Genomic DNA, 234,169 nt, shown 5'->3' on the forward strand with positions numbered 1-234,169 from the left:
GATCCACAGTTCTAAACAAAGCTTTCATACCACAATCTCAAACCAGGCTGTGAGTTTCAAGTGAAAAGAATAATACTGTTAATGTTGTATCTGCGGCATACTTTGTGCTTTTCTTTTGATTGAGGAAATTACAATGTATCTTAGTGGACAAAAACAGGCCTAGCACCCACTGGAAGTATTTTCACTGTAAGAAGCACAAGAGTCTAGAATTTTAAGAGAAAGTGGTGGGGCGAGTGTGCCCTGGGGTCAATAGCATCTTCTCTCTGATCTGCTCAATCTGTAAGGCTTTTCTGGAAGAAGTGGGCTTTGCATTCCATTGAAGAGAAAGGATGGATAGGTTGCAAATGGGTGTTCAAAGGTTAAGGGTATCCCTGAGGTTTCTTGCTTTGATCTGTACAATGACATTTTCACACCAAGCCCCCATATGTGTAAAGATGGCCACGGGTACACCCCAACACATAAACACCCAGATCTGTGTCTCCTTCCTCCTAGCTCTGAAACTCAGTGAATTTGAGCAAATGTCCACATTCAAAAAGGAGGAAAATGAGCTGGCTTTGGGAACAGGGAACATAAGGCCCTACGACTCTTGGTATGAAGGAATGTGTAAGCCTGGGCAGGCTCAGTGTACACATCTGGTTTTTCCCTTTTATGCCTCTGTGGTTTCTATGACACAGGAAATCCATTCTGGAACAACCCTGTCTGCTTTCTAGTGAGTGCATTAAAAGTGGGGATTAAAATTATGTTTATCTCACTGCTCAGGCCATGATGATAAAATCCAGAACAGTACCATTTTGAGGGTGAATCAGCTGAGACTTCATCCTACCTTGTGCCCCCAGGGAGGAGCTCGTAACTAAGACAGGAGGAGTGGGAACCCAAGGAAAAGATTTATACACAGGTTAAAGAATATCTACACATGGCCAGTCATGGTGGCTCATGCCCATAATCCCAGCACTTTGGGAGGTTGAGGCGGGCAGATCACTTGAGGTCAGGAGTTTGAGACCATCCTGGTCAACCTGACAAAACCTCGTCTCTACCAAAAATATAAAAATTAGCCAGGCGTGATGGTGCATGCCTGTAGTTCCATCTACTCAGGAGGCCGAGGCAAGAGAATGGCTTGAACCCAGGAGGCAGAGACTGCAGTGAGCTGAGATTGTGGCACTGTACTCTAGCCTGGGCAATAGAGAGAGATTCCATCTCAAAAAAAAAAAAAAAAGAAGAAGAAGAAGAAAAGAAAAAAGAAAAAACAAAAAATCTAGACATAGCTCTCCCTCTGAAGCAGACCAGGTCCAGGAACATACTACGTGGTGAAAACACCAATTCATCTCAACAGATAGAATTTGAGTAGTCCCCACTCTCACTGGGAGACCCTCTCGCTTAGGGTGCCACACTACAGCCTCTGCAGGAATACTCTTCTCATAGAAGGTTCTCAACAGAGGCTAAATTCAGTGGCCAGTTTTTCCCACTTATAAGGGAGATAACAGAGCTGTGAAAGAAATAAATAACATTAAATGGCCGGGCACGGTGGTTCACACTTGTAATCCCAGCACTTTGGGAGGCTGAGGCGGGTGGATCACCTGAGATCAGGAATTTGAGACCTGCCTGGCCAACATGGTGAAACCCCGTCTCTACTAAAAATATAAAAACTTAGCTGGGCATGGTAGCAGACACCTGTAATCCCAGCTACACGGGAGGCTGAGGCAGGAGAATCGCTTGAACCCGGAAGGTGAAGGTTGCAGTGAGCCAAGATAGTACCATTGCACTCCAGCCTGGGCAACAAGAGTAAAATTCCATCTCGAAAAAAAAAAATAGTAATAATAACAACAACAATAATAATATTAAACAATATGGCAGAGCACCGAGAACCTTAGACTTACGAGATGACTCCAAGGAGAAGCCTGAAGTTATCTGGCCCCTTGGATAACAAATAGTACCAGGGAAACTGACTGGGAGCTCCCAAAAGAGGAGGAAGAGAGATAGAGCAGAAGTAAAATAGCCAATAAGAAGCAAAGAATTGGGCCAGGCGTAGTGGCTTACACCTGTAATCCCAGCACTTTGGGAGGCCAGGTGGGCAGATCACTTGAGATGAGGAGTTGGAGACCAGCCTGGCCAATATGGTGAAACCCTGTCTCTACTAAAAACACAAAAGTTATCTGGGAATGGTGGCACACATCTGTAATCCCAGCTACTTAGGAGGCTGAGGCAGGAGAATCACTGGAATCCATGAGGCAGAGGTTGCAGTGAGCCAAGATTGTACCACTGCACTCCAGCCTGGGCAACAGAGTGAGACTGTCTCAAAAAAAAAAAAAAAGAGAAAGAAAGAAAGAAAGAAGGAAGGAAGGAAGGAAGAAGGAAGGAAGGAAGGAAGGAGGAAGGAAGGAAGGAAAAGAAAGAAGGAAGGAAGGAAGGAAGGAAGGGAAAAAGAAGAAGAGAATTGGCAGGAAGGTGCACATTGGGAATACTCACCCCTGACACTCCTCTTTGGTCCCAATCAACATGTAATAGTTATTTTACTAGGTCGGGTGCAATGGCTCATGTCTGTAGTCCCAGCACTTTGGGAGGCCAAGGTGGGAGGATCACTTGAGCCCAGGAGTTTGGGATCAGCCTGGGTAACATAAGGGGACCCTGTCTCTACAAAATAAAAAATAAAGCCTAGCTGGCTGTGGTGGCACAGGCCTGTGGTCCCAGCTACTCGGGAGGCTGAGGTAGGAGGATTGCTTGGGCCTGGGAGGTTGATGCTGCAGTGAGCCATGATTGCACCACCACACTCCAGCCTGGGAAACAGAGTGAGACCCTGTCTCAAAAAAAAAAAAAAATTAGCTGGACATGGTCATGTATGCCTGTGGTCCCAGCTACTTGGGAGGCTGAGGTGGGAAACTGAGGTGGGAGGATCACTTGAGCCCAGGAGGTCGAAGCTGCAGTGAACCATGATCATGCCACTGCACTCCAGCCTAGATGACAGAGTGAGACCCTGTCATACACACACACAGAGGTTATTTTTCTGCAGTGTGTTTACTGTTATGACTTTGCTCTTAAGGACCACTTCCGTCCCTTGCCAGTATCACCCCTAGCCCTCCACAGAAGGGGGCTGGTGGCCTTTTCTTTAGTGAACTTACCAGAGTTTCATTTTGGTTCAGCTGTTAAACGTCATCATCTCTCAAATGTATTTCATTCTGGTCGCCAGCCCCACATGAGCATTCCAGTCTTCTTCCTTATCCTTCTGTAGCAGCAAACTGCTGCCCAAGGCAGATGTGCCTTCTGCAACCCAGCCTGCCCAGATGGTCAAAAATGGCCCAGATCTTGAGACAATGATCTCGCAGAAATATCACAGATCTTGACAAAGCGCACAGGGTGATCTTGCATACTGTGGAATGGCAAAGCCATGAAGCACTGGGAAACTATTATTATTATTATTATTATATAATATTATATATAATTATTATATTATTTCCACAGGGCCACAAGAGCAATGTGCTAACTAACAATTGCCCAGGATGTGGGGTTGATCAGCTGAACAACATCTTGACAAGCAAAATGAAAAGATTAAAAAACAGAAGTCCATAACCCCATTTGCCAATCAGATAAAACCCCAAATATAAAAGGCTGTTTCTAAAAGCATTTTAAATGGTGTCAATCATTTTATGACAACTTCTGGCCCTTCAGAATTGAATAGCGGATGCTGTTTGTACGAGATATCTTATTGTATCCACAGTCAGCACAGTTTCTTACATCCATCAGAGATGAGCCTCCATCACTCCCCAGTGGGATAACCAACTTCACAAGACTGGTCTGTAAGACACTGAGAGCACAAGTGAGTTAACACACAGCATGAAATTCCCTCTTGAGCCAGACGAGGTGGCTCACACCTATAATCCTAGCACTTTTGGAGGCCAAGGTGGGCAGAACACTTGAGGTCAGGAGTTCGAGACCAGCCTGACCAACATGGTGAAACCCCATCTCTACAGGCCGGGCGCGGTGGCTCAAGCCTGTAATCCCAGCACTTTGGGAGGCCGAGACGGGCGGATCACGAGGTCAGGAGATCGAGACCATCCTGGCTAACACGGTGAAACCCCGTCTCTACTAAAAAATACAAAAAACTAGCCGGGCGAGGTGGCGGGCGCCTGTAGTCCCAGCTACTCGGGAGGCTGAGATAGGAGAATGGCATAAACCCAGGAGGCGGAGCTTGCAGTGAGCTGAGATCCGGCCACTGCACTCCAGCCTGGGCCACAGAGCGAGACTCCGTCTCAAAAAAAAAAAAAAAAAAAAAGAAACCCCATCTCTATCAAAAAATACAAAAAATACAAAAATTAGCCAGGTGTGGTGACAGGGACGTATAACCCCAGTTACTCGGGAGGCTGAGGCAGGAGAATCGCTTGAACCTGGGAGGTTGAGGTTTCAGTGAGCCGAGATCATGTCACCGCACTCCAACCTGAGCAACAGGGCAAGACTCCATCTCAAAAAGAAAAAAAAAAGAAAGAAATTCCCTCTGAATTTCAGTATAGATAGCAAGGTCTGACACCTAGATTCTCCTTCAAGTTTAATCTTTCTAAGTGCTATGTTTTGAATGTGTCTCCCAAAGTTCACTTGATCACCAGTACAGCAGTGTAGGGAGGTGGGGGCTAAAGGAAGATGTTTGGGTCATAGTGTACCATCCTCCTGAATGGATTAATGACCTTATTATGACAGTGGGTTCTTTATAAAAGGATGAGTTTGGCCTCTCTTTCTCTCTTGCCCTCTCTTTGCCCTTCCACCATATTGTGACATAGTAAGAAGGTCCTTGCCAGATGCCTATACCTTGATTTTGGACTTCCCAACCTCCAGAACTGTGAGGAAATAAATTTCTGTTCATTATAAATCACCCAGTCTGTGGTATTCCTTCACAACAACATAAAACAGACTAAGACACCAAGTTTAAATCATTTATTTACTGGCAAAAAGTTTCTCCTCGTTTCATAGGCCTACCTAAATTCATTTAGGTGAGGAAGAATGACACTTTTTTTATTTTTATTTTTTTTTTGAGATGAAATCTCTCTTTGTCTTCCAGGCTGGATGCAATGGCACAGTCTCAGCTAACTGCAACCACTGCTTCCCAGGTTCGAGCGATTCTCCTGTCTTAGCCTCTTGAGTAGCTGGGATTACAGGCATATGCCTCCATGCCCAGCTAATTTTTTTTTTTTTTTGAGGCGGAGTCTCGCTCTGTCGCCCGGACTGGAGTGCAGTGGCCGGATCTCAGCTCACTGCAAGCTCCGCCTCCCGGGTTCCCGCCATTCTCCTGCCTCAGCCTCCCAAGTAGCTGGGACTACAGGCGCCCGCCACCTCGCCCGGCTAGTTTTTGTATTTTTAGTAGAGACGGGGTTTCACTGTGTTAGCCAGGATGGTCTCGATCTGACCTCGTGATCCGCCTGTCTCGGCCTCCCAAAGTGCTGGGATTACAGGCTTGAGCCACCGCGCCCGGCCTAATTTTTTTTTTTGTATTTTTAGTATAGACAAGGTTTCACCATGTTGGCCAGGCTGGTCTCAAACTCCTGACCTCAAGTGATCCACCTGCCTTGGCCTCCCAAAGTGCTGGGATTATAGGCATAAGCCACCGCACCCACCAAGAATGAGACTTATCTTTAGTTTTTTTGGAGAGAATCAATACAATATTTACCCATAAAACCCAGAGTCTTACCTTGATAAGATATATAGTTAACGATTCTTCTAACCTGCAATTCATCTGATGTTAGGCCACATCTTGCCCTAGTAATCCTTATAATACATTGGAGCAGAAGTCTTGTGAATTATTAAAATCCTGTTCAATTACCCTTTTATATTATCCACCTGGGAGCACTCTGATTTTCCAATGCTTGTCTTAGAGATGGCCCATCTCACAATCTTCTCACTTATAAGCTGTTGATTTACAAATCCCAGCCTTCTCCCTCTTATACTGCAATTGATTGCTTCTCAAATCACCGCCGACAAACTGTCAGTGATTCCTGAAGGCACGAGAAATGACTAGCGTCTGGGTGTTTGGTAATTCAGCACCCAAGGTAGGAGTGAAGATCTGTCCCATATAGAAACTAGATCTCAATCCACTTCTAGACCATTCTAGGTTGTTGTTCCTCTGATATTTCCCTTCTTTCTTTGTGGCTTATCTCTTGATCCAAACTAATCACCTCAAAAGAGACACTTCGAAATTCACTAGTCAATGAGTTGCCAGGCTCCTTCGAATGAATACTAACAGCCAAATGACCGGAAAATTATTCCTATCATGTATTTTAGCATCCACCCACTCCATTCCCAACGTGCTAACCCACCATTTGATAAATGGAAGTATTCATTGTCCTGTATACACTGGGGAAAGGCACAGGAGATAAGATGCTATAGCACCTTTGGTTAGCTGGAAAGGTTGTGAAATACTGAGGACAGATTTGTGACGTCTGGATGACACAGCCAGGAGAAAAAAACAAATCCAATCGAAAAAAGCCTTTAAAATAATATGTCTTTGTTGATATTCTTATAGGAGGAAGCCAAGGAGGAATTTAATTGCACAACACACAAGAAGCTTTCAAAAATCCTCTTTCTAAATTTCTCCCCCCAAAATCCTACTGCCCATAGCTGCTGTTTCTCTCTCCTCCTCCTTCTCTCTTCTCCTGTCCTCAACCTTGTTCTCCTCATTTCCTAACTACTCCTTTCCTTTCTTTTCTTCATCAAGTAGAGAAATACAGCCTGCTCCTGACTTCCCAACTCTCCACTTTGTCAAAGGCCTAGCAGCTGACACAACCAGCAAGGAATCTGTCCCCTGTCTGTCGTGGGAAAATATCTAATTTTTTTCTTTTCATGGTGACAATATCAGACCAGTCTCAGTTTACCTGATGTGTTCCCAAGAATACATATAGGACCTCTATAATTTTATCCCCAGACCCCTAGAATGGCCATGACTGGCAAAGGATATGTAAAGACCATCTCTCCCTGCTCTCCATGGACCACTGACCACCTTTTGCTTGGTGACCTACCCAGCTGTCCATCACTGGAATTGTTCAGGAGGAAGGAGAATGATTTGTCAGGGACTCTGTCTCTGAGAGTCTGTGACTCCAAGTGCCCCCGCTCCTTGCAGTTCATGATTTGTCCTCTCATTGCTTCTTTAAAACTGACCCTCTTGGCCGGGCGCGGTGGCTCAAGCCTGTAATCCCAGCACTTTGGGAGGCCGAGACGGGCGGATCACGAGGTCAAGAGATCGAGACCATCCTGGCTAACACGGTGAAACCCCGTATCTACTAAAAAAAATACAAAAACTAGCCGGGCGAGGTGGCAGGCACCTGTAGTCCCAGCTCCTCGGGAGGCTGAGGCAGGAGAATGGCGTAAACCTGGGAGGCGGAGCTTGCAGTGAGCAGAGATCCGGCCACTGCACTCCAGTCCCGGCGACAGAGCGAGACTCCGCCTCAAAAAAAAAAACTGACCCTCTCACCTTTTCCATCCTTCAGCTTTAACCAACTGATAGGTTATTATTATTATTATCATCATCATCATCATTTGAGAGGGAGTCTTGCTATATTGCCTAGGCTGGAGTGCTGTGGCATGATCTCAGCTCACTGCAACCTTGGCCTTCCGGGTCCAAGCCATTCTCCTGCCTCAGCCTCCCAAGTAGCTGGGACTACAGGCACCCACCACCACGCATGGCTAATTTTTGTATTTCTAGTACAGATGGGGTTTCATCATGTTGGCCAGGCTGGTCTCAAACTTCTGACCTCAAGTGATCTGCCCTTCTCAGCCTCCCAAAGTGCTGGATTATAGGTGTGAGCCACCATTCCTGGCGAGAATAGTTATTATTCTATCAGTCTTTCTTTCTTCCTTTCCCTCCTTCCTTCCCTCCCCCTTTATTCCTTTATTTTCTTTCTCTCTCTCCTTGTCTTTCCCCATGTTGCTAAAAACCTTCTAGTAATCTCACCTCGACAATCTCAGTCTTAGCCTCTGCACGATCCAGACCATCACCATATTCCAAGGTCAAGTGTTATCTGTCCAATCTCTAACTCGGACCTGTTGAATTGTTTTCTGTGTAGAAAAGTGATAATACTGAGGAAGAATTAGATTTTCACGGGACTCGCACTTGCTATGACTCATTCTAGGAAGTGGAACACTTAAGAAGTGATAGCTGTGGCCAGCACCCAATTTCCATTATTCTTTGAGGGATAAATAAATACCACTGTGCCAAACTTATTAGTCAGGCCTCTTTTTGGAGACAAGTGACAGGAACTCAATTCATGCTAGCTTAAGCAAAAAAAATGAACTTGTTAGCTTCCTTAACTGGGAAACTCAGGAGTATAACTAGCCCCAGGCACAGCGAGACCCTGGGTTTAAACAAAGTTGGTAGGGTCTGTTCTCTAAGTATCTCATTTCTGGTTTGCTCCTTCATATCAGTCCCATTATTTCCTACTTCAAAAGAGCCTCCAGCCCTCAAAAATGAGCTTCCCTTGCGCACTTGGGAACATGGATGCTGGCAGCTCCCAGTTATGACATCCTAATTTAGCAACACCAGCAGAAAACAAATTTTTCTCTCGCACATTCATATATTAGTTCCAGGGAAAGACTGTAATTGATTCTGTTCAGAGAAAATGCTCACCCTTAGACCGCTGTTGCCAGAGAGATGGAATCCTAAGGTGGTCAGCCCAAATAAAACCACAGGGAATAGAGGAGTGAGGTCCCATAGGAAGGGACGCGGTACGGAGAAAATCACATATGTCCATTATACGAGGGGTAAGGAACACCTTTGAGAGTCAAAGGACACGTGCACCTTCACTAGCTGTGCGACCTCGGACAAACCCGCTTTGCCTTTCTCAGCCTCCGTTCCTCAGGTGCAAAATAGTTACCTGGGTAGTAGTTAGGACATTACCAAATTACGTGTCACAGCGCCTCTCTACTCTGGATTTCTCAGACAGTGGAAAACTGACTTCGTGGAAGAAGGCACTGCAAAAGAGCCTGCTGTCCTCAGTGTTCATGCAGATACCCTCGTGGAGAGCTCCACGGTTTACGGAAAACTCTTGCATCGATTGCGTAAATTAGAACACGAAGCATAGGAGGCCGGACTGCCTAGAGTACAGACTCAGATCAGCTCAGTGCGTGACTGGAGTCTCGTGCAGGCACACAAACCATAGGGCGATGCTGCCACCGAGTCATTTCCTGGATTAGGAGAAGTGGCAGAGACGCCCTCAGGGACCACACTTGTCAGATCTCCACCTCCCAAGCGGCGATGCCCCGACGCGCTGCTCCGGGCCCAGAGCGCTGCGTGCACGCAGCCTCCAGCAATCACCGCGTGTGCGCGCGTGTGTGCGCATGTGTGTACGTGTGTGTGCACGCGTGTATATGCGTGGGTGCACTGTTATGTGCGCGTGTGTACGTGTGTGACGCGTGTCTACATGTGCACGCGTGTATGCGCACGTGAGTGCACTCGAGTGTATGTGCTTGTGTGTGTGCGCGCGCGTATCCGTGTGCGCGTGTATTTGTGCATGTGTGAGTGCGCCTGTGCGTTCACGCGTGTGTGTACGTATGTGTCGTGTGTGCGCGCGTGTATATGTGCGTGTGTGCCCACTCGGAGGTGTGAGAGTGCGGGCGCACGCACGCGTGTCTGTGTGTGTGGCGAGGGGGGCGGCAAGGAAAGCAGGCTAGACATCTTTTAAATAAAATAAGAAAAATAAAAGCCCAGCCGTCCAGGGTGTCTTCAGCCAGCCCCTCCCTCCCGCCCCACCTCCGGCTCCCGCCCCACCTCCGGCTCCCGGGCCGCGGCTCCGGCGCCGCGTTTTCCTGGCCGCCCCGCGCCCGCGGGTTAAAGCTCCCCCGCCAGGAGTAAACAGAGCCCCAGCCGGCAGTCGGCAGCCCCGCCCCTCGGCCCGTTTCCTGCGCCAGCCCTGGCAACAGGCCCCGCCCTTCGCGACAGGCCCCGCCCCGTGCCGTCTGTCTGGCCCTTCCCGGGGTCCGCCTACTAGCCGCGAGGTCCCGGCACGGGCCCGTGTCGAGTGCCCAGCCAACCCCGACCCTCCTCCCGCGGGACTGCGCGGCCAGAGCCCGAGCCGAGGGAGGGTGCGTGCCGCGCACGTGACTCGTGTTGTGGGCGGGGCCTTCGCGGCGGCGGCGAAGAGGGAAGGAGGAGGAGGGGCGGGGGAGGAGGAGGGAGGGAGGAGGAGGGGCGGGGGAGGAGGGAGGGAGGAGGAGGGGCGGGGGAGGAGGGAGGGAGGAGGAGGGGCGGGGGAGGAGGAGAGAGGGAGGAGGGGCGGGGAAGGAGGGAAAGCGAGTAGGGAGGCGAGGGGAGAAGGAGGAGAGAAGGAGGGCAGGGGAAAGGAGAGGGGGGAGAGGAAAGCAGCAGAGGGGGGAGGGGAAAGCAGGGGAAGGGGCGGGGCGAGGGTCCGGCTTAGCCTCCTCCAGCTCCCTGGAGCCTGCCTGGGGCCCCGTTCTCCCGCCCCCGCCCCTGCCCCTCCTCGGGTCCAGCTGGGAACTGGCTCTGGCCTCTCCGCCCGGCGAGGGCCCCAATGGGCTCCCCGACGACTTTGCCGCGGTTGCTCCTTCTGCAAGCACAGCCTCTGGGCGCTGTCCGGCTGCAGGGCTCCCACCTCTTCCCCAGGTCCCTGCTCAGCAGAGCCTCTTAAGTTTCCTGCCTGTGTCCTCAGAACCCGACATTTCAAGCCCCCTGAACGGACGGGCTCCTGCTGCATAAACACCCCGCCCTCTTGCCTCCTGCACACACAGGCCTACATTGTAGGGCCTCCCACGCCTCTCCGTTCCTGGAATGGAGCTCAGCTAACCCTGTGCTCGTCCTGCTGTCTTCTCTAAGGGTGGGGAAACTTGAGGTTCAGAAAGCTGGAAGGATTTCAGTGTGCACAATACATCGACCACACAACAGTCCCACTCCTAGGTATTATCCAAGAGAAATTAAAACAGATGCCCACACTAAGACTTCTGCATGTGTCCCAGCCAACCAGAAAGTAATCACAATATCCATGAACAGAAGAGTGAATAAACAAATTGCAATATATCCATGAAATGGGACGCTACTCAATAAAAAGAAATAAACTTTTTTATTTCTTTATTAGTGCAAACACTACCTGGGAGGAACCTCAGAAGTATTCGCTCTAGTGGACCCGGCACAGTGGCCCACCATTGTAATTCCAGCACTTGGGGAGGCCAAGGTAGAAGATCACTTGAGGCCAGGAGTTTGAGACCAGCCTGGACAACATAGTGAGACCTGTCCCGCCCAACCCGCATCTCTTCACAAATAAAAAAAATTAGCCAGGCATGGTGGTGCAGTCCTGTAGTTCCAGCTGGAGAGGCTGAGGTGGGAGGATCACTTGAACACAGAAGGTCAAAGCTGCAGGGAGCTGTGATCTCACCACTGCACTTCAACCTCGGTGACAGAGTGAGACCCTGTCTCTCAAATAAATTTAAAATAAAAATACATAAACTATCAGCTGTGTGAAAAAAGCCAGACATACTGTAATGATTCAATTTCTGTGAAATTCCGGAAATGACAAAACTAAGGGTAGTGAGCAGATCAGAGGTTACCAAGGGACAGGGTCAGAAGGAGGGAATTGACTAGAAAGGGGCAAGAGGAAATTTGGGGGATGATAGAACTGTTTTATATTTTGATTGTTGTGGTAGTCACAGGGCTATATACAGTTGTCAACAATCATTGAAATGTGCACTTGAAGTTGGTAAATTGTGTTTTATCTAAATTATTCCTGAATAAAACTGATATTTTAAGAAAGGAAAGGTGGAAAAATTTTCTAGATCTGAACTAAGACTGGAACTCAGAACTCCTGTTGCCAAGAGCTTCTTTCTACCCTGATCTCTTTGTGTAATTCAGGGGCAAATGGAGGTAGAAAGCAGGACTCAACTCCAGAGGTTGGGTTGGACACTGAACCAAACTGAGCACTAACTAAAACAGGGACAGAGAGGAAGCAGCTTTCCCACCAGTGAAGTGGGAAAGACACGCTCACCATGTCAGTGTATCATTGCCATGGCAACACCCCAGAATGACTGCCCCTTTCCGTGGCAATGACCCAACAACCCAAAAGTTACCACCCTTCTCCTAGACATTTCTGCATAAACCACCCCTTAATCTGTTACATGTAATTTAAAGTAGGTATAAATCTGCAGCCTGAGCTGCTACTCTCTGCACACTGCCTACGGGGTAGCCCTGCTCTGCAGGAGCGGTTGAGGGGCTGTAACGCTGCTGGAGTTGTAACACTGCCACCTCAGTAAAGCTGTTATCTTCTACTCTACTACCAGCTCACTGTTGAGTTCTTTCCTGAGCAAAGCCAAGAATCCTCATGGGCTAAGCCCCTCTTTGGGGTTCACCTGCCTTGCATCAAGATGACTACCCAGAAACTGGCAGTATCCAGCTATTGTCATCCAGTTAACACTCTCCAGATCTTCCCTCCCAGGGAAAATGCCCATTACCTTCTATCTGTCTCAAGGTAGCCCCAGGAAATAGATCAGAGCTGGTGGAAAAGGAAGCTGGAGAACCTTCACTAAACCTTCACTGCAAGAGAAGCAGTCATTTCAGGGAGGCATTGAGAGAGAGTGAACTATGGGGCCGGGCTACCTGGATTCCAAACCAGCTCCTCCACCTATTTGTTCTCTTGGACAAGTCATTTGACTTATCTCTGCCTCCGGTTCCTCATTCGTAAACCTGGGATAGTGATAGTAACTACGGCTTAGATATGTTGTTGGGATTGAATGAGCAAATGTAGGTAAAGTGTGCAGGCAGCATTTGGCCTCTAAAAAAGCCATCAAAGCAATCATTCTGTGCTATGTTCTTAGTGTCCCTACCACTCTTCCTGATCCCTCCCTCACCTGAGCTTTAGGACTGACTTCAAGATTAGCAGCAGAGTGAATGCAGGGTTGGAGGGCAGAGTAGCTCTCTTGACACAGGTGTGCATGATGTGGTGCTGGAATGGGGAAATACGGGGTTCAGAGAAGGAAGTCATGGGTCCAGGCAGTGGAATGAGGAGACAAAGTAACTCCCAGATACAATGTGGATGGGTACTCTGTCATCTCCTGGTCTCTGAGCTCCTGATCCACAAGTGAGTATGTGTGTCTAGTCTTCCCTTGCACTATATGTCTCCTGAGAGCAGACACCGTGTTTTGTTTACCGTTATTCATCCTTTAGCACCTAGCTCAGTGCTTGGGGTGTAAGTGATCAACAAATGTTTGAATATTTGTTCAATAAGATTTTATTTTATTGAGTTATTGGTTTTTGAGACAGGTTCTTGCTCTGCCAACCAGGCTGGAGTGCAGTGGTGCAATTATAGCTCACTGCAGCCTCAACCTCCTGGGCTCAAGCAATCCTCCCACCTCAGCCTCCTGAGTAGCTAGGACTATAGGCAAAAGGCACTACATCCAGCTAATTTAAATTTTTTTGTGTGTGTGTGGAGACAGGGTCTCTCTGTGTTGCTCAGGCTGAGCTTTTATATGTATCACCCTGTGAAGAAGTTCCTAATTTTAACAAATTTTAGAATTCCCTTATCCAACTCTTTCACTTCAGAGTTAAAGGAATCAAGGAAAGATATTTGCCTGGGGTTATACGACAAGTTAGAAACAGAGGCCAAGTCTCTGCTTTCAACCTGATGTTATTTCCTTGACACCGCTCTGTACTTACAATGCAATTGGAAGGAAAAACAAACTCCCTAAAACTTGCAGAACTAAATGAGGCAGTGTGTGGTTAAGATCCGAATGCATGGTGTATATGGTAGGTGTGGCTCAAGTTGAGAGGACTGGATTCCCCAGGGGCTGGGATTGGGCAGAAAATGCTCACTGCAAAAGAGAACTTGAACTTACCCTGAAGGATGGGTAGAATTTGGGATTCAGGAAACAAGTCCAGGGAGTGGAGGTAGCTTTCTGCTGAGGCCATGGTGAATGGGTAAGGGTCAATGGGAAAACAAGAGGGGTTTGCACTGGACCATAGTAAGACAAAATGTTGGAGGATTAGGTTGAGGCCAGATTGTGGGAAATTTCAAATGCCAGGATAAGGAGTTTCTACCTTCATCTATGGGCAATGAGGAACCCCTGTATATAGACACGGCTAGGCACTGAACCAAGATAAGACACCAGGCAAAGGTCTGCCAATGTGATCTGATTTGCATCTTTTGCAGACAGTTGCTTGCCATATATATGCATTTACTGAATTTACCCCCACACAAAGGAAACTCTACCAGCTAGCTTGTCTATATTTATTTTGCCTCCATATACACATGATACTTGTTGGGAGCAGAGGAAGGGGAGGGAGATTAACATGGTTGGTGTGTCTGTAGACACTTTCACCTGCAGTATTATCTCATTTAATCCTGACAATCTTGTGGGGAGTGGTTGGTATTGCCTCAGTAACCCCCAGAAAGGGTCGGTAACTTTCCCAGCACACACAGCTAGGAAGTGGTGGAGCCAGAATTCAAACAAACTGAGCTTTGACACCAAAGCCCTCCTCAATCGCTTCCCGAAACCATCCCATGAGAAGACACAGGAATTGGGGTCTCAATGCCAGGTTCCTTGAAGTCAGGCAAAGCTGGGTTTGAATTTCCATTTCCACTACTTACTAGCTGGTAGCAGAGGCTCATGACTCTGATGGACCTGAAGCTTCAAGGCCCCCTCACTTTACACAGGCCCCTTGCAAGCCTGCTGCCCAATTTTCAAATCCCAAATTTCGCATTATTGTCCTGAAAGAGGGCTCCAACGATTGCATAAGCCTTGGGCCTCATGAAACATGAATCTGCTGAAGGTAGATGACCTCTATCAAGTTACTTGCTGAGACTTAGTTTCTGTATCTGGATAAAATCATCCTGGACTCTGGTCTACCAGCTTAACATCCAGTTGACACATAATACTAGAGATGCTGCAGTAGCTTGAACCTGATCTCACCTAGTCTTACTCCAAAGGCAAAGGTTCACAGAGCCCCTAGGTCAAAAGAAATACCTAACGGATTGTTAAGTACGTAGGTCCAAACAACTTAATAGGTATTCATGTCTTAACAATTTAGTAATTATTTGCAAAGACAATACATAGCAATTGAAGGAAATTGATGTTTTTATTATTTTTTATGTTTTAAATTGTTTTGAGACACAGTCTCGCTCTGCTACCCAGGCTGGAGGTGCAGTGGCACGATCTCAGCCAACAGCAAGCTCCACCTCCCAGGTTCACGCCATTCTCCTGCCTCAGCCTCCCCAGTAGCTGGGACTACAGGCGCCCGCCACCACGCCCAGCTAATTTTTTGTATTTTTTAGTAGAGATGGGGTTTCACCATGTTAGCCAGGATGGTTTTGATCTCCTGACCTCGTGATCTGCCCTCCTCAGCCTCCCAAAGTGCTGGGATTACAGGTGTGAGCCACCACGCCCAGCCTGATGTGTTTATTTTATTTATTTACTTATTTTGTGATGGAGTGTCGCTCTTTTTGTCCAGGCTGGAGTGCAATGGTAAGATCTCAGCTCACTGCAACCTCCACCTCCTGGGTTCAACTGATTCTCCTGTCTCAGCCTCATGAGTAGCTGGGATTACAGGCACATGCCTCCACGCCCTGCTAATTTTGTATTTTTAGGCCGGGCGCGGTGGCTCAAGCCTGTAATCCCAGCACTTTGGGAGGCCGAGACGGGCGGATCACGAGGTCAGGAGATCGAGACCATCCTGGCTAACACGGTGAAACCCCGTCTCTACTAAAAATACAAAAAACTAGCCAGGCGAGGTGGCGGGCGCCTGTAGTCCCAGCTACTCCGGAGGCTGAGACAGGAGAATGGCGTAAACCCGGGAGGCGGAGCTTGCAGTGAGCTGAGATCCGGCCACTGCACTCCAGCCTGGGTGGCAGAGCAAGACTCCGTCTCAAAAAAAAAAAAAAAAAAAAAAAAATTTGTATTTTTAGTAGAGATGAGATTTTACCATGTTGGCCAGGCTAGTCTCGAACTGCTGACCTCAGGTGATCCACCCCTCCCTCCCGGCCTCCTAAAGTCCTGGGATGACAGGCGTGAGCCACTGCACCTGGCCTTTATCTTATTCTTTTTTTTTTTTAATTTTTTTTTTTTTTGAGACAAAGTTTTACTCTTGTCCTCCAGGCTGGAGTGCAATGGCACCATCTTGGCTCACTGCAACCTCTGCCTTCTGGGTTCAAGTGATTCTCCTGCCTCAGCCTCCCAAGTAGCTGGTATTACAGGAGTGTGCCACCACGCCTGGCTAATTTTTGTATTTTTAGTAGAGATGGGGTTTCACCATGTTGGCCAGACTGGTCTCAAACTCCTGACTTCAGGTGATCCGCCCACCTCGGCCTCCCAAAGTGCTGGGATTACAGGCGTGAGCCACCGTGCCCAGCCTATTTTATTCTTAAATGACTGCAATTTCTTTCTAACAGGATGAGTACACCTGTTGAGCACTGCACAATTTCCCAAACCTTAGAATCAGATGCACACAATCACCCTCATTTCCTATTTCCCATCCATTTTCATGTGCAGTGCTTGCTTTTTAACACAGGATCTGACAAAACCCAATTCTGTCAAGCCACCGAAAGGAATGTAATGCAATGTAATGTTGAAACTATGCATTGCCTTTGACTAACAGTTCATGCAGTGTGTGACAGATGGCAGGTATCACTGTGTCTCTCTGCAGCATTTAAAATATCCTGATGAGGCCGGGCGCAGTGGCTCCCGCCTGTAATCCCAGCACTTCGGGAGGCTGAGGTGGGCGGATCACTTGAGGCCAGGAGTTCAAGACCAACCTGGCCAATATGGTGAAACCCCATCGCCACTAAAAATACAAACATTAGCCTGGCATGGTGGTACACTCCTGTAGTTCCAGCTACTTGGGGAGGCTGAAGCAGGAGAATCGCTTGAACCCAGGAGGTGGAGGTTGCAGTGAGCTGAGATCATGCCACTGAATGCCAGCCTGGGCAACAGAGCGAGACTCTGTCTCAAAAAAAAAATGAAAATATCTTAACGTGCCCCTGTGAATTTGCGGCAGCACCCTAGGGCACCTCGACACACGATGTGGGATACTGGACTTAAGGAAACTGTTAGAGGCTATATCAGGAAGCAATCAAAAGGCAGCAGGGGCTGGGGGCGGTGGCTCAAGCCTGTAATCCCAGCACTTCGGGAGGCTGAGGTGGGCGGATTGCCTGAGCTCAGGAGTCTGCGACCAGCCTGGACAACACGGTGAAACCCTGTCTCTACTAAAAGACAAAAAATTAGCAGGGCGTGGCAGCATGCACCTGTATCCCAGCTACTCCGGAGGCTGAGGTAGGAGAATTGCTTGAACCCAGGAGGCGGAGGTTGCATTGAGCTGAGATCGTGCCACTGCACTCCAGCCTGGGCAACAGACTCTGTCTCAAAAAAAAAAAAAAAGCAGCATGGTTCTTTCCAGGAGAATGGAAGCAGGGAACCACCTGTATGTATCCTTGTTCACAGTTGGCCACCCTGTCATTGTTCCGTGGTCTGCAGGAAATCTTCCTGAAGTCTCTCTTCGGAGTACCTCCTTGCACCCTGGGTTATGGCTATTTACATAACATTAGCAAAGGAGAGAATAATGGTTGGTTGTTAGAAGGCCTGGACTCAAGTCCCAGATCTGCCACTCAGGAGGTACAACACCTTGGTCATAACCTCTTCTTTTTAGAGTCTCTTCCAGCTTTAAATATCTATGAATCTATGCATCTTCCCTCAAGCTTTCTCCTAAGAGGTCAAAATTTTGCACTTAATTTTAACTTAGCCTCATCAGAGTAGGAAGGAAAGAAGGAAATGTTTCTTCCATTGTACACATTCTGCATGCTAGAAACCTAGGGACTTTAAATCAAACAAAAATCAATTTTCACATCAGGTAAATTTCTGAAAAGAGAGAAGAAAGCAAGAACATAATGCTCTCTACAAGGTGCCCTTGTGTATTGGGTGCTGGAAATGTTTCTTGATCTGAATGCAAATAACTAGGTGTCTTCAGTTTGAAAAAAATCATCAAACGGTACATTGTGATTTGTGTATATTCTACTTTAATTTCTTTTAAGGGCAGGTAAGCAAATTGGAGAACTGAAACAATATAGAAATTACATAAAAATACAACACAAACAATACTATTTTCTTTAAAAACTTGACGATGACTTGTAAAAGTGTGAATATGCTATACGCTTGTGGTAATTTTTAAAATAAATTTTAAGTCATCGAAAAACACAATAGGCCAGGCATGGTGGCCCACATCTGTAATTTCTGCACTTTGGGAGGCCGAGGCAGGAGGATTGTTTGAGCCCAGGAGTTCGAGACCAGCCTGGGCAACATGGTGAAACCTTGTCTCTACAAAAAATACAAAAAATTAGCCCAGCATGATGACACATGACTGTAGTCCCAGCTACTTGAGAGAGTGAGGTGGGAGGGTCACCTGAGCCCAGGAGGTCAACGCTACAATGAGCCGTGCTTGTGCCACTGTAGTTCAGCCTGGGTAACAGAATGAGACCCTGTCTCAAAAAACAAGAAAACAAAAAGAAAAAGAAAACAATAAAATAAGGCTTTCCCCAGCTTAATAAGGAAGGTTTGAGACATAGACCAGCAAAGGGAGGCTCACGTCCTCTGCATGGTAGAGTCTGGCTTCTTCGAAGGCAGCCTTTTACTGCTCTGTCCCTGTCACACTACAAAGGGTCATATGTTCAGCCTATGCAAATCCATCAGAAGGACAATTTATCAGGCTGGGTGCAGTGGCTCATGCCTGTATTCCCAACACTTTGGGAGGCTGAGGCAGGAGAATGGCTTGAGTCTTGGAGTTTGAGACCAGCCTGGGCCACATAGTGAGACACCATCTCTACCTTTTTTTTTTTTTTTTTTTAAATTAGTGTGGTGTGGTGGTGCCTGTGGTCCCAGCTACTTGGGAGGCTGAGACTGAAGGATCTCTTGAGCCCAGGAGGTCAAGGCTGCAGTGAGCTGTGATTGTGCCATTGCATTCCAACCTGAGTGACAGAGCAAGACCCTGTCTCAAAACAAAACAAAACAAAACAAAATAAAAAGGAGCAACCATTCTGAGAAGCCAAGGGGCAGAAGCCTGGGCTTGGCCTGCAGGGGCTGGTATGTAATCTGCTCCCATCAGCGACAGGAGCTGTCTCTGAAGCTAGAACCGGAAGAAACAGCCAGTGACTAGAGGCTGCCTGTTTTACAAGAAAGAGCACTGTCCTAGCCTTGGGGACACAACTAGCAGAGTGACCAGAGCAAATCATCCATAACATTATGACCAGGCCAGGCGCAGTGGCTCATGCCTGTAATCCCAGGCTGAGGCAGGTGGATCACTTGAAGTCAGGAGTTTGGGACCAGCCTGGCCAACATGGTGAAACCCCATCTCTACTAAAAATACAAAACTTAGCCAGGCATAGTGGCACACGCCTGTAGTCCCAGCTACTTGGGAGGCTGAGGCAGGAGAATCACTTGAACTCCAGGGAGGGGGCAGAGATTGAGCCACTGCACGCTAGCCTGGGTGACAGAGCAAGACTCCGTCTCAAAATATATATATATATATAATATATATATTCTATAGCATATAGTAATATATATATATAAAAAACTAGATGGTGGATAGGAAACCCTATCTTAAAAAAAAAAGAACTTTAAAAGTATTTGTATCATTTGATCCTTTAAAAAAATGAAAATGATTGCATTTTGGTACAGCTGTACAATGTTAACATCGAACCATCAAACATATTTATGATGTGCTTAAGGAAGTGGGAAATGTTTCTAAGATATTAAGTACAAAAAGCAAGACACTAATGACTTGCACAGAACGATAAACTCTGTAAAGAGAAATAGGGTAAAACGTGAAGAAATAGCCCACTATGTAAAGTATTTGCTTAGGGGTGGTGGAATTATGGGTGCTTTACTGCAGGGTTTTTTTTGGGGGGGGCTAATTATTTACAGTTTTCTGTATTTGCCATAGTGTATATACACTAAGCACATATTACTTTGATTATAACGCGGCGGGAGGTTGAAAACGACCTCCAATCTCCTCGGTTTCCTTCTCAATCCTTTGCATAAGGTTGATTTCCTCCAGGCCCCTTCCCGAAAATTCTGCAGGTGACGCAGGGCGCTCCAGGCGCGCAGCCCCAGCGCGGGCCGCCGCCGGAAAGATTCGAGAGGCCGCCGGCCAGGGAGCGGAGGCGTCGGGTTTCCGTGCTGCTCCCCCCACGGCGAGTGCGGACGAGGCTGCCGGGCCGCGTCTGTCCTCGGGCTCGCTGGGGCCCGGCCGCCCCTCTGCAGCGCGGGGCGAGTTCTTGGAAAGGCTGCGTTGGCGCTCCCCGTCCCTGCCCGCGAGGCGGGGACAACCCGCGGCTGCAGGCTGGCGTCCCCCTCCTCCTGGGACCTCAACCCCGGCTAGGGCCGGCGGAAGCGCCCGGGCCTGGGAGGGAGGGGGAGGCGTCTCCCCGCCGGCTCAATCCCCTGGGCGCGGGGCCGGGAGGGCGCGGCTGGGACGTGCCCGGGCCCACGAAGGCCTCCGCCCCACCCTTGCGCGCCGCCTGCAGGGGAGACGGGGCAGGGCGCCCCCAACCGCCCAGGCCGCTGGCTGCCGGCCGCCAGCCATGCACAGGGATCAGGCGAGGGGGTGGGTCGTGATCTGGGAGCCCGGCAGGCTGTGCCTGCGGCCCCAATGCTCGGGTCTCGCTCCCGGCTGCTGGACCGGCCTGTCTGTCCCGTAGTGCTGCTCCGCCGGGGATCGTGGGGAGCCAAGCCGAGCGCGCGCGCTGGCGTCGGTGTGGACAGCGGGGGAGGCTGCCCGGCCTGATCCCTTGGCGCGCGCCCTGGCACGGCGTCCCCACGGCCTCCCCGGGGCCGGATCCCTAGGCCGGCCTGAGCTCTGAGCACTGCACCCGGTTTTCTTTGGGCACGTGACTCGTCCTCGGCCTGCTGCGGCCTCCTTCTTGCCCTGGCTGTGTTTTCCTTTTTCTTTCTTTCGTTCTTTTTCTTTCTTTCTTTTTTTTTTTTTTTGAGACAGGGTGTCGCCCAGGCTGGGGGGCGGTGGCGTGATTACGGCGCACTGCAGCCCTTAGCTCCCAGGTTCAAGCAATCCAGCTGCCCCAGCCTCCTGAGTAGCTGGAACTACACATGCGCGCCACCACACCCAACTAATTTTTTAAAAAACTTTTTGTAGAGACAGGTTCCTGCTATGGGGCTTGCCCAAGGTGGTCTTGAACTCCTGGGCTGAAGTGATCCTCCCGCCTCAGCCTCCTAAAGGGCTGGGGTTACAGGCATGAGCCACCGCGCCCGGCCAGCCCCACTGTTTTTCTACCTTGGCTTCTTTGTCTAAGTCTGATCCACCAAAGGCCTTCGGCCCATCTTTCACCTCTATCTGTAAACCCATTCCTGCTGGCCCTGCACTCTGCCCTGCAGACACATATGCCTGAGGCGAAATCCAAGTTTACTTCCACTTTGACCGTAAGACAAGATCCTGCCCTCTCACTGTCACCACGAAATATCCCCAAAGGCAGAAGAGTTGACTCTTGCTCTATTATCCTGGGCCCGCTGCTGCGTAATTTGCAGGGCTCAGTGAAAAATGAAATTGAGCAGAGATGGAACCACTGCATTCCAGCCTGGATAGCAGAGACAGACGCTGTCTCAAATAAATAAATAGAAACAGGGTCTCACTCTGTCGCCCAGGCTGGAGTGTGGTAGCATGATCGTGATTCACTGCAGCCTCGACCTCCCACGCTCAAGAGATTCTCCTCCCTCAGCCTCCTGAGTAGCTGGGATGACAGATGCGTGCCACCACCACCCCTCACCCCGGCTATTTTTTTTTTTTTTTTTTGGTAGAAATTGGGCCCTCCTATGTTGTCCAGGCTGGTCTCGAACTCCTGGACTCAAGTGATCCACTTCGGCCTCCCAAAGTGCTGGATGACAAGCATGAGCTACCGTGCCTGACGTTTCCTTCCTTTCCTCCCTTCCTCCCCGCTCCCTCCCTCCCTCCCTTCTTTCCTCCTTCCTTTCTTCCTTCCTCACTCCTTCCCTCTCCTTTCCTTCCCTCCTTTCTCCTTCCCTCCCTTCATTCTTCCCTTTTTATCAGTCTTCTTTCTTTCCTCCCTTTCCTGCTCCCTTCCTTCCTGAGCAAAAAGTAAACCGACCCTGGGACCCTTCTAAGTCAGGATGCTTTGCAGCTCTGCAGGTGGAACACTCCCGAAGCCAGGTTTGACAGTAGCCTTTCAAAGCATCTCCTCACAAAATATTTCAGTAATTAGCCCTTAGAAGTAATTTTACCATGGTGAGACCAGGCACACATCATCCTAATCAAATCATGAACGTGAACCCACAGATAAAGAGATAAGTTGACATTGCGTGCCACCTGGTGAAACCCAATGAGGAGTGGCAGCGTGACTTCTGGCATGTTCCTGTTAAAGATGCAGGACCCAGGTCTTATGAGGAAACGCTGGACAAACCCAATTTGAGGGACAGCCTACAAAATGACCTGTAATATTAAAAAAAGTCAAGACCTTGAGAGCCAAGGAAACTTGAGGAGCTCCCCAGGTAGAAGTAGACTCAGCAGAGCAACAGTGTCCAACGTGTGATTGTTGTGCTGTAAAGAATGTCACTGAAGTCTGGGCACGGTGGCTCATGTCTGTAATCCCTGCACTTTGGGAGGCCGAGGCAGGCAGATCACTTGAGGTCAGGAGTTCGAGACCAGCCTGGCCAACATGGTGAAACCTTGTCTCTACTAAAAATCCAAAAATTAGCCGGATGTGGTGGTGGGTGACTGCTGTCCCAGCTACTTGGGAGACTGAGGCAGGAGAATCACTTGGAGGTGGAGATTGCAGTGAGCCGAGATCGCGCCACTGCACTCCAGCCTGGGTGACAGTGCGAGACTCCATCCCAGGGAAAAAAAAAAAAAAGATTGTCATAGAGGCCACAGATGAAAGGCGGTGAGTCTCTGGGCAGAGAATAGGGGAGTTATTTTGTTCAACTCTTTCAGCTAATTTCCTGTCAATTTGAAATTATTTCAGAATGAAAAGAAAGAATAAAATTCACCATCACAATCCCCCTCCACACCAGCTTTCCTTCTAGACTTCGGTCAATAGCAGCGACGTTCCCCCAGTCACCAGAGCTTAAACACTTTGGTATCATCTTTGATTCCTCTCCCATCCCTCCCCTGCCCACTTCCCCACCACCCTAACACAAAGTCCTGCTAATTCTTTTTAAAATGCCTCTCATATAGCTACCTTTTTCATTAAACCTCCAAATTAAAAAAAAAAAAATGACTCTACCTACCTCGTGTAATCATTTTAAGTAGTGTCTATGAAAATAATTTGTATACCTAGAGGATTGTGTAAACTCAAGATCTTCTTGCACCAGCTCAAGCCTGGATTACTACTGTTTACTGCTGCAATCTCCTAACTGGTCTTCCTGTCTCTCCTTGCTCCCTTTACCAACCCATCCTGTATAGGGTTACCGGAGTAATCTGCCTAAAAGCACATTTTATCTGTCAAGACCTTCCTTCCCACGGTCCACTGCAGGACTTAATCCATGTTCCCTGGGAAGACTGTCGTCTATGAGCTGAACCAAAACGGTCTGCCCTTGTATCAGATAACCCTGACCTTTTCCCAATTCATAGAGAAAACAAAAGTTAGTGGATAGAACTTTCTCAATTTGTAAATATTTTTCCCTATATGTACTTGTTTTTCTGTAGTAGTAAATCCAAGCTTTCATCTGTTACTCTTGTAGGGGACAAAATCAATGAATAAGCAGCAAATAAATCATAAAGATTTGGCCATAGCAGATCATATTTACTTTGATAGATTGGTTTTCTCATGGGCACATATGGGTGGTTGTGATTTTTACAATGCACGTCAATCAATTATATAGCCATTTTCTTAAAAAGCATTTCTGTTTGTTTTGTGATGGAATTCAATATATCGAAATTTTATCATGAATAAGAGAAAACACTGCCCTCCCGAACAAATACTTGGCCTCTTATTCACAGTTTTCCCAGCCAGATCGCAGCTACTCCCCTTGATAGCAAAGTTGTCTAATCTCTGTTCATTTTTGCTTTCTTATTTGTTTGCTTTGCATAAACCACTCCATGTCCCTGGCACTCTCCCCCTATTCCTGTCTGCAGAAACCTCCCAAGCCTTAAAAGACCAGATTAACTCTCTACTTGGTGAAAACTTCAAAAATCATGACGACTCTTTCTAACTCAGAGCATGTCTTGCCTCTGCTAGTCATCTGGCACTTAATCAAGTACTGCCTAGTGGATTCTTACTTTCTTGTGTGCACAGCTGTAGTTAACTCATTCTTCTGACCAGGCGGGGCGCTGTGGCTCACACCTGTAATTCCAGCACTTTCAGAGACAAAGGTGGGTGGATCACCTGAGGCCAAGAGTTCCAGACCAGCCTGACCAACAGGATGAAACCCCTTCTCTGCTAAAAACACAAAACATTAGCTGGGCTGGTGGTGCATTCCTGTCATCCCAGCTACTCTGAGGCTGAGGCAGGGGAATCGCTTGAATCCGAGGGGTGGAGGTTGCAGTAAGCCGAGATCGCGCCGCTGCACTCCAGCCTGGGTGAGAGAGCAAGACTCTGTCTCAAAATAAAATATAAAATAAAATAAAATAAAAAACTCAGTTCTTCTACTTGTCAATGCAAGGATACTTTCCTTTCTGAATTGCGTTGGAAGCAGAGTTCAAGTGTTGAAGTAAGATAAAATAAGATTGAAACTTATCTGTTGGAGAACTTCCAACTTATCTGTTGGAGAACTTCGTTAGGAGTTCAGACTTTGTTTTGTAGGACAGGGTTTCCTACTTTATAAGCTTTAATGTGCGTACGAATGGAGGGAGAGCTTATTAAACATGCAGATCCTGTGCTTGCCTCAGCAGCACATATACTACAATAGAAATGATACAGAGATTAGCATGGCCCCTGTGGGAGGATGGCACGCCAATACATGAAGCATTCCATATCTTTAAAGAAATAGGCCGGATGCAGTGGCTCACACCTGTAATCCCAGCACTTTGGGAGGCCGAGGCGGGTGGATCACAAGGTCAGGAGTTCGAGACCAGCCTGACGAACATGGTGAAACCCCATCTCTACTAAAAATACAAAACTTATCCGGGCGGGTGGTGTGCACCTGTAATCTCAGTCACTTGGGAGACTGAGGCAGGAGAATCGCTTGAACCTGGGAGGCAGAGGTTGCAGTGAGCCGAGATCACGTCACTGCACTCCAGCCTGGGCAACAGAGCAAGAGTCTGTCTCAAAAAAAAAAAAAAAAAGAAATCATGGGGATTTTGATTCATTAGGCTTGGGGTGGGGACCAAGCTTCTACATTTCTAATATGTGCCCCATTAATGCCAGTGCATTTTCTCTACTAGACTTGTAGATGACAAAATGAATGAACAAGCGACGAATAAATCATAAAGCAGATCATCTTTACTTCAACAGCTTAGTTTTCTCATAGGCACAGAAGAATCACGCCATAGCAAGGCTGTAGGGAAAGAGGAGATAAATGTATCCTTCTTTAAAGAAGGGAATGACTCAGAAAAGAAACAAAAGGATCAAAGACTGAAACTTTAATATTTTATGAAAGTCTTCAAGTCACTCATAGGATATTTGGAAAAACCTGTCTGATTATATTTACTTTGTTTAACAACATGCAGCAATTGGAATGTAGACGCTGTATGGAGAGTTTCGGCACCAGCCTTCCAGGAGTCTGGGCTAGAGCCTTTATCGACCCTTGGTAATCAATTTGGACTCTACTTCCTTGACTCACCCTCCAACCCCCACCCTGTTTTGTTTTGTTTTGTTTTTTTCACCAAGGTCCATCATTTTAATCCATCCATTTCTTTTTTGAGATGGAGTCTCACTCTGTCACCCAGGCTGGAGAGCAGTGTCATGATATTGGCCAACTGCAACCTCCACCTCCCAGGCTCAAGCAATTCTCATGCCTTAGCCTCCCGAGTAGCTGGGATTACAGGCGTGTGCCACCATCCTCGGCTAATTTTTTTTTTCTTTTTCTCTTTGTATTTTTTGTAGGGATTGGTATCGCCATGTATTCCAGACTGGTGTCGAACTCTTTACCTCAAGCAGTCGCTTGCTTCGGCCTCCCAAAGTGCTGGGATTACAGACATGAGCCACCTTGTGCAGCCTAATCCATCCGTTTATTTTCATCAGTACCACTGTCCTTAATCTAGTCCCCAAATTATTGCTGCAGCATCTAAAGGCATTTATCTACCTACAGGTTTCCCCCCTCAGATCTATCCTATATCCCACAAATCTAAAAATATTTCTTTTGTCATATCACTTCTGTATGCAGGAACCCACAAAGGCTCTGGTAGCAAACTCTTTCCTCCCTTTGTCTTCTTGCTACTACTGTTACCTCCTCCTCTGTGTCTATCCAAGAGTCACCCTTCTTGCTTCCAGGCTTAGGTCAAGATTCACCTCCTGTAGCCGGGTGTGGTGGCTCACACCTGTCATCCCAGAACTTTGGGAGACCGAGGCAGGCAGATCACTTGAGGTCAGGAGTTCAAGACCAGCCTGGCCAACATGGTGAAACTCCATCTCTACTAAAAATACAAAAATTAGCTGGGTGTGGTGGAGGGTGCCTGTAGTCTCAGCTACTCGGGAGGCTGAGGCAGGAGAATTGCTTGAACCTGGGAGGCAGAGGCTGCAGTGAGCCGAGATCATGCCACTGCACTCCAGCCTGGGCAACAGAGACAGACTCTGTCTCAAAAAAAAAAAAAAAAAAAAAAAAGATTCACCTTCCTTTTTGTATCTGGCTTATTTCACTCAGTGTAATGTGCTCAAGATTCATCCATGTTGCAGCATGGGTCAGAATTTCCTTCCTTTTTAAGGCTGAATAATATTCCATGGTGTGGATGGACCACATTTTGCTTCTCCATTCATCTCTCAATGGTCCCTTGGGCTGCTTCCACCTCTGGGCTACTGTGAAGAATGCTGCTGTGAACATGGGTGCACAAGTATCTGTTTGAGCCCCTGCTTTCAGTCCTTTTGTGTATTTCCCCAGATGTGTGATGACTGGATCACATGGAAATTCTGTTTAGTTTCTTGAGGAGCGTCATATTGTGTTTTGCTTGTTTTTTGAGACAGAGTCTCGCTCTGTCACCCAAGCTGGAGTGCAAGTGGCATGATCTCAGCTCACTGCAACCTCCACCTCCCAGGTTCAAGCAATTCTCCTGCCTCAGCCTCATGAGTAGCTGGGATTATAGGTACACACCACCACGCTCCCCTGATTTTCTATATTTTTAGTAGAGACGGTGTTTCACCATGTTAGTCAGGCTGGTCTTTAACTCCTGACCTCAAATGATCTGCCTGCCTTGGCCTCCCAAAGTGCTGGGATTACAGGAGTGAGCCACCGCTCTCAGCCCATACTATTTGTTTTTTTTTTAATTGCAGCTGCACAATTTTACATTCCCACTAGCAATGCACAAAGGTTCTAATTTTTCCACCTCCTTGACAATTTTTCTGTTTTGTTTGTTTGTTGTTGATAACAGCCATCCTAATGGGTGTGACGTGGTTGGTTACTTTTTTTTTTTTGAAATGGAGTCTTGCTCTGTTGCTAGGCTGGAGTGCAGTGGCATGCCTCCCGGGTTCAACCGATTCTCCTGCCTCAGCCTCCTGCGTAGCTGGGACTACCGGGGTGCCGCCACTACGCCCAGCTAATTTTTGTATTTTAGTAGAGACGAGTTTCACCATGTTGACCAGGCTGGTCTTGATCTCATAACTTTGTGATCCGCCCGCCTCAGCCTTCCAAAGTACTGGAATTATAGGCGTGAGCCAGCGCACCCGGTCAATTGGTTACTTTTTAAAGTGGTTATGTTTCTTTAGACATTTAGTTGTTCAAAAACTGACAATGTGATTATTTGCTTGAATGATTCTAATGGAGTCAAAGACTTGAGTAGAATAAGTGAGTGATTCTCTAAGAGTGTCAGCATGTATATTCAAAATTTCCCAGAGCCCCTGCCTAGTAGTAATGAAATCTGTGTTTTCATGAACGTCAGTCCTGTTTGAAAATTTGAGACACAAACGGGTAGTAGTGATGCGCCCTGATCTAAGATAAGAGGGAAAGGAGCGCCCTCTTGTGTTCCTTCTCTGCTGGTGTCAGTGACTACAGAAGCCTGCTGAGAAATGCACATTTTGGATCTTCCAAAGACATTCCAATGACAGTGCTACTGTCAACCGCCAATCATGTGTCTACTGCGTGAAAGAAAATGTGGAAATATGGCATGAATGAAACTGGAATCCTTTGAAGAATTCCCAACCTAGTGGGGGAATAAGATACATGCAGAAATCACTCGAGTAGAAGACAGATTGAGCAAAATGGACAGAGTATATATAACGTGAATACGGGAAGATCAAGACTTCGAAGGGCAGAGAAGTCGAGATTCACATCAGAATGTAAACCTGGCTGGTTAAGGAGGAACTTGAGATGGCTCTGGGTTTTTCTGTGGTTTTTGGGTTTTTGTTTGTTTGTTTAGTTTTTTTATTTTTGGAGACAGAGTCTCACTCTGTGGCCCAGGCTGGAGTGCAGTGATGCAATCTCAGCTCAAAGCAACCTGTGCGTCCTGGGTTCCAGTGATTCTCCTGCCTCAGCTTCCCGAGTAGCTGGGATTACAGGCGCCCACCACCACGCCCAGCTAATTTTTGTATTTTTAGTAGAAACGGGGTTTCACCATGTTGGCCAGGCTGGTCTTGAGCTCCTCACCTCAAGTGATCCACCCACCTCGGCCTCCCAAAGTGCTTAGATTACAGGTGTTAGCCATCTCACCCAGCCAGCACTGGGGTTTTTTAACGGTGCCAGCTTCCGCTTGTCTGGACCTGGGAGGGCCAGCCACGTAGGTCTAGTTGTCGGGTTCCCTAGTCGTTTGGAGCGAGGACCCCAGAACTCATGGGTTCCCTGTCTTCTCAGTAGTGCCCTTCCCACAGCTGTCTCTCTCTTGAGTTTCATCCCCTGAACTCTCCCTTTCCTAAATTGGCTGATGGCAGAGGCACTGCCTCCGTAGCTTTCGCTGTCCGTCATGCACACAAAGAAACTTACATAGGTCCTCCGGTTTTAGGATTTTGCAAATATAATCAGGGTAGGGGCAAGTTACAAAGGGATTAAGAAACTTGAAATCTCTGTTTCTGAGAGCAGCCTTCTGCCATCCTCTTAGAGTCCTGAGGAGGTGACGCTCCCATCCCTTGGTCTGCATCCTTCTGTCTCTCTCTCTGTTTTTTGTTTTGTTTTGTTTTTTTGATGGCGTGTTTCTCTGTTGCCAGGCTGGAGGACCGTGGCGCGATCTCGGCTCACTGCAACTTCGGCCTCCCTGGTTCAAGCGATTCTTCTGCCTCAGCCTCCCAAGTAGTTGGGATTATAAGTGCGTGCCACCACACCCAGCTAATTTTTGTATTTTTAGTAGAGTTGGGGTTTCACTATCTTGGCCAGGATGGTCTCAATCTCCTGACTTCGTGATCTGCCCGCCTCAGCCTCCCAAAGTGCTGAGATTACAGGCCTGAGCCACTGCACCCAGCCAAGAAAATTCTAAGTTCTGCTATTTCTCCTGAAGACATTCTACAACCTCCTTGTATTCTCTCCACCCTCCTCCACTACTTTCAGTTCAAGTCAGCAGCATCTCTTCCCTGGAAAACTGTGATGGCCCCAAACCGGTCTTCAGTGTTGCCCCTCTCCTGCATTATCCAGAAGCCAGAGCTCTTTCAAATGCAAGTCGTAGCAAGTCACTCTCCTCTTTAAAATCCTGTCCTGATTGCTCAGCTATGTTGGAGATAAAGTCTTAACTCCTTAGCACAGCCTGGCTTCCCGTTTGGGCTCCTGGCTATTTTTTCGGCTATCTCTCTTTTCCAACCCTGCTGTGACTCAGCCCCACTCCTCTAGGCTCCAGCTGCACTGGACATTTTACAAGGACCACTCACAGTGACAAGAAGTTTTCTGGATGTGGATCTTGTGGTGCTAACGCCAGGACAGCCCTGGCAAACCAGGATGCTTGGTCACCCAGGTTTGGCCTGGGGTCTCTTTTCTTTATTTGGCTTACTTTATTCCTCTCCTTCCTCTCTGTGGAATGCTCCTCCTTGTACACTCAGACCTCCTAGTTACTATGAAATACTCTTCATCCCATCCCAGGTTTCTCCCTCCCTCCCTCCCTCCCTTCTTTCCTTCGACAGACTCTTGCTCTGTCACCCAGGCTGGAGTGCAGTGGTGCAATCTCGGCTCACTGTAACCTCTGCCTCTTAGATTTGAGAAATTCTAGTGCCTCAGCCTCCTGAGTAGCTGGGACTGCAGGCACGTGCCACCACGCCTGGCTAAATTTCGTACTTTTTTAGTAGAGTCGGGGTTTCACCATGTTGGCCAGGCTGATCTTGAACTGCTGACCTCAAGTGATCCACCTGCCTCGGCCTCCCAAAGTGCTGGGATGACAGGTGTGAGTCACCGGGCCTGACCCATCTGGAGTTTCTGCTTGGACATCACTTCTGCAATGCCCCGTGGAGTGGCTTACTCCTTCTTCTGTGAGCTTTCACAGCCTGGCCGCTCTGTCTCCTTCGCAGCTATGATCACCGCGTTGAAGGCAGGAACAGTTTCTTTCTCATACCTATGTTCCCAGAGACTTGCATGAAGTCTGGTGCAAAGTGGGCATTCATAAAGTTTTGCTGAATGTGGCCAGGCGCAGTGGCTCACGCCTGTAATCCTGGCACTTTGGGAGGCCGAGGTGGGTGGATCACCTGAGGTCAGGAGTTCGAGACCAGCCTGGCCAACATGGTGAAACCCCGTCTCTACTAAAAATACAAAAAATTAGCCGGGCATGGTGGCAGGCGCCTGTAATCCCAGCTACTCGGAGGGGCCGAGGCAGGAGAATCGCTTGAACCCGGGAGGCGGAGGTTGCGGTGAGCCGAGATCATGCCATCACACTCCAGCCTGGGGACAAGAGCGAGACTTCGTCTCAAAAAAAAAAAAAAGTTTTGCTGAATAAATGAATATCAACACTGTTTACCAACCATTACCTGGTTCCCACCACAATGGAAGATGTGCCTACCTCACATATCTGTGTCCAATGTATGGCAAGGGTTGCCCAGGGAACCATCCTGGGGCACAGAGTCTACCCCCAAATGATCACAAGATTATTTCTCGTCTCACATGTTCTTCTAGAACCTTGCAGCTCTCCCAAGTCTGTGTCCTCTCTGCTTGAAATTGGACAAGCCCCTCTGGCCAACTGGGGATGGTGGAAGAGACTAGGAGACTTCCAAGGCTGCGACCTCAAAGGTGATTCCGGTCAATCTGGCTCTCTCTTGGGACCCTCATCCTTAGAACCCAGCCCCCCTGCCATGAGAACCCCAGGCCACATGGAAAGGTAAAGAGGCCCCGCCCTCAGTCCCGGCTGAGCTCTCAGTGGGTGGCACACACCCACTTTCCAGCCATGTCCCTGTATCCCCTCGGACATGGATCCTGCAGCCCTCGGTTGAGAGGACGGGGAGGATGCTGTGTGGGTCAGAGACAAGACCTCCCCACAGAGCCCAAACCGCAGATTCATGAGGAAAATGATGGACTTGCAAGCAAGTGCATTCAGGTTGGTTTATTACACAGAAATAGATAACCCAAATACTCCTTAAGACAACGTGCAGGCCGGGCGCGGGGGCTCATGCCTGGAATCCCAGCACTTTGCAGGGCCAAGGTGGAAAGATTGCTTGGGCCCAGGAGTTCAAGACCAGCCTGGGCAACATAGGGAAACCCCATCTCTACAAAAAATTAACAAATTAGCTGGGTGTGGTGGCACACGCCTGTAATCCCAGCTACTCAGGAGGCTGAGGTGGGAGCACTGCTTGGAGCCTGGGAGATCGAGGCTGCCGTGAGCTGTGATGGTGCCACTGCACTCAGCCTGGGCCACAGAGAGAGATCCTATCTCAAATAAAAGGGACAACATGCAGCCTCTGGCACTGGAGGGGCCCTTCTTTCTCCTGATATGTCCTTGCCCCAGGGGATCTTGGCTTATTTTGAAAGGGGCTGTGAACAGACTCTGGTCTGGCCCATTCAAACATCTGCCTGCAATGTGACAGGCTCATGATATAATCAAAGAATACACTGGGACAAAGGAGGTCAGACGCACGGAGCTACAGGCCATCTCAGCTTGTCTGTCTGTCCCTGGCTTCTGGGGGCAACCCAGGAGGAAACCCTTCCTGACAGCCGTCTTCTTTTGGAACACATGGGAGGAACACAAGGTCTCAACTCAGGGAGACACATTCGCTTCACCCTGGATAGGACAAACAAATCAACTGAACCCACCTATCATTTGGGCATCAATACCACTGTGTCCGGGGCCTTCCTCCCAGGCCACTATCTTTTTTTTTTTTGAGACTGAGTCTTGCCTTGTCACCCAGGCTGGAGTGCAGTGGTGTGATCTCGGCTCACCACAAGCTCCACCTCCTGGGTTCCCGCCATTCTCCTGCCTCAGCCTCCGGAGTAGCTGGGACTACAGGCACCTGCCCGCCAGCACGCCCAGCTAGTTTTTTGTATTTTTAGTAGACACAGGGTTTCACCGTGTTAGCCAGGATGGTCTCGATCTCCTGACCTTGTGATCCACCCGCCTCGGCCTCCCAAAGTGCTGAGATTACAGGCGTGAGCCACCACACCCGGCCCAGGCCACTATCTTTTTTTTTTTTTTTTAATGTGTTTCTCTTTATTTTTTCATCTTTTTCATTTTACAAGAGATGCCCCTTTCGACAAGCAGACAGTGGATGTGATGGGAGAAGTTTCAAGGCCAGGAGTTTGAGACCAGCCTGAGCAACTGAGCAACACAAGTAGGAGAGCCCAGCTGAAAAAAACGAAAAAAGGAGGAGGAGAAGGAGGAGGCCGGGGTGTGTGTGTGGGTGTGGGCGTGTGATGGGGGTGAGGGTGGCGGGGGGAAGGAGAATGAAAGTAAAGAAAAGGAAAAAGAAAAGCAACCACCAAGAAAGTTAACATTCTCCAATTGTGCAGGCACAAAAAAGAGTGATTTCACGTCTTTTCCAACAACACGGATAGAGCGGGAAGCAAGTATGTACCCAGGGAACTGCCAGGCCACTATCTTTTATTTTTTTACTTTTATTTTTATTTTTTTACAGTTTTTTTTATTATTATACTTTAAGTTCTAGGGTACATGTGCATAACGTGCAGGTTTGTTACATATGTATACTTGTGCCATGTTGGTGTGCTGCACCCATCAACTCGTCATTTACCAGGCCACTATCTTAAACCATGCCAAAGTATATATTTACAGTATGTAGCGCGAGGACACAAGTGTTCAACATTACCAGCTTGGCAAACCTGTGTGTGAGTGTTTTTGTTTTGTTTTGAGACAGAGTCTTACTCTGTCACCCACGTTGGAGTGCAGTGGCACGATCTCGGCTCACTGCAACCTCCACCTCCTGGGTTCAAGCGATTCACCTGCCTCAGCCTCACGAGTAGCTGGGACTACAGGTGCCTGCCACCACACCCGGCTAATTTTTCTATTTTTAGTAGAGATGGGGTTTCCCCATGTTGGCCAGGCTGGTCTCAAACTCCTGGCCTCAAGTGATCCACCCGCCTCAGCCTCCCAAAGTGCTGGGATTACAAGTGTGAGCCACCGCACCCAGACTCTAGGATTCTTATCTAGTTAAAGCAGAATGATAGAAAAACAAATGTTAGCTGGGTGCAGGGGCTCACACCTGTAATCCCAACAATTTATGAGGCCAAGATGGGAGGATAGTTTGAGCCAGGAGTTCAAGATCAGCCTGAGCAATGTAGGGAGACCTTGATTCTACAAAAAACCAAAGAACAATTAGCCAGGTGGCATGTACCTGTGGTCCCAGCTACTCAGGGGGCTGAGGTGGGAGGATGGCTTGGGCCCAGGAGGTCCAAACCCAGACGGGTTTGATCAAAGGGAGGTGCTATTGAAAGTGAGGAAGGCTGGGAAGGGAGAGAGGTGGGGTCTTCTCCGTCTTCCCTCCCTGCTAGGTCTTGGGGTTTATTTGTTGTTGTTTGGTTTTGTTTTCTAGAGATGGAGTCTCACAATGTTGCCCAGGCTGGTCTCAAACTCCTAGGCTCTAGTGCTCCCACCTTGGGCTCCCAAAATGCTGGGATTACAGGTGTGAGCCACCACACCCAGCTCCCAGGCCTCAGTTTTGATGTGGCTGTGTCGCTCGGCCACACCACACATGTCCTGGTGGACGGCCCCTCTTCCGTGGTTACAGCTCTTCACTGATCCCAGGAACTCCACCTTCTCTCTCTCCTTTGCCTCTCCAGCCTAAGGGATGATAAAGTTTTCTGCTGTTGCCAGTTCCTGGGCATTTCACCAGCCTTTCTTCACGCTCTTTTTATTTATTTATTTTGAGACAGAGTCTCACTTTGTCGCCCAGGCTGGAGTGCAGTGGTGCCATCTTGGCTCACTGCAACCTCTGCCTTCCGGGCTCAAGTGATTCTCATCGTGCCTCAGCCTCCCAAGTAGCTGGGACTACAGGCATGTACCACCATGTCCAGCCACTTTTTTCTTTTCTTTCTTCTTTTTTTTTGGTAGAGATGGGGTTTCACCATGTTGCCCAGGCTGGTCTTGAACTCAGGGGCTCAAGCAATACGCCCACCTCAACCTCCTAGAGTGCTAGGATTACAGGCGTGAGCCACTGCACCCAGCTCCTTCTTCATTCTCTTAACTCTGCCTACAGCATATGTTATGGGCTACACTATGTCTCCCACAAATTCTATGCTGAAATCTTAACCCCCGGGACCCCAGAATGTGACTGTATTTGGAGATAAGAGTGTTTAAAGAAGTGGTTAGGGTTAAATGAGGCAGTTAGGGTGGGCGGTAACCCAACAGCACTGGCGTCCTTTTAAGAAGAAATTAAGGCCAGGCACCATGGCTCACACCTGTAATCCCAGCACTATGGGAGGCTGCGGTGGGTGGATCACCTGAGGTCAGTAGTTTGAGACCAGCCTAGCCAACATGGCGAAACCCCATCTCTACTAAAAATACAAAAATACAAAAAATTAGCTGGGCATGGTGATGGGTGCCTGTAATCCCAGCTACTCCAGAGGCTGAGGTGGGAGAATTGCTTGAACCTGGGAGGCAGAGGTTGCAGTGAGCCGAGGTGCCATTGCACTCCAGCCTGGGCAACAAGAGTGAAATTCCATCTCAAAAAGGAAAAAAAAAAGGAGGAAGAGGAAGAAGAAGAAGAAGGAGAAGGAGGAGGAGAAGAAAGGAGAAGAAAGAAGAAGGAGGAGGAAGAAGAAGAAGAGAAAGAGGAGGAAGAAGGAGGAGGAGGAGGAAGAAGGAAGAAGAGGAGGAGGAGGAGGAGAAATTTAGACACAGACATATACAGAGGGATGACCACTTGAGGATGCAGGGAGAAGATGGCATCTAGAAGCCCAGAGAGAGGCCTCAGGAGAAACCAGCCCTGTCAGATCCTGGATGTCTAGCTTCTAGAACTGCAAGGAAATACATTCCTGTTGTTGAAGGCTCTTGGTCTCTGGTGCAGCCCTAGCAAACTAAGATACCACGGTAAACAGCCCCTCCATTCAACTGCTCATGCAGCCTTGGGAATGAGCGTGTACCCTTCTGGGACCTGCCTCACCCATCTGGTACTACCAATGGTGCTGTTATATGTCCCATCACCAACCTCATGATATCTATCATCATGTTTCTACATCCGTAAATCTGTCCACATTTATGTCATGAATTCCTTTTTACTGAAATACTGTAGGACTCACTACCACAGTAAGTACTTAAGCTGAAAGAGTTTCTAATGGGAGCCAAGTAAATTCAGCTCTTTGCCGTGCAAACCATCTTGTCATTTCTATAATAAAAGTCTTTCTATGTTGTTCAGTCTGCTTTGGCTCTGGAACCTGGATGAGTCATGCTTGGGGCCCAGGGTGCCTCTGAAGATGCTGCATGAGAATTTCAGCTGTGGTGGCAGTGGCTGGGAGTCCCACTGACTCGGGGAGGCCAGGCGAGATGAGCTGGAACTTTTAGGGGACAGCTGGAACTTAGGGACATCTAGAAAGGAAAAAGGAATCATGAAAGCGAGAGTTATTAAAACACCAAGGGAGCTATCTAGTTAAACTTATTTTTAACGACATAAAACAATTTTATAAAAGTATAGGGCTGAATGGGATTTATTGAGATTTCCCAACTTCACTTCCCTCTGCCCCCATGCAGTCTTTCCCCTGAGCTACAAATAATACGGGCTTTAGCGTACAAAGTGCTCTCATGTTATTTCATCTGGACCTCAAGATCACGTGCAGTAGAGAGGATAGTATTAATAAGTTTCATTTTGCAGATAAGTGAAACTGAGGAATTTGAGTGACAGTCCAAGTTCACACAGCTAAAAAGTGTCACAGCTGGAGCTAGAAACTTGGGATTTCTAGATGAGACTATTGGCATCATTCCCATATTTTAATATTAAATATTTTAAAAAATAGATATTTTTTAGAGATGAGGTCTCCCTATGTTGTCCAGGCTGGTCTTGAATTCTTTTTTTTTTTTTTTTTATTATACTTTAAGTTCTAGGGTACATGTGCATGACGTTTATATCATGTATAACTCCCCAATATCCTCTCGCCTCTGCCTCCCAAAGTGCTGAGATTACCAGCATGAGCCACCGTGCCCAGCCTGTTCCCATAATTTACACTCCCCATTAATCAAGGCATGCGCATGATCTCTCTGAAAAGGCAAATGTCACAGGTTGACATCACAACCAAAACTCACAGTGGGAAGGGATTTCTCCTCGACATCTGGCCGTGAGCAGGAAAGCGAAGAGAATGGAGAGAGGAAAAGAGAGAAATAATCCGAGTTGAGCTTGAAGGGAGAGAGAGTGAGGCACCCTTTAAAGTTCACCCTTATCTTGGTTCCAACTGTGCAAGGAGAGACCTAAGAGGACTGGGCTGAACACAGATACCATAGCCTCCCCTGAGTACAATGCCCCCCCCCCCCCCGTTACTCCATACTAAGCTGCCAAGTCACAGGAGTCTGATCAGAGTCCTTGTTAACTCTCTAACACTGTGGCGGGTATGTTTGCAATACACAGGGTTTCTGTAAGTCTGGGAAAATCCTACTTTAGACTTTCATTGACTCAGCAACGACATCCACCGATGACAGCTCCCTGGTCCTCCCCTCCAGCTAACAGGCTCCCTCTCATTCCACAAGGAAGCTCCACACCTGCCGGAAGTGCTCTCTGTAGTCCTCCCGTAAGTCTAACCTGTCCTTCCAGGCCTGCCTTCCTGCAAGAAGCTTGCGTGTCTCCATCCACAGGATGTTTCCAGCAGGTGGATTCCCGAAGCCTTTATTATCGACTTCTCTGGCTTCGTGTTGAATGTATGCTCTAAAGCATTAGTACTCACTTCTAAGTGTAATTCTTTGTCCCCCTAGTGAGACTGCAAACTCCCTGCAAGCAAAACTGAAAGCTGTATTTTATTTTATTTTTTAGACAGGGTCTCACTCGGTCTCCCAGGCTGAAGTTCAGTGGCACAATCACAGCTCACTGCAGCCTTGACCTCCTGGGCTCAAGCAATCCTCCCATCTCAGCCTCCCAAGTAGCTGGGACCACAGATGTGCACCATGATGCCTGGCTAAATTTTTTACTTTTTTTTTTTTTTTTTTTGGTAGAGATGAGGGTCTCCCTATGTTGCCTAGGCTGGTCCTGAACTCCTGAACTCAAGCAATCCTCCCACTTTGGCCTCCCGGAAATGCTGGGATTACAGGCCCACTGTGCCCAGCCAAAGCTGGAAGCTTACACTTCATTGAATCGACAGGTGTCTGCCTATAGTAGGTGCAGACATGTTTGTTGATTTTTTCTGGGAAAGGGTAGGCAAAACTGAGGTTAAAGTAGCAAGTTGTTAGCATCAAAAAGGAAAAGGGGGAAGAGATGGGAGTAAATATCTTCCCTCGTTTGAAGTGTTTGGTGTTGATTAAGGTCCCTATAGTGGAAGCATTTTCATTGTCGTTTCAAGATCAGCATGAGGTAAGAAAATAAACAGGAAGGTTCCTCTATGCTCTTTTAGTAACAATGAAGATAAAATAATACCTATTGAATGGCCAGGTGCAATAGCTCATACCTGTAATCCCAGCACTTTGGGAGGCCGAGGCGGGAGGATCACCTGAGATCAGGAGTTTGAGACCAGCCTGGCCAACATGGTGAAACCCTGTCTCTACTAAAAATGAAAAACATTAGCTGGGCATGGTGGTGGGTGCCTATAATCCCAGCTACTCAGGAGACTGAAGCAGGAGAATCTTTTGAACCTGGGAGGTGGAGGTCACAGTAAGCAAGACCACGCCATTGCACTCCAGCCTGGGGAACAAGAGTGAAACTCCATCTCAAAAAATATAAATAAATAAAATAAAATAATACCTGTTGAATGAAGAAAAAGCCTAGCTCTCTGTGATACAAGAATGGGCTAGTCACATCTCACCTGTAAGAGTTTCAAATTTAATCCTATTACCGAGTAATGCTTATCTGTCACTGCATTTGCAGAACCCCTTTCTCCTGAGTCCCTGGGTAGTACACAGGTCCAGGCAGGCTCCTCACAGCCCTCCCTTTTCACTATGGCAGGTCCCAGGGCTTCCCCTGCTCTCCTCTTCTCTCCTCTTGGTAGCTGTCACCACCCATCCAGACTATGGCATTTCTCTTCCCTCCAAGATGGGCTCAGGGAAGATGGTCTCCTTCCGGCCACCATTCCTTGTGGTCCCGGAACACAAGCTCACAGACCTTCATTTTGAGACTTTCATGTCCATGATTACAAGAGAAAAGACAAGATTTAAGGGAGAAAACATGGGGAAGTTCTATAAAAGGGTAAAAATCTTACAGTTCTGGATCCTGCTCTATGGCACCTGACTATCTGGTTGAAATGATAACTAGAAGTTTCTTCTATACCAATGTTGGGGTCTCCCAAACCTTTTCTTTCCTTATGATCTTTTCCCCTGGCTGTGAATCCACCCCTACCTTCTTCCCCCAGAAAGGTCCGTCTTCACAGCACATAGACTTCACAGCAAGAAGCATCTTAGCGGGATAACTCAGGCCAAGTTTCACATGGTTTAACTTCTGAGCGCCTCGAGACACAGCAAGGCACATTTCATGACACCTCTATTCTCCGTGAGAATCTTCCCCAAAGGGCATTTTCCTGTGGCTCCTCAGGGATTATTTTTGCTTGTCTCTTTGAAAATAATTAAGCTTGTTTATTTTTTGAATAGGTTACTTTTCTATATAGTTCAATATTCAAAAGGTACAAAAGCATTCAGCGAAAAATCTGCTCCCACCTCATCCTCGAGCCTCCTAATTCCCTTTCTCAAAATTACCAGGGTTGTGTTTTTTTGTTTTTCTGTTTTGTTTTTTGTTTTGTCTACTTCCAGTGATATTGTGTATGCATGTGAGCAAACGTAGACATAAAATGCAAATGTACCATCCCACTCTCCTTTTTAACACAATTGGTAGCACGCTGTGAACACCACTGCTGTTTGCTCACTATGTATATGAGAGGCTATGTATGGAGTGTGTGTGTGTGCGTGTGTGACTGTTACAAATCAATACACGAGGCCGGGCGTAGTGGCTCACACTTGTAATCCCAGCACTTTGAGAGGTCGAGGTGGGTGGATCACCTGAAGTCAGGAGTTCGAGACCAGCCTGGCCAACATGGTGAAACCCCATTCCTACTAAAAATATAAAAATTAGCTGGGCGTGGTGGCAGGCGCCTGTAATCCCAGCTACTCAGGGGGCTGAGGTAGGAGAATCGCTTGAACCTGGGAGGCGGAGGTTGCAGTGAGCCGAGATCACACCACTGCACTACCAGCCTGGGCAACAGAGTGAGACTCTATCTCAAAACAAAACGAAACAACAACAACAAACCACCCAAATCAATACACGAAGAACTTCCCTAGTCTTTCAATGGCTGTAGAGCAGATGAACCATACCAATAGATTATTTGGGCCATTTTCAATGTCCTGCTCCTACAAACAACGTCAACATGAATGATCCTTTATGAACGTGCAGGCCTCTCCACTGCAGCTGTCTGCTTTTTTGTAGGTGGACGTTGCCAATGGCCATGCCATCTATCCGCATTCCTAGTGCTGCCCTGGAACGCCATCGTAAGAATATTCCAGCCAGGCATGGTGGCTCACACCTGTAATCCCAGCACTTTGGGAGGCCAAGGTGGGCAGATCACCTAAGGTCAGGCATTCGAGACCAGCCTGGCAAACATAGTGAAACCCCATCTGTACTAAAAATGCCAAAAAAAAAAAAAAAAAAAAAAATTAGCTAGACGTGGTGGTGCACTCCTGTAATCCCAGCTACTTGGGAGGCTGAGACGGGAGAATCACTTGAACTCGGGAGGCGGAGGTTGCAGTGAGCTGAGACTGCACCACTGCACTCCAGCCTGGGCAACAGAGTGAGACTTTGTCAAACAAAACAAAACAAAACAAACAAACAAACAACAACAACAAAAGAATTTTCCAATCCCCCATCTGTCCCTACGAAGAGGGATGGGATCAGGTAATTCAAAGATATTTTTCTCATCAGTTGAGCTTTCTGTTCTTTTTCTAGAGGTATTTACACAATATCCTGATGTGCCGTTATTGTGTCTTTAAAGGGAAGGAAATACAAGAGAAATGCAAGGCAATGTGTTTGACATTGGAATTCGCCAGGGTTCTGTTCTTAGCCTGCTTCCTGACCAATCAGTGCCTGAATCTTCCATGGCTGGATGTGTTTCTGTCGCCCTGCTATTCCCCTGGGCTCCAGGCCCATCTATTCAGACCTCTTCTGAACTCGTATACTTGTGGTCCCTGAGGTAACTCCAACCTGACATTTCCCACTAGGTTTCCAGTCCCACTGGGGAGAGGCAAGAACCTTAATACAACTGCCTGCCCCAGATTCCTGGGACTTTTGCCTTCCTGGGCTGGAAGCTCTCCCCTGTAGCCTGGAAGTTCTTGAGGGCAGGGGCTATATCTTATGATTATCTCCCTAGGGCTAGTTCAGTGCCTGTAAAATCCTAGTTCATTAATGATACACATACCGATGCTTCCTTCTTCTTTCTTATCTAAGAGGCAATGGCTGAAACCACCTTGCAAGTGAACTTTACATGGGGATAGAAAATTCCTATTTTCAGGCTGGATGTCATTTTACTGGGCACAGAGAAATGGGTGAGAATGCCAAGAGGCTATTGAGGGTGAGGGGCCCAAGAAAGACAAGGGTCCCACAGGAGGCTAAGGCCCAAGAAGAGGTAGAAACAGGAATAGCCTGTGTATACTAGCTTGTCTACAGACCTGTGTTTTTCACTCCTTGATTGATTTCTTTTTTTTTTTTTTGAGATGTAGTCTCACTCTGGTGCCCAGGCTGGAGTGCAGTGACATGATCTCAGCTCACTGCAGCCTCTGCCTCCTGGGCTCAAGCTATTCTTCTGCCTCAGCCTCCTGAGTAGCTGGGATTACATGCGCCTGCCACCACGCCCAGCTAATTTTTGTATTTTTGGTAGAGACGGGGTTTCACCATGTTGGCCAGGCTGGTCTTGAACTCCTGACCTCAGGTGATCCGCCCACCTTGGCCTCCCAAAGTGCTGGGATTACAGGTGTGAGCCACTGTACCCGGCCCCTGATTGATTTTTTTGTTTGTTCTCCATTCATGTTATTTGCAGACATCTGCAAATGATCACTGATGTAAACAACACCATTGGATCAACCCAAGGATCAGTTAAGTGAACACATTAAGTAAAGAAGTATGTGATGGCCGGGCGCGGTGGCTCAGGCCTGTAATCCCAGCACTTTGGGAGGCCGAGACGGGCGAATCACGAGGTCAGGAGATCGAGACCATCCTGGCTAACACGGTGAAACCCCGTCTCTACTAAAAATAAAAAAATCTAGCCGGGCGTGGTGGCGGGTGCCTGTAGTCCCAGCTACTCAGGAGGCTGAGGCAAGAGAATGGCATGAACCCGGGAGGCGGAGCTTGCAGTGAGCCGAGATCCGGCCACTGCACTCAAGCCTGGGTGACAGAGCGAAACTCTGTCTCAAAAAAAAAAAAAAAGAAGTATGTGATATGGAAAATAGATAAATAAGTAACAACAATGACAGCACCTGCTTTGTGCCAATCCCTCTTCTAGGAATACCAATGACAGTAATAACTACAAATACCTGACGGCCAGGCATTGTGCTAACATGCATTTATTAGTTCATTTCTTCTTCACCACAAGCCTGTAATGTGGTAAAGAATCTTACCACATCTTCACTTTTTGTGACAGTCTTCACTTTGTAGAAGACTCACCTCCTCCCTTTAAAAAAATCTCCATCTCAACATTTTATTATGATTCCCAGTTGAGTAGTTGATGCAGGATTTTTCTTGGCCCCTTTGCCAGACTTGCAGCAGAGGCATCCTGTCTACTAAGGCTGCTGTGCTCAGCCCCTTGCGGGAGGGAGTATGCGAGTGAGTGAGTGCGGGACCCAGTCGGCCACTCTAAGTGCCAACACAGGAGCAAGCTCCATGTGCAGGGCCTGCAGCCGGGCCAGGTATGTTACCTCAAGGGAACGTGGTGGCTCCAGGACAAGGGTGCCCATGACCCTGAAGCCCCAGAGGGGGCGTCAGTGTGCTGATTAGCTCTTTTAGTTCCGTTGTCCATAGCCCAATGGATGGCAGTATATTAGCAGCTCAGTTGGCCCCTGCCCCTGTCCCGTGGGGCAGCTGCCCTCCGCTAGTGAGGGCAAAAGGCCAGTGTGGCAGCCTTTTTGGGTACCCACACTCGGTGGGTCCTAAGCTCTTGTCCAGCATCCAAGAAGAATGAGGTCACGCTGACAATAAAGGGTGATGAGGGCAGTTTTTTTTTTTTTTTTTTTTTGAGACGGAGTTTCACTGTTTTTGCCCAGGTTGGAGTGCAATGGCGTGATCCTGGCTCACCGCAAACTCTGCTTCCCAGGTTCAAATGATTCTCCTGCCTCAGCCCCCCGAGTAGCTGGGATTACAGTCACCTGCCACCACATCCAGCTAATTTTTTTTTTGTATTTTTAGTAGAGATGGGGTTTCACCATGTTGGCCAGGCTGGTCTTGAACGCCTGACCTCAGGTGATCTGCCCGCCTCGGCCTCCCAAAGTGCTGGGATTATAGGTGTAAGCCACCGTGCCTGGCCTGAGGGCAGATAATTTTATTGAGGACAGAGCAGCTCTCAGCGGAGAGGGGATGCAGAGGGGTGAGGAAGTTCCCCACCCCCACAGTTGGGTGGTTTCTCTCTCCCAAGTGGCTGGGTCAGGGCTTTTTCTGGACTCAGAATGGGGAGTGCATGTTGCTTGGTTTGTGAGTACACAAAAAAGGTTAAAGCAAAGACACCGTTCAACGTTGGGCACAACAGTGTCGAAAACCAATTAGGAAAGGGTAGGTACATGTAAAATAGGTGAAGGGTGGGGATCAATCAGGGGAAAGCATGCCAAACGGGAAGACAGATTCTCAGTAGGTCTGTGGATTTGACTCGTAGCATGGCTTTCAGGCTTTCAACTGTCTACGGGTTGGTTTTGGGATTTCACCAGGACCCACCCCTATCTGCCCAGGCATTTGACTGCCTCCTGCTGCTATCAGAGTGATGTGGTAATATTGTATATAAATACGGATTATTGTGTTTGAAAAACATAAAATCAGAAGTTATTGGTTTTAGCAGTGCAAGCACAGTTTAAACTTACCCCTGTAAATTGCCTAAAGCACAGGTTGGGGGCTGAGGTCATGGGTAGAGACAAAGGCTCCGAGTGCAGAGGAGATGGTTGAGGAGGTCTTCCCTGGGGGGGCCTTCCTCTAAGAAGAAGGACTAAGAGGCTGATGCTAGTCCCAGTCCCAGTTTCATCCGGTTGAGAGGATGCTTAATCCTCAGGATGGAGTTGCTTCGAGGACTTTCCATCTAGGAATTCTGGAGAAGGACCCCTGCCGTCTCCTGTCTGATCAGGAGCCCAGAAAGCTGCTCAGTCCTGTCTGGACACCTTCCAGAGGGCCCCCGATTTGGCCAACACCTATGAGCAAAACATTCCCTTTCACTCCCAGCTTTTGCTTCTGGCGGAAATAAAGGCAAGGTGTTAGAAAGAAATAACCAACGCAGTTTTAAATAATCCATAGGCCTGGCTTTGTGTTTATCTTTTAAGTAACCTTGGGGTAATATTTTTAGCTGCAGAGGAAGGCTAAGCAACTTGAGCCAGTGTTTTGAAATTTAAATCCAAGACTATGTGACTATATCTTTCATGCTTCCAAGTAGGTGAAATAGGCCATAAAGTCTGAGTGGTTGGTTGTTAGTAATCATTGTGAACTAATATTGCAAAACATCTGTGTCTTACAAAATTGACTTCCAGTGTCATTTGTGGTGAAGTACCATATTACTAAACACACACACACACACACATGGTACATACATATATCTTATTTTATATATATATATATATTTTTTTTTTTAAGAGAGGGTCTCACTGTCACCCAGGCTGAAGTGCAGTGGTGCAATCATAACTCACTGCAGTCTCGACCTCTCAGGCTCAACCAATCCCCCCAACCTGAGCCTCCCCAGTAGCTGGGACCACAGGTGTGTACCACCATACCTAGCTAACTTTCATTTTTTGTAGAGACTGAGGAGGTCTCATTATGTTGCCCAGGCTGGTCTCAAACTCCTAGACTCAAGTGATCCCCCTGCGTCAGCCTCCCGAAGTGCTGGGATTATGGGCATGAGCTGCTGCATCCAGCCTACATACATATATATTAAACCCCAATGGTAAGAGTGACTAAAGCATGTTATAACAAAGATGTATATAACTAATAATATTATGTAAATCACAAACACAGTTCTCTTCTGGTAGGTCCTGAACATAAGTTAATTTGTGTCAAATATTTTGTGTTAAAATAAAAACAAATAGCCATTTGGCATTGGTCTAAATGCTCAGTGAAGAGAGCAGGTAGAATCATTTCCACTGGAAATATCACAGTAATTTATTATGGATAGCTTGATGAAACAAGAGGCAACAAGACAGAACAAGTAAACTCAGCTCTCTTCCAGGCAAAGGAGAAATGCAAAGACTCCAAGTAGCGGGCTCACCTGACAGTTGAGTTTGCCCCCAGGATTCTTACCAAGGAGGCTTTTTCATCTCTTAGGTATAAAAAATTAACAACCACCAAGACTGTAGTTCTCAGGCAGTGGAGTGCACATAGCATATAATTCATAGCACTGAGTTCAACACACATGCACTCTTCAGTCTAGGAACATGGAGTAAGAAACAAAACACTGGCTAGGTGCAGTGACCCACACCTGTCATCCCAGTGTTCATGGAGGCAAGGCGGGAGGATTGCTTTTGGCCAGGAGTTCAAGAACAGCCTGGGCAACACAGTGAGACCCTGTCTCTACAAAAAATTGAAAAATTAGCCAGCTGTGGTGGTGTGCATCTGTATTTCTAGCTACTTGGGAGGCTAAGGCAGGAAGATCGCTTGAGCCCAGGAGGTCAAGGCTGCAGTGAGCTCTGATTGCACTGCTCCACTCCAAAATGGGCAACAGAGTGAGACTCTGTCTCTAAAAAACGAAAAAGAAAAAACAAGGACCACCACAATGATGAGGAATACACACACAGGCACAAGACTATACGGAGGCCACGCAGGAGCTGAAAATATATGGCTTATATTCCACATAGCTATTGATGCAACTGTTTCTTACACAGTGGAAACTGACTATAAGGGCCAGGTGCAGTGGCTCACATCTGTAATCCCAGCACTTTTGGAGGCTGAAGCAGGCAGATCACTTGAGACCAGTAGCTCGAGACCAGCCTGGGCAACATGGAGAAACCCTGGCTCTACTAAAAGTACAAAAATTAGCTAGGCATGGTGGCGCACACCTGGAATCCCAGCTACTTGGGAGGCTGAGCATGAGAATTGCTTGAACCTGGGAGGCGGAGGCTGCAGTGAGCCAAGATCGCACCACTGCATTCCAGCCTGAGCAACAGAGTGAGACTCTGTCTAAAAAATAAAGAAAAGAAAAGAAAAGAAAAGAAAAGAAAAGAAACTGACTGTAAGGAAGAGAAAAGACAAAGCGGGGAAGAAGAAGATAAATGGGAAAGGTCAAGGAAAAAGCGAAAAGGAGACTCTTGTTCCATGGACCAGGGCCTCCCGCCAACGCTTTCTGGCTGCCTGGCAGGACCCTTCTCCATCTATCTCTCAGCCGCAGCTCACCATCAGATTTCTCTTGTCTTTCATTGTGGGCTCGGGTGATGGCTTAGTATGATTTTTACTGCGGTTACTACTACTATTACCACTACTAACTTTGAGCTAGGTACTATGCTAAATGCTTTACATCCTCCTCCCAATTGAGTGACGTTAGTTAGTCTTGTTACTAACTCCACTTTACAGATGAGGAAAAAGAGGCTCAGAGAGGTTACACAACTTGGCCAAAATCACCAGACTACTAAAATAGTGGTACGATGGGCATTGAACCTAGGCTATTTGCATCCCAATCTGTGTCCTTAGAAAGCAAAGTAGGCTGGGTGTGGTGGCTCATGCCTGTAATCCCAGCACTTTTGGGAGGCTGAGGCAAATGGACTACTTGAGGTCAGGAGTTTGAGACCAGTCTGGCCAATATGGTGAAACCCCATCTCTACTAAAAATACAAAAATCAGCTGGGCGTGGTGGCAAGTGGCTGTAATCCAAGCTACTTGGGAGGCTGAGGCAGGAGAATTGTTTGAACTCAGGAGGCAGAGGTTGCAGTTAGCTGAGATGGCCCCACTGCACTCCAGCCTGGGCAACAGAGTGAGACCCTGTCTCAAAAAAAAAAAAGAAAGAAAGAAAATAGAAAAATAATATGATACTGAATGACAGCACAAACATGTATTACATGCTTAATATAGACCTGGGATTTAGGTAGGTGTCATTATTCCCATTTTACAGACAAAGCAACTGAGGCTTAGAGAGGTTAAGTAACATCCGAAGTCATACTGTTTAGTACGAGAACCCAGGTCTGTCTGACTGCAAAGCCCATATTCTTTCTTACTCTTCTTTCCAAATGGAATTCCCAGGAATTTCATTGGTTGAATGAAATAATTAAAAATATCTCCCATGGATATTTTTGGTTCTGCACATTCAAACCAAACAGACATTGTTATAGAATGAACACCTGGCGTTGCAGAGTGGCTCATTCCTGTAATCCCAGCACTTTGGGAGGCTGAGGCAGGAGAATCGCTTGAGACCAGGAATTTGGGACCAGCCCCGGCAAAATAGCGAGACCCTGTCTCTACAAAAAATACCCCCCTAAAAAAACACAATTAGCCAGACTTGGTGGTGCACAGGTCCCGGCTACCTGTGACGCTGAGGTGGGAGGATCCCCTGCGCCCTGGGAATTGTTGAGGCTGCAGTGAGCTGTGATCACGCCACTGCACTCCAGCCTGAGTGACAGAGTGAGACCCTGTCTCAAAAAAAAAAAACGAATTTAAATTAAAAAACCCCAAATACCTTAGGAGTGCATCAGAATTTGATAAGAAGTATATTAAAGACTGCCTGCAAGGAACCTTCTACAGAAACTGTTTTATAAATTCTTCTGTTTTGGTTCATTATACTTCCTAAAGTTCAAAGAAAAAGATTGGAAACAGAAAATAGTTTGTATTGGTTTAAAATTAGGATTCACAAATGTAACTTTTTTTATTTTATTACTACTATTATTATTATTTATCTAAGTGCTCTGTCACCCAGGCTGGAATGCAGTGGCACAATCATGGCTCACTGCCCCCTTAACCTCCTGGGCTCAAGTGATCCTCCTACCTCAGCCTCCCAAGTGGCTGGGACTACAGGCATGCAACACCACGCCTGGCTAATTATTTTATTTTTTTTGTAGAGACAGGGTCTCACTATGTTGCCTAGGTTGGTCTTAAACTCCTGACCTCAAACCATCCTTCCACCTCAGCCTCCTGTGTCCCTGGGATTACCCAGCCACTGCACCCACCAAACTCTCATTTTATAAATGAGGAAACAAAGACTCTGGGAATTTGAGTGACTACTCGTTAGTGGTTGAGTTGAAACTAGAACTGGGGTTTCCTGATTCTTTTTTTTTTTTTTTTTTTTTTTGAGACAGAGTCTTGCTCTGTCCCCCAGGCTGGAGTGCAGTAGCCGGATCTCAGCTCACTGCAAGCTCCGCCTCCCGGGTTTATGCCATTCTCCTGCCTCAGCCTCCCGAGTAGCTGGGACTACAGGCGCCCGCCACCTCGCCTGGCTAGTTTTTTGTATTTTTTTTCAGTAGAGACGGGGTTTCACCGTGTTAGCCAGGATGGTCTTGATCTCCTGACCTCGTGATCCGCCCGTCTCGGCCTCCCAAAGTGCTGGGATTACAGGCTTGAGCCACCGCGCCCAGCCCCCTGATTCTTCAACTATTGTTCATTCCACAATATGATCCAGGAATCACTTTAGAGTATATTCCTGTTGTTGTTTTTTTTTTTCTTTTTTTTCCCTCTTTTGAGTGAAGGAAAAAAGGTGAGAAAGCGTGAAGAAGCACTTTTAAAAATCAGGACTCTAAGAGTAAAGTTATCCCTGGAAAGAGGTGAAGAAAGTAATTTCAGAGGCTGGAATTAGCAGAGCACAGGAAAATATAAGGTCTAATCTAAGGCAATTAGAGTAAGCAGGCAATTAAAGACTTTTGTTACTTGTATTTAAGTGAATGCTCTGAAATGGCAGGCTTTTTGAAATCCATGGCTGAACCAGGACCTAGAAAGTGAGGACACCTAACTCCCAAATAAAAGTTCAGTGTTAGACAAGAGGTATTTGTATTTATACTTGATAAAGAAAAAACAAAGAAAAGAAAGATGTCAGCTAGGGTTCTGTTAGCCCAATTCCAGGGCCTCAGAAGTTCAAAGCCCATCTCCTTATTTTCTGTGAATTGTCCTAAGGAGTGTTCATTTTCTTAGCTTTCTAGACTTCTAAGATCTTGCTTCCATGTGTAAATGGAGTAGAATTTACTGCAGAGATGGAGGCAGGTATTTACATTCCAGTAACGGCAAACAGGTTTAATTGGAACAGGTGGTATCTAATACTGTTCCCACCTCTCTCCACTACCTAATCTTGGCTTCTCTCCTCCTCCTCCCTCTTTCCGCCCTACTCCCACTCCTCCTCCTCCTCTTCCCTTCCAGGAGCAGAAACAACAAATTCTTCCTCTAATCTCTAGTCGAGCAGGTTTTCCCTGTCTCTGAAGTCCTAGAGTCTGCTGACATCCTTGCTCTCAAGGCCTCCTCCTTCCCTATGAGTTTAGCAGTCTCTCCCTCAAGAAGACAGCTCCTTTCTTCCCTAAGAATTACATGGAACTGCTGTTAAAATTAAAAATATAGGGCTGGGCACAGTGGCTCATGCCTGTAATTCTAGCACTTTGGGAGGCCAAGGTGGGTGGATCACCTGAGGTCAGGAGTTTGAGACCAGCCTGGCCAACATGGCGAAATCCCGTCTCTACTAAAAATACAAAAATTAGCTGAGCATGGTGGCAGGTGCCTGTAATCCCAGCTACTCGGGAGGCTGAGGCAGGAGAATCGCTTGAACCCAGGAGGTGGAGGTTGCAGTGAGCCAAGATTGCGCCATTGCACTCTAGCCTGGGCAACAAGAGCGAAACTCTGTCTCAAAAATAAAATAAAATAAAATAAAATAAAATAAAATAAAATAAAATATATATTGTATGTCTTTACACAAGGTTGAAAATCTTGAAGTTTAATGAAGATGGTATCTGACTACTGTGGAGTTTATATATATATGTATATATACATATATATACACACACTGTGGAATTTATATATATACACACACATATATATAAACTCCACAGTATGTGTGTGTGTGTATATATATATATTTTTTTTTTGAGACAGTCTTGCTCTGTCACCCAGGCTAGAGTGTAGTGGCGTGATCTCGGCTCACTGCAACCTCTGCCTTCCGGGTTAAAGTGATTCTCCTGCCTCAGCCTCCCAAGTAGCTGGGATTACAGGCATGCACCACCATGCCTAATTTTTGTATTTTTAGTAGAGACGGGGTTTCACCATGTTGACCAGGCCAGTCTCCATCTCCTGACTTCGTGATCCGCCCTCCTCGGCCTCTCAAAGTGTTGAGATTACCGGCGTGAGCCACTGTGCCCGGCCAGAGTTTATATTTTTAATTGCTTTGTTTTATATGGAATCTTGTTCTCATAACTAATTGTAATGGGAGTGTCTTGACATTTACCTAATTTTCATAAGGAGCCTTCAAAACTGTAAAGGGTTAGCAATCAGGTCTAAGCTTTATTCCCATCTTTTTTCTTTTTTTTTTGAGACAGAGTCTTGCTCTGTCACCCTGGCTGGAGCGCAATGGTGTGATCTCAAGTCACTATAACCTCTGCCTCCTGGGTTCAAGTGATTCTCTTGCCCCAGCCTCCCAAGTAGCTAAGATTACAGGTGCCCACCAACACACCCAGCTAATTTTTGTATTTTTAGTAGAGATGGGGTTTCACCAGCTTGGCCACCTGACCTCAGATGATCCTCCTGCTTCAGCCTCCCAAAGTTCTGGGATTACATGTGTAAGCCACCTTGCCCAGCCCATCATTCATCAATCATTCACCCCAAGAAATGGTTAGACTAAGTGGTTCTGACTAAGGCAGCACTTGGGGTCCGCTTTAGAATCAAAAGCAGAAGAGCAAATCAGGTACACTTTCAGGGGGCGGGCTTTGAAAACTCAAACTCATCGAATAGGAAACATGACAAGCTCACCGCAACATGTGGAAGATGTGAAACCGTTTCCCCAAGTATGGTTCTGTTTTTGGAGAGAGCACTCACATCTGAAGGCTTAAGTAATGATAGGCAAAAAGGGAGGCTGCTGTCAGTGATCTGACAGCCACATCCCCAGAGAGATGAACTAAGGAATATTACCTGTACTTTTTTTTTTTTTAAAGATAGGGTCTCGCTCTGTCACCCAGGCTGGAGTGCAGTGGTGAGATCATGGCTCACTACAGCTTCAAACTCCCAGGCTCAAGTGATCCTCCCACCTCAGCCTCCAGAGTAGCTGGAACTACAGGCGCATGCCCCTGCCATGCCCAGCTAATTAAAAAATGTTTTATTGTAGAGATGGGATCTTGCTGTGTTGCCCAGGCTGGTCTCAAGCTCCTGGCCTCAATTATTCTCCCATCTCAGCCTCCCAAAGTGCTGGGATGACAGGTATGAGCCACTGGCCCCCCGGCCACGTGTCCTCTTTTATTCTCCCATTATCTTCTCTCTTCCTGCCCTTTCCATTTAACAAAGCCTCTTTCCTGATAATAGGAGCGAGGAATCTTGAAGTGTTCAGGTCTCAGGTAACTTCCTAGGTTTGAGGGTCAGGGTTTGGGGTATGTCACTTTCATCTTTGCCTTTAGAAGGTGCTCCCCTAAGTTGGTCCTGCTCACCCACTTCTCTAGGTCCTCCTGAAATCTTCCTCCATAAACCTGTCTAAATGATGGGGGAACTTTCTGTCAGAGGTCTTTGAACCACAGCAACTCCATCTTGAAGAGGGGCTGGGTAAAATGAGGCTGAAACCTACTGGGCTGCATTCCCAGACGGCTGAGGCATTCTAAGTCACAGGATGAGATAGGAGGTCAGCACAAGATACAGGTCATAAAGACCTCAATGATAAAACACGTTGCAATAAAAAAGTCGGCCAAAACCTACCAAAACCAAGATGGCAACAGGAGTGACCTGTGGTCATCCTCACTGCTACACTCCCATTAGCACCATGACAGTTTACAAATGCCATGGCAACGTCAGAAAATTATCCTATATGGTCTAAAAGGGGGAGGCATGAATAATCCACTCCTTGTTTAGCATATAATTGAGAAATAGCCATAAAAATCGGCAACCAGCAGCCCTCGGAGCTGCTCTGTGGAGTAGCCATTCTTTTATTTCTTTACTTTCTTAATAAACTTGTTTTCACTTTATGAACTTGCACAAGATCCAAGAACCCTCTTTTGGGGTCTGGATCCAGACCCCTTTCTGGTAACATTCATGTATCAAATGAATATATGATTTTCTGCACTGGAATCACACCTGGGCTATGTCCAGCGTAACAAATTCACTCTATGGCTGCAGTTGCCAGAGTTTTACCCTCACTTTCCTTTGTTCCCCTGATTGGATTTCCTCAGTACCCATTTCCTCTTCTCTTCTTTTTTTTTTTTTTGAGACGTAGTCTCGCTCTGTCACCCAGGCTGGAGTGCAGTAGTGTGATCTTGGCTCACTGCAACCTCTGCCTCCCGGGTTCAAGCAATTCTCCTGCCTCAGCCTCCTGAGTAGCTGGGACTACAAGCGTGTGCCACCACGCCCAGCTAATTTTTTTTTTGGATTTTTAGTAAAGACAGGGTTTCACCGTGTTAGCCAGGATGCTCTCAATCTTCTGACCCTGTGATCCACCCACCTCGGCCTCCCAAAGTGCTGGGATTACAGGCATGAGCCACCACGCCCGGCCTATTTCTTCATTTTCACAATCATCTTGCATCACTTAGGAGGCCGATGAGGGCAAACTACTATCCTGTGGAGAGGGGAACTGAGTCACACCCGCTTTGTATCCCAAACAGCCAAGCTTGTCTTTGGCAAGCTCATCACTGGCATGAGTCATATATCACAGCATACTTTTTGGGGGATTTAATGATGCCTTTTATCAAAACTACAAAACATAAATAGTGATTATAATTAGTATATTTACAAAAAAACACAAGAATAGACAGACATACTCAAGAGCCCCGTTCATGAAGAGCTAATTCTTCTATCATTGCTTAAAGTACCCTGGTTTCCCTTTCAGCCTTAATTAGTACAACTTCTTAACTTTTTAATTTATAATGAATGCTTTCACTTAAGCAAGCCCTGCTAGTGTTTGACAGATGGTTAATGTCAAAAGCCTATGGGGATGGCTTAGCTTTGGGTTTTGTGTTTTCGAAGCAGGAGAAATGTTTGCCTGTGCTGATCATTTCTCAGCATGCATCACCATCAATTTTTATTGTCCTTCAAATTCCCCATTCTCCCTTGGACTTCTCTTCCACTCCTTGCCTATCAGGGGCTGGAGACCAGGCAGAAGCACACCATAATGGCTCATGTGATAAGCCTCATAAAGTTATTTTTCTCAGTTAATGGCTTCACTGACAATTTTACTGCTTTGCTCTAAGCTCCCCCATTCCCTTGGGCATCAGTACACATGTCTATGATAAGCCTCATCCAGCCCAACAAAACTGGCCCTACAGAATTCAGATGGCCCTGTTTAAAGAAGCTCATCTCTCTCTCTGCTTTTTTTTCTTTTTTGCAACATAACACTTGAAAATACATTTAAACAGAAAGTAATAGAGCTTTAAAGCAGAGCTATAAAAGTGATTTATTCCTGAGTACGTACTTTTTCCTCTCCCAGCTGACATCCATTTTATATTAATTTTCCTTAAGTGTGTATCTTCATCTCTTTTCTAAATCCTTACTACTATATATGAACTTTTAATTTCACCCTTATTCCTTTCTACTTCGTGCCAAAGACTTGCATAATGTGCTGAAAGATCCACAGGGCTTCGGAGCCACGATTTGGGAAACTCTGCTATGCAATGATAATGCTCCCTAGTCACAATTACTGGCTTTATTAGATAGTCAATTCGCTGTTTTTTAATTAGGAAAGGAAAAGTTCTTAATTCATTTTTTCCAAAGTTAATTTAAATGCATTTTTCTTTTTTTTTTTTCTTTTCTTTCTTTTTTTTTTTTTTGAGACAGTCTCGCTCTGTTGCTCAGCCTGGAGTGCAGTGGTGCGATCTTGGCTGACTATAACCTCTGCCTCCTAGGTTCAAGCCACCCTCCTCCACAACCCACAGGCATGTGCCACCACACCCAGCTAATTTTTGTATTGTTAGTGGAGACAGGGTGCTCAGACTGCACTCAAATTCCTGACCTCAAGTGATCCTCCTGCCTCAGTCTCCCAAAGTACTTGGATTAAAGGAGTGAGCCACCGTGCCTGGCCTAAATGCACTTAGATCAGGGGAACCTTCACTTAGAGATAGCAATTTCTGATAGCACCTCCCCCTGCCCCAAAGGACTCTGCAGAAGAAAGAACCACTGATAAAAAAAAAAAAAAAAAAAAAATACTCCCCTTGGCCAGGCACAGTGGCTCATGCCTGTAATCCCAGCACTTTGGGAGGCCGAGGCAGGTGGATCACCTGAGGTCAGCAATTGGAGACCAGTTTGGCCAACATGGAGAAACTCCATCTCTACTAAAAATACAAAAATTAGCTTGGCATGGTGGAGGCACCTGTAATCCCAGCTACTTGGGAGGCTGAGGCAGGAGAATCACTTGAACCCAGGAGGCGGAGGTTGCAGTGAGTCAAAATCACGCCATTGCACTCCAGCCAGGGAGACAAGTGCAAGACTCTGTCTTAAACAAAAATATTCCCCTTATATCACACAGTTTTCAAAGCAATTTCATACACGTCAGTTCATCCAGTCTTTTTTTTTTTTTTTTAAACAGATGAGAAAACAGAGGCTCAGAGAGATTAAATAAAGTGTATCTTCAAGGTCATGGCTTCTCTGTCAGTCAGTGTCAGAAACCCAAATTTAAATCACCACTCCATGATTCTGATTAAATAAACGAATTCAATTTTGCAAATAGGATTAGAGATCTGGAGATTTTCATTAATGTTATGGTGACGAATCTTTTATAAACAATACTTACCATTGATTGTGCTTTTCTTAGCCTAGTTCTGTCCTGCAACTTATTTTTCTTATCATGTGACTGTCGGCTGAAATCTGGGGTCATTTCATTTCTTTTTTTTCTTCTGTAAATTGGAAAGCAGTGGGGAAATTACAAAGTATCTTTTTAAAACTCGATGGTTTGCATAGCTATTTGTCTGTTTGAGTTTGTTGTTCCCGTGATTTAAAAGATTGTCTCCATTGGAAATAAGCCAAATGTCTATCAATAGAGAACTGGTTGAATCAACTCTGGCATCTCCACACAATGCAGTACTATGAGCTGCAAAAGGAAGGCAGGATGTTTCTATATTCAACTGTGGAAGGATCTCCAGGATATACTGTTACATGAAGAAAGAAGGGTGGATGAGACGGTATGTACTGTGTGCTGCCTTCATTTCAAGAAGGTATTAAGATCTCTGCCTCTACATATTGTACATATATATTTACTTGTACTTTTTAAAATGGAAGGATTATGGCCAGATGGGGTGGCTCACGCCTGTAATCCCAGCACTTTGGGAGGCCAAGGCGGGTGGATCACCTGAGGTCAGGAATTCGAGACTAGCCTGGCCAACATGGTGAAACCTCATCTCTACTAAAAATACAAAAATTAGCCAGGCGTGGTGGCACACACCTCTAGTACCAGCTACTTGGGAGGCTGAGGCAGGAGAATCACTCAAACCCAGGAAGCAGAGGTTGCAGTGAGCCGAGATCCTACCACTGCACTTCAGCCTGGGCGACAGAGTGAGACTTCATCTCAAAAAATAAAATAAAATAAAATAAAATAAAATAAAATAAAATGGAAAGATCAAACCATAAAATGAAAAACAGTTACCTACAAGTAGGATTCCCATGTGAACTGATCAAAAACAGGGAATGTGAGCTGGGCACGGTGACTCATGTCCGTAACCCCAGCTCTCTGGAAAGTGAGGGGGAAGGATAACTTGAGTCCAGGAGTTTGAGACCCACCTGGGCAACACGGTGAGACCCTATCTCTACAAAAAATTTAAAAATTTAGCTGGGCATGGTGGTGCATGCCTGTAGTTTCAGTGACTCAGAAGGCTAAGGTGGGAGGATCGCTTGAGCCCTGGAGGTCCAGGCTGCAGTTAGCCATGACTGCGCTACTGCACTCTAGCCTGGGCAACAGAGTGAGACCCTAAATCAAAAAAAAAAAAAAAAAAAAGCAAAACAAAAAAGAAAGAAAAGAAAAAAAGGAACAGGTAATATGGAGGAACAGGGACCAAAAGTTACATTTCTCCAAGTATAGCTTATTTTGTATATTTAATTTTGGAGCCATCTAAATTTTTCTCAAAATCATAAAATAAAATGAACTGAAAAATACCTAAAATCTGAAAAGCAAAATGAAACATATATATTATCTATTGAGTTGGTGGCATTACTACACACAAAGGAGTTACTTCATGTGAGTTTAATGCAGTAATTTGTCTGAATATTCTTGATACAATATATCTGAGAGATAAAAACACAGACAAGGAAGTCAAACTGTTTTCAGTAATCATATCACTTGCTTTAATATTAGCATTTGTTTTCTAAAACTCCTGTATGTATTAGGATAAAGTAAGGATCCTCCAACCACAGCCCACAGGCTCAATCCAGTCTGCTGCCTGTTTCTGTAAGTAAAGTTTTATTAGAACATAGTCATGCTTATTTCTTGCACATGGTCTATTACTATATTCAGGCTACAATGGCAGAGTTGAGCAGCTGTGACAGAGACCATATGCCCTGCAAAGACTAAAATATTTCCTGCCTTGCCATTTACAGGAAAAGTTTGCCTGATGTAATGGATCTAAGCGATGAGTATCCATGGCTACCAACATGAGAGAGACAACCAGAAATGATGTGCGTTGTGACGGAAGTACATATCCCTGTTCAGTATATACATAAGCCTCTAGGTCTGACTCTCAGTATAGCCAGGTACGGGGGACAGAAGAACCTGTTAAGATGCATGTGGGTGGTGCACTCAACAAAATCCAGAATGTGAGAAGCTCTCCAGGATAAATGGTCTGATAGCTATAACAAACAAATTGCAAGGAAAAAAAAAAGGACAGAGGGGAAATCTATGGAGAAAACAAAAGAAAAGAAAATGCTGAAGTGACATGTAGATCAAATGCATGTATATTGCTATGTAGACTTCTGTTTTTTTTTTTTCTTGAGACAAGGTCTTGCTCCGTCACCCAGGCTGGAGTGCAGTGGCACAACCATGGCTCACTGCAGCCTCCACTTCCTGGGCTCAAGCAATCTTTCCATTTCAACCTCCTGAGTAGCTAGGACTATGGGCATACACCATCACATTTGGCAAATTTTATTTTATTTTTATAGAGACAGGCTCTTGCTATGTTGCCCAGGCTGGTCTCAAACTCCTAGACTCAGATGATATTTCTGCCTCAGCCACCAAAAGTTCTGGGATTACAGGTGTTTGCCACCACAGCTGGCCTGATCTTTTTGGAAGTTCACTCCAACCTCTCAGCTCAGCTCCCTTGGCCCAATAAAGAAGGGTGATATGGGCCAGGCGCGATGGCTCATGCCTGTAATCCCAGCACTTTGGGCGGCTGAGGTGTGTGGAGCAAGAGGTCAGGAGTTCAAGACCAGCCTGGCAAACATGGTGAAACCCCGTCCCTACTAAAAATATGAAAATTAACTGGGCATGGTGGTGCACACCTGTAATCCTAGCTACTAGGGAGGCTGAGGCAGGAGAATGGCTTGAACCCAGGAGGCAGAGGTTGCAGTGAGCCGAGATCATGCCACTGCACTCTAGCCTGGGTGACAGAGCAAGACTCTGTCTCAAAAAAAAAAAAAAGAAAAAACAAAAAAGAAGGGTGATTTGCATAAATGTCCAAAAAGAAGATCAAAATTTGGGGACTCCCACTTTCTGGTTTTAAAATTTATTACAGAGCTACAATAATCAAAACAGTGTCGTACTGGTGTAAAGACCAACACAGAGAACAATAGAATAGAATAAGGAGCCCAGAGTTAAAACCCTCACATATATGGTCTATTGACTTTCATCTAAGACTATTCAGTGGGGCAAAGGACAGTCTTTTCAACAATGGTGCTCGGGAAACAGGATATCTACATGCAAAACAATGAAGTTGGACCCCAACTTCATACCATATGCAAAAATTAACTCAAAATGGATCAAAGACCTAAACTGCAGAACTAAAACACAAAACTCTTAGAAGAAAATGTACAAGAAAATTGCCATGACGTTGGATTTGGCAATGATTTCTTGGATATGACACCAAATATTTAGACAAATTGGACTTCATCAAAATTGAAAACTTTTGTGCCCTAAAAGATGCTATCAAGAGAGTGAAAAGTCTGGGGTGTCAGGTCTATTTGGGGAAATGAGCTTCAGGGTTGCTCCATTTCATTTGTTTAATCTTTGCACTATCTCTTGATTTTTCTGTTACCAACCTGACTCCAGCTCAGTCTCTTTGGCTTGCTCCATTCTCTGGACTCTGATCTCAATTATGTGCCACTGAAATTGGACCTCTGTGGAGTAATACCTCAGCCTTTCTTGTACCTGTGTACTGGTTCATACTGGGCTGGCACTGTCCATCATGCCAGGAGTAGGCACCAAAACTTATGAAGACCTAACAACTAGCCAGGCATGGTGGCTCATGCCTGTAATCCCAGCACTTTGGGAGGGCGAGGTGAGAGGTTCACTTGAGTCTGATCACTTCAGTCTGGGAGTTAGAGATCAACCTGGGCAACATAATGAGACCCCATTCTACAAAAAATAAAAAAAATAATAATTTTTTAAAAGGCTTAGCAATTTTTAAAAAAGGCCTAAACCCTTCACAAATCCAATCCAATGGTCCTTGATTTGTGTTTAATTCATCTAGAAGTGAAAGCCCTTTTACTAAGGGAAACATTTAAGCAAGAAAGAGGCACCTCCATCCCCGCACTCACCCTGCCTTCTTCTTTCAAGTACAATATTTTAATAAACAACAAAGGAGCTCCACCAGGAAACCTCAAAGATCCAAGGCTGTTTCACATATTCCACATCTTTGGGGAGAGCTGAAGTGTCACTTTCAGCTTAAGATATTGTACTAGAGCCCTACTGGCTCCTGACAGGATGTTTCTAGGTTTGAAACATACTCATGAAGAGATTTCTGGTGTGTTTGTCAAAGAACCAAAAATATTTTTTCTTTGTTTTCTTTCTCTCTTTCTATCTCTCTATCTTTTTTTTTTTTTTTTTGAGATAGGGTCTAGCTGTGTTGCCCAGGCTCGTCTCAAACTTCTGGGCTCGAGAGATCCTCCTGCCTTGGCCCCAAAGTGCTAGGATTACAGACACATGCCACCTTACCCAGCTTTACTTTCAGAATTTATTTATAAGTGTATATACATACATACATACATATATATATAGAGAGAGAGAAAATACAATCAGTAAATCTAATGAGTGTCAGGTTTCTTACCATCAGAAAAGGGAGGTACAAATACAGAAAGAATAACAGCTAGAATGAACCCTTTGGTGCTGGATTGCAATTTAATATTAAAATATTAGAAGAGGCCGGGCACAGTGGCTCATGCCAGTGATCCCAGCACTTTGGGAGGCTGAGGCATGTGGATCACCTGAGGTCAGGAGTTCAAGACCAACCTGGTCAACATGGTGAAACCCTTGTCTCTACTAAAAAAACAAAAATTAGCTGGGCATGGTGGCAGCTGCCTGTAGTCCCAGCTACTTGGGAGGCTGAAGCAGGAGAATCGCTTGAACCTGGGAGGTGGAGGTTGCAGTGAGCTGAGATTGCGCCACTGCACTCCAGTCTGGGCGAGCGTCAGAGCGAGACTCTAGACTACGTCTCAAAAAGCAATGTTAAATCCTTACTATTACAAAATGCAAACATACTGTAACCAATAGAGCAAGTTTGCTAGTAATGGTTAGTATCCTGTTCTATCACTTTTTGCTTCTATGTACTGAAAAGCTTTTGTATTTCACAGTAAGTTCTATTTTTATCTCTTCATATACTGAAATGCCAATAAATTATTTCTAAAAACAAAGAAGTTGAGAAGAGCATGGAGCTTCTTACCCTTGCCAGACAGTCTCCAAGGGGTCACAGTTGTCTAGGTAATTAAAACGAATGATATCTGTTGGATGCTTATCAGAAGATCGCCAGGGTGGAAGTGCTTTCTGCCCTGAGTTATTCTTCTTTCTTAAAGAGGAAGAGGACCGAAAAGCTGATAAAGGGGACTGTTTTTCCTCTGGAGAATTGCTTGTAACTAGTTGAACGTCAGCGATTACAAATCCATCCTTTGGGGGTGTCTAGAAGAAGAAAGTTAATTATGTTCTCAAAACACCATAATACGCTGGGTGTGATAGCTCACGTCTGTAATCCCACCACTTTGGGAGGCCAAGGCAGGCGGATCACCTGAGGTCAGGAGTTCGAGATCAGCCTGGCCAACATGGTAAACCCCATCTCTACTAAAAATACAAAAATTAGCTGGGCATGGTGGCAGGTGCCTGTAGTCCCAGCTATTCGCGAGGCTGAGGCAGGAGAATCACTTGAACCTGGAAGGCGGAGGTTGCAGTGAGCCAAGATCGTGCCATTGCACTCCAGGCTGGGTGTCAAGAGCGAGACTCCATCTCAAAAAACAAACAAAACAAAACAAAACCACACCCTATAATAACAACAACAATAAAACAAAGAATATATTGAACGTCCTATACCATTACCATGGTGATAATGATTATAGCAGCCACCACTCCAGGAATACTTGCCATGTTGCAGGCACTGTCTCAGGCAGTTTTCATGCATTATATTGTTTAACCTTCACAATAACTCTATAAGGTAATCATTACTACTTCTGTTTTGCAGAAGAGGAAATAGAATATAGAAGAAACTAATTAATTTGCCCACTACTACAAAAGTAGAAAGTTGAAGGGCCAGAATTTGAATACAGGACTGTCTTGCTTCAAGCCCATACATAAGACCTCCCTATCCTACTCTTCTACCGTACCATTGTCTAGTTTGTCACAACTGCAGCTAATTTATTCATAAAAAGTATACATTCCCCCAAAAAAGTACTCCAGCTCTCATGACCTCTAACACATAGAAACAACTTTGAGTTGTAGAGAGGTAGACTAGAAATTTTATCAATTATCAAAACTTCAACCCCTCCCAAAGAATACTTCTGCTTTAATCTCCAAAACTGAAAGCCTGTCTTGTGTCTGTGAAATTCATAATGTTTTTATGTGGCAGTAGCCTAAGGAAAGTACTACCGGTATGTTGAGAAGCCTCTAAGGGCTTAAGTTTTGTTCATTAAGAGATTAAGGAAGCTTTGCTTGGTAAATCAGTTTGCTTCCATTGTTGGCGAAAATCAAGAAATTCCGTTCCTCCAAGCATAATCAGTTAGTTTCTCATCCTTGTTTCAACAGCTCTTTGTATACAATTCTATTGGATAACGCTTAGTACTCAGTGTTGTAATTATTTGTTTATTTTTCTATGTCCTGGGCTATTAGACTAGGCTCTGTGAAAGCAGGGTTGGGGTCTTTCTATGTTTAGCACCTAGCTTACAACAGTGTTTAATAAATATTTATTCAGGCTGGGCATGATGGCTCATGCCTGTAATCCCAGCACTTTGGGAGCCTGATGAGGGTGGATCACGTGAGGTCAGGAGTTCGAGACCAGTCTGGCCAACATGGTGAAACCCCGTCTCTACTGAAAATACAAAAAAATTAGCCAGGCGTGGTGGCGCATGCCTGTAATCCCAGCTACTTGGGAGGCTGAGGCAGGAGAATCGTTTGAACCCCGGAGGCAGAGGTTGCAGTGAGTCGAGATCGTGCCACTGCACTCTAGCCTGGGCGACAGAGTGAAATTTGTTTATTCAAGGAATGACTGTAACCTAGAAGCAGATTAAGAAGACATTTCATATTTACAAAATTGATAGCTCATTATTGGTTTAGTATTCAGTATTTTGTGCAAGTCTCATTCAGAATGGACATTCATTTCATTTCCCTGAGCTTATATTGAATTAAATCTGTTTTTGCTGGAAGAGGTCTAGTTTAATACTGCTGGGAATAAATAATATATGTTAATAAAAAATAACTTTGGGGGAAATTTTAGGCATAAATGCTAGTAGTCATATGTAAAAAATCTTTAATTCTGTATAGTACAAAATGCTTACACTTTAACAAAATAGGTAATAGTGAAACCTGTGATAACTTATTTGTATTAAGTAAACAAAATTTTTGTTCACATTGCCTGGAGTCTTTTTGGGAATTTTCCTAATCATGAATAGGTCTTGAATTTTGTTAAATGCTTTTGTTTGGATATATTGAAGTGATCATATATCTTTTCTTTCTTTAAAAAAATATGGACTGCTTCATGAATTTGCATGTCTTCTCTGCATCGTTCCAATTTTAGTATATGTGCTGCTGAAACATGCACTTTCTTCTCTTTTATTTCGTGAATTACATTGATTTTTTTTTTTTTTTTTTTTGAGACAGTCTTGCTCTATCGCCCAGGATGTAGTACAGTGGCTCGATCTCAGCTCACTGCAACCTCCAGCTCCCAGGTTCAAGTGATCCTCCTGCCTCAGCCTTCTGAGTAGTTGGGATTACAGGTGTATGCCACCATGCCTAACTAATTTTTTTTTTTTTTTTTTGAGACAGAGTCTTGCACTGTCACCCAGGCTGGAGTGTGGCACAACCACAGCACACTGCAGCCTCAACCTTCTGAGCTCAAGTGATCCTCCCAACTCAGCCTCCCAAGTAGCTGGAACTGCAAGAGTGTGCTACTGCACCCAGATAATTTTAAATTTTCTGTAGAGACAGGGTCTTCCTATGTTATATAAGCTGGTCTCAAACTTCTGGCCTCAAGCAGTCCTCCTGCCATGGCCTCCCAAAGTGCTGGGATTATAGGCATAAACCACCGTGCCTGGCCCCAAAGTCAGTTTTTTATATATATATATAAACGCACAACTTCTTTTCATTTTGCTAGTTGGTTAATCACTTTTCTCTCCTCTGCCCCTGAACAGCCTGAGCTTCCACTATTGCTTCCTAACTGAGAACGAGATCCAAGAGAAGTCTCACTAGGAAAGGAGTCAGAGCTACGGGAATTTTCGATAGAACCTTAAAAATTTGGCGGCCGGGCGCGGTGGCTCAAGCCTGTAATCCCAGCACTTTGGGAGGCCGAGACGGGCAGATCACGAGGTCAGGAGATCGAGACCATCCTGGCTAACCCGGTGAAACCCCATCTCTACTAAAAAAAACACAAAAAACTAGCCGGGAGACGTGGCGGGCGCCTGTAGTCCCAGCTACTCGTGAGGCTGAGGCAGGAGAATGGCGTAAACCCGGAAGGCGGAGCTTGCAGTGAGCTGAGATCCGGCCACTGCACTCCAACCTGGGCGACAGAGCGAGACACCGTCTCAAAAAAAAAAAAAAAATTCTTCACTTAAAACTCTCTTTTTGAAAGAAATCCTTATGGAGCATACCAACTACTGAAATCAGAAAGACTTTTATCATTGCAATTGTAACAAAATTATGCATAGTTTATTACTGTATTAAGTGTAGATGGAGCCTATTTCAAGAAAACACAATAAAGTCTAAACTGAAATAAGCAAGGTAGGAGTTGACTGTTCATATTTCAAAAGGATTCTCCAATTTTAACAGGATTCATTGCTGTTTTTTTCACAAGCTTTAATACCCCTGTGGTTTTAAAAATCATTTAAAAAATTTAATTTACACATAATTTTTCAGGAACTCATCTATTGTACAAAATTATGCACAACTCTGCATGTGTATAGATAATATTATAAACAAAGAGCTCATAAAATTTTCCCATAAATTATCTCATTAGCTGGGACTATATGAATGAATATAAGCATTGGTTAGAATGCATAGGAAGCCACTAGAAAACATTATTCTTGAATTATTTACTTTTTATTAATATATGTAAATGCTCTACATTGCTTAGTTCCTAGCAAAAACTAAGAATTCTAATATGCCCATGGGGCCCTTCCCTGATGACTCATTTATTAGAAAACTTTTCCTTATAAACGATACAAAAATAAACTTCAGCTCACCTGATACAATCACAGAAAATTTGAATTAGTAAAGTAAAACTTGAAGACCCATAGATAACAAATACTTCACGTTACCCACAGAGTTCCCATGTAAGAACCGTCTGATGTCACTGTCAGAGACACAGAAACCAGGGACCTGGACAGAGAAAAAAGTTCCATGGTCCTAACTGCCTGGATGCAACTATGGTTTGGGAGTGGCCAATGAGGGCTCTCAACTAACATGAATGTCTTGAAAACAACTATCAAATCTCAGGAAAGGAGAATTTTGAAATCACAGTATATGTCCTTTGAACTACCTCCCTCCCCCAGTTTCCAATCTGATCCTTTATTCTTAGTTCTAGAATTTGCAAAGAGTCAATGTTTGCAAGCTTGCGGCTTTTTGTCTAAAATTCACCTTAGGCTTGGTAACATGAAGTTCTTTCACCATTTGAATATAGTGCTTCTTCCAGATCCCCTGCTCAAAGGGAGTTGGAGAGAAATTGATGTACCAATTAAATCGTAAACATTTCAGCATCCAGAGCTGATCCAGCTCGGCTAGGTTCTTCCAATGCCAGCACACCTGGAAAAACAATTACAATTAAACAAAACAAAATTAAACAACCCCCTCAGTTTATATGCTCACTTTCTCTAGGTTTTGAACTGTCATCCTGGGCCTGAGATAACTTTTTTTGTCCTTTGCCTCCAAACCATAGCTTAAATGGTTACCTCCTACCTGAAGTGTTTCCTACCCAGGCAGATTTAAAGTAAATTAGCGTTTGCTTTAAATTCTAATTCAGATTTAGAATCAGAGTCAATTAATATTTATGGAGCACCTATTAATTACCTTCATAGCAACCTAGGGAGGTAAGTACAATTATTACTCTCATATTGCCAATGAGGAAATTGGGGCTCAGATAGACTTTAGAATTTTCCAGAGGTTTCTAAAGGTCATATAAAAGTTGTATAAGGATTATATAAACTTGGGTCTGCACTTTATTTATTATTTTCATGGTATGTTTCCTTTTCCCTCCTACATTAGTCCGTTTTCACATTGCTGATAAAGACATACCCAAGCCTGGGTAATCTATAAAGAGAAAGAGGTTTAATGGACTCATAGTTCCATGTGGCTGGGGAGGCCTCACAATCATGGTGGAAGGCAAAAGTCATGTCTTACATGGCAGCAGGCAAGAGGGAATGAAAGCCAAGCAAAAGGGGAAAACCTTTATAAAACCATCAGATCTCATAAGAGTGACTCACTACCATGAGAACAGTATGGGGGAACCACCCCCATGATTCAATTTTCTCCCCCTGGGTTCCTCCCACAACACGTGGGAATTATGGGAGCTACAATTCAAGATGAGACTTGGGTGGGGACATAGCCAAACCATATCACCTCCATTCTTTCAGTTTCACTAAATATAAATTTTATAATGGAATATAATCACTGATACCATGTGATGTATAGAGCCTTTAGGATTCCACAAAGCATAAAGCATTTATTCTGTACATACCAGTTCCAGAGCATTATGGCTAATCCTACCCATCCAGCAAATGGCGGAGACGGCCCTACTATGTGTAGCAATTTTTTTTTTTTTTTTTTTTTGAGACGGAGTCTCGCTCTGTCGCCCAGGCTGGAGTGCAGTGGCCGGATCTCAGCTCACTGCAAGCTCCGCCTCCCGGGTTTACGCCATTCTCCTGCCTCAGCCTCCCGAGTAGCTGGGACTACAGGCGCCCGCCACCTCGCCCGGCTAGCTTTTTTTGTATTTTTTTAGTAGAGATGGGGTTTCACCATGTTAGCCAGGATGGTCTCGAACTCCTGACCTCGTGATCCGCCCGTCTCGGCCTCCCAAAGTGCTGGGATTACAGGCTTGAGCCACCACGCCCGGCCTAGTGTAGCAATATTTATAATAATTTACCCAAGGGTTTGAATAAGTCTTGCCAGAAACTAGGATCAAGTTCACACATAAAGCTGAAACGAGGGATTCAGTGTCTTTGTAAGAGTTGCAAAGATGACATATAACCTTCAAGCCCAAATTTTACCCTTAGAAAACTGGCCTCCTTTTCAAGATTAATTAAATAATTAATAATTTTTGAGTGCCCCTTCACCCCCAAAAGGGAACACTCTGTAATGGCCTTGCTGTCCATACACCCATTTTTCTTTTTTTTTTTTTTGAGACGGAGTCTCGCTCTGTAGCCCGAGCTGGAGTGCAGTGGCCGGATCTCAGCTCACTGCAAGCTCCGCCTCCCGGGTTTACGCCATTCTCCTGCCTCAGCCTCCGGAGTAGCTGGGACTACAGGCGCCCGCCACCTCGCCCGGCTAGATTTTTGTATTTTTTTAAGTAGAGACGGGGTTTCACCGTGTTAGCCAGGAGGGTCTCGATCTCCTGACCTCGTGATCCGCCCGTCTCGGCCTCCCAAAGTGCTGGGATTACAGGCTTGAGCCACCGTGCCCGGCATACACCCATTTTTCTATCCCTCTCTGCCTCCCCACTTCCACTCACCATTTATTGAGTTCCTCCTATGTTTAGTATTGTTTTATGTGCAGAAGATGAGACGTTGAGGAAAGAGTAGGACACAATTAGAAGAAATAATAAATTCAGGAAAAGTTAGGGAAGGAGGAAAAAGTTAAGGGGATTTGATAGAGCCCTACAGGCAGCAACAGAAATCACATTTAGTTTGTTTGACCCAGAAATGAAATAACACCAACCTCATTTCCATATGGTAAATTCACTCAGAATTCAATGGAGAGATAGAGTTTTTGGGAAAGGGAAGGGGGAGAAAAGAAAAGTCTCAATTTTCATTCCTTTTCTCCTTCTTCCTCTTTTTTTTTTTTTTTTTTTTTTTTGAGACAGTTTTGCTCTTGTTGCCCAGGCTGGAGTGCAGTGGCACGATCTTGGCTCACTGCAACTTCCGCCTCCCAGGATCAAGCCATTCTCCTGCCTCAGCCTCCCGAGTAGCTGGGACTACAGGCGTGCACCACACCTGTCTAAGGGTTTCTCCTCTTCTTTAGATCATGTTTTGACCTGAGTACTTAAGTTGTTTTTCTTCCCAAGGCAAATATAGTTTTTGTTTTTTGTGTTATTTTGTTTGTTTAAAGGTAGAGAGGAATGAAGAGAATTGAAAGGTAAGTAAGAGCTTTCAAATCTACAAGACACAGTTCCTCCACAACCTTCCATCTTTTTAAAACAGCAATGACTTTATATGGTTTACTTTAAATCGAGCTGAAGAATGATGGTCTATGTCTTCCCCACCATCAGTAGTGAGAAGAAATTATGACTTATAGTGCATACAGATGATAGAATTAGCTATTTCAAATAACATTTCCTTCTAATAATATTATCCTTGTGGAAAATGAAAAATTCTGAGAAGTTTAACCCATGACCCCATTAATCAGAGATGACCATTATTGACAACCTGGGTACAGTTCTTTTCCTTTCAGTCTTTATTTGAAGTATATACAAAAGAAAATCAGGAAACCCTATATACAACTTAAAATATTTTTTCATTTTAAATATTATAGCATCTCTGTTCTTCTAAAACATGTTTACTAATGGTTGCATAATAATGCATCATAGGCCAGGTGCAGTGGCTCAAGCTTGTAATCCCAGCACTTTGAGAGGCTGAGGCGGATGGATCACCTGAGGTCAGGAGTTCCAGACCTGCCTGGCCAACATGGCGAAACCCTGTCTTTCCTAAAAATACAAAAATTAGCTGGGTGTGGTGACACACGCCTGTAATCCCAGCTACTTGGGAGGCTGGGGCAGGAGAATCGCTTGAACCTGAGGGGGGCGGAGGTTGCAGTGAGCCGAGATCGAGTCATTGCACTCCAGTCTGGGAGACGAGAGCGAGACCCTGTCTCAAAATAATAATAATAATAATAATAATAATAATGCATCACATATGGCTGTATGATACCCTCTTATTACTGGGCATCCAGATTGCTATGCTCTTTTAAAAAGTCATTTCAGGCCAGGTGTGATGCCTCACGCCTGTAATCCCAGCACCCCTGGAGGCCAAAGTGAGTGGATCACTTGAAGTCAGGAGTTTGAGACCAGCCTAGCCAACATGGTGAAACCCTGTCTCTACTAAAAATACAAAAATTAGCCAGACATGGTAGTGCATGCTGTAATCACAGCTACTCCAGAGGCTGAGGCAGGAGAATCGCTTGAACCCGGGAGGCAGAGGTTGCAGTGAGCTGAGATTGTGCTACTGCACTCCAGCCTGAGCAACAGAACAAGACTTCATCTCAAAAAAAATCATTTTTGGAATAGGTATATGCATATTAATACCAAATTCAAAGAAACAAAGGAAGTCCCTCTCCCATCACTATCCCCCAGTCACCCATTCTTCTCCTTGGATGAGACCACTGTTACCAGTTTCTGGTAAATAATTCTTGAATATTCTAGGCATATAGTAACAAACATATATATATATATTTGAGGCAGGGTCTCACCCTGTTGCTCAGGCTGGAGTGCAGAGGCATGATCATAGCTTACTGCAGCCTTCAACCCCCAGGCTCAAGCAATCCTCCTGCCTTACTTAGTCTCTCAAGTAGCTGGAACTCTAGGCACATGCCACCATACTTGGCTAATTTTTTTTCTTTCTGTCTTTTTTTTTTTTTTTTGAGACAGGATCTCACTTTGTGACCCAGGCTAGAGTGCAGTGGCATGATCTCAGCTCACTGCAGCCTCCTCCTCCCAGATTCAAGCAACCCTCCTGCCTCATGCCCCCCAAGTAGCTGGGTGCAGGTACAGGTGTGCACCACCATACAGGGCTACTTTTTGCATTTATAATAGAGATGAGTTTTCACCATATTGGCCAGGCTGGTCTCAAACTCCTGACCTCAAGTGATCTGCCCACCTTGGCCTCCTAAAGTGCTAGGATTACAGGTGTGAGTCACCTCTGCACCTAGCTGACCTGGCTAAGTTTTTTTTTTTTTTTTTTTTTTGAGATGGAGTCTCACTCTGTCGCCCAGGCTGGAGTGCAGTGGTGCAATCTCGGCTCACTGCAAGCTCCACCTCCCGGGTTCACACCATTCTCCTGCCTCAGCCTCCCGAGTAGCTGGGACTACAGGTGCCTGCCACCACGCCTGGCTAATTTTTTGTATTTTTAGTAGAGATGGGGTTTCACTGTGTTAGCCAGAATGGTCTTGATCTCCTGATCTCGTGATCCGCCTCGGCCTCCCAAAGTGCTGGGATTACAGGCATGAGCTGCCATGCCCAGCCTGACCTGGCTAATTCTTAACTTTTGTAGAGACAGGGTCTTGCTATGTTGCCCAGGCTCTAGAGTACGGTGCTGCAATCTTGGCTCACTGCAACTTTAAACACCTGGGCTCCAGCAATCCTCCCACCTCAGCCTCCCAAGTAGTTGGGACTATGGTCATGGGCCACCACACCTGGCTAATTTTTGTATTTTTTGTAGAGATGGGGGTCTCGTCATAATGCCCAGGCCAGTCTCAAACTCTTGGCCTCAAGCATTCGCCAGCCTTGGTCTCCCGAAGTGCTGGGATTACAGGCAAGCCACTGTGCCTGGCTGTATATAGTCTGTATTCTTTTCAAAATGTGGTAGGACAGTTCTACACCTGTGTGTGTGTGTGTGTGTGTTTACCAATGACATATCTTGGAGACAGATGCAGTTTATTTACCCAGTCCCTCCTGGTAGATATTTTCATTGTTTCCAACCTATTGCTAGGACAGACAATCGTGCAATATTCTTATACAAGTGTGGCTTTTACCATGTTGCAGGATACCCATCAGACAAATTCCAAGAAGTGGAACTGCTGGGGCAAAGGGAATTTTTATTTGAAATGTTAACACTGCCCAATGGTTCTCCATGGTGGTTACATCAATTTATCTACCAGCAATATATGAAAGTTCTTGCTTTCCCACATCCTCACCAATATAGAATATTATCATTTAAAACAAATCTCAATCTGAGTCATGAAAGATGGCATGCCAGAATGAGGCTAAGCATCATATATTTTAGAGACATCTGCATTCCTTTTTCTGTAGATTACTTGTTCATTTCCTTTGCTCATTTTTCTCCTGGGTTGTTGGTCTTTTTTTTTTTTTCTTAATATAGATTTATAAGAGCTCTTTAAAAAAAAAAATAAAGAAATTAGCCCTTGCATGCAATCGATTTTTTTCCCCTGCCTACTGTTTGGATTTATTTATGGTGTTCTGTTCCATGAAGAATATTTTTTTTTATTTTTTTTTATTTTTTATTTTTATTTTTTATTTTTTATTTTTTATTTTTTATTTATTTTTTTTTTTTTTGAGACGGAGTCTCGCTCTGTCGCCCAGGCTGGAGTGCAGTGGCCGGATCTCAGCTCACTGCAAGCTCCGCCTCCCGGGTTTACGCCATTCTCTCGCCTCAGCCTCCCGAATATTTTAATTTTTATAGTCACAGTTTAAAAATCTGCTTTCTTCATTCTTGCTCATGATACAAAAAATGAAGAAAGCAAGATTTAAAATTGTGTATTTTCTTTTAAGACTTCTGGGTATGATGGAATACTGACATCCTTTCCTGTTTTCTTTGAAGACTTTAATGGTTTCCTTTGGTTTCATCTGTCTTTTATCCTACTCAAGTTTTTTTTTTTTTTTCCAGAGAGTTGCTCAATTGTCCCTATAACATTTATTGAATAATATTTTTTTTGAGACAGAGTCTCACTATGTTGCCCAGGCTGTAGTGTAGTGGCACAGTCACAGCTCACTGAAGCCTCTATCTTCTGGGTTCAAGTAATCCTCCCATTTCAGCCTCCCGAGTAGCTGGGACCACAGGCACACGTCACCACACCCACCTAATTTTAAAATGTTTTGTAAAGATGAGGTCTCCTTATGTTGCCCAGGTTAGTCTTGATCTCCTAGGCTCAGACAATCCTCCCACCTTGGCCTCCCAAAGTGCTGGGATTACAGGTGTGAGCCACCACACCTGGATCCATCTTTCCTCCTGCATTCATTTTCTTAATTTTAAAAACTCAAGTTGGCCGGGCGCGGTGGCTCAAGCCTGTAATCCCAGCACTTTGGGAGGCCGAGACGGGCGGATCACGAGGTCAGGAGATCGAGACCATCCTGGCTAACACGGTGAAACCCCGTCTCTACTAAAAACTACAAAAAACTATCCGGGCGAGGTGGCGGCGCCTGTAGTCCCAGCTACTCGGGAGGCTGAGGCAGGAGAATGGCGTGAACCCGGGAGGCGGAGCTTGCAGTGAGCTGAGATCCGGCCACAGCACTCCAGCCTGGGTGACAGAGCGAGACTCCGTCTCAAAAAAAAAAAAAACTCAAGTTAACAAGTCACACATATATGAATGCACACTGGTGGGTAATTTCCAGTCTTTCCAGACTCTATGAAAAGACTCAACAAAATGACTACCAGTTTTATATCTAAAATAATTTAACTTCACTTTAATACAGGACGGAATTACTTGTAAAGGAAAAAAATAATAACAATTACCTCCTTTTCCAAGGCCTGTTATGAGCACACCTGCCCACTTGGATCTCTTTCAGTCTCATTTTCTTTTGTACATATCTCATTAGGTCCTTATTTTGAGCTTTTTTATTTATGAATGACCTGCACTGTGCAATTGAGGACTTTATTGCAACTGAATGCCGTACAGTATAAGACCATCCTGCTGACGAACCATTTCTTACATGTATATGTAATTCCCCAACTAGCTAATACTTCTTTGTTGTATACTAATGTGGCTTATACTTTTTTCCCCATTTGAGTTCTAAACAGAGTTGGACACAAAGATGGTGAAGGTTAATACAAATGTACGAACATACTGATCTTCCCATCTCTTTCTTAGTTTTGTGTGTGTGTGTGTATATGTATGTGTGTTTGTGTGTATATGTTTGTGTATGTATGCATGTTTGTGTTTATCTGTGTGTCTGTGTATGTGTATGTGTGTACACGTGTTTGTGTTTGTGTGCATATGTATTTGTGTGTATATGTGTGTATGTTTGTGTGTGTGTGTGTGTATATGTATGTGTGTTTGTGTATGTATATTTGTGTTTGTGTGTGTGTGTTTGTGTTTGTATGTGTGCATTTGTGTGTAATTGTGTGTATGTGTATATGTTTGTATGTGTGTGTATGTGTGTGTACATTTGTGTGTATATGAGTGTGTTTGTGTATATATCTGTGTTTGTATGTGTGTATATGTGTGTGTGTATGTGTGTGTTTCCCCTTAACTACTTCTAGTTTCAAGTTTCCTAAGACTGTCCTCAGAAAACACCACATACCCCTTCCTTGCCTTTACCTGTGCACAACGACAAAGGCTCCGGGGGTCCAGGAAAGAAAAGATGTATAAAGATAACACCCTTGGAAGCTTGGTTGTAAAGTCCAGGGCTTCTGCTGGAATTTTCTCTTGAAGCTTTCGACAGCAGAACTTTTGCTGGGACAGCGAGCAGCGCTCCAACAGGCCTGTGAGGATTCTTCTTCTTTGAGAGTCTGTCCATTTGTCAAACTGGAAAAACAAAAGAAAGCAAAATGTATAAAGCTCCAGGTTTGGTCTGATAGCAGATTCATTACAAGTAAGAGATGACAATGGCACAGAAAGGGAGTTTAGTAATTTATTTCTAGTGCAAATCAAGTATTTATTTCCCCAATCAGCAAATTCCATGCTTTGCCACCTGTCTTCTCTCACATTTATATGGGAGCATGTGCATGACCTAAGTGTGTACACAGAAGTGCATGTGACCTCAAAACTTGCAGTTACATATGAACAATAAATTGGGAGCTGCCCATATTCACAAACTGAGAATATATCTGCTTATAAAAGACAATTTTAAGGGAAAATAACTGCGCAGCTCCTCCCTGCAAATAGTTTCTGCATTATCCCATCAGGGCTTAAAACGGCAGGACCAGAAAAAACCCTTGTATTCACAATTGGAGATAAAGTATTACAAGCAAATATCCCTGAGAAGGAAAGTATATTGGGGTCAATTCTCACTAGTATGTAAATGACTGATATGATCGGAGAGGATGTGTTGATAAAGGAGGACTTGAAGAGAGGAAGTGAATGCCAAAGGAAGCCAGGGTACATCCAACAATTGGCTACCTCACAATTTTCCTCAGAGATTGCCCTGAACAACACCCAAGATCAGGGAATGACCAAGGATGAGCACCTTGGGACTGCCCAAAACCAAAAGAGAGGAAGGAAAGAACACCTATCAGCTCAGTGAGCCACTTCACTGGAAGTCTAAATCTCCTTTCTTCCCTGGCCCATTGGGGAAGAGAAAATAGGGAAGTTTCAGCTGGCTGTATTTTTGCATATTATTGCATTTCAGATACAGTTATAAACAGATTTTTTTTTTTTTTTGAGATGGAGTCTTGCTGTGTCGCCCAGACTGGAGTACAGTGGTGCAATCTCGGCTCACTGCAACCTCCACTTTGTGGGTTCAAGCGATTCTCTGGCCTCAGCCTCCTGAGTAGCTGGGATTACAGGCACACACCACGGCACCTGGCTAACTTTAGTATTTTTAGTAGAGACAAGGTTTCACCATGTTGGTCAGGTTGGTCTCAAACTTCTGACCTCGTGATCCAACCACCTTGGACTCCCAAAGTGCTGAGACTACAGGCGTGAGCCACCACACCTGACTATAAACAGAATTTTATAATCTGTTTATAGTCTTTTAGTCGTAATCATAAAATACACTGACTACCTAAAAAGGCATGTAAAGGAAAAATTTATTTTTTGCAAGCCTTACAACAAGTTAACTTCATTATAGTTATACAATATATTTTAAATTTAACTTCATTTTTTTTTTTTCTTTTTGGCTTCTCAAGGGTCAACTTGATTTTTTTTTTTTAATTAGTAGTGTTAAAAAACAAAATGTCAACAAATTACGTTTAAAAATCTAATTGGCTTTTATTAGCGATTCATGAATCAGGCAGCATCCCATCAAAAGAACAGATAACAGGCCCTCAGAGTTGAGCAGAGGAGGCTGGTTGGCTTCAGGGTCGGAAAAGCGTTGAAGAAAGCAGAAATAGGCCCAGTGCGGTGGCTCATGTCTGTAATCTCAGCACTTTGGGAGGCAGAGGTAGGAGAATCTCTTGAGCCCAGGAATTTGAAACCAGCCTGAGCAACACCCCATCTGTACAAAAGAATAAAAAGTTAGTTGGGTATGGTGGTGTACAACTGTGGTCCCAGAAACTCGGGAGGTTGAGGTGGGAGAATTGCTTGAGCCCAGGTGGCGGAGTCTGCAGTGAGCTATGGTCATGCCATTGCACTCTGGCCTGGGCAACAGAGAGAGACCCTGTTACAGAATAATAATACTAATAAATTTTTAAAAAGGAGAAATAAGGAACAAAAAGTGGATTGATTATTTCAGAGTTATTTTCCTCATAAGATTAACACAGAGGGGACTTTCTTATGCCAGTTCAGATAAACTGGGACCCTCCAGATTGGTGGCTGTGAATCTCCTGTTTTGGGTTTGTTTGTTTGTTTGTTTGGTCCTGTTTTTCATTTTTAATTTAAACTGGCCCTTTTCAAAGTTCAGTTTGATTACGTGAGAGTGCCTCCATTCCGGGTTAGTTTGGTCTGTTGGGGCCTAGTATAGGAGCTCAGTCCAAAAAATGGCCTTCCATAAATTTTAACAGTAGAGGCTTGGTGGCTCATGCCTGTAATCCCAGCACTTTGGGAGGCCGAGGCTGGTGGATCATGTGAGGTCAGGAGTTCGAGACCAGCCTGACCAACATGGAGAAACCCCATCTCTACTGAAAACAGAAAATTAGCTGGGCATGGTGGTACATGCCTGTAATCCCGGCTATTCAGGAGTCTGAGGCAGGAGAACTGCTTGAACCCAGGAGGCGGAGGTTGCAGTGAGCCGAGATCGTGCCATCACACTCCAGCCTGGGCAACAAGAGCAAAAACTCCGTCTCAAAAAAAAAAAAAAAAAAAAAAAAAAAAAAAAATTAACAGTAGAATAACAGTAGAAATACTTCCTAATTAAAACTATTCACTATTATAGATTTATTCAATGACCCACAAATCTCATTTTGGAGATTATCACTGCAGTGGGGAGGAGGGAGATCCTAAAATGAAAAAACAGAAACTTTAACTGCGAAGACCACAGGAATAAAACTGACTCATATGTGAGTGTTCCCTGACTTCTAGCCCCGTTTCTATACAAGCCATATCTCCAACTCCCATAAAAGGAGACTTCTGGCTGGGCGCAGTGGCTCACGCCTGTAATCCCAGCACTTCAGGAGGTCGAGGCAGGTAGATCACGAAGTCAGGAGATCGAGACCATCCTGGCTAACACGGTGAAACCCCATCTCTACTTTAAAAAAAAAAAAAATTAGCCAGGCATGGTGGTGGGTGCCTGTAATCCCAGCTACTGCACTCCAGTCTGGGCAAGACTCCATCTCAAAAAACAAAACAAAACAAAACAACAAAACAGGAGACTTTTTTCCCCAGCTCTTTCGGATGGGTTCTCAGGAGAATGAGTAGAGAGAAACCAGGCCAGAATGGCTAAGGCCAGAGGAACTGGCCCCAGAAGCTGAATTATCTATGAAATAAAGAGCCAAAAAGAAGGTGAGAAGAGAGAGAGGGAGAACAGTTGGAAAACTGGCTTGAGGGGAGTCACAGAGGTGATGGTCACCTCTACAGGAGCTAGTGTGGGAGAGCTCAGGAGTGAAGGAAGATTGCAGGAGTATGGCTATGAGTTTTGAACTGGATTTCCTGTTTTCTTTTTTTTTTTTTTTTTTGAGGCGGAGTCTCGCTCTGTCGCCCGGACTGGAGTGCAGTGGCCGGATCTCAGCTCACTGCAAACTCCGCCTCCCGGGTTCATGCCATTCTCCTGCCTCAGCCTCCCGAGTAGCTGGGACTACAGGCGCCCGCCACCTCACCCGGCTAGTTTTTGTATTTTTAGTAGAGACGGGGTTTCACCGTGTTAGCCAGGATGGTCTCGATCTCCTGACCTCGTGATCCGCCCGTCTCGGCCTCCCAAAGTGCTGGGATTACAGGCTTGAGCCACCGCGCCCGGCCGGATTTCCTGTTTTCTTTGAAAGAGACAAAATGAAGATTGGAATTCATTTTATATTTTTTATTTCATTCTGTTTTTTTAGAGACAGGGTCTCACTCTGTCGCCCAGGTTGGAGTACAGTGGTGCAATCCTAGCTCACTACAGCCTCAACCTCCTGGACTCGAGGGATCCTCCCACCTCAGCCTCCTGAGTGGCGGGATATGCCACCACATCAGGCCTGGAATTCATTCTAAAATGACATTTGGGCAGTGCTATGTGAGTCTGGCGAGGCTGAGCTACGTTGAGACCCAGGATGATTATGGTCACAAAAAATTTTCATGAGATATTATGGCTGCCACAAAATCAAAGATAACTCAAAATGCCTGGTAGTAGGGGATCAGCTAAACAAACCATAACATAACAACACGATAGGGGAAAGCAGGGCATTATGGGTTGATGGTGGGCTTCAGAATAAGACAATTTGCTGTCTCACTCCCAATATTCTATTAGTTCTTTTACTCATCAAAAATATGTCAGCCTCGATTTCCTCATTTATACATTAGAGATAATTACATCTACCCTGTAGGGTGGTTGAGAGGATTAAATACAATAATATATGTATAAAATTCCTAATAGAGTACATGACTCATTGTAGACATGGCAGCTACTATTAGAAAATGTCACAGTGATGTTAAAAATAATATGTATGTGGGTTAAGTAACTATAAAAAGAAATGTGCATAAAATTACCATGTTTGTACATTGACAAGGATGGAAAGTGCATTTAGAATAAATGAGGTTAGCTCATCCACTTTCCTGCTGCCCTCAAAAGAGAATGGGCTCACGTTGCAGAATGAGTGATTTAACACAAATATAAAAGAACATTAGGATTATAAAATACTGAAGAAATCTATAAAAGAAAACATTAAAATACTTTCTCTAGCGATGAAAAAGATAATTACTTTGGTTCCTCATTTATTTCCCCGATTACAATGGTCAGAGGTAATTTGTTTGGCTTTGATAGGTGTTCTTTGCCTCAAGGGATTTTCCTTTCTAATTATGTTTGTTTAGGCTAATAGAAAACTAATTTACATTCCTTGAACTACCAACTGAAGAAGGTTGGGAGATGACTCAGAAGAATGCTGAACAGTAGGGGAAAATCCCTTTAGGATTTAGAAGGTGCTAGAAATAATCCCAAAAGTATATAATCCATGGAAGGGTTAACTGTACAGGAATTCAGTTATCCCCCACATTTCTTGCGTCACCTCTCAAGCAAAAATACCCCTTACTGAGTAGCCAGGGACCTCATGTATGAGATTGGGGGACTGTCAGGACCATTATTCTCCTATTCTAGCATCACGTAGGGTACCTTGCTTCATGATTCATTCCTGAAGGATGCCTTTTTTAAGGCTTTCTTGACTCAATATAACTGTGCACATCCTATTTTTAGAGTAGCTATTACAAGGATTCTTGCTGCCGTTTCAGGAAGTGAGAAGGTTGCTGGAGTGATCAGGTTCCACCCACCTCACACTGAATGGCAAAAAGAGGGTGGGAGGGAGATAAAGAGAGAGGCTTGTTTTTGTTGGCTTATTCGTTATATTATCTCTTCTGGTTGAGTTTCTGAGTCCTATTATCAAAAATTTAATTTCATAAAGTGTAAATACGTTTTTGTCTTAAAAGTTTCAAACAGGGCTGGGCGAGGTGGCTCACGTCTATAGTCCCAGCTCTTGAGAGGCCAAGGCGGAAGGATTGCTTGAGCCCAGGAGTTCAAGACCAAAACCAGCTGGGCAACACAGCGAGATCGTTTCTTTAAAAAAAAAAAAAGAAAAGAAAAAAAAAAAAAAGATGTGCTATGTTGGCCTATGCCTGTAGTCCCAGCTACTTGGGAGGCTGAGGTGGGAGGATCACTTGAGCCCAGGAGGTAGAGGCTGCAGTGAGCCGAGATCACGCCACTGCACTCAAGCTTTAGCTACAGAGCAAGACTCGGTCTTGAAAAAAACAAAAGTTTCAAGCAGACACATACAGAATCAATAGAATAAAAAATGAAAAGCTTCTTTAACACTGCTCCCTATCAAATCTCACTTCATCCCCCAGAGATAACCACTGTTCAAAAGTTTGATGTTCATGCATTTCCTTTTTTTCTAACTAAAAAAAAACAATTTTTAAGGCCGGGCATGGTGGCTCATGCCTGTAATCCCAGCACTTTGGAAGGCTGAGGCAGGCGGATCACCTGAGGTCAGGAATTTGAGACCAGCCTGACCAATACGGAGAAACTCCGTCTCTACTGAAAAAAAAATTACAAAATTAGCTGGGCATGGTGGCGCATGCCTGTAATCCCAGCTACTCGGGAGGCTGAGGCAGGAGAACGGCTTGAACCCAGAAGGTGGAGGTTGCGGTGAGCCGAGATTGCGCCATTGCACTCCAGCCTGGGCAACAAGAGCGAAAACCCATCTCAGAAAAAAAGAAAAATTGTTTTCAGAGACAAGGTCTTGCTACGTTGCCCAGGCTGGAGTGCAGTGGCTATTCACAGGCATGATCATTGTGCACTACAGCTTTAAACTCCTGGGCTCAGGTAATTCTCCTGCTTTAGTCTCTGGATTAGCTGGGACTTGAGGCGCACACCACCATGCCTGGAAGATGGTCATGCATTTCTATACATTCACACACACACATATCTCCATCAACTTGGAGGCAGTGAAATAAATTAGAGTATACCCATCCCAGGGAATACTATGTAGCAGTTTAAAAAATAAACAAAATGGCCGGGCGTGGTGGCTCACGACTGTAATACCAGCACTTTGGGAGGCCAAGGTGGGTGGATCACAAGGTCAGGAGTTCGACACCAGCCTGACCAACATGGTGAAATGCTGTCCCTACTAAAAATACAAAAATTAGCTGGGCATGGTGGCACACGCCTGTAATCTCAGCTACTCAGGAGGCTGAGGCAGGAGAATCGCTTGAACCTGGGAGGCAGAGGTTGCAGTGAGCCAATGCACTCCAGCCTGGGTGACAGAGCGAGACTCTGTCTCAAATAATAATAATAATAATAATTAATAAATAAACAAAATGTAGCCACACATGTCCTGATATGTAATGAACTCCAGGGCATATTGTCTTCTCATTCAGTCATAGTAGAATGAATACAGCATTTTCTGTTTACTCAATTTACTACTGATAACCTTTCCAGTAGGAAGAAAGAAAAAGAAGGAGGAGGAGCAATATCTTGGTACATGCTTTTTCATGCCTTTTCATGTTCTGAATGAATATCTCTCTAATATACATAAATATAGAGGCTTCAAAGGGTACGTGCATTTAAAATTTTAACAGATCCTGTCAAATGGTCTTTAAAAGGTCTTTACCATTTTACCTTCCCTCCAAGTGAGTTTAAAAGTATCTTCCTGCTTTCTAGTGAATCCTTCCTTACAGGGTATATTATATATATAATATATATAATGAAGAGTTATATATATTATCGAATTCTCCAATTTTTGCCATACAGGCAAGGAAGAGAGAATTTGGGCATTTCATTGTTTTCATTTGCATTTCTCTGATTTTGGTAAAATTGAGCATATTTTATATGCTTAGTGTTCATTTATTTTTAAAATATTCCTCATTCTTATATTAGCCCATTATTCTGTAGGGATATTACTATTTTGCTTATTGACTTGTAGGAACTCTTTATATATCCTGGATATTAATCATTTTTCTGTCATGCAATTTGCAAAATAGTTTTCCTTGTTTCTCTTTTGAATTCTAACTCTGATTATGGTTGTTTTCAGCAAGTTAAAAGTGATGTCATCGACTTTATTAAAATGGATTATTATATTACTATTATTTCTACTAGCTACAGAGCAGAAGCTGAGAGAAAGTCTGAGATTCTTTCCCTTTTCACTTCTCCTGCTGTGTTCTCTCTCAATTTGGGAGGCAATAGCCTTTTCTAACAGGGATTGAAGGGCAGAGATTTGAGAGGAAGGGGATTAAGTAGTAGCATGAAACAGCAAAGTAGAAGAGCTTTTCAGTTTCTCTTGATTATTTTATTTGCTGTTGTACAGAACATTAGACAGAACCATGTGCAAATAAATGAACAAAAATTGCCAAATTCTATGGCCAAATATGAAAACACTTCCAGACTGTCTATCATTGAATACAATTCATATTACATTTTATCTCTCACTGTCTAGATTCTTTTTTAAAAAATGACTTCACTTCTAATACTAGATTAGACTTTAAAACTAAGACAGTGCTGGATGCCTACAGTGAAAATTCCAAGCAATGCTAAGTAAAAACACTGGTATCTTTATTTCTCCTTCTTCCCTCCCTCCCTTCCTCCCCACCGCCCTCCTTCCTTTCTCTCTCTTTCTTTCGAAAATGCATTTCTTATGTTACTGTCTTGAAGTCCATGAAACACACAAACAAAGAAAATCTAAATTAAAATGGAGACAGAAATGTAAATAAAAAGTAGAAATATCTCCCTTAAGCCCCATTCATTGGGTTTTTGCAGGGGTACATAGGCTACCATATGATTTAGTGATTTTAAGGAATAAGTTTGTTTGGGGAAAGGAGAAAAACAAGAGACTATTATTTATTGATTTAGAAAATATCTGTTAATGTCTGGTAAGCATTGAGGTATGTACAACGAAAACAGGATAGAAGTCAGCCCTGCCTCTGTAGATTATTCTCTTGAAGAAAGAAAATAGAGAATCTAAAAAAAAAATGCCCAGAGATGGATATTTTGATCATCAGCCAGGGATGGCCATTGAGACTTTGTGTCCCTCCTTTTGAGGAACAGATGAGAAAGTCCTAATTTTTGATGAAGGACAGTTGTATCTTGTTAGGTAAAAACATAACATTGTTACAGTTCTTGTATGAAAGTGTCAGGATCTATAGAAGGGTATATATGAATGCTGAGTAGCCAAATGGGTAAACCGTGCTGGTTACTAAGTTATTGTCCCTCAGATCCAAATTCATCTTTCTATTTTGGGGTTTGTTTGTTTCGAGACATCGTCTTGCTCTGTTGCCCAGGCTGGAGTGCACCGGTGCAACAGCTCACTACAGCCTTGAACTCCTGGGCTCAAGCAATCCTCCTGCCTCACCCATCCCAAGTAGCTGGGACTATAGGAATGCACCACTATGCCTGCCTAATTTTTTAAATTATTATTTTTGTAGATATGGGGTCTTGTTATGTTGCCTGGGCTAGTCTCAAACTCCTGGCTTTAAGCTCTCCTCCTCCCTCAGCCTCCCAAAGTACTGGTATTACAGCTGTGAGCTATTGCACCTGACCCAAATCCACCTTTCTACGCTCTACTTTGTGAGCATAGAAGGCAGGATCTCTTGGGCTGGGCATATGGTTCACACCTGTAATCCCAGCACTTTGGGAGGTCAAGGGTGATGGATCACCTGAGGTCAGGAGTTTAAGACCAGCCTGGTCAACATGGTGAAACTCCAGATCTACTAAAAATACAACAAACTAGCCAGGTGTGGTGGTGGGCGTCTGTAATCCCAGCTCCTCAGAAGGCTGAGGCAGGAAAATCACTTGAACCTGGGAGGCAGAGGAGGTTGCAGTGATCTGAGATGGTGCCATTACGTTCCAGCCTGGGCAACAAGAGCAAACCTCCATCTCAAAAAAAGAAAAGAAGGCAGGATCTCTATCACCGTATTTCTCCTTTGACAGCTGGCTCCCTGATAAATGCTGCCAATGAGGAGGAAGGTGCTAGAGGGAAACTGAGGGAAGAGAAACTTACTCCTGCTTGGTTGCTGTTCCTATCAGGATCACCTAACTCTTGACCCTGACAGTAGCCATTGATCCCAAGGTCCAGCTTTTTTTTCCATACACCTAGAACCATTATGTTTTGCCAGCTGTATCAGAACCAGCTGGCTGTGATGTCATCTGCTTTATTCCATAGAAATCTGGCTTCCCTATGGTGCTGAAGGTCTTCCCTCTGAGCTCCCAGTACCAGGAAAGCTGGTGGTAGCTAATTCCCACGGTTCTATCTCCCTGGAACCTCAGCATTCCCTTTTTTTTTCTTCTGTTCTCCAATATTTGCTTAACCAATCCTTTTCATTTAATTATGTCTGTTAAAATAAGATACGATTTCTGTTTCCCTGACCAAATCCTAACTGATACTTACAGAAAGCACCTGTCATGCTTCTCAGGCAATGAGGAAGCACTCCCTTAAATCCAAGCTGAATTCTCTGGGCTCTGTGATAATGCTACAGTTATGTCACCCCCAAATTCATGTTGAAATCTCAACCCCCCAGTGTGATGGGATTAGGAGGTGGGGCCTTTGTGAAGTGATTAGGTCATGAGGGTGGGCCTCAAGAAGGGGATTATTGTCCTTATAAAGGAGACCACAGATAACTCATTCCCCCTCTTCTGCCACGTGAGGACACAGTGAGGAGGTGACTGTCTATGAAGAGAGGCCTCAGCAGACACTGAATCTGCCAGCACCTTGATCTTGAGCTTCCTAAGCCTCTGGAACCATGAAAAATAAATGTCTGGGGTTTTTTTCTTTCTATCCAAGTTGAGTAAAAAAGGTCTGTTACTTATAAGCCACCCAGTCTGATTTTTTAAAAGCAGCCTGAAAGATGAAACAGATAACATAACATAATGCAAAAACATTACGTTTTTAATATAAATATACACTATATTTTAAATGTTTACCCATTTGCCAAGCAGGGCTCTTCTTTCTTCAAATACCTACAATAAGTAAAAAAGAACATGGTAATTTCATATATCATAGTTCAAAATACCCATTACAAGAAAGACATCATTAAGGGATCTGTGAATAAACATTCATTGTATCAACTGAATATAAAAAGACAGATTTTACTCCTGAGGTTATGTATTTTTACCCTGGGCAAGGTTTCTCTCTTTCTTTATTTCAGTTTCTACATGTGGAATAATTCATATGAAAGAAGAAGTAATAAGGCTGGGTACAGTGGCTCACACCTGTAATCCCAGCACTTTGGGAGGCCAAGGCAGGCAGATCATTTGAGCTAGGGAGTTTAAGAGCAGCCTGAGCAACATGGTGAGACTCCATCTCTACAAAAAATACAAAAAATTAGCCAGGTGTGGTGGTATGTGCCTGTAGTCCCAGCTGATGCTGAAGTGGGAGGATCACTTGAGCTCGGGGAGTTGAGGCTGCAGTGAACTATGATCATGTCATTGTACTTCTTACCTAGGTGACAGCGCCAGACTCTGTCAAAAAAAAAAAAGAAGAAGAAGAAGAAAAAGAAAGAAGTAATAGTTGTTTAAAGGGAAAGAAATTTAAAAAATGGAATTATAAAGGGAAATCAGTTTTAGAATTTGAAAGGAGATGAAAAAACTAACAAAAAAACAGGAACATGAAACTCCCCCATCTGAAATGTTTCAGTATTAATAGTATGAGAATTTACGAAACAGGTGAATGACCAGTTCCGTTTTTCTATTTCAGTGTATACACATATCAGTGGGTGTACAAGTACGTACGCATCTGTAGGATAAGAAATGTGTGTGTGTGCACCTCTGGGCTTCCACTTGAATATTTGTTGGTACAGGTTTATTACAATATACTATTTAGGACAGAAACTAAGTCTTACTCATCTTGACAGCTCCAGTAGAGTGCTTACAGAGCATGTTACAGGTATCTATGTTTATTGAATTGAATGAATGTGATTGTGAGAATGAATATCCTTATGGACGTATCAGTACAATGTGAGTATCTTTATATACTGGTGTTGAGGTGCTTTTCTGAGCATCAGTGCATATGTACATTTCAGTGAGTGAGGAAAGGAAGACTAATGTGGGTACATGTGGCAGAGAAGCGGGTTATTAAGAGAGGAAGAGAAAGAGTAATGAACATATTTGAATGTCTCACTTGCTTTATCCCATACACCCTCTGTCAGCTTTCAAAATCGGGATTGATGTTTTTCCCTCCTCTTGGCACTCACTACATTCTCTAGTGCTGTAAGAATGTTCCCTCTTGGAGAGGTGGCTCAGACCTATTTCTTCTCTTTTTATGGAAGAGGTTGAGGAGCTGGTTTTATGCTTCCCACAGATCATGCTTTCCTTCCTTTTTTAACTCTCAAGCGCTGGTTGCCAAGGACATACAAAATAGGAATTGAAATAACTGGTTCAGCCACCACCTCGGGACTAGTGAAATGTCAGTTTTGCTCTTGGCCAGGGAATCTCTTCTGTCACAGACAGATGCTTTTTGCACATAAAAGAAGAAGAAAAAGACCCTCCCCCGTGGCTAACTGCCACCTAGGCTACCAGGACCCTCAAATAATGGCAACAGATAAACTCAGAATTTCTAGATGAAAAGAAGTAGAAGAGAATCTGTAGAACACAGAAGATTCAAAATATCTGGATTCAAATATTGTCTGAATTCTTCTCTATCAATCATGCATCGCCCAACCCATGCAACAGGTGTTGTCACTTTTCTGAAGCCCAGGGATTTCTCTCCTCCCAACTCCTACTCCATTTATAGTTCATGCTTCACTTAGACTTTATAGTGTTTGTTTTGCTCTCTAGTGGTGTCTGTTAATTTTACCTTCCCAAGTAGATTACAACCACTTTCTCTTACATGCTCCATAGAACCCTCAAGTACAGAGTCCACGGAAGGCTCTCAATAAACCATTTTGCCAACTAACAACAAGAAGAAAGTTTCAGAAGTCATTGAATTTTAGAGCTAAAAGGAATCCTAAAGATCTTTTTATTCGATTCCTATATTTTAGAAAGGATAAGCAGAGGACCAAAGAGGTTATATTTACAGATATTTTAAAAATCTCTGGGTCCAAACTATGTGTTCAGCTCAACACTGCACTTGATTCCTCACCAGATCCTTGGTCTGACTTCCAGCCTTACATTCTTGATGAACTTCTGCCCATGCTTTGGTCTGACTATATGAAGAAGTAGAGGTTAGGTCCTGAGACCACAACAGAGCTTCAAGAGGAAGTTGAAGCATGGTGTCCAGTGATGGTGTGGCCCATTGGAAACAAAAGGAAACTGACTTAAAGGGGAAAAGACAGTCAACAAGAGGGTAGTAGAAAAGGAATGGGGTGGATATTGGGAAGTGCTACCCAGGCTGAAACACGAGACAAAGTCTAAGCAGAGTCCATGCAAGTCCAGCTCTTTACTGGAAGGTAAACTCAAGCGGAAACTGATGGGACACAAGGGGTAGAGGAAAGACAGTAGACTGAAAGTCAGGAGACGCCAGATCTGGTTCTGACTCTACCTTTGACAAGACGTATCATTTTGGGCAGATAATTTTGTCGTCAGGTTCTCAGTTGGACTTATAGTCTTATACACCCTGGTTTGGAGCAAGTCTTTATTTCAAAGATTTGCAATCGGCCGGGCGCGGTGGCTCAAGCCTGTAATCCCAGCACTTTGGGAGGCCGAGATGGGCGGATCACGAGGTCAGGAGATCGAGACCATCCTGGCTAATACGGTGAAACCCCGTCTCTACTAAAAAATACAAAAAACTAGCCGGGCGACGAGGCGGGCGCCTGTAGTCCCAGCTACTCGGGAGGCTGAGACAGGAGAATGGCGTAAACCCGGGAGGCGGAGCTTGCAGTGAGCTGAGAGCCGGCCACTGCACTCCAGCCTGGGTGGCAGAGCAAGACTCCGTCTCAAAAAAAAAAAAAAAAAAAGATTTGCAATCAGGTTCTTCATTTTAAAGAGCTGGAAAACAAGGTATTTCTTCCAAATGGAAATATTAAAATGGATCTTCTTTTCTTGTAAGATGCTGCAGTCTGTTTATATCACAGTTTACTCAGAGCCTGCTGTTAAGTCAAAATCCCACGGTTGTTATTTTAGTCTGTTGACACTGTAGTTACATATTTCACCGTGTGACATCATTACAATGTAGGAGTGAGATATTTAGGGGCCCCTAAATAATGATCGGTTGATGGTAACTGGGTGCTTTTTCTCAGAACGCTTTTTTTAAACATGTACTGTACAACATGTGTGAACCATACTCTAAAAGAAATGTGGATCACTTTCTTTTCTTTTTAAAAACTGTGTATATTTAAGGTATACAACTTGATGCTTTGATATACACATACATAATGAAATGTCAAGGAAACTGTCCTATCCATCACCTTTCATAGTTACCTTTCTATGTGTGTGTGTGATAAAGATCACTTTCAATTAAAACACTAGTTGGCAAAGAAATACACATTTTAAAAACATTCTTTCACTCAAAATTTACAATGCTTGAATAACTTACTAATCCGTTAAATATGCCTATCCTGGTGATGCTGGGTTTGTTTTAGGCATCTAAATTTGAATTTAGAGAATTCAATCTCCCTGCTTAAAGCCTGCTGTGAAGTTAAAATCCCGTGACTCTTATTTTAGTCTAAGATAGTTACATATTTCACATTTTACTACCGAATAGAAGAAAGACTAAATTAAAACAAAACCAAAAAACAGGACCTTAAAATTTCACTGATCATTGGTGACAAACACCCTCATTTAGAAGTGTGGAAGCCCCTTGAAACGATTGCCTGCATGCCTTTTGGCCGGCTGTCTCCTTGGGCATGTATTTTTAATTCCTTTCACACAGTTAGAATGTTAGATCCAGAAGAGACCTTCAAGGTCATCTGATCCAATCCACTCATTTTACAAAGGAGAATAAAGCCCAGAGAAGGTAAAATTGGTACAGCTGATTTGAAACCAGAGTTTTCAATTCCCAGAAGTTATCGTCCTTTATTTGCTTATATGTACGGATATGTGTGTGTATAATATATGATACATATTTATATTCTAATTTGTTTTAAAATTGGAAACTGCTGCATTGTATGAAGTAAGAAAATGAAAGCTCTCTCTTCTAACAGACCCTCCTCTGTCCACCAACACCCATATAACTCTTCGGGAAAAACCAGTATTAACAGTTTGATATGGCTGGGCATGGTGGTTGATGCCTGTAATCCCAGAGCTTTGGGAGGCTGAAACAGAGGCTCATTTGAGCTCAGGAGTTTGAGACCAGCATGAGCAACATAGTGAGACCTTGTCTCTACTAAAAATAAAAAAAAAGAAAATTAGCCGGGCATGGTGGTGTGAGCCTGGTGGTCCTAGCTACTTGGGAGGATGAGACAGGAAAATCACTTGAGCCTGGGAGGTGGAGGCTGCAGTGAGCCGTGATTGTGCCACTGTACTCCAGCCTGGGTGACAGAGTGAGATCCTCAAAAACAAATAAACAAACAAACAAACATCAGCTTAGCATAATCACATACAAATTCTATGTGTGTGATTCTGTGCATTCGTACACATACTTATGTTTATATATACACACAAAGATTTTTAAAAATAATTTTACGCCACACAATAACCTAACTAAACAAAAAAATGATTTTTTTTGGAATAAAATGGGAGTTCAGGACAATAAAATACATATTATCTTGAGAAGTGATCGTTAAATTGGATAAAAATCTATTAAAGAACCAATGAGTGCTGTGATGCACTCGTTCCCCTCCAGAACTGAAGGATTTATTTCCCCACCTGTTGGAAGGCTGCTGGGTGACAGTCACAAGCTTTAGAGAGCTGCCTTGCCCAGGGTCAGACCTGGCGGGGGTGGGTAGGCAGCTGGCGCCCACTGGTCAGTGTGGAAGTATAAAGACCAGACCCTCTTTCCCGCTTCCCCCTTGCCACAATGTGAGACAAATGATGTGGTTTGGATCTCTGTCCCCACCAAATCTCGTATCAAATTGTAATCCCCGGCTGGGCGCCTTGACTCACGCCTGTAATCCTAGCACTTTGGGAGGCCAAGGCCAGTGGATCACTGAGGTCAGGAGTTTGAGATCAGCCTGGCCACCATGGTGAAACTCCATTTCCACTAAAAATATGAAAATTAGCCAGGTGTGGTGGTGGGCGCCTGCAATCCCTGCTACTCAGGAGGCTGAGGCAGGAGAATCGCTTGAACTGGGAGGCAGAGGTTGCAGTGAGCCTAGATCGCGCCATTGCACTCCAGCCTGGGTAACAGAGTGAATTCTGTCTCAAAAAAAAAATTGTAATTCCCTATGTTGGAAGCGGGGCCTGGTGGGAGGTGATTGGATCATGGGGGTGGTTTCTCATGGTTTAACACCATCTCCCTAGCACTGTCATCAGCGGGAGTAAGTTCTTATGAGATCTGGTTGTTTAAAAGTGTGTGGGACCTCCCCTGTCTCACTCTTCCTCCTGCTCCTGCCACGTAAGATGCCTCGTCCTGCTTTGCCCTCTGCCACGATGGAAAGCTCCTTGAGGCCGTCCTAGAAGCAGATGCCATTGTGCTTCTTGTACAGCCTGCAGAACTGTGAGCCAGTTAAACCTCTTTTCTTTATAAATTACCCAGCCTCAGGTATTTCTTTACAACCAATCTAAAGCATCCCGGCAGCCTCAGGGAGTCCTGTGCGGTCAGTGGGGACCTCACTGAGACTGCATTCCAGCCCAACTTCTTCCTTTATCCCACATCTGCCCCTTTTCTCTTCTTTTCCTTTTATTTCCTTCCTTTCCCAGGTGCTAATCCAGAAAGTCCTCTCCAGTCAACACTCTACATGCTAATCTCAAAATCAGCTTCTCTAAAAATCGAACTGCAAGAGGCAGTCAGGAAATTTTTTGCCTCCTAAGACACTTTTCTTCTCCACAGCTGCTAAATTGATCAAGATTCATAATTTTTCGAAGAAAATTTCTGAAAATGAAGGAATCCAATGAACGCCTATTTGAATTCAAGTCACTTTTTCTTGTGTGTAAAACCTTCACAATTCTATGGGAAGACAGATTTCAAAATGAGACCCTGAAGTTTTGGTAGGGGAACCAGATAAGCTATTATACAAACTGTGGGAGAGTTTCAACCATTGCAAACAGGTGCTGAGTAAATTATGTTTAGCTGGATAAAAACGATTTTCTTTCTTTCTTTTTTCAGAGATAGGGTCTCTCTCTGTCACTCAGGCTGGAGTGCAGTGGTGCAATCGTGGCTCACCCCAACCTCCAACTCCTGGGTTCAAGCGATCCTCCTGCCTCAGCCTCCCAAGTAGCTGGGACCATAGGCATGCACCACCATGCCAGGCTAATATTTTATTTTACTTTTTTTTTTTTTTAAATAAAGATGAGGTCTCACTATGTTGCACAGGCTGGTCTTAAACTCTTGGCCTCAAGCGATCCACTGGCTTCACCCTCCCAAAGTGCTGGGATTACAGCTGAGAGCCACTGTGCCTGCCTCTCAAAATTTTTTCAATAGATTTGTTTGGTGTTCATGGCTAGATGAAGGCTGAATCTTTCTCTCCCTCTTTCTCTGCCTTTCCTTTTGTTTCTACAGGTCCCTCTATTTTTTTTTTTTTTTCATTCTCTTTCCTCTTTCCTCATTTCCTTTATCATTTTCCTTTTTCAGTCTCTCTCCATTTTATTTCTCACTATTCCGATCTCTACCTTGGCCCTTCTGTTCCTTTCCTAAAATTGCTCATCAGTAGAAACTGATTTGACTAGAAATACAAAGTACTGAGCAGGAGGGTTCAGGTTGGATGACAGCTTTGCCAAGGGATGAGCCCATCTGTTGAGTTTAGAGGGGCAGAGGGGCAAATCCAGGCTAAGGACACAAAGATGAAGAGGCAGGAAGACAAGAGTCAATGAAAGAGGTACCAGGGAGTAGACCTGAACTCTGATTCAATTTCCTTTCCTTTCCTTCCTTTCCTTCCTTCCCTCCCTCCCTCCCTTCCTCCCTCCTTCCCTTCTTTCTTTCTCTCTTTCTTTCTTTCTTTCTTTCTTTTTTTTCTGAGACAGAGTCTCACTCTGTTGCTCAGGCACTGGAGTGCAGTGGCACAATCTTGACTCACTGCAACCTCCACCTCCTCGGTTCAAGTGATTCTTCTGCCTCAGCCTCCTGAGTAGCTGGGACTACAGGGGTGCATCACCACGCCCGACTAATTTTTATATTTTTTAGTAGAGATGGGGTTTCACCATGTTGGCCAGGCTGGTCTTGAACTCCTGACCTCAGGTGATCCACTCACCTTGGCCTCCCAAAGTGCTGGGATTACAAGCGTGAGCCACCAGGCCCAGCCCTGGCTCTATTTCTTGTGCTTCAGGAACCAAACCAGGTTCCTAGGGGTACACAGAGAAAAGATAGAATCTCAACTCTTCATGCCTGGGAGTTGACTGGGAAAGCCAGTAAATAATGATGAGAGCAAAGAAAAGGAAGCAGGACGCAGGGGTAGGCTTCACAGAGGAAAGGACATTTGAATTGACTCAGATAGGAGGCAACAGCGAGAGCATATGCAAAGGCATGGAGGTGTGGGACAGCAGGGTTCACCTGGGGGCCCTGAACTGGGCCTAGGCATCGGATGTGAAGGAGCAGTGGCAGGGATGGAGCCGGGAAGTTGGCTGAGGTCAGACCATGAAAGATCCTCAATGCTATGCCTGGGGGTGTTGGAATTTACCCTTGGGAGTAGAGCCTATTACCGGTTTCACATAATAGAATCGGAATCTTAGAAAGATCTCTCTGGGACCAGAATAGAGGATGGATCAGCAGGGACAGAGGCAGTGAAACCAGTTAGGGGGTGACTGCAGTATACTAGGCAAAGGGTGCAGACTGTGAGCTGAGAATGGAGCTGGAAGTAGATAGGCGGGTGGAGAAGAGAGGCCTGAATGAGAGATCAGGAGGAGGACTCAGAGTACTGGAAAGCAAATTACATATGGTGGCAAGGGAGCGTTGGTAGACACTTCTCTGTGTGCCTCTCACACTGAAACATCTTGGCATGCCAAGGATGTACAGGCCTGAGTATTCGTGGCTGAGCACGGTGGCTCACCCTGTAATCCCAGCACTTTCGGAGGCCGAGGCAGGTAGATTAGGAGGTCAAGAAGTCGAGACCATCCTGGCCAACATGGTGAAACCCCGTCTCTACTAAAAATACAAAAATTAGCTGGGTGTGGTGGCATGCGCCTGTAGTCCCAGCTACTAGGGAGGCTGAGGCAGGAGAATTACTTGAATCCGGGAGGTGGAGGTTGTAGTGACCTGAGATCACACCACTGCACTCCAGTCTGGTGACACAGTGAGACTCTGTCTCAAAAAAAAAAAAAAAAAAAAGCAAGGCCCTGAGCATTTGTGACTTGGGCCATTCTTGCAGGTTGTGTCTGCAGTAGGGCAACCTTGAGGGATGAGGTAATGCCTCCCTTTGGGAGCAAGAGCAGGCTTACTTACTGCTTACTTTGAAAAGCAGTGGATGCCCTGGGCTCATTGTTCCTCAGCTGTGGTTCAAACCACTGTGTGTGTAGCATTTATCTGGGCCCTATGCGTCACACCTGTGGGACGGGGAGGACCAGCAGAACCCATGCAAACATAATGTTCATGCCACATGCTGCTTGTAAGTAAAGTTGTTTTTGACCCAAGAATCTCATCTTTTATTGTGAAACAGCAGAGTCTTCTATTCCATAAGTCACAGGCTAACTTTTTAGCTTGTAATCTGGGGGAAAATCAAATCCTAGACTGGACAGGGAGAAGCAGAATTTCTGGCTTGAGTGACTTGGTATAAAGTAGTGCCTCTCACTGGGGGAGTAACTGGTATGTAGGAGCGAGAAGATGAGGCCAGTTTTATACATGGTGATTGTGCTTTCCTGCCAAATAGGTGTGGTCCTTGTATACAGTGATTGGTCACTGGAGCTTACAGACCTGTTGGTAAATTTTGTCCCTAACTGAAGCAGGAATAGAAAACCCTAGAGGTTGGTCACTCTCACACCACAGCCGTCCACCATGATCCTTTAGTGTGTTCCGCTGGCACCTTCCCAGAGTGCAGGTGGAAAATAAATGTCTTTGTTGTTGTTGCTGTTGTTGTTGAGATGGAGTTTCCTCTTGTTGCCCAAGTGGGAGTGCAATGGTGTGATCTCGGCTCACTGCAACCTCCACCTCCCAGGTTCAAGTGATTCTCCTGCCTCTCAGCCTCCCAAGTAGCTGGGATTACAGGTGCCCACCACCACGCCCAGCTAATTTTTTTTTTTTTTTTGTATTTTTAATAGAAACGGGGTTTCACCATGTTAGCCAGGCTGGTATCGAATTCCTGACCTCAGATGATCCGCCCGCCTCGGCCTCCCAAAGTGCTGGGATTATAAGCATGAGCCACTGCACCCGGCCATGAAAATAAACATCTTAAGAGAATCTGAGTAATGTGAATAATCAGCTGAAATGCATTCTTTTTATATATCCTATTAAATGTGCGGCATTACCCAGCAACCTCAACTATACCAACAAAACCGGGTTTTGGGGAATGCCATGGACCACTCTCTCCTTTCTCAGTTCTGGTGGTTCTAGGGAGAACAAGCGATGGAAGAAAAAAGGCAAGTGGGGTGGGAGAGGAAGGTGACAGTGGGCAAAAGAACAAATCCAAGACATTTTCTTCTTGGGCAAGGACTCTGTGTCTATTGCCAGCTTTGCCCATATAGCAAGGGTTCAGTAAAAGTTTTTTTTTTTTTTTTTGAGATGGAGTCTCGCTCTGTCACCCAAGCTGGAGTGCAGTGGCCAGATCTCAGCTCACTGCAAGCTCCGCCTCCCGGGTTCACGCCATTCTCCTGCCTCAGCCTCCCGAGTAGCTGGGACTACAGGCGCCCGCCTCGTCGCCCGGCTAGTTTTTTGTATTTTTTAGTAGAGACGGGGTTTCACCGTGTTAGCCAGGATGGTCTCGATCTCCTGACCTTGTGATCCGCCCGCCTCGGCCTCCCAAAGTGCTGGGATTACAGGCTTGAGCCACCGCGCCCGGCCAGTAAAAGTTTTTGAATATCTTCATTTTGGTTTTTGTTCATCCATTACACAATCCTAAATAATTCCTGTTCATATTTTGGTAAGTAAAATTTTAATATCTTTTTTCCTTTACGTCATGGATTCAACTGATAAAACAGTTCTAGTCACTTACCCGGTCATTCAATAGCTGATGGTTTAGGGGTGTCCAGGTGCTCATCTTTGTCTGCATTTTGGGACCATCTATGTTTTTTGGAGGTGCAAATGCCATCATGAAACAACTGGATATCCTTCCATAAGAAAAACAGCACCTATCAGAAGAAGTGAATCATATAACCCTTAGAAAAAATTTACTAATACCGGCTGGGCATGATGGCTCACGCCTGTAATCCCAGCACTTTGGAAGGCCGAGGTGGGCAGATCACTTGGGGTCAGGGATTTGAGACCAGCCTGGCCAACATGGTGAAATCCTGTCTCTACTAAAAATAAATGTAAAAAACAAACAAACAAAAAAACGCTGGGCGTGATGGTACATGCCTGTAATCACAGCTACTAGGGAGGCTGAGGCAGGAAAGTCACTTGAACTCGGGAGGTGGAGGTTGCAGTGAGCCAAGATGGCACCACCGTACTCCAGCCTGGGCAGCAGAGCGACACTCCACCTCAAAATAAATAAATAAATAAATAAATAAACCAATACTAATACCATATAATTTTGTAGTATGTTGGCAGAGGGAATGGGGTGGGAAGAGCATTTATTGGGGGCATCTTATACGTCAAGCACTTCATATGTCTCCTCAATGGAAGCGCACAATTATCTGGTCAGGTGGTGGGTTTTAACTCATTTTACACATGAGGAAAATTTGGCTTATTGATGTCACCCTGTCCAAGGTCATACAGATAGCAAGTGGTGGAACTGGTAGTCGGACCCAGGTCAGTTTAATGCCACTTTATTTTCACTGGACTCTGGGGGGAAATCCAGAATCACTGCTAGCTAAGGACATACTATATTGGCCAGGAAGAGAAGTATTTTAAATTTAAAATCATCATGTAATATGAAACACTTCATTCTTGTCCCTTGTGATATTAACTCTCCTCCTCCCCTCTTAACTTCCAGATATCCAAGTAACAAGAACTCCTGCCTGAGAGCGTATTAAAGAGGTAGCATGGCGGGAGAGATAAAGCCAAGGTTTTGGAAATGAACAGATTTGAGTTTATTGGGGGAAATTTGCTATTTTTAGTTATCCAGTATATGTCTGCCTCCTTTTGATTAAAGCACTTTAATTTTCAGGAGGAATTACTTTTCCCTCATTGTTTAGAGCCTGATGGTTTAATTAATTAAGGTAGCCTGTCCTTCCCTAGCCAAGAGATGGTCATGAGACCAAACTAGGCCAACTGGGCTGACAATGGCTTATTCTTATTCTTATTTTATTAACTGATTTATTTATTTTGAGATGGAGTCTTGCTCTGTCACCCAGGCTTGAGTGCAGTGACACGATCTCGGCTCACCACAACCTCCGCTTCCCAGGTTCAAGCGATTCTCCTGCCTCAGCTCCCCTAGTAGCTGATTGAGAGTAGTTCTGATATATACACTCAGGGTTGCAGGCTTCTGCATTTTCCACTCTCTGATGGTGGGTTTCACAAGGACAGGTAGCAGAGATGGCTAATGGGACCAGGGCCTGCTTGCCTGATCAATGGGCTCCACAAATGACCCCACAGCAACACATACTGGATATTTTTTATTTTTTGAGAAAGAGTCTTGCCCTGTTTCCCAGGCTGCAGTACAGTGGTACAGACACAGCTCACTGCAACCTCCACCTCCCAGGTTCAAGCGCTTCTCCTGCCTCAGCCTCCCGAGTAGCTAGGACTACAGGCGCCTGCCACCATGCCTGGCTAATTTTTGTATTTTTAGTACAGAATGGGGTTTCACCATGTTGGCCAGGCTGGTCTCGAATTGCTGACTTCAGATGATCTGCCCACCTCAGCCTCCCAAAGTGCTGGGATTACAGGCACAAGCCACTGTGCCCTGCCTTGGATAATTTTTTTAAATCATTATTTTTTGGCTGGTATGGGATTTTCCCAAACACTATCTGAGATCTTTGAGGTTCTCATTTGACATGTAATACTCTCTCTCAGGAAGATAAAGTCCACATTTTAAACCCCCCTAGGTGTCAAGACAATGCCTTCCTGCAGTTGTCTGCTGCCAATATGCCACTGGAATGAGGGGCGCTCAGATCAGCACTCAGGTTCTTTTCAGCCTCAACAGCTAACTATCTGAGACACATTTAGGTGAGTTACTAAGCCAAAAGAAATGATTTTATTACAGTAATATTAACTGGCAGCTAATGATAAAAGTACATGTGAGCAAGCCGGCATGGTGGCTCATACCTGTAATCGCAGCACTTTGAGAGGCTGAGGCAGGTGGATCACCTGAAGTCAGGAGTTCAAGGCCAGTCTGACCAACATGGTAAAACTCCATCTCTACTAAAAATACAAAAATTATCTGGGCATGGTGGCACACCTGTAATACCAGCTACTCAGGAGGCTGAGGCAGGAGAATCGCTTAAACCTAGGAGGTAGAGGTTGCAGTGAGCTGAGGTCGCACCACTGCACTCTAGCCTGGGTGACAGAACAAGACTCTGTCCCCCGCCCCCAAAAAAAAAAGTTATAGACACAAAGTGTAGCCTCTGAGCCTAGCTCTCCCCAGCTAAAAAGTGATATATTTGTTTTTGTTGTTGTTATTTATTTTCTACATTTCTTCTTCTTCTTCTTTTTTTTTTTTTTTTTAGAGTTTTGTTGTTGTTGCCCAGGCTGGAGTGTAACGGTGCTATCTTGGCTCACTGCAACCTCTGCCTCCTAGGTTCAAGTGATTCTCCTGCTTTAGCCTCCCTAGTAGCTGAGATTACAGGCATGAGCCACCAGGCCCAGCTAATTTCATAGTTTTAATAGAGACAGGGTTTCACCATGTTGGTCAGGCTGGTCTCAAACTGCTGATCTCAGGTGATCCACCCGCCTCAGCCTCCCAAAGTGCTGGGATTACAGGCGTGAGCCACTGCCGTGTCTGGGCTACATTTCTTCTTTTTAAACTAGTTTTTTTGTTGCCTGTAATCCCAGCACTTGGGAGGCTGAGGCAGAAAGACTGCTTGAGCCCAGGAATTTGAGACCCGACTGGGCAACATCGTGAAATCTTGTCTCTACACAAAGTAAAAAACCCAGAAAATTAGCTGGGCATAGTGGTGCACGCCTGTGGTCCCAGCTACTTTGGGTAGGGGCAGAGGGCTGAGGTGGGAGAATCGCTTGGGCCCAGGAGGTTCAGGCTGCTTGTAAGCTGTGATTGCGCCACTGTACTCCAGCCTGGGCAACAGAGCAAGACCAATTTTTATTATTTTAAAAAGAGCAATTTTATTATTTTAAAAAGAGCAATGTTTTATTATTTTAAAAAATAATAAAAACATAAAAATTAAATGAGTTGTTTTGAATCCTTTCTTAAGAGCTACATGGCTCTTGCAGAATATGATGAAAGCTATGAATTCTCCCCCTAGAAAAATGCACATACGCACAAAATTTTGCTTACCCCTGCTCTATGCTGAACGACTCTCTCCTTTCCAGTTTGTGTAGGAAACCATGTGACTGATCCTAGGCACGTTCTTCTGAATGAGGACAAGTAGCTTTCCTTGGTAACTCCCCCAAGGGCCTGCACTGGTTGTTTTCTTTTTCCTGGTTCCTCAGAGCTACATGTCACTTAGATTAGACTTTCTTTCAACCAGCTTAAAGATAGATGGGTTTTCAGCAGATGGGCCTGGCCCCGGGAAGCAGCCCTCTTGGTCATATAGGCCAATGTGGATGTCCTGCTTCGTCTCTTGCTATTATCCTTTTACAGTATTTTCCTCCTTCCATTCCAGAAGACAGGCAGTATGTGTATTTGCATGCACATATGTGTTCACAGAACAGACCACTTGCTATTATTATGACAGATTTTTTTTTTTCTTTTGAGATGAAGTCTCACTCTGTTGCCCAGGCTAGAGTGCAGTGGCGTGATCTCGGCCTGCTGCAACCTCCGCCTCTGAGGTTCAAGTGATTCTCCTGCCTCAGGCTCCCGAGTAGCTGGGATTACAGGCATGCACCACCACGCCTGGGTAATTTTTGTATTTTTAGTAGAGATGGGGTTTTCCCCATGTTGGTCAGACTTGTCTTGAACTCCTGACCTTAAGTGATCCGCCCACCTTGGCTTCCCAAAGTGCTGAGATCACAGGCATGAGCCACTGTGCCCAGCTACAGAGATTTTTATATAACACATACAAAACATAATTGTCCCCACTTAACAAAACAAAGCAAGTTGTCATCCCCTCCTTCCACAGATGTCTTGCTGTTGCTTTTTTGTGATCTCCTTCCCTGTAAGGACTACCTTTGAATATTCATCTTTTTCTTTCTTTTTCTCTTTTTTTTGCGGGGTGGGGGGGGGCAAGTCTCACTCTATTGCCCAGGCCGGAGTGCAGTGGCACAATCTTTGCTCACCACGACCTTTGCCTCCTGGGTTCAAGCAATCCTCCTGCCTCAGCCTCCCGAGTAGCTGGGATTATAGGTGCCTGACACCATAACCAGCTAATTTTTGTATTTTTAGTAGAGACAGGGTTTCAATATGTTGGCCAGGCTGGTCTCAAACTCCTGAACTTGTGATCTGCCCATCTTGGCCTCCCAAAGTGCTGGGATTGCAGGCACAAGCCACCGCGTCCAGCCAAATATTCATCTTTAATTTTTCTTAGAATTAAAATACAGAAAGAGGGCCTATGACCCTAGTTCTTGACATATGGTTCTAGTCTCATTTTCAATAGCAAGGATGGGTCCTCTGGCCACATACTTCCAATCTGATCTTCTAAGCCATTTTTTTTGTTTGTTTTTGACAGGGTCTTACCCTGTCACTCAGGCTGGAGGGTAGTGGTGCGATCACAGCTCACCATAGCCTCGACCTCCTGGGCTCAAGCAATCCATGTCAGCCTGCCAAGTAGCAGAGAATATAGGTGTGCACCACCACTCCTGGCTAATCTTTTTGTATTTTTTGTTGAGACAAGGTCTTGCTTTGTTGCCCAAGCTGGTCTCAAACTTCTGGGCTCAAGCAATCCACCACCTCAGCCTCCCAAAGTGCTGAGATTACAGACATGAGCCACCACCTCCTGCCTTAAGCCATTCTTCACACTGTCATCATTATTTAACCACCTTACTAAGTACCTACAAGGCAGATGTTAGGGGTACAAAGATAAAAGTCAGCTTTAATAGAGCTCACAGTCTCCTGTCAGGTATTTTTTAAAAGACCAGTTGATCAGGTCACTTTTCAGCTCTAAACCTTCAGAGGTTCACTGATGGCTACAGGATCCAGACTTCTTGCATGGAAGTCTAGGTCTGCCATGATTTTACCTCCATCTACCCTTTCAGCCTCACTGGGCTCCACCTTCATGCACTCTCTGCCCAGATACACTGAACTCATGGCCACTCTGAGAACGTGCCACACAACTCTGATGATTCTTGGCTTATGTGGTCTTCTGGTGCTCACTGCTCACCTGAATCATCACAGTAGTATATCATAGGTATTCAATATTTGTTAAATCAATAGAAAAAATGACTACAGCAGTGGAAGTGAGGAGCAGTTTAAGGATTAAAACTTGTAGAAATGTTTGGGAGGCTGAGGTGGGTGAATCACTTGAGCTCAGGAGTTTGAGATCAGCCCTGGCAACACAGTGAAATCCTGTCTCTACCAAAAACAAAACAAAAACAAAAAATTAGCAGAGCGTGGTGGCGTGTGCCTACAGTACCAGCTACTCGGGAGGCTGAGGTGGGAAGATTGCCCTGGGAGGCAGAGGTTGTAGTGAGCCAAGATCATGCCACTGCACTCCAGCCTGGGGGACAGAGTGCGACCCTATCTTGAAAAATAAAAAACCACCACCACCACCACCACCACAACTTGTAGAAATGTAGGCCAGGTGTGGTGGCTCTTGCCTATAATCCATGCATTTTGGGAGGCTGAAGCAGGAGGATCTCTTGAGCCCAGGAGTTGAAGCCCAGGAATTCCAGACCAGCCTGGGCAGTACAGCAAAATCCTATCTCTACAAAAAAAAAAAAAAAAAAAAAAAATTGCCAGGTGTGGGTGTGGCGGTGGGTGCCTGTAGTCCCTACTCAAGAGGCTGAGGTGGAAGGATTGCTTGAGCCCAGGAGTTCAAGGCTGCAGTGAGCTATGATTGCACCACTGCAGTTCAGCCTGGGCAACACAGCAAGACCCTGTCTCAAAAAACAAAAACAAAAACAACCAACCAAAAAAACCAAAAAACAAAACCCTTGTAGAATTGTAGAAATGTAGAGTGAAACTCAGAACATGATACTGGGCTCTCGGGTTATATGCAGAGTTCACTGAGCAGAATAGGACAGGGTCTGTCTGCTAACAGAATTTACCCATACACTGTAATATCATCAGACAAGGGAATCTCAAATTATCAGGAAATTATCAAGAAATAGGATATGGGTAGATTTAAATACGAATTCATCGTCCGCTTAACTAGTTTTTAAAAAGCAAGAACTATAATACAAAGCAAAGAGCTAGTGCTTGGTAGGCATATAATTATCTGTGGGTTGTTAATTTCACAAGTATGAATATCTGGCAGTTGCACTGTAGCCCAAATGAGAGGGTACAACGAAATCCCCAGGAGCACTGACAAGGCTCATGAGAGACCCAGGAGCTTTCCAAAGAGAGTCTCCATCTTTTTCATGCACTGCCCACAGCTCTCACCTCTTTTAGCTTGTCTCCCTCTTCAAGCCTCAAGCGCTGACGTTGCCACAGTTGCATTAGGTCAGCTTTTCTCTGACTCCCTCCAGCCCCTCACCCCTCCCAGCTTCCAGCAAGCCCAATCACCGTCTATAAATCCCGTCGCTGGCATCCGGGGTCTCTTAGGCAACAATGTGTGGGCTCTTGATTGGCCGCGAGATCCAGGAGGGCTGGCTACAAAATTGGGCACAGGGATAAAATTAACAAGTGTGGCGGCCGAGAGCGTGGGAGGGACTGCAATGTCTCAATATAACCCTAGAATGAAGATGCGTCGAATCCTGAAACAAGCAGCGTTGAAAACCTTCATTCAAGACGTAGTGTGTCCCAAATCAGCCCTACCTACCTACGGAGCATGTCCAGTCACATTGTCCTGGTCACTCCGGAGCTGTGAAATGCAGGCTCCACTGTGCCAGGTTTTAAGAGTGGCCAACAGGTAAACAGAGGGTTGGAGGAAGAAGAATTTGAGACTGGTTCAATGAAATAATAGCACCTGCAACAGGAAGTGGAAGGATGGGGCCAGGAGGAATTGCCCAACACACAGACACACAAATGCTTAAATGCAAATTTCAATTTATTGGATTATAGAATTCAAGCTGACTGACAGATACACCAGGGAACCAGCAGATGGCATGCCCTAATAAGAATAACTAAATTTGGGAACTCTTAGAATCCCGTCCAATTCATTAAATTTATTGAGCGCCTGTCTTGTAATGAGAAGCAAAATGAGAATACAAGGATAAAAAAGAAATCTAAAAAGGAAGACTGGAAAGTGCAATATACAAATACCTAATGGAAGGCTCACACGGTTAACAGCTGTTATAGAGTTATGAACAAGTGCTGGAGGATACCAAAAAGTTCAAAATTCCGGAACAGAGGTCCTTTGGTCAATGTAAATCAGGTCTTATAAGCAGCAGTGAATAACAACAAAAAGCAAAACAAAACAACAGCAAAAAAGACTTTCCTCACTATCTTTGTTTCCCAAAACCAATAAGAAAGCATTCTCCTCCGACTTAAATGTACAAACCCTGTGTTTCTGTCGTGTTTTATAGTTTTTATTTTTATTTTTTAGGGGACGGAGTTTTGCTCTTATTGCCCAGGCTGGAGTGCATTGGTGTGATCTCAGGTCACTGCAACCTCTGCCTCTTGGGTTCAAGCGATTCTCCTGCCTCAGCCTCCTGAGTAGCTGGGATTACAACCTTGCCACCATGCCTGGCTAATTTTTTTGTATTTTTGGGGGAGACAGGGTTTCACCATGTTGGCCAGGCTGGTTTCAAACTCCTGACCTCAGGTGATCTGCCCGTCTCGGCCTCCCAAAGTGCTGGGATTACAGGCGTGAGCCACTGTGCCTGACCTGTTTTATAGTTTTTAAATAGGCAGCATTTGTGTATCTCCAGTTTGAAAAGAAAAAGTGAAGCTCATAGAAGTTGTTGCTTTCCTTAGATTAAAATGGATCAGTAAGTGGCCAAACTGAAATTAGAACCTAGGTTGTTTGAATTCCAGCCTAGGGATTTTTTCCACATGACCAGGTTGTACCTAAATGAATAAACAAAGCCTTGGGGAAAGGGGCGGTGAGGGGGTGGCCTGGGGGAGGTACTTAGATGCAATACTAAATTACCATGTATTACCAGTTAGCTTTTATGGTTTCAAAACGGGTTCATCCAGAAAGAGACCAGTTTTAACAATGTCGGGAGTGCTGTCTCTCTATGAAGTTCCCGCTCATTAAAGACTTCGTATTGGTGGTTACAACATGGAATCAAAGAGAGATGGGATCATAGAAAGCATCTCCTTTAGCCCTGTTGGATTTTAATATTTTCATCCCTGAAAAGAAGGTTTCTTTCTTCTTGCCTCTCAACCAACACCTTCTGGGCCTCCTGTCCTGCCCTTTCTCATCAGACTACTGTCCTCCCAAAAGAATCTGAGCCACACCGTCCACACTGTCTTTGTTCACAGTGAGCACATAGAGCTCAATGTCTGACACTGCAACATTACTTTTTATTTATTTATTTATTTTTAAGAGACAGGGATGGCTTTGTTGCCCAGGCCGCAGTGTAGTGGCACAACCATAGCTCACTACAGCTTTGAACTACTACTGGGCTCAAGCAATCCTCCAAGGCTAATTTTTTAATTTTTATTTTTGTAGAGACAGGATCTTGCTATGTTCCCCAGGCTGGTCTCCAACTCCGGGCTCAAGCGATCCTCTCTCCTCGGCTTCCCAAAATGCTGGGATTACAGGCCTGAACCACATCACTCAGCTCCAAATATTAATTACTTTTAAGGGGGACATTTCGAACATAAAGAAAAGTTTGGACACTTTCATAAGAAACACCCTTGATTCTCCACGGAGATTTTTTTAAAATGTTACATTTGTGTGTATTTCACAGATACAGGAGAAGCTTCTTGTGTCTCATTCCCAGGTCTCATTCCCTTCCCTGCCTGCCTAGAGGCAGTCATTGTCACGAAATTGGTGTGCAGCCTTTCTGTCCATTTTTAGGCTTTTATTATATGTACGTTTGCCCTCATAAACAATGTATAGTATTGCTAGTTTGTTTTTTTTTCTAAAGAGGCATAATCACTTACATATCTTGTGTTCCCCCCCACCGAATCAATGTTCTTTTTCTGAGATTTAGTCATGCTGATACAGTGGTGATCATTTCTTTTTTTTTTTTTTTTTTTTTGAGGCGGAGTCTCGCTCTGTCGCCCAGGCTGGAGTGCAGTGGCGCAATCTCGGCTCACTGCAAGCTCCGCCTCCCGGGTTCACGCCATTCTCCTGCCTCAGCCTCCCAAGTAGCTGGGACTACAGGCGCCCGCCACCTCGCCCGGCTAGTTTTTTTTTGTATTTTTAGTAGAGACGGGGTTTCACCATGTTAGCCAGGATGGTCTCGATCTCCTGACCTCGTGATCCGCCCGTCTCGGCCTCCCAAAGTGCTGGGATTACAGGCTTGAGCCACCGCGCCCGGCCAGTGGTGATCATTTCTACGTCATTCCCACCTCCCGATGTTGAGCTATGATGTGTCCCATTCCCGACAGTCTTTACAGGATGGTGGCTAAATTGAATAAAAATGCACCTCCAAGCGCATCTCCGGAGGTTCCCCAGCTACAAGGGATCTGACACACACAGATTTCCCCCACACTATCTGCCCCCTCACTCACTCTCCACAGAGGCACCGCTGGCTCCAGAGGATACACTGCTCTGCCTAGAATCAACCTAAGAATCAATATTATTATTATTATTATTACTTTTTTTTTTTTTGAGACGGAGTCTCGCTCTGCCGCCCAGGCTGGAGTGCAGTGGCCGGATCTCAGCTCACTGCAAGCTCCGCCTCCCAGGTTCACACCATTCTCCTGCCTCAGCCTCCGGAGTAGCTGGGACTACAGGCGCCTGCCACCTTGCCCGGCTAATTTTTTTGTATTTTTTAGTAGAGACGGGGTTTCACCGTGTTAGCCAGGATGGTCTCGATCTCCTGACCTCGTGATCCGCCCGTCTCGGCCTCCCAAAGTGCTGGGATTACAGGCTTGAGCCACCGCGCCCGGCCTCAATATTATTATTATTATTATTATTATTTTTTTTTTTTGAGACGGAGTCCCGCTCTGTCGCCCAGGCTGGAGTGCAGTGGCTGGATCTCAGCTCACTGCAAGCTCCGCCTCCCGGGTTTACGCCATTCTCCTGCCTCAGCCTCCGGAGTAGCTGGGACTACAGGCGCCCGCCACCTCGCCCGGCTAGTTTTTTGTATTTTTAGTAGAGACGGGGTTTCACCATGTTAGCCAGAATGGTCTCGATCTCCTGACCTCGTGATCCGCTCGTCTCGGCCTCCCAAAGTGCTGGGATTACAGGCTTGAGCCACCGCGCCCGGCGAATCAATATTATTTTAAACATTGTTTACTGCACAAGTATTTACTTATTAGAGAAACTGAAACTGTCATTTCAGATCTCATTTATCATGCCTGTTCACACAGCTCACCTTCTGATGTGCAACTCTAGGTCTAAGTTCAATACTCTTCAACATTTACTTAACACGTATCAAGCCCCTTTCTAAAAATAATTGTAAAACACACACAACGTAAATGCACCATTGTAACCATTTTTAAGTGTACAATTCTAATAGTGCTAAGACCATTCACATCGTTCAATTTCTTTAAGTTCTATGTGCTACCGAATGAACAAAATGATACCCATGCAATCTAGGTTCACGAGGAACGAAAAAGAAGAGAAAGAAACGGTTAAACGGTGCAGTGAAAAGAAAAATAGCCCTAGGTTGGGATGAATCCAGGCCCTGTTGTTAAAACGCTGCATGGCTTTAGGTAAATCACCTAACCTTTTGGGGCGTTCTTTTCCTCGTCTGAAAAATGAGAGGTTCAGTTTAGATGATCTTTAAAAATTCTTTCAGCTTTAAAGCCGCTTATGTAGAAAAGGAGAGGAGAAACATTTCCTAAGGAGCAAAAATTGGGGCGCGCACCAGTAACGACCAGCTCCACCTGTTTCCAAAGGTCTTGGCCAAGAGGCTATGAACTATCCCGGGCGAGTAGCCTGTCTGCCACGCTGTTTCGCGTGGAGCTCTGTAGCAGACCAGAGCTCCTGCACCCCATGCCACCCTCAGCATCCGGGCATCTGCCTCTTGAGCACCCCAAATCCCCAGGTCCGGAGGTCGGCACCTCTGGTTCTCAGACCAGGTGTAGGTGGTCCTGCAATCACACCTCCGCGCTGTGTTAACAGAGGAGGGAGTGCATTGCGAGGAGGCCCCCGAGTGCATCTCAGATGAGCGCCTCCAGGGCTGGGAACCAGCACGCCGGAGCAGGGCAGCTCCAGGCGTCACTCAGGGCGAGAGGCAGAGAACAACGAGACGCGCCTGGCCAGCCCGGTACGCCCAGACTCCGGCAGGGAGCTTTCGGCCGAGCGTGCTCAGTGCGCCTGCCCCGTGCGTGCGCGCGCGCTCGTGCGCTCGCTCCCCGGGCCGCGCTCCCTGGCGCTCGCGAAAGCTTGCTGTCGCTGGGAGGCGCGCGCCGGCGGTCCTCCGCCGCTCCGGGTACCTGAGGGACGCGCGGCCGCCCTCGGCTGGCGGTGCAGCCCCCACCCCTTTGGAGCCAGACGCCGGGGTCTGAGGTGAGCCCCCCGAAGCGTGTGGGCCCCTGAGCCGGGGCAGCGGGAGAGGGAGCGGCGAGTGTCGAGCCCGCGAACGCGCCGCGCGGCTGCCTGCTGCTCCGCCTCAGCCCGCGCCGAGGAGCCAGCAGCAGCCCGGCGCCTCCTCCTTACGGATCGTTCCTCTCGTCGCGGCCACAACAAAAGCCTTGGGCACCGGGCTGTGGCGGGCGGCGGAGCGGGGGGCCGGGCCCGCGGTGGCGGCGAGGGGCCTCGGGGACGCCTAGTTTGGGGCTGAGGGCTGAGGGGGGAGCTGCCCCTGGAGACGGTTAACCCTGTCAGCCCAGAGCCCGCGCTCGGCAACCTGTGCGAGTGTGGACCGCGGTTCGCTCGCCTCCACCCCGACCCAGACCCTGCGCGCCTAGGAGAGGGGCCCAGCCGGAACCGGCGGCAGCGCTGGGCGCCGGGGGGCGTGGGCGGAGGACAATGCGCCGGTGGTTCCCTGCTGCCCAAAGCGCGCGCCGCCAGGCTCCGGGTCAGCTTTGGGCCCACCTTTGCCTGCCCACGTCTGAAAGTTTCCCTGCCGGTCCGTCAGTTTGCAAAATCCTTGCTCCCTTCCGCGAGCTTCCCCCGGCTGCCTCCTCCGCGGGCTGTGGGTTTGCCGTGGGATGGCCGCTGCTGGATGCCCGAGGGTCCGCATCTGAAATCAAGTTGTTGTGAAATAGCCTACAAGGTTAAGGAGCTTTGTGTCCTTTCAAGACATGTAAACATCTTCCTAGAGGTGTTTTACATCCTAGCAGTCTTGAGTTCGATCCCTCTATTGTAAGATAAGCCAAGGGGGCTTTTCTTGGCTTTGTTTTTAAGAACAAAAGCACGTGCCATGAATTGAGGCAGAGGAGTAGACTTCAGATTTAGAGAGATCGGCCCCATGAAGGAGGTTCGGCGGTTTGCCCAGTGTAGAATGACTCTTTGAATTTTGGTCCCCGTCTGGATTGAGGGAGATGCAGCAGCAGTACAGCAGAGCAGCCACATCAGTGACTGCTATGGGAAAGTGTTCAGACACGGCTTCATCTTAGAGAAGTAGTTCTGATCGGGAATGCTTATTGATGGGAACTGAGTTACTTTGTAAAGCTAGTATGATATGAGCAAGAAAACAAAGACCTGACTAGCCCTGGGGATGTTACCTCCTTCTCTCATCCTCCTTTAGTCTTTGGTGGGGTGCTGTTGCCGTTCCTGCATTTTAGTCTGGAAAAGGAATAGAAATCCTTAGTTCTATTATTAAGAAGTGGTTACTCCTGAAGATAATGCTTTCCGGCTTTACTTTTAAACAAATCAATACTATCTTTTTCCTCCAGAAAAAAAGAAAACCCACAAAGATTAAAAAAAAAAAAAATCAGAGTCGGAGAGCCTAGGAAAGAGGTGTAAGAGCTTGACTGGGCGGGGCTGGAAGGATAGAGCTGAAGATAAAGTATAACTAAGAGGCAGCCCTTCTACTATACCCCCCTCCCACCCCATTGTTTGAAACTGTTAGGAAAATAAGTAAATTACGGGTAAAGCCTATCATTCTGCCCTCTCTTTCCTCCTATCCTTTTTCCCTCATCCACTACTAAAATTGTCTATCTCCATTTCTCCTAAATCTGTAAAAGCGTCCCATTTATAAAAGGAGAAGAAGGACAATGAGCCGTTTCCTCATCCTAGCTACTCTATGCTTCTGAGCTTTATTTTGTGCTTTGAGCATTCAGGTGGATATTTCTTGGGAGTTCCGTGATTGAGATATTTGAAGTAGAGAGGGCTAAGGGAATTTAATAGCAAAGTGCACATTCTTTCTTTGTATAGAACAAAGTGAAAGCTTTATCATTGGGGAAGGAGAGAGGAGTTTTTTACTCCCAATAAGTTGTCTGTTTCCCAGGAAACAGACTTAAATTTCATATTAGTTTGGTAGTGAAACTCTAAGATTTTATATTCAAAACTTTTTCTGAGTATGTGAGTGTGTTGATGTTAAGCTGCTGTTGACTTTCTTTTCCTTCAGAGACAGATAGTAGGAAACAATTCGTACCACTTCTTTAAGCGGTTTTGGCCTGAAGTTTTTTTTTTTTTTTTTCTATCCCCAGAATTCTAGAATTATGCATGATTAAAACTGCAGCTGTGCACAAAAATAAAAAGAATGATTTTGAAAATATGTACTGCATAAATTATTCAGCATAGATTGGAGGAAAATGTGTGGTAGAGTCTCGAGGAAAGAAATTAGATTTTCAGTAGTGATATTTCTATAATGATAGGAACAAGTGAAGTGTAACAGCTTCTTACTGGCTAGGAAAGAGTTTTACCTACTATGTCAAAAAATCAATTTCCTCTTTTTGCTTTCCAGTTCATCATGTTAGGAACTATTGACAGTTTGGTATATTCAAGGAGTGTATTGCACATGAAGTTTGAGATGAATATAACTAGGCTAGTGGGCCTGAAAACCAAATCCTGGTCCCCAGATTTTATCTCATTAAAATAATTCCGTAGTCAAAGCATGCAAACCATACAGGCTTGTTAAGGGGGGTGGAAAGCAGGGGCTTGGTATTAGAGAATTTTTTGATAGCAGATTTAAGAGAAGCTGGGCTGAAATGTCAGCCCATTTTAAAGTCCAGAATCTATCTGTCTCTTAACTTTTCAGTTTTATTTTCAGGTCAGTTTTTAAAGATCTTCTGTCTTCTTTAGTCTTAGTAATTAATAATTTCTAAATTGAACTGAACTTTGATGCCTACCATTCATTTAAATTTTGAACCTAGATGGATTTACTTTTCTTCTGTGTGCGTGTGTGTGTGTGTTTTAAGCCTTAATCACTTAACACATTGGAAGATTAAGTTATTTGTTGTAATCAGTAGATGATGACAAATGGACTTTAAACATTAGATGAAGTAGGAAAGTTCAGAAAAGAGATTCTCTGAGATTAGTAGGAATCTAGGTCCTGTGAATTAAATATGAAGCTATATAAACTTTCTTGTAGCAAACAGTAGGCAAAGGGCCAAAGACTATATAGACTTTAAGAAAAGGAAAGTACCATTTGAGCAATGAGTGTTTGCTGAGTGTATATTTTGTCTAACAAGACAATAATTTTCTTAAGAGAAGAAACTGTTATTTAGAGATAGTTATTGCTAATCCTTGCAATACGTTCTTGAAAACATGTCTGAAAAAAGACAGTATTCCTCCTGTTCCCTCTGTAGGCACTGTGTAACCAGCATTTACTTCTTGAGACAACCTTTAGATGATCTTTCTCAAGTGGAAATGCAAAATGTTACCTGCATTTATCAGGTGTCCAGAAAATGAATTCTCAACAGAACAATGAAATGGAGCCCTATCTGTAGAGAAAGTGTAAATTGGGATAGAGTTGCTGAACATAATCTTTTGTTGCAGAACCCCTTTGACAAACCCTTAGGGCCCACTTCTCTCATCATCCTTTCTTCTGGGATTCAGTCTTCTTTCCTGTTCCCAGTTGCCACCTCCTGCATTTCCCACCGAGTTCTTTGGGTCTGATTTTGCAGCCAGCCTGGGAAGACGGTCTTCCAAGATTGGAATCCCTTCCCTTTATTGCTGTCTTTCAGGAGAAATACTTAGTTTATTTTATTTTAAAGACTTTTTGTCATCAAAAGAAACCTGATAAATAATGGTTGGGAAATATAAAATTCCTGATGTTGTACATTCATAAAAATAGAAATGTGTAAGCTTTAAAGTATCTAGTCCTTTTTGTTTTCTGATGGAATGTTAACCAAGTAACTTAGTCTGAAATCAGCTTTCCAGATATTCTGTATTGCTCTATGGAGAAGTGAATGTGTCTCTTTTCCCATACAAAGGGCATGAGCAACTGTTGCATAGCATTCACTTTTTGCAGGGCCCTCACCCCTGAAGCTGCTCACTCCAATTATGTTAATCTAGTAGGTCCCCCCTTTGTTTTTCCAGTTGATATACTGCAGTTTCTTATAATAATAAAAAAAAGATAATATCAATAAGAACACCCAAAACAACTATTAGCCTTTATTTAATGACTTGCTACGTTTGGATAGGATCTCTTTGGCCAGATCTTTACTATGTCCTGCATATCTGGAACTTCAGCTTACAGCTTTTCCATGGATGACCTTACCTTAGGAAAAATGGCATGCTCACATGATTGTGATTAGAAGCAGATAATTCATTATGTTATTGAAGACATATTATTTGGAATGTTTATCAAAAGTTTTAATTTTTTTATTTTATTTAATTTTTTTGAGACAGGGTCTCACTTTGTCACCCAGGCTGGAGTGCAGTCGTACAGTCTCTGCTCACTGCAACCTCCGCCTCCCACGTTGAAGCAATTCTTGAGCCCTTCCTGAGTAGCTGGGACTATAGGCGCAAGCCAGCTACTTTTTGTATTTTTAGTAGAGACAGGTTTTTGCCATGTTGGCCAGGCTGGTCTCAAACTCCTGGCCTCAAGTGATCGGCCCGCCTTCGTCTCCCAAAATGCTTGGATTACAGGCGTGAGCCACTCTGCCCAGCCAGGAATGTTTAAGTTTTTAAGTTGTGCATACCATTTGATTCAGTTGATTGGTTATCTGATTTTTTTTAGTATTGAAAATCAGATTTTGACTCTTACTAAATTGATCATCAGTGATTTGCTTTTCTTACTCGGTACGGTAAAGCAGTAATGTGTTCCTTGGCTTGTTGCTTAATTAGTAGTCAATAAACCAGTCATTTCACTAGTAGTTTTTCTTGTCAGCTAGTCAACACACATTTATAGATTGAGCAGAGTTAATTACTTCATACACAAAATAATGTACTATAGGTTCTTTAACAAAATTCCATAAAGCATTTAATATTTTATTTTTAAACAATCGAAATAGTTTTACTATATTACATGTGCATATATTTTTTCTGACAAAATGAGCTATATACATATACTGTTTTGTAAACTGCTTTTAAATTTTATTTTTTATTTATTGTTACTATCTTACCATATCCACAAATACAGGTTTATGCTCATCATTTTTAGTAACTATATAATATTCCATCATGTGTTTATACCATATTTTTTTTAACCAATTTCTTATTGGTAGATGTTCAGGTTGTTTCCAACTTTTAGGTTTTTTTTTAAAATTGTTATAAACAGTGTTACACTAATATTTTGGTTGTGCATCATGTGTACTTATGTGTTTACTTAGAATAAATTATAAGATAGATTTGCTGGATGAAATTGTGTACATTTTAAGGGCTTTTGATATAAGTAGCCCCCCCTTTTTTTTTAAAGTACCAACTAGTTTACTATTAGCATTTGAAAATGTTGAAATGTTGAAGGTGTTCTTTACCCTGTATTCCCACCCTTTACTGTGTTCTATCATTATTGTTTTTTCTCATCTGATTGGCAAAAATCTTATCTCACATTTGCATTTTTTATTAGTGAAGTTGAATATCTTTTCATATGTTTTTTGGCTACTTGTATTTCTTTTGTAAATTTATGTCTTTTGTTTATGTTTCTATTAAAATGTTATCCCCTATCTGCTTTTATTTTTAAAATTCATTTGATGTATATAATTATATAAATGATACCTTTATTCTTTTTAATTATTCTGTTCTAGGATAGCATTTCTCAAGACCTGACCTGGAGCACTTGTAACCTGAGGTAATCATTAGAATGCATATCATTCTCCAGGATTCAGATTTCTGGGGGAATCCATGAGTCTGCTACACTTTAAGATTAGAGAACTGCTATTTTGGGGGAAATGAAAATTCTTTAACACCTGTACTTTGCCTGTTTTCTTTTTGTCTCACTGAATCCACTGCTGTTTTTTCCCTTCTTTTAATAATCATAAACTACAGTCTTTCTGTATCAAGATTATTGTCCTTTCACAGCTGAACAGTAGATGTTACAAAAGCATCTTGGTATATGGTAATTTGAATGTCATAGTACATAAGGAAGCACTTTTATAAGAAGGTAGGATGCTTTACTTGCAAGTGAGGCAAAAGGAATAAAAGAGGAAACCAGGTAAAATAGATGGAGTAGGCAGAAGTGTAGGGGGACATATCAGCTAGTTTTAAAAGCTGAATGAGATATTGCTCAGTTTCTTCCTCAGGTTTTATGTGGTAGTATTCTTTGAACAATTGATTTGAAACCCCTACCTGCTTGAAAAATAGATTAGTTTAAATGAAATTTTTGAAATTCTTGGTGTTACTATATACATATTCAACAGGGAGTAATGTTCCCTTTAATTTTTTTTTAGTTACAGGCAGATGAATATGCTGCATAAGCAATAAACAACAAAGACTGAACTTACATGGATGTTTTAATACTACAATCAAATAAAACTTTCAACAGTTATTTGACGTATTTAATGATATGCATAATTGTTACTGTGCTGCATGGTAATTAAGATAAATATGTTTTTAACTATGGTTAATATCAGTTTTCTTTTCTTTTTTTTGTGACGGAGTTTCGCTCTTGTTACCCAGGCTGGAGTGCAATGGCGCAATCTCAGCTCACTGCAACCTGAGCCTCCCAGGTTCAAGCAGCTCTCCTACCTCAGCCTCCTGAGTATCTGGGACTACAGGCACCTGCCACCATGTCCTGCTAATTTTTTGTATTTTTAGTAGAGACGGGGTTTCACTATGTTGGCCAGGCTAGTCTCGAACTCCTGACCTCGTGATCCACCTGCCTCAGCCTCCCAAAGTGCTGGGATTACAGGCATGAGCCACCCCGCCCGGCCCAGTATCTGTTTTCTATAGGCAAACCTCCACATTTGTGGGGAGAAAAAAAATATGGCAGGCTAAGAATCTGTTTCAGAAATTTCTGATGTAGAACATGAGGAGCTTTGGGGCTTTTTGAGCAGGGTTTACTTTTAACCTTAGTTTCCTAATTCTAGGGACCATACACTTTTCTTTTCCCTTCCGTTAGTCAAGACTGTCTGCTAGAGGGAGAAATTGGAAAGATTCAGCCACTGTTTTACTTTCTCCAAATAGTTTTCTGCCTGGTAACTGAAGCTTGGGACATAGAGTTCCCAATCATTGGTAGTTAATGCACAAAGGACAGTTTCTTTCCCCGCTTAAGCCAAAGCAGTTCTAGGTCCCACAATCTAAGTTATTATAGGTGCTAGTATTTGAGTTGTGCTGTTAATCTGGGGCTTTGAGAAATTCTGAACCTGAATTTCTCATCTTTTCCCAACCTAGGCTCTCCACAACAAACATAAAACTATCCAATGCATATGAAACAAATTGAAATAAAAGCAAAGTTAACATTGTTACTAAACCAAATCAAAATGTGATAGCTTAGAATATGCCTTTTTCATACCAGACCTGCCTTCCACTCCACCTACACCCTCTCACCTCCAATTGAGAATCACACATATGTTTGCCCCTGGAGAAGTACATACAAGTTAGAAATTCTAAAGCTCCGTGGAAACAATAACTGGGAATTATTCTTATTTCTGCTGTGACTTTTTAGGGATGATTTCTATTCTCTGTGCAGCATGGCTGTGTGTAATGACCATTCGTTGCTGAAATATTTCTTAGTGCTACATCTGTGTTGTTAAATTTTTGTACTATCTAAAATATAATGTAATATTGTGAAATTTTCCTAGTATTTTAGAACCTTCTATATGTCAGTTCAGTATTGGTTGATAGAGGTAGCATTTGTATAAACTGATTCAGTGATTAAAATGTCTAATGTTTAATACTGCTTTACCATTTATAAAGTACCTTTGCGTTCCTTGTCTTATGATTCACTCATATCATCCCTGTGAGTGAGGTGGTATTGGAATCATTTTCAAGAAGAAAAATTTTGGGTGCATAGAAGTTAAATGGTATGTTTACATTCACACAGCTAGCAAGAGACTTGAATCTGTATCTGACTTATTTTTCAGACCACTTTCACAGATGTCTTCTGCTGTATCAGTTAATGCAAAAATATACTGTTACAGATTAAAACACATACAATTTTAAGTTCAATAATTTAGGTTATAAGCATAATATTTATATTTTAAATAAAATTCAGGACAATAGCATAAGAATTTTTCAAAATGAATCAATTGTATATTGTGACTGATGAAAAATTGCCATTATAGATGAGAAGTTAAACCATGTGTTATATAAGCAACTGAGGGAAGAAATTAAATTTGCATTTAAATGCTGTTTAAGGATCCTTTTGGTGTAGCTATAGCATAAATGATAAAGTAGAAACATTATATCTTTATAAAGTACCCACATATTGTTAACTATTAGGTCAGTATAATATTTCTTATCAAAGATTATTAATGTCAAGTCCATAATACTTTGAGAGGAAATGACTAATTTCTCACATTTTTTAAAAATAATACTTTTCAGATATTTCAGTCGAAGGAAGAAATAGCTCTTCTCCTAAGATGGAATCTGTGGTTTGGGAATGTGGTTGATCAACTTGATATGTTGGCCAAATGTGCCCCATGTAATAAAATGAAAAGAAGAGACAAGATGATGTCATTTTCCCATATTGTGAAACCAAAAACAAACGCCTTTTGTGAGACCAAGCTAACAAACCTCTGACGGTGCGAAGAGTATTTAACTGTTTGAAGAACTTAACAGTAAGATATAGAAGAAGTACCTTCGAGCTGAGACCTGCAGGTGTATAAATATCTAAAATTCATATTGAGTAGGCCTGATCATCCGAATCTCGTTCAGACCCAGGAAGGATGGCTATGACTTGGATTGTCTTCTCTTTTTGGCCCTTGACTGTGTTCATGGGGCATATAGGTGGGCACAGTTTGTTTTCCTGTGAACCTATTACCTTGAGGATGTGCCAAGATTTGCCTTATAATACTACCTTCATGCCTAATCTTCTGAATCATTATGACCAACAAACAGCAGCTTTAGCAATGGAGGTAAGACTTGATCTATTCTTTGACGTATCTTAGTGAATGACTCTTGTGTTGTCCCATCAGCCAATCTAATGAATGTGTTTGATAAACAACAGGAAAATAATATACTATTTTATTTTATTTATTTTTTTGAGACGGAGTCTCGCTCTGTCGCCCAGGCTGGAGTGCAGTGGCCGGATCTCAGCTCACTGCAAGCTCCGCCTCCCGGGTTCACGCCATTCTCCCGCCTCAGCCTCCCAATATGCTATTTTAAATTATGTCTTATACATTTAAAAATTTATATGTTTTGCTTCAGACTCTAATAGATTGAAGAATTCACATTTGGTGAATGTTACTGTTATATTTTAGACATTATACTTTTATAAAGAAATTTGAAATACCAGAACGTGAGAGATAATAGCCATTCAGAAGTTTAAAATTTAAGAATAACTTCCAAACAGGGAAAAAGTTTTTGTCAATGCAAATTATCTGTTCTTGATCTCTCAGAATTTTATGAAGGTTTGCTGCCTTATTTGAATTTTTTTAATGGTAATTCTTCAGACATTTCTTAATTATTTTAATTTAGAAACTATTTCAGATTTGCAAACTGTGGACACATTAATTGATATAGTTAATAATAGGTTTAAATAAGGGTATATATATCTATAATGGTTTTAGAATTGAGGACAGGGATATATATATACCAGATAAGAACCGGGAGGCAGTAAGCAGTGGTGGTAATAAGAATAGACTTTGAGGTGGACAAACCTGGGTTTGAATTCTTCCTCTACCACTTTCTAGCTGTATACTTTGGCCACGTTATATGAATTTTCTCACCACTTTCTCACCATAGTTTCTTTGCTTGTAACTTAGAGACTTCTGTAAGATACAAAGTGAAAATCCATGTATAGTTCTTGGCACATAGTAGGTACTCTGTAAGTGATAGCTTTTACCATTTGTTCATATTCTCATATTAGCGGGGCTACCTAATATAATTTAGAGAGAATGTTTGATACATTAGACTTCAGCCTGTTTCCATAGCACTTTCAGCAAATGGAAGCCTGTGTTTTAGAATTCTTCATTTTATAGTAAAATCGAGAAACCTAAGTCTGAGAAAATTTCTAAGATTATTATTCATATATTTTGAAATAAGGAGGGCATCTTATATATTCCACATATTTGAAAATGCTGTAGATGTTGAACAAAACATTTTTTGCTTTTCCTCTGAGTACACGAGGTCTAAGTGGTTGAAGAGAGAGATTTGGTATAGACTGTCAGATTAGGATATGTAAAAATGGGTATTGGTTTAATACAATAAGTTGGTTCCAGGCATAGTAATCTTTGCTATGTATTAAAGCTATTGATTTCTCACAGAAAATTGAATTAGAAACATTTTTATGTCTGATATCATTTTAAATCATAGCTCCTTTGGGAAGCAAATAGGTTAATAAGAAGCAGGTCATAAAGATGCTTGTCCTGACTTGGGTTCAACTTTTGGCTCTGCCATGTAGTAGGTTTAAGACTTTGGACAAGTTACTTAACAAATTCCTGATCTTTGTTTTCTTCATTTGTGAAAAGGCAGTATATGATATACCTTGAAGGGCTGCTAGGATTAAATAAGAGATTTATAAAGTAGCTAGCACAATGCATCATACACAATAGGTGATTTGCAAATATTAATTCTATTCCAAATTCCATTTGTAAATCATCTAAATGGAAGTACTAGAAACACCATGTATTTGCTCCAGTGAATTTGCATCCCTCCTTGTAGGTTCATGGGGCATTCATTCATAGTGATAGCATGATAGGCCCTCTCTGCCTTCTCAAATATACACAGGTAGTCTAGATATTTCCGTGACAATAGAGTTGCGTCTGTTTGAATTTCAGACATTCTAGGGAGAGCACCTAAGTGAGTAATAGTTTCTAAGAGAAGGTTCTAATGACTTGAAGTAATGTTGGGAATAGTTGCATATTGCATAGTTATCGTATCAGGACAGTGATGCCACTGACTGGAAGAATAATCAAACACAGTTTGAGAGTGTAACATTTCTTTAATAGCAAATGACGTGGAAATTCAACAGACAACACAGCCTGCTCAGTGCTGCTGATGACTCTCTCCACCTCCATCCCTCTACTGATCCAGGAACCAGCTTAGCAGGCACAAGTAATTGGAGCAAACCCAGCACATTCTTGAGTGTTTGCTGTGAGACTGGATGAATTCAAAGACAGTTTCCTAGGTATAGCATCTTTCAGCAGGCCCCAGGCTTTAAGCCTGCCTAAAGTCCATTCCTTTTTTCTTTTTTTGTGTTTTTTTTTTTTTTTTTTTTTTTGAGACATGTTCTCACTCTGTGGCCCACACTGGAGTGCTGTGGTGCCGTCATGGCTCACCACAGCCTCAACCTCCCAGGCTCCGGTGATCCTCCTGCCTCAGCCTCCCAAGTAACTGGGACTACAGGTGTGTGCCACCACCCCTGGCTCATTTTTTTGTATTTTTTTAGAGACAAGATTTTGCCATGTTGCCCAGGCTGGTCTTGAACTCCTGGGCTGAAGTGATCCACCTGCTTGGGCCTGCCAAAGTGCTCGATTATAGGTGTGAGCCACTGCGCCTGGTTGGAGTCCATTCCTTTACTGTTTTGTGAGTTAAAATGAGTGCCTGGAACACAATGGTATGTGGGCAGTAAACTAGATTAGCCACAAATAGGGAACAGAATCTGGGTTATTTTAAATTTTATTCACAATCAACAAGTCGGATTTCTTACATTGTGTCTGCAGGGTTCATACTCTGTACTTTTATTGAGACTGGGACATGTTTAAATGGGTAAGTATCAATCCATTAAGTTAGAAAAGAAGGTTCTTGCTAATATGTTTGTTTCTTTATCTCTGCCTTCCAAAACATGCACATCAATATACAAACATACATGCTACATTCTTCTAAGTTGTTAACTTGATGTTCTCTTTTCCTCCTGGGTATGAGTAGCTTTTGATAGGAAAAAGAATTCTCACTTCTGAGCCTTCCAAACCATTTTGAGCTGTCCAAATTGCTAAGTAAAGTTTTGGGAACTGTTCAGCATGGAGCAATAATCAACAAATGTCAGTAGCAATCTTTACTGAGCCACCTATTATCAGGTATTTACGACTCTAGTGATAATAAAAGAGATCTGGGCAGGCTTTTCCACATGCTGAATAACTGAACCAGATTGGCTAGGATGGGAACAGATTAGTGTAAGAAGCACTAGAATAGGGACAGGAGACTTGTATTCTGTCACTAACTAGGTTTGAGACCTCTTTGTGTTGATTTCCAATAGGAAGTAAATTTTTTCTTCTGCCATTTTATAGGGTTATTGTTAAGATCAAGTGAGATAAGTGGCATTTATGTTAAAGAATTTTGAAAAGTTAAAGTGCTGTGTGAATACAGAGCATTATTCTTTGTTGCCTGTCACCCTGTTTTTTAATTTCAGTTAGTGTGTGGAACGAGCAATCTTTAATCTCTTTGGGAGGCTGATTGCTTGCCCCTCCCCACCCCGTATATAGAGCAAAGTAGGCCTCTCTATAGGATAATCAGAGGAAAAACTCCTGGGATGGTTTATGTTTGCCTCCATTTCCTGTTTTCCTTTGTCATTCTCATTAAAGATATTTTTATGATTTAAGGTTTTCTTATAATGGGAGCATGGTAATCTGGCAGTGAAATAATCCTAGTAGGAACACAGAGCTTAAAAGCCTGAACATCCTGTATCTTTTATGGTTCATTAAGAACCAAGTATGTTTGAATCAGTCTCCCAGTTATCCAAACTCAAATTTGAGCTTTTTACTAAAAAACTTTATTATGGTAATTTTCAGTATAGACAAATAGAATAATATAATGAAATGCCATGTATCCAGCATCCAGCCTTAAACATTACCAACTCGTAGCTAGTCTTGTTTCATTATCACTGCACGCCCTTCTGGGTCACCTTGAAGCAAATCCCAAATGTCAAAATTTCATCCACAAATATTTTGGTATATATCTCTGAAAAGTAAGGTCTCTTTGAAAATATATGAACACAATACCTTTATTCCTTTATCAGTGTCAAGTATCAAATTAATGTTCAAATTACTCTTGCATATTCCACAATTTTTTTCATATTGGCTTTTTCTAATCAGGGTTCATACATTGCATCCGATTGATGTCTCTTAAGTCTGTTTTAATTTATAGGTTTTCCTTTCCTGTTCTCCTTTTTTCTTGTAATATATTTGTCTTATAGAGTTTCCCATAGTCTTTATTTTGCTGATTGCATCCCTGTGGTGGTGTTTACCATGTCTCTGTCTCATTTATTTTTGTAAACAGGCACTGTAGAAGCTTGATTTGACACCAGTTTGGTTTTTTATTGTTGTTTTGGAAGGAATACTTCATAGGTAGCTAACATACTCCTGCCAAGAGCACATAATATTAAGTTGTTACTCTTTTTGTAAATGTTAGCAGCCATTGATGATTTCCTAGACGAATAGTTTTGTTAGGGGTTTGCAATATGGTGATATTCTAATTCTGTTACCCTTTCTTCATTTCTTAGCTGGAATATTTGGAAACTTCTCATTGACTATTGGATTACTTTCTTTACAGTTTATATAAGAAAGATAGGATAAGTGCTTCCATGTTCCCCCTTTATTAGTTTTTAGAATAATTAGTTGATTCCCAACCATCCATCAAAGGTGACCAGTGAGGGTTTTTTTTTTTTTTTTTTTTGGTTTAAGTTTCATTGTGAACTCAAGGATTTTTTTTTTTTTTTTTTAACATATTTGATGTTTTAAATCTATCACAGTGATTATCGAGGCTCAGAATATTCCATGTTTGGTAGTGGGAGCCTCTGTATGGCAGCTCCTGAGTGTTTTATTTTTGAGACAAAGTCTTGCTCTGTCACCCAGGCTGGAGTACAGTGGAGCAATCATAGTTCACTGTAGCCTCAAGCTCCTAAGCTCAAACAATCCCCCTACCTCAGCCTCCAAAGTAGGGACTACAGGTACATGCCATCATGCCTGGCTAATTTTAAAGAACTTTTTTTTTTTTTTTTTTTTTGTAGAGACAAGGTCTCACCATGTTGCCCAGGCTGGTCTTGAATTCTTGGCCTCAAGCTATCCTCCTGCCTTGGCTTCCCAAAGCATTGGGATTACAGCCATGAGCCACTGCGCCTGGCCCTCCTTAGTGTTTTTGACACCACCCTAGTGGTGTTTAATATTTAATAGTTTCTTTTCTTTCTGGTGTGGTTCAAGCTCACTTTATAAAATTCTGCATCAAACCCTGAATCATCAGTTTCTCTAGGAAGCACTGGTTCCTTTTATTTTGGAAATGATAATTAAGAGATCACTATCTGGGTGCTAAGTCTGTTGATAATAAGTCATTTTTAGGCCTTTTCATGAACACAGCTAGGGAATACTTTTTTTTTTAAGAGAAAGTCAATCATGAGTTTATACTGATACTTGCAATTCAAGTACTATTGCAGGATGTTGTTTTGTTTTTGAGACAGGGTCTTGTTCTGTCACCCAGGTTGGAGTGTAGTGGCACAATCACAGCTCACTGCAGTCCTAATCTCCCGGGCTCAATTAATCCTCCTACCTCAGCCTCCTAAGTAGCTGGGACTACAGGTGCATGCCACCATGCCTGGCTAATTTTTGTGTTTTTTGTTTGTTTGTTTGTTTGTTTGTAGGGACAGGGTTCACCATGTTGCCAAGTCTGGTCTCGAACTTTTATTCACAAGCTATCCACCAGCCTTGGCCTCCCAAAGTGCTGGAATTACAGATGTGAACCACCATGCCTGGCTATGGATTTTATTTAGCATCTTTAAATTCATTTTTGTTTCTCTATTCTCTTATCCTCAAGTTTATTATACACATACATTATAGATTTTCAGAATAATATTAGCAATATTATTACTAACAATGATTACAGCAAGCAGTTTAAGATTTCTTTATGCTTTTTGTCCTTTAGGGACAAAGATTTCTTTATACTTTTTGTTCTTTAGAGATGTGTATCAGCAAGGATGTACAGTCAAATTATTGTGTTTTAAGTCACTGAAATATTTTTTCTTCATGTGGTTAAACACAATACACAGGTTCATACGTTTTATTTTGATTTTGAGGAATGACATTTATTTTGTAATTATACTTCAAGGTACATTCAGAGAAGTCTAGTTTCTATCCCTCTCTCACCTCTATCTTACTTTTTCCTTTCACCTAAAGGTAGCCATTTTTAAAAAGTTTTTATCCTTCCATTTAAAAACCTTTAATATAACACTTATATAAAATATTTGTTTAATATATATCTGTATATATTCTTTCACCTTTTTTGATACAGTTATATGTTTTTTTCCCTCCATTACTTTTTTTTCCCACTTAATATATTTCAGATATTTCATAGTAGCATTTATAGATGTTCCTCATTTTAAAATTTTAAAAAATTGTGGTAAGATATACATAATACAGTTATGTAACATAATTACAATTCCATCTCCAGAGTTTTCTCTTCTTCCAAAACTGAAAATCTACACTCATTAAATAACAAATCAGTCCCCATTTTTTCTTCTCCCTAGTCCCTGGCAACTACCGTTTTACTTTCTTTGCCTCTGGTATTTCATATAAGAGGAATCACACAGTATTTGCCCTTTTGTGACTGGCTTATTTCATTTAGCATAACATCCTCAGGGTTCATCGATGTATCATGTGTTGGAATTTTCTTCTTTTTTTAAGGCTGAATAGTATTCCATTGTAGGTATATAACATGCTTGGCTTATCCATTTATCCATCAGTGGACCCTTCGGTTGTGTCTACCATTGGAGTATTATGAATAGTGTTGCTATGAACATAAATGTACAATCTGAGTTCCTGCTTTAAATTATTTGGGGTTTGTAGTCAGAAGTGGAATTGCTGGGTCATATGTTAATTCCACGTTTAATTTTTCGAGAAACTGTCAAAGTGTTTTCCATATGGTGGCACCATTTTACAATTCTACCAGTAATATACAAGATTCCAGTTTCTCCACATCTTGGCTAACACTGGGTATTTTCTGTTTTTTTTTTTTTGAGATGGAGTCTCACTCTGTCGCCCAGGCTGGAGTGCAGTGGCCGGATCTCAGCTCACTGCAAACTCTGCCTCCTGGGTTCACGCCATTCTCCTGCCTCAGCCTCCCGAGTAGCTGGGACTACAGGCGCCCGCCACCTCGCCCGGCTAGTTTTTTGTATTTTTTTTTAGTAGAGACGGGGTTTCACCGTGTTCACCAGGATGGTCTCGATCTCCTGACCTCGTGATCCGCCCGTCTCGGCCTCCCAAAGTGCTGGGATTACAGGCTTGAGCCACCGCACCCGGCCTTGTTTTGTTTTTTTAATAGCTATCTTCATGAGTATGACATGATCCTTATTTTTTTATAGTTAAATTTTACTCCATTGGGTTGGATATACAGTATTATTCGTTCAATTCCTGTTGATGGACACAGGAAACAACTGTGTTTCTGGTCTTTTACTGTTACATAATCTTACAAATGTGTTTTCACATTTTGACTAGTGTATTTTTGGGATAGGTTCCTAGAAGTATAAATGTATGTGTTACTTTCCTTGATATTGCCACACCTCTTTATAGGGGTTGTACCATTTTGCATTCCCACTAATAATGTGTGAGAGTATCTGTTTCTTCACAGCTTTACCAAAATGATATGTTGTCGTGTTTGTTTGTTTTAAACCAGTATGATAGGTGGGAAATGGTGTCTCAATGATTTTCATCACCTACTTTACAGAGACAGAAATACCTTCATAATTATTGATACATGAGGGTTCTTAATACCGGCAAGAGTATGAAATTCAGCGACAACGCAGTTCAAGCCCAGGTTTTGCTACTATCAACTGCGGACAGTAACAATATAATATCCATGTACCATCATTAAAATGGAATTGGTTATGAAGATCAAACGAGATATGTGAAAATTGCTTTTTAAAATAACAGTGGGCCAGGCGCGGTGGCTCAGGCCTATAATCTGAGCACTTTGGGAGGCTGAGACGGGCGGATCACCTGAGGTCAGGAGTTGGAGACCAACCTGAACAATATGGTGAAACCCCATCTCTACTAAAAATACAAAAATTCGCCGGGCGTGGTGGTGGGCACCTGTAGCCCCAGCTACTCAGGGGTCTGAGACAGGAGAATTGCTTGAACCTGGGAGGCACAGGTTGCAGTGAGCGGAGATCATGCCACTGCACTGCAGCCTGGGCGACGAAACAAGACTCCATCTCAAAAATAAATTAATTAATTAAATAAAATAACACTGGCAAGGCGCGGTGGCTCACGTCTGTAATCCCAACACTTTGGGAGTCTGAAGTGGGCAGATCACCTGAGGTCAGGAGTTTGAGACCAGCCTGACCAACATGGGGAAACCCCATCTGTACTAAAAATGCAAAAATTGACCGGGCGCAGTGGATCTACGCCTGTAATCCCAGCACTTTGGGAGGCCAAGGCGGGCAGATCACGAGGTCAAGAGATTGAGACCAGCCTGGCCAACATGGTGAAACCCTGTCTCTACTAAAAATACAAAAATTAGCTGGGTGTGGTGGCGCGTGCCTGTAGTCCCAGCTACTTGGGAGGCTGAGGCAGGAGAATAGCTTAAACCTGGGAGGCGGAGGTTGCAGTGAGCCGATATCCTGCCACTGCACTCCAGCTTAGCGACAGAGCAAGACTCTGTCTCAAAAAAAAAAAAACTGGGCGTGGTGGTGTGCTCCTGTAATCCCAGTTACTTGGTAGGCTGAGGCAGGAGAATTGCTTAAACCTAGGAGGCGGAGGTTGCAGGGAGCGGAGATTGTGCCACTGTACTCCATCCAGTCTGGGTAACAGAGTGAGACTCCATCTCACACACACACAAAATAAAGTATCAGTGCCAATCCTTGCCTAGAGGATCAAATCCAAAGCATAATAGACATTCACAAATTGGCTTCTACTTATTTAGCATTCCTTAAGTCTATCAAGTCTGTAAATGCTATCTGTGCCGGGAAGGCTCTTGTAGTATCCCATTTGGTAATATCTTAATTTTCAAGGCCTGGTGTGGTTGTTATTTCCTTGTGAAACCTGGGATGCCTAGAAGTTAGCGACTTTCTCCTCCATACTCACCAGTGTGTTTTCTATGTACTTCTGTTTTTGTGTGTATATTATTATATTGGAATTGTTTACATTTTTGTTCCTTCTACTAGAATTAACCCCTTGAAAGTAGAGCTTGTCTTTATTCATCTTTGTATGCCTAGTACCCAACCCAGAACCTCACATATAGTAACTGCTAAATAAATGTTTGAATTAATTCATGAACCTGATAAATCCTCAATCCCTTAGAGGTGGCAGTAGTAATTGATTACGGTTTAGTGCTGTACCTAAGCTCTTAATTTCCTGGGGTTATAAATAATTCTGTGGTTGGTGGAGATGGTGATGGTAATTCCAGTACCAAGGTTACCATATACTTTTGAATACTAGTATTTTACTTTTCTTTTTTTCTTTTTCTTTTTTTTTGGGGGGGGCAGGGTGTCAAAGTGACTTGAATCCTTCAACATTATGTGTTTCTACTTATAAGTGGTGTAATTAAGCAAAGAAAGCAACACAACTTTCTCATCTCTAGGCCTTTCATGTTTCTTCTGCATGCGTATTCTCCATCTTTGCTTATCAAAATTCTGTTGTACTTGATCCATTGTTAGGTTGAAAAAAGAAAGTAAGGTAGATAGTAAAACATTAGTATAGTATCATCCTGGTTTGGTTGAAAAACATATATGCATGTTCATTCAGAGTGAGTGATCTGGTGGGATTTTCACCAGGACCAACAGTGGTTGTTCTGAATTAGTAGTTTGTTTGTGTTTTTTATGTTCTTCATTTTTTTTTTTTTTAATTATACTTTAGGTTCTAGGGTACATGTACATTTTCTGGTTTTTCTGTAAGGAACACATTATGCTTTTAAAGTAGTAAAACTAGCAAAGAAATTTTATTTTTAAAAACTTTCAACTGTCCTTTTTTGCTTAGCTCCTGGTGCAGGGTCTAAGATTTAGTATCTATTAAATATATTTTGATTGGATAAGTACAATATAGGGAAGAACTTGGTAAATACGCAAAAAAGCAAAGTGCTAAGGGGATTCAAAGAGAGAATGGTCGTATGTGGAAGGAGTCATGGAAGGCTTCAAATCGCAGATGGTATTTAAATGAACCTTGAAAGACAGATTTTTTTACTGTAGTTTTTATTTTAGGAGAATAGTATAATGTACCCCCATATAACAATAATTATTAACATTTTATGGATAGGCTTTTTAGAAAATGAAACTACTTTTATTACATTTTTAGAATTCATGGTGTTAATCTTTAGAATACATGCATTATCAAACAGATTTACTTTCTTTATTATTTTTTGTTAAGGTTAATATTAATAGGTGGTTTTCCCTAAACAAACATCTAGCAAAGTGGCCTCCTAGAAGCCTGGTGTGACGAGAAACCAGCCAGGAATTAAACTTCCAAATTCAAAAAGGTACATACAAGTAGTAAATTGCATTTAGTCATTTCAGACTTTAGGACAAAAAATAGCAGCTTCTGAAATTTTTGATTGATTTTCTTGTGTGACAAATCACTATAAAGTGATTTGTCTTCAATTATTAAATGCATTGAAATGTGTTTTGTACAGCTTTATCTTTTGAGACTTAATTCAGAACCATCCATGATATTGGAAATATTAAAAGTTTACTTCCCATAGGAGAGTCAGATTTATAGACCTCTGTGGGAACTCTGCTTTGACTTATGAAAATACGTATTCTTCTCTGATAATGAGAAATTTCTGTAAAAAACTCACTGAAAAAGTATTGGAAGGTATTTAATATGCTATCACAGAACATTTTTAAAAATTAAGATTTGAACAGGAAAATAAATCTTTGAAATTAAAGACTTTTACAAACCTAGAGTTGTTTTTTTTTTAATACAAAATAATTATTAAAGTTTGGACCTTTTCTCATTAGGCATTTTATTGTTACAGAAAGGGGATTTTTAAAAGGTCTCATTTTTAGTCACTTACAGTTATTCTAAAAAGTTGTTTTTGAGTAATTTCTCATTCTAAGGGATCTGAAATAGCCATTTTTAAATTTTCAAGACCATTCCACATTTGGTTTTATATTTAGCGAATTTAGTCATAAAACTCCCAAACCCCATAGAGTACAGTTTCTATGGTTACCAGACCCTTTGTAGAGTGACAAAGGTTGGAATTCTGATTCTCATGAGTCAAATTTTGGCCTTTGACTGGGTCTCCTCTGCACATCCTTGCTAAGCTTGGGCTGTTGCTATGCTTGAAGGCTTGTCAGCAAGCAGGTTCCTATGGTAACAGGAATGGAAATTTGAAAGAAGAAAGAGAGTGGTAGCACAAAGGCTTGGTTGATTTGAATTTGAACAAAGAATGGAAGATTCCCTGTAGTGCACCTTTGTTGTAGAAACCAGAAATTTAATTTTAGAAAGTTACTTTCCAGTTTGTAAACTTCCTATACCCTGGTCTTGATTTAGTGAACAAAAGTATTATGGTTTAGGAAAGTACTCAATAAGAATCTTTTAAAATTCAGTTAGCTAAAGTTCCTTTTCTGTACTTCATAGAGCTTTCATAGTGTTTCTTATATTATCCATTTGTTCTCACATTTTTAGTGTTCAGGCTACCTCATTTAATTTTGATTTTGCTGAGGTCAGAAATTGCTAAGGTTAAAATCAGGGCAATTTGCTTATTTGAAAAATATTAATATTTGTATTTGTTTTTGTGTAACAGCTTTATTGAGATATAATGTGAGTACAGTAAACTGCCCTCATGTAAAACATTCAGTTTGATGAGTTTTGACAGATCCTGTGAAACCATCACCACAGTCGAGATACAGAGCATTTCCATCACCTCAAAAGCTTTCTTGTGCTGCTTTGTAGTCACCCCGCTCTCTACTGCCTGCTCCAAGCAACACTGATCTGCTTTCTTTCATTATGGATTAGTTTCCATTTTCTAGAGTTTTGTGTAAATAGAATCATGCAGTATCTACTTTTTTATGTCTGGTTTCTTTCATTCAGCATGATGATTTTGAGATTCATCTGTGTTTTATTTTGTTTTTTTAAAAACTTCACTTTAAAAACTGTCTTACTTGGCAGTTGAGAACAGGGAATTTAGCAAGGTTCCTCCTCATGCCCACCAAGTAGGCCTGCTACAGCTCTATTAACTTGCACCTTTTCCCCAATCCCTTTCAAGCTATCATTTATTAATTGTGTTCTGTATGCTAACTTTATCTTTTTACTTATGAGTTATTAAGACCATTTTACAGAAGAGGAAACTGAAACTTGGAGAGATTTGAGTACAACAAATTTGTTAAATGTAAGGGCTCTGGATAAGAATGCCGAGATTTGACTTAATCCTGGGTCTGTCTTTGTAGTTGTGTGATCTTGGAAAAGCTACTTAGTTTTCTATATCTCATTTTCTTCACCTGTATTGTAAAATGAGTTCATAATAATAGTACTTGCCTTATAGGATTGTTTTGAAGGTTAAATGAGATAATATGTGTAAGGCATTTTGAACAGTTCTTTTATTAGCATTGGAATGTATCCAAATCACACAGCACCGAAGTGTGTTACCAGTGGCAGCGAATCCATACTGGTCTGCAGCAACCTCAGTTCTTGCCTCCTCAGAAGAAATAATTCGACTGAGGGGCATAAGGCAGAGTGGGAGACTGAGGCAAGTTTTGGGGTAGGAGTGAAAGTTCAGTAAAACGCTTTAGGGCAGGAATGAAAGGAAGTAAAGCACACTTGGAAGAAGGCCAAGCGGGTGACTTGCGAGATCAGGTGCATGGTTTGATTTGACTTATGGTTTTATATGTTGGCATACTTCCGGGTCTTCTCCCCTGAGTCTTCCCTTGGGGTGGGCTGTTTGCGTGTGCAGTAGCCTGCTAGCACTTGGGAAGGGGCTGCATGTACAGTGTGTTTACTGGAGTTGTATGCATGGTCACCTGATGCTTTCTTCCCTTACCCGTCTAGCCTTCCTATAGGAAGGTCATATATCAGTAAAACGCTGCTATTTTGCCTCATAGTGAGCATGTTTGAGCCCACTCCCTCAGCTCCTGAGATCTTATCGGGAAGCTGCTAATCACCAATTTCAGGTTTTTCTTATCTGTTGGGAGGATGCCGTTCCCTGGCATCAGCTGAAACCAATTATTATTTTAGAGCGGCTTGAACGTCAAGTATTTTCTTCCATTCTGTTGGTTGTCTGTTCACTCTCCTGATAGTGTCCTTCAGTACACAAAAGCTTTTATTTTTGTTGAAGTCCAGTTTACCAATTTTTTTTCTTTTCAACTTGTGCTTTTGGTGTCATATCTAAGAAACCACTGCTAAATCCAAGGTCATGGAGATTTGCCGCTATGTTTTCTTCTATGAGTTTCATAGATTATGCTTTTATACTTAGGCCTTTAATAAATTTTGAGTTAATTTTTGTATATAAGGTAAGGTAAGAGACTAATGTTATGCTTTTGCATATGGATTTTCTCTTGTTCCACTGTTTTGTTGAAGAGACTTTTTTCCCATTGAACAGTCTTGGCATCTTTGTTGAAAATGAATTGGCCACACATGTGACGGTTTAATTCTGAACTCCTAATTCTGTCCCATTAAACTATATGTCTATCCTTGTCTAGTACACATTTTTGATTCCTATAATAGCTTTGTGATACATTTTTAAATTGGAAAATATGAGTACACCAGTTGGTTCTTTTTCAAGATTATTTTGGCTATTCAGAGTCTCTTGTAATTCCATATGAATTTTAGGACCAGCTTTTCCATTTCTGCAACAACAGAAGGCCATTGGGATTTTTGAAGGGATTACACTGAATCTGTAGGTCTTTTTTGGGAGTATTGCCATCTGAACAACATTGTCTTCCAAACCATGAACACAGGATGTCTTTCTGTTTATTTAGGTCTTCAGTTTCCGTCAACAATATTTTATAGTTTTCTGTCTTGTGTGACATTGGATAAATTTATTCCTAAGTATTTATTCTTTTTGATGCTCTTTTAAATGGAATAATTTTTTATAATTTTCTTTTCTGTTGGTGGTTTTTGAAATTTTCATTGATCTACTTGGGTTTATATCTGCAGTCTTACTATTTGATTTTAATTTGTTCAAACTATTTTGCATCCTTTTTTTCTCTCTTATCTTCTTCTATTGTTTGTTTCCCTCTCTGTTGCTTTGTTAGTTGTGCGTTCTTTTATTGTTTACCCTAAAAATTATGATAGGTACTTTTGACTTCTAATATTCTAATAGAAATAGTTACTTCAATCATTCCCCTATTAGTGCTCTTCTGACCCTCCACCTTTTCCACTTTACTATAATGCATGTTAATTTTACGTGTATTTTGTATGTATTTTAAGATGATATTATTTTTGTTGGCACAGAGTATTCATTTATATTTTCCCACAGTCATCCCTTTTGTTGCTCTTAATTCATTTTTAATTTTCATCTTAGATCATTTCCCTTCTGTCTAATGAACTTTCAAGCATTTCTTTTAGTGCAGTTTGCTGATGGCTAATTTTTCCTTTTTTGCCTATCTAAAAGTGTATTTACCTTAATTTGTAAATAATATTTTTACTGGCTATTTTCTCTCAGCTTTTTAAATAAGCCATTCCACTGTTTTCTGGTTTTCTGAAGTCAACTCTGAGAGTTACTGTCACTTCCTTGAAGGTAATGTCCTTTTTCCACTGACCGCCCTTAACATATTTTTCTTTGGTTTTCAACTGTTTAAATAAGACATGCCTAGCTGAGGTTTTCTTGTATTTATTCTTCTTGCAGTTTGGGGAACTTCTGAAATCTGTAGGTGATTGTCTTTAATCAGTTTTGGAAAATCCTTAGTCATCATCTTTGTAGATTTTGCCTCTGCCCCATTCTTACTGATCTGTCCTTTTGAGATTGCATTTACATGTGTTAGATCTATTTTGTGTGTTTTACATGTTTCTTACCCTCTTTTCTGTATTTTTTGGTCTATGACCTTCTTTCTGTTTGAATATTTTCTTTTGCCTTGTTTTCTGTTCTGCGAGTCTTATCTTTTGATATCTCTAATAAGTTAATTTCAGTAATATAATTTCAATTATAGAATTTTAATTTTATTATAATTCTAATTTTCTGATGAAATTTTTATCTTTGGTTGAAGATAAAAAAGATAGTCATAGTTATATACAGTCTTGTCTGTTAACTCTAAGAGCTGGATCACCACTTTTTTTTTTTTTTGGTTTTCAGTTATATCACCCTGTCTCTTGAGATGCCCAGTAATTTTTTACTAAGTGCTAGACATTATAAAATGTTAGTGAGGTTCCAGATAGGTTATATTACTAAGATTAATATAAGAAAAGATTAATTAAGAAAAGATTAATCCTCGGCCGGGTGCGGTGGCTCAACCCTGTAATCCCAGCACTTTGGGAGGCCGAGGCGGGCGGATCACAAGGTCAGGAGATCGAGACCATCCTGGCTAACACGGTGAAACCCCGTCTCTACTAAAAAGTACAAAAAACTAGCTGGGCGAGGTGGCGGGCGCCTGTAGTCCCAGCTACTCAGGAGGCTGAGGCAGGAGAATGGTGGGAACCCGGGAGGCGGAGCTTGCAGTGAGCTGAGATCTGGCCACTGCACTCCAGCTTGGGCAACAGAGCGAGACTCCATCTCAAAAAAAAAAAAAAAATTAATCCTCTTTTCTGCTTAGCAGGTAAATGCAATTAGCACTTTACTTTTATTTATTTGTTTTATTTATTTATTTATTTATTTTAGAGACAGGGTCTCACTCTGTCTCCCAAGCTGAATGTGGTGATGTGATCGTAACTCACTGCAGCTTCGATCATAGCTTACTGCAGCCTTGAACGCCTGGGCTCAAGTGATCCTCCTGCCTCTGCTTCCCAAGTAGCTGGGACTACAGGCATATGCCGCCATGCCTAGCTTTTTTTTTTTTTTTTTTAAGTAGAGATAGTCTTGCTGTTTTGCCCAGGCTGGTCTCAAATTCCTGAGCTCAGGTGATCCTTCTGCCTTGGCCTTTCAAAGTGCTGAGATTACAGCTGTGAGCTGTTGTATCCAGCCAGCAGATCACTTTAATTCAGTCAGGAACTGAGCTGAGTTAGAGGCTGCATTGCAGTGTTGGTAGGTCTCTCCCTCTGATTTGTCTCTGCTACTAGGGTGTAGTCATTCAGGACTTCTCAGCAGAAAGTTTGGTATGTTGAGGTGCTGTGTGGAGGTTGAACTGTAATTCATGTCTCTTTAGACTGATAAGACTGCCAGAATCTCCACTCTGTTCTCTTTCTACTTAGCTTCTTAGCTTCCTTCCCTGTGTAGCTTTAGAATTTTCAGATACCCATAGGGAAAACTGACTCTGTGTTAGGCTCAATCCTTCCCACTTCTTCTCACTTAGATCTTATTTCTTTCATTTCCAATTTTGTCTCTATAGCCTCAGAAGACCACCTACAGCTCTGCTAGTTTCTTGGGTTCTCCAGCACAGCCTAGGCCAAGCTTGATTCCTAGCCTCTTGTCTTATGCCCAGTTCAACAAATACCTGCTTCGAAAAGTGGCTGTATGTATCAGGCTACCTGTTTGTGCTTTCGTGCTCTTTGAATTCTTATTCCATCTGAAGTTCTTTAGCAGTTCTCCAGTGGCTTTAAATAGATAACTGAAAACTTTTTTTCTCTTTGTAGGTTGTTCTTGATGGAAACATTGGTGTAATACAGAGTACTCTTTCTTAGAAGTGAAAGTCATAGTTTGTTATATATCAGTTATTGTATTCATTTTATAGTTCTTTGACATCAGTTTCTTTGAGTGACTCTTGATTTTCTAATTGTATTATGTATAGGAGGCTCTGGAAAATAATATATATCAGTGCAGAAACAAATTGATTCGTCCACATTAGAAAGGCCTGGTGGTAAGAATATCTCTAACCACTTCAAAATCAGCAATGACTCAAACTTTTATATAAATAAATGCAAAAAATATTCCATAGTCAAAAGCACAGATACACATCCTTGGGATATTTTTTCTATTCCTGTGGTTGAAACGATTATTTTACTGGGTTTTATGTTTGGGGCTACTGTTTTTTTCCCCTTAATATTAACTTAGAGCATTAGCTTTGTTTACATCATGTGATTTCACAGTATAAAGAACTCTGTTTAAAATGTGAAAAAGGCATGGTGCTGTAATCCCAGCACTTTGGAAGGCTGAGGTGGACAGATTGCTTAAGCCCAAGAGTTTAAGACCAGCCTGGGCAACATGGTGAGACCCTGTCTTTACAAAAACTACAAAATGTAACCTGTGTGGTAGTACGTGCCTCTAGTCCCAGCTACTCAGGAGGCTGAGGTGGGTGGATTGCTTGAGCCTAGGAGGCAGAGGTTGCAGTTAGCCAAGATCATGTCACTGCACTCTAGCCTGGGTGACAGAGCGAGACCCTGTCTTTAAAAAAAAAAAAATCAAGAAAATATGAGCCCAAAGGGAGAGACCTTTCTCTGCCCTCAATGCTTAAATTGCTACTATGTTGCTACTTACCTTCCTCTCCTTCTCCCATTTTTTCTCCTATTACTTGTCCTCTCTCTCCTGTTGACAATTGTTAATTGAAGAGGATTTAGAAATTGAAATACTTAAAGGAGGCCAAGTGTGGTGGCTCACACCTGTAATCCCAGTGCTTTGGGAGGCCAGGGCAGGCAGATCACTTGAGGTGGGGAGTTTGAGAGCAGCCTGGCCAACATGGGTAAACGTCGTCTCTACTGAAAATACAAAAATTATCTGGGCGTAGTGGTGCATGCCTATAATCGCAGCTACTTGGGAGGCTGAGGCAGGAAAATTGCTTGAACGTGGGAGGGGGAGATTGCAGTGAGCCAAGATCATGCGACTGCACTCCAGCCTGGGCAACAGAGCGAGACTCCATCTTAAAAAAAAAAAGAGAAAGAAAGAAATACTTAAAGGAAGAAAACTAAAATTTCTTGTAATCCTATCACCAATCTAGTCACACTTTTGAACATTTGGTGCATGTCTTTTGTGTATTCTTTGTAAAATGGATATTGTCAGTGGTTCTCAACCCTGCTTCTTCATTAATATCACCTAAAATACAGATTCTGGGATACACCTCACATTTAACTAAATCAGAATCTTCAAGGGTAAGGCTAGGACAGTTTTATTTAAAAAAACAAAAACTCCCCTTCAGAAAATGTTAATAACCCTCAGAATTTTCTTTTACTGAGAAAGAGAATGTTGCAATATTATAGAAAGCTTTAACTTGTATACAGCTCTTTAACTAATTATTCAATTTTAACTTTTCCCTAGCCATTCCACCCTATGGTGAATCTGGATTGTTCTCGGGATTTCCGGCCTTTTCTTTGTGCACTCTATGCTCCTATTTGTATGGAATATGGACGTGTCACACTTCCCTGTCGTAGGCTGTGTCAACGGGCTTACAGTGAGTGTTCGAAGCTCATGGAGATGTTCGGTGTTCCTTGGCCTGAAGATATGGAATGCAGTAGGTATGAAAATTGTAGATTTTCATGGATCATTTCTTATATTGCAATATGTTTAAAATTACTTGTCTTCTTTTCCATCTGTTTTAAAAAACTTTTTTTGAAGTGTACATATTAGTCATTAATTTTGAATAGCAGTTTTGTGGCCTCAGAATTGTTTATTTGCTTAGAAATTTGGAAGCACTAAATGAAAAAGAAAACATTTCTGTGAAGAAGTTTTTAAAAGACTTAAGAATTACATAATCAAGACAGTTGATTTTTCCCCCTTTAAAACATTTTTTTCTGATTATGAAAATAGTGCTATTTGTGAAAAATCATACAGAGAAGAAAACCATTTATTACCTCATCATTGCAGGAGCTCAAATACCTTTATGATTTAACTATAGACTTGTAGAATAGTTCTCTCAGTTCTTTTTTTCTGTCAAGTATTAACATACCAAATCCAGAAAATGTCAAATACTTTTCAAATTACATCCAGTATATAGACTATAAGCATGTCTTAAAGTTTTGAGGATTTATTAGACATTCTTAAAGTTTCATTTGAGTGAGCATTATTAGTAGTAATAATATACTATATTTATTATATAACAATGTTTTACTTATTTGTATTCTGAAATATTTCAAGGATAAAGATTAAGGTGAATACTTATGTATCTATTATTATCTAGCTTTGCCCAATCTTAACAGTTTGTAATATTGGCTTCAGATTTTTTTTAAGAAATAAAACAATACAGGTAAAATTGAAGGTTTTTCCTTATTATCCATCTTGAGCTTATTATCTTCTTAACCCTCTAGGAGTGAGATAATCTTTATGTTGAATTTGTTTTAAAATCATTCCCATGTTTGCTTATATACTCTTACTACATATATGCATATCCATAAACAACACAACATTTTTGTATGTATCTATGTTTGTACCTGTAACCTGTAGGTCTGGTACATTCCTTTTAATTGCCGTGTAGTGGCCAATTGTATTAACAGCCTACAGGTATTTAGCTTTCTACTGATGGTCATTTAGGTTGTTTCCAGGTTTTTGTTATTATAGGCAACCTTCTTTTCTCCTTCATATTTAAAAATAATTTTGTTTGTTGTCTGGCAATAGCCCTTGGAGGCAAGTAAAGCAGATTTTGTTACTCTTACTTGACAGATGGAGAAACTTAAGAAATAATAAATCTGTACAGTAAGTCCTCACTTAATGTTGTTGATAGGTTCTCAGAATATGTGACTTTAAGCAGAATGACATTTAATGAAACCAATTTGTTTTCTTTTCTCTTGTCTTTTTTTTTTTTTTTGAGCTGGAATCTCACTCTGTCCCCCAAGCTGGAGTGCAGTGGCATGATCTTGGTTCACTGCAACCTCACCTCCCGGGTTCAAGCAATTCTCCTGCCTTAGCCTCGTGGATACCAATTTGTTTTCTTATAAACGTTATAACAAAATGATGTGGAAAAAAAAACAATGTTTTTTAAGGACCTGCTGTATGGTGTCTTGCTTGAAGTCACAGTTTACAAGAATCTATCTACAATGTTAAATGAGGACTACTGTATTTGCTTCTCGTAGTCAATTCATTGATGTTCTGCTTTCTCATATTTGTCTATTTTCCACCTATTTTACCTGCCCTTTTATTTAGTCCCATCTAACCATTCATCTCTTCTCTCTCCAGACACCTGAAAATGTTTCTAGTCTCTCTTTTAGAAGTCCGTAAATAAAACAATTATGAATTGCTGGGTAGGAACTCCGTTTTATGCTTCTTGTATTTAACGCCTATTGTTTTGGTGTCTTTTTATTTTAATAGCTTATATATAAGCATAGAAATCTCATAATCTTTATTTTTTAAATTTGTTTTGATAGGATTAAACCTGTTTTATGTCCTCATTATATCCTGGGATTGCTTAAATTTGAAATCTTAAATTCTGAAAAAGGGAACTTCCTTTTTTTCTTTTTTTTTGAGACGGAGTCTCGCTCTGTCACCCAGGCTGGAGTGCAGTGGCGCGATCTCGGCTCACTGCAACCTCCGCCTGCTGGGTTCAAGCAATTCTCCTACCTCAGTCTCCCGAGGAGCTGGGCTTACAGGCACCCACCACCATGCCCAGCTAATTTTTGCATTTTTGGTAGAGACGGAATTTCACCATGTTGGCCAGGCTGGTCTTGAACTCCTGACTTTAGGTGGTCTGCCCACCTTGGCCTCCCAAAGTGCTGGGATTACAGGCATGAGCCACCGCGCCCAGCCTCAAAGGGAACTTTCATAGCGACCTTTTATTCTTCCATAGCTCTCATGCTTTTGTACCTACTATACTGGTTGCCTTGGTTCATTTGTGCAGCTATAACAAAATACCACAGACAGGGCAAATTATAAATAATATAAATTTATTTCTCAGGCAGAGGCACAGACAGGTTGTGTTTCTAGTGAGGGCTGCTTTCTGCTTCCAACATGGCACTTTGTTGCTGCATCCTTCAGTGGATAGGAACACTGTATCCCCATGTGGCAGGAGAGCAAGAGGGGCAAGCTCGCTCTGCAGCCTCTTTTATAAGGACATTAATCCCTTAATTGTCCCAAAGACCTAACTTCGTTTTTCTTTTTTGGAGATAGGGTCTCTCTCTGTTGCCCAGGCTGGAGTGCAGGGGCACAGTCATAGCTCACTACAGCCTCAAACTCCTGGGCTCAATCAGTCCTCTTGCCTCAGCCTCCCAAGTAGCTGGGATTACATGTGCGTGCCACCATGTCCAGCTAACTAAAAAAAAAAAAAAAAAAATTGTAGAGATGGGGTCTTGTTTTGTTGCCCAGGGAGGTCACAAACTCCTGGCCTTAAGCAGTCCTCCCGCCTTGGCCTCCTAAAGTGCTGGGATTATAAACTAAGCCACTGCACTTGGCCAGGCCCTGCCTCTGAATGCCACTGCAGTGGGGATTGTTTCATGAATATTCATGTCCCCCAAAGTTCATGTATTGGAAACTTAATTCTCAGTGCAACAGTGCTGAGAGGTGAGACCTTTAAGAGATCATGAGGACTCCACCCTCATGAATGGATTAATACCATTATCTCAGGAGGGCATTAGTTATTGTGAGAGTGGGTTCCTGATAAAAGGATGAGTTTGGCCTCTTTTCCTCCCTGGCCCCCATGCTCTCTTGCCCTTTTGCCATGGATTGATGCACCAATAATGCACCTCCTTCCCAGATGCAGGCCCCCTTGACTTGGACTTCCTAGCCTCTAGAGCTGTAAGAAATAAATCCCTGGTTTTTATAAATTACCCAGTCTCAGGTATTCTGTCATAGCAGCACAAAATGGACGAAGACAGCACTTATTCTAAAAATTCATGGACACCCCCAGAATTTTTATCTTTTTATCCTAAATAGACCCTTTCTGATCTCATTTGTTTCTTTATTTAGCTTAAATGTTGTGGTCTATCACTTGAAATAACGTGTTTGATAGCAGTTTCATCTCATTCCTCTTACTGTACTTATTTAGACCTCCAAATAGACTGCTTAATTTTTTACAAATTGATTGTGCTATATATTTAATGATTCTGAAATTGTAGCAGTTGTATTTTCTATTTGTAACCACTTGTCTTGGTCAGAAAATTTTCTGTTGATTTTCCTCAGCACTTGTGCCAAATCTGTATCACTTAAACTTGTATCTCACCTTTATTTCCTTCAACCTTAGTCTATCCTCCTTTCCTGAAAATGATTCAGTCCATCATGTAAGAGAACTATTGTGATCTGTTATTTCTCAGACCGTTCCTTCTCAATTTCCTTGTTGGATCCTCCTCTTTTTTCTGCCCCTTGAATAATGGTGCTTCCCAGAGTTTTGTTCCTGTTCTCTGCAGCTCTCACTGGATAATCTCATCTCACCTATTTTAACTCTTATTTATATACTGATGATTCCTAAACCTGAATCTGTAGCCTCTCCCTGCAAAGCTCAAAACCTGCATATATCCAGCAGCTGTTGAAAATCCTAACATGGCCGGGCGCAGTGGCTGAAGCCTGTAATCCCAGCACTTTGGGAGGCCGAGACGGGCGGATCACGAGGTCAGGAGATCGAGACCATCCTGGCTAACACGGTGAAACCCCGTCTCTACTAAAAAAATACAAAAAACTAGCCGGGCGAGGTGGCGGGCGCCTGTAGTCCCAGCTACTCGGGAGGCTGAGGCAGGAGAATGGCGTAAACCCGGGAGGCGGAGCTTGCAGTGAGCTGAGATCCGGCCAAAAAAAAAAGAAAATCCTAAAATATATCCAGTAGCCATTGGAAATCCTGGCCTCAGTTTGGCTCAGCAACCTCAGTTTTGGTATATGTAAAATTGATTTTACTTCTTGGCTCACTTTTTTATTCCCTTGAAGTATCTTCTGTTCCTACTTCATTGATCTTAACTCCTACATTCAAGTTACGCATTCTGTTGCTTTTAGCTAACTAATTTCATGTCCGTCTCATTCTCAGGGCCTTATTTGGCTTTCATTTTGGCACATCTGGTGTCCCTGCCCCCATTTTTGCCCCACTCAAGTCTATCTTTTACACTGCTTCTGGTTACCTTGCTGATTACTTGGGTTTGGGTTATATGAATATATTCACTCAACATTCTTTAGTTCGACAGATGTCAGTTGAATGTCTTTGGTGTGCTAGGCACTATTCTAGATGCCAAAAATGAGCAGTGAACAAAACAGAGATCCGGTTCTTAGGGAGTGAAAATTCTAGTGGTGGAGGTAAATAAAATTGTAGACAATGTCACAGGAAAATAAATGCTAATAAGAGCAAATGCGGTAGGTGATAGGGATACAATGTAGGAGAGCAGAGGGATTCTATTTTCTATAGAGTGCTTGGAGAAATCCTTTTTGATAAGGAGGCTTTGGACAAGGGACTTGAATGAAGTAAGAAAACAAATGATGGTATCTGGGGGCAGAGCAGGCTAGGCAGAGGAAACAGCAGCAAGTACAGAGACTCTGAAGTGGAACCATGCTTCCTAAACTCAGAACGACAGGACACCAAAGTGGTTGGAGCCAAGTGAGTGAGGGAGAGTGGAAGGAAATAAGATCAGAAAAGTACTGGGGCCGAGGGTCACTCTAGCTGTGGTAGGGAATTTTTATTTGACTCTGAGATGAGAAGCCATTAGAGGGTTTTAAGCAGAAGAGAAGGAGGATCACAAACACAGGAGCAGCAGATCTTTAAAGGATTACTTTGGCTGCTCTGTGGAAATGGACATCAATTGGAGGCCCCTCTAGAAGTCCAGGGAAGAAATATTGATGGCTCAGACTGGGCACCAGAGGGGAGGAAATGAGAAGAGGTCGGTTTCCTAGAATCACAGGAAATGCTGGTAGATTGTGATGTGTATATGAAAGATAAGGGACATCAAGGATAACCCCAAGGTTTTTGGCCTGAGCAGCTAGAAGTATAGAATAACCACTTATTGTTATGGGGAAACCTGAGGAGTAGAAGTCAAGAATTTCCTTTCAGAAGGGTTGAAGATTGAGGTGCCTATTAGATATCTAAGTGTATATGTTGGGTTGGCAGTTAGATATACAAATAATTTCCATAGATAGTACCGGGTAACATGGGAAAATTGTAGTGTTTACATGGTTTTAAATTTTGTTAATGTTTACACACGCACACACACACACACACACACATTTCTGCAACATGCTTACCTCTCCAGTCTCATCTCCTGCCACAAGTCATGCACACTCTATGTTCCAGCAGTAACAAACACACCCTGTTCAGACATCTATGCCTATGCTTATATTTGCTTACTAGAATGCTGATTGGCTTACTGCTAATACTGATTTAAAATCCTGTATTGGGGAACTTACTCTGTGAAGTCTTTCATAATTCCTTCCGCTTATGTAATTAATTTGTCTTTATCATTATCATTTTTGTACCTTATATAGATTTTAATTGCTAGCAGAGTGTCACACTGCTGTATTTTGTGTATGTTGTGTTTATAAGTATGTGTCTCCTTCTAGATTCAAGGATAGAGATCTGTATTTTTATCTTTTTAACTCCTGGCATATTGCAGTGTTATACATTTTGTCATTTGGCTTTATAATTATCTGTGAGGAAAATGGTTTGTATTAGAAAATCTAAAAGATTTGAAGATATTAATCAGCTACAGTATAAGATTATATATGTGTTTGGCAAACTTAATGATAGTTTCTTAGAAACTATTTGATGTATATAAAACAGCAAACAGCTAGTTACTGGGAGTCTAAAGTCTTAGAAACAGTTATTGGCAAAAAAATTAAAGATGAAGGGAGTTCATGACAGTGGTCTCCTTAGTTGCATAAATATCTGCAACACAACCTTGTTTTGTCTCGAGGCTATCATACTTTCTCAAGACATACAACTAGTATTTTTTGCTCAGCTGTCAAAAATCTAGTTGTATGGACCACAAACAAGATATCACCATTTACTTTATTTCTACATATTACATTTGCTCTCCAGGAATAAATAAGGTTGTGAGTGCCAGATTTGGAAATCCAAATTGTTAGATCGTGGTAGATTTCCCCATAAGTAAAAATAGTTCTCATGTTGTTTTGTTTTTTAGGTTCCCAGATTGTGATGAGCCGTATCCTCGACTTGTGGATCTGAATTTAGCTGGAGAACCAACTGAAGGAGCCCCAGTGGCAGTGCAGAGAGACTATGGTTTTTGGTGTCCCCGGGAGTTAAAAATTGATCCTGATCTGGGTTATTCTTTTCTGCACGTGCGTGATTGTTCACCTCCTTGTCCAAATATGTACTTCAGGAGAGAAGAACTATCATTTGCTCGCTATTTCATAGGATTGATTTCAATCATTTGCCTCTCTGCCACATTGTTTACTTTTTTAACTTTTTTGATTGATGTCACAAGATTCCGTTATCCTGAAAGGCCTATTATATTTTATGCAGTCTGCTACATGATGGTATCCTTAATTTTCTTCATTGGATTTTTGCTTGAGGATCGAGTAGCCTGCAATGCGTCCATCCCTGCACAATATAAGGCTTCCACAGTGACACAAGGATCTCATAATAAAGCCTGTACCATGCTTTTTATGGTACTCTATTTTTTTACTATGGCTGGCAGTGTATGGTGGGTAATTCTTACCATCACATGGTTTTTAGCAGCTGTGCCAAAGTGGGGTAGTGAAGCTATTGAGAAGAAAGCATTGCTGTTTCACGCCAGTGCATGGGGCATCCCTGGAACTCTAACTATCATCCTTTTAGCGATGAATAAAATTGAAGGTGATAATATTAGTGGCGTGTGTTTTGTTGGCCTCTACGATGTTGATGCATTGAGATATTTTGTTCTTGCTCCCCTCTGCCTGTATGTGGTAGTTGGGGTTTCTCTCCTCTTAGCTGGCATTATATCCCTAAACAGAGTTCGGATTGAGATTCCATTAGAAAAGGAGAACCAAGATAAATTAGTGAAGTTTATGATCCGGATTGGTGTTTTCAGCATTCTTTATCTCGTACCACTCTTGGTTGTAATTGGATGCTACTTTTATGAGCAAGCTTACCGTGGCATCTGGGAAACAACGTGGATACAAGAACGCTGCAGAGAATATCACATTCCGTGTCCATATCAGGTAAGGGAAACCTTGTTACAAATTTCAGAATGTGTGATAATAAAACAAAAGCATATTACTATAATGAGTTAATAGCTGCTTTTTGAAATGTCATGAATCTTCAACTTGTACATTAACATTTTAAGGGTGAGATAAATACGTTTGTAAATATGTAATACACATATTTGATAGACATCTTCATTTTAAAAGATGACTTACAAGTCTACGCTATGGGCTTTTAAGCAGTGTACTTCTATTGGTGAATTTTTTTTCCAGAAGTGTGCAGTATTGGGGGGGAGAAGCACTTTACCAACATTTATTAAAATGTGTTATCTTTTTATGGGAATTTTACTGATGTTCAGGTTAGAAATTGTTTTATTAATAGCAGTTTTGCAAAAATAAGATGCAAGTATAAAAACTCTTGATGATCTTGATTTTTCTTCTTTACATACTGAATATTTTGTGATTTCTTTTGGAGTTTAGCGTTCAGAGCCTCTGGTAGTCTTAGAATTATGGAATTTCAAATCTAGAAAGAACTTTAGAGATCATTTATTCAGATTGCCTCTGTAATTTAGAGTTCTTGAACACCTAGCATCATATTTGAAGCTTTGAAATGTTAAATGACTTGCTCATGGGTAGTAAATGAGCAGCTGGGATTTAGTCTTAGATAAATGTAGTCAAGGAAAATATATCAGAGGAGTTAATGCTAAGTATTTCTCTCTCCCATCTTTTTTTTTTTTTTTTTGAGACGGAGTCTCGCTCTGTCGCCCAGGCTGGAGTGCAGTGGCGGATCTCAGCTCACTGCAAGCTCTGCCCCCCGGGTTTACGCCATTCTCCTGCCTCAGCCTCCCAAGTAGCTGGGACTACAGGCGCCCGCCACCTCGCCCGGCTAGTTTTTTGTACTTTTTAGTAGAGACGGGGTTTCACCGTGTTAACCAGGATGGTCTCGATCTCCTGACCTCGTGATCCGCCCGTCTCGGCCTCCCAAAGTGCTGGGATTACAGGCTGAGCCACCGCGCCCGGCCTCTAATACTTTTAAATACCTTTATTGAAGTACTTATGTATTACAGATAACTTTTGTTTACTAGTCTGTTTCCCTACTACTATACAATGAATTCTTTGAAAGAAAGACTCTTTTTTTGTGTTTTGAAGACATTCTGTAGATAATAGTAATGAGAATGTGGGTATATAGCTTGAGAAGAGGAGACATTTTTAAGACATGGTAACAGAAATGTACATTTAAGAAATGGTTGCTGCTACAGAGAGTATGGGGTTAGCACACAATAAATGCTGATACATTTTTGATCACTGAGAATGCCAAGTTCCCTTTTATTTTGGTATAAATAGTCCTATACAAATGATATTTATCATTGTATAATATTAGGTACTGATTTTTAAAAAACAAACTAACTCATAACTTAAGAGACTAGGAAAAAATGAATAATTGAAATTCCATTCAATTTCTTGCCAGAACCGCTTACTAAAAACTCCTAATATGAGTTTTCAGACCAAAAGGTAAATAATCCAGTTTTCCTTCTGAGAGAGAGATGTTGAGTTATATTTTATGCTTCCCCATGTTTCTAAGATTGTAAATTATTATTTTAGGGCTATTGAAGAAATAATGTTTGACCATGAAATAATGGTCTTAAAAAATACCAAACCTCAAACATGTAAATCAGCAGAGTAGTTGGGATGCTGCTTTTTTCATGACATACCTAGAATTCTTTTAGCATCTTTAGAACCAGTTTGAGCTATGCTGAAATATATATGTGTGTGTGTTGGGGGCGGGATTAATAGTGTTTTCTAAGAAATACTTTCATCATACAGAAATGAATAACAAATGATAATAACAACAAAAGTATTAAACTGTAAGCTGGAGTAGGAGTCCTAGCTTCTTTTCTTACTTTCATTAATTAACTTTATAACCTTGGATGAGCTTCACCTCTCTCTGCTTCAGTTCCTCATAATATGAGGATAGTAATAGAATCCATTTCCTAGAGTGGTTTTTTAGGATTATGCATGTAAATACTTAGAAGTGTGGCTACTAGTCTAGGGCCACTTCACTCTGAATGCTCTCGATATCTTCTGATCTCGGAAGCTAAGCAGGGTCGGGCCTGGTTAGTCCTTGGATGGGAGAAGTGTGGCTACTACATAATAGGTGCTCAAAATGTTGGCTCTGTTCTTACTTGTTATTGTCTATTGTTGTTGCTACCATTATTTACATAGAAATATGTTTTTTAAAAGCCATTCAGTAGTAAGCTTTAGCAAATGCAATATTTGTTTCAGACTTTTAAAAGAAGTCATAAATTTAGCTGAAACTTCCTGTGTACCCTTCCCTAATCCTGTTCCTCTTATTCGCTCCCCAGAGACAACCATCGTTGTGAATTTGGAGTTGTTCATTCCCATAAAAGCCGATACAATTACCAATACATATGTAGTTATAAAAAATGTTTGTTTCACCCATGTTTGACTAAATTCTTTAACTCAGCATTTTGTTTTTGAGTTGCATTTATGTTAATACTACAACTGTAGTTTTTAAAATGTTTCCTTTTACTAATATAAAGGAAATTTATAACATATTTCCAATATGTAGAGATATAGAAAATAAAGATCCATGTACTCACAACCCAACTACCTTGAAATCTTGAAATTATGGCATATGTATCTATATCTGTCTGTGTACCTATGTATCTAATGTTAAAGATACAGTTGATACCTCCTCTGTTCCTTTCCATATTCCCATTCCTCTTCTGTCTCCCTCGCTAGAAGAAACCCTTCTCATAAATACGGTATTTTTCATTCTCCTGAATATTTTTATACTGTTGCTGTTTATGTATCCATAAAATTTGCTGTTGATGCAAGTTTCTAAAATGCATATACGTGAGATCATTCTGTAGCGCATTTTTTAGTATATGTGCTGCCGAAGCGAGCACCTGTAGCTCATTTTTTAACTCAGTTTTATGTTTTTGAGAATATATATGTTGGTATGTGTACTGATAATTTGTTTTAACTGCAGTGGAGTATGCTACTGTATAAATATACTGTAATTTATTCACTCATTTATTGATGAATTTTATAGTCATTTCTAATTTTTTGTTATAAGCCATTTTTCAGTGAATATTCTTGTAACACCTTCATTTCTTACATATGAACAGGAGTTTCTATTGGAAGTTTTGCATTGTAGGCTATAAGCATGTTCAACTCAAGTGGTTATTTTAATTTATACTCACACCAGAGTATGAGTTTCCCCTTTGTCCCCATTTTGGCACTCTCAGGCTTTTAAATTTTTGCCAACCTTTGAAATAATATCTCAATTCTGTAGTAATTTACCTTTTTCTTATTATTATAAGTAAGGTTGAATGTGTTTTCGTATGTTTATTGGCCATTTGGGGTTTCTCTGTGATTTACCTATTTTTTTATCTTTGTCCATTGCTCTGTTAGATTGTTTGCTTTTTACTGTTTAAATATTCTTGGTATTCTTTGCCAGTCATTTGCATTACAGATATTTTCTGCTTTGTGGCTTGTCTTTTCACTATTTGTGCTTTGTCTTTTGTGTTTTAAGATAATCCTTCCCTGCCACTAAAGTCATTAAAAGGGCCTCCTGTATTTTTTCTAGCAGTTTCTACAATTTGCTTTTTTGAGTCATATCTCTAATCCCATAAAATTTATTTTTGTGAATGTCGTAAGGAACATAATTTTATTTTTCCATATGGATAAGACATGTGCTTTCTGCATCGTAGATCAAATAGTTCATCCATTTCAGTTGTAATGCAACCTCTGTCATGCACAAGTTTGATTTTTAGGCTCTCTCATTTGTATAACCATGTGTCAGCTCCACATCTTCCTTACCTTGTTCTTCTTCTTCAAAACTATTTTAGCTATTCTTGGTACTTTGCTCTTCGGTATGAGTTTTAAAATCAATTTTCCATGAAAACACTGTCAGGATTTTCATTGAAATTGTCTTCGATTTATAAATGAATCTGGGGAACATTGCCATTTTTGCAATACTGAGTTTTAATATCTTGTTTATTTACATTTTCATTAAATTGGTTGTTGGTGGTGTACAGGCATGCTATTTAAAAAATTTTTTAATTTATTTATTGTGACAAAGTCTCACTCTGTTGCCTAGGTTGGAGTGCAGTGGCACAGTCATAGCTCTCTGTAACCATGAACTCCCAGGCTCCAGTGATCCTCCTGCCTCATCCTCCCTAGTAAGTGGGGCTACAGGCGTGTGCTGCCATACTTGGCTAATTTTTTTTATTTTTTGTAGAGATGGGGTCTCCCTGTGTTGCCCAGGCTGGTCTCAAGTGATCCTTCCACCTTGGCTTTCTAAAGAGTGGGATTATAGGTGTGAGCTACTGTACCTGGCTTGATTGATTTTGTGTATTGGTTTTATATCAGACATCCTTGTTGAACCCCTATTAGTTCTGGTTGTGTATGGATTCTCTTAGATATTCTTTCTAGAAATCATGTTGTTTGCAAGTAGGGACCAATTTGTCTTGCTTGCTTTCCAATTTTTATATTTCATGTAAGAGCTGCCTACTCTTGGAAAGGATTTGCGCATCCTCCTGTAAAACTCTGTCCTCATGTCTTTGAAGTAAAAGGAAAGAAATTGGTTAAGAAAGTAGGCTTTTGTAAGTTAACCATTTAATCTCTTCAATACTAATGGTTTTATTCAGGTCTTTTATTTCTTCTTGAGACTTTTTTTTCATTTATATTTTTCTGGAACATTATTTCATCTAACTTTTCAAATACATTGGCATAAATTTGTTCAATTTTAAAATGTTTTTACCATTTTAGTTTTTGTTCCTAATATATATGTTCTTTTTTCCCCCCATGATCAATCTTGTTAAAGGATTATTTCTTTTTGTTTGCTTGTTTTTGGTAGAGGTGGTGTCTTGTTATGCTGCCCAGGCAGGTCTCAAACTCCTGGCCTCAGGGATCCTCCCTCGTTGGCCTCTCAAAAGCACTGGGATAACAGGCCTGAGCCACTGCGCCCTCCAAAGGTTATCTTTTTAATTCAATTATTTCTGGTCTTATTTTATTCCTACTGCTTTCTTTAGAATTATTTTGTTTTTCTAGATTCTTGAATTGAAAGCTTAACTCATTTATTGTCAATATTTTCTAATTGTAAAAATACATTTAATAGTTACTTTAAATTTAACCAAAAGACCATTATTAACCAGTTTGGTCATTCACACTCATTCTGTCTCCTGAACTTAGCTTTAGGCAACTTTATGATTTTTTTTTTTTTTTTTTTGAGAACCTTTATTGAAGTTTGGGAATCTCTCTCTGGCTTTTTGTTCTTCACAGAAATGTCCATTCACAAGCTGATGGAAAGGGATGTTTTTTACCCTAAAATCTCATGGGATAATAACACTTGGATACATTTTAAGAATTCCCTCCAATGTGTATTTTTTTCTAGGATTTCCTTTCTCTTTAGCATAATAATTCAGAGACTGTTCTAGAAGATAGTGCTGGTGTGGCTAAAGTTTTATTCTATATGTGAGTCCCATGAATTCCTTTGTGATTCTTGTGCTTTCCAATCTTGCTTGCGTAAATAGATGTTGAGTTAAACCTGGCCTGTTAAAAAAAAATAAAGCACTATAAATATGAACTCTTATTTGTATAGACGTCATTGTGGGTAACATCTGTGATTACTGATATCCACAATAACCTTTTCAAATAGATAGCATGGCTTCATTCCTGGCATTCAAAAGCATTTAAAGCAGAAAGAAGTAATGTGGCTTACACAGTTACATTAGCTTAAGGATCAGCAAACTATAGCCCATCTGAACTGTAGCCTACAGATAAACTAGAGGACCAGCCACCTGTTTTTTTAATTGTAGTTTTATACACACACACACACACGTTATGTATATGTTCTCATTTTAACCATTTTTAAGTGTATAGTTCTGTGACATTTAGTAAATTGTGCAACCATCACCCCCATCCATTTCCAGTACCTTTTTCATCTTTTCAAACTGAAAAGACTTAGCAACACGGTAAGACCCCATTTCTACAAAAAATATAAAAATTAGCCAGGCATGTTGGCATGCTCCTGTAGTCCTAGCTACTCGGGAGGCTGAGGCAGGAGAATAGTTTGAGCCCAAGGCTTCAGAGAGCTGTGACTGTACCACTGCACTCCCGCCTAGATGACAGAGCGAGACCCTATCTCAATAAAAATCAGTCAATCAATCAGTGAGACTCTGCACCCATTAAACAGTAACTCCCCATTCTTCTTCCCCACATCCCCTGTCGACTACCATTCTACTTTGTCTCTATGAATTTAATTCTAGATATCTCATATAAATGGAATTATACAATAATTTGCCCTACTTTGATTTTTTAAATATTCAGATGTTAGGATATTAATATTTGTTTTTGTTCAGAATTTATTTTTAGAGGAATCTTATACAGACTTCTGAATTGAGCACCAGTGATGTGAAATTTTTATATTGAAGTAATACCCCACATACTTGAATAAAGATCTGCTGTTGTTGAGTGTGCCTTATAGAACACTTAGTAGGTGCTGATGATAATTCCTAGTAAGTTTTTTAAATGTTTTAAGCAATGATGGAGCAGTCTTCTCAGGTGACTTAGAAAGAGAAAATATTTGAATATATTTGCTTAAAAACCAGTAAGGTTGCTTTACAGTTATCTCTCATATTACAGAAACTTTCAAATATCTGAAAAAATCAGTTCATGAGTTGTTTATCATGTTTTTTTAAAATACCGATTGGGTTTAGTGCAGATCGCGTGAATGTAAATTCATAATTTAAAGAAAAATTGGCTGGGTGTAAAGTATTTTAAAATGAGTGCTCTCGCTGAAAACAGTTTCACTGGCTTGTTTTTTCTGTTTTCTAAATAAAATTCTAGGTTTTAGCACAGTTTTAGATTGACAGAAAAATTGTGAAGATAATACAGTGAGTTCCCATATGCCTTGTACCAGCTTTCCCTGTTATTAACATCTTATATCACTGTGGTACATCTGTTGTAATTGGCTAACCAATAGGGATACATTATTATTAACTGAAGTCCATACTTTATTCAGATTTCCTTAGTTTTTATCTAACGTCCCATTTCTGTTCTAAGATCCCACCCAGGAGATGACATTTAGTAGTCATGTCTCCTTGGCCCCCTCTTGGCTATGACAGTCTTTCAGCCTCTCTTTTCGATGTCACTACCTAGATTTTAAAATACTATACCAATCATTTTTAGCAAGGACACTCATTTTTAATGTTTATTAAATACTTGAAAAGTAGTATTGAATGCCTAAATTATGAATTAATTATGAAATATAGTCTGGGTAGTCATAGTAGTATTTCACAATTTAAAAACTGGTTTATTTCTAGAATACTTTTTTTATATTGTGTTTTTAAAAATAACAGATCAGTAATTTTACAGATATTTGGGTTTTTTTGGTCTAATAATAGTTTCCTCTGTTTAGTGCCTTCTAAGAATTTCAGAGTATCCTATGAAAGAGTTACAGTTCTCAAAGATTCTTGATATTTCTAGAAAAGAATTTGAATTTATCATGATATTCATTAAAAATGTGGGCTTTAAAATCAGACAGGCTGGGTTTATGACTTGTTGCTACCATTCCTTCATGTAAAATGCAGAAAATAATATGCTAAATACAGTAATATGTACCTCATGGGTGGCAATGAAAATTAAATGAGAAATTTAAACCTCTTACCAGAGTGCTTTGCACAAAGTAAAATTTCAGTATTAACTCTTGTTACTACAAGTACATAATTCTTGAGGCTTTAAAAAGGATTATCCTGTACTCTGCACTAGAGTCATTTTTTTCTTTTAAACATCGATTTTGAAAAGCATGTTTCCTTCCTTTCCTAAAATGCCCCTTCATTTTTTTCATCTCTTTCATCCATCTAATTTAATGCAGTGTGTCCCAAGGAATTTTGACACTAGAACTTTTATTTTGGTAACAGAAATATGTTATACGAGCAGCTTAACCAAGACTGTCAAATTCACATTACAGCCATTTATAGAACTCTTTAAAAATTATTTTTATAGTCCAGGCACAATGGCTCATGCCTGTAATCCCAGCACTTTCGGGAGGCTGAGGAGGGTGAATCACCTGAGAGGTTGGGAATTCCATACCAGTCTGACCAATATGGTGAAACCCTGTCTCTACTAAAAATACAAAAATTAGCTGGGCTGTGGTGGCAACACACCTATAATCCCAGCTACTCAGGAGCCTGAGGCAGGAGAATTGCTTGAACCTGGGGGGCGGAGGTTGCAGGGAGCCAAGATTGTGTCACTGCACTCCAGCCTTTGTTTTGTGACCTGGTCTCAAAACAAAAGTCAAAATTTTTATAGAAAACAAACAAAAAATATTATTTCTATTCTTCTGAGCACACAAGGCATCCCATCTGTTTTATCTAGTCTTGATTCAGAAAAATACAAAAATAGCAGAATAACATTAAATCTAATTTGTTATGATTTTAGCTTCATTTTCTGATGAGTCTTTCCCTTTACCAGGCAGTTCCAAAAGGAATCAGAATTGTTTATGAAAGGACCATGAGGGAAATGGGTATGTTTTACACTTCCGACATTAGACAATGAAGAATTCTTTTTTATAAATATGTAGTACTACTAACCTTTTTTTTTTTTTTTTTTGCTACTAATCTTTAAATTGGTAAATATCCTGCATACCTATGACTTCCTAGGGCCAAACCTCAAAATTGTTTAGTTTCTGTAATAGAGGAAAAGAATGAGAATTCCCTGAAAAAATATTCTATATCTCTTGTTTTGCCAGAAAATATTACAGAATAGGATAAGAAGGAAACATAGACTATTATAGAAATTTATAGAAACTGTTAATACTGTTATGCACTGGTTGTAAAATGCTGTCAAATGACACTTTTGGATAAATATGATAAAACATACAAGTTATTCTGGCCTCTGTTAAACAGAATAACCTAAGTTGTGTGTTCAGTTTAAGTCTTAACTGCAGAAATACCTGGTATGCAAATAGCTTACACATTTTTAGGAAAAAATTCAATGTACTTGCCATTATCTACAGTAGGGCATGGCAAACTGTCTGTAAAAGATCAAATAATAAATATTTTAGACATTGCTGGCCATTGGTTTTTGTTGCAGCTACTCAGCTTTGCTGCTATGGTACAAAAGCAGCCATAGACAATAAGTCAGCAAATGGAAGGAAGTATTCCAATAAAGTTTTATTTGTAGAAACAGGCACTGCAACAGATTTGGTCTTCAGGCTGTAGTTTGTTGTCCCCTCATCTATAGCAAGTATTATTCTATGTCATCTTTGATCATTCTTTTGTAACAGTGGTTGGTGACCTATGACATTTTTCTGTCCCATATAAATTGTCATTGTTCCATTCTCATTACTACTTTTGAGGATCATCCTTTTACTCTACAGCATAATAGTATTAAAAATATTTAATATATGCTGGGCTTGGTGGCTCACGCCTGTGATCCCAGCACTTTGGGAGGCCAAGGCAGGCAGATCACCTGAGGTCAGGAGTTCAAGACCAGCCTGACCAATATGGTGAAACCTGGTTTCTACTAAAAATACAAAAATTAGCCGGGTGTAGTGGGGGGCGCCAGTAATCCCAGCTACCCAGGAGGCTGAGGCAGGAGAATTGCTTGAACCCGGGAGGCAGAGGTTTCAGCGAGCCTAGATCGCGCACTGCCACTCCAGTCTGGGCGACAAGAGTGAAACTGTCTCCAAAAATAATAATAATAATTCAATATAATCTAGTACTGTTATCACTATAGTAAATAAAAATGAATTCTAACATATCACTGTAATAAACACATGTAAATAAGACGTATTTCCAGTAATCTTTGAAGGCATTACCATACCAATTTAAGGAAATAATTTTAGTATTTTATGAGAATAGTAGAGTTAGAAGCAACATAGTTTAATAATCATAGTTGCTTCTAGTTTTTTTAAGTTATATGCTGTATGTCATGTCCTGTGCTCAACAATTTATACACATCATCTCAATCCTCACATTAGCCCAGTAAGTTATATTGTACTCAGTTTTACAAATGAGAAAACTGAGTCTCATATATTTATACAGTTTATCCCAAGTCATACAGTAAGTTACAGAGTTGGGATGTGAGCTGATTGCAAAGTCTACACACTTAACATCACTTTACACCTCTTCCTATGCAAAAAACAAAAGTTTGAGTATTTGGAGAGACATGTAGTTCTGGCTAGATCTTTAGTTTTGTGTCTTTAGGCTAGTCACTAAGTTTAAACTTTCTTCATCTCTAAAATTTTAGGGGATAGGATTGAATAATCTGTAGGTTTTTTTCCTTAGGTCTAATATTAAATAAATCTAGAAACTTCTCCCTTAAACCACAACTTATTTTTCCCCTTTTATAAAATTCATTCATTAATGCAAAACCATTTATTATATATGTACTATTTTGGCATATTGATAGTTGCTGGAGAAGCAACTGTGAGTAAAATACAGCCTCTGCCCTACAGTTCATAGCCTAGGAAGAGAAAATAAACATGGAAATCAGATAATTCTATGACTAAAGAACAGTTAGTTTTTAGTTCTTACTGTCTCATCTCTTAAAAAAAAACAAAAAGGAGAACCCTAGTAAAAATAAAAATGCCTTCAGCAATATGATAGTTATACCCTATATCAGGGATCCCCTCCCCCCGGGCAACGAACCAGGATAGGTCCACACAGCAGGAAGTGAGTGGTGGGTGAGCCAGCAAAGCTTCATCTGTATTTACTCCCCATCACTTGCATTACTGCCTGAGCCTCCTGACAGGTAAGCAGCAGCATTAGATTCTCATAGCACGAACCCTGTTGTGAGCTGTGCACGTGAGGAATCTAGGTTGCGTGCACATTATTGACTAGTTCATCTTTTCTTCACTTATCTATAATACTGCCTTAGTCATATATCAAGTTCCCATATGTGAAATGTGTTTTGCTGTTCTATTCAGGGATCTATTTTTCTGTCCCTGTGCTACATTGCCTTAATTGCTATCACATAATAAGCCTTTATATTTGATAGGGCAAGTAAGTGACTTTTCAAAGCATAATAACAGTAAAGGTTGCTAAGCAGTGTAGTGTAGTTAAAAAGTACACAGAAGCGGGAATCAGAAGACCTCCATTCAGGAACTGTTGTCACTTATCAGTTGTATGACAGACTCTGTATGAACCTGATGAATAGCTCATTTTTATGCGGGCTTTTGGTGACCATAGGCTTGATATAAGTCAATATTTTGCAATGAATTTATTAAAAAAAAATAAAAGCAAGCCCAATGCAATATGTACTTCTATTAGTAAAGTATAGATTCCTCTTGATAGGGAAAGAAGCCAAGGATTCTGCCAACCTGATTCAAAGCTAAGGTCTCCAAAACAAGTATTGAATTTAGGCTGCCACAATAATAATAATTTAAAAATACTTTAAGTGTTTTTCTTTTTTTGCAGGGTATTTCACCCTTAGCTTGAGTAGTTTTTTTTCTATTTAATTAAAAATAAGCCTCGAGGTCTTTGGTGGATTATGTATCTAAATAGAAAAATCAAAACGCAGGTAAATGGTTTGTATATGATGGTTGAAAAGAGTTATTGCAATTCTGTAGATTAAATCGGAGCACTGTTAGTGGAGATCAGTTATTCAGAAGACAGTGAATGTAGGCTATTTATAGCTAGCCAGGCTGTTGTAGAACAGGGACAGTCATCAAGACCCAGGGCTTACAGTAAGTAGATGCTGATGTCTCCTTTTTTGCCAGGTATTCTCCAGGTAGATCAAAGAAATACATCAGGTAAGTTTTTGGGATTTTTTTTTTTTTTTTTTGAGATGGAGTCTCGCTCTGTCGCCCAGGCTGGAGTGGTGCAATGGCACCATCTCAGCTCACTGCAACTTCCGCCTCCTGGGTTCAAGCTATTCTCATGCCTCAGCCTTCCAAGTATCTGGGATTACAGGCACCCATCACCACACTAGGCTAATTTTTGTGTTTTTAGAGACAGGGTTTCACCGTATTGGTCAGGTTGGCCTTGAACTCCTGACCTCAGGTGATCCACCTGCCTCGGCCTCCCAAAGTGCTGGGATACATCAGGTAAGTTTTTTCCAATTGCAAAGGTGATACAACATCAATAGGAATATAGTGTTTTCAGGAACACTTAAAAAGAATACTTGAAAGTTTTCTTACTTGTCCATTTTAATTATGCAAGGAACTGAGATATTTTGTGAGTTTTTTCTTTAAAAATTCTATAGCCAAGTGTGGTGGCCCACGCCTGCAATCCCAGCACTTTGGGAGGCCAAGACGGGTTGATTACTTGAGGTCAGGAGTTTGAGACCAGTCTGGCCAACATGGTGAAACCTTGTGTCTACTAAAAATAGAAAAATTAGCTGGGCGTGGTGGCAGGTGCATGTAATCCCAGCTACTCAGGAGGCTGAGACAGGAGAATCGTTTGAACCCGGGAGGTGGAGGTTGCAGTGAGCTGAGAATTGCACCACTGCACTCCAGCCTGGGTGACAGAGGGAGCCCCTTTCAATAAATAAATAAACAAAATTCGGTTTATTATAGGGCTTTTTAAAAATAAAAACTAAACACAGTATCCCATTTCCTTTATTTAAATATTTTTCTTTAGTGGGCTTTGCCTTTCTAGCTAGTTTATGGCCTGTTTTACATACTAACTACCTCACTATTTTTGTGTCTCTGTGTGATTTATAAGTAGATAATAATGTATTCTCCCTCCTCTTTGTTCTTCTATAAGGGGACACTCCCTTATAGCAGTAGCTTGGCTGTTCTTCCTCAGTGTCTTGGCCCTCTGGCTCCAACACTCTGCCTGTGGCATCTTCAAAAAACAGGTGTTGTTTGAGTTGCTTTCTTACTGCATCCCTGCCATGGGCAGGTGCTGACTTGTCTTTTCTGGAATTTTGGCTTTAACCAGAACTCTGTAATGCAAAATGTTCTGTGTTACATCCTTGCTGTTTTCCAAATCTTCTTGCCTAATTGGAGGTTTTGGGTATTGCTATTATTGATTTTGTTTTTAGCGCTCCTTCCCTCTTATGCAAGCATTTATGTTATGTGAACAATATTTCTAATTTACACAGACAATTCAGTTTAAGGTGCTAAAGAATCGAAGTTGGAAGATAGGGTTTCTCTCCTAGGATCTCTGTTTTCTTTCCCTTTTCCTTTTTTCTGTGTAATCTTATCCAGTCCCATGTTTTAGACTATACAGCCCAACCTTGTTTCTGTGTTCCAGAATATCTATTTACATGACACTTCCTTTTGAAAGTCTACAAAGCATTTCAAACTTAGTATGTCTAAAACATAGCTCTGAATTTTTCTCAAATCTGCTTCCTGCATCCCATTCCCAGTTCTGCTCCGTTCAGTAAATGGTATCATCGTCCACTAGTTGTTTAGACACAAATTTGGAGCTGTCTGTGCACCCTGTCTTTCTCACATATCTCAGATCCAGTCCTTCAGCTTTTCAGTACCTCCACCTCTACCTTAGTCCAAGCCATTCAGTAATTCACAGTGGCCTTCCTATTCATCTTCATGCTTCTACTTTTGTTTGTTTTCAACACAGTAGTCAGAGCGAGTTTTAAAAACATAAGTGAGATCATGTCGCTGGTTTGTACAAAACCCTCCAGGGCTTCCTATTACTCTTAGAATAAAATCTTTTTTTTTTTTTTTTTAATACTATTCCCTGCAGTGCCATATATGACTTGACCCCTACCTCCTTCTTTGACTTCATCTCCTACCACATCTCTTCCATCCATGCTCACTTTTAGCCTTGCTGGCCTTATTGTTATTGTTCTTCAGAGACAACAAACTTGTTCTGTCAGGATTATTGTTATTGCCGTTTCTTCTGCCTAAATCCCTACTTAAATGTCATGTCCTTGAAGAAGCCTTTACTGACCACTTTGATCTAAAATTGCTTGCTGGCCAGGCGCTGCGGCTCACACCTTAATCCTAGCACTTTGGGAGACCGAGGTGGGTGGATGACCTGAGGCAGGGAGTTGGAGACCAGCCTGGCCAAAATGGTGAAACCCCATCTCTACTAAAAATACAAAAATTAGCTGGGCGTGGTGGTACATGCCTGTAATTCCCATCTACTTGGGAGGCTGGCGCAGGAGAATCGCTTGAACCCAGGAGGCGGAGATTGCAGTGAGCCAAGATCCCGCCATTGCACTCCATCCTGGGCACAGCAGAGTGAGACTGGGTCTCAAAAAATAAAATAAATAAAATAAAATAGCTTGCCCATCCACCACCACACCACACCCACACATGTTATCCCCTACCTTGTGTTTTTGTTCTTATTGCTACCTGAAATTGTAAGATTTATTGATAGCGCTGCACCCTTACCCTGCTCTAGAGTGTAAGTTCAACAAGGGCAGAGAATTTTCTGACTCATGATCAGTCATCTAGAATTGAAGACAATCTTGAAGTCATTAAGTTCAAGCCTCTTATTTTATAAAAAGTGATTGGACCCATGTCACATTGCTCAGGCCAGTGCTCTTCACATCACACAATCGTTCTAATTCTGCGATCAACTCTGATTAGCTCTCTTTATCTTTTTTCATTACAATTCTATTAGTTTTAATTTTGATGTTCTTTGCCTTCATCCTCTTCATCATATTACTTATGTAAGTCACCTCTTTACAAATAATTATTTTTCTTCAGTTAGTCCTTGTTTTCTCACCATTTATTGAGTATAAGCAAATGTGATTTGAAGTCTGCTTCCCAGCTCTCATTCTTTCCCTTGCCACATTCCACTGTTTTTTTTTTTTTTTTGAGACGGAGTTTCTCTCTGTCACCCAGGCTGGAGTGCAGTGTTGTGATCTCCGCTCACTGCACCCTCTGCCTCCCAGGTTCAAGCAATTCTCCTGCTTCAGCCTCCCGAGTAGCTGGGATTGCAGACGCCTGCCACCTAACCTGGCTAATTTTTGTATTTTTGGTAGAGACGCTGTTTTGCCATGTTGGCCAGGCTGATCTCGAACTCCTGACCTCAAGTGATCTGCCCGCCTTGGCCTCCCAAAGTGCTGAGATTACAGGTGTGAGTCACCACGCCTGGCCCACACTCTTTTTTATGAGATTTTCTCTTTTTGTGAGCCAAAAAAAAAAAAATTTATACAGTGATGGTTAACATGTACATTTTAACTAATATGATAGATTTTTTAATGGAAAAGGAAAATAACTTTTGTAGCAAAACTAGTCTCTAATTCCCCTATAAAGTTTTTCCAGATTAATAGGCTCATAGGCTATTAGAATAAATCTTAGAATTTACCTATTCCAACTCCTTAATTTTCAGTGGGGAAAATGTATCTATCAGCTTAGGAAACACTGAGGTAAACAAAATAAACAGTTCTTCAGGACTTCTCAGAACCTTGAATATATTAATGTATAATCCCTCAGGGGCAGGGGAGAGTCTCATAATACCCAATATCTTTTTAAGATAATCTGTGGTAAAATAAAATCGGATAAAATATGGATTACCTGTTAATATCTTCTGGGATAGTAATGCTCCTAAAAAACATTTTTGAATATTTATTAGATGTCAAACACAGTTCTGAGTACTTTACACTTTTCAACCTGTTTTATCTACTACATTCATGTGTTCCTCCTTAATATTATGTGAATATCTGCCTTTAAGAAGTAGTATACCATATTGGATAATACATATTGGAAAATGCAAGAAAGGATGTGTTTGTGTATGCAGAATATAAGTCCTAGGTATTGATTCATTTATAAATTTATTGTGTTTTCTATCTAGTTGATCATTGATTTATTTATGTAGCTTGCTTTACATATTTATGATAGTCCTATATAGTGTGGATTAAATATCAGTATAATTTTTGGTAATTTCTTAGAGCAATTCATTTGTAGAACATTTGTTGATATCTATCATAATATAAATTTACATTGTGTCTCTTGAACTTGTGGAATTCCATTAATACAGTAAAAGTGTTCCTGGTTAAATGTTTTGTCAATTTTGATTATACACATACAGTCTTTTCCACTTTTTAAAAAGTCCAAAATATGTGGGAAGAAAATGATAAAACATACTCAGAGGAAAAGCCCCCTTAGCCCTGTAAATCAGTATAACCACAATTTACATTTTTTCCATACTTTTTGATCCCTATGTCTCTAGTCTGTTTTCTGTTGAGTGTAACAGAATACCTGAAACTGGGTAATTTTTAAAGAAAAAGAATTTATTTCTTACAGTTATGGAGGCTAAGAAGTCCAAGGTTGAAGGGGCCGCATCTGGTGAGGGTCTTCTTCCTGATGGGAACTGCAGAGTCCTGAGTTGATGCAGGGCGTTATATAGCGAGAGGGCTCAAAGTACTAGTTCAGTCCCTCTTCCTCCTTTTATAATGCCACCAGTCCTATTCCTGTGATAACCCATTAATCCATTTATGAGGCAGAGCCCTCATGACCCAACACCTCTTAAAGGTCCCACCTCTCAATATTCCCCCACTGAGGTTTAAGTTTCAACGTGAGTTTTGGAGGGGACAAACATTCCAATCATATGTAGCGACCACTATGGTAGCTACTCTTCAGAGAGATGCAGCCCCCTGCCTCCAACCAGGGAACCACATCTCTTGCTCTTGAGTAGTCCCTTTCTTTAAATCATTAAATCATGCTGGCACTGTGACTTGCCTTTGATGAGTAGAATGCAACAAAAGTGATTCTGTATGACCCCAGGACTTGGCCAAGATCTCCTGGAATGCTTGCTTTGGGAGAGGTCAGCCTCTAGTAAGAAGTCAAACTATCTTGAGACCACAAGATGTGTGGAAGCCCAGGCTAGTCCTAAGCCGTATAGAAAGGCTTCATGAAGGGAGGGAAACAGAAAGAAAGGTGATTGAGAAGATCAATCACAGAGAGAGGGAGAGATCTTCTCAGTCAGCTCCCATCTTTTCCAGCCATCCTAGCTGACATTTGAGTGAAGAAGCCATCTTGTAGGTATGTCCAGCTCAGACTAGCATCCAGATGATTCCAGCCCCAGCCGTCATCTGACTGCAGCTACATGTGAGAGCCCAAGTGGGAATCACCCAGCTGAGCCCAGTCAATTCACAGAACTGAGAGAGAATAAATTCTTGCTTTAAGCCATTAAGTTTTGGTGTAGTTTTTTACACAGTCATAGATGGCCAGAACAGTGCATATTGGTATATTAACAAACATACCAAAAGTCATATTTAATATATGTATAAATAATGTTATAGATATTACGGTCATGCACCACATAACAGTGTTTCAGTCAACCATGGACCGCATATGGGACTATGGTGTTCCCATAATATTATAATGTTGTATTTTTATTTTACCCTTTCTATGTTTAAATAGATACCCAAATATTTAATATTGTGATACAATTGTTTGCATTATTCAGTACGGTAACCTGCTGTACAAGTTTGTAGCCTAGGAGCAATAGGCTATACCATAAAGCCTAGGTGTGTAGTGGGCTATACCATCTAGGTTTAGTCTAACTACACTATGATATTCGCACAATGACAAAACTGCCTAACGACGCATCACTCAGGACATATCCCTATTGTCAAGTGACACATGACCGTATAATTTTGAAACATAAATGGTGATCATATTTGGCACATCGGTCTACACCTAGTTGTGTGCTGTAGCTGGCTCTCAGGCCTGTAAGAGGCAACTCCACATTCAGTGATATCACACTGGTTGCTTGAAAATGACCATCAAAATTGGCAGATGCTGCAAATCAGGGCTTCCCTTGACCCAGAGAGCCAGTTGTTGAACTTTTACCAGTATACCACTGTCTGTATTTTCCTTTTTTCATTTACATTATTTTTTTGAATGTATATTTGGTAATTTGGATGTACCATAATTTATTTAAACAATCCTGTATTATTGACCTGTTATTTCTTTAGGATGTTATTTCTCAAAATAGAATTGCTGAATCGAATATACATTTAAATTTTTTATAAGTTTTACAAGATTGTGTACTAGTAAGGTTATACCAATTTACCAACAATGAGAATGTTTCCCAGTGCCCCACCCAGCACTTATTTTTATATTTAGAATCTTCATACATATATTGTTTAAAATTCTGGTTTTTTACTCTTTTTTTTTTTTTTTTTTGAGACGGAGTCTTGCTCTGTCACCCAGGCTGGAGTGCAGTGGCCGGATCTCAGCTCACTGCAAGCTCCGCCTCCCGGGTTTACGCCATTCTCCTGCCTCAGCCTCCCAAGTAGCTGGGACTACAGGCGCCCGCCACCATGCCCGGCTAGTTTTTTGTATTTTTTAGTAGAGACGGGGTTTCACCATGTTAGCCAGGATGGTCTCCATCACCTGACCTCGTGATCCACCCTAAAAGTTTTTAATGGTTCAAGGCTGGGCGCAGTGGCTCACGCCTGTAATCCCAGCACTTTGGGAGGCTGAGGTGGGCGGATCACATGGTCAGGAGATCGAGACCATCCTGGCTAACACGGTGAAAACCCATCTCTACTAAAAATACAAAAAATTAGCTGTGCGTGGTGGCGGGTGCCTGTAGTCCCAGCTACTCTGGGAAGCAGGAGAATGGCATGAACCCAGGAGGCGGAGCTTGCAGTGAGCCAAGATCGTGCCACTGCACTCCAGCCTGGGCGACAGTGCAAGACTCTCAAAAAAAAAAAAAAAAGTTTTTACTGGTTCGAAACCCAAAAGCTACAAAAGTATATGGGAAAAGTCTCCCTTCTATCACTGCCTGTGCTTCCCACCTTCCCAGTGCCCCTCTCAAGGGTAACTTGGAATTTTATAAGGAATTTGTATATCCTCTTTCAGTGGTATTCATGCGTGTACAAACAAGTATATTCCTTTGCTCCCTCTTTCTTTTACTCACTTGGTAGCTCCCATACACACTTCCCCACCTTGCTCTTGTCATTTAATGGTATATTGGAGATCAGTACCAAAAGAGAAAACTCTTCCTCTATCTTTTCATGCCCTCATGGTATTCCATTGAGTGGATAGATCATATTGCTTCTAATATTTTACTGTTGGTATACGATATATGTACAATACTTGAACATACATCATTTCACATATGTATGAATATATAGCATACATTTTTAAAATAGTTGCTTAATCAAAGGGCATAACTTTGATAGATATTGCCAAATTGTCTTTTATAGAGGTTTGTGAATTTACCTCCCCATCGCCAATATATGAGAGTATTCATCCACACATTTGCTAATGCAATATACTGTCAGACTTTCAGATCTTACCTATTTGATAGGTTGAAAAGTAGAACCAGCATATAATTAACTATGAGTCTGAGCTCTAGATCTGTCTTTTGTTTTCTGTAAATTGTTGATATATTTTGCCTGTTTTTCTTCAGGTCATGGGCTTTTTTAGTTGTTTACGAGTTTATTATTCATTAACGAAATTAGCCCTTTTATCTGCCATATAATTTGCAACAATTTTATATCAGCTTTTTAATTGTCTTTTGGCTGTTGTTACAATAGTTATGGCCATGCAGAAATGTGGGATTTTATCTGGCACAGTTGTTTCTTTTTTTTTTTTTTTTTTTTTTTGAGACAGATCCTAGCTCTGTCGCCCAGGCTAGAGTGCAGCGGCATGATCTCAGCTCCCTGCAACCTCTGCCTCCCAGGTTCAAACAATTCTCCTGTCTCAGCCTCACAGGTAGCTGGGACTACAGGCACCCACCATCACACCTGGCTAAATTTTGTATTTTTAGTAGAGACCGGGTTTTACCATATTGGTCAGGCTGGTCTCGAACTCCTGACATCAGGTGATCTGCCTGCCTCGGCCTCCCAAAGAGCTGGGATTACAGATGGGAGCTACTGTGCTTGGCTCACTTGTCTCTTTTTGATAGCTTCTAAGTTTTCTGTCATTGTTAGAAAGTAACTCCTCATCTCTCTCCCCAAAATAAAAGCTTTCATCTACAACTTTAACTTTATGGTTTCTTTTTTGTTGTTAATTTTTTTCTTACGTTTGAATTTTTGTTTTTTTGTTTTTATTTAATTATTTATTTACTTTGAGATGGGGTCTTGCTGTGTTGCCCAGGCTGGAGTGCAGTGGTGCAATGCAGCCTCTGGCTCCTGGGCTCAAGCGAGCCACCTGCCTCAGCCTCCCTAAGTGATGGGATTATAGGCCTGAGCCACTGTGCCTGGCCTGAATTTTTGATCTTTTAGAAATTCATCTAGGTATGAAATATGGTATGACTTCACAGCTCTGTTTTTTTCTAGAAGCCTGTCCAGAATCCATTTATTAAATAAACATATTTTTTCTGAATGGTTTGAAATGTCACTTAAGTACTGCTTATATTAAACACTGTATTCCATAATTACACAGCTTTAATTATTATAGCTTAAGGATGTATTTCTCTTCTCTTTCAGGACTTTCCTGTTTGTTCTTGTTTGTTTTTCTATAATAAACTTTAAAATCAACTTGTCTAATTCTCATATAACTCTTGGTATTTTTATTGGAATTTTGGAATTTGATAACTAAATCAAGGAGAATCTCCTTTCTTATGATAAATTATTTCTAACTAAGAACATGTTTGAAGTGGGGTGTGTTTTAAAACATCTTCAAATAGATAATTTTTCTTATTAAATTTATTCTTAGGTGTTTTGTCTCTTTTGTTATAGTTTGTATTAGTATGCTAGAGCTACCATAATGAGAGACCACAGACTGGGTAGCTCAAACAACAGAAACTCATTTTCTCACAGTTCTAGAAGCTGGAAGTCCAGGATGAAGGTGTTGGCAGGTTTGGTTTCCTCTCAAGTCTCTCTCCTTGGCTTCTAGATGGGAGCCTGCTTGCTGTGTCCTCACATGGTTTTTCTCTCTGTGTACACATCCCTGGTGTCTTTATGTCCAAATTTCCTCCTCTTATAAGGATACCAGCCAGATTGGGTTAGGATCTACCCACATAACCTTAATTACCTCTTTGAAGGCCCCACCTCCAAATACAGTCACATTCTGAGGTACTGGGAGTTAGGGCTTCAACATATGAATTTGGATAGAGGAGACAGTTTAGCCCATAACAATGGTAAATGAAAAATTTTCTTTCTTATATCTACTAATTGATATTTATATATGTGAAAGTTATTTGTGTATTTTATTTCATACCTAGCCACCCTGCTTATAATTTATAATAGTTTTTACTTTATTCTCTTAGTTTTTCCAGGTATAAAATTATATTATTTATAAATAATGATCACATTGCCTCCTCCTTTCTAGTTTTTATAACCTTTATTTCTTTTTCTAATTGCAGTCTAGAGCTGTTGAAATGGTTAACTAAGAGTGGTGGCAGTAGATGCTCTTCTTGTATCCCATATTTTCATGAAAATATTTCTAGTGACTTTTGGTGTTTCTATTAAGCATGATGTTTGCTTTTGGATTGAGATACAGATATATAGTGTCTTTAAGGACTTCATCTATTTGTATTTTATTACAGTTTTTAAAAATCAAGAGTGAATACTTTTATCAAATGCCTTTGTGGCATTTATGAAGATGATCATATGTTTTCCCTTTGATCTAATAATATGTTGAATTTATAAATGAATTTACTAATATTGAACCATCCTTGCATTCTATTATTCCCCTCTTTGGCCCTGGCCTATTCTTTTAATTTGCTGTTGAATTCTGTTTGCATACAAATTCCTAAATGAGACATAAATAAATAGTTTCTTAATGGAGCCTTTGTTAAGTACGATTTTATTCTTGCTTTATATCAATAATTTTAATAGCTTTCTTTTTGTGTGTTTTCAGACAGTTTGAAATTATGTGTTCTTTAATGGTTTATTAGAATTTTCCTATGAAACTTTTGGGTCTAGTGCTTTCTGAGACGGGGTGGCTCTTTGACAACTTTATTTCTTCTATAATATTTCTGTTTAAATTTTTTTATTTCCTCTGGAGTCAATTTTGTTAAATTACATTTTCCTATCATTTGTTTCCATTGGTTTTCAAGTCTATTTGCATGGAATTGAGCAAAGTAGTCTTTTTAAGATTCTTTAATTTTTCTCTATTTGCATCTGTTTATTATCATTTCTGTGTCTGTGTATTTGCTGTTTTCTTCCCTTTGTTGTTTTGATTAGACTGGAGTCTAGCCTGTTCCTTTTTCAGTAATCAACTTTGGGTTATTCTGCTATTTTTTGTCTTAACAAATACTTTATTTCTTCTTTTATCTTTTTTTTTTTTTTTTTTTTTTTGGAGACAGAGTCTCACTCTGTTTCCCAAGCTGGAGTGCACAGTAGCACAATCTTGACTCACTGCAACCTCCACCTCCCTGGTTCAACTGATTCTCCTGTCTCAGCCTCCCGAGTACCTGGGACTACAGGTGCCTGCTACCACGCCCGGCTAATTTTTGTTTTTTTAATAGAAATGGGGTTTCGCCATGTTGGCCAGGCTGGTCTTGAACCCCTGACCTCAGGTGATCTGCCTGCGTCAGCCTCCCAAAGTGCTGGGATTACAGGCATGAGCCACCACACCCAGTCTATTCTTCATTTTCTTTTCCTTAGGTTTGCTTTATTGATTGATAATACCATTGATATTTCTAGTTAGTCATTCTATTGATTTGATTTAAGGCTTTTTGTTCTATAGAAGTTTTAAATTTTTAGTAGTCAAAACTATCAGTCTTTTCCTTTTATTGCATCTTATTTTCACATTACTCTTTTAAAAAGTTCATCTACATCACCACCACCCTTCCCCCGCCATTGTACAAATGCTCTTCATTCTTTCCTATGTTAGAAGATGACTAATGTCAGCCAAATATCTATCATCTATCTATCTAGATAGATAGATATGTCTCAATGTATAGAGTATAAATTTATTGTCAAATTTTCAGGAGTGTGTTTTTTCCACATAATAAGAAAATTACCTATAAAACCTTATAAGTAAAAACATCAAATTTGTAGAATTATTTTACTCTTACTTTAAAAGATTTTGGGCCGGGCACGGTGGCTCATGCCTGTAATCCCAGCACTTTGGGAGGCTGAGTCAGGCAGATCACCTGCAGCCTGACCAACATGGTGAAACCCCCTCTCTACTAAAAATGCAAAAATTACCTGGGCATGTTGGCACATGCCTGTAATCCTAGCTACTCGTGAGGCTGAGGCAGGAGAATTGCTTGAACGTGGGAGGCAGAGGTTGCAGTGAGCCAAGATCACACCATTGCACTCTAGCCTAAGTGACAAGAGCAAAACTCAGTCTCAAAAAAAAAAAAAAGAAAGGAAAAGATTTCATAATGGCCTTTAATAGAAAGTTATTTTTATATATTTAAGGTGCTTTTCTTTCTGTTCTTCCAGGTTACTCAAATGAGTCGTCCAGACTTGATTCTCTTTCTGATGAAATACTTGATGGCTCTCATAGTTGGCATTCCCTCTGTATTTTGGGTTGGAAGCAAAAAGACATGCTTTGAATGGGCCAGTTTTTTTCATGGTCGTAGGAAAAAAGAGTAAGTTGAAATAAATTATCACAGTGTTCACAAACCTCACGTTTACGTATTTTTTTGTGTGTGTGTTGCTTGTGTTAAAATGACTTGGATTTGGAGAATTAGTCAAACAAGACTATAACATTTTCAGCAGTATCCAGTTATGACTGGCACAGTAGCATGTCTTAATTTAAAACTAAAAACTTATTTTGAGAAGATGGCCAAGTAGTCCAGAAGATGACCAAGCCTCCTGTACTAATTCAGAATATTTGAAGGAAGTCCAATCTTTGTGAAAAAAATTCAAATTGTAATTTTCTTAAAAGGAAATTAATGCTTTTCTCTACATTCTTATCTGATCTTCCTGATATGCCTTTGAAGGTTGACATATATTCTTATCTCTCTTTTACAAATGAGAAAACCAAGATAGTGGTTAAGTGCTTGGTCAAAGTCACACAGGTATTTACTGATAAGAGCTAGATAAACTTCTATCTCCAGTTGTCCATTGTTCTTCCAAGTGTACCAAAAGTGACATAAAGAAATACTCTTATTCCATTCTAATATGGTACATGTTAAAGCCAAATAGAAAAATGATATTAGTAGATTAATTGAAATGTGTTAGAGGTTATTTAATTCGTAGTTGGCCATACTGCGTATTACAGTGTGGTTTGAGGACATACTTAAGGAATCTTTAAATGTTTGTACCGTAGTTTGTAAAACGAAACAAGACCCTTCAGTTTTCACAGTGAAACAAATGATTTCAAACTCTACTTAGTTTTAAGTCTCATAGGTATCTCTATCTGAGTTATCACAAACTCTAAGTTAGTGGATTCTATATTTCTTATGATTTTACTTAACCTAGGATCCATGAAAGAATGACTTTTTTGTGGGGTAGTCTGTAAATATTTTAAAATTATATGTAGAATGTGCCTAGTATTGGTTAATGTCATTTTCTCATATGATACAATTTGAAGTTACTTTAGTTTCTGCCTTACTAAAATACCAGTCAGTAATTAACAATTTCTGTTATACAAATTATGTTAACATCACAGCTTAATATACAGTCAGCCTGTTGTATCTGGGGGTTCCATATCAGTGGATTTAACCAACAATGGATCAAAAATATTTGGGAAAAAAAATTCAAGAAAATTTCAAAAAGCAAAATTTGAATTTGCTGCATGCTGAGCACTACACTGAATCTATGCAAATAAAGTGATGTATTAGGTACTGTAAGTAATCTAGAGGTGATCTAAAGTATACAAGAGGTTGTATGCAAATACTACGCCATTTTATATAAGGACTTGAGCATCCTTGAATTTTGGTACCCGCAGGGGGTCCTGGAACCACTCTCTTGAGGAAATTGAGGGACAACTGTATACATTTCTTAGTCTGATATCTGAGACTGCTACTAGTGATATCAGATAATGCATTTCTCCTTTAAATATAATTTCGTAGAGCAGAGAAGGAAAGAAGGGGATGAGCTCACTCAATAGCAACCAAAAACGTTTATCTTCTAGGCATATTCATTCTTTGAACAACGAGAACACTTGGATACAGGAAGGGGAACATTACACACTGGGGCCTGTTGTGGGGTTGGGGGAGGGGGGAGGGATAGCATTAGGAGATATACCTAATGTAAATGATGAGTTAATGGGTGCAGCACACCAACATGGCACATGTATACATATGTAACAAACCTGCATGTTGTGCACATGTACCCTAGAACTTAAAGTATAATAAAAAAACAAAAAAAGAAAGTCTTGTTGAATGCTTACTATGTGCCACCAACTACTTTTGGATACCAGTGATTTGATAGCAAACAGAACAGGCCAAGACCCTGCTCTCTTAGAGTTTCCTCCCTTTTGGGATTTACTGTGATTTATTTGTGTATTCTTCGGAAAACTGTATTGTAATCACAGTAAAACACGATGCTGAGGAAAGGACTTGAATTAAACATTCCTGGACACCTCTGGGCCGTATATAAATAATTCTGTAATAGAGTTGCATTAGAAATTCCAGATAGAGCTAAACTGAAGCCTTCCTTATAGAGATTTATCCTAGTTAGTTGGCGGGGATACTGGTTGGGCCCAAATCCTTCTGAAACTGGTTAAAACTCTCGCTCGGGCCCTTCCATTTGGTTTTCTGCAGCTGTGGATTTCCAACCAACAGTCCTTGTCATCTTCCAAGCCAGAATGTGCTCTGAGCTGGAGTGGCAGCCCCTTATTCTGGCATTCAAGAGCGTGGGCACCCTTTGGCTATTTCTAGCATTTGTCTGGTTAGCCTTTGGGAAACGACTGTAAGATAATCATAATAATGGGTACTAATTTATTGGGCATATTTAATACTCAAAGCACTGTTTTAAGCACTTTACACATTAAATCATTTAATGCTATAAACAGCCTTGTGAGGGAGGACATCATTTTACAGATAAGGAAACTGAGGCATAGAACCAAGATTTCATAACAAGTGATTGCTGACATATAGATTCAAACCCAAACAGTCTGACTCCAGAGCTTTGTTTTTAACTGCTTTGTTATACTATGTTGTAGACTGGTTTCTAACATTGTGCTAATCAAATTAATGTTTTCCCCTTAAGTGAAGCCAGATTTAAGACCATACTTATGCTAATAATTCTGACATAGATTTAAATATTTTTAGAAATCCTCTTTTGGATTACCTGGGTCATTTCACTTAATTTCTCTGGACATTATCTGTAAAATGAGGGGACAAACCTTCACCATTTGAACGTGAGTTAAACTTTTGGGACAACTAGAAGTCAGTTTTAAGCAAGTTTAGAAAATAAAGTCAACAACCAAGAATGACTTGGTAGGATGTATGTATATATGAATAAGGTCATTAATGACAGAGGAATGAATCCAGATTTTTTTTTTTTTTTTTACTATTTTTGACTTATTCTTTTTTCTGTCATGTTTTTGACACTTTTGTTTTCCAGATACATATAAACACTGTTTTATCATTACCTTGTGATTAGCCTCTAAGACTTTAAACTTAAGTTTGATCCTTGACTGTTGGTTTTGTTGTGTGATTTTTTGAAAGTTCTTTAATCTCTTAAAACTTTAGTTTCTTTGTCCATGAAACGAGGATTACAATGTTTATTATTAATAGATATCCAATATTCCCTTAGAAATATACTCTTAGGACATGAATCTCTGTAATGATGACATTATTAAGGGGATTCAAAGAAGAATATATATAAAGTACTCGATAAATACTAGACTTCCTTCAGCCCACCTACCCCAACATGAAAAACAACAGCAATAATGACAATCCTTTTGTAATGTGAAACTTTATAATATATGTAATTTCTCAATATATGATCCAGTCTTTACATGCTGGAGTTTTATTTTTGAAGTGAAATTGATTATCTGATTTTAACTTTATGATTTCATAGTAAGTCCTTTATTTACATAATCCAAGACAGTAACCTTTACAACTGTTTAGCTCATGTATTAATTTAATTACTGCCTTGTTCATCATAAGCCATCTGTCTACTTAATCCTTTGATAGCAGTTAGAATTTTTTGTTCTTGACAATAATTTTTCCCCTAAATATTTCCCTTTAAGCTTCTAATATGTCTGAGACTTAATTGTAACTTTAATTTTTCATTTTGTTTTATTCTAATTATGACTGATCATGTTTATTCCAGCACTAGACAACTGCTTCTGCATAAAATCAACTCGTAGACTAAAACAACTGCTCTTACAACTTAAATGTTGTATCCATGCTACAGTGAAGCCTCTACTAGTTATATAAACCATGCAAGAAAACAATTTTTCTATTTTAGAGTTATATCTTCATAATAGTTCAGTGTCTTGAGAATGACAAATTTCTTTGGCTGAAAGAGACCTTTTAGAAATGATGAAATTGTATACCTTCATTTTATAGATGAAGAAATGAAAGGAAGAGGAGATGACATGCTTAAGATCACGTCTTTATTGATAAAGTTGGAACTAAAATCTTGATTTCCTTATTCTAACACAGGCCTTTTTCCATCATACCACCTTAGGGGACAGATTGACATGGATTGTTGTTGTAGTCTTTCCTCTGTCAGCAATGTTTCTTCATATCAGTCCTATAGATCTAATTTGGCGAGCAATTAATTTCAAGAATAATATCAGTGTTGCACAGAAGTATTGCTTATTGGTCTGTGGGAAGATTGGTATGTATCTTAAACTTACTGTTTTGTTGTCTAGGATAGTGAATGAGAGCCGACAGGTACTCCAGGAACCTGATTTTGCTCAATCTCTCCTGAGGGATCCAAATACTCCTATCATAAGAAAGTCAAGGGGAACTTCCACTCAAGGAACATCCACCCATGCTTCTTCAACTCAGCTGGCTATGGTGGATGATCAAAGAAGCAAAGCCGGGAGCGTCCACAGCAAAGTGAGCAGCTACCACGGCAGCCTCCACAGATCACGTGATGGCAGGTGAGTTTTGTTAGTAGTATAGTTTATTTCATAAGCTGAATTATGGTCATACAGCTTAAGAAAGAAGAGCAGCCAATTCTGAAATAGAAGTTGAACATAATTAAGCCTTTGAACTTTGCTAGATAGAGTTGTCCAGACTATAGTCAGACTTAAAGTCAGTCAGAGTTGTTTAGATTTGATGCGGTAAGCAATATGGGAGTTATTATGGGGGATTGAGCAGGGAGAAGACAGGGTAAAAGTGGTTATTTTAGTAAAACTAATTTAGTAAACAGCTATGGAACACCTACTACATCTGGCACTGTGCTAGGCCCTGAGAATACAAAGATGACTTAGGCATGATCTTTGCTCTTAATAAGCTCACGATCTGTTTAGAAAAAAGTGTAGTCCGTTTGTGGTTTAGAACATGGATCTGGAATGATAAGCCTCAGTTTCCTCATTTATAAAATGAAAATAGTAATATCTGCCTCTTTAATAATGTTGTACAAATTAAATGAGATAGCCTACCTAATTCCTTGGAACAGTGCCTGCCTCAGTGAGTACATCATACCAGCTTCTATTATTATTGTAATTGACAAAGTAACATATAAGTATGATAGTATAGTTCAGGAGTTAGCAAATGTTTTCCATAAAGAGCCAGATAGTAAATATTTTAGGCCTTATGAGCCATATAGTCTCCATTGCAACTATTCGAGTCTGCTGTTGTAGCATGAAAGCAGTCGTAGACGATATGTAGTCAAATAGAAGTAACTGCATTCCAATAAAACTTTATTTGCAAAACTAGGATTTGGCCAGCAGGCCTTAGTTTGCCCACCCCTGTTTACTAGGTACAGTAATAGCATAGAGGAGGGAGTGATTAATTCTGGTGGCTGGGGAGGGGGTTGGTTTCACAGAGAAAATGTTTGAGAGAAGCCTGGCTGTGCGTTTCTTGTTAAATTTGAAAAATGAGACACTAGAATTAGAAACTGCTTGGGATTTTTTCAGTAATTTATTTGAGAGATGATAAAGGCTTTTGGGAGAATGGTGGCAGTGGGAGGAGAGGAAGAGCTGACCTGAAAGATATTTAGAAAGAAGAAATGCTATAGCCAGGTGTGGTGGCAGGCGCCTATAATCCCAGCTACTCAGGAGGCTGAGGCAGAAGAATCACTTGAACCCCGGGAGGTAGAGGTTGGAGTGAGCTGACATCATGCCACTGCACTCCAGCCTGGGCAACAAGAGCAAAACTCTGTCTCAAAAAAAAAAAAGAAGAAATGATAGAGATTGGTAAGAAATTAATATTAGCAACTGGAGAAAAGGAATGTGCTAAAGTTTTTTTGGTTTGTTTTTGTTTTTGTTTTTGTTTAAGATTTCTAGTTTGGGAAACTGAAAGAATGAAAATTATAATACCTGCAACTGACAGGATTCTGTTTCCACAGCTGTTTCTGTCCTGTCAGTCTCAGTCTTCTCCCTGTCCTCCTAGTGTAGGATCCGATTCTCTGTACTTTCCTTTTTTAATCTTCTGTTTTTTCCTCTTAACTTGTTTTCTTTTACCTTCCGTTGGTCAGCTACCCCGTGTTTAAAAGAGCAGCAGTCTTTCTTTGATGCTGATTTATCTTGTATCCATTTCCTTTTCCTTTCCTGGCTAGATTTTGGAAATACCTATTTTGAATATGTTTCTTCCTAATCCATCCTTTATGCCTTGAAAGTGTAGTCTTTTTCTCCTCTCTGCCTGCCTGAACTGTACCCTCTAACATCACCAGTGACTTCATTTTAACCACAAGGATCCTTTCTCCTTCCTTCCTTCTTTTGTTCCACTTAGCACTCCTATATGAGAAGCATTCTTCTAAGTGCTGGGGATGCAGAGAAGGAAGACAAAAGAGTAAACAATCAATTACGGTACACTTCAGTAGGTATAGTAAAAATGTGTACAGGGTGCATTGGGATCTCAGAGGAAAAAACCATTTAATAAATCATAGAAAGTGAAAGCTTTGCAAGAGATGTCTCTTCTACATTGAATAGGATTCAGAGGAGGCAGTTGGGAGTTAAAGACAAGGAAACAGCACATGCAGAGGCAACAAAGACAGGCAGGTAGTTAGGTACATGGGTATGGCTAGAGCATAGACTGCACGTTTCAGCAACTGACGGAGAGGAATTCATACTGAGGAGTTTGCATTTTTCCCTGACAGCAGTGAGAAACTATCATAGGACTTCAGGCATTGAAGTGAGAAAATCAGATTTGTATTTTAGAAAAATCACTTGGCAACAGCATCGGAATGAAGGAGATTGTGAGTAAGACTAGTTAGGAAGCTTCTACAGTAATTTAGGGGTCCAGCTGAAAATACTGATAAGGAGGGAAGGAATCAGAATTCTTTTAGAATATATTTATCAGTCACCACCCTCCATGAACTCAGCTTTATTTGACGTTATCGGCCTTATCCTTTCTTTATTTCTTTCATTTATTTATTTTTTATTTTTTGAGGCAGAGACTCACTTTGTTGCCCAGGCTGGAGTGCAGTGGTACTATCTCAGCTCACTGCAACCTCTGCCTCCCAGGTTCCAGCGATTCTCATGCCTCAGCCCCCTGAGTAGCTAGGATTACAGGTGTGTGCCACTATGCTCAGCTAATTTTTTTGTTTTTATTAGAGACGGGGTTTTGACATGTTGGCCAGGCTGGTCTCGAACTCCTGGCCTCAACTGATCTGCCCATCTCAGCCTCCCAAAGAGCTGGGACAGGCATGAGCCACCATGTCTGGCCTGGCCTTATCCTTTCAATGATGAATGAATAATTATTTATAGTATAATACCTATGCATGTGACATACTGTGTATAAAGTTGTATATGGAAGAAAAGTAAGATGTAATTTATGCATTCTAGGAGCATATAACCTTATAGGAAAGATAAGATGTATATGGAAGAAAAGTAACATGTAATTTATGCATTCTAGGAGCATATAACCTTATAGGAAAGATCAGTCATATACATATGAACCAATTAAATAATAGCACAAGCCAGGATATAATTAAGACAGTGAGTGTTAAAGATAATAGATGTAGAACTGCAGGAAAGAGAAAGGTCAGATTGGTTCATGAAAATATCTTAGAGGAGATAAGTAGGGTGAATGAACAGTAAAAGATGAGTTTATATTAAGTAGAGAATTTCTGAGGGCAGTTAAAAATAGATTTCAGCCACTCTCATCTGAATAGAGCTGTAGCTTAGATAAGAAAGTTTACAATCATCAATATGAGGTAGTTGGCAATTAAAATTGTGAGCTAGAATCCCTTGAGTCACTATTAAAAAAAGAACAACAAGCCAAAAACAAGACCTTGGGAAATATTCACAGTAATAATAATACAGGAAGAAGAACAATGGGCATGTGAGTCAGAGAAATTGCTTATCATTGTTTTTGTTATGATCTATTTTCTGTATAATTGTCTTTCATCAGCTAAGTTTGCAGCTTCTAGAGAATAAGAACTAAGTGACACCATATTCCTTCACAGTATCTAGCACAGTGCTAGGCATGTATATAGTAGGGAATGTACAAATCTATCAAATAAATAATGACTTTAGAAATAATGTGGATGTTTCTCAGAAATTCAGGAGCCAGAATGACAGTGGCACCCTACTGAAGGTGTTTTGTAATGTGGCGCACGAGTACTCATACTGCAGGACTCTTTGCTGTACCTAGAACTTTAGGGCAGATGTGAAAGATTCCAAGACTGTGGTGAACCAGAAGTCTGAACAAGGATTGTCGTAATTTGAAAAGCCATCTCATGGAGATTTCCTTCTGCTTCAGTCAGTTTTTAACTTTGTGTGTCAACACTATGTTTTGGTCATTTTCTAATCATCTCATGGTATCTTGGCTGTGGGATCACACACACACACACACATACACACACACACACTTCCCAATACTCACTCTGGCCCAGATTCTTTGCTGGATAATTATTGATCTCTGTGCTATATAAAACAAAATAGGCTGAGGTGAATACACCTACACACATATGTCAGCTTCAAAGAATACGTAATTGGTGGTTAGATGAGAGGGTGGGTGAAAAAGGAAGTGAATAAGTAGGTAGGTGGAGGTTTGGAAATGAATGATTAGGTTGGTAAGTGGGTGCTATGACAAGAAAAAGCTAGGGAATAAATAAGGAGGTATTAGTAAAACTACAGTTAATTCAGTTATTTAGATTAGTGATAGCAAATACTATGGAAACTCAAAAAGAGTCAGTCATCTTCAAGGTTTTTTTATGTTGACTTTGGAAGGCACCACAGTATCTTTTTGACAACAGCAGCAAATTAACCATCCTAATTGTTTTGTCTAAGCTTATATTAAAATTTATTTACATTTTCACATTGTGTTTTACAGTCAGTGGTCACAGTGGTTTAAATGACTGTCAAAAAATAAACTTGGTAATTCCTACATACACAGTTGAGATTAAACAGTATATTTAAATTTACTTTTCTATGTAGTTGACTCTTAATTATCCAAGGGCAGGTTGTTCATATTCTAAAATGTTTTGTGGATGGCCATATGTGTCACTTAAGGAATTTAGATAAAATTATTCAATATAGTAAATTTTTCTATGAAAAATATTGAGTTTTTGTAACTCAAAGCTTTATATTTCATTTTAGAAAATGTTCAGCTTATATTTTTATATAGTGATTTTTAAAAGATAACTTCATATCAGTACTAGAAAACTGCATCATATTTTGCTCTTTTCATTTGCCATATTTATTTGAGACAGACGCTTGGGTAGCCATTGAGAGGTGAAAGATCTCCAAATCAGCTGCCAAGTCATATTTGGAAACTTGGAAAAATCTTCTACTCAGTTTTAAGGCAACAATCATTATGCAAAATAATAATTATTAGACTAGAACAACAAGCCCATTCTGAAATGTTTTCATCTGCAAACATTGTCATTATTTACCAAAACATGCAGAACAAATTTAAAACTGTTTTAGGTCCTAAATATGAAGTTATCTTTTAATAAATGAGAAATAACATTTTACCCATTAACATGAGAAATGTTTAAAATATTTATCTTTTCATATTTAACTTTTCTTTTTCGCTTTACTGAAACAAAATACATGTTTTTGTTTTTTGAGACAGAATGTCGCCCTAGTCGTCCAGGCTGTAGCAAAGTGGTGCAATCTCGGCTCACTGCAACCTCTGCCTCCAAGGTTGAAGGAATTCTCCTGCCTCAACCTCCCAAGTAGCTGGGATTACAGGCGCCCACCACCACGCCCAGCTAATTTTTGTATTTTTAGTAGAGACGGGGTTTCACCATGTTCGCCAGGCTGCTCTTGGACTCCTGACCTCAGGTGATCTGCCCTTCTCAGCCTCCCAAAGTGCTGGGATTACAGGCCAGAGCCACTGCGCCCGGCCGAAATACATGTTTTTTTAAAAAAATAATTTTCAAAGGACTTCTCAAGTTTTAAACTCTGATCTAATGAAAATATTACTAGAAGATCACCTCTGTGGTGTATGAATCTATCTTTAAATTTTATAAATAATTCACACTGAGTCATGAAATTTGTTACAATTATATTTGTGAAGGAATGGTGGATTAACGCTTTCTGACAGCCAACAGATCTGCAGCTGCTTATGATTAGTTTTTTTGATGACTGTTTAAAAAAAAAAAAAACCTAGCCTGCTATATATTATTTTTAGAAACATTACTTAAAACTTAATGTTAATTAAAGTTATAGATTATACTAAGTTTTCTTTGAGGTTTATTATCCTAAATCAAATACTTTTACAAAATGGTATATGTATAGGTGTAAGTATAAACAAAAAGTATTTTAAACAAATACTTCTTGAGGCACTAGGGATTAAAGGATAAAATATGGTCCTTACCTTGAAAGAGCACACTATAAAGCCAGAATCATTGATAAATAGCGTGCTAGCTCCATAAACAAAGGCCTAATAAAAAAGTCATAATTGATTTTCCTGACGTTGACTGGCCTAGAGCTAATCTCATTCCTCATGGCAAAGCTCAGTGAGTCAGGACTGCAACAAAAGAAAATTTAACAGCTCCATTGCTGCTTTTCAAGATAAGTGCAGAGAAGGAGACAGCCTGCAGTTAGCAGAGGGAGCCCAGCTCACATACTCCAAGCTGGGTCTAGAGCTGAAGGTACAAAGAATTTACTTTAGCCAGAATATAGGTTACAAAGTGTTAGGACGTAACTTCCAAGCAGATGTAGCTTCCATGAAGGAGCATCTTCACAGGCTCAAGCCCTGATGAGAGGTAATTAAGATAATTTACAGGTAGTTAATTCAGTTGTTAACTGGGCTATCTGGAAAGCAGCTTTCGGCACATACTGTCATCATTGCTTGCCAGTTTAATCATTTTTTTTTCTTAGGTTATACCGATTTCACCTCTGATTTCATATTCTCCCTCTTCCAATCAGAGTCTTTTAATAAAATTTGAGTGTACCCGTCTACTGATTATAGCCACTCTTCTTGGCTGCCAGGGACAATGCCACATTTCTTCTATTTGTTGTTACCCCTCTCCCTGAACCCACCCCATTCAAAACTCATTTGAATGACAAAAGTATTCATATCTAGTGCAGCTTTAAATCGGTCAGCCCTATTTAATCTTAGCTTCTGTCCTTTTGCAGAGAATGAATGGAACCTTAATTCTGAGTGGATTATCTCTTCTCTTTTGTTGGCCATGTCAATAATTCTACAGTGTTAATGGAGTTAAGCAATCAAAAGTTGGTTATTACTTTCTCATGGTTGGTTTCCTAATAATTTCCCTTACTGATGCGTTTTTATGAAAATTATTAGTGTTATTATATTTTCTAGTGTGTTCTGTTACCCACTTCAAAATAAACTCTCTCATGACAGGTACACACCCTGCAGTTACAGAGGAATGGAGGAGAGACTACCTCATGGCAGCATGTCACGACTAACGGATCACTCCAGGCATAGTAGTTCTCATCGGCTCAATGAGCAGTCACGACATAGCAGCATCAGAGATCTCAGTAATAATCCCATGACTCACATCACACATGGCACCAGCATGAATCGGGTTATTGAAGAAGATGGAACCAGTGCTTAATTTGTCTTGTCTAAGGTGGAAAGCTTGTGCTGTTTAAAAAGATTTTATTCTTTGCCTTTTGCATGACTGATTGCTGTAACTCACTGTTAACATGCTTTCAGTCAACTACAGATTGTGTCCACTGGAAAGGTAAATGTTTGCTTTTTATATTGCATCAAACTTGGAACATCAAGGCATCCAAAACACTAAGAATTCTATCATCACAAAAATAGTTCGTCTTTCTAGGTTATGAAGAGATAATTATTTGTCTGGTAAGCATTTTTATAAACCCACTCATTTTATATTTAGAAAAATCCTAAATATGTGGTGACTGCTTTGTAGTGAACTTTCATATACTGTAAACTAGTTGTGAGATAACATTCTGGTAGCTCAGTTAATAAAACAATTTCAGAATTAAAGAAATTTTCTATGCAAGGTTTACTTCTCAGATGAATAGTAGGACTTTGTAGTTTTATTTACACTAAGTGAAAAAAGAACTGTGTTTTTAAACTGTAGGAGAATTTAATAAATCAGCAAGGGTATTTTAGCTAATAGAATAAAAGTACAACAGAAGAATTTGATTAGTCTATGAAAGGTTCTCTCAGCATTCTATCGAAATAATCTTCATCCAGAGATATTCAGGATTTGGATTAGCAGTGGAATAAAGAGATGGGCATTCTTTCCCCTATAATTGTGCTGGTTTTCTAACTTTTGTAAATATTACTTTTACTGGCTGTGTTTTTATAACTTATCCATATGCATGATGGAAAAATTTTAATTTGTGGCCATCTTTTCCCATGTAATAGTATTGATTCATACAGAACTTAATGTTCAAAATTTGCTTTGTGGAGGCATGTAATAAGATAAACATCATACATTATAAGGTTCTTTGTGGTAACCACACTTACAAAATGGCAAAACACTTTCTCTGTATTCATTGTTGTATTTTTCTACAGTGAGATGTGATCTTGCCAAAGCCACCAGACCTTGGCTTCCAGGCCCTCCTATAGTGAGTTGATTGTCTGCACTTGCCTTGCCCAATAGCCAATAGGCTACAGCTTTTGCCCCACACCCTTATTTTCAGATTCTGGATCATTCTTGTTTACAACTGAAATATATATAACCTCAGTCCAAAGTGGTGATTGATTTGATATTGGAAAATCACTGTAGCTAAATGAAGCATGATTAGTAGTCTTACTATGAATATCATTTAATCTTAAAAAAATCAAGTAAAAAATGCTTATCTGGTAATGTTTAAATAATTTACAATATAAACTGTAAACCTTATTAGGCATGAAATAATCAGAAGAGAAAGAAAAATGCTGGAACATGCTGGATGTATTATGTAAAAAGCATATTTAAACAAGGGTCCTCAACCCTGACTGCAGATAAGAATCACTCGGGTTACTTCAGATGCCTAACACCTTCCTCTCATACAAGTAAGAATTGGTAGCTTTCTTAAAAAGGAAAAAAAGCTTTCCAGGTGATTCTAATGTGCAGCCTGGCTTGAAACTCACTACTTTAACTTGCCCCTGCTGATCTGATGGCATCATATATCACATGAACATCCACATGGATTCAGTCTTTGGCTTTCATATCATTATCTAATATTCAGTTGTTCTGCACCAGATGCCGAGTTCTGGGCTCCACTCCTAGAGAGACTTACTCAGTAAGGCCAAAGTGATAGGACTTTAAAATCTGTAGTTATAAAAATACTGCAGGTGATTCTTATGCAGATAATCCAAGAATCATACTTTGAAGAATTATTCTAGACTCTGAAGAGGCCTGGCTCTGCCTTCTGCTATTATAGTTTATGACCTTTAACAATTCAACTCTCTGAGTCTCAGTTCCCTTGTTTGTAAATGAAGATAGAAGATAAATACCTACTCTACCTACCTCACAAAGCTGTCAAATTAAGACCAAGTGAAAAAAACTATGTGAAAGCTCTTTGAAAACCGTAAAGCATTATGAATGATAAGGGATTAGGTTATTGTGGATTTAAGAGGTGTGAGGACTGCTGTAGTATATTCCTTGACGTGTTGAATTCATGTGTACTTTCTTTCTCACCCTTTAAAACAAAAACTGCCAAGAAGTTAGGTGTTGAAAAAGAACCTTCTCATCAGGCAGCAAAGTCAGTTTTCTGATAGTAATAATTTGTCTATTAGGTTATATATTTCAAAGTACATATATGATAATATGACTTACTCTTCATGGGAGATATTTGAATATTTGGCCCAAAATGTTTTCAGTTTTTCTCTGTGTTCGCTGCCTTGGAACTGGAGCAAGGCAGGTAGGTCTGAATTCCCTCATAACTGACAATTAATGAACATTTTCTCTGAAAGCCAAACACAACTCATTTATCAATAATTCATGAAGCTTTTGTCTGAGAATCTCTCCTGCAAACAGCATGAGAGAACCAAAACAAACATTCACAAACAAAAATAAGTTAAAATAGAAGGTACCAGTTTGAGCTCGAAGATGTTGTCATTCATTGCCATCTGCATTATATTATCAACTGCCAAAATGTTAATTGGTTTTCTTTTACAAGTGGGCCAAGTATAGACAGTTAAGTGAACATCACTATGAAAATCTTAACTTCGTGCTTCTACATTTTTATATATTCATTTGTATTTTCTCTGTCAAATTAATTGTTGGTATGTATGGGAATACTATAGTGACTTTTCAGTTACTTTCAGTAAGTATCTTAATTTTGTCCCACAAAATTTATGTAATATTGTTAATCCATGGTTTTAAACAACAGTATTTAGTTTGGGCAGCAGTTTCAAGTCTCAGCTAGCTTAAACCAATCTGAATAAGTCTGGACAGTTTTCCTACCATATGTTTAACTTTGATTGGCATATGATAATGTTTAGTGTTTTCTTTTTTCAGTTGACAACTGAGAAAACAATAGTTCTAAAATGTTAATATATTATCAAAAGCTTTTCAAAAAGTACTTTGATTTCAGCAACATTGTTTTATTCAATAATTAGACAAAAGATCTAAGATAATATTAAACTCAAAACAATTTGTTTCAAAGAACAATTGGTCAATAACTCAGCTGGCACAGGGCTTCATACACAGTTTTTCAATAAATATTTAAATGAACAATTCTTGTTACACAACTTGCTTTTACTCTAGTACTGAGTCTCACATCAAAGAAATTGGAAAGATCTAAATTTAACCTATGTGAAATGAAGTCTCTGCTTTACCAGAATAATATATGGCAGGTAATAAGCATGTAAAATACACCGAATGAAACATATTTTGTATAGATAACAGTCCATGTCACTATTGTAATTAAAGAAATATATGTACAGACATGTACCAATCCTTTTAATTAATTTTAGAAGATGAGAGTGATTCTTAGAAGTGAGTAATTAGACTCCTTTTAGTCTTATGCTGTTAGATCTTTGTGGACCAGTTGGGTAAATTAATCTTCAAATCAACCTTCCTCTTCTGCTGCTCTTAGAGCAGATTTATAAAAATTCTAAGAATGTGTTCAAATTAGAAAAATTTACTACATTTTAACCTACCTCATCAATTTCTTTGTGATAATAGCTGGAAATAACTCAAATTGTACCCATCTTAGTTTAGGCTATCTCTCTGTGAAATGAAAGGAACAACTTAATTTTTTTATGTAAATTAGTGAATCATTTGCTGGAGCTTAGAAAATATCAACATACCAAAATTTCATTATGATGATATTTATATTGCTTTTTGACATGCCAAAGGTACATTTACATATTACCATATTTGGATGACTTACGTAGTCTAGTGTAATGAAAATTCCCATGGGTTTGGAATTTAACTCATGATGTCAACTGGGCTGGTCATTTAATTTCTCTGAGTCTTTGTTCAGTGTAAAATGTGGATAAGGTAAGTTTTGGTTTTAGCCTCCCTCACTGGATATTGTAAGGACCAAATGAAATAACATTTATTATAATGCTCTGTAACCCATAAATTATTCTACTTAAAAAAAATTTTTTTTAGAGACAGGGTCTTGCTCTGTCACACAGGCGGTAACCTTGAACTCCTAGGCTCAAGCAGTCCTCCAGCTTCAGCCTCCCAAGTAGCTAAGACTGTAGGTGTGCACCACTACACCTGGCTAATTTTAATTTTTTTTTTCTTTTTTTGAGATGGAGTCTGGCTTTGTTGCCCAGGGTGGAGTGCAGTGGCACAATCTCGGCTCACTGCATCCTCCACCTCCTGGGTTCAAGTGATTCTCCTGCCTCAGCCTTCCAAGAAACTGGGACTACAGGTGCACGCCACCACACCCGGCTAGTTTTTGTATTTTTTGTAGAGATGGAGTTTTGCCATGTTGGCCAGGAGTTTTGCTGTGCTGGTCTCAAACTCCTGACCTCAAGTGATCCGCCCACCTCAGCCTCCCAAAATGCTAGGATTACAGGCATGAGTCACTGCATCTGGCTTAATTCAAATTTTTAAAATTTTTTGTAGAGATGGTTCTCACTATGTTGACCAGGCTGGTCTTGAACTCCTGGCCTCCTAAAGCACTGGGATTACAAGCATGAGCCACCATGCCTAATCCATAAATTGTTCTACTGGTACCATTTGATTTTGTTAGAATTTGGGGGAGCTGTAGAAAACAAGGTTACAGTCTTCATTAGTATTTCTTTTTAGCAGTAACAACAAAATAGGCAATTAGACCAGTATTCATTTGGTACAGTCTTTAAATCGGTCATCCAATTAACCTTTAAAAAGTAGGTTATGCTTTTAAATTGTATTGGCTCTTTAATATGTGTTATACCAGAGTATGCTCTCAAATTTTATGTAGTTGAATTTCTAGAACAAATTTGGGGATATTCATTATATTTTTCCTTTTATATGAAATTGTGTAAGTACATTAGCTTGACTTAAATTATAAAAATATACATATATATAAAGAAGAATGTAGACCCTATAACATTTTTTGTCTTTGACTTTTTGGCTTTTATGTACCTAATTCTTTCTGATTGAGAACAAGTTTTGAAAAAGTGATTCACTTGTTGGTTTTCATCATGGCAAAACTTTACATTTTAAGTCATCACACTATGAGAATTGTTTGTACACATTTATAATTTTTTTAAACTGTAAAGGATTTTTTCTCCATTCTTCACTCACAAAGGATAGCATTTTTATGGAACCTAGATTTACAAAGGAACTTGTGATTCTTTTAAATGTTTTTATGTAGTTTTACAACTGATTAAGAAAAAATGTTTACATTTAATACAGCTGTATTTCCTAGTAGCTGTATAATCTTATACATTATTCTTATATAATTTTGACCTATTTTGTATGAAAATAATTGTGTTGGCATCTCTTCATAATTTAATTCTTTTCTCTCCTTCTTTTGTTCCAATTAGATGAATTTGGGAAAGGAGTAGGAGACTAGGTATCACATGCCTTCCGTCTGACTGTAATCAGTCTCCTGGGTGTTTTACTAATTTAATCTTAATCCTGTGCTTCTTTAGTCATTAAATTGATATAGGATTACAGTTTTCTCTCAGGATCCAAGTCTTCTAAGAATGAAAATGTTAAAGTCTACCCAGAATCAGCCATCCTTGTAGACATTTCTATTTGGTTGATTTATAAAGATTTAATATGATTAAACATGTTTCTTATTCTGTGATCTCTAATTAGGAAGTAAAATTCTGTTGACATAAATATAAAAGAAAGTAAAGTTTTCACTTATACTTTAATTAAACACCAAACCACTACATTACTTACTTCCTATAAGACACAGTAGTTCAGTCTGTTAAAATGCATTGAAAGATAATTTCCTTCAGATTACTTTTTAAATTATCATCTGCCTCAGGAAATCTGTTATGTTATTTCTTGAATATTTTTGTTGGTGTGAAAGTGTTGCTTATACTTTATGCTCATTTTATTGGTCACTGTCACCAGTTTTTCCCGATAGAGATTAAACAAGTTTTTTTTACCTTGAAATAATTCAGATTTTGAAGATCACTGTTTCATTATTTTGCTAATTACCATTAACTGGTAAAGTTAGTCTTTAAAGATTTTTTAAGGTTGATATTTTATCATATTTCCTGAAGTAGGATGGATTACTTTATTATTATTGTAGCTTTAAGGCTTTTTGTTGTATAAGTCAGCTTGTTTGTATATGCTAAATTGCAGATATTTCTTTGTGTTGTGCATATTGGTTTTTTTTTTTAACTTAGAGCTTAATAATTTCTATTTTCTATACTGGAGTCTAAAATTAAACAAAAAAAATTTCTAAATTGGCAGGATTTTTTTTAATGATTAGTAAAAATGCATTATTTTATTTTTTAAAATACCATAGGATTTTGAGTCAGGAAACTTGACTTCTAGTCTTGCCTCTCTTTTGCAGTTAGTCTTGCCTCTCTTTTGCAGTTAACTGTGTAACTTTGGACAAGGCATTTTACCTCGTGGTGCCTCCATTTTCTCATTCTCTAGGGAACAAGAGAATTCGTTTAGGTAGTGTCTAAAATTCCACCCAGCTTTTATTTAGTTCTCCTATGACCATTTTATAATCATTATTTTGGTCTCGTTTTTATTCTTGTTATTCATTCCATGAACTAGATCAACTTGTATTATTTTACTAGATCAACTTGTATTATTAATGTCATTTGCATGTAAATTGATGGGATTCAGATATGTTATCAACTTTTTCCATTAGCGATTTTAAGTAATTTCAAAAAAGGAAAATTATATTACAGGTAATAAAATGAAAGAAAGTTATAAATATTAGACGTGGCTTTTTTAAATGGGAAAGACTTCTTAAGTACCAATATAAGCACCTTAAATTGATATATAGAAAAGAATGACATAACATTTTGTGGTCTTTGTTCTCTTAAATGTGACTATAGCTAGTTAGCCTAAAATTTACACAAAATGTATTCAAGATCAAATTAGTGAACAAAGCAGTGGTTCATATGGCTAATATAAAAGCTATTCAATTTACCAATATTAAAATAATTATAAAATGTAAAAGAAATTTCAGAGGAGTTGATTGAAAATTTTTTGTTCAGTAATTATTCTTAAGCTGCATTCTTAGGTCTATTACGTAAATATAGTTGCCAGATTGCCATAGGCAAGTGAATGCCTTCTTTTGAAGTGTTGTTAGAGATCAGTGTGGCTTGTTATTTTTAATTTTTTTCTGGCTATACAGAATGTTTCTGGAAGGGTTCCTTAAATGTCATCGGATAGAATGTAGAGATTGAGGCCAGATGCAGTGACTCACGCCTGTAATCCCAGCACTTTGGGAGGCTGAGGTGGGTGTATCAGCTGAGGTCAGGAGTTCCAGACCAGCCTGGTCAACATGGCAAAACCCCTTCTGTACTAAATATACAAAAATTAGCCAGGCACAGTGGCTCACGCCTGTAATCCCAACACTTTGGGAGGCCAAGGCAGGTGGATCACGAGGTCAGGAGATCAAGACCGTCCTGGCTAACATGGTGAAACCCCTGTCTCTACTAAAAATACAAAAAAATTAGCCGGGTGTGGTGGCGATCACCTGTAGTCCCAGCTACTCGGGAGGCTGAGGCAGGAGGATGGCGTGAACCCAGGAGATGGAGCTTGCAGTGAACCGAGATCTCACTACTGCACTCCAGCCTGGGCGACGGAGCGGGACTCCATCTCAAAAAAAAAAAAAAAGAAAAAATATTGTATTAGTTCCATTTCAGATTTCTCTGGTAGATTAAGTGTTCTCTGTGCACTAGGCCAAGGAAGTTCCTGTTACCTTTAAAGATCATTGTGTTTGCTCTGATTGTCTACATTAGCTCATATCAGTCTTTTGAACACTGGTTCAAATCTGGGTGTTGGGATAAGATCTGATGATTAGAGAATAGTGGAAAGTTGATATAGGAAGGTATACTGGTTTCTGGTGTGATTCTTTAGCTCCACTTGATTCCTTGTCTTATGTCATTTCACTGGATCATGTAACTCTCCTGGCTGTCAGAAATTAAATTAGATGCCCAGCCTTTCTCATTCAGAGATGCCTATATTATGTTATTTTGATTGCCTACCAAAAAAAAATTTGTTTTCAGTTCTCTGGCTCTGCAAGTCTTTGTGATCACATTTGTTAAATTGAATCTGAGATTCAGATATTTCATTTAATATTTTCTGGGTTTTAATAATGGGATATCCTGTAAGATAAAGCAAGTAATCCTAGAGTGATTTACTTTATGGTTAGTCATCCACCATTTTCCTATTTCTGTACTCCTCCCATTCTCCATTTTTAAAAGGAAATTTACAAATGTGTTCCCTTATCCCTGCCTCAGATAATTTTTCCCTGAACTCATCTTGTCAGCAGAAACATTTAATATGAAATAATTCCATATTTCTGAGACAAGATCGACACAGTAGTTCTTTACATTGAGCTGAGGTGAATGTATACTTAAAAATACTCTTATTTTCTTTTTATGTGAACTTAAAAATCTTTAAAAATCATATATAGGACTCCCCAATGTGAAAATTTTAGGCTCGACATTCTCTTGCTATCAGGTGCTATTTCTGCCTTAGCTGTGAGTTGGACTAAATCCGAATTTTGTATCATTCATCTTTTTATAATATTTAACTTCCCTAGAATCACCACGTCTTTAACCCCAACTTCCAGCAGCTTTTCTGCTTTTATTTTCAAATGCCAAATTGTATCTTTGTGTTTTATTTTCTCATTGAAGTGTAAAAGTATCACATATATGAAGGAATGACTGATTTAGACATTCACTTTGGCATAATAAAGATTGATATTGATGCCACCCACCATCCCTTTCCTCTAGCCCCGGAAAGAAAAGTTCAACAACTCAAAAATGAGTAAATTCTCTTATCTTATTATTTAATAGAACAGTGGAAGCTGTTTCTTCAAAACTAAAATATTTTACCAAAAAAATACTTTTTGTATTTTAATCTGGTAGTGAATTTGGGGATTATTTATGTAAATGTATCATAATTAACAGTAAATATGAGTTACTTCACTCTCTAATTTGTGATACCCAAGACTCATATTTATTTAATGTGAGGTGTTTTTTGAGCCTTTTTTTATCTTGTTTTCTTAACTTTTTACAGTGTTGTTAGATTATCATGGTCACATCTCGGCATGTAGATCAGCTCCTCCTGTAGTAGATCAGTTGTTCTCTGGTAGAGTCAGGTCAAGGAGGTTTTTGCTACATGGTCATAATCGGATAATACAGTATTATTCTGAACTACCTGAAATTGCTGGTTTTATTGGTCAAAAATGATCAGATGCTGGCAATTTCATAATATATATATTCAAGAAGGAACCAAACAAAAGATCTTTTAGAATAGATATGTTAACTTCTCATCCTAACCCTATCAACATATCAGATGTTTTATGAAGGAGACTCTACAGATAACCACAAGTCTTACCAAGAAAATTCTCCTTAAAAAAATTATCCTTTATTTTGTTGTGAAATTTTCCAGTTTTCAAAAATGTTTTATCAAAATGACTTCATAGTTGAAGCAGATACCTTTTGGGAGTATATATACATTAATAAGGCTTTCACTAAATCTGTGTGTAGTTTAAAGCTTTTATAATCTGAGATATTGTTATATATTAGGTTGGTGAAAAAGTAGCTGCAGTTTTTGCCAGTTTTTTAATGGCAAAAACCGCAGTTAGTTTTTCACCAACTTGATATAAAAGGATTCATCTGTAAGTATCATTTAGAGGTAAAATAATTTTCCCCCTCACATCTAATATGGACTCAAATTTTGGCAACTGGAATTTTATCCTCTTGGTAGGCATTCTAAATTAATGAATATTGCTATGTGGTATAGTAAGCAAATTTGCCATAAAATGCCATTTAAAGATTTTCTTTATACCTTTATTTCAGGTTATAAGAATAAAGGTATATGAGTTGAAGATCATATAAAAAAATATGAAACTCCTACACAGGAAATCCCCAATTTTATGATTTAATAGGTTGTCAATTGAGTTGTTTCAAATTCAGACTACGTATCATCATATAAATAATATGAATAATAAGGGTAAAAGATTAGCCAACAAAAACTAATCTAGTACACCACAGAGGTACTCTAGGTGTCTTGGTTTTGGATACATTTTTATAGTGGAGAAAGATTACTTTGGTCTCTCAATAATTGCTTGGTACACTTCTTCCTGGGCAGTATGCTCATGATACCCTCTTCATGTGACCTATTCCTCAAATGCTACCTTCTCCAAAACTTCCCTACCTGCCTTCTATCCCCTAGTCATTCTTATCAATACTTCCAAAATATAACCTATCTCAAGTGTTAGAAATTTGCTTTAACTAATTTATATAAAAGTGTTAGTGACTATAGCCCTTTTAGCTCTCTTAAAGAGAAATCTGCATTAAAAGCAACCACGTTGCTGTTAGCGCAAATTAATCTCAATGAGTAGAATGTTAAGCTTTAAAACAAAAGTGGAAATCATTTAAATTAGTGTTGATGGGACATTTTGCGGCAGGAGATACCATTAAGTGACCTAGCTTGGAAATCTGCCCCCTTTGCCCAAACCCATGTGATGTCTGAAACTGCTGTATATTTTCAGTGACCTTGAGAAAGGGAGCTAGTCATTTGTATTTATGGGCCTTATGAAGTCACGGCCTGCTGATCCTGTTTTTTAAGTTCAAGGACAATGCCTAAAGCATCCTAGATCTCCTTCACCCTCATTCTACCTGACCAACAGCTAGGTCTGTCTTCCAGCTCTTTCTCATTGATACTACATTTGCAGATGAACACTATCCATGCTTGTTTAAAAAAAAAAAAAAGTCTTTCCCCATTTTACTGTTACAATTTTTCAAGAGCTATAAAGGTAGAAAAGGTATTCTTTTCATTATTCTAAAAAAATATCATTTTTAAATAGCTGGCACTTAGAAGTTTAGTTTTCCAAACTCTTCTGAATCAAATTGCTGAGGTGATTCTAAATGTCTAATATTGGTTTATCATACAAACATCTAATTAGAAAGTGTTTATGCTAAAGACTTGTATTTTGTGGCATTAGTTCTTCGTGTTTCTTTTTTATATGTTCATTAAAATGGTTCACTTCCAAATGAGTGGAAAAGTTGCTCTTGTTGGGATGTACAGGGCAAGTGCACTTGTTAGAGCATGAACTGGGAATTTCACATTAGCTGATGTGCTTTGCACTCTGCTCTTGTAGATTTATTTTGTTTACAGTAGACTGATGTCAGTTTTTGTAAAGGTTTTTTCTTAGCACTTTAACTGTGAGTGTACAAACTGATTTTAAATGTAGTGGTTGTATATTTTGGTTATAAATTGGAAATTTTTAATAAAATTAAAAACTTTGTTCTCTTTTCTGTCGTTAGTACCTGATTAATTATAATTTTCTTTGTCATCTTCCAGACCCTTTAAACAGTCTATTTAACATACTACACTGCATTTTTAAATGTTTTCATATTTTAAGTTTTTCACATAATAATGTAGGAATCACAGTAATCTGCCACATAGAAATAAACACACACCATCCTATCTTATATCCATTTTTCTCTTACTTATTTTGTCAATGCAGATAAAACCCATCTCTGTTCATTGTTATATCTTCAGCACGTTACACTATTAGACACACACTAGAGGCTCAATAAATATCTGTTAAATACATTGAAGTATTGTATTTATTATCAGTTTCCCAATAAGAAATCCTACCCATAAAAGCAAACAAAATATCAGGTGATTTATTTTCATGCACAGGAAGGCAGAAGAGGGTTTAAACTATTAGTAGTATGTATTAGCATATATCTTGCCTAGATCATACAGTCTTTTGTTGGGAGACCTTAGAAATCCTAAGGTCCAGCTTAACCTGGTGCAGACCTTCAAAACACTATCCTTTATAACCCTCTGCTTGAATGATTTCAGTAGCAGGAAGCTCACTATGTAAAGCCTTCCATTTCATTTTTATTTTATTTTATATTTTTGTTTTTGATTTTTTTGTTGTTTGGCCTTCCATTTCATTTTGAGACAACTCTAATTGTTATAAAAGACTTTCCGTATATTGAGTGGAAATTATACCTTCACTCATTGATACTGTTCTACAGATATACAATAATTCTATCACAGAAGTACTTTCTAGACATTTGGGGGGAAAAAAAAAGGTATCTTGTTTTCTCCAAATCTCTGCAGGCAAAATGTGTCCTGTTCTCCAATTCCTATTCTCCAGTTCTCCTATAACATCCTGTCAGACCCTAGTTCTTCTCCAAAACACTCCAGTTGTGAATACTCCTCTTAAAGTCTTCCAAAGAACTGAACACTCATCTCCAGATGCTATAAAATCAGCGAAGATTGCATTGTACATTATATGTGCATAAATTTCTAATTAACCTGTACTCTACTGTTAATTCAAAGTTTATGCAGAAAAACAGGAGCCCTTTTTTACAATCATCTCCCTCTAACCATTGAAGGGTCTAGCCATTTATATGATGAAGATATGTATATATACATATTCATTAATTGTCCAAACAAATTGTCAACTAAAGTCAAATATTTCCCTGAGGCACTGATTATCTACTATGTGCCAGGCAGTGAACCAAATAAAGTCCCTAATCTCCTGACTATTTCTAAGATAAACCAAAGAATTAAGATGGAAAAATATCCTAAATTATTGTTGCTAAATTTAAGGTTCGCCTTTGAGGGAAGGGAGGAGGGTATTTTTGAGTGTTTTATGTTGATCATTGGCTAACTTGGTGGGCAAATGCCGGTCATTCGCCAGTTGAGGATTAATCAGCGTGTATGCTGGAGCACAGAGGTACATATATGCACAGTTTCTTCATCTGCAAAATGGAAGTATTGGACTAAGCAGTGGTTTTTAGCTATGGGATCCTTCATCAAATAAAATAGTATATGTAGTCTCAGTACATAAAATAGATAAAAGCACCCTTTTGTTTAAAATAAATGTAAGGTCCCTAAATTCCACTTATTTGGCCCAGCCCTTCTTAACCCCCGTCTGTTACAGCATCTCTTGAAGCACCTAGACAGAACTCTTACAGCTCGAAGAGCCCACTTTAAAAATTACTAAACTGTTCTGTATCTTGACTGGTGGTGGCCACACACATCAGCATGTGATAAAATTGCACAGAACTGCATATACACACACCCAAATGAGTGCATAGAAACCAATGAAATCTGATTAATATTGATGGATTATATCTATACCAATTTCCTGGTTTTTATATCATAGTTACCCTTGGGGAAAACTGGGTATGGGTATTCTTTAAACTGCATGTAAATCTGCAATTAAAAAGTGTAACAAAATTTTTTCGTAAATTAAAATGATCTCTAGGTCCTTTCTAAAATTCTCTGATTAATGCCCCATTCATTTTCTAGCTGCCTTTCCTTTCTGTTAATTTTAAAGAAACAATTAGCATTTGTTTTGAAGAGACTCTTGGTAAAAGTATCTTACCCGGGAATTTTTCGATTGCTACGTGGCCCTCCTAATTGGGTGTTCTCAGTGAAAACAAGACACTGCTAATGTGCTTTACATAATTAGAAAATAGCCCTCACATTCTACCTGTTTCCAATCCCCTACTTCCTCTAAGCTTCCCAGGAGCAATGATTCAGAAGTCAAATTGCTCAGGACCCCTACTCCGAGTGTGGCAGAAGAATGGCCTCTTAAAGATGTCCACTTCCTGATCCCCAGAACCTGAGGATACCTTACCTTATATGGCAAAAGGGACTTTGCAGATATGATTAAGGTTACCGATCCTGAAATGGGGAGATTATCTTGGATTATCCAAGAAGACCCTATCTAATCACATGATTCCTTAAAAGAAGAGAACCTTTCCCAACTGTGGTCAGAGAGAAATGTGACAAGGGAAGAAGGCTAAGAAAGACTCAACATTGGAAGGACTTAACCCAAGGTCACTGGCTTTAAAGATGGAGGAAAGAGGCAATGAGCTAAGGAATGCAGGCAGCCTTTCAAAGCTGGAAATGGCTTTCAACTGACAGCCAACAAGAAAATATGGCTCTCAGTCCTGCACCTGCAAGGAGCTAAACTCTGCCAACAACCAGAATGAGCAAAGGTATTAATCCTTCCTGAATGTCTCCAGAAAGGAACCACTGACATCACGACTTTAAGGCAGTAAGACCCACGTGAAGACTTCTGAGCTACAGAACTGGAAGTTAATAAATTCATGTTGCTTAAACCCCTAAATTCGGGGTAATTTCTTACGGCAGCAATAGAAAACTTATATACTAAGCCTCACACCTCCACATCTGCAAAGTGTAGGCAGTAAACAAATGAGTAATGGAAAATGGCCCAAGGAGGCCATTAAGAGTCAGAAACATTTCAGAGAGCTGGCCAGTTGCCATGAAACAGACTGTTGAGGTGGGTGGAGGCAGGTTGGAGGAATTGAGATTAATAAGAGCAATAGGTCCCTGCTGCCCTTCTTCTGATTTCATCTCTTTTATTATTATTTTTTTTTACCATTACTTTTTCAGTTTTCATTTATTTCCACATGGTCTTCATTTTTCTCTTTTAATCTAATCAAGCATGGTGGATTTTTGTTGTTTTTTTTTCAACCCCACACTTCCACCAGCAAATGCACCCATTTGTCAGAAGGAGATGAGGAGCAACTTAGGCTTTGGAAAAATGAGATTTTCACATGTACCAACTATTACAAACTTAGGGAACACAGCTTTAGTATCTAGTCTCTGGGTTCTCCTGAGACTGTGAACATACACAAAAAAAGAGTTATACACAAATCCACTTATTTAAACAAACAAAAGCTACAACACCAGGCACTCAAAAATATTTTGCAAATAACAAAAGCTCTCTACTAAGGTACTGATGAGTCACTGTCTTCTATTCTGCAGCTGAAGAATTATATTGAGCTCTTTTTACTATCTCTGTGGACAGCTCAAGACTAAAAGCCCTTTGGGGCAAATGGAATGTCCTCATCAGCCTCAGATAATATTAGACAAGCTACTGTACAATAATAAAAACAGCAGAAGAATTTAAACACTCCACATGACACCAGACTTGTTGGAAAAGTGTTTGCTAAATGTGGGAAATACGTTCATACACTATGTATACAAGCTTTTGATTTCTCACATGTCCAGGTGACCAGAAAGGCAGAAAGAGGGAAGTTGTTATCTGACAAGAGAGGGTACAGTTGAGCCAGATTAGGGGAGCTGTTGGTAACAGCCCCCCAGGGCACAGGTAATGCATGAGCCTCCACTCATCACTTTGGTGGATCCCAAATGAACCTTTACTATAGTGACAAAGATTCCCGTACATTCTCGGTGTGATGGTAGTAAGCGTTTCTGAAAATTCCAAAAATGTATGAGCCAGATATTGGCTTATTTCTGGAGCCACTGCTACAGCACTAAAATGAACAAATCCAGAGGTTCTCAGGTGGGAACAAGCTAAATCCTGTAACTGAAAACTCCTTGACATCCTATTTTGGGGGAGAAAAAAATTGAAAATTCCTTCCTTCCTTCTCCTTGTCCTGTTCATTGATAAAGCCTCTTTACATGACATATTTAACTGTAAGCCTGTTTTAGCTGTCATAATTTTGGTTGTTTTCAGAGCCAAGGGTCATTTGTATATTGTTCCTTGTCTGTTGATGAAAATTGCTTTAGAAAATGATGTTTCAAGTATCTGTAACCATTCAATAGCATTCATTCATTCATTTATTCAGTAAATACTCATTTGTTTACCTACTCCTTTTGTAAGACCCTAGGCATGCAAAGGAGAAAATGACGTGGTTTCTAATCTTGCAAAGCTCACACAGCTCACACTGTTGTGAGGAGATGAGCTCCTAAACACCTGAGTACTGCAATACTGCTGTGCTCAAAGCATCATGGAGGCACACATCTGGAAGAACTTCTGCCATGAGGACTGAGGGTACAGAGGGGCTTATAGAATATGGAAGAGTCAGTCAATGTTTATTGACCACCTATTGATTGTTGAGATTACGTCAGGGAACAAAATGCCCTTGTTCTACTGAAGTCCTGTAATCAGAATTTTGAATCTAAAGGGAGAACACAAACAATAAACATTAATTTCAGATAGTGATAAATATTATAACACTGTCTGATAAGAGACCCCTAAAGGTCTTCATAAACCATGTGGATATTGTTTAAAGTAATAAACAGTGGTTTTAGTTAAGGGATTAACACGACATAATTTTATTTTTTTTAAAAATTATTCGGCAGCTCCATAGAAAATGGGTTATTAGGACCAAGATTGCACACAGGAGCCTGGGCAACATGGTGGAACCCATCTTTACAAAAAAAAATACAAAAATTAGCAGGGTGTCACAGTGTGCACCTGTGGCTCCATGAGCTATTTGAGAGGCTGAGGTGGGAGGATCGTTTGAGCCAGGGAGGCAGAGGTTGCAGTGAGCCGAGATTGTACCACTGCACTCCATACTGGGTGACAGATCAAGATCTTGTATTTAAAAAAAAAAAAAAAACCACACAAGGAGACCAATTCAAAAAGCAACTATGCCAGTACACATTAGAGATACTAGTATGACTGGTACTCAGATTCAAGTTGTAGAGATGAACAAAAAAGGGAAGTATTTTGAAAGTAGAGCTAGACGTACTGATATACTGGATGTGACAGATGAAGGAAAGGGGATGAATAATAGATGACTTTGTTTTTTGATTAGAGCAGCCTCATGGATTATGGTGTCACTTACTGAAATGAAATGAAAACTGGGGGAAGAGCAGATGCTGGAGAGAGAAAATCATATGCTCTATTCTGGACTGGTTAGATGTAAGGTGACTGCTAGCCATCCAAGTGGAAATGCCAAGTAAGCAGGTGGACATATGAGTCTGGAGCTCTGGTTGAGTTTGATCTGAGATAGAAACTTGAGAATCATCAAGATTTAGATGGTATTTAAAGCCATCCGGCTACACGAGATTACCTTGGAGAAGACTTTGTAGTGAAGAGAATTTGTGCAGAGGACAAAAGGTCAGGAAAGCATAGAAGGAGAGACCTGTGAGATAGGGAGACAGTCAGGGGCATGTGTTATCACGGAAGCCAGGAGAGAAAGGAGATTTGTAAAGGAGAGAGTGGTTCAACCCATCAAATGATTCTTAAAGATCAAATAAGGCAGTGGGCGCAGTGGCTCATGCCTGTAATCCCAGCACTTTGGGAGGCTGAGGCCAGTGGATCACCTGAGGTCAGGGGTTCAAGACCAACCTGGTCAACATGGTGAAACCCTGTCTCTACTAAAAATACAGAAAATTGGCTCGGCGTGATGGTAGGCGCCTGTAATCCCAGCTACTCGGGAGACTGAGGCAGGATGCTTGAACCTGGGAGGCGGAGGTTGCAGTGAGCCGAGATCATGCCATTGAACTCCAGCCTGTGTAACGAGTGAAACTCCATCTCAAAAAAAAAAGATCAAATAAAGCCAGACACCGTGCCTCACACCTGTAATTCCAGCACTTTGGGAGGCCGAGGTGGGAGGATTGCTTGAAGCCAGGAGTTTGAGACCAGTTAGGCAACAAAATGAGACCCCTGTCTCTACAAAAAAGAAATATATATATATACACACACACATATATACATATATTTTTACATATATAATATAAAAATATATAGTATTTATATAATATATTAAATATAATATAAATATAATATTTATATAATAAATTATATAAAAATATATGTGTAAAAATATATGTAAATTTATATATTAGCCAGGTGTGGTTAGATATATTTTTATTTATATTATATATTATATATTTAATATATATTATTTGTATATTAATATATAAAAATAATGTATATATAAATATATAGATTTATATATATATTAATTTATATATATATACACACATACATTAAAAAGCCAGGTGTGGTAAGCTCATAGTCTCAGCTACTCAGAAGGCTGAGGTAGGAGGATCACTTAAAGCCCAGGAGTTTGAGGCTGCAGTGAGCTATGATGCTACCACTGTACAAGACTCTGTCTTAAAAAAAAAAGATCAAATAAGATGATGACTGAGAAAGACAATTTGATTTGACATCATGGAGGTTATTGAAAAGAACAACTTCGGTGGCTAGGAGTAAAGGCAGTTGCAAATGGATTGAGGAGTAACTGGGGAATTTGCATTTCTAGCACTTGGAAGATTAGATACTTTCAGTGACATTCCCAATGAAAACAGCACAAATTCTGGACTATGTATGAAAATCGTTGTAATTTGCATTGCTAAGCTGCCCTGATCTTACCAATAAAAGTCAAAAACAAAGTGAAAGCAAAAATCATTGGTAATAAGCACCAGAAGCAGCTCTGCTGTGAGAGTTTCTGCTGAACTCTAGAGACAGCACAGCATGTGGGGGCAAGAGATTGAGCCTAAGCTCCAGCCCATTAGAGAATGTAATAGGAGACTTCCAAAGGGGTATACTTTCAGTGTGAAGGTGAGGGAGGAAAAAAGAAGTCATGCAGAACAGGACATCAAAGAAACTTAATTGCTTCAAATTTAGCGTTGGTTGGCAGGAGTATGGTGAATCCCCCCTGAGAATTTGTAACCATAACTGCCTTCATGAACATTGTTTATTCCAAATATACACTTTTCTCTGTGTGGTTTGAACCTAAAGCCAAGAATATAACTCAAAGGGTCCTGGATGACTGTAATTTCATGCAACTGGCAGAAGCAAAAGCACCATTTCTTGGGAGGAATGCAATTTCAGTTCAGGTGTCAAGGAATTCCCACAGAGAAATTTGCAAGGTAAATGAAAACTTCATAGTCAAAACTAGCAAAACACACAAAAGAGAACAAGATATTGTGAGTGAGAGCCTGTTCTCCAAAGACTTCCATATTCTAACATTAATAAAGAATACAAAATAATTTAATATATTTAAAGAAATAAAAGAAGGTATCAGGGGTATAACTAAGGAACAAGATACTGTGAAAATGCCAAGACAGATTTGCAAAAAAAAAAAAAAAGACCTAACTGAATTAATAGGTATGAACAATTTAATTACAAACAACAGAAGAAACAACTGATGAGAGATTAGTGAAATAAAAAAGTGATTTTTTTTAATGTCCAGGATTCTTTAGCTTTTTGCTTCTAACAAATAGAATAAAGCAGAAGTGAAGCTATACAGTTTTGGAGATAAGGTCATAGAAGTCACTGTGGCTTCCTGCAGCTTCTTGCAGCTTCTTGCTGTTTATCTTGGATCCCTTTCTGGGGAAGCCAGCTGTCATGTTATGGTATGAGGGGACTCCAGCAGCCCTGTGGAGACGCCAGGTGACAAGGAGCTGAGGCCTTGGGGCAAGCCAAGGCCTTGGAAGCAGCTACTCTAGCCCTGGTGATGCCCTCACACGACCACAGCCCTGGCTGACGGCTCCTTGTGAGACGCTAAGCCAGAACCACCAACCAAGCACACCTGGACTCCTGACTCTCAGAAACTGTGAAATGATCAACCTTTGCTGCATTACACTGCTCCCTTTTGAAGTAATTTGTTATGCCACAATAAATAACTAACACAAGATTAATTTGAAGAAGTGATCCCAAATGCAGCACAAGACAAAGAAATAGACGTGAAATGATATTAAATCAGCATTCCAGCAAAAGTAATGGGATAAAGAAATATTTCAAGTGCTAATAGCTAAGAATTTTCTAGAATTGTTGAAAGATATTAATCATCAAGTCCATGAAGCCCAGTGAATGCTAAGATGAATAATTTTTTTAAGTGCATTTGGACACCTTATAGGAAAATGGAAGAATACCAGAAGGGAAAAAATGAAGCAGCCAGAACGGAGACAGATCAATCATAAAGGAATAGCAATTACACCAAAGGCTGGTTTCTTTACAGCAATAGCGGAAGTCAGGAGTCGGGAATATATCTTAGTTTATTGAAAGAAAAGCAACTGTAAACCAGGAATTATCAGTTGGCCAAACTGTCTCTCAAAAACGAGGGCTCGGCTGGGCACAGTGGCTCATGCCTGTAATCCCAACACTTTGGGAGGCCGCGGCAGGCGTATCACCAGAGATCAGGAGTTCGAGACCAGCCTGGCCAACATGATGAAACCCTGTCTCTACTAAAAAAGAAAAATACAAAAAACTTGGCCAGGTGTGGTGGCATGCACCTGTAATCCCAGCTACTCGGGAGACTGAGGCAGGAGCATTGCTTGAACCTGGGAGGCGGAGGTTGCAGTGAGCCAAGATCGCTCCACTGCACTCCAGCCTGGCAACAGAGCAAGACTCCATCTAAAAAAAAAAAAAAAGAATGAGGGCTCAAATGATCTGGGTAGCCAAGATCACCACTATGGCCACCTACCCCAAGTCCCTCCATATCTACCTCTTACTGTTTTTCAAGAAGAATACAACCATACACATCACACACCTTCAGCATAACAAGACAAACACCGCAAACTTCAAATTACCTAAAGCAGGAAAGTAAACACTGTCTTACAGCAGAGATTTCTCTTGAGGCCCCACTGCCAAACTTTGCAGAGAGCCAGAGGGTCTAGAAAAACTGCACTTAAGAACGAAAAGGGGCCTGGCGCGATGGCTCATGCCTGTAATCCCAGCACTTTGGGAGGCTGAGGCAGGTAGATCACTTAGGGTCAGGAGTTGGAGACCAGCTTTGCTAACATGGTGAAACCTGATCTCCACTAAAAACACAAAAATTATGCGGGCATGGTGGTGCACACCTGTAGTCCCAGCAACTTGGGAGGCTGAGGCAGGAGAATCGCTTGAATCCGGGAGGCAGAGGTTGCAGCAAGCCGAGATCGTACCACTGCACTCCAGCCTGGATGACAGAGCAAGGTTCCGTCTCAAAAACAAGAGAGAGAGAGAGAAAAGGGTTCCACTCACATTATGAAAATAGTGGAAAAGAGTCCTGTCAGATTAGAGGTCACAGGACCTTAAGAGTACATGCAAGATTCAAGGACACCGTCATCTTCTTGGGGCAAAGAGAGTAAAAAATGGGGAGCAGTAGAGGCAGAAGTGCCCTGCGGAAACTGAGCAGTAAAGGGGAAAAGAATCACGAGGGGAAATTTCAGAATCTTGCAAAATGAAAGAAAACCAAAAAGTCAAAGGACAGCTAAACCCTTCCCTTGACTGTTTCCCAGAAGCTGCCCATTGAAGAAAATACACTTTACTACACCATCAGAAGAGGATGCTCCCAAACTCACCACAAACCCTGCTCAGGAAATGCATAGACGTAAACAGTCTTCACTTATATAAACCTACTTCAAGAAAGAAACAGAAAAAGAAAAGCAAAAGATTTTGGCCGGTAAAATTTCCATCACCACCGCCCAAAAATAATATCTGCAAAGCTGAGAAAAACCAAAACAGAACGGTACCCAGAAATATAGGAAGACTGGAGTCTACATATTGATAGGGTCCACTGGGCACTGAGAAAACTGATTTGGAATTATCAATTCCAAAACATATCCTGGTAAGGTAAACTGTGGATGCAACCGAAATGAATCACACCACCTGGCATTCACGTCCTTTGTAATCTCCTCCCACACTGACTCTGGCTTGGTCATGTGAGTTGCTTTGGCCAATAAGACATCAGCATGTTGCAAGTGGGTGCTTGTTAAGTGTTTGTATATTAGGGGTTGTCCTCTTGGAATGCTCCTACTTGGAGCCATTAGCCCCCATATAAAGAAGCCCAGCTACCCTGTGTTTTAGCCACCCTAGCTAAGGCAATAAACATGCGAGTGCCCCAACAGAGACCATGTGTAGCAGAAGGATTGCACATGTAATTCCAACTCAAATTGCAGAATCATGAGATATAATAAATATTTATTGTCTTAAGTCACTAAGTTTTGGGGTGGTTGGTTAACTAAAGCACCTGGTAAAATGATTAGACTTTAAGGACACAGAAAAAACCCTCAGAGTCTTGAGAGGAAAAAAAAAGTTAACTAACTTAAAAAGACATGAGAATTATTCTGGCATTAAACGTCTCAAAATAAATATACAAAGCAAGGCCAACATAAAGCCTCATTTTTAGGAGACTCGAGGAAAGAAATAATTTTATGTTCAGCTAAAGTGTCCTTCAAGTATTGAAGCTTTAGGGGAAGAAAAGCTTTAAACATACAAGAACTAAATAACCAATGGCTCAAATAAGAATCAGAAGGGAAATTATAAAATACTTTGAAATGTATGAAAATAAAAACACAACATACCAAAACTTATGGGATGTAGTGAAAGGAGGGAAATTTATAGCTGTAAACTACACTGAAAAAAATAAGTTTTCAAATCAATAACCTAAAAAAAAAGAGCACACTAAACCCCAAGGAAGCAGAGGGAAGAAAATGATAAAAGTTACAGCAATCAATATCAGGAAATTAACATTGATACAGTACTACCATGTAATCCATGGATCCCATTCAAATTGTGAACACACACTTTGAGCCCATATATATTCTATTCCTCAACAAATTTTTACCCACTTGCTTTTTTTACCCACATCCTTCTATGAGTTTTACCTGAATAAATGTTAGCAGACTATTACTCTGACAGCTGTCAAATAATTGATTTTACTAATTCTATCATTCCTTACACTTTTTTTTTTTTAAGACAGGGTATCCCCAGGCTGGTGTGCAGTGACGCAATCTCAGCTCACTGCAACCTCTGCTTCCTGGGTTTAAGCAATCCTCCCACCTGAGCCTCCTGATAACTGGGACCACAGGTGTGCACCACCACACCCGGCTGAGTTTTTAGTTTTTTTGTAGAGATGAGGTCTTGCTGTGTTGCCCAGGCTGGTCTTGAACTCCTGGGCTCAAGTAATCCTCCTGACTCAGCGTGAGCTACCACACCCAGCCTGTTTACTTTCTGTTATACCTTATGCTGTAACTTATAATTAATGTTAAAATAATCTGTAATTTGGTGAAACTGTGTTTTCCACAGAATAAGGCTACTTATTTTTTCAATGCTATTTTTTTTCTTTTTTAAGAGACAGGTTCTCGCTTTGTCACTCAGGCTGAAGTGCAACAGCGCAATCACGGTGCACTGCAGCCTCAACCACCCAGGCTCAAGCAATCCTTCCCACTCAGCCTCCTGAGTAGGTGGAACTACAGGCATGCACTACCATGCCCAGCTAATTTTTTAAATTTTTTTTTAGAGACAAGGCCCAGCTGTGTGGTGCCCAGGCTGGTCTTGAACTCCTGGGCTCAAATAATCCACCGTAGCCTCCCAGAGTGCTGGGATTACAGGCATGGGCCAATGCACCTGGCCTAAAATGCTATTTGAACTTAAACATATTAGTGTATTTTATGGGCCAGGCGCGGTGGCCCACCCTGTAATCCCAGCACTTTGGGAGGCCAAGGCGGGTGGATTGCTTGAGATCAGGAGTTCGAGACCAACATAGTGAAACCCTGTCTCTACTAAAAATACATAACTTAGCCGGGCATGATGGCGGGTGCCTATAGTCCCAGCTACTCAGGACGCTAAGGCAGGAGAATCGTTTGAACCCAGGAGCAGAGGTTGCAGTGAGCCAAGATTGTGCCACTGCACTCCAGCCTGGGTGACAAAGTGAGACTCCATCTAAAAAAAAAATATATATATATATATATATGAATGTATTTTATTAGTGCTACTCATTATTTCAGTGCCCAACCCAACCATCTCTCTCCCCATCTAATAGTTTTGTGGGGCCTCCCAAGGTCCCTCAACCAGACTCAGACTGATGACTCAGCTCTCTTCCCTCTTGGCAATATTTAGGGATATTTTGGGTTCTGTCATGAACCATGAGGTTCGTGGTCATGAGGTAACGGTCATGAGGCTCTGTTTGGGTCCTCTTGTCTCCCTTGGCTTGTTGCCTGCAATAAGTCATAATCCTAGGAAGAGTTAACAACAGGCTTAAAAAGTGGGTAGTGTGAGTTAAAGTCAGTGGTATGTGTTGGGCATGGAGGCAGAGTGGACGCTCCTGGCTTTCAGTGACTTTGGCTCCAGTTTCTGGAGATAAGAAGTCCAGGGTCTGACTGTGGGAGACGGTGACCAAGGTGGAGCGTAGGAAATGGTCACTGGAGATGAGGGTATCAGGTAACCAAGAGGCTTCAGTGTTGGATGTATTGTTGGCACAGACCTTGAAGCTGCTGAGGCAGCTGCAGGAACCAGGTTGCAGAAGAAACCTGGGACCAGATGCTGCAGTCTTTAGCGCATGAAGGAGGGAGGGAGTGCTAAAGAGATGTTGCAACAAGAAGTGGGGGAGAATGCTATAGATGGATGGTGCATTCCTCACAGAGGCAGGGCATGTGGCCCAAGTCCCAGAACCCAGTAGATACTCAATTCACTTATTACACTGAAATTCTCAACATCAGAGTTGTGCATAGGTTAGAGTCTAACCCTTAGACAACAGAAATGCAGTTAAAATTCCTTTTTCTACTTGAGAGTGGGCTTTTCTTCTCTTCCCCATTAGCTTATCAGCATGGATTCATTTACAGATTAACATCTTTATTTTGGAATGGATGAGATAAGGTCGAAGGAAATATAAGGGTTCGGTCTGAGGATGTAAGTTCTAAGCCTGGAACGTGTTCTGAATGAGGCTAGGCGAAAGGTTGTAGGCACCAAACCCAATTTCATCTGTTAGGCTGGTGCAAAAGTAATTGCGGGTTTTGATATTAAAAGTAATGCAAAAACCGCAATTACTTTTGTACTAACCCGATACTTCACAGTTTTAGACCAGACAACTCTTCACTGGTTTAAAACAAACTCTGAGAAAGGAATCCTGCCTTCTCTGCAATTCCCCCTTCGTTTGTATTTTCAGTGGTACTAACCGCCAATTCTCAGGCTCCAAATGTTGTCTTCTTCCTCTTCCATCCCTGGTTTTCCTCACTCTCCCTGGCCATGTCAAAAATAAAATAAATTATTGATGCAGGAACTCCATAAACATGTCTATGGAGGGGGGAATTCACTCTTTTGGAAAGAATCTCAGGATTGGAAAAGTGCTTAGAAATCATCCAACCTGGGGACTGGCAGACCTTTCCTGTAAAGGGCACACAGTTAACATTTCAGGCTAGGCCGGGTGCGGTGGCTCAAGCCTGTAATCCCAGCACTTTGGGAGGCTGAGACGGGCGGATCTCGAAGTCAGGAGATCGAGACCATCCTGGCTAACCCGGTGAAACCCCATCTCTACTAAAAAAATACAAAAAACTAGCCGGGCGAGGTGGCGGGCGCCTGCAGTCCCAGCTACTCGGGAGGCTGAGGCAGGAGAATGGCATAAACCCAGGAGGCAGAGCTTGCAGTGAGCTGAGATCCGGCCACTGCACTCCAGCCTGGGTGACAGAGCGAGACTCCGTCTCAAAAAAAAATAAAATAAAATAAAATTTCAGGCTAATTGTGACAGTTGTCTTGGGTGTGACTACTGGGGCCCATGTTGTCACAGGTAGTAGAAGTATTTACCAAGACAGTCATGGGTAAAGAAAGGAAAATATATTAGAGAAAGGATGAGAATAAGTTGCAAGAATGCAAGGGGCAGCACAGCAAGGAAGGGGCTGTCTGCAAAGATGCAGGGGCCGGAGGGAAGCTGTACAAGGTCATGCTAGAGGGGGGTACATGCAAGTAAGCTTGGGCTATATACACTCAGAAAATATTGGGGTGAATTATAACCGCCAGGCCTTTCCAGGTGCCTGAGGGAAATACTTTGCTGATCTTAGCCTTCTTGCAACTCACATACCTTCATTTCTGGAGTTGCAAGATAGTGGCTGTGGTTTTTCACACAAAGGGGTTGCAAACAGGGTTAGGTCCCTGGATTAGGTCCCTGTTCTGCCAGCCTGGCTCCTTCCTACTTCCTGTTAACTTATTGATTTGTTAGGGTCCCACAACAGTCTCTGTCACAACCCCTTATCTCTACTGTTATAAAACAAAAGTAGTCATGGATAATACAGAAACAAATGAGTAAGGCTGGTGCCAATAAAACTTTATTTACAAAAGCAGGCTGTGGGCCAGATTGAGTCCAAGGGCTGTGGTTTGCTGACCCCTGATCCAAACCAACAGATGATAAAACTGAGGCCCCGTTAGCTTGAAGGAAAACCAGGACTAGAAATCCACTTCCTGTGAGTCTCAGAGAAGAGCTCCTTCTATTAGAACAGAGATTCTCAAATTTTACTTTGCATCAACATCACCTGGAGGCCAGAGAGGTGAGGGGCAATTACGAGAAAACAGATTCCTAAGGGATTTTTGATTCACTAGGTCTGCGGTAGGATCCAGGACTCTGAATTTTAAAAGCACACATGATTCTGCCCTCTATGGCCCAGAGATCATACTTTAAAAAACATCTCCCCACATCACAGATTCTTTTTTTTTGAGACAGTTTCGCTCTATCGCCCAGGCTGGGGTGCAGTGGTGCAATCATAGCCCACTGCAGCTTTGACCTCCCTGGCTTCAGTGATCCTCCCATCTCAGCCTACCAAGTATCTGGGACCACAGGTGCATGCCACCATACCTGGCTGGTTTTTTTTTGTTGTTGTTTTTTGTGTTTTTTTTTTAGATACGAGGTCTCACCATGTTGCCCAAGCTGATCTCAAATTCCTGGGCTCAAGTGATCCTCCCACTTCAGCCTCCCACAATGCTGGGATTACAGTCATGAGCCCCTGTGCCCAGTCCCCCCACATCATGGATTTTTGAGTCGCCTGGGCAACAAGTAAACCTTCTGTATCCCAGACAGACAAGTAAGCAGGTGATGACGAGACGTCTTGAAAGCGCCTCTGGATTTGCCCTCCCTTCCCCTTTGCCCCAGCAGCCCTTTCTCTTTAACAGCTGGCCTCAGTCACGGGGAGCAGGTGGGGCGTGTGCAGACACACCTGCCGGCAAGCCCAGAGGGGTGTCCCTCTAGGGAGCTTTCCTAATGAGCACCGCCTGCTGACTGACTGGAGGGGAGGAGCTCATTATTCGCTTTTGGCCCAGAGCCTTGTCTTGTAGGATTGCAAATGAAGGAATGCCTGTGGCTCCCACGTTCACCTCAGTGGAAAGATCTCAAAGCAACAGTGTAGTTCACACATCTCACTGAAAAGGGTCAGAGCAGCTGGAAGGAAGCTTGTGGAAGTTGTTTGGCACAGAATTTTCACACTTGATCTATTCCTTTCTTCCTCCATCCATTACTCCCACCTTGATCCCTTGAATGGGAACATTGTTTGCCCCAAGTCATCTAAAAGCCTCTGTTCTTTTGAATAATACCTGCCCCCCAGCCCCCAGATGCTTAGGAAATATAACCCGTAAGAAAATAACACGAGGTTAAGAATATTATGTCAGCAGGCCTTATTCCTGTAAAGGCGCGGGCCTAATCCAGCCACTTTATTCCTTATGTTAGTCCTGCTTCAAACCCCTGACGGGACCATTTTCTTGTAGCTCTTCTTCTCTTGGCAAGAACTCTAGAATGAAAGCTCTAGAGCCAAGCCTAGATATTTAGTGTTAAAAGTTAAGTTGGAATTTATAGAAGTCAATTCCAAAATGCCCTCCTGGGCCATCCCCCAGCTGACACCCAAGGAAAGGGAAGAGGCCGAGGGCAGAGCTCAGATTTAGACACAAGGTTGATGGCCTCACTGCAGTAACCACCTTCTTTAATCACAAGACCACACTCTGCAGACCGGGTGCGGTGGCTCACGCCGGTAATCCCAGCACTTCAGGAGGCCCAGGCAGGCCGATCACCTGAGGTCTCCATCTCAAACAACAACAACAACAACAACAACAACAAAGAACCACACGATGCAGAAGTGCAAAAAGGGAGGGTCCTCCCTCCACCAAAAGAGGGTGGTTCCCTTCATTGTGCCCCCCTGTTCCTGTCACCCACAGGTCCTAGAAGAGAGGGAGCCTTAGCTGGTCTTCCTGGTAGCCTTTGCACCTGCTGTCTGTCTATGACACGCTGACTCCCACTGCCCCCTGCACTTCTGAGCTGACATCATATTCATTCAAAAATGTCTGTTATCCTCAACAGATGTCCCCGACTTAGGATGGTTTGACTTAACAATTTTTTGACTTAACGATGGTGGTAACAACATGCGTTCAATAGAAACCATACTTCCAATACCCATACACCTTTTCTGATTTTCACTAAATTACATGAGGTATTGAACACTCTATGTAAAATAGGCTTGTATTAGATTACTTTGCCCAACTATCAGCTAATATAAGTGTTCTGAGAACATTTAAGGCAGGCGTGGCTATGCTGTGATGTTATATAGGTGTATTCAACCCCTTTTTTTTTTTTTTTTTTTTGAGATGGAGTCTCACTCTGTTGCCCAGGCTGGAGTGCAGTGGCGCGATCTCGGTTCACTGCAACCTTTGCCTCCTGGGTTCAAGCAATTCTTCTGCCTCAGCCTCCTGAGTAACTGGGATTACAGGCATCCGCCACCACACCCAGCTAATTTTTGTATTGTTAGTAGAGACGGGGTTTCATCATGTTGGCCAGGTTGGTCAAACTCGACCTCAAACCCCTGACCTCAAGTGATCTGCCCGCCTCAGCCTCCCAAAGTGCTGGGATTACAGGAGTGAGCCACTGCACCCGGCCGCCTCAATGCATTTTTGACTTACAATATTTTGAATTTACAATGGGTTTATGGGGACGTAATCCCGTCCTCACTGAGGAGCATCTGTATTTGAATCCTCCATTGTCCAAATGAGAAACAAGGGACTTGAGAGGTAAACAGGGGACCTGAGAGCCAAGGTAACATAGCCTAACAGACCGCAGGACTGTGAGCCTTGCTATTGCCATGGAATGGTGCACCTTGGTGAGTTTTGAGACCATGGCCCTCCCTTTCCTGTGGGAAACCAGCTTTGATAAGGAGAGCGAGGTGGGCGGGGGACACAGAGAGGCACTGAGGAAAGCCCATCTTCAGAGATGAGCCCAGGCTTAGCCTTGCAAGGGCTTCAGGCACATGTGGAGCAGGGGAGGGTGGGGGGAAGGGGAGGAGGCTGCTGGGCCCCCTCCCTGCTGCTCGTTCGCTTTCCTTCTGGCTCTTTCTGTGCGTCTCTCCATCTTTCTGCCTCTCTGCCTCCTTCCCTTGGCTTCTGCTTCTCTGTAGCCCTGTTTAGACCAAGAGTTGTTCACTTAGGGCTCCTGAAGTATAGAAACATGTTATCTATTTTATAGAAAAATGGCAGTGAACATAGGAGTACATGTGATTTTTGTAGAACAATTTATTTTCTTTGAGATATATACCCTGTAATGGTATTGCTGGGTCAAATGGTAGTTCTAAGTTCTTTGAGAAATCTCCAAACTGCTTTTCACAGTGACCAAACTAATTTACATTTCCAACAACAGTGTACAAGAGCTCCCTTTCACCACAGCCTCGTCGGAATCTGTTTTTTCACTTTTTTTGCGAAAGAGGCCGAGCACAGTGGCTCACGTCTGTAATCTCAGCATTTTGGGAGGCTGAGGCGGGTGGATCACAAGGTCAGGAGTTCAAGACCAGCCTGGCCAAGATGGTGAAACCCTGTCTCTACTAAAAAGACAAAAATTAGCCAGGCATGGTGGCACACCCCTGTAATCCCAGCTACTTGGGAGGCTGAGGCAGGAGAATCATTTGAACCTGGGAGGCAGAGGTTGCAGTGAGCCGAGATAGTGCCACTGCACTCCATCCAGCCTGGGTGACAGAGCAAGACTCCATCTAAAAAAAAAAAAAAAAAAAAAGGGCACCCTTCACTTTTTAATAATAGCCTTTCTGACTGGTGTGAGATGGTATCTCACTGTGGTTTTGATGTGCATTTCTCTGATGATTAGTGATGATAAGCATTTTTTTCATATGTTTCTTGGCTGCTTGTATGTCTTGAGAAGTGTCTGTTCATGTCTTTTGCCCACTTTTTAAAGGGGCTATTTCCTTGTTGAATTGTTTAAGTTCCTTGTAGATTCAGGATATTAGACGTTTGTCAAATACATAATTTCAAATATTTTCTTATATTCTATAGGTTGTTCACTCTGTTTTTATTTTTTATTTTTGTTGTTTGTTTGATTATTTGTTTTGAGACAGAGTCTCACTTTGTTGCCCAAGCTGGAGTGCAGTGGCGTGATCTTGGCTTACTGCAGCCTCTACCTCCTGGGTTCAAGCAATTTTCCTGCCTCAGCCTCCCAAGTAGCTGGGACTATAGGCACATGCCACCACGGCTGGCTAATTTTTGTATTTTCAGTACAGATGGGGTTTCACCATGTTGGCCAGGCTGGTCTCAAACTCCTGACCTCAGGTGATCACTCTGTTGATAGTTTCTTTTGCTGTACAGAGCTCTTTAGTTTAATAGGTCCCACTTCTCAATTTTTGTTTTTGTTGCAATTACTTTTGAGGACTTAATCATAAATTCTTTCTTAAGGCCTATGTCCAAAATGATGTTTCCCAGGTTTTCTTCTGGGATTCTTATAGTCTGAGGTCTTACATTTAAGTATTTAATCCATCTTGAGTTAATTTTTGTATCTGGTGAAAGGTAGGGATCCATTCTTCTGCATATGGCTAGCCAGCTATCCCAGAACCATTTATTGAATAGGGGTTCCTTTCCCCATTGCTTATTTTTGTTGATTTTGTTGAAGATGAGGTGGCTGTAGGCGTGCAGCAGCTTTATTTCTGGGTTCTCTGTTCTGTTCTATTCATCTATGTGTCTGTTTTTTTTTTTGGTGCCAGTACCATGCTGTTTTGGTTATGGTAACCTTGTTGTATAGTTTGAGGTTGAATAATGTGATGCCTCTGGTGTTGTTCTTTTTGCTGAGGATTGCTTTGGTGATTTGGGCCCTTTTTTGGTTCTATATGAAATTTTAGGATAGTTCTATCTAGTTCTGTGAAAAATGACATTGGTAGTGTCGTAGGAATAGCATTACATCTACAGATTGCTTTTGGCAGCATGGCCATTTTAAGTATATTGATTCTTCCAATCCATTTCCAATGGCATGAAATGGTTTTCCATTTGTTTGTGTCATCTCTGATTTCTTTCAGCAGTGTTTTGTAGTTATCCTTGCAGAGATCTTTCACCTCCTTAGTTAGATGTATTCCTAGGTATTTTGTTTTAAATGGGATTGCATTATTGCTTTGTCTCTCAGCATGACCATTATTGATGTATAGAAATGCTACTGGCTTTTGTAAATTGATTTTTTTTTTTCCAGACAGAGTCTTGCTTGCCCAGGCTGGAGTGCAGTGGTGTGATCTCAACTCACTGCAATCTCTGCCTCCCTGGCTCAAGTGATTCTCCTGCCTCACCCTCCCAAGTAGCTGGGATTGCAGGTGTGCACCACCACGCCCAGATAATTGTACATTGAATTTGTATCCTGAAACTTTACTGAAGTCATTTGTCAGTTCCAGAAGCCTTTTGGTGAAGTCTTTAGGGTTTTCTAGGTATAGAATCATACAGTCAGCGAAGAGAGTTTTGACTTCTTTTCCTATTTGAATGCCTTTCATTTCTTTCTCTTGCCTAATTGCTCTGGCTAGGACTTCCTATGTTCCTAATTTTAAAAGCCACCTAGCTGGATATTTTCTCCTTAGAAACATTTTTTTTTTAATGAGGATAGTTGCAGGCTGCTTTTGACTTGCCTATGACAATTCACTTTGCCCCCCAGGAACCCGGTTAATGGGAAGTTCCCCAGGATGGCCTACTTAGACATCTGGAGCGTAACGGCTCCCTCTAGCGTCACTGTTTCAGATTGCATATTGCTCGGGTGAGGAAGGTAAGAATTTCAGTCCGTGGACAGGATTGGCTTTCAGCAGGCTGTGGGGCTGCCAGGATGGGTGGCTGCAGATGTAGGGGAGAAAAGGAAGAGTCTTATACTGTGTTCCTGAGCAATGCGAGACTTTTCACGATTTGCCTCAACAATTACAGAGAACACCCCTTTGACATTCAAGGGTACAGACTGCACTCCCACTTTGTGGCGTTCCGATATCTTGGCATATAAATATTCCTGTATGCTGTATTATTTTTCAATGTTGAAATACTGGTATTTTTGTTGGCACGATGCTGTCATTGTGGTATGTTAAAAATCTGGGCTGGGCACAGTGGCTCATGCTTGTAATCCCGGCACTTTGGGAGGCCAAGGTGGGAGGATCACTTAAAGCCAGGAGTTCCAGACCAGCCTGGACAATACAGCAAGACCCCCATCTCTACAAAAAAAGAAAAATTAGCTGGGCATGGTGGCATACGCCTGTAGTACCAGTGAATCAGAAGGCTGAGGCCAGAGGATCATTTGGGCCCAGGAGTTTAGGCTGCAGTGAGCTATGATTGCACCACTGCCCTCCAGACTGAGCAACAGAGCAAGACCCTGTCTCAAAAACTAAATAAATAAATAAAAGAAACCTTTACATCTTGAGATATATTTAGACAGTTAGACACTAGCTTAATTTTCAAATGGAGTAAACATGCGCTCATCTAGGAAGCATTCTCAGATGCTTTGGTAAGGAGCAAGGACAGAAAGGAAAGTAACTGATAAGAATCTCTGGGAAGAATGAGTCTTAGTTCTTAAAGACATTTGAATCAACACAATACGAACATGACAGCATTGAGGTTGAAACAGGTAACTCTGTGTTAGAATCTCCAGCTGTCCATGCCAGAAGATGATAAAAAAAAAATCCAGACAAAAGCTGTAATTAAGAGTCAATAAAATGATTGCAGTTCCTGGAAGGTAAGCACAAAGCAGCTGTCCTAAAAATATTTGTTTCAAAGTTATACAGCAAGACCAAAAACCTGTGTAATTTGAAATGGACTCAGAGAAAAAGTCAAGGCTGTTAACTCTGAGGATGCCACCTGCATACCACAGCACGTCTGGAGCTGACATTCTTCCACCCAGCAGATAGTTGTGTGTTTGCATTGCCACTGTGTTTGGTACAGTCACAGGAAAAGGTATAGTAATGAAGCACAGAGCAGGGAAAGCCATGCCTACGACACCCAGGGGTCATGGTCTCCAATGAAGTAGTTTCCCTATTTCACCTTTAGGGACTGGCAAAAGTTACCTTGACCTTCAGGGGTTAAGTGATAACCTAAATTGGAGTGCCTTTTTTGTCTGTCTAAGGACAAGTTTGTTTTTTTGTTGGGTTTTTTTTGAGGCAGAGTCTCGCTTTGTTACCCAGACTGGAGTGCAATGGCGTGATCTCGGCTCAATGCAACCTCTGCCTCCCGGGTTCAAGCGATTCTCCTGCCTCAGCCTCCCGAGTAGTTGGGATTACAGGCACCTACTACCACACCAGGCTGATTTTTGTATTTTTAGTACAGATGGGGTTTTATCATGTTGGCTAGGCTGGTCTCCAGCTCCTGAGCGCAAGTGATCCACTCACCTTGGCCTCCCAAAGTGCTGGAATTACAGGCGTGAGGTACCACGTCCGGCCAATTTTTATGTCACTAGATAGGTTTTCCCAATATTATCACTATTTCCACTTCATTCTCTCCCTTCACACATCTCTGAGATGGAACAGCTCTCAGCGGAGAGGGGACACAGGGTGGGGGCGGCTGGGTAGTTGCCCTATCCGATGGCGGGAAAGTCCCCCTGTGTGGCTAGGTCTGCGGCCTTTTAAGGGCTCAGGATGGGGAGTACATGCTGATTGGTTTGTTAGTATGCCAAAATGGTTACAGTGAAGACACCACTCAAAGGTGGGCATGACAGTGTAGGAAACCAATTAGGAAAACGTAGGTATATGTCAAATAGGTGAAGGGTGGGATTAATCAGCGGAAAGCATGCCAAGCGAGAACACAGTTTCTTAATCCGGTCTGAGGATTTCACTTGTAGCTTGGCTTTCTGGCTTTAAACTCTCTTCAGCTTGGAGGTGGGGTTTCACGGGGGATGCACCCCTATCTGCCCAGGCATTTGGCTGCCTCCTGCCGCTCTCAAAACTGTCACTGCATAGTTGGGATTTGGGTTCTTTGGTCTGACAGTGCTGGTATAACCTTGCTCTCCAAATAAGATTGGCGAGAATGTCCATCGCGTGCCCAGGAATTTGCACTCATTTCTGTGACTTCCCGAGTGTGAGCCCTGCTCCCACCATGAGTTGAGCTGGTGGATCTCACCTAGGCCCCGTAAGTGCTGTATGGGCTCTGCCCTTCCTTGACCCAGAAATGAGACTCAGCCATCCCCCACTTTCCCACCTAAAACCTACTTTCCAGAGGCATTTGTGTGAAGAATAGACTTAGCTGATGTTCAGGAAGAGAGAGTAGGTCTTTCAATATAATCCATAGGCTCACAGAAAGGGAAAAAAAAAAAAAAGAGTAGGTCACAATGCTTCAAGGCAAACAGCTGGAAACAGACATCAGAAATGTCTGTGTTTAAAAGTCCCTCGGGTAGCCAATGACTCCTGGTCATTTTGCCCCCTTATTGCTCTGTTCTTGGGACGTCTGCACAGCCCTCCTCACGCTTCCCTTTCCCACCTGTCCTCCTCCCGTGATTTTTCTGTTATTCCCAAACACTATACATGTATTTTTCTCTATTTCACAGAGCAGTTCTGCATTCTAGCCTACTGGTTTTCAAAGCGAATCATAATCCATTAGCAGGAAGTAGAACAAGCTTAGTGGGTCAAAACAAGATTTTTTTTTTTTTTTTTTGAGGCTGAGTCTCTCTTTGTCACCCGGGCTGGAGTGCAGTGGCGCGATCTCAGCTCACTACAACCTCCGCCTCCCGGGTTCAAGCAATTCTCCTGCCTCAGCCTCCCGAGTAGCCGGGACTACAGGCATATGCGACCACACCCATCTAATTTTTATATTTTTAGTAGAGGTGGGGTTTCGCCATGTTGGCCAGGCTGATCTTGAACTCCTGACCTCATGTGATCTGCCTGCCTCGGCCTCCCAAAGTGCTGGGATTATAGGCGTGAGCCACCATGCCCAGCCTAAGATTTTCTTTTTCTTAATTTTTTTAATCAAGAGGGAGTCTCACTCTGTTGCCCAGGTTGGAGTGCAATGGCATGATCTTGGCTCACTGCAACCTCGGCTACCCGGATTCAAGCGATTCTTGTGCCTCAGCCTCCTGAGTAGCTGGGACTACAGGCGCCTGCCACCATGCCCAGCTGATTTTTTTTTTCTTTTTTCTAAGTAGAGACAGGGTTTCGCCATGTTAACCAGGCTGGTCTTGAACTCCTGACCTTAGGTGATCCGCCTGCCTCGGCTTCCCAAAGTGCTGGGATTACAGGTGTGAGCCCCTGTACCTGGCCTAGATTTTCTTTTAATTGAAATAGAATCAAATGGAAAATATCCATGTGGGGTGGTGCGGGAATAGGTATCGTTGCTGGACACAGTGGCTCACTCCTGTAATGCCAGCACTTTGGAAGGCCGAGGTAGGTGGATTGTTTGAGCCCAGGAGTTTGAGACCGGCCTCGGCAACATGGCAAAACCCTGTCTCTACAAAAAATACAAAAATTAGCTGGGCGTGGTGGCACACACCTGTGGTCCCAGCTACTTGGGGGGCTGGGGTGGGAGAATTTGGGCCCAAGGAGGTGAAGACTACAGTGAGTTATGACCACACCACTGCTCTCCAGCCTGGGTGACAGGGGGAGACCCTGCTTCAAAAAAACAAAAAGTATTGTTTTGTGAAATATGTTTGGGTTTTGTTTATTGGTTTTTTTGTTGTTGTTGTTGTTTTTTAGGGACAGGGCCTTATTCTGTTGCCCAGCCTGGAGTGCAGTGGTGCAATCATAGCTCACTATATCCTGGAATTCCTGGGCTCAAGAGATCCTCCTGAGTAGCTGGGACTACAGGCACATGCCACCATGACTGGCTAAGTTTTTATTTTTTATATTTTGTAGAGATGGAGTCTCACTATGTTGTTCAGGCTGATCTCTAATTGCTGGCCTCAACTGATCCTCCTACCTCGGCTTCCCAAAATGCTGGGATTACAGGCATGAATCACCATGCCTGGTCAGTTTTGATTATACTGCACAAATAAGTGTTATTAAGGGTTGTAATTTTTTTTTAAGTCTGTAAAACACCATCTGGTCCCCATGGTTGAACTTCGCTGCAAGTCCACTTTTTTTTTTTTTTTTGCCTCACATTAATAAACATTTATTTCATTCAAATTAGAGCAATAATCTTCCATATTTGAGTATCTTCCCTGCCCATAATTCAAAGGAAAAAAATCCAAAATGATTAGTAAAGAAAACGTGAGGATTAGTAGATCCTTTTAATTAGCTTAAAAAAAATTTTTTTTTAAGATGGAGTCTCTCTCTGTCGCCCAAGCTGGAGTGCCTGGAGTGGCACGATCTCAGCTCACTGCAAGTTCTGCCTCCCGGGTTCATGCCACTCTCCTGCCTCAGCTTCTCGAGTAGCTGGGACTACAGGCACCCGCCACCACGCAGGCTAATTTTTTGTATTTTTAGTAGAGATGGGGTTTCACTCTATTAGCCAGGATGGTCTCGATCTCCTGACCTCGTGATCTGCCTGCCTTGGTCTCCCAAAGTGCTGGGATTACAGGTGTGAGCCACCGCGCCCAGCCTGTTTTAAATATTTTTAAGCTTTAAAAAGTGTTTCAAGTTTGTAATTCCTAGTAGCAAAACATTATCTGAAGGAAAACCCTAATGGCAAACCACTGTAAGAAGCTTGAGCAGCGGCCAGGCTCAGTGGCTCACGCCTGTATTCGCAGCACTTTGGGAGGCTGAGGCGGGTGGATCACTTGAGGTCAGGAGCTCATGACCAGCCTGGTCAACATGGTGAAACCCTGTCTCTACTAGAAATACAAAAATTAGCCAGGCGTGGTGGTGGGCGCCTGTAATCCCAGCTACTCAGCGGGCTGAGGCAGGAGAATCGCTTGAACTGGGAGGGGGAGGTTGCAGTAAGCTGAGATTACACCACTGCACTCCAGCCTGGGCGACAGAGTGAGACTGCATCTCAAAAATAAATAAATACAATAAAATAAAAAATAAAAAAGCTTCAGCTGCATTTGGGGTAGAGGGGTAGGGATTACTGCAGAACTGATATCCATCCAGGGATAGGAGAGCAGAGACGTCTTAATAGGGTTATCTCAGGGAAGGAGCAAGAATGTTTATAATTTGTAATGTTTCTTAAGGTAAATAACAATGGGCCGGGTGTGGTGGCTCACACCTGTAATCCCAGCACTTCGGGATGGTGAGGCTGGTGGATCACTTGGGTTCAGGAGTTCGAGACCAGCTTGGCCAACATGGCGAAAACATATCTCTACTGAAAAATACAAAAATTAGCTGGACATGGTGGCGCGTGCCTGTAATCCCAGCTACTCGGAGGCTGAAGCAGGAGAATCGCTTGAACCCCAAGAGGAGGAGGTTGTAGTGAGCCGAGATCGTGCCCCTGCACCCCAGCCTGGGCGACAGAGCAAGACTCCTTCTCAAAAACAAACCAAAAACAAAAACAATGATGGTGTTTTAAACTGTATCAAAAATCCTCTTGCATCAAAGCAGCTGCATCAAGCTGTCACAAATCTAGTAGAATATGGAGTTCCAGGGACCATCAGGCTGGAACCAAGCTGGCTCTGCCCACGTGGGGGGAGTATCTCTTAATTGCCAGCCAAGCAGTCTGAAATAAACCTACCAACTCATCTTGTTTAAGGCGCGTGGAACGGGGGGAGTGGGACGTGAGTGAGAGGAGCAACCACGACTGCACACCTGCTGTCTATAAGGCCTCCTAGCTCATTTAGCCTCAAAACAACCCTGTGTGTTAAGTATTATCACCCTAATCTTGAAGATCTGGGAACTGATAATTAGGGTAAGTGACCAGATTTTTTATTCTTACCGGAGATTTTTAAAATGCTCCAGCAAAAACTCCTTGTGGGGCTGATTTAAAGCCTGGGCCAGGGCCAGTAATCCCAACACTTTAGGAGGCTGAATGGGAGGATCACTTGAGCCCAGGAGAGCAGCCTGGGCAACCTAACAAAACTGTTTCTACAAAAAAAAATAAAAAATCAAAACAAAAATAAAAAATCAAAATAAATTAACACCATAAAGGCTAAGCCAACTGTAATGGCCCAGACATCAATCTCTAAAGAGTGCGGATACCTTACACCATAATGAGGTGAAACGGTTTCACTTCCGGCTCTTTTCCTGGGGGAAAGGAACATAGACAGCAGCAGATGGTAAGACACAGCTGATGAGTCATACCCCTGGCTACTAGGCGGAGGGTGGAGCAGGGCCCCGTGAATGCAGGGTTTGGGCCAGGTTGCAGTGATACCTGAATCCTCAGGGCGACAGAGGAAAGGCTGAGCAGGGCCACCAGCGGGTCCCCTACTCTTCCTCCCGGCAACCCTACCCCATCACGCCATGGGGCGTGGCCTCCCTTCCACATACTGAACACTCTTAACGTTTAGAGTGACAGCTATATAGTTTAAAAATCAAATTTCCACACAGTTATGTACAAGCGTCTAAATGAACAGGAAGTGTGTTTTGTAAAACAAAATGGAGCTTTCTCCAAATTCCTTTTTAAAAGAAAATAATTTAGAATGCTGTAAAGCGTTGTGAGATCTTTCTTCCACAGCCTTGAGGTTTTATGTGAGGGAAGATTGGGAAGAGAGAGGGAATCACTGAGAAGGGGTGGGGATAAAAAAGAAGGAGGAAGACAAGGATGTGTGGGCACAGAGAAGACTATTGTTTTGAAGGAGAGGCAGGTGGTCTGCCTCCCACGGTCCCAGGTAACTTGCACCCAGCCCTGTCTCTCACCAGCATGCAGGCCTCTCCCTGCCCTGGCAGCCTCCCTCAGGGGGCCTCACTTCTCCCCCCAATCATACCCCAGCTGCATTTCCTCTCTCTGCGGGTCACACGGCATCAATGAAACAACTCTCCCACAACAGCATTCCCACCACGAGGCATTTTGTAAATTACTGTGTATATAAATGGAGACCGTTAAGAAATTGTATGTGATTTTCAGCTGGAGTAAATCTTTTCTGTACTTAATGCCAGCGTTGCTGTAAATTGTTTTCCTGGGGAGAAAACAGCAAGCCTACCACACCACAACTCCAACAGGCGTGATTTCTTTTTTTTTTTTTTAACTTTTAGAGTGACAGCTATGTAGTTTAAAAATCAAATTTCCACGTTGTAATGTACATGACTCTAAATTAACAGGAAACGCGTTTGGTAAAACAAAACTGAGTTTTTTCCAAAGTCCTTTTTAAAAGGAAATAACCAGGCCGGGCGCAGTGGCTCACGCCTGTCATCCCAGCACGTTGGGAGGCTGAGGCGAGGGGAATCACTTGAGGTCAGGAGTTCGTGATCAGCATGGCCGACATGGTGAAACCCCCTCTGTACTAAAAATACAAAAATTAGCCGGGCGTGGTTTCGCGCGCCTGTAATCCCAGCCACTCAGGAGGCTGGGGCAGGAGAATTGCTTGAACCCTCTGCTTGAAAGCCGAGGTTGCAGTGAGCCGAGATCGCACCACTGCCCTCAAGCCTGGGCAACAGAATGAGACTGTCTCAAAAAAAAAAAGAAAGAAAGAAAGGAAAGAAAAGAAAGAAAAACTGGGGCCAGGCATGATTACAGGGCTCACGCCTGTAATCTCAGCACTTTGGGAGGCTGAGGCGGGTGGATCACCTGAGCTCAGGAGCTTGAGACCAGCCTGGCCAACATGGTGAAACCCCATCTCTACTAAAAATACAAAAATTAGCCAGGCATGGCGATGCACCACCTGTAATCCTAGTAACTCAGGAGGCTGAGGCAGGAGAATTGCTTGAACCCGGGAGACGGAGGTGGCAGTGAGCCAAGATTGTGCCACTGTACTCTAGCCTGGGAGACAGAGCAAGACTCATTCTCAAAAAAAAAACCAAAACAAACAAACAAAAAACAACTTAGAACTCTGTAAGCAATCGTGAGATAGAATGCTGTAAGCAATCGTGACATCTTTCTTCCACACCCTAGAGGTTTTACTTGAGGGAAGACTGGAAAGAGAGAGGGAATCACCGAGAGGGATGGGGACAGAAAAAGGAAGGAGGGAGACAAGACCATGTGGGTACAGAGAAGGATCTGGGAAAAATAGGATAAAATAGGAGATACAATAGGATAAAATAGGGAAAGGGAGAGACAGAGGCTCGATGGGTGCGGGGCGACTTGCCCATAGTGGATCCCACCCGTAGAAGTTATTCCACAGGTGCGTTGCTTTTCGAGAATTTTCCTTAACTCTGAGATAGAGCATGTGTGTGCAATCAGGGAAAACGCAAGGGGAAAAACACAATCAGAGAAACTTCTTATTCCACCACTTTTCTCAGGGCATACACTCATCTCTTTATCCACAGCCTAGGAGATTGCAAAAGTGCAAAGGGAGGGTCCAGATTGCTGCCTTTGGGGAGGGACGTGTGCTTCCACCTGCTGCGTGTCTGCTTGTCTTGCACACTCACAGCACCCTCAGATGCCACCAGGCACAGACACCAAGCAGGCAGCAAAGCGAGAACGTAGGGAGAGGGACAGAGCCCCGCTCGTTTCTGTTTGCAATTTGTGATAATCTATGGGTTACTTTATTTTACATTTCTAAATACATTTTCCTTTTGTTGTTTGTTTGAGGCAGGCTTTTGCTCTCTCGGCCAGGCTGTAGTGCAGTGATGTGATCACCACTCACTGTAGCCTCCCAGCTCATGCAATCCTCCCACCTCAGCTTCCAGAGTAGCTGGGACTACAGGCACACTGCACCACACCGGGCTAATTTTAAAATTTTTTAGATATATATTTTTTCTTTTTCTTTTCTTTCTTTTTTTTTTTTTTTTTGAGACGTAGTCTCGCTCTGTCGCCCAGGCTGGAGTGCAGTGGCCGGATCTCAGCTCACTGCAAGCTCCGCCTCCCGAGTTTACGCCATTCTCCTGCCTCACCCTCCCGAGGAGCTGGGACTACAGGCGCCTGCCACCTCGCCCGGCTAGTTTTTGTGTATTTTTTTTAGTAGAGATGGGGTTTCACCGTGTTAGCCAGGATGGTTTCGATCTCCTGACCTCGTGATCCGCCCGTCTTGGCCTCCCAAAGTGCTGTGATTACAGGCTTGAGCCACCGCGCCCGGCCTCAGATATATATTTTTTAAATAGTAGAGACAAGGTCTCACTATATTGCCCAGGCTGGTCTCAAACTCCAAGGCTCAAGCAAACCTCCTGCCTCAGCTTCCCAAAGTTCTGGGATTACAGGTGTGAGAATATATTTTCTCACTTTTTGATTGAGGTGTAACTTACATACAGTAAAGTGTGCAAGTCATGACAGTTTCTTACATGTGTATAGGCCCATGTAGCCACCAACCACATTAAGACATAGGATGCCTCTGGACTCCAGTGGGCTCCTTGTGCCCATCTCAGTGAGTATCCCCCAGAGGTGACCACTCTTCTAGTCTCCATAACTATGCATTGGCTTTGCCTGTGTGATTTGTACCTATGGAGACAGAGTGCTAGACAGACATATGGAGACAACTTTATATGCATTAGTTGTGTGTTTGGCCTCTTTTGTTCATTATTGTTTTTGCCATTCATCAGTGGATGGTGGTACATATAGCAACAATTCATCCTTTTTCTTCTTCTTTTTTTTTTTTTTTTTTAATGAGACAGAGTCTTGCTCTGTCACCCAGGCTGCAGTGGTGCGATCTCAGCTCACTGCAACCTCTGCCTCCCAGGTTCAAGTGGTTCTCCTGCCTCAGCCTCCCGAGTAGCTGGGACTACAAGTGGGTGCCACCACGCCCAACTAATTTTTGTATTTTTAGTAGAGACGGGGTTTCACCATATTGGCTAGTCTCAAACTCCTGACCTCGTGATCCACCCGCCTCAGCCTCCCAGAGTGCTGGGATTACAGGCATGAGCCACCGTGCTGGGCCTGTAATTCATCCTTTTCCTTTGCTGTGTATCATTCCGTGATGTGACTGATCACAATGTATCTATTTCATTGTTGATGGGCATTTGCATTATTTCTAGCTTTGAGTTGTTATGAATAAAGCTGCCATGAACACTCTTGTACATGCCTTTGGTGGACATAGACTCTCATTTTGCAGACTCAGGAATGGAATCCCGGAGGCAGAGCTATGCACACGTTCAGCTTCAGTAGGCACCAAACCCGCAGTTGCTTTCACCCAAGGTGCCTTGGAGAGAGAAGCATCCTCCATGGAAACTCTCACCTGTGGCTTCTAGAAACCCACTCAGTTGCCAGCTGGTGGGAAGTGGTGAGGGACATAAGGACAAACTGACTGGAGAGTGTCAGAGAAAAGGAGAGAGAAGCAAGGAAGAAAAGGGTGGAAGAGTCAGGGCTCAAGCACATGGAATAAAAACTTATCAAGGGTCGCTGAGGTCAAAGCTAACAAAGAGGGCGATGCTGAGGATGCTGTCCCCAGGCCGCGCTCCAGGATTGAGTGTTCTCTTGCTGACGACAAAAAAGAAAAAAATGGAAACGACAAAGCTTTTATAAGAGGTTAAAATCATTCAGAGTTATGCCATTTGCCTGTAAAAATGAGTAAATTTATTTTCCTGATGACAAAATCAGAAATAAATATCTCCTTGAAATCCCTTCACGTCACCAGCCTGAAGCAGTGGTGGAGCCTTGGTCATGTAGATCAAAATTTACTGTCCCTGAGAGGCAGAGGCCATGAATTTCCCATCTTCTTTACTTAAAAACAAAATTTTATTATAATAGTTGAACTTTATCCTTTACAAGATGCATCTTAGAAAAACTTTATAAGCAAGTATTAAAGTTGTATATTTTCTTCATTAACCTGTAACATTTCATCTTTTTTTTTTTTTTGAGACAGAGTCTCACTTTGTCGCCCAGGCTGGAGTGCGGTGGCGCAATCTTAGCTCACTTCAACCTCCACCTCCCGGGTTCAAGCAATTCTCCTGCCTCAGCCTCCCAAATAGCTGGGATTACAGGCATGCACCACCACGCCAAGCTAATTTTTATGGGGTTTTGTTTATTTGTTTTGTTTTGTTTGTGAGTCTTACTCTGTCAAGGCTGTCCAGGCTGGAGTACAGTGGCATGATCTCGGCTCACTGCAACCTCTGCCTCCCAGGTTCAAGCGATTCTCCTGTCTCAGCCTCCTGAGTAGCTGGGACTACAGGCACGCACCACCACATCCAGCTCATTTTGTATTTTTACTGCAGATTGGGTTTCACCATGTTGGCCAGGATGGTCTCGATCTCTTGATCTCATGATCCACCCACCTCGGTCTCCCAAAGTGCTGAGATTACAAGTGTGAGCCACAACTTTTGTATTTTTAGTGGAGACACGGTTTCACGATATGGCCAGACTGGTCTTGAACTCCTGACCTCAAGTGGTCTGCCTGCCTTGGCCTCCCAAAGTGCTGGGATTACAGGTGTGAGCCACCATGTCTGTCCACATCTGTTTTTTGTTTGTTTGTTTTTTGAGATGGAGTCTCACTCTGTTGCCCAGGCTGGAGTGCAGTGGCGTGATCTTGGCTCACTGCAACCTCCACCTCCTGGGCTCAAGTGATTCTCCTGCCTCAGCCTCCTGACATTTCATCTGTTAATTCACCCCAAATATATATATATTTTAAAGCCTGTCTTAAGTGGATACAAAATTACAGCTAGAATACGCTCTAGTTGTAGCACTATAGGGGTACTACAATTAATGACAATTTATTGTATATTTTCTTTTTTTTTTTTTTTTGAGACGGAGTCTCGCTCTGTCACCCAGTCTGGAGTGCAGTGGCCGGATCTCGGCTCACTGCAAGTTCCGCCTCCCGGGTTTACGCCATTCTCCTGCCTCAGGCTCCCGAGGAGCTGGGACTACAGGCGCCTGCCACCTCGCCCGGCTAGTTTTTGTGTATTTTTTTAGTAGAGATGGGGTTTCACCTTGTTAGCCAGGATGGTCTCGATCTCCTGACCTCATGATCTGCCCATCTCGGCCTCTCAAAGTGCTGGCATTATAGGCTTGAGCCACCGGGCTTGGCCTGTATATTTTCAAAAGCTGGAAGAACAGATTTTGAATATTCCCAACACAAAGAAATGATAGATGTTTGAGATGACAGATATGCTAATTACCCTGATTTATTACCCATTGTGTACATGAATTGAAATATCACAAGGCCAAGCACAGTGGCTCATGCCTGTAATCCCAGCATTTTGGGAGGCCAAAGTGGGCGGATCACCTGAGGCCAGGAGCTCGAGACCAGCCTGGCCAACATGGTGAAACTCTGTCTGTACTAAAAATACAAAAAAAGAAAAAAGAAAAAATTAGCCAGATGTGGTGGCACACGCCTGTAATCCCAGCTACTCAGAAGGCTGAGGCAGGAGAATCGCTTGAACTGGGGAGGTGGAGGTTGTAGTGAACCGAGATTATACCACTGCACTACAGCCTGGGCGACAAGAGTGAAACTCCATCTCAAAAAAAAAAAATAATAATAATAATAATAAAAGAAAATTATTATTATTATCATGAACAAAAGTCTGATCCTAGCAGTTCCTCGTCATCCCTTCAGGATGACCGGACAGAGTGACTTGGGGTTGCTTGGTAGTTTCTGAGTGCCTGGCATATTGCCCTGACAAGTGGGGAAGTCTGGACCTCTGGTCTGGGTTACTTGAGCAGATCAGCACATGTTTGGTTTGCATTTTCAGTCTCCCTGTGCTCAGAGGAGAGAAAATAGCTATGAACTGCTGGCAGAAGTTTAAGATCCTCCCCACTCCCTGGGTCTGCTTTCCGTAGTTATAAAAAGGTGTTCAGCTACCACCTGACTAAAAGGAATACTGCTCACTCTCTCTTCGATTTTTTTTTTTTTTTTTTTTTTGAGACAGGGTCTTGCTCTGTCACCCAGGCTGGAGTGCAGTGGTGCGATGATAGCTCACTGCAGCCTCAAACTCCTGGGTTCAAGTGATTCTCTTGCTTTATCCTCCCAAATAGCTGGGATTACAGGTGCATGCCACCGCGCCCAGCTAATTTTTGTATTTTTAGTAGAGATGGGGGTCTTACTATGTTGCCCAAGCTGGTCTCAAACTCCTGGCTTCAAGTGATCCTCCTTCCTCAGCCTTCCAAAGTGCAGGGATTACAGGTGTGAGCCACTGTGCCTGGCCTAAAAAGTGTTTTAATTGTGGAAAAATACATATAACAAAAATTACCATCTTAATCCTTTTTACGTGTACAGCTCAGTTGTGTTAAGTACATTCACATCATTGTGCAGCTTCTCCACCATCATCCCCAGAACATTTTCATCTTCCCAAACTGAGACTCTGTCCTCATTCAACACTAATCCCCATTCCTCCTGCCTTCAGTCCCTGGCAACCCCATTCTACTTCCTGTCTGTGGGAATCTGACTCCCCCTGGTGCCTCGTGTAAGTGGAATCTTAAAGCTTTGCTTGCTGTGACTGGCTCATTTCACTAGCATCATGTCTGTAAGTTTCATCCATGTTGTAGCATGGGTCCAAATTTCCTTCTTTTTTTCCTTTTTTTTTGGTTTGGAGATAAGGTCTCGCTCTGTCACCCAGGATGGAGTGCAGTGAAACGATCTCAGCTCACCGCAATCTCCACCTCCTGGGTTCAAGTTGTTCTTGTGCCTCAGCCTCTTGAGTAGCTGGGATTACAGGCGCCAGCCACCACGCCAGGCTAATTTTGATATTTTTAGTAGAGATGGGTTTTCACCATGTTGGCCAGGCTGGTCTTGAACTCCTCACCTCAAGTGATCCGCCCACCTTGGCCTCCCAAAGTGCTGGGATGACAGGTGGGAGCCACCGCATCCAGTCTTCCTTCCTTTTTAAGGCTGAGTAATATTCCATCGAATACATAAGCCACATTTTGCTTATCCATTCACGTGTAGCTGGATATTTGGGTTGCTTCTACCTTTTGGATTCCTTTATACATTTTACTAACATTTACTGAGTACCTACTCAGTATAAATAACTGTGATAGTAGCTAAGTAGGAAGTTTAAAAAAAAAGAATGGCATGATTCTTCCCTCAAGAACTTATGATTTTCTAGGTGTGGGTGTATAAAAGTAATTAAATAAGGTAAGATAAAATAAGTACAATAATGTGTGTACATACAAAAGAGTACTGGGGCCAGGAATAGTGGCTCACGCCTGTGATCCCAGCATTTTGGGAGGCCGAGGCAGGCACATCACCTGAGGTCAGGAGTTCCAGACCAGCCTGGTCAACATGGTGAAACCCTGTCTCTACTAAAAGTACAAAAATTAGCTGGGCATGATGGCACATGCCTGTAGTCCTAGCTGCTCGGTAGGCTGAAGCAGGAGAGTTGCTTGAACTCGGGAGGCAGAGGTTGCAGTGAGCTGAGATCGCATCACTGCACTCCAGCCTAGGCGACAGAGGAGATTCTGTCTCAAAAAAAAAAAAAAAAGAGTACGGGAATCCGGGGAAGCAGTGACCAATCTCAGTCTGCAAATATCAGACAGGTTCTCAGAAGGTGCAGCACCTGAGCTGTGCCCTAAAGAGGAAGAAATGGGGTTTCCATAGGTGGTGAGTGGGGGTGGGGTGGGAAGGAGCTCAGGTAAAAGCAAATAATGTGAAAGCACGTGGCATGCCATGAAAAGAAGGAAATAATTAAGAGCGTCATATTTACTTTAGGTAACTGATCCTCTGAAAAGACTGCTAAGCACAGACTTGAGGCAGTAACTTCCGTGCACATGACTGTGGTAAGAGACCATCCACTGCCATAGCACAGAGCACTGAGAACACAAGTTAACAGTCTTGAAATAGGTCATCAAGGCCGGGCGCGGTGGCTCACGCCTGTAATCCCAGCTCTTTGAGAGGCCGAGGTGGGCGGATGACGAGGTCAGGAGATCGAGACCATCCTGGCTAACACGATGAAAACCCATCTCTACTAAAAATACAGAAAATTAGCCGGGCTAATTTTCTACAGGCGGGCACCTGTAGTCCCAGCAGTGAGCCGAGATTGCGCCACTGCACTCCAGCCTGGGTGACAGAGCGAGACTCCATCTCAAAAAAAAAAAAAAAGAAAGAAATAGGCCATCAAGCTGGTCCCATTACGGAAACACACAGAGAACTCCCTTTGCAGAGATCTCCTGGCAGAGAGGGCTTTCGATGTCCAGCTAGTTGGGACCACTTGGGGGAAGGGTTCAGGGTATCCTGCTGAACTCACCCATCCTGTGACTCCTGCCCAGTGAGCTAGTGCATTTAGGCACAAATGTGCCTAATATGAGACCATCTTGGGAGTCCAGTGAAAATAAACACTCCCCAAGATAAAGCTCTCTACTTTTCTACTAGTTTTTGTGGGTTGGAATTCAGTCTTTCATTTACCCAATCAACATACATTTGTTGACAGCCAAAGAGTTTCTGAGTGCTAAGATATAGTTAACAAGATACATTGATAAGATCTCTGCAGTCTCATAGAGCTTCCTTTCCTATAGAGTGAGATAGAAAATAACAGAAGAAATAACCTGGCTGGGCGCAGTGGCTCACACCTGTAATCTCAGCATTTTGGGAGGCCAAGGCAGGAGGATCACTTGAGCTCAGTTCAAGACCAGCCTGGGCAACATGGTGAAACCTGGTCTCTACCAAAAATACAAAAACTTAGCAGGTCATAGTGGCGCCTATCTGTGGTCCCAGCTACTTGGGAGCCTGAGGTAGGAGGATCGCTTGAGCTCGGGAGGCAGAGGTTGAGCCAAGATCATGCCATTGTACTCCAGCCTGGGAGATAGAGCAACACTCTGTCTCAAAAAAACAAAAAACAAAAATGAACCAAAAAACACACGCACACAAAATCTAAAGAAATAACCAAGAAAATTATCAAACAGCGATAAGAGCTGGGAATTAAAATAAAATGGCGTAACAGTGAATGGGTGGCTTCTTGTGTCGGGTGATCTGAGATCATGACATTAGGCTGAGTTCTGAAGGAGCCTACCACACAGAGGTCTGCTAGCAGAGCATCCCAGGCAGAGTCATAGATCGTGCAAAGGCCCTCAGGCAGGACTGAGCTTAACACATTTGAGGCACAGAAATAAGGCCGATTTGTCCATAGCACAGTGAGTGAACAGAGAGTGGGTACAATATGAGTTAGAGAAATAGCCTGGGGCCATCACAGAGAATGTGTGACTCAGAGAAAGGAGTCTGGATTTTTTTCTAAGTGCAGTGGGAAATTGTTGGAAAGCTGCAAGCAGAGGGAAAACTTGATATGGTACATATTTTTAAAAGGTCACTGGCATGAGGATTTGGCTGGAGGGGAGGGTGGTACAGTAAAAGTGGAGAGTGGACTTGGGTGCATTTCGGACATGGATTCCACAAGCGATAAAGAAGATTTTAAAAAAAGAAATCTAGGGAAATTCCTACAGTTTTGGTTTAAGTTACTGAGTGGATTATGGTGCCTTTTTAAAGATGACGACGCCTGAAGGAGGAGATCTGGGTGGGCAAAGGAAAGGTGGAATCAAGAGTTCTCTTTTGCATAAGTTCTTTTGAGACGTATGCAAGGCCAGGCATGGTAGCTCATACCTGGAATCCCAGAGCTTTGGGAGCCCAAGGTGGGTGGATCTCTGGTGGAGGCCGGGAGTTCAAGACTAGCCTGGTCAACATGGCAAAATCCCGTCTCTACAAAAAGTTTTAAAAAATTACCGTGTGTGGTGGTGTGAGCCTGTAGTCCCAGGTACTTGGAAGGTTGAGGTGGGAGGTTCGCTTGAGCCCATGAGGTTGAGGCTGCAGTGAGTCGTTATGAAGCTACTACACTCCAGCCTGGATGATAGAGTGAGACACTGGCTCAAAAAAAAATTTAAAAAAAAAAAAAAGCCAGATGCAGTGATTCATGCCTGTAATCAATCCTACCACTTCGGGAGGCCAAGGCAGGTGGATTACCTGCGGTCAGGAGTTCGCGACCAGCCTGGCCAACATGGTGAAACCCCGCCTCTACTAAAAATACAAAAATTAGCTGGGCGTGGTGGTGTGTGCCTATAATCCCAGCTACTTGGGAGGCTGAGGCAGGAGAATCATGTGAACTCGAGAGGCGGAGCTTGCAGTAAGCCGAGATCCCACCACTTTACTCCAGCCTGAGTGACAGAGTGAGACTCCATCTCAAAATATATATATGTGTGTGTGTGTGTGTGTGTGTGTGTGTGTGTGTGTGTGTGTGTATACGGATGTGAAACAATTCCAGAGTTAGTCGAGAGTCCTGGGAAAAGAGATCAGGGCTGAAAATACAGATGTGGGCAATCCTGGGGCAACAGGGGAAATTTCCTCATCTCTTTGTTAACAGATCATTAATTAGGTCCAGGTCAGTGTCTTGTGTGCTGGACAGCCACTGTAACATACCCAGGGATCTCTTTCATTTCCAGCCTGACCTAGTCCTGGCAAATACACTACCTGTGGTTGTCATCTGGACAAAAGGAAAAAGGGATGAACTGGGATCCCAGAGCCCAGGTGCTGAGAACCAGCTCTGATTCCAGGAATCAAAACAAAGAAAAATAACAGTTATCAAGCACTTGCACGTGGCAACCCTATGTGGTGCTTCTCAGGATCTCTGTCTTAATTTCCACACCAGACCTATGCGATGACTCTTACTTCTTTCCCTACTTCACAGATGAAGAAATGAGCTCAGGTTGGTAAAATGACTTCTTCGAGTTTGTAAATCAAGCCCAGATCTGTTTCTTTTTCTTTTTTTTTTTTTTTTTGAGACGGAGTCTTGCTCTGTCACCCAGGCTGGAGTGCAGCGGCACAATCTAGGCTCGCAGCAACCTCCGCCTCCTGAGTTCAAGTGATTCTCCCACCTCAGCCTCCCAAGCAGCTGGGATTATGGGCGCCTGCCACCATGCCTGGCTAATTTTTGTATTTTTAGCAAAGAAGGGGTTTCACCATGTTGACCAGGCTGGTCTCAAATTCCTGATCGCAAGTCATCCACCCACCTCTGCCTCCCAAAGTGCTAGGATTACAGGTGTCAGCCACTGTGCCCCCCACATCTGTTTGATGCTGTTCCACTGTATTACCTCTCCTTGCTGCATGTGCTTGGGCCAGATTTTTAGTCCCTCTGGGCTGGGGTTTCTTCATTTATTTATTTATTTATTTTTGAGACGGAGTCTCGCTCTGTCGCCCGGGCTGGAGTGCAGTGGCCGGATCTCAGCTCACTGCAAGCTCCGCCTCCCGGGTTTACACCATTCTCCTGCCTCAGCCTCCCGAGTAGCTGGGACTACAGGCGCCGCCACCTCGCCCGGCTAGTTTTTTGTATTTTTTAGTAGAGACGGGGTTTCACCATGTTAGCCAGGATGGTCTTGATCTCCTGACCTCGTGATCCGCCCGTCTCGGCCTCCCAAAGTGCTGGGATTACAGGCTTGAGCCACCGCGCCCGGCCTCTTCATTTATTAAATGGGGCATTATTAGGATGGGTGCGGTGGCTCAGGCATGTATAATCACAGCACTCTGGGAGGCCGAAGCAGGAAAATCGGTTAATCCCAGGAGTTGAAGATCAGCCTGGGCAATATAGTGAGACCTCATCTCTACAAAAAATAAACAAAATTAGGTGTGGTGGTGCATGCCTGTAGTCCTAGCTCCTTGATAGGCTGAGGTGGGAGGATCACTTGAGCCCAGGAGGTTAAGGCTGCAGTGAGCTGTGATCATGCCACTGCACTCCAGCCTGGGTGACAGAGCAAGACCCTGCTTCTAAAAAAAAAAAACCACGTTGACTGTTAAACGGTTTCATCTGGCTGTAATATTCTGGATTCTGAATGCATTTGAGTGTGTTTATGTTTCAGTTTTCTAAGTGACTTTGAATCTTACTGTAGCTGAAATGCTTTAGCGAGAGCATGATTTCCACGCTTTCACAGCAAGAGAGGTGATGATTCAGCAGCTGGGGCATCTGAAATGCAGGGATTTGTTGCTGCGAGCCCCGAGGTGAAAGGCCTCTTGGAAGCATAAAGGATTCTGTTGCAGTCACTTTGCTCCCTTTGCCCCCAGCGCCTTCCTTTCCTTAGCTCTGGAAAATAGTTCTCATTTTCTAAATCATTGTGCTTTGAAGACCAAGTCTGCTGGCGAATGTCAAAGGGGTCACAGGGTTAAATACAGAACCGAGTCTGTTCCCTGCTGGCTGGGAAGCCGGCCGCTATCACCCACCCCAGCTAGACCACGTCATTGGGGCTCCCTGCAAGAGGACCTTCATTTCCTTTAGGCTTTGCCAACAGCAAAGAGCAAAGGGCTCTTTCTTAATTGACGTGTGCCCGCCTGGATCCAGAACAGTATTCTGATGGCAGACAGGAAGAGCCACTCCAGCTTAGTGGCGTGATGTTTGTTCAAAATCTATCTTCAGTGCAAATGTTCTTCGGATGTTTAAATCTCCTATGGTAACTTTTTGGTGGTTGTACATTTCTAACATGTCTTAAAACTCTAGCAAGGTGGGCGGGGCATGGTGGCTCACGCCTGTAATCCCAGCACTTTGGAAGGCTAAGGCAGGCAGATCATCTGAGGTCAGGAGTTCAAGACCAGCCTGGCCAACATGGTGAAACCCTGTCTCTATTAAAAATACAAAAATTAGCCAGGTGTGGTAGCACATGCCTGTAGTCCCAGCTACTCAGGAGGCTGAGGCAACAGAATCGTTTGAACCTGGGAGGCGGAGGTTGTAGCGAGCCAAGATCGTGCCATTGCACTCCAGTCTGGGAGCCTAGGTGACAGAGTGAGACTCCATCTCTTAAAAAAAAAAAAAAAAAAAAAAGCAAAAAAAAAAAAAACTCTAGCAAAGTGAGCCAACTCTCCAGGTATGCTTGACGAATAATTTACCCAGGTAAAAGTTAGTATTATCTTCTTAATTTTTATAAAAGCCCCAGGATGAATTCTTATCATGAACGGGTGCTGAATTTTATTAAATGCTTTTTCTGCATCTATTGCTGTGATCATATGAGTTTTCTTCTATAGCCTATTGATGTGATAGATTACACAAATTGACTTTTTTTTTTTCCAGACAGGGTCTTGCTCTGTTGCCCAGGCTGTAGTGCAGTGTTGCAATCATGGCTCACTGCATCCTCAACCTTCCAGGGTCAAGCAATCCTCCCACCTCAGCCACTCAAGTAGCTAGGATTACAGTCACACACCACCATGCCTGGCTAATTTTTAAGTTTTTTGTAGAGATGGGATCTCACTATGTTGCCCAGGCTGGTCTCAAACTTGTGAGCTCATATGTTCCTCCTGCCTTGGCCTCCCAAAATGCTAGGATTATACGTGTGAGCCACCACACCCAGTCTATAATTCTTTTTAAACATTGTTGTATTCAATTTGCTAATAATTTGTTGAGGATTTTTGTATCTATGTTCATGAAAGATATTGGTCTATAGTTTTCTTTTCTTGTAATGCCTTTGTCTAGTTTTGGTATTAGGTATGCTGGTTTTTTTTTGTTTTTTGTTTTTTTGTTTTTTCTTTTTTTGAGACGGAGTCTCACCCTGTTGCCCAAGCTGGAGTGCAATGGCATGATCTTGGCTCACTGCAACCTCTGCCTCCTGGGTTCAAAGGATTCTCCTGCCTCAGCCTCCTGAGTTGCTGGGATTACAGGCAACCGCCACCACACCCAGCTAATTTTTGTATTTTTAGTAGAGACGGGGTTTCACCATGTTGGCCAGGTTGGTCTCAAACTCCTGACCTTATGATCCACCCACTTCGACTTCCCAAAGTGCTGGGATTACAGGAGTTAGCCACTGTGCCCGGCCATATGCTGTCTTTTATAGAATGAAATGGGAGGTACTCCCACTGCTTCTATTTTCTGGAAGAGATTGTATAGAATTTATGTCATTTCTTCCTTAACCATCTCATAGAATTCACTAGTGAAACCATCTGGGCCTGGTGCTTTCTGTTTTGGGAGGTTAATAATTATTGATTTGATTTCTTTAATAGGTATAGATCTATTCAAATTATCTACTTCTCCTTATGTGAGTTCAAGGAATTGGTCCATTTTATCTAAGTTATCAAATTTCTGGGCATAGTTGTTCATAATATTCTTTAATTATCCTTTTAATGCCATGGGATCGGTAGTGATGGCCTCTCTTCTTTCATCTCTGATAATAGTAATTTGTGTTTCTCTCTCTCTCTCTCCTTTTTTTTTTTTGTTAGCCTATTAGCCTAGTCACAGGTGTATTTTTTTTTTTTTTTTCTTTTTTAGAGACAGGGTCTCACTTGGTGCAGTCATACCTCACTGCAGCCTTGCCTCCTGGGCTCAAACGATCCTCTGACCTCAGCCTCTGGAGTAGCTAGGACTACAGGCACATGCTACCACACCCAGCTAATTTTTTAATGTTTTTGTAGAGATGGGGTCTCATGAAACGTCATGAGCCCAGACTGGTCTCAAAATCCTGGCCTCAAGCAATCTTCCTGTCTCAGCCTCCTGATCCCTAGGATTACAGGCATGAGTCACCGAACCCAGTCAGATTTATCAATTTTATTGATATTTTCAACAAACCAGCTTTTAGTTTTGTTGATTTTCTCTATTGATTTCCTGTTTTCAGTTTCTTTGATTTCTAGCCTAATTTTTATTTCTTTTCTTCTGTTTACTTTGTGGGGTTTTGGGGGGCTTTTGCTTTTTTTTTTTTTTTTGGACAGGGTCTCACTCTGCCACCCAGGCTAGAGTACAGTGGCACAACCTCAACTCACTGCAACCACTGCCTCCAATGTTCAAACAATTCTAGTTCCTCAGCCTCCCAAGTAGCTGGGACTACAGGCACGTGCCACCATGCCCAGCTAATTTTTGTATATTTTGTATAGATGGGATTTTACCATGTTGCTCAGGCTGATCTCAAACTCTTGGACTCAAGTGATCCACCCGCCTCGGCCTCCCAAAGTGCTGGGATTACAGGTGTGAGGCGCCCAGCTCTTCTGTTTACTTTGTATTTGTTTTGCTCTTTTTAAATTTTCCTAAGGTGCAAGCTTAGGTTGCTGGCTTTGGATATTTCTTCTGTTCTCATATTTCCATTCAATGCTATAAATTTATCTCTCTGCATTGCTTTCACTGCACCTAAAATTTTTGATAAATGATATTTTCATTTTCATTTACTTCAAAATGTTTAAAAATATTTCTTGAGACTTCTTCCACGTATTATTTAGAATTATGTGTTTTATTTCCAACTTTTAAGTGTGGGGTACATGTGTAGGATATGCATGTTTGTTACATAGGTAAACGTGTGCCATGGTGGTTTGCTGCACAGATCATCCCATCCCCCAGGTATAAAGCCCAGCATCCATTAGCTGTTCTGCCTGATCCTCTCCCTCCTCCCACCCCTGTCCTCCAAATTATGTTGTTTAATCTCCAAATAGCTGAGTATTTTCCAGCTATTTTTCTGCTATTGATTTCTAGTTTAATTCCATTGTGGTCTGAGAGCATATTTTGAATGAGTTCCATTCTTTTACATTTCTTAAGATGTATTTTATCCAGAATGTGGTCTACCTTTGTCAGTGTTCCATGTGCGCTTAAGAAGAATTCGTAATTTGCTGTTGCTTGATAAAGTATTCTGTAGATGTGAATTATATTCAGTTGATTGATGGTGCTGTTGAGTTCAGCTGTATCTTTACTGATTTTCTGCCTGCTGGATCTGTCCACTTCTGATAGAGGAGTGCTGAAGTCTCCAATTACAATATTTCTCCCTGCAGGTCTATCCGTTTTTGCCTCATCTATTTGGATGCTGTTGTTAGGCATATACACATTGAGTATTGTGATGTCTTCCTGGAGAACTGACCTGTTTGTCATTATGTAATGTTCCTCTTTATCCCTGATAATTTTCCTTTCTCAAAAGTCTACTATGTCTGAAATTAATATAGCTACTCCAGTTTTCTTTTTTCTTTTTTTTGAGATGGAGTCTTGCTCTGTCGCCCAGGCTGGAGTGCAGTCGCTTGATCTTGGCTCACTGCAACCTCTACCTCCTGGGTTCAAGAAATTCTCCTGCCTCAGCCTCCCAAGTAATTGGGATTACAGGCATGCACCATCATGCCAAGCTAATTTTTGTTTGTGTGCATATATATATATATATATATATTTTTTTTTTTTTTTTTAGTAGAGATGAGGTTTTACCATGTTAGCCAGGCTGGTCTCAAACTCCTAACCTCAAGTGATCTGCCTGCCTGGGCCTCCCAAAGTGCTGGGATTATAGGCTTGAGCCACCATGTCCGGCCTGCAGCTTTCTTTTGATTGGTGTTAGCATAGTATGTCTTTCTCCAACTCTTGGATTTTATTACATTAAATCTATCACTGGGCCAGGCAATGGCTCACACCTGTAATCCCAGCAGTTTGGGAGGCTGTGGCAGGCGGATCACTTGAGCCCAGGAGTTTGAGACCACCTTGGGCAACATAGGGAGATGCTGACTGTCTTTAAAATAAAGAAAAAAGAAAAAATATATCACTGGTGAAATTATTATTGTGAAAAATGTAACTATTCTTGCAAAGGGCAGTACAGTAAGCTACTTTCAGTCATTTATACCTTAGTATGAATTAGTATATAAGAGACTTTCGGCCGGGCGTGGTGGCTCAAGCCTGTAATCCCAGCACTTTGGGAGGCCGAGACGGGCGGATCACGAGGTCAGGAGATCGAGACCATCCTGGCTAACACGGTGAAACCCCGTCTCTACTAAAAAATACAAAAAAAACTAGCCGGGCGAGGTGGCGGGCGCCTGTAGTCCCAGCTACTCGGGAGGCTGAGGCAGAAGAATGGCGGGAACCCGGGAGGCAGAGCTTGCAGTGAGCTGAGATCTGGCCACTGCACTCCAGCCCGGGCGACAGAGTGAGACTCTGTCTCAAAAAAAAAAAAAAAAAAAAAAGAGACTTTCAATAAACAGGTATACTTTTCTGTGGAGGAGAATGGGGGAGGGGGTGAGGGATTAAGAGTCAGTAACTGAAGGAGGGAGATGGAAGATCTACAAAGAGAAAGAGAGGCAGTCAGACATAAAAGCCAAAATGTGTGTTCTTCAAGTTTCTTGCCCAGGGCTGATACTGCCTGAATGCTTAAGAGCTTTCCTCTCTAAGTGAATTCAGTTAACAGGTGTGCGCTGAGTACAGACTTGGGTATGGAGAGTGAGCCAGAAGTGCATCAGGGTTCCCAAGAAACAGCTGGTGACGCAGCACCTGGCGACTTCTCTTCATCTGCCTTGCAACACGTTGTCTTGGAACCAGCTGTGAACGTTGAAGGGAAGACAAAACGGACTTCCAGGCTTATTCTCAATGTTCCTGTTTGCTTCCTTCTTATGGTCACATCCTCTTTTGCAATCTCGAACCCTTTGCACGAAGGCTACATCAAGGAAACACAGTATGCCTACTAATACTCGACTCCAGGAAGCCCACTTCCTGTTAGAGTGTCTCAGACTTGAGAGGATTTGTCCTGGTGGGACTTTGCTTTTTAGCCACGCCAAGTATGTGGTGTGTCTCTGGGATGATTTGAGGAGTGTCTGCAAGATTGCCCTGTCCTACTCATGCCAAAAATTCCACCATGAATGAGTCATACCTGTTGCTAGCAACACCCCGTGCCGGGAAGGCGAGGACACAGAAAGAAGATGGGGCAGCTTCCTTCCTCATTTTGCATGGGGATGGCCCATGACTAGGGTCTACAGTGGAAATAAGGCCTTATAAGAAGGTGAAAATATATGTGAAGTGTAAGCTAATGTTCACTGCAACATTATTCACGATAGCCAAAATGTGGGAACAATCCAAGTGTTCATCACATGAACAAAAAAGAATGTTTATGTACAATATACAATAATACAATATATATGTACTATTCAGCCATAAAAAGAAATGAAGGTCAGGTCAGGCATGGTGGCTCATACCTGTAATCCCAGTACTTTGGGAGGCCAAGGCGGGTGGATTGCTGGTGGAGCCCAGGGGTTCAACACCAGCCTGGGCAACATGACAAAACCCTGTCTCTACAAAAAATACAAAAATCAGCCAGGCGTGATGGCACATGCCTGTAGTCCCAGCTACTTGGGAGGTGAGGTGGGAGGATCACTTAAGCCCAGGAGATGGAGGCTGCAGTGAGATAGTGCCACTGCGCTCCAGACTGGGTGACAGAGCAAGACTCTGTCCCCAAAACCAAAACCAAAAACAACAACAACAAAAAAACAAGAAATGAAATTCTGACACATGCTACAACATGGATGAACCTTGAAAACATTATACTGAATGAAAGAAGCCAGACACAAATGGGCAAATATTGCATGATTCCATTTATATGAAATATCTAGAACATGGAAATTCATAGAGACAGAAAGCAGATTCAAACTCACTGGGGTCTAAGGGGAGGGGGGAGTGGAAATTATTGCTTTAATAGATACGGAGTTTATCTTATGGGTGATGACAAGTTTTGGATAGTGTTGATGGTTGCCTAACATTATGAATATAGTTAATGCTATTGAGCTCTATACTTAAAAATGACTAAAATGGCAAACTTTATCTTAAATATTTTACCATAATAAAAAAGACAGTGAGGCCGGGTGTGATGGCTCACACCTGTAATCCCAGGTACTTTGGGAGGTCGAGACAGGTGGGTCATCTGAGGTCAGGAGTTCAAGACCAGCCTGACCAATATGGTGAAACCCCATCTCTACTAAAAAAAAAAAAAAAGTATATCATAATAATAGTAAAACTATAGATATGACTCGAGATTCCTGGCATGGAAATAGACTGAGGGAACTATGGAAAAGAGATAAAATTCAGGGGGGAAAAACGCAAAGGCCTAGAATTAGAAGCAAACAAAGCTTGTTGGGAAATGGGAACCTGGGTTCAGTGAAGTCACCAGGGGCTGGCAGTGAATGCAGGTGGGGAGCTGAGTGGAGGTCAGATCAGGAGGAGCGTCACGTCCGGCACAAAAGAGGTTGAACCTGGCGCAGCAAGGTTTCTAAGCAGGAATGAGCTTATGGCTGATCAGATTTGACTGTGCGCAAGATCACTCCAGCAAGTGTGGGGGATTTATGGCCTGAGAACAGTGCTGAAAGCAGTGAGAGAACGCCACAGGGCCAGCCAGGCACGAGAAAATAGGCTCTGGCCTCGCTCCCACTCCCCAGCAGCCCCTAGTGCTCCTAAGAGCCAGTATGAGACACAGGAGACCCACCTGTGTCTCAGTTCTGTTACCTGATTTAGCACCAGCTTCCCCTGCTCTAACAGGAGACCATATGGCCTTCTGGAGGCTCACCTGGATACCAAGTTGCTAAACTGGGGAGGAAGCCCACATAGAAATTACCTTGGTGATTAAAAAAAGAAACACCTGTGTGAGCCCTGGACACTCTAACCTAAATATCTACCTTCCTGGCAAGGTCTCCTGGGGGAGAAGTGAAAGAAGGGTGTTTTCCTCCCGTCTGAAAATTCAGATTGCCCCCCTTTTACGCTCTGAAAGAACACGCTTCCTCCTGGTGTGTTGGGGCTCCCTGCCATTCCCTACCCCTGCTGCTCCTCCCTGGACTGACCCACTGCCCATGGCTCCCAGCTCCCCTCGCCCACTGCTGCCAGGTGGAGGTTCTGCTCCTAACCCCCAAGGGCTGCTGCTTCTGTCTGCTTTTCCCCCATGGTGCTCCCAGATACAGCTCCCTGCCAGTAGCTTCTCCACTTTGAGACCCTGTTAACTCAGTCACCTGGGCCCCAGCTCCTTGTTCAGTGACTTCATGTCGGTAGCTTGAAATCAGTGAGGGTGGCAGTATTACAGCACAGGCATCTGCAGACACCACACATCAGAGCTTTTATTTCTGGAGCGCCAGCTGTCATCCGTATCCGTACACCGCCGACAGGGCTTCTGATTCTTGTAGACACACTCCTGCAAGAAAAAAACTGATCCCACAGTGCCAGGCAGGGCTTCAATTCTCTGAGATCCACTAAGTCCCCACCACCTCAGGAGGCAGGGCCAGTGCTCCCTGACATTGTAGAACTTCTCATTTCCCCCTGTGGTCAGGCTAACTGATAGAGGTGGCTCAGTTCACAAGCACATTCTGCAGACTCCTATGAAACTTGAACTAGAGCGCTGAGTTCTTCAGCAGGAAGGATTGTGTGTGCCATCCTAGAATGGGGATGCTGTTTCCCATAACTGCCAACCCATGTCCTCTCATGTTCCTGAGGTTCAAATGCAAGAGATGCTGCCCCTACACCCGTCTCAGGCATTTGGACCGGAGTCCAGGCATGTTAGATACGCCATGCAGGCTTCATGGCCTCTAGGCTGTCTAAGCTCATTAACATCTCGGAGTTAAACTGGAAAGGCCAGAAAGGTGTTAAACAGAAACAAAAACATTGTAATCAATTTGGTTTGACTGTATTTAACTGTTTAGCTTTTCTATTTTTTTTTTTAGGAGATAGAGCTCACTCTATCACCCAGCCTGGAGTACAGTGATGTGATCATTGCTGATTGCAGCCTTGAACTCCCAGGCTCAAGTGATCCTCCTGCCTCAGCCTACTGAATAGCTGGGGCTATGGTGGGCACCATTATGCCTGGATAACTTTCTTATTTTTGTGGAGACCGGGTCTGGCTATCTTGCCCACACTGGTCTCTAACTTCTGAGCTCAAGCGATCCTCCCCTCTCAGCCTCCCAAAGTGCTGGGATTTCAAATGTGAGCCACCGTGCCCACTGTTGGCTTTCTGATACATTTAAGATCATGTACATTATAGTTAATTATGACTGTTTTTGTCATTCAGTTTGTGTGATTTTCCAAAGATTACACTTTGAATCGCCAGGTGTGTTTGAATTGTCCCCCTCCTTGCCCACTGACAGGCTTAAGTCCTAAGCCCCAGTACCTCAGCATATGACCTTATTTGGAAATCAGGTGATTGCAGATGTAATTAGTTAAGATGAGGGCATGCTGGAATAGGATGGGCCCCAAATCTCATCTGACTGGTGTTCTTATAAAAGGGGGATATGTGGACACAGGAAGAATGCCACGTGTACATGAAGCTGGCCATCTACAACCCAGGAGAGAGGCCTGGAACAATCTTCCCTCACAGTCCTCAGAACTGGAACCAAGGCTGCCCACACCTTGAACACAGACTTCCATCCTCCAGAGCTGTGAGACAGCACACGTCTGCTGAGTTAGCCCCCCAGCTTACGGCACTTTCTGATAGCAGCGCTAGCTAACCCATATGCTCCCTCGCTAAATGTACTTTTCTGTTTGTGCCCCACCAGGGTTTGCAGACAAGCAAAACTGTCATGGTTCCCTAACGCCTCAGAATGTTTTCTTCCTAAGTCACTTTTTAAAATTATTACTTACAGTGAGAAAAAACTGAAATATTGCAATGCCATCTACAATTAGGATTAGTCCCAACCACTCAGAAACGTTAAAAACTGATCTAATAAAAGTAAAGAACCTTAAGACGCATTAAACTCTTAAGCTGCTCAGAAGCTGCTTCTTCTGTTCATGGACACGCAGATTTGCCACAGTTGACATCACTGGCTACGTGCTGTCTTGTGTTTGTTACTTAACATCGCATGACAAGTATTTCCACGTAGTGACAATGTTCATATCTTATTTAAGCAGCGACTTACTAGTCATTTGTTATGTTCTCATTTTTCACTACATTTTTGTGTAATTTGTTTAATTCCATTTAAACTTTTTCCTCGGGACATGTATGGGAAGAGTTCGGGATTCCAGTTTTAGCCCCTGTCACATGGAACCCCGTTCTTCTCTAGACTGAGCGGATCTGTGGTTTCCCCAGAAATAAAAACGACGCGTACAGGTTTCTCCCTCCCCTTGACGTCATTTCGTTTGACCCTTTGTAATG

The 234,169-nt window shown here is 42.0% G+C and overlaps 2 protein-coding genes and 1 non-coding gene across 9 annotated transcripts; 2 read left to right on the forward strand and 1 right to left on the reverse strand.

Annotated features, from left to right (window-relative positions):
* Positions 1 to 24,792: 24,792 nt before the first annotated feature.
* Positions 24,793 to 24,896, forward strand: LOC117096012. Its single transcript, XR_004442311.1, has one exon. It is a non-coding gene; the product is annotated as a U6 spliceosomal RNA (small nuclear RNA).
* Positions 24,897 to 35,605: 10,709 nt separating this feature from the next.
* Positions 35,606 to 99,147, reverse strand: FBXO16 (F-box protein 16). 5 transcript variants are annotated; one of them, XM_033229483.1, is made up of 9 exons: positions 99,015 to 99,147; positions 92,418 to 92,532; positions 82,231 to 82,266; positions 71,862 to 72,068; positions 64,020 to 64,184; positions 59,632 to 59,864; positions 54,564 to 54,666; positions 36,647 to 36,672; positions 35,613 to 35,935 (listed from the first exon to the last, which is right to left on the reverse strand). In XM_033229483.1, the coding sequence occupies exons 2-9, from the start codon at positions 92,514 to 92,516 to the stop codon at positions 35,926 to 35,928; spliced, it is 879 nt and encodes a 292-aa protein (XP_033085374.1). In that variant the 5' UTR covers positions 92,517 to 92,532; positions 99,015 to 99,147; the 3' UTR covers positions 35,613 to 35,925. The 5 variants fall into 5 exon arrangements, with proteins under 5 accessions (XP_033085346.1, XP_033085338.1, XP_033085374.1 ...); XM_033229472.1 differs by having other exon boundaries at positions 92,418 to 92,553; positions 99,015 to 99,114; XM_033229455.1 differs by lacking the exon at positions 36,647 to 36,672 and having other exon boundaries at positions 35,606 to 35,935.
* A 4,844-nt stretch (positions 99,148 to 103,991) lies between these two features.
* Positions 103,992 to 175,285, forward strand: FZD3 (frizzled class receptor 3). 3 transcript variants are annotated; one of them, XM_033229494.1, is made up of 8 exons: positions 103,992 to 104,148; positions 109,719 to 109,762; positions 112,456 to 112,988; positions 131,266 to 131,462; positions 137,982 to 138,999; positions 162,232 to 162,380; positions 166,568 to 166,801; positions 173,628 to 175,285. In XM_033229494.1, exons 3-8 carry the CDS (start codon positions 112,800 to 112,802, stop codon positions 173,839 to 173,841), a joined length of 2,001 nt encoding a protein of 666 aa, XP_033085385.1. In that variant the 5' UTR covers positions 103,992 to 104,148; positions 109,719 to 109,762; positions 112,456 to 112,799; the 3' UTR covers positions 173,842 to 175,285. The 3 variants fall into 3 exon arrangements, with proteins under 3 accessions (XP_033085385.1, XP_033085403.1, XP_033085393.1); XM_033229502.1 differs by lacking the exon at positions 109,719 to 109,762 and having other exon boundaries at positions 104,018 to 104,148; XM_033229512.1 differs by lacking the exons at positions 109,719 to 109,762; positions 112,456 to 112,988 and having other exon boundaries at positions 173,628 to 173,987.
* The last annotated feature ends 58,884 nt before the right edge of the window (positions 175,286 to 234,169 follow it).

This window comes from Trachypithecus francoisi, unplaced genomic scaffold (genome assembly GCF_009764315.1).
Source record: "Trachypithecus francoisi isolate TF-2019V2 unplaced genomic scaffold, Tfra_2.0 Contig01440, whole genome shotgun sequence".
NCBI classification, from domain to species: Eukaryota; Metazoa; Chordata; class Mammalia; order Primates; family Cercopithecidae; genus Trachypithecus; species Trachypithecus francoisi.

Coding starts and splice junctions, on each gene's coding strand:
- FZD3 (XM_033229494.1), top strand. CDS start 112,800: ATGGCTATGACTTGGATTGTCTTCTCTTTTTGGCCCTTGACTGTGTTC. Junction 112,989..131,265: donor CAGCAGCTTTAGCAATGGAG/GTAAGACTTGAT, acceptor ACTTTTCCCTAG/CCATTCCACCCTATGGTGAA. Junction 166,802..173,627: donor CACAGATCACGTGATGGCAG/GTGAGTTTTGTT, acceptor CTCTCATGACAG/GTACACACCCTGCAGTTACA.
- FBXO16 (XM_033229455.1), bottom strand. CDS start 92,516: ATGATGGCATTTGCACCTCCAAAAAACATAGATGGTCCCAAAATGCAG. Junction 82,267..92,417: donor ATCAGCTATTGAATGACCGG/GTAAGTGACTAG, acceptor TACTTATTGTAG/GTATTTGAAGAAAGAAGAGC. Junction 64,185..71,861: donor GCCTTTGTCGTTGTGCACAG/GTAAAGGCAAGG, acceptor TTGTTTTTCCAG/GTGTGCTGGCATTGGAAGAA.